The sequence below is a fragment of the Eretmochelys imbricata genome, chromosome 8, assembly GCF_965152235.1.
Source record: "Eretmochelys imbricata isolate rEreImb1 chromosome 8, rEreImb1.hap1, whole genome shotgun sequence".
NCBI lineage: Eukaryota > Metazoa > Chordata > Testudines > Cheloniidae > Eretmochelys > Eretmochelys imbricata.
The window spans coordinates 4,742,964-5,031,321 of NC_135579.1; the positions used below are offsets into that span (position 1 = coordinate 4,742,964).

The window sequence follows — 288,358 nt, forward strand, 5'->3', positions numbered from 1 at the left end:
GTAATCACTCATGCAAACAGTAAGTTCGATAGACTCAGAACCTGCCATTTGCACGAGCAATCACCCCTCCTGTGTATGCAGTAGCAGTAACTGCACATGCAAATGAGAGCTCTGATGTCATTTTCAATTAAAAAACACCTCATTTACAGAATCAAGCCTCTCTTCAAATCACCGCGGGTCACTTGTCCTTGGTTAAAGACTTATGATTGGATTGCTTCTTTTAATCATCAAGAGGAGCTAAACTTCTGCAGAGAAGGCACAGCCATGATCCCTGCACCCACCAGAACAGAGACACTGCATTTTAAAATGCAGCCTCAAATAATTTAATCTCTGTGGACCAACGTGCTTAGCTGTGCACAGACATATCTCTATATCCCACCTCAAGTGCGCACTGTAGATAAATCCCTTCAGAGCTTGCTCTCCCATTTCAAAGTCTATCTATCTGCTCCCAGTTGGCTGGAGCAGGGTTTTCTGCTAGTGTGGGTTCTGGGCTCTGGAAATCCTGAGTTCTAATCGAACCTCTGCTACTGACTCACTGTATGACCTTGAGCAAATCCCTTCACATCTCTCTCTCTCTCTGCTTCACTTTCCCCATCTGTACAATGGAGACAATTATATTTACTTCCCTGCCTGCAGGGGCTTTACAAGGATTGATTATGCAGTGCTTTAAGCATGGGAAGGGCTATATTTTTCTAAGCAGTCTTATTACTGAGCAAGTTGAGGGAGCCCTTCTCATTCATGAGCTGAGCTCATGGCCTCTGCAGCTCTATTGCAACCCCTGCCAGCCTGAGACTGGGAATGAAATTCAAACCTAGGTCCTTTTCATTGCCCTGACTCCCAATGGACCATCAGACTGCCTCGCTTTAAAGCAATTTGAATTGGATTCTTCCCCAGCCCTTGAGCTTGGGAACATCTCGGTGCATCTAATGGCAGTGTGACCATGTGTGAGCTGCTGGAAGGCTGCCCAGGCTAGCCTGTGGATTGCAGAAGACAGCCTATTAGGGACGTAGACAATAGATACAAGCATTGCCAGAGAGGCAAGAGGAGTGAAATGACAAAAGAATTCATCAGGAAGTATAAATCACTCAGGCCCTGATCCAGCAAAGCACATACTTAACTTTAAGCACAGGAGTCATCTCCCTGAAGCCAATACCAATGGGATTACGCCTGTGCTTAAGTGCTTTGGTGGATCAAGGCCTTAAAGCTTTTTCAATCCCCTGAACAGCTGGATACTGACCATCCAACTCATTCCTTAGCTCCTTCCACAGGCAATCGGGTTATCTAAAGGGGAAGGAAACCTACAGCTGAGTTGGTCTGAAAGTGCAGCTTCAATAAACCCTCATTCTTCAGATTTCCCAGGGGACAGTTCGATGCTATGCAGTGTGGTATAAAAGAATGTCCAGTGATGGACGTGGCTTGATGAGACACCTCTGAATGCAACAGCTCTGCTCTGGGAGCCAAAGCCACACTGCTTCCTTGGGGGGCCAGATCATTCTGAAATGTCCCACTGCCCAAAAAGAAAAGGAGGACTTGTGGCACCTTAGAGACTAACCAATTTATTTGAGCATGAGCTTTCGTGAGCTACAGCTCACTTCATCAGATGTATACCGTGGAGACTGCAGCAGACTTTATATATACACAGAGAAGAGCAAACGCACGAGCAATGTTCCCTCTAATTTTTGACAGGCCGTGTGTGCAAAAAATCTCTTCTGTGCAAATATTTGTGCGCACGGCATTTCGCCGTGTGCACGGGGTTTAGGATCTGTGTGTGCGCGCACGGCTTAGAGGGAACAGTGCTCACGAGTCAGCTTCCCGCACCTTGTTTCAGGTAAGAGTTTAAAATACTCAGCTCACCTGTGAGTCAGCAGCTCTCCCCGTCTTCAGAGGTATCAGCCCGTTCATCAAATTGTTCACTACGTGTCCAAGAGACTGTTTTAAATATTTGCTTTTAACATTCACGCTGCTGGAAAGTAGTAAATAGCTCGACTTCCAGAAAAAGGTACAGTCTGATTGCTAGACCATAACCAGCCAGCCAATCACCTAAGAAGGTGCAGCATAAAGTAAGCACCCTGGAGAGAGAAAGAAAAAAAGAGGGAAATAATTGGAAGAGGAACAGTGAGAAAAGCGGCGTGTGTCTCTCTGCATGTGACTGCATTAAAGAAACAGAGGTTAGTGCTGAGCAGTTGTTCCTCTGCTTTCTTTTTCCAGCTAGAAAACTGCAATAACTTCAAAAGGTCTGACCCAATGTCCACTGAAGTCAATGGGCTTTCGATCAGGCCCTTAGAGTCAGATTTGTATAGGTATTTAGGTGCCTAATTCCCATTGAAATCACGGGAAGTGAGTTGCATATGTACCTTTATAAATCTGTCCCTTAGCTCCTAGGCTAGCCAATCACAGTGTTCGCAAAAGGGACAAGTTGGCAACTACCACATATGGTGGTGGGGGTGGCTTTTGCGATGTGGCCACATGTCCCCTGGGCACTATACAGACAACATAGGAACTGCTGGTCTGGATCAAAAAGAAAAGGAGGACTTGTGGCACCTTAGAGACTAACCAATTTATCTGAGCATGAGCTTTGGTGAGCTACAGCTCACTTCATTGGAGTGAATACAGAGTAACACGGCTGTTACTCTGAAACTGGTCTGGATCGTTCCTCTGCTCCATCTAGTTCAGCATCTTGCCTCTGCCAGTGGCCTGTCCAGATGCTTCAGAGGACGTTTGTTTCTAACCCTAGGGAGCTAGTGGTTGCCTGAAGCTTCCCTGAAGCTGGGCGATTTAGAGCCTTTATAAATCGCATCTAATGCAACAGCGGGTGTTCTGATTATTCATTTGTTTTAAACAGCTGCAAACCCAGGAGACTCTGTCACCACCAGCTCGTAAGGGCCAGATTTGCTACCTGTAGGAGCAGTATGTAGAAAAAACACCCCTGACAATAATACGAATAGCCGTCTCAGATGACAATGGAACAGTCTCACTCTCTAGGCACTTACCATGGACATCTGTCTATTTTCAGGGCAGTAACGTATGGGCAAACATTGTCATCATGCGTCTCCCCCAGATTGAAGATGTATAGTGATGCCAGTGGGACTGCTCAGATGAGTAAAATGCCAGGATTTGTCCCCCTGCCAGGAATCATCTCTCTTTACATCAATCTTATAGCACTAAGAAAAATCCAACTTGAGAGTCAATGTCCAAGTTAGGGGCCCCAGCTCTGCACTGAACGCGACATTTAGGCATCCAGGGAGCCATGCTAGGCACTCGTGACAATTTGAATGGCCATACTGGGCTGTTTGGGGCACCATCAGTTTGCAGGGCAGTTTACGGATTACTCCTGTGCTTGGCTTTATCCCTTGGGTTTGTTACAATGCAGCTGACATATGTGCGGTACTGGATAATGCTGCTGTACATCTGTCTGCTGCTTATCACTCACCTCCTGCATCAGCATGTGTTACCTGTGATATACTGCTGAGGAAAGCTCTCAGTGAATGCAGTGTATTGGCGAGCACACAACCTGGAGTCTGACAATTACCCTTGGAGATGGTCCTATAGAATAAATGCTTTTCATCCTGATATTTCCAAGCAGGCATTGGTACCTCTGGAAAAACACAGGCTTGTGCAGACTCCAGGCTAAGAGAAATGTTTGACAGAGAAGCATACATATTCCAAACATTGTTTGATTCATGTTTTAAAGTCTAACTGCAAACATACTTCCGCAGCTCAAACATCAATCACTGGAAATATGTTCTTATAAACAAAGCAATACAGACTGTCTCTTCCACCGATACTATATGCAGTTCATTGGGTAGCACCCCAGGAAAGGAGCTTTCAGGCACCAGATCTGAATAAAAGCCTTACCAAAAAAATAAGAAACCCAGGTAGTTTGAAAAAGGGGGCTGGAAACAGAGCAACGGTGACACGTTAGCACCCAGGAAGACTAGCACCTCCGTTTCCTAGGGAAAGAGAATCTGCCATCTAAAACAGGGTGCATTTGTATTACATTGCTACCTTCACTGAGTTGACCTGATGCTGCTGCAAGCATAGGTCCGAGGGGCAACTGTAATCTACAGAATGAGGCAGTGACCAGCATTACCCTAACCTGCTGATCTGTTACTGAATCACCTACCAAAAAAACACAGAGTCCAAGGCTGTCTCCCAGAGCTGGGTCTCTGCAGTTAACTTACTGAGATGACAAGTTCTGGGCAACATTTTTCTTAACATGGAGGACTTTTAAATGTTACTGGCTGTGTTTCCTGATCCCCACCTGATTAGAGGATGGAAAACAAGAAGGAAGTGGCTTTTATCTTCCAGCTGTAGTGATTATTAAATCCAAGATCTGTAACAAGCAAGATCTTACCTAGTATTTAATGGTTTGATGCTTGCATTTCTACTACAGGCATATCCAGGCTTGTCTGAGTCTCTCCTGAAACTGCAGATCTTCTCAGCGTTGGAGAGCCCAGTGCCTTGGACACCTCTAAGGCTATGAAATTAATTCATGGCCCATTAAACCTTGGCCCCTCTGCTCATAGTGTTCACAAGGGTGGTAAGTTGGTAGCGACCACGTCTGGTGGTGGGGATGGCTTCTGTGATGTGGTCATGTGTCTTCTAGGCGCTGTACAGACAATGGCAAATCATTTCAGACAGACCAATGAGGCATCAACATTTCCATATACTACTGATGTGGGCCGTAGCCAAACAAATGTCCTTATGGTGACAGGCATGTCAGACTCCATTAAGAGTCCCCTAAACCAGTCATATCACCATGAAGACATCATACAAGACCTGCACCACCTCCAATGCGTAATATCAGCTTAAACCCTCATTGCTAAAACCTCAGACCGAAGCGAGTACAAGGACAGTGATGGAAAAAGGGGTGAATGAGTGGAGGGGTCCTGTATTTCAGTCACTGTCGCCATTATTATTACTAATGGACCACCTAAGTGCAATGTTTACAGTCCATGGCAGGGATGACGACCCCTCCTAAATGCAGCAAGTGACCTTGATAAGGCGGATGGCCGTCCTAAAGAATTTAAAATCATTTCTGGGGCTAAGCAACAATATCCCTTCCCCTTCCCACCACTCCTCACTCCTGGACATTGCTTCCTGCCCTGGAGTCTACACTAAGCACGTAAATCAGGCAAAGCAAAGCAAACCCTCTGCAGTACAGTCATGGCCATGCAAAAGCCAGTGTCTACCAACCAACACCCAGCAGTGGTTTCTGATGTATCAGTTTTCTCCTGTGTTCCAATCAGGTGTTACCTTGGATACCACTGTGTGAAAACTGTTTTCTCAGCAGCTTCCTCCCCCAGAATTCAGTGGGGTCTCTGAAGGAGAGGTTCTGCCTCTTCTCCAGCACATCGACATCAGATTTCTGGGGTCAAACCTCGCGCCTTTCTGAAACTTAGTAGGAGCATCTGAGAGTGCACGCAACACATTGGATGAAGACACTGGAGCTACACCAAATTGCAGGCATCCGAGAGGGATCACAACGTTGCAAAGTCAATGGGGCTACCCTGATTTACACCAGCTGAGAATCTGACCCTGGCGGGGGAGGGGGGGTAGCACAGAGTGAAATTTCCACCAGCATAACAACTTTGGTTCAGTGTTTCACCAAGAAAGGAGCTATAGAAAGCACCCCTCAAAAAACACATAGGGCCAGTTCCTCCGTTGCTGTGAGGTTCCACTGGTCCATAGAGCCAACAACAGCCCACAGGGCTGTAGCCTTTTGTTATTGCACTTTAAAAAAAAAAAAAAAAAGCTCAAGTCTGGAAATCAGCTCTGTGAGAAAAAGGGAACTTGCAGATGACCAGTTTGCCTCAAACATCTGCCTTTGACCCATCTCCTTTATGTTAGTTACATGGAGGAGACTAGAAATGGAAGGAATCTCAGTCTGTGCCCTGTAATCACTTGATTTACAAACATAATCCACTTGTATTTATGGACCTTGTAGTCTATGGACCTAGGAGACAAAATGCTTCTGCAGGGAATAGTTCCTAGCTCACTAAGAAAATGCAAGAGACACAAGGTGATAGAGGCTACAACCACTGCATATAAGAAAAGGCAAGTCAGTTCTTGTAGCGAACGGGGAATCCCAGAGGAACCCCCTGCTCTTCTGGACATTGGGCCCGACCCTGCCACTGTTATTCCTGGGAGTAATACTTACTCATTGGAGTAAGCTTGTGTTGTGGTCAGATAAATCCCCCAGAAAAATATTGCATCTGAGCTTTTTAGCAAGTTTTCGTGCTAACTGGAATATGTTTCTTCTATACTCAGGAAAGCTTTTAAAAAATCACGTTTCAATATCACACCATTTCAACAACCTGGGTCTTTCAGAGCTGGGCAGTTTCAAAGCTGGGCTAAATTTTAGTTTAGAATATCCCAAGGCCCCCTAATGGGTCAGGTTTTTATTTTGCAAACCTAAATTACAAATTGGAGTGTGTGTGTTGCCAGGGGAGTGGAGGGGGGGGGTTGGACCAAGGCTCCATTGTATCCAAACCCCAAAGGTTCGAGAAGGTTTGGATTAGTAAATTCTGGTTTTGCTATGTCTGTGCCTCTTCCCATCCTTTCATTTCCCAGCATAGCTGAACACCACGCCATTCATATGCAAAGAGCAGTTATCAGCCTGAATCTGCCCCCTGAGTCATCCTCAAATTGACTTCAATGATTTACATGCTGGATTGGGATATCACTGAGTCAATCAGATGGTGGGAGGAGGAGGATGATTAGCGAGGAGACAGTTCCTATCTGCACACAAATACTTTAGGGATTAGGAATGCTGAGGATGGGAAACCCGGAAACCCTTACTGGAGACTCACATGAGTTTGGGGCAAAAATATGGTAGGGGTGTGGGGGGGTTGAGGTGAGAGGGGTTAATTCCTATTTACCGGAATGTGAGAAAAGTAGCATAGAGTCTAACTACACCTTGGCAGTGCTGGTGATTGGGGTCATTGGGGAGGAAAAGCAAAGATATTGGCAAAAAACTGAAGGTCTTGTTGTTGCAGAGCTATTTAAGGGCCTAAATTATCAGCATTGGAAGATCTAGGGCTTTGAGGCAAATGGGAGATTCTTTTGCTACTGTAATTTTTTTCAAGACTATTTTCTCCCATTAGTTATTCAGCATGGTCCAGTAAACAGGACACTGGACTGGGACTCAAGAAACCAGTGCTGCTCTGTGATCTTGGACAAGCGATTTCACCCCTCTGCGCTTCTCCTTCCCCTCCAACCCTTTATCTGTTTCTTTGTTAGCATGTCAGGGCAGGGACAGTCTCTTGCTAGGTGTATATACAGCGCCCAGCACAACAGGGCCCTGATCTCAGCTGGACCCCCTAAATGTTCCTGTAGTGTACATAAATAACAAATCAATAATCTGCCTGTATCCGTACCACAGCTCAGGTGGGCTAGAAGAGAGTTACACAATCCACTCACTGACACAACGTCCCCCGTTCCTCTCTATCTAAATTCATCGTGATCATGTGTTTAGAATACGCAATGTTTCTTTGCAGAACGGGGTGCATGGACCCCGGAGACTGTGCCCATGAAGATCTGAACAATACCTAGACTCAGAGAGAAAACGACATGCCACCGTCGCCGGTAGCAGCAGCAGGAACAGCACATGCAGATCTTAACAAACCAGTAGACGACTATCTGCTGCGTCGGGGAGCTCAATAGATAACAGACAATTTTGCCTTAGTACTGAATGACCACACTTTACGCCTCGCAGCAGGATTTCGGTTCATAACTGGAATGCCGCACAAGACAGCTGCAGCATTAGCATGGGAGCCAAAGCTCTCTGCTTGTCGTTCTCGAAGCGTCTATCCAGGTATAAGCGAAGGCGTCGATGACACTTTTCTAAAGGAGCCAGGCTCGTCTGAAAGTTCTGGACACCATTTCTTCTCTCGGAAAAGCAAGGTTGTGATGTCATCCGAGACTATGGGAGAGTTACCACTGGGCAGCAACCCCATACCTTGAGCTTCAGGCTAACAAAGATGTAGAAAAAGAGCTACATGGAAACAGCTCCGAGGAATATATCTCGGACACAAACACATGCTCACATTGATATTGATGTGGCCCAAACTGCTAACTTTCCCATGAGCTTTTCTCTGGAATAAAAACCCTGTGTTCTAACAAATCCCTTTTGGTTGCACAGAGTAGGGCGAGCCATGAGGTGGAGCAGCCTCTCTTACTGTGTTTGGAGAGACTACATTAGTCAACCGAGATGCCTGTGTCTACGGAAGAGCCACAGTTCAAGGAGGCTCCAGAACAGAATCCAGGTCAATTGCTTTATTACAGTAACAAGCAGAAACGAAAAGCTTCTGCGGCCATCTGGGAGAGCTCGGGAAGTTGCCTGTGTCAGCAGCAATGGAAGCCTTGCAAGATTAAAGCATTCTCAGGGGATTTCCCCACTGGAATGTCACTGGGGTGGGATGTGTTGCCTGACTTTGCTGGGGGGCGGGAGGGGGGAACATGTCTGTGGGCACTAACATGTTAGAAGAAAGGCCAGAGTAGCACCATTAACACTTCTGGTAAGGGTCAAGAAAGGCTCTTACCTGGGCAGGACCGCCCTGCATTCCCGGTCTCCTCCTTGAGCCTCATCTCCCCCAGACACTGGCCATCATGTCAAGGTTGTATGATCCAGTAGCCATTGAAGCCAATAGGCGCCTTTGCATTGACATCAGCTGGAACTGGACCAGGCCCAACATTGATATCCATGGGACCCCTTCTGTGGTTGTAGTGTGTAATCTACCCCTCCTTGAAATGCACTTCACAGCCTCTCATCCCACGGTTACATAGCATCATAAACCCTCTGCTCTTGCAAAGGCATTTGTAGCTGAACTACTGCTATTTACTATCTGCATTGCGGGAGCACCCAGAAGTCTCAGTCAAGGGTCAGGACCCCACTGTTCAGGGCCCAAAGGCAGAACTCTGGTCTCGTATTTATTACCACCCTGCTACCCCAGTCTATCCTTTCCTTGCCCTTTGTTTCAGAAACCCTCTTCGACTTTTATTTATTGAGATTTCAGGGTGCAGGCCAAGGCCCCACGAAGAAAATGAGTCTTTGCCCTGAGATGCAGGGGAGTTGGATCAAGTTCTTTGGGAATGGTCTCTTTTTAAAGTTTAATATATTTTAAATTGGCTACAACTATCGCATGGAGCTTCCAGTGTGCTGGAGGGCGGGTGCTTTGCCAATATCAGATTAATTATTAATCTGTAGCAAGCCTGCATGTGTGAGAGAGAGAGATGGTTTCCCCAAGCCCCCTTGCACTCAATAATAGCATCCATATGAAGAAAAACGAGGGAACTGGACCCACAAAGGCCTTTATCTGGCATAATCAGAGAAACATCAGCTGCAAAGCGTGAGGAGAATGTGCTTTACACAGGAGACGCGGCCTGTCTAGGGTTTCGGATCTGGTTAATGACACTGTAAATTAAGCCTGTCATCTTTAGAAATGATTTTTCTTTCAGTTTGGGCTTAAGAAAACAACAACAACAACCTTCCAAAAATGAGATTCCACAGGAACCAGCCTCCCTCCTTCCCAGGCAAGGGAAGGAGCCATCGTGATGGGGTCGAAGTGGGCTCCACTGTTCCCACTGAAGATGACACCCTGGGAGACCATGAGCAGACCCAGCAATGAACGACTGCACCCCGCGGTAAAAAGCGGCCCTTCTCAATGGGATTGTCTTTCCTACACATAGCGGATGAAGTCGAGACAGCCTCCTTCAGCAATTTCCCCTCCAGAATAATCCTAGCGAGTAACGTTTCCATCCCAGAAGGATCCCAGAGCACTTCACAAAATAATTTACTGACTCGTCCACTCCTGTTATTTATACATATTTCAGTAGAGGCCAGAGGCCCAAGCTGAGATCAGGGCCCCATTGTGCTGGGTCCTGACAAGCATTTTGGGCACTGGGCATTCAGACACGTAGTACGAGACAGTTCCTCCCTCCACAGTTTACAATCTAAAGCCCCGATACTGCAAACGTGACTTCCCTGAGGCTACTCACAGAGCATAAAGATAAGCCTTAGGTTTTTGGGGGACCAGGGCCTAAGTACACAAGACAGACAAAAGTGGGGTGGGGGTAAGGGAAGTATCCTTATTCCCTTTTTACAGATGAGAATCTGAGACCCAGGAGGATTAAGTGACTCACCCAAGGTTGCACAGGAAGTTTGTGGCAGAGGCAGGGACTGAAATCTCCTGAGTCCAAAGCCTGTGCCTTACTCACAAGACCATGCTTCCACTCACTCATACCACCATTCCCTACGGTTGTCCAGTGTTGCTGTGTACTGTTAAACAGATGCCATATTTCACCCCAGTGATGGCTACATTTCAGTGGTGAGTGACATGATGCCAATACATGTGTGAATATGCACTGATCAGTGGTTAAATGGGAGACTCTATGCACATACATACCTGGCTCTTTTCACTCAGCACTGAAATGCAGCCACCTCTGGAGAAAAATATGGCATCTCTTTTAACAGCACACAGCAACAGGCCAGGAATTAAGAACTCTGTAGCAAACTGAAACTACAGGTGGGAATTAGAATGTAATTACCAAACCTGGAATTTGGCCAGGATACCAGAGTGAAGACTCCAACTCTTGTAAATAAGTGCAGAGGGATTATTAAGGGACACAACCAGTCATGATCGTCATTCTAAAAGCTCATCCAAAAGACAGCACCTCTTCCAGTGGTGTGAGTGTCCTCTGAAACCTTCCTGGGGCATTGTCTCAATATTGACTCAGAGGGAAAAGCATCACCTACTAAAATCTCCAGTACCCATTACCTTCACAACCAGCACTTGTTTTGGAGATCCTTCTTCCAAGAAGTGACCAATTTCAACCCTGGTCTAGTCTAGTTATCTGGGAAATTTGGAGGAATTTTGTTCCTGCAAAAAAGTTTGATGAAAATGAAAAAGTTTTAATTTTCATCAATTGTTTTCTTCAGAAGTTTTCAAGTTTTTGTTGAAAAAATACAAAAACCTAAGTCATAGAATCATAGAAGATTAGGGTTGGAAGAGACCACAGGAGGTCATCTTGTCCAAGCCTCTGCTCAAAGCAGGACCAACTCCAACTAAATCAAATAAATATTTTAGTCAAATTCCCCCACAGAAATGCCTCTTTTGATGAAAAAAAATTTCAACCAAAAAAAAAAAAAAAAAAAAGCATTTTGAGTAGGGCTGCTGGAAAAATACCCATCAACACTTCTTTTGAAGGGAAATTTTTCATGGAAAGCGTCTATGAAAATATTTGATATTTCCTCAGAAAAAAACAAATTTCTTTTTCAGTTCAAAATAAAATATCTTTGGGTTTCTTTCTTTCTTGATGATGAAAAATCAAAATTTTCCACAGGAACACTTTTATCCATTTGGCTTTAATTTTAAACAAAAAATTTCAACTAATTCTACTGTTTAATTGATGAGCTCTGATGAGCTCATAGCTCAAAAATTAACATACTGAAAAGTAGTCTATCTACTCTCACATACTTAGATCATCCTCATCATGTGTCCACATAAAAACTGGGAGTGGGGGTCTCATGGCTCAGCATTGTTCACTCTGATGAATCAAGAGTGGAAATGACCAACTCTGAAGTGATGTCTGGCCCAGGACCTCAGAGGACAGGAAGATGGTGGGGAAATGCATTCTCAGGAGTGCTGGGATTAGAATTGGGAGACTCAAACTCAGTACCTATAGAGGATCCCTGACGGTGGGAAAAACAAAACTAAAAAAGAATCCATTGAAGCTAACTAAAATAACCTCAGCCAAGAGTTTCCCAACAAAATTGCAGGGCAGGGCAAATGCCAGCGATCACCATCTCTAATAAATTTGTTAGTCTCTAAGGTGCCACAAGTCCTCCTGTTCATCTTGTCTCTAGTTAACATAAAGGGCCAGGTCCGTAAAGGGCCTCAAGATTTGTGTCCACAAATTTGGACACAGTGTTTCTTATGCAGGGGAAAAAAATCTGCTTTTGCACATGCAAACTAATCTGCCTGCACAATGGCTGTTTGCTCAGACAACTGGGGGGCTTTACACAAACACGCTGTTTCACACTGAAACAACGGACTGTCTGGCCACAGATGTCCACATTACAGCCCTGGAGAGAGAAAGAAACATGCAACCTCAGTCCTCTCCCGAAACCTTGCAAACAGAGGTTTGACAACCTTCCCCTCTGCACCAGTCGGCTTTTTGCTCATTTTCCAAGGTTGTGGAAGCCCTAATGACAATTCCACACCCAAAAGGAATTATGATTGACTTCACCAAATGACTGGCAGGCTATTTGCTCTACCACAATCACTGCTAAAGAAACCAGGGAGAGGAAACTAGGCTACCTGCAAAACACTCTGTCACTTACCTGGGGCTTTATGGGATGGCTTGTTACTCTGGTGATTGTTTTCCAGAAGTTGTGATGCTCCACAATGATGCATTATGGAGCATCAGCAGTAAACCTGGAACTGACTAGTGGACTTTGCAGGGACTCTAGGGATTAAATTACAAGGTTAATCTAACATGTCTGTGAGGAACGGCTTTTGTAGCCTGGCTAGTGGAAGAATGGACACATATTTCTCTTGTCTTCATTCCCTTTGCAGGTCTCCTTAAAAGGGAACCAAAGGACATTCTGGCTTTTAAGATTCAGTCAAGATGACTTTTTTTTTTTTTTTACCCAAACCAGCTAAGTTTGGGACACTTTGCTGCTGGTGCTGACAGACAAAACGAAACAGAAGGGTGACACAGATAACAGCGTCATGTAAGCCACCTTCTTGTGATGTCCATTCGTACTGTATTGTCATGTCTGTAATGCTTCTCAGATTGTGTATTTCAAAAACGCATTCCAGAGTAACGTCTGACATGCCGGCCTGGGAACAATAGCTCTGTACAGGCAATGGAGAACATTGTTTTTAAGTGACCGGCTCAGCTCCTCCAGTCTTCCAGCAGCTGCTGGCGTCCTACTCTTTTTAACAGAGTTTTATATGGGCCTGATTTAGAAAACCAGGTGTGAGGACACAGAGCTATTGCTATGGAGTAAAGCTGGTCACCCTTTTTTTTATTTGAAACTTTTTTTTGATGAAAAAGTGGCCTTTTTATCCCGCACCACCAAAAAATAAAACCAAACTCAAACCCACCTGCAAAATCTTCCAGTTTTTGAGGGGGAAAAATACCGGATTTTTTTTTTCATTTTTTGAAACTAAAAATGAATTATTTCAGTTTTGGGTTTTCCTTCCACTTCTCTCCTTTTTCAGGTTCAAAATTGGGGGGAGGGAGAGGCAGAGAAGGAGGAAAAAGGAAGAGAACAGGGAGGAGGGGGAAGAACTCCAACCAACATTGAAAATCGAACATTTCATTTTCACTGTTGGGGGGTCGGGGGTGGGGGAGTTTTGGTTAATTTTTTTTTTTTGTGATAAATATATTTTGAATTTTGTCATGAAACATACATCCTAGTTTCGGCCAGCTCTGTGGTAGCAGCATTTGCAGGACAGAAATGTAATAACACAGCAAGCCATGTGCCCAGCACTAACATCTATTCATCGGCCTGGCACTTACACCCTGTAATGTTCTATCTTTAAGCATGTGTCTAATTCTTTGTTGGGCTTTGTCCCAAATAGCTGCTTCTCCTGCTACTACACTGCACTGTCCTGCCCATTTCTTACCCCCGGCCCCCATCAGCAGGTTCCTGCAGTGCTTTGGCTTTGATCAGTTTCATTTCATGCCTCTAGTTTTTGAGCCTGTTCCCCATTTTCATTCGTTTTGTGGTCCATCTAGTCTTTTCCCTACCCTGGAGAATTTTAAAACAGCCGGTTTTTCCCCCTCATGCCCCAATTTTCTACCAAATGTAGGGAGCTGTGCAAATTATGAGAGCCCCTGCTGAACTGTAACATTGCCAGGGCTCCCGAAGCAGGAAATTGGTCCCTTTTGGTGCAAACGGGGCCAGTTTTTGACCTGACTTATATCCCATGGCGCTGCCATTGGAGGAGGGGGTGCACATCAGAATTTGGCCCTGGTACCCTAGGTAAAAACTACGCACAGAAGGCTGGGACATTGGGGAAGATGCACACAGCAATATTTCATGTCAAGTTAATTCATTAATATCTCAAAATATTTAGAGACCAAGCAGTTGGATTGCTAGATCTAGCTACAGTGCTCATCCGGCCCCATCACTGTAGCATCAGAGCACCTCGCACTCCGTAATGTATTTACCGTCACACATACACACAGGAGGTACAGCAGTGCTATTATCCCCATTGTACAGATGGGGAAACTGAAGCACGAAGCAATTAAGTGACTTGGCCAAGGTCACATAGTGTATATGTGGTAGAGAAAGGAATTGAATCCAGTTCTCCAGAGCCCCAGGCTAATGGCTTAACCGCTATATCACCTGAGAGGGGGGCTGGGTGGAAGAGCTGCTATTTGCAGCAACGTCTCACCAAACTGGTACAAATTACAGCTAATCAAGTCAGCGTTAACTCTGCGTACTCCACACCATCTCCTACGGGGATGCTCTTGGGGCAGAGGAGTCACTCCAGCTGAGCTGCCAACACATCGCTGAGTGAGGCAGAGAGGGACAAGGGGCCAGCCCCTTTACAGAGGCACTTGGGCACCAGAAAGAAAGGTCTCCCTGCGTGTGAGGGGCAGCCAATCCCCCTGGCAGTTCCAGGGGGAGGAACAACACTCTTAGCCCCCTCCAGGAACTCCCCAGTGCCTGCACAGAGGAGCACATGGCCCTGTGTTTTTATAAGCTAGAAAAGAAATTCCCTGGGATGGTCATTACAGCTGATCAGGTTGTCAATCTGTTTCAAAAAGCTGCTACATTCAGATATGTTGCCCAGCCCCACATTCCTGACAGCAGAACTCCAGTGAACACCAGTAACACATTATGGTGACTGCAGGGCCAACTGCGTCCCCCTCACGTCCCTTCTCTCTCAGAAGAAACCCACCCAGGTAAGCCTAAATTTCATTTGTAATTAAAAAGTGGAGACAGCAGTGTACCCAAAAAGGGGGGTTGACAGCCCAACTGGCAATTTGTGTCAAACACGCTCTGCACATAAAGCACTGGACAAAAGAAGATTTTCTTTTGAAGAAAAGTGGGACAAACTACACCGAGCATGAGTGAAATCCACCTGCATGCACATAACTCATAAACCAAAGGACCAACAGCCCAGTTAACACTGAGGATGCGACACAAAGCCAACAAAAAATTCAGCATCCAAATTGAGAGCTCCTTAGTGGGCCACCTTGTGGTAAGCAGGAGCTGCCAGCCCAGGGTAGAGCCTGGGTACCATGTGGATGTTGAGGACAAAGAAGAAGCGATAAAGATGCAGTCTGCATGATAAACCTGAACATTAATCCTAGTGGTCGTTGCGTAACTATCCACACCCAACAGTCCCATAGGACATAGCACATCAGAGCATCAGTCCATCTAGTCTAGTATTTTCTCTCCAACTATGACCAGAACCAGATGCTTCAAAGAAAGGTGCACGAAACTGCCCTACAAACAATTATGCAATAGCGTTCTCCTGTAGTGAGTTTCTTCCCCATCCCCATCCACCGGCAGCTGGCTTATGCCCCTTATAAATTTGCTTAAAGTAAGGAAGTCACATTTGGTTACTGTCACTGATTATTGTCACCACCACGCACTGCGTGGTAGCATTTTCCCGACTTGCTTGAATGGGGCAGAATCAGTTTCATATCATCATCCAAACGCTGTACCAAGAGCCAGAGTCTGGTCTCAGTTACACCTGCATACTCTGGGAACAAAGTCAACACCTTGTGTAATCAGAATCCAAACGTAGCCCAGTGGCTTGAAGGCTGAGATTACCGAGGATGCTATTCCTTTCTCACTGAAGTCAAGGAGAGTTTTGTCATCAGCATCAAGAGTGTGCCCAGGACTGGTAAGGTACTTGCATAGAAACAAAACAAAAAAATTCCCTCTGTACCAATAAGTGAGTCCTTCCATTTACTTCAATGGGCATCGGATCAAGCCCCACACAAGCGATGCTGTTTGAAATAAGATGCAGAGCACCCAAGCCAGGTTAGAAAAACAGGCTTGGGATTGTTTCCTATACAGGGCACCAAGAGTGCCGTCAAATTCCCTTTCCCTATTGTCTGTGTCCAATGTAATTTGAAATCAACTTTAAGCCTCTTTGGGGAACACCTGCACTGCTCCATCAGCCCAGCGACCCACTGTTGACGTGGCTGCAGCAATTGTTTGGGTTAATTTATGGCTGCCAGGCCGCATTAGCAGCAATAAATGTGGAGACTGGTTTCACCAAAATTGTGAGTTATGATTTTTCAAATAAATACATTTTCCTATAAACCAGCACTCTGTTTAGTTTGAATGTTCCCTGCAGACACATCCATCTACATAAAATACACACCAGAGGAAGCTGAGCTGTGACTTCGCTCTGATGACATAAAAACTTTTGTAAACACATTGTCATTTACAGTATTAGTAAAGGGGGGAGGGAAATAACCATGAGCTGCCAGGCCCGTCCCTCCTGGAGCACATGGAAAATTTAATATTCTTTTTCCATAAAGCTTTGTTTGCGTTTTGATTTATCAAGGCCATTAAGAAAGGGCAGTGGCTGGCTTACCATAAATAGATTGCAGTTCTTTACAGACCAAGGTTGTGCTCACCGTTTACGCAGCTTTTCGAGGCGTGTATACAGAGGAGATGCCATAGATAGCTGCCTGGCAAAACAACAAAGGGTCAGAACTTAGCATCCTCATACCACCAAGAGAATTGTCCAACAAATCAGAGCTGGCCAAATCATCTGCCACCTGCTTTCGAAGGACCCTTCTCAATTGCACTGGAATTTACTCCAGAATTTCTCTCCTGTCCTTTGATGTAGCTCTGATCACTAACAGCCTGACCCAAAGCTCATTGACACCAATGGGAAAACTCCCATTCATGTCAATGGGCTTTGGATCAGAGCCTCTTTCTCCCACCAGCACTTGCATCCAGGTAGTACCTCACTCCACAGGGAGTCTCACTGGTTTCACTCTTGGGCACATACACCAGATGAGTCTACTCATCTTGATTTCAGCGGGGCTAATGAGGCTGATGAGGAAGGTGCCAGCCAGCATTAGAGCAACAGAATGAGGTTCTTCGGTTTCTGTGGTTGTGGGACTCACTAGCTTTGGGCTAGTTTTTGGTTTGTTTTTATTTGGGGGGAGGAGTGTGAGTAAGCTGGTGCTGAAGGTCTGCATATGGAGAGGGTGAAGCACAGCTACTTCTACACTTTCCACAGTAGGCAACCGATGAAGTGAGCTGTAGCTCAAGAAAGCTTATGCTCAAATAAATTGGTTAGTCTCTAAGGTGCCACAAGTCCTCCTTTTCTTTTTGGTAAAGGTGCTGAGAGTAACAACAGATATGCTCATACAAGGCAGTTGTGCAGAATTCTTCTCCCTGGGGGAAGTGTATTTTGGCAATTGTCATTTATTTTACTAATTATAAATAAAGTTATTTTTTTTTTAATCAGGCTGACAGTGAGCGATCAGGTTTTGTGGGTAGGCTGGTAAAGGTCTATGCCAATTTTGCATGGCCACCATGTGTGTCTACACACTCCCTCTTTCTTTTATATAATGCCTCAAATTTGTACAGCCCTTTACCAAAGAGAGGGATGGTTTCTTCCTGGTCACAAAGAACTGACAATCCAAATAGCAGTTATACTCTAGTGCATCTGTTATACCCTTGCAGGGCAATGGGAGGCAGAGACTACTGGCCTGAACACAGGACTACAGGTGGGGTGAGAAACTTGAGTCAGCATTGATTTACACCCTTTGTAGGTTGGTATCTTTCCCCTGACTTCAGTGGAGTCACTCCTGATTTACACCGGGTTAGGGGTGTAAAGGTGAGGAGGATTGATCCCATTTCTTTGATTGAGCCCCTCCTAGAGGAAGGTGGGTGATGGTTCCCCACTTCACTGGCCATTTTGAAAAGTTCAAGAACAGTATTTCCGGTTCACCAAAACATTTCATTTGGATTTTGAGCATTTTAAAATGTTTGCGAGTAAAACAAAACAAAATCAAAGGCAATTTCAAAAGGAAAAGTCATTTTGGACCAAAAGACTCAGAATAGATTTCACTTTTTTTCAGATGTTTTAAATCCTCCCCTCCTCCCGCCCCCCAAATCAACAATTCAGCCAAATCTGTACCAAAGAGTGAAACAATCGCCCGTCACCACAGCTGCATCTTTTTGCTGAAAAGCAAGGCTCAGCTGAAAAGTTTCACCCAGCACCAGCCACACCTGATGCCCACCAATGGAAGGGCGAGGGAGGTCACCGCTTTCCTTCTTCTCCTGCCTTTGACATTGAGTCCACCTGTGCCTCAGTTTCCCCACCATTAAACAAGGGAAATAAACAAACCTTCCCAGGGGCATAAGTGTTTGGGAGGGCCTGAGTGATTATTATTATTATTGTTCCCTTATTTGATCTGCGGGGTATAAATACCTACGGCCCCTTAGCACAGGACAGCTGTCCAGGAGACAATTGCACAGAGCTTGCTGCTGATCAGAAAGGCGGCTGCAGGATTCCTAGGGTGGAAAGCCAGCAAATCAGCATCCCTCAGGGACAAGCTATTCCAAGGGGCTGGGGCTGGAGGCATGAGAGGAAGGGGTGGGAGCAGAGACAGCAGTGACTGTGCCCGGACAGAGCTCAGTGTCCCGGCCTGATCTCGCTTACACCCCCACACACACACACACGCCCCCAACTTCGGATGGAAGCCGATTGACATTATTTATACCTAGGAAAATATTCTAGGGCTTCGCCCATTCCTCATGCTGGAGGGGCCTGATTTATGGGATGTTACAGTGAGACATTCATACAGAAGACAGGGGGAATATTTTACGGGGCTCCAATGTAAACATCGCTGGAGCAGAGCCCCTTTTTATGGAGTCCCTGCAATGACATGGGATCTGACAAGGGCCTGATTTACAGCCCTATTTAGATAAGGGAGCCCGGGGCTGGGCTAGCGAATGGCGTCAAGGTCACAGGACGCACCAGGATAATGTTTCGCTGGGCCACAGATAAGGAGATCCTGTATACACTGCCCAAGAATGCAGCCTGGGCCTGGGGCAAGCACCAGCCGCCTCTGCTCCCAGGGAGCCCCAGCGAGCCCAGCCCCGCGGGCAGCTGCCCGGGTGCACGGGGTGGGCAGGTCCCAAGAGCCGAGGGCTGCACAGGTGATGGGAGCCCAGCCATGGGGGCAGCTGGCAAGACATTCCCCTAGGGGGCTGGGAAGGGGTCTCCATCCCCACTCAGAGAATGGCCACCCAGGCAGCTGGCAAGCAGGGGGGAGCGTGAGCCTATCCAGATCTCCCACCCCCAGCCCCCAGAGCAATGGGCTCACATCCGTGCCCCCCAACACCAGTGAAGCCAGGAGATGTGTTGGGGCATGTGCGTTGCTTGTCACCCTGCGTCTGTTGCCTGTGTGCTCTCGGGGTGTGTGCGTGCTTGGTGTGTGTGTGTGTGTGTGTGTCTGTGTGTTTTAGGTTAGCGGCCTGCGTGCGCTTGGTGTGTGTGTGTGTGTTTTAGGTTAGCTGCCTGCGTGCGCTTGGTGTGGGTGTGTGTGTTTGTGTGTGTTTTAGGTTAGCTGCCTGCATGCGCTTCGTGTTTGTGTGTTTGTGTGTGTGTGTTAAGTTAGCTGCCTGCATACGCTTGGTGTGTGTGTGTATGTGTTTGTGTTTTAGGTTAGCGGCCTGTGTGCGCTTGGTGTGTGTGTGTGTGTGTGTGTTAGGTTAGCAGCCTGCGTGCGCTTGGTGTGTGTGTGTGTGTGTGTGTTTGTGTGTGTGTGTGTTTGTGTTTGTTTTAGGTTAGCGGCCTGCATGCGCTTCGTGTTTGTGTGTGTGTGTGTGTGTTAAGTTAGCTGCCTGCATACGCTTGGTGTGTGTGTGTGTGTGTGTGTGTTAGGTTAGCAGCCTGCGTGTGCTTGGTGTGTGTGTGTGTGTGTGTGTTTGTGTGTGTGTGTGTGTGTTTGTGTGTGTGTGTTTGTGTTTGTTTTAGGTTAGCGGCCTGCATGCGCTTCGTGTTTGTGTGTGTGTGTGTGTGTTAAGTTAGCTGCCTGCATACGCTTGGCGTGTGTGTGTGTGTTTTAGGTTAGCGGCCTGTGTGCGCTTGGTGTGTGTGTGTGTGTGTGTGTGTGTGTGTGTGTACGCCCATCGATCCACAGACACCCCCCTGCCATAAAGCAGGCACCGTGGCAGGCAGGCTGGCTTCGATCCCATGAGCCAAGTTCTTTCCGGATAAATCAACCTGGAAGTTGAGACTCCCTCCCACAGATGTGGCAACCACCACAAGGCAACAAGAAGCCCACATTGCGGCCGTGGCGTTTGGGGTTCCCACGAGGGGAGCTGGCAGGCGAGGGGCCCGGCGGAATCGCACGCAGCCCTTGCATAAACTCACCCCTGAGGTTTACACCCCCCCAGCCCCAGCCTCAGCCCCAGCCCCAGCCCCAGCCCCAGCCCCAGCCCACTGACCTGCCCACAGATAGGGAGCGGGCGCTAAGGGGACTGGGTCCGCAGGAAGCAGGTGCAGAACCGTGGTTCCTCCCGGAGATCGGACCCATAATCCCCCAAGTCCGAAACCTGGGGGGTTTCCACAACCCTGTGGGCAGAAGTGACATTAAAGACACTCAGGGAAAGTTCGAAAAGTGCTAAATTTGGTCTGGTCACAAACGCAGTCTGGGGGAGTGTAAAAGGTGTTGGCCTGGCAAGACCCTCTTCTCCATTTGATCAGAACAAGGAGGGTTAGAATGATTTTCCAAAGCTAAAATCAACCCACGGGGCTCGGTAATTTATTCAGCTGATCGCCTCCAAATTCACACGATACAGTAAGTTTTTGTTTGTTTGTTTTTTAAATCTTTGCTTAAAAATAAAGCCAGAAGACTCTGGGCTAACGCGTGATCTTCGGTGGAAAGTTGCTCCGCTCTGGCTCCGGATGGTTGAGATGTATTTTCTCTAAAGATGCAGCCTCGCCGCCAAAGCACACCCCCCCGCTCTCGGCTCCCGGCAGCAGCCCAGAGCCGGGGAGTAGCGCTCCATCCGGGGTTAAAACGATGCAAGTGTTTTTTATGGAATATTTGCCGGGGTTGGGGATTTTTGAATGCCTTTCGGACGGCCCCAATCCTGGCACTGTGGCTCATATCAATCAAAGCTTTCCAGGGTAAGGAAATGGATGAGCAGCCAGCCGAGGAAAGGGAGAACAGAATCAAAACGCGGAGGCTGCAATCGTGTACTTGTCTCTGGGTCAGGAGGCGGCCAGGATGAAACGGGGCGGGCTCCCCGTCTCCACCCCACCCCAGCTGTGAATTTCGGGGCAATCCGGAGCTCTTCAAACTACCACGGTGGATGGCTGGCGACCAACTGACAGTCTAGGTGGAATGTCTCAAGCCTCAGATCTGAGATCAATGGGGACTGCTCCGAATCGAGTCGGGGACTGTGGCACGGCAGGAGTTAATGAAATGCCCCTGTACATGCTCCCCCCTTACCCCCCCGCCCCCCGGTTTCATAAACCCTTTCGCCCAACGAGCCTACTCCCTTATCAATGAGATTCCTTCCGCACAGACTCACTGTTAGGTCTGGGTGGGTCCAACCTCTGATTAGATAAATGGACCTGATATTTCTCCTCGAATTCACGGGAAGGCCAGCGCGGGTGGGAGCTACATGACGCCAAAAACAGGAGGTTTCACTCTCCACACTTTGGGCGAGGAAAAATATGACCAGACTCAGGATAAACAGCCCGTCTTCGGAAGTGCAAGGAGGCTGACTCGCCTCCCCCCCCCCGCCACACACACACACACACACAAAGCAGAGGGGGGTCTGATGGGTGGCTGGGAATTGATACAGGGCGCAGATCGTTATTCAGAGGATCTGAATAAATCCCGGGCGCGCTTCAATCCCGCTCTTGCACGGCAGCAGTAGCATGTAGAGAGAACCAGCCGCACACCCGCCCTGTCCGACCCGGGTTTACACACACCGCGGATAGCCCAGGGGGGGAAAGCCAAGCAAAGCGCTTCTGGGACCTCTCCCCCGGTGCCGTGCGGGACGAGAGGGGCCGGCGCGAAGAACTCCTCCGTGGCCCAATACAACGCGCGGCGTTAAAGCCTTTGCCACTTTACGGAGCGACGTGCCTTGGTCCGGAGCGAGCTCGGGTTAGTTTACAGTGTTTTGCAAAGGGGTGAGGGCGACAGAGCGAACCGCTTGGCTCCGCATCCCGCCCAGCGGCATCCCCAGCCCGCGGGTGTCAAAGGCAAAGCCAGGCCCTGGTTACCTTTCGTGCGCCTATCAAATACCCCTAGCCCAGGCGCGCTGCTTTGCAGGGTGGCTTTTGGGGAAGGGGCCCTGGGGGGATAGTCCAGGAACAAAGCGAAGTCCTGCCAGGCTGAGGAGAAGGGGCGGCTTTGCCGACCCGCCCGAGAGGCAGATCGGAGACGGGACCCTGGGTCCATCAGTCCAGATATGGCCTTGGTCCTGGAGCCAGGGCTGTGCCAATTACACAATCATTGGATTGAAACCATCGTCTTCACCTGGGGGGTGGGGGAGGCTGACAACTATTTTTTAGGAAAAGTCTTGATGAGAAAGATTTCCCCTTCGAGTGGGAGCCCGGCTGGAAACGGTCCCTTATTGCGGGGAGGAGGAACTAGGATACTTCAGCGTTTTCCAGTGAGCACCAGGGTCTAATGCCGCCTAATTTAGATGGCCAAATAATCAATAACAAATGTTTCCAGCGCGCTCATTTAAGGGGGTTGTAAAAGGGGGAAAGTTTGCACCATATACAAACAAAGCCACACACACACAAAAAGCGGGGGGGGAATCCAGAACTGTAAGGCTAACCTGTTTCTTATGCCCCAGATATCAAAGGCAAGGATTCAGAGCTGGCAAGCAATCGCCAGGATCTGTACTTTTAACCCCCCCCCCCCCCGCATGGCATTTGCGATATGGAAAATCAGATTGGACCAGATCCGATGTAGAGGAAGATTTAGCCCCAAGACTTACTGGCTTTTAAACTCGGATTGTAACAAATCGCGTTTAAGTGGCTCCCGAATTCGCTGGAGACGACTCGGGAGCTGTGATTGAAATAAGTCAAATAAAATTTGTCATCTTTAAAATGTAAAAAGACATTAATGGTCTGTTAGGTCGGATGATTAATATAAGCGCCTGAAAACAACCCTAAAACATTTCCACCCTCAACGAGAAGATTAATCATTGGAAAAGGTATTTAATCGTTAACATACCCCTCTGCCCGAACGCTTTAGCAAAGCAGCGGGCTCGGCGGGCTTTGCAGAGTAACGGTTTTTCCCCTCGCCTAGGTCTGATTGCAAACACACACACACACAAATGCAGCGCACAGATGTGTGTGTTTAGCTACACGTCGACACACAGCTAGACACCGTACATTTCTGTGCGCACACACACCGAAATACACACTCTGGAGGTTGACAGAGAATGGAACAACACAGCCATGGTTATTATACCTATATTATATGGAATAGCACACGCATTTGCAGCGTATTCGTTCGTTAAATTTTAGACGAGGTCTGGAAGAAGCAGCGCGCAATATACAGCAGAAGCCAATTAATGACTAATTACGGTTATATTTTGCCCTTTGATTTCACAGCAGTTTCTGGAAGCCGCGAAGGATTTCGTTGTGGTTGGTCTCATTTACAACGGTGTAAATCCGGAGCAAGCCCCTTGCCTCCAGTTGGGTCACTCCGGATTTAGACGGGGGTGTAAATGCAATCGGAATCTCGGAACGGGCACGTCTTGCTGTCCATTCCCTGTGCTCTCTGTGGATCCCCGGGCCCCTGGCTACCGCGGGACAATACCCCGGGCAGCCCCCTTACTGCACTATTTTCAGCTACTCAAACTGGAGACCGTGAACCCAGGGTGCCCATGGGGGCAGCTCCTTAGCCACCCGGCCCCGAGCGCCCAGTTCCAGCCCTGGTTTCACAGCGTTGCCAATTGATGCCACTCGCGCCTTGGTCCAAGGGGCTCCACGGAGCCCCGGCATGTCGGGGGCTGACTAGTCCCACGGCGGGGCAGATCCACCGCGCCCAGGGACCCGGGTGTGCTCGGCTGGGGCAGGCGGGGCCAGGACGAGGCCTGCGCTTCCCCAGCCCACCTCGGGAAAGTGCGGAGCAAGGGGGAGTGTGAGGGTTGGAGGGGGGGAACATTTCAGGGCCCGATCCTGTGCTCTGACCCAAGAACCCCAATCCCATGGAGCTGCAGGATTTGGGCCCTCACCCCTCTCCAAACAGGCGTGAGGGCTTTTTTTTCCAGCCTCTGCGGGGCCATCCACCAGCGCCCCTCGGACTGCTGCAGCTCGCCTCCCGCTGAGATTCTCCAGGACGCTGGACAACAGGCCAGCAGCCACCGAAAGGAAAGGGCCGCGCCAGGGCTGCTCTGCCCAGGCCAGTACACCGGCGCAGGGGCCAGTAGCCGCCCAGAATCCGGATTTAGAGCTGCTGGCCAGGAGGATCGAAGGGGACAGAAATGCACCCAATCGAACGATCGGCAATACAAAATGCAATCCGATTTATGGTCACAATATCACCGGCGACGTTGCATAATGCACAGATCAGCCCTGCCACCCCCCAGAGGTGTATGCGGGGGTCTGAGCGCAGATCTACCCCCGAGGGTAATTACAGCGCAGAACCTGCCCATTCTAATTGCTTGTGGACTCTAGTTCCTTGACCACAGTCATTCACGTGTGTCATTGTCCCGCGAGGGAGCTGGGGACATCCCCCCTCATGCGTTCACAGATCACACCAGTGCACACAAGCCCGCACGTGAGTCACACATTCTTAAGCCATGACTGTAACAGTGCCCAGATGTTCAGCATCATTAAATGATTACCCCGCGCCCCTGCCCCACAGGAGGGGCCCTGATCAGCCCTTTCCCCTTAGCCCAGCGCAGGGTGCTGGCTGCGCCCCAGGGATCTGGGGGCAGGGACTGGCCTTGGGGCCATTCGAAGCAGGGGGTTCGCCTGCCCAAAGCGAGCCCCCTAGGAGCAGGAAGCGGGTGGGGGCACTCGTTTGGTAATGCCCGGCTGTAGGGCCAGGTGCTAGATCCATGCAGGCCCGGAGCTGTGGTCCTTGCTCGGGCAACGTTCCCACTAATCCCATCCCACCCGCTCGGTGCGAGCCCAGGCGGACGAAGCCCCGCAGGCCTGGGCCCGAAGGGAGCCTCCCACCCCCAGGCGGGCTCCCGCTGCCCAGCGTACACGGCGGTTCCTTGGCCTCCCAGATTTCAGCCTCTTTGCAATCCTACCAAGGCTCGGCCCCCAAACCAGGGGCGGACCGAGCTTAAGAGAGCCCAGAAGTTCTGCCCTAAGAGGGGGGCTGGCTGGGGCCCGGTTCGATGCCCACCGTCCCACCCTGCGCTTTCAGGGGCCTGGACTTTAGGGGAACCTACCGAGTCCAGTAGGTCCCATTTCTGCAGGCGGCGAATCGCTCCTCCAGGAGCGGGACCCGGACGCACATTGGGGGCTGGGGAAGGGGGACTCCCCCTTGTCCAGCTCTGCTGCCGGGAAACACGGCCACGCCAACCTGCCGGGCCCCGCCGCCTGGATTCACCCCCATCGCTCCAACCCGCAGGGTCCCCACAGGCTGGGGCAGAGACGGGAGAGGAAACCCGCCCTTGATCCTCGGGGCTTTCACTGACTCGCTTTCAAACGGGTCCCTGCCGATCTCTCAAGTCCGATTCAGCCCGTTCCCAGCTCGCCCCGAACCGCTCGGTTTAGTCCCGCTGCGGGAGAACCGGGCCCGAGCCGGGCTGCATTACCCGTGTGTAGGCGCGGCGGTGGATTTCCCTCGGGCTGAGGCCCCCGGGGAAGGGGAAGGCGGACACTCCTGTGGGGACACGGGTGCCGTGGGTAGAACCACACGAGCCCATGTAGTGCCCCCCCCGCGCCCCTTTCCGAGCCTCGATTCAAGGCCACTTGCCTCGCAACTTTTTGCTTTTGTTACTTTTTTTTGCATATTCGGCAATTTTCAGGGGCGCAGGATTAGCTGCAAGGCTGGGGTGCCGGGAGACCGGGGGTGCTGAACCGCCTGCCCTGATGTGGGGAAAGCTACGGTCACTCGCCCAAACGAGGCTGGCACAATTGAATCCCGGGACCATTTGGGGCCAGGCTGAAGAGCAGGAACAAATCCCACTCGTTTCAGCAGCAAAAGGAAAAGAAACCGTTCGGAATCAAACAGGGACCGAGCAAAGGCCAAGGCAGCTTCAGGGGCGGATCAGACTCCACTTCTCCGCGCTCCTAATTAAAAATCCAAACCATTAGGTTACCTGCTCAGAAAGGGGGTAATATTTGAGATTTCAATTAAAATACACCATAAAGCAGGAAATCTGTCTGTCAGCTCGATAAATCTGATGTTTCAACGCATCAGAAGCTCTAAGGAGGAAGCGCCTGGTTTTCCCCGTAGACTTCGTTTCTCTGATCGTTCAGAGCTTTTGCGTTTACACGTGAACACATGCACTTGAGTTCTCTACACGCCGCTTTGCCCTGTGTATCGCGGGGCTTTCTAAGCAGCCCCCTTCGCTTTTCTTAAGCGACGCAAACACTGGACAATGTGTGTCCTTAAAATAAAAAAATCCCGCGGCAGATCTGCGTATCCCCAGCCCCCGTTGCAACACATCGCGAGGGATGATTGGGCTGGAATACCAGGGCGCTCACCCCGGGCGGTGTCGCTCCGGCAGAGCCCCCACCGCGTAAGCTTTCTTATCACCTGGCCCATTGGGGACTAGAATTATGAAACCGTTCAGACCCATCGCTCTCGGTTTGCCTTTTCCCCTCTAGTTCAGCAATTCTTTCCTCGCCAGCAAACAACCCCCGGGAAGCGGGTCTCCTGGCTGGGCCGGGAGCGCAGTGGCTTTGTATGATTTCCATGATTGCCTTTTATTGCTCCGAGTCCGTGTTTGAAACCGAACCCGGTTTAGTGGCGGGAGCAAACAGAAAGGTGTGATAAAAGTGGTGCCCAAATAAACTCAGCCTGGCAAAGCAAACAGCTCAGGGGCACGTCTCCCTCCTCCCCCTTCTGCAACGGACCCTCCCCTTTCCATTGGCTCTGGGGAAAGTTTGACATCAAAGCCCCCTTCCCTATATAAAGGCAGAGCTGGGAGGCTGCAGAAGGGTTAAAAAATCACCCCCCCTCTCCCCCACACACACCCCTTTTCCCCGCCAGCGGAGCTGGGTGCCGAGGACAGACGTCCCAGCAGAGAATTTGCTAAGGAGCCGTTCCAGGGCTGGCTTCCCCGGCCTGGAGGAGCGTCTGAGCTGCGGAGAGTCGCCCAGGCTCGAGGGAGCGCAGCCAGGAAGCTGCCCCGTCCGGCCCAGGGGGTGCTGGAGCAAGGGATGGCTCAGGCTGCCTAGGCGAGCCCAGGGCAGGGCAGATCTCTCCAGCCGGGCTCTTTCTGCGGGACAGCTCAGCGCCTCGGGCAGACCATGAACCTGGTGGGGAGCTACCAGCACCATCTGCTCCACGAGCCCTTCCTCTTCAGCCCGGCCTCCAGGTGCCACCCGGAGCGCTCCTACTTCCAGAGCTGGGTGCTCAACCCGGCCGAGGTGTCCCCCGACCTCTCCGGGCAGCCCTCCTCCTACACCAGCGCCGAGTTCGGGGCCCCGGGGCCCGGCCACGGGCCCAGCCGGCTGGAGGCGCTGAGCGGCCGGCTGGGCCGGCGGAAAGGCGTGGGCCCCAAGAAGGAGCGCCGGAGGACCGAGAGCATCAACAGCGCCTTCGCCGAGCTGCGGGAGTGCATCCCCAACGTGCCGGCCGACACCAAGCTCTCCAAGATCAAGACCCTGCGCCTGGCCACCAGCTACATCGCCTACCTGATGGAGGTGCTGGCCAAGGACAGCCAGGCCGGGGAGACCGAGGGCTTCAAGGCGGAGCTCAAGAAAACCGACAGCCGGGAGACCAAGCGGAAAAGGGAGCCGGTAAGGCCGAGGTGGGAGCCGGGCTTGGCGAGGGGCGGCAGGGGAGGAAACCTGCAAGCCTTTGTTGCTTTAAGCTCTCTAGGGCAGTGCCCCAGAGAGGTGCCCAGGGCAGTGCCTGGGACGCCCCGGTGCATGGGTGGCTTGTGCCGCCTTGGCTGGGTTAGTCCGCCTGGGACCTTAGCTACCTTGCACGGGGGGCTGGTTCCCCGGAGCCGTCCCGTTGGTTAGAGGGCAGCGAGCTTCCTGCCGGCGGGGCCTGTAGGTTGCCCCAGCCGGGAGAGCCCAGCGCTTTGCGAGCTCGCCCGGCACAGGGATGCGGCACGTAGCGTGATTTCCCCGGATCTACGCCCGGCCACACAGCGGGCAGCGGATAAATGTTCCCGCAGCCTGGCTGCTGGTGATGCGCCAGTATTTAGATGTTGCGGGGAATATTAGATGGCACCGAGGATGCTGCTAGAAGCGATCTACACGCTGGGGTTTTATTCTGCGGACCGGAGCCCGGGTTTATCTTCACCAGAGCCCATGGGGGGCTCCGTATGGCGATTTCCCCCTGCTGTCTAAACGGTCCCTATTTAATCCGGCTTCAACAGTGCGCACCTTTCCTAAGGGGGAGGCGGGCTCGCGGGAAACTTTTAGACGTTGCAAATGGAAAATCCCCCCGAGCCGCTAGGCCCGGCTTTAGTTCGGGCTATTTGAGAAAGTGGGGGAGAGCGTGGAGTCGATGGGCAAGTTTGGCAGAGCCGGCCCCAGCCTTCCTGATGGGCTTCCCGGGACAGTCAGGCTCGGGGCCCTTCCTTCGCTGCAATGTTGGGGGTTTGGGGTTTTTTTTACGAGTCTTTTTTTTTTCTGGACGCTGCAAACAAAAATCCCGCCGGTGGTGGGAATCCGAACCCGGCTGGGGACACGCGAGCTTCGCCCAAGAACATTTCCTACCTAGCGAGGGAGAGGGATAGCGGGACACATTCTGCCCCCGTTCCAGGCCCATTGATCGGGGCTCTGACACTAGCCAGGATGTAACTCCCGGTTCACGTTCTAAACACAGTCAGATAAACGCGTCCACACAGCGAATCCCAGCCTCGGGGATGGTACTCCCGTTACAAACTCGATTTGGGGGAATTCCTAGAAAGACCCGCCGCGTTTTCTTTAACCCCAACATCAAGGGCTTGTTTGCTTAAAATTCTGAAATGCGATCTATTCCCGATTTTGAAACAAAAAAGCGAGCACGGGCGACCCTGGTGCCGATCTGCCGCTCACCCGAACCCCGAGAACACCTCTGTGCCGGGTTTTCTACTTCTCATTTGTACGACCGCTGTGGGTTGTATCAATAATCGAATCCCAAGAAAATTCGCGGATCGATTAAAACAAAACTACATCTAAACTAAACTTGATCCCCGCCTCTTTGGCATGATTATTCCCTACGTACCTCGCTGGTGGGAAAGGGCCGCATTTTGGAGGAAAAGACCAAAAATAGTCCAGCTTCTTAAAACGGAGTTTGTACTTTACCGTGGCCCGAGGAAATAATTTCCTCACCAAACAAAACCTCCGGCACCGTTCCGTTTCCCGTAGGTTGATATTTTTCAAGCGCGACTCCTTGTTTTCAAGCATTAATTCCTCGCATTCAAAGGAATAGAATCGGCTTGGCAATTAAAGCTAATAATGTGTAATTTACTAGAGTCCCGTTGTATTTACCAACAGGAGCGTGGATTTACAATAACGCTGCGTTCACTATTTAGAAAAGCACGCCAAATAAAGGCGAATTTATGGCCCTGCCTCGATATCTAACATTTATAAACAGTAACACAATATACGGTCTTATTTACAGCACTAGACTGAAATATACAAACAGTGTGTACAGTAGAACACAGGCGGTTGGATTTGTTTTGCTTATTAAAATCCTTGCTCGTAAATATTTGGTCTCCTCCCCCCCTTCATCTTTTAAATTTATATTTATTTTTGTTAAGCACTTACCCATGTTTCCTTTTGTGTTTTTTTCCCCCTTTCCCTTTTGGTTTGGTGTTTTCCTGCAGCCGCCTGAAGTCTACTCTCATTCCTTAGGCCATGGGGAGAAAAAGCTTAAAGGAAGGACTGGCTGGCCGCAGCAGGTCTGGGCTCTGGAATTAAATCAGTGAGAGGAGAGAGACAAATCGAAGACTGAACTCATTTTTAACACAGATTCAGAAGATTCCCCCACCTCACCCCCCAGCACTCTTCAGACTGGGAGTGTAACCCAATCGCTCTTATCATGTGCAATGTTGAAGAAGGAAAAAGGGTTGGAGATGGGGAGAAATCCAGGAGGGGGGAATGTGAAGAACTGGGCAGGAGGAAAAGAACTCGTGAGAAACAGGGTGACTCTAGTGTAAACGAAACACGCTCTGCTTCTTCTAAATGCTCCGGAATTGGAATCGCTTCCCTACCTTATTTTTCCAGTGGCCTTAATTTTCTCCTCGCCGAAGGCGTCCCCTGGTCTCTTTCTCCATAAAAATGAAACGGATGCAATACGGATTCTCAGCAGAAACACAAATAAAACCGGCCGGCAGGATCCTGTTCTCCCTGGGCAATACGGGGCAGATTCTGATCTTGGTGGACATGCAGAGGTACTAAGATCGGGACGCAGCCCTGTGAGGTGAGTAAGGCAGGATCGGGACCTATTGCCAGAGAGAGCTGCTGGAATCCAATGAGCCCTGAACTCTTTTTTCTTTTTCTTTCTTTCTTTCTTTTTTTTTTTTTTTTTGGTAACCTTTCAAGTTCATTTATTTTGTAACCAGTGTTTGGTTGGCTCCTGCCCTTCCGCCCAACAGTCTGAGGGAAACACCTTGTTCTTATTTTTGTAACTACAGCCCCCACGTTGTTGAAATGTGTTGATGTATTTAAACTACCTAACGCATGTGGGAAGTCTCCGGTGCCGGGTTTTCTACCTCAAATTTGTATGACCACTTGCCGAGAAAACAGGTTCGCCAAGCCAACTATTTATGTGGATTAAAAAAAAAAAAAAAAAAAAAAGAAATAAAAGTTTTATGAAAATGGACTTTCCCCTTTTCCGCCAGGCCTCGGTGCCTCCGAGCGCTTGCTCCGGCTGGCCAGGGCTGGGGGAGATCGGCCCACCCGCAGAGGTTTTGCCGCTGTGAAACTGACCAGGGCAGAGGCGTTCTCGGAATGGCTAAAACAGGGCGTTTCTTTTTAAAAAAACGGGTTTCTATAAAATACGACAAGCAGCAGGGAAATGAGCATTTATCGAGTGACCCCTTTCGGATTGTAATATAGATTTGACGGCGCAGGCGGCCGCAAAACAGCTCGGTTCTGGGTCATGTCTCCATGCTGCTGAGCCCTCTAGATCATACTTTGGGCTCTAGATTTAATTAAATCTACAGACCTATATTATTATATGCATATATAGTAACATGTACAAGGACCTTACTAGCAGGGCTGCTGGAACGATTTGTACAGTGGGGGTGCTGAGAGCCATTGAACCAAACCCTAGAACCTGGATAGGATGGAAACCACTTCAAGCCAAGGGGAACTTCCACACCCCCAGCACCCCTGGTCCCAGCACCTATGCCCACTATTCTCTTTATATTGCAGGGGTGCCTGGAAGCATCACTTAGTTTGTGGCTTTGTTGTACTAAGCCCTATACTGATATCTTTGCTGTATCCATACAGATATCAACAGAGAGGAGACTGGTAGCTGTATAGATCTGGATACAGTGTATTAGATAGTGGATGTCCTTCCCACACATCTACAGTACATATTCATTTAGAAATACATCGTTACTATATATATTGACAGCAGATTCATAGATTTAAGGTCAGAAGTGTCCATTATGACCATCTAGTCTGACCTCCTGCATAACAGAGGCCTAAGCATTGCACCCAAAGATATGTATGTATGTTTTCATTACACTTATGTGTGTGTTTTTATTATATAGGTTTCTAAATATTCATACAAAATACCGACATTATATTACCAATATAACTAGATCTATATCTAGAAGTAATATTTATTGTATAGTCCCACATATTATATTGATTTGAATATACATAAAAACTCATATAGACAGCACACTTATTGTGCAGCGTATAGATATGTGGGTATGAACAGCCTCTCTCTGTGTATGTATAGTCATATGCATACACAGATAATTACTGTGGGGAACAAGGGACTTTTCAGAGTCTGAAGAGTTAATCCCCTGTGTTTTATAGGGGTGGAAACTCCATTAGTGTTAATGTGGCAAGTCAAAGGAAACCTTTTTGCTGATTTCAAACGAAACATGGACAAAACCAAATCACTGGCCCCTCCGCTTGTGCAGGGGGATAAATAACCTTCTTTCAGCAAAGCCAAGAGAAGCGAGATCAAAAAGCCGGGCACATTTTAATGAGGAAAAACACCTCTGTAATAACGACTGTGCTGGGACCACAGAGCGCCGGCAGTGTGTGACCCGAAGGGCCGCGCGGCTGTCTGCAAAGGCTGCTGGGACTCTCCACAAAGCCTCTGCTAACGACAAGCACTGAGAAACACCATGATCAGACGGCTCCTGGCGCCCACGCTGCTGCCTAGACCCAGCAGCATGGGGGTGCAGTCCTACGTGTCCCTTCCCGCAGGCAACTGGCCTTTCCCCTTGAATCAGGGCCCTGTGCAGTCCACACACAGCCCCCAGATTACTGTGTAATTAGAGGCCTCAGGCCTCTCTCATTACACCAGCTTGACGCTACGTAACCTCATTGATTCCCATGCAGTTATTCCTGATTTACACCAGTGTCAGTAAGAGACGAATCAGCCCCTGCACCTAGTTTGAGACTGTCAAAGCATCAAAAGCTCAAACAGTTTGCCTGGGCATTTTACCCTTTATTTATTTGCTTATTTAGTGGGCTGCCAACCCAAGGGCCTCTGCCCCTTGTGGGAGCTAGCCAGGCCCCTTCCATCCCCCCCAAAAGTGCACATGCAGAATGGGGAACATGACAGAGAAAGATGCTGAGCTCCTCCTTGCAAGGAAAGAGCTGCCTGGGTGCCATTGTTCATCTCTCTCTGGAGATCCTACATCGCTCCCAGAGAGAGGATGCCTCACACTCCGCTCTGGAAGCCAGTCTGAAGGCTGCTCTGATTTTGCCTCCTTGTGCATAAGGGACCCGAGTGCCACTTCTCTGAAGGATACGTGCAACCTGCCCCACCCTATCATACTCACCCAGGCAAGACTCCTGGTGAAGCCCATGGGAGTTTGACCTGGGGAAGAACTGAAGGATTAGGCCCGACAGCGATGGGGTTTCCTGAGCGTGCTTGGGTCCTGATTCAGCTAAGCACTGCTGCATGTGCTTTTAGGCCCATCCCCAACCAGCACAGCACTTAGGCACATGCTTAAGTCCCCCTGATAGACTTCAATGGAACTAAGGTGTGTGCTTAAAGTCAGGCCCATGCTTAAGTGCTGCGCTGAACTGGGGAGGACAGTCAAACCGTGGCGTTAACCCCGAGTGTCCTGCCTAACTTGCTCAGGTCAGAAGTCTTATGGGGGATGACAACACAGCAAAGAAAACCCCATGGCACCTCAGAGCCCAGGTCAGCTGGCTCAGGCTCACGCTACGGGGCTAAAAAGAGCCATGTAGACAGACTTTCGGGCTTGAGCTGAAGCCAAGCTCAGACACTCCCCGCCTCATTGGGTCTCAGGGCCCAAGCTCCAGCCCCAGTCTGAACGCCTGCACGGCTATTTTTAGCCCAGTGGCGCAAGCCCAAGTCACTCTGAGACCTGCCGCTGCAGGGTTTTTTGGCTCTGCAGATGTCCCGTTAGCTCACTGGCTTCCCCTCAGAGCCTGCACGGCACCACGGGAGTGAGATTCCTTGTGGGATCTGGAAAAGAAGGAAGTTACCTCTCTGCTTCCATGTGGCACAGACACTACATGCTGTTATGATCCAGGACTCTCCAATGCTGGAGACTAGCTCTCCCCTTCCGGCACTTCGCAGAGGGTGAAATACAAACCCTGGCCCAGGCCATTTTCACAAGCTTAAACCCTGCTTTAGTCACCGATGCTTAGCAAGAGCCTGACGTCGGATTCCCCCCCCCCCCCGCCCGCCCCTCGTTTTACGCACACGCACATGTGGTGATTGGAGGGCTGTTTCTGAGGCCTAGCTGCGCACACGGGGTTGGGGCCCAATCCTGCATTCCTTGTGTATTCCAAAGTGCCATCCAAATCAATGTCAGTGTGGAGGGGCCTGTGGGAGACAGGACCGCACCCGAGTTATTGGAAGGCTGCTCATGACCAGGAACACCAGGCCAGGTGCGCTTTTGCTCTTGAGAGCTGAGCTGAAAGCAACCTGCTTTCGATTTAAAACTACACCTGTGCTCTGGGGCGCTCACAGTGGGTTGTGAGAGTTCTTTGGGTTATGTCCCCGGAAGCTGGCCGATTTCAAACTCAGTGTACAGCAAACCCATGGGCTTGTACACTAAAATGCCGTATGGAGGATTATCCCCATGGCTGAAGAACAGAGCCATTTACAATCCAATAATCAGGTCCATTTCCACTTCCTCAGTGGTGAGAGAGGGTAAGTGGTTCATAGATTTTAAGGCCAGGAGGAATCATGATGTCCATCTAATTTGACCTTCTGTGTAGCACAGACCAGAGATCCCTGCATCAAACTCAGCAATCTGTGGTTGAACTAGAGCATAACAGGGAGCATCCAGCTACACCAGTACTGATCCTCCAGGCAGGGAGGAGGGGATCACATGGCAGAGAAAAGGGTGCCAGGTGGGGGGCACAGAGAGAGGAAGGGGCCAAGGGACATGGAGGTGGCAGGGGAAACAGGAGGGTATGAGATGTGGGGACCTGCCGAAGGGTACAGAAAAGGCTGCAGGGAAGGACAGAGTCTTTCATCCATATGAAAAAGTTGAAACACTTAAAATATTTTCAATATAACACTTGAAATGCTCAGTTTTCCACCAGGATAAAAGCCAAATCTCATCCCCTCCCATAGTATAACCCCCCCCCCCCGTTTCCCCTCCAAACCTCACACCATTCACCCACATCCACCTGAGTATAACTACCCCCATCAGACCTCAGCCCCAGGGAGAACTACCCCCTGTGCCCCCTTTCCCCCTCACCTGCTGGGCATAACTACCTCCCTGCCCCCCACCTGTAAATATAATTGCTTCCGCCTTACGCCACACCTCACCCCCTTCACTCCTCCCAGTATAACTGTCCCCACAACCCCTCCACACCTGCTACAGACCTGCTAGGGGTTTTAGGAGGGGAGCCCCACTTTGGCGGGCCTCGTAAATTGCCTGGCTGGGTTCCCTCCTGCAAACCTTGAACACCAGCTTGATTTAAAATGCTGGTGACTCAAGAAAAAAAAAACGAGGGAAATTCCCAAACAAACATCTTCATTAGAGAAGAGCTTGGGTTGAAACTGAGTTTCAATGGAGCTCAGATAACACCCTAAACCCCCCTCCCACCGCTCTAAGGAGTTAAAAGTCTGCAAATGAACAGCTATGGGATCTAAACAGTTTGCCTCTGCCATGTGATCTACCCACGATGCCCCTCCAGCTGAGTAGGAACTTGGCCTAGATCATGAGTGGTGAAGCAAATCACCAGGTGCAACCTCTCACCTAGGTATCGTGTCCACAGGCAGTGGGCTGTATATTTACTAGGGCTGTCAAGTGATTACAAAAAATTAATCGTGATTATTCGCACTGTTAAACAATAATATCAATTTTCATGAGAAAGAGATCGCACTACAGGACTTGTATGAGGAGAACTGAAAAATACTGTTTCTTTTGTTTATCATTTTTACAGTGCAAATATTTGTAATGAAAAATAATAATATAAAGTGAGCAGTGTAGACTTTGTATTCTGTGTTGTAATTGAAACCAACAGGTTAGAAAATGTAGAAAAACATTCACAAATATTGAATACATTTCAATTGGCATTCTATCGTTTAACAGTGCAAATAAAACTGCGATGAATCACAATTCATTTTTTTAATCGCGATTAACTGTTTCGAGTTAATCGTGTGAGGTAACTGCCATTAATCGACAGCCCTAATACTGACATATGGCTTCTGAAACACACCACTGGCTGGCCAGTGACATACAGGGGTGTAAGGCAACCTTTTCTCTGGGGCGGGGGTTAGAGCTAAAAAACGAATAAAGTAACAGCTGTTACTATTGCTTTCCTGAGTTTTGTGCCATAACTACATTTGTCCACTTTTAATAGAGTGAGATAAAGGAGCTTGTTCCAAACTCAGTGTTTCCTTTGTTAATGTAATCCCAATATTATTAATTATTATTATTATTCCGGCCCCCACCCCCAGCATCTACATCCATGATATAAGAAGTTAGAGCCAGGCCAGCCTAACGCTGAGAAAACATGGAAGCCAAGGGGGAGACCTCACTAGTTCTGTAGCTCATCCCGAGTGAGCTGACTCTGTGTTAGTATTATTTATTACTCAGATTACTGAAGTGCCATGGGGTCCTCATTATAGACAAGAGCCGCAGCATGCTAGGCCCTGTACAAACAGCATTGTGCAGGCTGGCCTTGCGTTACTCTCTCTCATGCGGAATGGACTGACTGGCCTTCAGCAGGGACCTGTCCAGCCCTCTTCAGCCACAGGGAGAGTCACTGTGAAGTGCTACCTTTGAATATGGGCAGTCGAGGAACATAGAGAGAACCTCAGAGGCGCCCTCGCCACCAAAAGAGCATCTTGTTAGTCTCACCATGTGTTTCACATGACTGCTGGCCCGTTACTGTCCTACGCACAGCAAATGCCTCTAGAGGTGTATGTAAGGAAGATGAGTAGCAGATGCACATTTCATGCATCACCCAGGGACTCATCTCTGCATTCATGGGGCTTGGCTCGTCTATGAATTGTGTCTTCTTTTTCCTTTGCATTCTTCCCCTCTCCTTCTGCAAGCTGCTTGTTGTTGTTCTAGGTATTTATGGACCTGTTTATCTGATCTCAAGGGAGCCTATTCTTATCTCAGAAGCAGCAAGGGAAGGGTTAAACCAGACAGCCCCTAGACAGCATGGAGCCAAATAAAATACCAATCTGACATAAAAAGAAAATACACTCAGGAGTGAAAAAGGTAAATGAAGGCAAAACCTGAAATTACCAGGGAATGTTTTGCATTTCTGAGTGAACCAATTCCATGGCTCCCTCCGAGGGCTGGGCCTGCACAGGGGACACAAGCAAACATGTTTCACTTTCCCCTGGTCTCCTTTAGAAACTACAGAACCTACCTTGTCACTGGAGCCAGGGGAAAAACCCAGACCGGTACAGTAATGTGAGCAGCAGCCCTGGGACTGAAGACAGGTCAGCCTGCGACCACGTGGAGTCAGCACACACGCTCAGTGGACGTGCACTTGAGGAGATCCCATGAACACGAGTAGCAGCTGCCTGCATCAAGGGGACAAGAGCCTGTCAAAGTGAATGAGAAGGATGGATGGACACACACACGTAAAGAGAAAAAACATTCTTTAGAGTACCACATCAGCTGTGAAAGCCCATCCACCCAGCTGTCCCCATGTTATGATGACAATAGTACAGGATTCTTTTACACAGCACCTAGAGGCTCCAGCTAAGAGCAGGGCTCCTCTGTGTTTGGCGCTGATCAAACACAGACAGTCCCTGCCCTGAAGAGTCTACAAAACCTAACAGAAAATGTGGGAGGGGAAACTGAGGTACAGAGGGGGGTGTGACTTGCTCAAGGTCCTTCAGCAGGCCAGTGGTAGAACTGGGGACTAGAACACCAGGTCCTGAGACTCCCAAGCCAGTGCTCTACCCACTGGACCGCACTGCCTCTCAAAAATGGCATTAATTTTCATTGGCAGCTCAGGGATAGCGGCCAAGGATGGAAAATGCCACAGAGAGCGAGTATCATCTCTGCCCTTGCTGGGGTTCCCAAGCTCTTTATGGGAAAGATTGCATTAATTCAACCCATGCCCTGCTACCTAGTCTGTGGCCCTACACAATCCGACTCCCGAATGGCCAGGCCAGCACAAAAGACTGTAGGTTCTTAAGGGCAGGCTATCCTGTTGTTCTCTCTTCGTCCAGCACAAGGAAGTCCTGCTCCAAGAGTGGAGCTTTGAGGTGTTACTGCAATAGAAATAAGTCAACAACATACATAACAAACGCCCCTCTGGCTCCGGAGTGGGACTGGATCTGCAAAGCTGGGGCCCAGGCTGCACTGTTCCAGCCTGGGGAGGTCTCAGGGCCAGGCTATCTGGGTGTAGAGGACTCAGACTCCCCCTCTTTGGGGAAATTGATCCGATGACTAGAGGCAAAGGCAAATTCAGCGACAGCATCCTCTCCCCAGGCCTGAGCCGAGAGGGAATGGGAAGGTGGGTCCCTGGCCAGATAGGTTTGGGGTCCCTGGCACTGCCAGCCCTCCCTATTCCTCCTCCCCTTCCTAACAGCCCTTGTTTACCTTCTCTTAAGGAAGTGCCTGACAGTTCTTGTCATTTAAGGTGGCCCCAGCCCTGTGGATCGCTCCTTCAGGGTGGGTAATTGGGCCACAATTTGTTTTCGATGTCAAGATGGCGTCAAAGATAAGACAAAAATCTCTAGGTTTTGGGGCTAAAGAGACAGGAGAAATCCTGACCTAGGGCTGACCTCAGAGTAATGGCCACAAACCCCAGCGAGTAACACTGCAGGTGAAAGATTTACTGCCAGGGGAGACTTTTGATCCCGTCCCAGAACTCAGAGCCCCTCAGTCCTCCTGCTAGCTCCCAAATCAAACTAGTCTCCCATGCACCATCTCCAGAGGTAACCCTGCCTCTCATCTCTTTCCCCTCCCAAAGACCTGCACCCCTACACCCCAAACCAGTGTGCCCTCCCTGTGCACCCCAGTCAGACCCCTGCATAGCCAGGCCTTTTACCTGTGCATTGCAGAACTTCCTCCTCCACCCCTGCAAATTGCCCTAGGCTGGTACATTGGCAGGGTTGGGAGACCTGGAAAAGAAAAGTTAGCTAGGTCAATCCTTAGGACTGTCCTTCAGGCCATGAGGACTTCATGCTCTATAAAGACACCACAGTGGCAAGTCACTAGGTGTTTGGTATTTTTCTTAAAGCCCCAGCTCCAGGAGTCACGTGAGAACATCAGGTTCCATTAAGAAAAGGGCAAGCTTCCTCCTCCTGGAGAGAAAGCTGGAAAATAAGAGCTCACAAGACTCAGACAGCAGGGGGCAAAGATCCAACATTTATTTTAAAAAATATCCTGATTTTTCAATGCTTGAGGTTGGCTGTGTGCATCTTCAGCCACACCCAGTTAGTGCTTTAAATACAGATGTGAATTCATATTACTCAGGGAAGCATCTGCAGGACAGAGGAAATAAAACAGCACTTGAATCCCAGGGGCAGGGTATGTGTGTGTGTGTGTCTCACTCTCACTCCTGGATTCCAAAGACCATTTTCTGAAGTGATCAGACAAACTCCTCTTTAGCTCCATGGCCATTTGAGAGGAAACCCCTCCACCCAGGCAGAGCTGCTGCAGCACCAGGATCTGGCAGAGCCCTAGGCTGTCTGGGCTTTGTTGAGCAGAGGTCTTGTTTGCAAGCTGCACAATAAATGTTTTGTGTTCATCTTGAATCAAAGCTCCCTGCCCTGGCAGCTGGGAACGGCCCCCGTAGAACTTTATAGCAATGACTGGTCCACAGAAGGCAGCTCCCCAGGAGCTCAGAGGTTAGAGCCCCAGTAATGCAACAAGAAACAAACATTCTGCGTGTGGTGTGCAGACATCGCTTCGCGCTTAAGGCGTTTGCATGAGCTCTGCTTTATTTTGTGTCAGGTTCCAACCTGACGTGCCCCACCCAGACTCTGTCTGGGGTGCTCAGCCCTTGAAGGCACAGTCCCCAATACCACAAGTGAGTAAGTTGCCTCAGAGGCAAGAGTCGGCCTCTCAGTAGCAAATGAGAGATGACAGGTAGGGTGGGGCTAGGCCACGAAGCCTTCTGAAAGCTTTTGTTTGATGTGATAAAGAAAGGGGAGCCATTGGAGGGATTGAAAGAAAGGGACGACAGGGTCAAAAAGATGGGCTAGAATATATCCCTATTTTACAGGTGGGGAAACCAAGACACAAAGAAGGGAAGGGACTTGCCTAAGATCACACAGGGAGCCAGTGGCAAGGCCAGGGATAGAACCCAGGAGTCCTGGTTTCTATTGATGCACCTTTAACCACTAGCCCCCATTTCCTTTTCTGAGGTTGAAATTGGCAACCCTCTTCTACAGACACAATCACGCTGACATACACCCACCTTGCGCATGCTGGCATCACCAAACTCCTGCAATGCAGCGAATACAATCGTAGGACCTTAGCATGGGCAATGCGGCTCATTTCCAGTCTTGCATTACACATGTAGCTTCAGGGTTTTTAATAACTATATAGATCATGTGGCAGTGGACGTGTGTGTACAACACAGAGTTGGGAAAGGAGATACACTAAACAGCTCTGGAGAAACATGAATACCTCCAACACACAGCGTGTCATGTGCAAGTATTTGCACACCAATGTTGTTAGAAATCGATTTTTCTTTTCTTGCAGCGAAGCCCCTCCATTGTTTTCTCTCACATCTCAGTACGTTCCTCTGGTTAAGCTGTAGCATGGACGTAAGAGCAGGCGCATTGTTTTCTATACATCACCCATGTTTAGGTTACAGGACAGGAGAAATTGGACATGCATCTCGTGAGCTGGGAACACTCTGGCTGCTAGTCTGCTCAGTAGTTTAAACAGCCCTGATGGATGCTGCAGAGCTCAGGACATCCTGACAGAGGTGCTGCAAAACTGTAGCTCTTTGCTGTCCTGGAGTCTGCATGTGTCTGGACAGACCTGGATCTCATTGTTTGTTCAGCGCTAAACAGCAACAAAGGGATGGGTTCTGCTGCAGAAACTGGAGGGACAGGCCCCAAGAGACCTGCAATTCCAACTGACAAGCAAGACAATCCAGGCCTAAAATGGACTGGAAGCTGGGAATGAAGCATGGAGTGAGGTTATTATTTATTCTAGTTGCAAGTGTGATGGTATATTTACTGAAGTGGGTTAATGCCGGGACCTGCAAAGTGAAAACGTGCTTATGCCCGTCTGAGTCTTTGTGAGGGATACAGAGACCTGGAAGGTTATTTGTCTTAAAGGTTTCTTTTTTTTTTTTTAATTGCATTTTAATTTTGGGAATTCAGTTCTTGGCCACCCTGAAAGACTCCATGGTGACCAGAGAGCTAGTGGAATTACGGCATCGCTGGTGGCTGAAAGCTGAGGTCTGAGCGGTGAAAGGGAATTTGAAGCTGCAGCTACCCTGCTAAAACCTTCCATGACACTTGGTTTGCCAGCTGTTAGCAGCTGTAGTGTTCTGAACAGGTTGATTTAACTGCTGGAGCCCCACTGCTTTCACCAAAGCTGACAACCAGTGAAGCTACAGCGGGGTGGATTACAGGTCTCGTGGTGTCAGTGCAGATGTCAGACTCTTTTGACTGTATTTGTTGACACACATTTTGCTCAAATGCCTAAAGAATCCTGTGGAGAAAGGAGGCTTGTGTTAAGTGGCAGGTTTACTAGCCCCCACTGCGACACCCAGTAAGTCATCCAGCAAAACCATGAAGAACCAGCCTGGAGATTTCTAAGGCTAAAAACCAGGCCTCTTTTTGGCTTTCTTTGTATGCAGCATAAAGATGCCAAAAAGGGCTGTTTAAAAAGTCCTTTGCCAGCCACTTCTAACAGCAAAAAGGTGTGTTATCGAAGGACTGGAATGAAGGGTGGGGAGCTGGTGCCACAACAAGGGGTGGGAAGAACTCCCAGGTAGCATGGAGAAAGGTGGGAAGATGAACAAAAGTTTCCAGAAGGGATTTACAGAAGGGTAGCTAACAAGGAAGGGATCCAGTTGTCCCATCACAATAAGGCCTCACCTCTGGGGGTTATCGATTTGCTATGACTGGCAAGGGAGTTTAGCATCTTGCCCTTTTCCTCCATAGATCTCAAAGCACTTGAGGGTGTTACAGATGGGAAAACAGGCACAGAGAGGAGAAGTGGCATGCCCAGGGTCACCCAGCTGGTCAGTGGCAGAGGCAGGACTAGACTGCAGGTCTCTGAAATGCCAGTCCAATGCCCTCTGCATCTTAGGGAGTTTAATCCTAGTAGCAGTAATAGAAATGCCAGTTTGAAATTTCATTAGGCAGGTAGGATTTTTAGCCGAATGAGCATACCCAGCTGCTGGTCCTCCGGCACAAACCAACAGTGACCAGGAAAGATTTTTAACGGAGCCTCCTGGAGTTTCCACTTGGGCTAATAGACTCTGCAGAGTGAGTGGCTCTCCTCCCTTAATAGCAAAGCAGAGCTGGGAAGTTACTTCTTGCCAGGCCAGTTTCTCCCCCAGCCCAAATGCAGAGGGTGGCTGGGGTGCATGAATGCTCACTGCTGGGCACGCAGTGTTGGGCACTGCTGGCTCCACTACATTCTCCTGCCTTCCCCTTCCCCCCCCGCCCCCCCAGGTGCCCTATGGGTCGGCGGAGGGCTGGGCCTTGGCAGTGCCTGACAGCCGTAATGTGTACTTTGGAAAGCAGCACCAAGTGGGGGTCGGGGTTGCTCAGGGCTCACTGCCAGGGTGATGGGCTGTTGGCTTCCTTCCCTCTGGACAGGCAAATCAGTTGGTAAAACTCAGACTCCAAAGTGAATTTATGAGCAAGCTGGCTGCAAGAGCTTTGGACACAGCCCACCTCTTTCCAACCCCCCACCCCATTAATTATGGGCTGGCTGGGCAAAGGGGTCAAGACAAAGAGGATACCCGGATGACTTTCATGAACACTGCCCATTTGAACCCGCTCCGGGGTTTGTTAATCCATGTTCAGGTCCTCAGTGCTGCCCCAGTCGCAATGGTACCTGAGCCCCTGATGGCTTACAGGATGCTCTCGGATCATTTGGATCAAGCCAGACATAGCACATCAAGGGGGAACAGTTGTGGTCTCAACTCAGGGCAACAGAAAGAGCTAACCCATCTCAGACAGTCCCATGGCTGCTGCCATAGGATTTAGTGCCCTTTTTGTTTCACATTCCAGCTTTCTTGGAGGGCACATCCTGCATTTGCCTTATGTCTCCTCTTTATACAGGTCCCGTCGATCTACCCCGATTGCCTATGCTGGAAGTTTCATTTCCACCTTGTTTATGCTGCTGCATTGATCACACAAAGCCTCCAGGGACATAGCAGGGGGCACGCCCTGGAAAACAGTTTTCACACAAAGCTATTCTAGGGGTTCTTGTTACTTAGGGAAGAAGCCAATCCTACCTGCTGGGATGATAGAGATACGGTATCCGCTTCAGCTCTTGGACAAGTGAGATTAAGTGCTGGCAAGGCTGGTTAGTCATCACTTATTACATGCGTTGGATAGAAAAATAAAATAAAATAAAATAAAACAGCTGAGGCTGTTACTAAATACCCAGCCTGTCTGATAATGGACTGAGTCCATAAAACATAATCCATTAAATTCCCATTTACATTTTCCCCCACTCTGCTGATCTGCCCTTTATAATGGAGAGGCAGAGAGAATCAAAGCCTGGTTTATATCAAACTTTGTGGAAAGGGTGGGGGAAAAGACTGCAGCACGGTGCAGAGTATTGTACATGTTCAATTTCATTCTCAACCCGGCAGTATAAAAAACAACCCCCTCTTTATGATATCCACATCCCCTAATACAGCATAATCCCACTTCCTGTATCTGACAAGTACAACCAGCTCAGAGCGAGGAGCCATCTTTGTGACAGGAATATGGCTCTGGTCCCTAGAACAGCTGTGGATAGTATTCTCTCTCCAAGCAGCAAATGACCTCATCAGCAGTGCAGTTGCAGCTGACTGAGCATTGCCTGCTGAAATCTTGTCATCTGTGTTATTTAGGGAACACTGCCGCCCTATGGTGACAGGGAGGATACAATGAACAGTGGCTCTAAATTTATGTCTAATCCGCTGCTCACTCATGGTTCCAAGCTGGCATGTGAAGAAAACGTGGTGACCCTCTCTAGGTTCTGAACTTTTCCATGTTTCCTTTCAGGGAGTCAGGATGAAGACACACTAATCTGCATGTCTATTATTATTTGTATTACCGTCATGCCTATGAGCCCCGGTCACAGACCAGGGCCTCAGTGTGATAGGCACTGTACAAACAGCCTGTCCCTTAATGACTGCATTATACCATGCTTTACCGCTCGTGCCATTCTTCCACTGGGAGCGTAGCTTCTACGACTGCAGTGGCTGAAGATCCATTTTTTGCAGATTTTGGAATGTAGATACCACAGCTTAATTTTTAATTAAAAAAATTAAGAAATCCTATCCCACCATGGCTATGCAGTGTATTGTGCCCACAAGCCCTGGTGAAGAGGAAGGTGATGGGTAATGCTAGACCATGCTCTGAACATTTAGACAGAAATCACAACACTCAGTTCCACGCCTGCTTCTGTCACTGTGACTCTGGGCTTGCAAAACCGATACAGACACACTGCATGTGTAATTTACCAGGGTGCGTCACACTGGTGCAGTGCATCGACCCTGGGGGTTGTACCAGTGTAATTATGACAATGCAACCAGTCCCTGCGCCACACAAAACCACAGAATAACCAGAGTTTCTGAGTCGTGTCAGTCTCTTTCCTCACAAAAAAACCAAGAGTAATCACTACTTCACAGGTAGGTCAGGAGGCTTTGTTAAATAATATTTGTAAAGCACTTCGTATCTCCCACAAGCTACATGGTGGCTAAGCATTAACAACTCTTCATTGACTCCACAACTCTGGGCAGTGCTCCCTAGCTGTGAAAAACCCTTTGTCTAGAAAGATGATGGATGCAGCACTAGGACTGGAGGAAGTAAGAGTGAAAGGGGAAGAAAGTTTGATGGGATGAATGGGAAAGATCCGAACAGAGACACAGAACACTTTAGGGAGGGGAAAACAAACAGCTCTCTGGATGCAGCTAATTCTCCCTTAGATCTTGGGGCGGTGCGCCCCACCATTTCTCTGGAGCTGCATGCGGTTAGGATCGACACTCACCTTTCATCTGGTGAACACTCCGTTTAAAAACGGACCCAAGCGGATGCTGCGTAGAAGGACCCTTTAGAGTATTTTTCAAAACGAAGACAAGCATGGTGCTACAACAGCGCATAAGAGGAGTCAAGTCACAAAATAAGAATGAATCAAATGGGAAACAGTGGATTTTACTGGCTGGCTGCCCATGGCAGGGAAAATCCCACATGATGGAAGGTACATTATCCTCTAAATAGAAGACTTACAAGGCTGTCCAAGTGAACAGATTTTATTAAACAAAAGGTTTCAGAGTAGCAGCCATGTTAGTCTGTATTCGCAAAAAGAAAAGGAGTACTTGTGGCACCTTAGAGACTAACTCATGAAAGCTTGTGCCCAAATAAATTGGTTAGTCTCTAAGGTGCCACAAGTCCTCCTTTTCTTTTTATTAAACACAAGTTGTCTTTACATAGCATTGGGAACATTTCTTGGCTCATACCCCCTACACTACAAGAGGCCTTATGTCAGAGGAACTACTCATCCAGCTAAGGAGTTGGTAAGACTCCTTTATTTGACACAGGGGGATGGCATTTTTCCTCACCCCTCTACTTCCCCTCCCACCTCTGCAATACTCGGAGTCCTGGGAACAAAAAGTCAGCACAGGGAATCAAAGTGAACCCAGGTGTCCTACGTGGCAGTGAGAAGCACTACGTCTAGATCACCCCAGGAACCAAATCTCCTAAGCCAGTCACTGGAAGCGAATCCTATTCAGAGAGGCAAACAGAGGGAACTTGGGGCGTGTTGCTAGATAGATCATTTATTAAAAGTGAAACTCAGGCATTTATAGCTTTGTCTGACAGGACAGAGTTAAAGTCTCATACACGGTGGGAGCAGAACATTTTCTACATCTCAGAGAAAATTATACAGTTTCACTATAAGTTACTAGAGTTACATTGACAGTACACAGCTATCTTACATCAGTAAAAATACAAGATATCAAAAACATTTGGCATAAGATCAGCACAACATGTGGGAGGCCGTAATGAAAGGGGGAATGATTTTTTTTCTCCCAGTAAGCCTGGTACAGAGTAAAAGGATTTTTTTTTAAGTTATCCGATGAGTCTCCTCTCGGTGTTCCAGCTGTGGAATGGGACAAGACAGGAGGGATGAAGACAACAAATGAAAGGCAAAAAACACAAACCTCGTTCTTTTAAAAACAATAATGGAAATCTATTAGGTCAGAGACCTAAGAACCTATTGCAAACTATTTTATACATCAGACCTGATTGTAACTGAAATTCAGAATTTAAGGCAAGAGCCCTCCCACTCCATGAACACTATTTAGTTACTTTCCAACAGAGCTGTGGGTAATGGATAACATGGAAGTGAGAGCAGAGGTTTGTTGCAAAAGTGAATGGACTATCTGGTGCCGTTAAGAGTCCTGTTTACAACTAGAAAGCAGAAACCGAAAACTGAACTTTACCACCTCTCTTATGGTTGATAAGCCCTAGCTGACATGAAGGAACAATAATGAAAAAGAGCAACCAACAATATTCTATTGTGTCTCCATGATGGGCCCTTTAGTGAATCCACTGGGCAGTAAAATGGCTCCCACCTAAAAGTTTAATGTTCCCTCATCTCAATAGTTTAAATTTTAAAGAGAAAACGATGCTAGGGCATTGCAGGAGTAAGAATGGTTTGCTGTTTGAAACAAAAAACAAAATCTTTTCTATCAAGTCCCCCTCCCTGACCACTTCCATTTACCTACCATGATTTCCCACCAGTATTTACATTAGAACCTACCGACAGAAGTAAAGTGCATGGCTCACCCTTTCTCCTTCCCACTACATTTGCGTTTGGCATAAAACACTCATCGCAAAATTTAACACTGTTTAGCTGACTCTTCTTAAAAATGTGTGCGTGAAAGAAGTCCATTTAGCTGGGTTTTCATTTGGACCATGTCCTACATGGAGTTCTCTTTGCTATGCTACCTAGTCTGAAATATGTTTGCTGTGGGTTACTTTGGCTCTAGATTTCATAGCTGGTTTGGATAAGAAGCCATCCTACTGACATGTCTGACTTTCAGTTGCCAGACAGGTTTGTGTGTGTGTTTTTTTTGTTCGGCTACACATCAAAAGAGCCTCCAACTTTCCTTAGAAGCACGCCTGCAGGTACCAGAGAATTTGATAAAGTCGGAACAACCTTAATCCTCCACTTTTCTGGATCTTAGGATACGTATAAACCACAGCAGTTAGAATGGCACAGCTGTGGTGCTGCAGTTGTGCGGTCCGTGGCACTCTAGAGTAGATGCTTCCGTCACTGACGGGAACGGCTTTTACCACTGACGTAGGTAATTCACCTCTTGAGAGACAGTAGCTAGACCGACGGAAAGAATTCTTCCGGTGATCTAGCTGTGTCTACAGCAGAGTTAGCTCGACCTAACTATGTTGCACAGGGCATTACATTTTTCACAGTCCCGAGAGATGTAGCTAGGCTGACCTAAGTTTTTAAATCAGGCTTTAATCAGCAAAAGAAACATTAAATATTACTGCAACAGTTTGCTCAAGATATGCAGTATTCAAGATACAGACACAAAACGAGGCCTTGAACGATGAACACAGAACATCTAAGGACAAAGTGCCCCCTAAGAACTTGCCAGCTTTATCAGCTGCACTTTCCAGTCATCACAATGCCACTGCCCCTAATTTAATCCTATCACAGGACACTTCAAATTCCCTTGCTTTTTCCTTCACTGAGCTCAAGGGATGAAAAAGGTCAGTGATTTCTTTTTCCTCCCCTACAAATACTAGGGACCAGCATAGGACCACTACACAGGATTAAATTAACCCACTGAAGAAGCCTGCAGGAGGGACTCTGAGTTCCAACCTAAGGGTTTAGGGTCTGATCCAAACCCTAATGAAGTTGACAGGAGTCTTTAATTGGATCAGGTTCTTAAGTGGACAGGAGGGTTTCCTATGGGCCTTCTGCACTGGATGAATTCCACCCAGAGACTTGGAACAAATTATATACGACTACTAAAGTTTGCGCACCATGGTTGAGTTAGACAGCATTTAAATCCCGTCTGTGAAATGCAAATTCTAAAAGTATCAAGGTAAAAAACTTACACCTTGTGTGAATGAACCACATCCATCAAAGCAATTCTGCTCTCCTGCATCTTCAACAAACCCTGTCAAAGTGCTGAAAAATTTCACACCCCTGAGGCTCAAAAAAAACATTTGCTGTTGAGCATTTAAAACCTGTTGGACAGTATCATTAATGGGCCAGCAGCACAATCCAACACACACAGTGGCATTACACACAGCAATTGCATTGTTGCGTTTCTGATTATTAAAGTCTAAATGCTCCGAACAGGCACTCTGAACAGGGCTATTGCTGCTGAAATTGACGTGTGATGTCAGTGTCTAGCGTGGGTAGCCACATGAGTGACCAGTCCCTCCACCAAGACACTTGCTCTCAGGATCAAGGCTTGTTATTCTAGCGGAGTTGAGAACAAGAGAATAAGGCATCTCCAAGTGTTCATAAGGCAATGGGATCCCAGGGATCTGAAAACCAAAGATTCCTCTGCTTCTTTGGTGTCCTTCCTCCAACCTCTCCACCTTATAAACTCCTGCTAATGGCTGGTAAACATCTTTCCATCACCACACCTTAGAATAAGATTTTTTTTAAAAGTATAATTGCTTAAGTGAAACCAACAACAATCATAAATTTTATATCAAACACTTAGCTCAGAAAATTTCCTGAATCCCACCTCTGCACAAAAACATTCCAATGAATACACCTGAACAGATGGAACCTGCCACCATATTTCCTTTGTAAAGAATGGCTAAAACACTGCAACAAATTTTTTTTTTTTTTTTTTAAGAGCAAATAAAGGAAAAAAAACCCCTAACAACCCCACACAAATTCCATTTTTGGTCTGGAAGTCAGGATGAGGCATAACCTACTCATAACTTGAAGACAGATTTTTCCTTAATCACTCTCCTCTGGGTGCATGCATAAAAACTCTGAAGTTAATCATGCAGTCAGAGAACATATCTTCTAGGCATCTGTCCTGAATTATATAAAGCAGATCAATTGACTGATATGGGGTGTTTATTTCATCCTTCCAATAAGGAAGGGACCAGAATAATGGAGACTCTTAAACACTCAAGAAATATTGATGCAAGACATTTGCTTACTATTCCATACACTCCTTCACTGCTTGTGTCAAAGCGCCTTAGGATATGTCTATATTGCAATTAGACACCTGTGGCTGGCCCATGCCAGCTGACTCCCAAGGGACTGTTTAATTGCAGATGTTTGGGCGTGGGCCTCACAAGGTCCTAGAGCCCCGGCTCCAGCCCAAGCTCGATTGGCTACGTGGCAATTAAAAAGCTCCCTAGCCCCACGAGTCTGAGTCAGCTGGCATCGGCCAGCTACAGGGTTTTAACTGAAGTGTAGACATACCCTCTGATCTAAATAGTTCGTAAAATTCATACTGAATTGGAGTCTGTGATGACACTTGAAACAATCCACATCCTTCAGAAATGCATCAGATTAAAATGGAATATCTCTATCACTAGAAGTATTTTCTGCATGACATTGGACTTATTAAAAAGGCTGAAGTTTCTTGGCTATCTATTTGGAACATAAGCAAACACTTGAAAGCTCTGCAAATAAACTCAGTTTGCTTAGAGTGGTGACCTTAATTATTTTACCAGATACTTTGGGAAAGCTTAAGATTTCAATAAGTTATTGTATGAACTGTCTGTCTTGCACAATAAGCAATACATACAATATTGAGCTGTGTCTCTTATATTTAGCTATTCAAAGCTACAGACAGTTTCTGCATGTTCAAACCCACAACTGAAAAATTGTAACCAAAGTTCTCCACTGTTCATTTTGCTGCTTAAGGCTTGTTTCATATATGCTCATCAGGTGGGGTCTTGGCATCTCAGAACAGAATAAAAAGACTAAAAAGCTAAAACAGCAGGGGAGTGGTGTGGTTTTTTAAAAATCACAAAGACTACCTTGAATTGAATTTGAGGTCACTGGAAAATGACAGGTCACAATGCTCTTTAGGCTCCCCTTGCCAATTTTGTTTAGGCTGTGAAGATTTGTAAGAACACCTTGGCTTGAAATGACAAAAATGAGTGATTTTAACTTTACTTTTAAAACATGCAGTTACAAAGGACAACTGTGTGCCATTCTACGATCAGCATTATTTCTAGGAAATGTAAATTTAATGCTTACGAAAGGTGAGTGCTTTGACACTCTGTCCATTGCCAAAACAGTGCAGGCAGATGCTGTTCAAATATCGCTTACGCTCGTGTTAGTACACTGGTGACATATCTACCGCTCCTAGAATGGTTTATCTGAAACTGAGACTGGAAGTCAGACCAATCTGTGAGCCAGTCTTGTGACGTGGACCTGCTGAAGACCAGATTGAGAATAAAGTCACTTATGTGATTTATACCTGATCTGGCCCAGGATAAAGGCTTGAGCCATAAGCCATTGCTTCACCTATCCCCCTGAGCCTAGAATTCAAGAGACACAACAAAGATTTATGTGAATTAATTGGGGCATTTTTAACGACATATCAAACCAATTCACAATATTTGCCTAAATGCCACATATTTCCTTAAATGCCATAAGTCCAGAAAATGCAGATGTTCTCAAATGCTTAAAACAATTCAATTAAATAATGAGTTTTTAAATAAGGTAAAGCAGATGAAAAGGTTGGCAATATCAGTTTGGTTTCCACATGATATGATGTGAGAAATCCATTTTCAAACCAATCAAACTGCGTTCACTGAGTGGATTTGGTGAATTGTAGCATTCATTCACAGAAGTTTGGAACTTGTAGCACTGACTCAGAGAAAGTTGGAGTGTGTTCAGGTTGTGAGCAAGCTTCAGACAGACTTCTGACCCATGCACCTTGATTCTGAATTATAATTCCACTGCTGTTCCAGTCCTGAGCCAAAGTGTGTTGCATGGTGGTTTTGTGATGCAGACTGAGACCACTGAATTCTTTTTACTCATCACCAAAATCACATTCGGAAGCAGGCTTCCAGAAGTACTTTAACACACTGCATCAATGAACTTCAAAGCCACAAAGTCCTACTGATATCTTTAATTTTTCCTATGATCTTTATTCCTTCATTCCAATGTTGGCTTTGACTGGGAAGAAAGTCTTCTTAGGCATGTTGGATGCATGTTTTCAGATAGTCCTGACCAAGAGTGTCTATATCATGTCATTCACACACACGGCATTTAAAATTTTTTACAATATAGTTTAACAGTCTTTATAAGCTTAAAATGCATGACACCACCTGTTCCTTCAATATCATGCTTATTCTCATCCAAAGTCCAACTCATCTTTATTCTAGTTGCTTGCTGCTTTCTGATTTGTGGTCCAGCCTGCTCTTGTTGGTCTTTACCATGTAGATAAAGTAAGCAAGTGTCTCCTTTTCATTCACAGGGATATTTCTGAAGTGGCGGCTAATGGTCTAAATATTATAAAAGAAAAAAAAAAGGCAAATTCTTGAATTAAATGCAGAAATAAGCAGAGCTACAGTTTGGTCTTTGTTCATCCTGACATTGATTTAAGGCTGTCAAGTAAAACACACTTTTATGCAAACATGCACTGATTTGAACACTCAGTCCTCATTTACCCCTTCACTATAGCTAGAATGTGCATATGGGCAGAGAGTTGTCTTGCTAAATCAACAATTTCAGGAGCCAATTCACAAGTGGAATTTGGAAGCCAGGAAGTCCTCCTTTCCTAGGAAAGCATTACAACAGGCTAGTATTTTAGTTAGTAGTAGAAACCACCTCCCCAATCCATTCCGTGCCAAGTTTGCTTGGAGAGAGTTTCCCCATGACTCAATATTTTAAAGAGGAGTGAAGGAAAGCTATCGCCAAGCTTCGCTAAAGTGATCCAAAAGAGGTAGAGACTTGGCAATGTAAACAATGCAGCTTCAATGGACCTTTGCCTACATTAAAACACATTGGAAGCTTTCATAAAAGGAACTGAAAGGGGATCCACAACAGAAAAAAAGCTAGGGCTGCTATCTCAAACTCTGGTAACAACCCTGGACAGTTAGGTTGCTTTTCTCATCCAAAGGATAAATCTAATGTAAAAAGGGTCTTGTTGGGCCAGGATTAGGAGATGTGCTTTCCCCTATGGTGGGAACATCTCTCAGTACCCAGCACAACTCCAGAATTGGTTTTTGATGCAGGTTGAACAATATGAATCACTCCAAGAAGACTTATGGAAGTTTGAGTTTTCCTTACGGTGGGTTAGAAGCAGATGTCTAAGAGCCTCAGGCAGAAGTGATTCAAGCATGGGAGCTGGACGAGGATCCAGCGTAGGGTCAAAGCTGCTCAAACTTCACAGGAAATCTGGGAAGTGTGTGACAATTTTAAGTTAGGCTCCCCTTAAGGTTAATCTCTGCTTGCATAATAGTTTTGCTGGGGATACTAATGTAAATGTGCTTCAGTACATAGCGCTTGCCAACAAGAGGGAATTGAAAGACTGCTTACTCATTAGCTAGAACACTACAAATACACGATATACCAATGAGGATCTACATCCCACCCTTCACCTGGTTACTCCATGCCATACACTGTACAACATTAATTCTGTACTCTACTTTGAAAATGAGCAACAAAACATTTTACAAAACCGCCAGAACTTTGCGTGCTGTATGGTGGTAAAAGTCCTGGGCCTGCAGAAAACACAGTGCAATTTCTGCAGAGGTAAGGTTAACCTGACGAGAGCGGAGCTTCCCTAGGAACACATTCAGGTGAAATCGGGGCAGGAGTGGGGATTCTGTAACACTGGCCTGAAGCACAACTGCCTTGAACATTAGAATATCTATTAAGGACACTACATCTATCTGTAGCACTCCTTGTATAGAAGAGCTACCCAAACTCTTGTCTCAAGTGGAGGACAGAAGGAGGAGACAGCTCTTTAATGGCTTATTAAGAACAGCCATACTAGGTCAGACCAATGGTCCATCTAATCTGGTATTGGGTCTTCTGACAGCAGCCAGTGCCAGGTGCTTCAGAGGGCATGAACAGAACAAGCAATCACTGAGTGATCCATTCGATCACCCTCTCCCAGCTTTTGTCAGTCAGAGGCTCGGGACACCCAGAGCATGGAGTTGCATCCCCGATCATCTTGGCTAATAGCCATTGATGGACCTGATAATTTTTTAACTCAGTTTTACTTTTGACCTTCACGAAATCCCCTGGCAACGAATTCCACAGTTCTGACTGCGTTGTGTGAAGAAGCACTTCCCTTTGTTTGTTTTAAACCTGCTGCCTATTAATTTCATTGGGTGACCCTTGGTTCTTGTGGTATGTGAAGGACTAAACAACATTCCTTATTCATTTTATCCATGCCATTCATGCTTTTATGGTCTTCTATCATATCCACTCGTAGCCATCTCTTTTCCAAGCTGAAAAGTCCCAGTCTTATTAATCTCTCCTCATATGCAACCTTAATAATTTTTGTTGCCCTGCTCTGTAATTCTTCCAATTCTAATTTATCTTTTCTGAGATAGGGCAACCAGAACTGCATGCAACGTTCAAGGTGTTGGAGTACCACAGATTTATATAGTGGTGATATGATATTTTCTGTCTTATCTATCCCTTTTCTAATGGTTCCTAACATTGTTCGTTTTGACTGCCACTGCACACTGAGCAGATGTTTTCATAGAACTAGCCACAATGACTTCAAGATTTCTTTCAGAGTGGCAACAATTACTTTAGATCCCATCATTTTGTATGTACAGTTGGGATTATGTTTTCCAATGTGCACTATCAGCACTGAATTTCATTTGCTGTTTTGTTGCCCAGTCAACCACTTTTGTGAGATCCTTTTATAACTCTTCACAGTCTGGTTTGGACTTAACGGTCTTGAGTAATTTTGAATTGTCCAGAAATTTTGCCCTCTCTTTACCCATTTACCCCCTTTTCCAGATCATGTATGAACCGCACTGCTCCCAGTACAGATCCCTGGGAGATATTGCTATTTATCCCTCCACATTCTGAAAACTGACCATTTATCCCTACCTTGTGTTTCCTGTCTTTTAACCAGTTACTGATCCATGTGAGGCCTTTCCCTCTTATCCCATGACTACTTACTTTGCTTAAGAGCCTTTGGTGAGGGCCTTTGTCAAAGACTTTCTGATAGTTCAAGTACACTATATCCACTGGATCACCCTTGTCTACAGATTTGTTGATCCCCTCAAAGAATTCTAACAGACTGATGAGGCATGATTTATTAGGTAAGCAAGGTATGTCAGGATCATGGAAGGAAAGAGAGAAGGGAAGAACTGGGTTAGTGACTCTGCTTTTAATATGAAGAAATGCAGCCCAACTGCACTAGGCAGAGAATGGAGAAAAACTAAAACAATATGACATTTAAAATGACTGTTAGATCATGCTGTATGCAGTGTAGTTATAGCTCTGTTGGTCCCAGAATATTAGAGAGACAAGGATAGTGAGGTAATATCTTTTATTAGACCAACTTCCATTGGCGAGAGAGAGAAGCTTCTGAGCCACACACAGACCTCTTCTTTGGGTGACCTGAAGAAGAGCTCTGTGTGGCTCAAAAGCTTTTCTCTCTCATCAACAGAAGTTGGTCTAATAAAAGATTACCTCACCCTCCTTGTCTCTCTGCTAGAATGTGTCTCAGGAGTTTGGTTTTACAGCTGTCCCCAACTAATAGCTTGAAAATTGGTAAATACACAGGACAATAAGAGTCCATTTTCTGATTCTATTCACTCTGCCATCATTAATCATTCACTTTTTAATGAATTAGATGGATGGAAAGAAAGGAGAACAAACAACAGCTACTGCAAAGTGTTCCTCAGGATCCTTCTCATGGGAAGGAGAATACACTTATAGCAATTCACTGGAAACCAGCAGCAGAGCATCTGGTATGTACTAGTGATAGACTCAGTGCAATCACTTGTGTCCAGAAAATGGATGTCAGGTTGGGGAAGCGAAAAATACATTTTTCTTCTGTTATAAAAAGCAACTCCCCACACCCTCGCTTACTTCTGCTAGCTGAGCCTTATTGAGGCCAGGCCTGGTCTGTAACTTGTAATGTCTTTTGTACCGTCGCAGCGTGTTCACTTGCAGCTGGAACAGGTCAACCTGGAAAACAGATGCAGGATGACTGGGGTGCAGATGTATCTGAGGAGAGTAGCTCAAACTGGCACTTACTAGCTCAACAGGACTGTTCTGTCTGTATTCAGAGCCGCATGGGCTTGCTTTAGTGACAAATATAAGTCTACTTTTTAATTCCTGTTAATGTTACAGAGCCAAAACAGTCTCAGGGGAGAGAAATTCTGTTCTGGCTCATATACCACAATTAGCCAATTTACAGTTGTAAGGCCAAATTCTGCTCTCAATTACACCTCCGCATCCTCAGTAATCCTTTCACTTGTAAACTGAGTGAATCTGATAAGCAGGTCATTTACACACAAATAGTCCCCCAATGCCATTTTTAGAGAGTTGTTTTTCAGAGAAGAACCACACTAAGAATTATAGAGTTCTTTGTTACAAACAGAAATCATTACTCACTGCTGTTCCCACAGAGTTTAGAAACTTGTGGCTGAATACCATCTTATTACCCACTGAGCATATGGCTAATGTCATAAACTGTTGGGTTTCCGGGCACTGTGAAGGAACGAACTCAACCAGGGATATTTCAAAATGTAAATGCACAATTTCTACAGTGAGTGAAAAAACTGCACAAAGGGCAGGCAGAAAGTGCGTGCTTCAGTAACAGTCCAGGTGAAGGGAACTTTAAATGTAAATTGAAAAACTCCCTCTTATGTTTTAAATTATGCGTTGAATGTTACTTAACTTTTGTTATCTGCAGCATATGGCACAGAAATTTAATTTTGTTGTTAGTAATGTTTTTAGGAACTATGACGTCCTGCCACTGGCTCCTGTATTAACTAAGCAACGTATTAGCGTGTCAGGTATGAGAAATACCTCTAAAGCAAATGAGCCAGCCCAGAAGGGCTCTGTTAAGTAATTATTTCAATTTATTATTGTAGCACACTTAAAAGTGTGCTCAATGCCCAAAGTACAAATAATAATACCACCTAATACCATCAGTAGATCTCAAAGCACTTTACAAAGGAAGTCAGTTTCATAACCCCATTTTACAAACGGGGAAACTGAGGAATAGAGAAATTAGATTAAATAAGATAATGTGGCTCTTGTCTCAAAGATTTTATAATTTATTTGTTTCATGGTTTAAGACAGGTGTTAAAACAGGTATATTTAAAGGTGTTAAATACATAAACAAGTGTTTTTAATTTATAAGGGGGGGGGGGGGGGTCACACTCAGAGGCTTGCTGTGTGAAAGGGGTTACCAGTACAATAGTTTGAGAAACACTGGTTTAAGAGTATTATTAAATAATGCTGCTCTGGGATGTAAAAAGTATTATACATATTTCAAAACTGCACAACATCATTGAATGTTGCTTAGTTAAGCCCACATGGGCTGACTCCATTACCATAGTGGAGAGTCTGAAAGCTGTGATATCCCAGAATGATGCATGCTGGGTTGTGGCACCAATCAGGAATCATGCAGTACAACTTGACGTGCATTCATTTTTTTTTTTTAAATAGTAACTTTAGAATAGTGTATATGCTGACTACCCCCTTACTTGTTGTTTAGGCACACTCTATTAGAACTGGAAGAAATTTTTCAACTAATAGATTTGCTGAAAAATGCAGTCTCAGGGCAACTGAAACTATTCACGGTTTTTGGTCAAATTCAGTGAACATTTTCAGCTGAATATATATTTTTTAAAAATGTAAAAGTTTTGTTTTGAAATTTGGGTCAATTTGTTTTTTAAAAAGCGTTAAAAAGGGTCACCCCCCAAAAAATGTAACAAAATAAAAACAAATTAACTTAGCCATGAAACATTTTGTTTGACCCAAAAACCAATTCTTTTCACTTTTGTTTTGGCAAGAAAATAAAATTCTGTTCAAAACAAATTCGTTTTTATTTATTTAGGTGGTTTGGCCACTGAATTGAAAAATAAACTATTTTCTCAGCTCTACTCCCTGCATATAAAATTGTAGGCTTGGACTTCTTTTCCACAAATCTTTTCAATTCCTCTTTTATAGAACGTTTTAAGTGGACATGTATATAGAAGAAATCTAGTAAAGCCAGGAACTGGATCATTCCAGGGTGATGAAAGAAAATGGAATATGCTCACAAAACAAAATCAGAATAATCTCCCTCAATATAAAAATTATTCCTGAAGGCACTGTTACTTCCATAAGAATTTAGACAAAGTTGCAATTTCAGTGAAAGAAAGAGTCTTCACAGATATATGAAAGTGCTCAAATGTCCCTATTTCATGGACTTGAAAGGATGTATGCCTTCCCCCCAAGACAATAAGGTTCATGAAATTTGAACACGGCAGACACTGGCAATAGCAGCCAACATCCGCTTTTGTAAGACACTTACTTCTGGGACATCCATCTCATGCTCAGGAGAGTCTCCTCCATCATCGCTAGTTTTCCTCTTCCTTTTGTTTCGGACACTCTGAATGAAATTCTTGTGGAAATCACAAATATACAGGTGCCTTACCTAAGAGTAAAAAGTGGGGGAAAAAGCAATCAGAGTAGTTATTATATAAAAACACTGTATCAGATTACGATCAATTATAAAGAAATAATACACAGGACACATTTGCTGCACTACATTTAACACTATGAAAATTGGTATATTTGAATCATGAATACTCGTGAATTATGGAAATAAGCTCATCGTGTGAATGGCTAGGGCTGAGAAGAGGCAGAGGAAAATGAAGGGTTCCTAACAGCCTGAGTTGAAATTCAATCTCTAATAATAATGCTAAATTTATGATGTCACATTCACTTTCATGAAACCAATCAAATGTCACAAAATAAAGGATGAATTCTCTACAGGATCATGTCTCTTCACTTCTGAATTGAGCTGTAGCTGAGCTGTGAAGAATAAGGTTCTGAATCTGTGAAGATTATGCATGTGTTTACCTTGATGAACACAAGTAATCCCACTGAAATCAGTGAGATTACTAAAGTGCATGTTTTCAGGATCAGGACCTAACCCCTTACCAAACAACAGAAGAAGACAGACTAACTGACTACTTTTTGTACATTAGAATCTTATGTACGCTGCTACTCTGAAATCTTTCTAAAAGTTCACCCCAATATGAAAGTCCCTGTTAAGAGGGCATTTTCTAATGAAAACTAACATTCTCTAAACTGACTGTAAATGACAGAAATGAGTATATGCTAGTCCAGTACAAATGCCTTTAAACTGTAAAGAAAGCACTTTGTACAGTCAGTTTAATCCTTTCTGCCCGTTTAGTTATTTCATTGGTTTCCCCTTTCACTTTTGTGGTCTTTCATATGTAACAAGGGAAACAAAATATTAAAAGATAGTAAAATTTGACTCACATTAGAAAGATTCAGGGACTACTCTGAGAGGTGAAATACGTGATTTAAAAAAAATTACTAGATTTCAAGTTGAGTCTCTCTCTTTAAAGTGATTTTCTCCCTTGTTGCTGTGTGAAAGATGGTCACAAACAAGAGGAACAGTGAAATCAACCATATGAAATATGCCATTAAATGGACAAAGTACACTCAAATTAAAGCAATATGGAATTAAATGGACAAAGTACACTCTAATTTCTTTCAGTTGTCCTAATCTTATGGCAGCTTATAACAACTGCAGGCAAAAAAAAAAATTCTGATGGAAGTGAGACTTATGCTGATGGAGTTACTTTAAATAGAAACTTTCTCCATAAAGACTATGGCTGCTGAGCTCAGATGTATCCTCCTCCCAGTGAGGGTCCCAATTATAGACCTGACGGACCGATGTCACTTAAAATGATCATTAATTGGCTGGCAGCAGATAAGCCAACCAATAAAGAAGCTCGCAATTTTTTTCATTTAAAAATGGTTATGTCAACTGTTCAGTCAGATGTGACAGTTTTTAAATTATTGCTTCATGGGAACAGTTCGAAGCTTTACTTATGTAAATACCTCCCAACTGGTCGGGATCTGTGGAATTAAAGTTACCTCTTTAGTAATCACAGCAGTCACAAGTACCTAACAGTGGCTGAAGTGGTACTACTGTCTTCAAAACTAAGAGAAACTGGCCTTTTCTCTATCCTTCCGCACACCATGCTCACTGGAATGCAAGATGCTTCTCCTCGAGCACCTATCATCTGGAAGTCCTTTTAAATCTCTCACTACTTTACTAGCCCTACTTCTCACTTCATCGCCAGTTGATCTCTCCCTCTCTCTTCTTCCAGACCTTTTCTCTGTCCTCTACATCTTTTACAACATTAGCAGTGATATTTAAATCTGTAAAATCGTTTGGAATAAAGCCTGCAAAATAAAGGGTCACATTAGGTATACCATACACACAGATCACTACAATTCCTATTCCCTTTAGAGGGGGAAAGAACCCTAGCATCGTCAATCCAGTGTCTAAACATTGCCAATGTGGCTCAATAAACACAATTTGCAACGTTCAAGGCACGCTGTCTTCAGTTTGGTCCCAAAATCCATGCAATGCCAGGTGTAACTGCAGTCTGGTGGTACCAAACGGTTGTATAAGGCTCCTCCCGTGCACTGTAAAGCAGATGCTGGGTTCCAGCCCAGAAGAGGCCACACTGCAGTGGCTCATGAACTTCGCAGAGCACTGTAGGCGCCTTTGGGCCACATAAATGCAAGGCTGCGACCCGGGTTGCAACTCACACTTTTGTCAATGTCCAGCTTGAGCTTCTTCTGGGAGATGCTCTTCTGGATCCTCTTGCTGAAGGAGGCATTGCCGGCCGGGCGCACACAGCGGTCCCCGTCATCAATCAGGCAGCAGCTCTGGCCGTAAAAGGGGGCAGCGGGGGGCCCATCCCGGCTGTCCTCCTCGGTGCTGAAACCATTCATCGCCCGGCCCCGCCCGGAGAGTAATGGCAGGGAGACACCCGGTGCCTCCCAACGGCGGAGACTGCGACCCCCGCAAAGAGAGCGGCTCCAACACCCAGCGCTCCCACCCCCCCGGGGGGCCTAAAAACTCTCGGCAGCGTCCGAGCCCGGGGCCCCCTAGAAACTCCCGGCAGGTCCCAGCCTCCCCCCCGGGGGGGCCTAGAAACTCCCGGCAGCGTCCCCGAGCCGCCCCAGGGGCCCCTAGAAACTCCCGGCAGCGTCCGAGCCTCCTCCCCGGGGGGGGCCTAGAAACTCCCGGCAGCGTCCCCAGGCCCCCCTAGAAACTCCCGGCAGGTCCTAGCCCCCCCCCCCCCCAGGGCTCCCCTAGAAACTCCCGGCAGCGTCCCCAGCCCCCCCTAGAAACTCCCGGCAGGTCCCAGCCCCCCCCAGGGGTTCCCTAGAAACTCCCGGCAGCGTCCCCCCCCGCCCAGGGGCCCCCTAGAAACTCCCGGCAGCGTCCCCGGGCCGCCCCAGGGGCCCCCTAGAAACCCCCGGCAGGTCCCAGGGGCCCCCTAGAAACTCCCGGCAGCGTCCCCGGGCCGCCCCAGGGGCCCCCTAGAAACCCCCGGCAGCGCCCCCCGGTGAAGGGTCCCTAGACACACGCGGCAGCGCCCCCGCCCCTCTCGGGCCCAGCCGGACGGGGAGCCGGCGAGCGCCCCCTGGCTCTCCGGCCGGCTGCCGCAGAGCGGAGGCCAGGCCAGGCCGGGCCGGGCCCCGAAGCGCCGCCGCCGCTGCCGCAGGGACCCCACACACAAAAAACCTGCCCGCCCCGCCTCCTGGGCAGAGGAAGTACCGCCCCCGCGCCCGCATTGGCCGGCGGCGCCCCCGGGGCGGGGTTCCGCCCTCGCTAGCGCACCCCATTGGCGGAGGCGGCTGCCCGTCGCCGGCGCTTGTCCGCTTCCTGCGGAGGAGAGGGAGGCCGCTGAGGTGGGTTGGAAGCGGGGAGGGGGCGGGCCGCCCCGTTCTGCGGGCAGCGGACGGGCCAGACCCGGGAGGCCTGGCGGGGGGCCTGGTCTCGGGCACTGTCCCCCCGGATCCGGGCACCCCAGGGCCCAGGATGACTGCCCCCAGCCCCCCCCTCAAACGGGCGCCCCCCCAGGGCCTCCCCAGACCCGGGCACTCCCTCCTCAGACCGGGGGCTGCCCAGCCCCCCGCCCCCGCGCTTCCCTACAGCACCCCCTCAGACGGGGCACTCCCCAGCCCAGCTCCCCCCCGCAGACCCGGGCACTCCCCCACCAGGGCGTCTCCTTAGCCCCCCCCCCGACCCGGGCGCTCCCCAGCCCAGCTCCCCCCACCCTAGGAAGAAGGCACAGCACCGTGCACAACGGGGGGGCACAATTACGCCAGGGCGCCGAGCTCAAGCCCCCCCAGCGTCTAACGGGGGGAGGGGCAGAGCAAACATGATGTACCCAGCCCCCACTTCGCTGCGGGGCCTGCATAACACTGCACCACCCTGAGACCAGGCTGAGGGTGATGCTAAACATCGGGATAGCCCCAGCACCATAGCACAGGACAGCATGGAGAGGGACCCCAAGTAGCTACATGCCCTGGTGCAGGGCAGCCTAGACCCTGACCTGTGTAACTGGGGACATTACTCTCCGGCTCAGCCGAATCTCACACACACCACATTGGACCTGTGCCACTTGGTCAGACAGCTGAGAAGAAACCGCTCACAATTACTGATGGAAGGATAGAGGCTCAGCAGGAGGAATAGGTCAAGGTATGTTTAGGGGAAAAGAGAATATTCATTGAAATCTGCACCCAACAGCTGCCTTAATACCCTCCCGCAAACATGAACTGGAAGAAGCTGACTGACAAATAACTCCATGCTGAGTTAGTGGCAGCTTTCTCCAGGCATGACTTCCACAAATGGTCCCAAATAGCAAATTACAAGGATTACACAAGACTGCCAACCCTGGCTAGGGCATGCACCATTACACATGGTCCTTATGCAGTTTATATCTGCTGCTGGAGATGAGGGAATGAAGGCCTCTGAGCCAGCCTCTTTAAATCATTCAAAATCTTAAACAATTAACAAAGTACATTAGATCATTATAAGAATGGCCATCCTGGGTCAGACAAAAGGTCCATCTAGCCCAGTATCCTGCCTTCCGACTGGCCAATGCCAGGTGCTTCAGAAGTGATCTATCCCCTGTTGCCCATTCCTAGCTTCTGGGAAACAGAGGCTAGGGACACTTCAGAGCATGGTTTTGCATGCAAATAACACATGCTATGATACCTCAGATTGTTTTTCTCCCAGACTCTTCATCCCTTCCTCACTTGGTTTGAATCTTCACCTTCTTCTATACTGCTCTTTTATTTAAGAGCCAGCCTACATTTGCAGAATAAAGTTTTCACTCATCTAACACGTACAGACCAGGATTTTCTCCAAAGCCCTGTGCAATGCTCTCATTATGTTGAACCCGAGTTAAAACAGAAGCAGTACAGGAGGAGGCTAGTTGTATCCTTACTTGTAATTTTTATTTCTCTTAATGGTGTGAACATTGCTCTTGGGTCCATTCTGCCACAATGGAGATAGCAGCTTAGATTTTTCCTGACTTCCTTCCTTTGAGTGTAGACTCATGCTGCAGCACCACACACTGATTCCCAGGACTTCCAAAGCTGAAATGGCATAAACCAGGTAGAAAACATCACTTCCACTGTAGATAATAGGATTAATAGAATTAAAGATGTAACCACTTACAAAATTAATTTTAGCAAGAACATCTGCATATATACTGGGGCTTTGTCCAGACCAGTGCATGCCCTTCCCATTATGAGAAATGGAAATTACAGGTTAAGAAATCTAGTTTTTCCTCATCTACTGGTCTGGATGGTACTCACAGGAAATAGCAAACAGTAAGAGCTGGTTCCTAGGGCAGTCTCACTCTGGGAGAAATGAAAATGAAAAAGTTACATTTATTTACTTTTCATAGTTTTAATTTGACTTGCATGTTTAGGTTAGATAACGGGTAGGAGCGACATCAGTCTTGCGTGCTGTGAAGGAAAGCAAACCTCAGGGGCACACATACGATAAGAGTTTTTAGTTTCGAGTCAGTCGACTGCCAATTAACTCAAGATAGCTGACATGTTTGTAAAAATTACTCTGGATTCACTCCTAAAATTTTTGTTCCTGGCTACAAAGGTTGTGGTTTATTCTAGGGATCAGCCTAGGTAATAATTTATAGGGAACACAGGCTCCTAGTGGCTGCATTGGAAAACTCGTACATCTCAGCTCAAGCCTAGGAGGAGTCCTTTGCAGATACCATACCAAAGAGGCTTTTCTTGTTTAATTCAGCATCACAGTTGGTGCAGTTATTGGACTATGGAAGAGATGTTTTCTGAAGTACATTTGCTCCCAAGCAATTTTGCTCAACCTTTATTTTTAAAGTAATCTTTTTAGCACCAAAATTGCCCTAGGTTGGGACAGCTATGAAGATAAAGGAGGATTTCTGTGATCTGATGCAAGTTTGTGTGTGCAAAAAAACCCAAACCCCTTATTTCTTTCTTCAGACAGAAAGGTTCTAAAGCAGACATCAGCTGTCTTAGAATCTTGAAATCATGTGCAGGAATTAATATGCTTTAATCCAAGTTGTTGGAGTTGTACACAAAAATGTTCCAAGTAAACTCAATCTGCTCAAGGCTCTTGTATTGGTTTATCACATCTGACTGTTTCACGGTATTCTCCTAGGCATAGGAAAAGGCATAACATATTATAGTCTCTGGGTACCCAAGGGGAAGATGGGGGTCTTAAAATACAGCCTCAGGCCAACTTTCCATGCACAGCCTCTTAGATATAGCAGATCCCCCTTAGAGAGTAACTGATACCAACAGGTCAGAGCCCATTTCTCATATTCCTCTCTAATAGCTGTGCAAATGCCTCCTCAACCCTCCTCTCTGCCATTGCTGGCAAACAGCCACCAAGCAATTCCTATCGGTCTCTCCTGGAAGATACAAGAACGATCAGACCATTGACTTTTCCCAGGGGTCTAAGGCACCTTGCCACCACCTGCCCTTAGCATGAATCAGCTGTGTCTGCTGTGGATCAGCTTCCTGAAACTACCTGCCTCTGGCGACACAAGCACTGCCTTTCAGGCCTCTGCAGGACTCATTCTCTCTGTACGGGTTAGCAATGGGCACATACCAACCCACAAGTTGTCTGGGGTGTCCAGCCCCTGTTCCATGGACCTCTCACAGAATTCTCAGATCTGCTGTTCCCAAGGGAACAGTACTCACCAGCTTGCAAGATTCAACTCAGGATCACCACTCTGCTCAACACACAGTATTGAGATATAGATATTTAGATATAGTGGAAAGAAGAATATGTTTATCATCAAGGAACAGAGATTCAAGTGATAGAGAGTAAAAATATTGGAAACAAATAGTTACATATAAAGCAAAATCATAGTATGTTTTCTAAAGCCTAAACTTAACTAACAAGGCATTCCCCACCCCCTACAAGATAGCTTACCTCAAGTCCTTTTTCCTGTGTTTTCAACCAGTTTGGCTGAGATCCCTTCTCATACAATCAAGTCCACTGGAGGCTTGTCTTCACAAATGGAAGGAAAAAAGTGGGGAGGGGGAGTTCATCTGCACCCTAGGTATAGTTTCCAAGTTTCATTGTCTTACTCTTAAATGAGATAACCCCTGCTGGTTTTGTTTTCCCTGCCATCTCTGCAATCTATTGATCACCATTTTGCTCAGACTGTAAATGGGCGTCTGTTGTGAAGCATACAGTACTTAATTTTCAGATGTCCAGTCAGAGTGAGAGAAGCATCTCTTCCCCCCTGTCTGCCAGGGGTCTGTGGGTCACCTTTTGATGCCGTGCTTTAACTCAAGCCTAGAGAACATAATTTTTAGTATATATACAGGTAACTCGACACATTTTTCTGTACATACATCTCTCAATGATTATGACGACCAGTGTGACACAGGCTTTCATTAGAACCTTACGTGACATTCTCTGGCAGACTAGTAGGTAGATGCCAAACCAGGGGGTCTCTGTAACTCTCATACACTCCTGTGCCCTCTGCCAGTTGGTATCAAGACAAGGCATGGGTCAATGACTTCATATCATTTGGAGTCCAAAGCTGGTGCAGAATGATGCAGCTCATATACTGAGTGGGGCAACATGCTGGGATTACATGACACTAGAGATCCACTGGCTGCATGTTGATCTCTGGGTAGGGTTTAAAGGGTTTGTCAAAGTTAGTAACACCCTTATGGCCTGGTACCTGTGTACCTGAAAGACCACTTGTCCCCTGCAACAAATGCCACTGATCCTCATTATTGAAGAGAGGGTCCTGGGCAGGCGGTTCTCCTGTGTATTGCCTTGAGGCACGGGTTTTTCTTGTATTTTTTCTTTTCTAATACTAGCTGGCTACATGGTTGCTGGCTGGCAAAGAATACTCCTGTTCTTGCTGCCAAAATAGAGATCAGACCATATGGGATAGATGATGAAGGAGCAAGCAATGGACAGATTTTTTCCTTGTCTCCCTCTGCTGGCCAGAGGATATAGTACCCACTGTACTATTTAAGTACCCACTGTATATACAAGGTAGCCTATTTCCTCTTGTTTTTTCCTACCCCCCCCCCCCCCGATGTTCTGGTTTAACTTGGATTTAAACTTGGAGAGTGGTCAGTTTGGACGAGCTATTACCAGCAGGAGAGTGAGTCTGTGTGTGTATGGGGGTGGGTTTTTGGAGGGGGGTGAGGGAGTGAGAGAACCTGGATTTGTGCAGGAAATGGCCTAACTTCATTATCATGCACATTGTATAAAGAGTTGTCACTTTGGATGGGCTATCACCAGCAGGAGAGTGAATTTGTTGGGGGGGGTGGAGGGTGAGAAAACCTGGATTTGTGCTGGAAATGGCCTAACCTGACGATTACTTTAGATAAGCTATTACCAGCAGGACAGTGGGGTGGGAGGAGGTATTGTTTCATATTCTCTGTGTATATATAAAGTCTGCTGCAGTTGCCACGGTATGCATCTGATGAAGTGAGCTGTGGCTCACGAAAGCTCATGCTCAAATAAATTGGTTAGTCTCTAAGGTGCCACAAGTACTCCTTTTCTTTTTGCGAGTACCCACTGTGTGTACTGGCATAAGAGGCTTTTGGAGAAAGAGGTTCAAATCAGTGCCAGGCATATGTTACTTTTCCTTTTGCCTTCGTGAGACAATATGAAATGTTTGTTTCATGTGCTGGCCCGCAGCACTTGCTGGGGAAAGAAGTACTCTTGCCGTCTCTCTCTTTGCTAAATTAAATCATAGAATCATAGAATATCAGGGTTGGAAGGGACCTCAGGAGGTCATCTAGTCCAACCCCCTGCTCAAAAGCAGGACCCATCCTCAATTAAATCATCCCAGCCAGGGCTTTTGTCAAGCCTGACCTTAAAAACTTCTAAGGAAGGAGATTCCACCACCTCCTTAGGCAACGCATTCCAGTGTTTCACCACCCTCCCAGTGAAAAAGTTTTTCCTAATATCCAACCTAAACCTCCCCCACTGCAACTTGAGACCATTACTCCTTGTCCTGGCCTCTTCCACCACTGAGAATAGTCTAGAACCATCCTCTCTGGAACCACCTCTCAGGTAGTTGAAAGCAGCTATCAAATCCCCCCTCATTCTTCTCTTCCGCAGACTAAACAATCCCAGTTCCCTCAGCCTCTCCTCATAAGTCCTGTGTTCCAGACCCCTAATCATTTTTGTTGCCCTTCGCTGGACTCTTTCCAATTTATCCACATCCTTCTTGTAGTGTGGGGCCCAAAACTGGACACAGTACTCCAGATGAGGCCTCACCAATGTCGAATAGAGGGGGACGATCACGTCCCTCGATCTGCTCGCTATGCCCCTACTTATACAGGGGCATGTTACGTATAAATGTTACGTACCTGCAAATGCAATGCTATATTGATTGAAAATCTATCTGAAAAAAGCATGATGGCCTTGTACAATTACAATATACTCCAGCATATTTATCTTCATGAGCTTTGTCACTCTGCTAGGCTAAAATTAGCTGGCTGTAAAATACCTGGCTTAATGGAGATATCCATCCTTTATTGGGTGCACATCACTAGCCTGATCTAACAGCTCCTTGTGCAAACAGCAATGAGGTGAGAAATGATGTTTCATAAACGTATCAGAATGGAGGCATCTTAGTGCCTTTGGAGAGGTAATAATTGTCTTCTCATCCAAGCCTCCCTGTCTACATGGATCTCTAAATGTAGATGCTGAATAATGGCCAAAAAAATACCCCTGCCGCACAGCTGCCTTCCCTGAGAACTCATTGTTTTAATGCACTCAAAATCCTTGGGACACCCACTCTGCTTTTCTGAGGTGCTTTCCTGTCTGAAGGCATGTATACACGGCAAGCAGAAACCCATGGTTGACACGGGGCTGAGGCTACGGCGCTAAAAATAGCAGCGTAGACTTTGGGGCAAGGGCTCTGAAGCCTAATGAGGGGGCTGGGCTTCAGAGCCTGAGCCCAAGTGTCTACACAGCTATTTTCAGTGCTGTAGTATGATCCTGAGACAGCAGACCCAGGCTCTGAGACTTGCTGCTGCGGGATTCTGCTTGCTGTGTAGACGTACCCAGGGTTTGCTTGGCAGGGCCTCACATCCTGCTCACTGTCATCAGGGGAAGAGCCCCTTTGACCTCAGTTCTGTCCCAGGATCTTTCCAGTTTCCATGTCCAGGAGACAGATGCAGGGCTTGCGCTGGGAGAAACAGGCTTTGAAGAGTGAGATAACAAAAAGGGGTGTTGCGTTCTCACCAGCCCCACTCACCCCATCCCCAGTTGCAGCAGTCCTTACCCTCTAAGCCTCGGCTCAGTTATAGTACATTGTTAAACTTATTGAAAACTCAGCATCGTTGAGGATTACCTTTGTGCTTCCACCTTGTGCCTGCACTTCCATTCCTTTCTGGAGGACAGTAAGATACTTCAGTTTCCCTACTGGATCTCTTCTGGACTCTCTCTAGAACCTTTCTCCATCTGTGACAATCTATTACTGTGGGAAATCACCACCACACAGTGCTTTCATTGCACAAATAGGAAATGAAAACAGGCCCATGTACACAGAGCATTTGTTATAACAAGCAAATAAATCTTGTGTGGATCTGTTCTGGAACCCAAGCGTCACTCATGGTCAGGTTGGGAATTACTTGCCGTTGTTAAAATGGTTCCAACTATACATAAGAGGTACTGAAGGACAACACAACTCTTGCCCCACTGATCTTGCATGAGACTCCAAACCCTCTCCATAACTCCCATAACCAAGGTGCGTCCCTGTAAGTTGGATCAGCTGGTCTGATGGGTTCTAGGCAGCACGTAATGCATTATGGTGCACATAGCCCCGGAGTGCACTAAAATGGGAAATTTAGGCTGATGGCCATAGTACCCCAGGGTACTGGGAGAAACTTGTGTTAAGTGAACTGTGCACTGAGTTGTTAAGTATTTTTGACAGAAGGCTTCTTGCACAAGGCAATTGAAAGGAGTGGTGTGGTGTCAAGTGTTGTAGGAAGAAGCCTGGAGCATGAGGGGCAGTTGCAAGAAAAGATGTGCTTCAGATTGAACCCTGGTTTGGGGGTTCAATTCCCAAAGGGGACTGTTTTTCCCCAAGCATCTATATATTATGGCAATCAATGCCCTAGGTAGGGATATAGAACAGTAGGCAAACTTGAAGCTGCAATGCACTGTCAAACTTGACATTCCAGCGGTTCTCAAACTGTGGGTCAGGATCCCAAAGTGGGTCATGACCCCATTTTAATGGGGTCACTAGGGCTGGTGTTAGACTTGCTAGGTCCCAGGGCCCAAGCCCAAGCCCCATCACCTGGGGTGGTGGGGCTCAGGCTTCCATCCCCCGTTCTGGGGTCGCAAAGTAATTTTTGTCGTCAGAAGGGGGTCACAGTGCAATGAAGTTTGGGAACCGCTCATTGATATGTTTGAAAACCCCTCTGTGGATCACTGTTCTTTGCTGAGTGGAATGTGTCTCATATTTTGGATTTTCACTACATTATTCCCTTTAAAAAACAAATATTTACTCTTTAAATAGGTGGATTTGTGTCCTTTATCAAAAAAACAGCCTTTAAACAAACACTTTCGTTTTGATAACTTTTGCTATTTGCCACATTGTTATAATTATTTGTATTACCGTAGTGCCTAGCTCTCCAGCAATACCTATATTAGTAGAAGTTGGATGCAGGAGTTTAGAACTCCAGGTTTATTTACATGACCACTGGGGAGAGCAGAGTCCCTGCTTCCCAATAGGACTCAGCACTTGCTTCTAGTCCTACAAGGTCCCAAGACCGGACTTTAAATCCACAACCCTTTATGTTTAGAAAAAAGTTACTGTAAGTCCCTTGTGGAGGTTTTTATGGGTCTCTCAGAGCCCTGGGCACTGTGACCTGTGGTAACAAAGACACCTGGCTTGACGGGCAGAGGGTTCTGATCAAGGCCCAAGATTTTTGCAGAACAGGTTTTTGGTAGCATGTGGGGGATACACTTAAAAGCACACAGACGCTTGCTATTGATGCAGCTATGATTAGAAGAAGAAAGAGAACGAGACCTTCCTCACTGTGAAAGAGGCACTGGGCAGCAGAGGTTTCGCCTCAAGGGACCCAAATTTTGCTCTGCCAGGTGTGAAATAGCCCAAGTCTGCTGGTCTCCAGCCCATGCTAGTGCTCTTTTGGGGGCGGGTGAGCGGGAGGCCAAGGGTCTTTGCTTGCAGTGCATTTTCTGATGCGGGTCGAGTATTCTTTAATTAGCTGATTTGCTTTTCTCTTATTTATGTTCAATGTATTGTCCAGGGAGCCCAGGCTAGGCTCTTGTTTGGGACAGGGGTACTATCCATTGATTGTGAAGCCAACAGTGTGTAATGCAGGTCCCAAATGAGTGTCAATAAAATACACACACCCTACCAGCACCACAAACAACTGACTTCAACAGTGAAGAAATACACCAGTGTAGTAGAATCCATAATTTACCTCGTATTCTGGCTGTATGACATTATTTTAACAGGGAGGTACAGGAAGGGGAGTGAAGTCTTTGGCCAAGTGCTACCTTTCGGGAAAAGGTCTCTCATTTGACCCAAAAGGGTCCCATTGGTAGGCTCCAGAGGATCTTGTTTAGTTTTGAAAGCAAATTTCTCCATTGGTATTTTCGCAAATTGTTGACACTGGTTTGGGAAAAGTATCTAACAGGAAAAACCTAAGTCATGAAAAAAATTCAGTCTAGAAATCCTCATCTGAAGAGTGCCAGGCCTAAAGTCAGTTTGAGCCATGAGTATGAAGTGGGAGATTTCGACAGAATATTAGTCTATTTCCTAAATCCATCAGCATTAGTCATACCTTGGTCAGCATTGCCAGTTTGTAGGCCCACTCCACACAGTCCAACATCTTTTTAGCACATTAGCAGATGAACCAGGCTTCTTGGTGGAGAAAGCTTGCATAGGAGAATACAATAGGTAGACTACTGAGGTGGCTGATAGAGCGTCTAATGAGCAGGAAGCTGTTTGGCCTTCTCAAACCAGGGAACTCACTTAGCCTGTTGCTGGATTTTTAGCCAGGGGTTTTCTATCCATATTAAGTGTTGGTGACCAGTACAAGTGATAGGCTCTTTGCTCTTTTTCAGATTGAGGTTAACATTGGCTCCTACATCTGCGTGGATAAGGAACTGGAGTAAAAATCCAGAACTGCTGTGTTCAGTCAATACCCCAGCTAACTTTCCATGAAACTTGTAGAGTAACGCATCTCTTTGATTTTACTGCTGGACAGATCTCTACTTCGGAAATTGTACATCTGGAATTTTATCAGCTATGGATCTGTCCCTGTGGCCTACGTTCTGCACAAGGTACAGAAGTAATTTGCAGTCATCTAAGAGAGAGTGAGCGAGCGTGTGTGTCAGGGGTGGTCTTTGAGTCTTCTGTGGCAAGGATAGCTCAGGCAGTGTTTAATTTGTACTGAAAGAGATACCTGGGCTCAAGCAATTAGGTGCCAGGGTTCAAGCATTTTTTTTTATATTCATAACTGATACAGCAAGTCTAGAGGTGTTATGGCTATGAACTGCCAAGCCTAAGCAGAGCTCAGGGTTCTGATCTCCTTACCAACAGTTAAAGAAGCCAGGGAAGATACTGCCCATACCATGTGTTTTAAAAGTGAACTTTGGGCATAAGATTCACCTGACTCATTTGTATCAAAGACAAGTTCACCACCCTCCTCCACCTGCATGAGTGAGAAAAAGCGGATATATCAGAGCAAGATAGGTGCTTTGTATCCTTAGCTTCCTGCTAACCCTGGAGAGCGCTTTCCTTTTCCAGACCAAGGCTGTGGAGTAATCTTGAAAGGGTAAAATTCCTGGCCATTTAATGCAGTTTAGCCAGTTTGTTCAAGTAGGTTCTTTGCTTGTTCTGAGAGTAGGATATATACATTCGGTTTAGGTCTGGCTCCCACAAAGCAGTTTAGATGAGTGGTGAGCATGCTTGATGGATACATTTTGACATACTTCCAATAGGGAGAAGATTGGGGCTTGGGTAGGATCATCGCTTAAAGCCTTTTATTATGTTAATTGCTTTGACAGACATGTCCTATGTGTAGATTATTTCATGCACCAGCCTGAGGGCCAGTGTGCATACAGCTGGAGACCTATTCAGCATAGAAGTGGGGCTGTTTATTTATCCAGGTACTGTCTCTTGCATGTTGTCTGCTATCCCTTTGAAAAACTTCATCCTTGTTTCTGGGAGTATTTGCATCTGAGGCGAGCAAGGGAGATACCTATATTATGTGTACCTCAGTTTACTTGCTTGATTTTATTCCATCTGCCTGCATGGAGTTAAATAAGAAAGGGCTGTTAGAAAGAGCAAGCAGGAAACAAAATGATGTCTAGAGATAATTTATCTCCAGAGAAAATACCAAGGGTCCTTAAGAGAAAAATGAGTGGGCTATTAATTGGGAACTGCCCCCGCCTGGTTCCAGGCAGGGCATATTTTGCAGGGCTGGGACCTAAAATCAAAAGGACATTAAGTAGTTAAAAACCCCTGTCTAGAGAGGCAGGGAGGGGAGTGAGTTGGCAGCAGCTGCAGGTAGGGAGATGATGCAGGAGAGAGACAAACAAGGACAGCAGGAGGACAGTCTGCCTCTCTCAGCCCACATGTAGGGGTATCTGGGTTAAGCAGAAGCTTCCTGAACTTGCAAGGAAAGGGTGAAGTTTATATCAGACCAGATATGCAGGCAATTGTTTTAACCCTCTCCTTTGACGGCTATGTGCCTTTGGGTGAACACACACCACTTTTCTTTTTAGAACTGTTTTGTATCACTTTAATCAGCTACTGGCCACATGTGTCCTGGAGGGAAGTTTCTCACCGGTGCCAAATACAGTTAGGTCTGTCATGTTACCATGGCTGGGAAACCAGAGATCCAGTATGAGAATGGTTGAACCATTGGGTTCCACCTTGAAGGAAGGAAGCTAAGGGTGCACTGGAAAAGTGGTTGCAGAAGGGTCTAAAGCACAGTTCACCTTCTAACCATGACAGCATCCCACTCAGTTTCCTTTGTGGGACTCTAAAAATGGGTTTAGACTGCTGAATGCTGTAAAGTACTCCAAAATTAGCACCCCCCAAATTACCAGGAAAGTTTGCCTACTTAAGAGACATGCAGCACTTGTCTATGGAAAAGTGAGCCTTTAACTTGGCAGTAGGTCTATGGGTCACACAGAGTTCCAATGTTGCTTGGCAGGAGGGCAGCTTAAAGTAACTATCCCAGGAGAGAAGGACAAGAGTACACAGTGAAGGAAGCATGTGGGGTGATGGGAAACAAGCTATGCTCCAGGATATTTAGTTTGTTCTCACAAGAAGGGGGGAGGGGAAAGGAAAGCAATTGTTGCAGCAAAAAAGGTGAGTAATTTCTGCATACACAAATATTCAGAAAAACATTAAAAATTTATTTTAAATATTATAAAAGGAAGTCCATTCAACTTTTAAAAACTATGCATTATCTCTGACTCCAATTTATGTAAGCTACTACATTAAAGTGCTAAACATCCTTTACCGTCCCCATATATTAGGAGTGTGTCCTAATGTGTCCAGAAATAAATATACACTGGTTTACGAGGCACTATCCCATCCAGTTTTGAAGTAAATAAGTTAAAATGCACACAGTACAAGGAGTGAATCAACTAAGATCTCATCACTGATACCTTGGGGCTCCCATCCTAAAAAAGCTAAAGCTATTTGTTACTGTTATTTTAAGGGCTAATGTTTTAGTCTGTTGAATTGATTAGTTTCTATGTCGTTTTGTAAGCCAAGTTCACATTTGACTGCTTGCTAATTGGGATCAGAGCTTCCTTCCTAATGCTGAATGAGCAGTTTTAAGACCTGCGTGGCTCCCAGTGGCTCCCAATGAAAAACCACACATCTGTTGGAATCATTGAAGCCTTCTGGGTAATACAGAAGCATCAGGAAAGCTCAGAACACAGCGAATAAAGGAAGAGCCTACTCAACTAGCAAACGCAGAGTCACAGAAAAACTAGACAAAGGTCTTTTATTATGATTTTCATAAATCTGTCATTGTCTAGTTTTATACATGGAACTCACTACAAAGGAACAACTGGAGTGTGAGTTCAGTTAGTGTAGGTGACATCTAGATAAGGCAATCTGACAGGTTAATCAGTAAAATGAAATGAATTTACAACTGAAAAATAAGTACCCCATGCTGGTGGGAATCTTCATCGCTCAACTTTCCAATACCTGACTCACTACCCTATTTTCCAAAGGAAATTTAGTATTTGATTCAAAGCTTTGTTTATGAAGAACTGTAATTTGTATTACAACATTAAGTTGTTCTTACATAATGCTTTTTATCTGTAGATATCAAAGCACTTTACCAAAGGTATACATTACCCATATTTTACAGATGAGGAAAATGTATCACAGAGGAGAAGCCAAAAGTCAAACAGCAGGTCAGCAAAAGAGCTGGGAGTAGAACTCAAGTCTTCGACTCCCAGTCCAGCGCCTGACTCACTAGCCCACACTGCCTCCCCTGTAAAAAACAGTTTTTTCTTTTTTTAAAAAATACACTGGATATCTCAGAAATTAGCCTCAAGCTATTCATTGTTTGTCAACAGTGCTTTGCCAACTCGCTTTCCACAATATTCATCTGTTTAAGATAAAACAAAACATTGAGAACACTTGATGCTAAACAATCCTTTTGTAGTGGAAATGACAACCGGTTTGCTGGATTTTGTGTGTCAGGTAATGACTGGCTTTAATGCCCCATTTGCTGTGGGCTGTTAACTCTGAAATGTAACTTGTGTATTTCATTATCTGCTTAAGAGAATGTAGCAGCCAGGTAGAATGAAAGTGTGGCATGACACACATATTTGACTCTCATACATGAGAAAGCCAATCCTACAGCCATTGACTGTTCTAGATCTGTTAGCCTTGACAGTTTCATTTGATACCATGTATTACTGGCTGGCTGCAGCAAGCTGTCCACACACTCCAAACACAAACATTTCAACATCCTGCACATATCACAAAAGAAAAACAAATGAAAACTGCTCCCCTTTCACCCAGTGATGCATTCTGACTTTTCACATGGTTCTTATGTGATCTTCCTCGCTCCTAAAAGGACGCGCAATTACCATAACTATACGGTGGTAGCTACAGGAGCACCATGCTAGTACCAATAACCAGTTACTTGTGAAACCTCACTGCTCATTTAAGTTCCAGTATTAATTTTTTAACATTACAGACTTCCAGCTAGGTAAGGGGAAAAACTTGCTGAACTGGCATTACATAGGTATAAATTACCACAGATTGTAAGGAATTGCTTTCTTGCTACTTCTGTATTACAGATTTGCTCCCCACTGATCCATGGTGTTGAGTTTATAGAAGTTACCACATTATCCTTTCACTTAGATTCTGATATGCTGTTGGAACCATTTATGAAAAGCTCTGTATTTGAATACATTGAGTATGAATTGTGAACTCCTGGATGCTGTTCCCTTGATTAAACAGATATTATACGTGCCTTTATCAGGGATTAAACATACAGCAACCAGCCCAAGAAATCCTCTGGTCTAACATCAGTTGAACTTCTACTCTATGTCCCAAGCGTAACCCTCAGTGGATACAATAGGGACCATCACTCGAAGAAGAATCTCCAGACTTCATACTGAGTGTAAAGAAAAGCACAGCCATTAATGGATACTCTTAATCCAGTAACCCCTGGAGGCCCTGCATCTCCTGGCCAGTACCTTCTGTCGTGCTAAAATTTGTACTTAAAGCCAGACATTTAAAAACAAAAACCCACACCAGAATGGTAATTGCGCACTGCATCAAACTCTCTTGTACATCCTTCTCCCCAGCCCACTTCACTCTTGTCCAGCAAGGCACTAGGAAATGGTTCAAGTTTAGGCATTTGCTGTACATTTGCATTTAAAAAGGCACATCTTTATTTTAATGATGCTGTATTCCGCTTTCATTAAAGCCCACACAACATTCCACTCTGTGGGGAAAAAAAAAGATTTGTTGCCAAAGCCTACAGGAAAACTCAAACCCATGTAGTTTGCTCACAGGGGTCAGACAGTAACACCACTATGAAGTAGGCAAGAGATGGAAGTGCATTTTGGGTACTGAAATGTAAGTGAACACACCACACAGCATCTCACTGTATTTCAGAATTCTTATATACAGTCTTGCCACAAACTAGAGAATTTATGAAGCCGGGGCAGAGATTTTTTTTTTTAAATTACAGTTTTGAAAAATAGCTGGATGTGAAAAGAATGCGTTTTCCATTAGGTAGTTGATGGCATTTGAGACCTGATCTTGATTTGCATGCAAATGTGAGGGTTTGTTTATGGATTCATGCTTTGGTGATTTTTGCTTATAAATAACTAAACATAATTGGAATAATTAGCCTGATTGCTCAGCAAAAGCTCAATTAAAGATGAAGATTGAGAAATATAATTTCTATTTCTCAGTCAGTAGCTGGCAGACTATGGTAATTCTTCCCATTAGTCAGCAAAGCCTCTGGGGCATTGAAATGTACAATTAACGTAAGTAAAATAATAGCTAAAGGAACACCACTGAGACAATCAGACATAGGCACACTGAATTCATGGGACAGTCATGATTTGAAATCCACAGCTTTTTGAAATGAACCAGACTGACAGCACTGCAACTGACCGGGAAAGATCACCCTTAAAAGAGATGAACGCATTCCTGGCCCATTCAGTTCTTGACCTCTGTGCTGAGCCTGGCAGCAGTGGGGCCACTTGTGATAGTGGTCCTGTGACCAATATCTGTCAAGTAGGAACTGCATTAAGATCACCTAGTCTTTTGGTGAATGCTGCCAAACTGCCCTTGAGCCAAAGTCGAATCACTGACCTAGATATCAAAGGCTCCCTATCCCATTAACAATAATCTCAGAAGCTTGTGTCCAACATGCTGAGCAGCTAAAAGTATCCAAAAATTGGCTCACAAGGTGAGTCCGAGTCCAGAGAAAGCCATATATTTTAAACAGAAGCTGATCCCCTAATGAAGTGGAAAACTAAAATGCAGGCATTAATGTTACAGCACTACTCGCTGCAGCCGAATGATCACTTTCTGACCTTGTATTCCAATTATAATAAACCTGTGCTCTTTGTGTACAGCTTCTTGTTCCACAGGTATTAAAACATTCATAAAGACATTTAGTCAGGCCATTTAGTGAGCCACAATAAGTACCACCAGACTAATGAGAGCATTCATAACTCAAGGAAAACATCTGACAGCTACTTCCCAAGTACTGGAAACTGGCGCTTCCCCCCATGGTATTAAAAAGTGCTTCTAATGATAGACATGTTACAGATATTTAGAACATATGCAATTATATTTTAATCAGAGGATGTTAACCCAATGTGGCATTGGTCTAGTTTGTACAGCATCTCTTGCTGCAGTTTGCTGGCACCACGTAGGGATCACAGAAAAAATATGGACTATCCCAAAGGGCAGTCAAGTCTTTGTCCTCCCACCCCTCCAAATGAAGAAGCAGTGCTTGACTTCAAAGGACTCTGTGAATCATTTGCAACAATGCTGCAATTAGCAACGTCACAGAAGTCTGGGTTTATTACTTGTTGAGATCCTGCGTGCCATGCAGCAAGCCCACACTGATTTATGTGGCAAAACTGCATCAAATTCTGCACCATCATTGAGAGATCACAAAGTCACCTGATAACCTCTGCAGCTCCTGAACTGGTGCAGAAAGGGAGCAGGCAACAGCAGAGGGGGCTGAACTACTGTCTTGTGGTGAGCAAGGGGAGGCCTGTAACACAAAGCAGCTGCCATATATATGGGCCTCTTGAACCTGCTCAGAGCAAAGCTCTCTTGTGAAACTTAAGAGCTACACAGCAGGGAAGATGCCCGAAATGTGGAGCTTCACACCCCTGCAGGAGCAGAGATCCATTACTGTGCTGCTTAGGAGCCCCAGATAGCAGCCTGCTCTTCCTGCAAACTTCTCCCCGCTCCTCCCAAGACACTGCCTTGCTCATTTCAGCCCCTCATGCTGTGGCATGCCTCACAATCCCAGAACTGGCCACATGCTGCCTACTCCTGTAGAGTGCCTATAAGGATAGGTGGACAAGCCAAGCAGCTGGGGGATGATCGGAAAATGTTTAGTTTGGTTGATTTATGCAGCATCTTAGCAGAAGGATAACTATGCAGTCATCTGTGAGAGCATAATGGCCTTGTGCATGGGCCCTGCACTCACTGCAGTTACCTCAGACAGATGGACTGCTGGCCACAGAAGACCACGGGCCAAATTAAACCCTGGGTAGCAGTCTCAAATCCATCAACCTCTGTGGAATTGCAGCTGCTCATGCTCAGGGTGAATTTGGCCCCAGGTCTCTGGAGGAAAACTGGAGATTTTCCCATGCAGTAGATTTTATGGCAAGGATCCTTGGAATGTTTCTATCCTAAAACCACCCCATACTATAAGTGACTGTTATTAGCCATCTAAAAACCTGTGGCGAGAGTCACCACAATTATTTTAGCTGCAGGCGGTCACCTTACTGGAAAACCTTTTTTCTATTCCTTCATATTGAAGAGACCCAACAATGGGTATTAGAGAGCAAGGTGCATGGACCTGAAATTGTGGTTTTTCTACCAGTGACTTATATTCACTGGAACATTAGTCTCAACTGCCCTTAGTTCACTCAAACTGTATTCTGTTAACAGATCTATTCCTTTGAAAGGCATTATGAGGCCAAGCTGCTTTAAGTATATTTTGGTTTGGTGCACAGAAGAGACACACACACTTTTCATTTTTCTATTGCATTTTAAGTTTTGATGCACTGGAAGTCAGTGTATTTGTCAGGTACTGTTATGTTGACTTTGCACTGTAATTTTGAGTGCAGGTTTTGCTTGGATGGATTCTGGGAGGTAAAGTGACTATTTGGGAACACTTTGTTTAGCATCTGGGAAAGTACCACACATGATCTAAATGCAGGTTGAACCAGGTTCATAAGCCTTTAAAAATAGAGATTCTGATCTGATCTTGAGAGGCAAGTGACTCTGGTAAAGCCTCATGGAATTCCACCATCCCCAAAAAGAGAAAGATGCAGCATCTTCAAAATAAAGACTGGCCAGCTAGTCACACCCTCTTCTGAGATTCTCCCTTTTACCTTGTTTGTTTAAAAACAAAAAACAAAACATTTTTTTTGTAACCCTCCCCGGTAAAAACTATAACTGTAAAATATATATATAAATATATATATATATATATGCGCAGTCTTTAAAGATCAAGATTTCTGTTAAATTTTTCCAAGACAGTTGAGTTTGTGTGTTCAAATATCCACTGCTGTGTTGGAGAAGAGGGATTGCAGGTATTCATAAAGATCTTTCGGTCACTCTCACTGCAGTCCATACAGCTGCTGCTTACTGGGTGATAAAGGGTCTTGTCCTGAGGAAGAGAAATTCAGAATCAATTTATCCAATCATAGAATATTGGAGGTGGAAGGGACCTCAGGAGATCATCTAGTCCAACCCCCTGCTCAAAGCAGGACCAATCCCCGATTTTTTTTGCTCCAAATCCCTAAATGGCCCCCTCAAGGATTGAACTCACAACCCTGGGTTTAGCAGACCAATGCTCAAACCACTAAGCTATGTTTGTTTGACTGGGGAACATTCTGGGGGTTTACGGGGAAGTAAAGGGAAAGTCCCACTGAGGAAACAAAGTTGAGCCCATTTTACTCATTTGCTGCCCTATAGCATCTAGATACAAACCTTTTAATGAAAGGGTGTGTGTGTCATTTGGTTTTGCCCTACTAGATATTTTACCCATTGCATACTTTTTTCACCCTTGACCCCTACTCCTGACTTCCTGTTGGTTGCACACAACTCATGGACTCATGAGCTAGAAATGGAAAGGACATATGTATCAAATCTAATCCAACATCTAACGAACTGTCAGCTCTTCAGCACAGACATTTTCTTACTTGTGCATGGTGCTCTAACCAGTTATTTATGGTATTTCACAAATTAAGAAACAGTCCATTCCCTTTCCAATGTAGAATTGTTCCTGGCATCTTATAGTGCTTTGTGCAGTCTGCTTTTAAATTTCTCAATGAGTGGCGTTCCAACACTTCCCTGGGGGAGACCATGACATCCCCCACCTCCCACTTCTACAGCAAACACTAATGTTAGTGTTGCTGTCTGTCCCACTCATTGCTGTCAGGATGAGCAGTAGAATGCATCACTTCTGCAACCATGAGTGCTGGAACTGGTTCAGAAATCAACATTTCCAGGTGAGCCCTGCCTGCATACATGGCATGTGTCTGTCTGTGTTTGTCTACATTTTCTCTCCTTGTCACTGGCACCCAGTCCAACCCTTGCAACATCTGCCAGGCAAAGCAAAAGCAAACTAAAGCTAGATTCTTCAGTCTGCAGGCTCACGTTCTGCTGCTTCCCCTCCAGTCACACTGGGCATACAGATGGGGGGTGGGAGGGTTTGTGGGAGATGAGCATTCTAAATAAAAACTTCTTCACCTGCTGCTACACAAACATTGCTTGTAGAGAAGTAATAAGTCACATCCGCTCATGGGAGGAGCATCCACATTATTAAACATCAGCCTGACAAGCTCTAGTACAACTTTGTAAACAGATTGTGCATGGCAGGTATGGCATTACTCTACAGCCAGAGGGCTGTGGGTGGAAGCTGCAGCTGGTTTAACAGAGAGTCTCCTCGCTTGCTCTCTCGTTGGCATCACACTTAATGCTGTTCCTTCCCATTTCTAAATGAAGATGCAGAGAGCCTGCTCCATCTGATAAGGGTACATTAAGGGAAAACTAGGAGCAAGTGGGGCAGGATTGATGGCAGCCTGACTGAAACCAATCTGCAATCAGGCAAGAACAGAAAAGTTGGTCTTACGCTGCCTCTCCTATATCCAAGTACTGGGCTCGGGTACAAGCCCACATTGAACCAGACGCAGAGCTGGTGCAAGCAGAAGCAATTTCATGGAAGTCACTGGAGTGATGCTGCTTATGCCATCAATGAAATGTGGTTCTTGTGCCAACACTAACAAGACTATGACAAAAAGTGCAACCTTGGGCAGGCTCTGCAGAACAAACAAGCAGGCTGCTTTTGCTGTCTCCTCTAGCTAGTGTTTTTTATACCCTCTTCTTACTCATGAGCTGTTCAAGAAGTCCTTTTCCATTCAGGTAGTGAAAACAGATATGCCTACCCCATCTTGCCCATGCTGCTTTTACTCATGCTAAATGACAATGGATTCCTATAAATTCTCTTCTCACAGCTACATGAATCATAAGAGACCACCATGAGTCATGTTATTACAAGGAACCTCAGGTGTTCATGGAATGACACATCATCATCAAGTAAACGCACTCACTTTCCTGTATCTCCACAGCTGGTTCCCCTTCATTCCGTGACAGTCATAGAGGGTCACAGGGCTGCTGTGAGAAATGGCATCGAAACAGAACTTCTTGGTGTGCTGAGGGTCCCCAGGACGGATATCTTCCCGCCAGCTGAAGGTGAATACCTGCCAGGACAAACATGACCCTCTTAGAATGGGATGAAAGAGCGAATGAAAAGAAGCCATCCAGATTCAAGAGCTGAAATTCTGTTTCTCCACAGGGTGTAGCACTACTCACCTAGACAGCATCTCTCTGGGGAAGGCAAGTCAAGAACTCTTAGAAACAAGCCACTTCCACAGTCTGGTGGCTCCTCGGTTTGGTATGTGGACCTCTCAGTGGGAGTATTAAGCTTATAACTAACTCACTGATTAGAGCACTTGACAGTGCACAGGGTAGAATCAGCAAAGACCTACAAGACACCTTGTTAATAATGGTTCTATGATCTGCCCAGATAGCCTGCACAGTGCCTCAGGGAATCTAAGATCAAGCCCTGTGCTCCCCAGGCCACATGGGGCTCCCTAGGGTCAGCATGAGCCACCCAGTGGGAGGGTACAGAGGCTTCAAGACTGAGCTTGATAAGTTTATGGAAGGGATGGTATGATAAAACTGTCTACAGTGGCACGTAGCCAATCTGCGACTGCTAGCAGCAAATATCTCTAATGGCCAGTGATGGGACACTAGCTGGGGAGGGTGTGACAGGATCCCCCGGGGTGCAGCCTGGGACTGCTGTGCCCCCTTAACTCTCTCCAGCCTGGGTTGTCTCTCACAATGCCTTGCTAGTGACCAGCAGCAAACCCCTCCAGGTGCTGTGATAACTCAGCACAACAGCATGTGGAGCCCTACATCCAGCTAGATTGCATGAATGCTCCCAGTGCCACTCATGAATCACCCAGAGAAAGGTACCAGAGCCAAATCCCCCAGCTCCCAGCACTGTACCCCAGGAATATACCATCTTGCACTGCTCAAGATGGGCAGTGCAAATTTAAATATTTGGTTCACCAGTTCAACAATGGAAAGTGGACATACACCAGCCTTTGTCAAACCTGAGCAGATTTACCACACACTTCATACAAACTCACTGGTTAAGATAAACAAATAAATTTATTGACTATAAAAGGTAGATTAAGTAATAGGCAAAAAGTCAGTTAGTTACCAAAAGAAATAAAATATAAGCCCACAGTCTAAACACTCAACCCTATTAGATGGGGCAGCAACTAGAGTAAGCAGTTTTTCTCACCACACTGTATTTTGCAGCCCTTAATATACAGGTTTGTTCCTTAAACCTGGGCCAATCTCCTGTGTTGGAGTCTTGTCTTTTTGGACTGAATTGCACAGTAAATTGATTTAATTTCCAGTTTTCCTGCATCAAAATTCATATGCAACAGATCTTTATCTTCTAATACTAAATCCATTTCCCTGAAGAGTTATGTATTGCTCCATAATAGATACATTGTGTTCTTGATCTTTCCTCAACTTGGCTGCTACATTTTAAGACTGACTAATATTCCCCCCCGCCCGCCCTGTTACAATAAAGCTGTCATTTCTAGCACCTAATGCATCAGGAGGGTGGATTGATAGCCCAGTCAGGTTAATCTCTCTCCCCAGCAATGATTGGGATGTTAATCATGCATCTACTTCCTGTCAGAGGAACGATAGTAAGTGTTTATTGACTGTGCTTGCAGGTTCATCAATATGTATGGTGTTCCTCTTTATCACTTCTTTCAGCAGATGCTTTGAAGTTAATATTCACTTTGTTACATACCATAGTTGCCTTGTTACCGGTTTCTTTTATTGTTTTGGTATATTCTTTCCCTTTGTTATTCTCTTCTGTTCACCCCAACCCTTCAAAGACTAAAAGGTAAAAGCTCCTCAAGGAGCCTTCCAGGCTCCAGTTCCTTTCCCTCCTGCTATTTGCTTTTATACTAACAATTGCAGTCTACTAGGAACAGCATCAGTACATTTGGTACTTAGATCAATGGGTAACAGACCACATTTCACTCACCTGGCACAGCATTGTGCTTCATTACCCAGAGAGGTGAAGCCACTGTGCATAACCAAGGTGTTTATTTTTAAATGTTGCTTGTCCTCACCATGATCCTTTTAAAAATGAATGTGTTACGAGGAAGACTCGATTACCTGTATGTTGTTCCAAGCTGCCTCTCCTCTGCCTTTCACACAGGTTTCCAGCCTCAATGGGGAGCCCAGAGTTCCGTGTTTCGTATCTGCACATAGACCAGTTCCTATATTACGGATCTGCAATATTAAATTGTTAATTAGTTACGTTACACTTTTGTCAAAGTGACAGCCAAGAGGTAGAATGATTTAAGAAGTTACCTCAAAACGGTAGCTACTAGTACAAAGGTGCAATGTGAAATGCCTTACATTATTATACAATTGAGCTGACATTGTTACAGCTGGAAAGAGGCAGATTACTGTGCTATAAAAGGTCATCCCTATTTTGACTTACAAACTTTACACCAGAGGATGGCAGAGCCTGTGACAGGGGGTCCCCGGTATACATCGGGAGTTGCATTCCTGAAAAGGGCGACTGATACGGGGGCATTTTCCCCCATAAAAAATAACGACCCGCTCTGCCTCTTCCTGCCCCCTCCATCACCTCTGCCTCTTCCCTCCCAGCGCCTCCTGAACGCCAGGGAAGCACCCAAAGAAAAGCCACGCAAAAGGTGAAGCGACAGATATGTGGATCGGGACCAATGTGAATCCGAACATGTTCCCCTATGGATGAGTGAGAGATATGCAAAATGACGGATAAGCAGGAGAGACATACTGGGGACCCCCTGTATTTAATAATAATTAGGGGAACAAGCCTTAAAACGTATGGGTTTCTTATCCCTAGGCTAGACACTTTACAAGGAGGAGGAGGATAGGAAAGAAGCTGACTGACTGGTCCGAGGTCTCACAGGACATCTGGGTTTTATTTTTATTTTGATTCTTACTTCCCCAACCCACATCCTATCCACTGGATTATGCTGCTTCCCCTAAAACATGGTGCACTAATTGCAATCTTATAGAACAAGCCAGCATACAATTTCTTTTTATAATCGTGTGCTAATGGAAACTGTCAGCCAAAGGGTCTGCTCTGTTCCTGAGCAGGCCAGTACAATGAAGCATACAGGAATTCTGATCTCTGAAGCATTCAGCGCAGAATCTTTATGAATAAAGATGTAATGTCTGTTCATAGGAATGGAGCTAATAGGCATCAGGGCTCATGATTAGCTCTATTATAACAATCCAAAATAGCCTGGTAGATCTTTCTGGCTTGTCAACCCTAGCAGTTTATTAAATGAACTCACCTCTCCCCAGGCAGCTGCGGGGGGCTCCACTGGTGGGTAGAATTTTGGCAAATCCCAAGCTACCTCACTCATGAACCATTTGAAGTTCTTGCAGTTGAGATTGTTGCGAAGTTCCTTCTGAGCATTCACATCCCCCGCAGAGAGATGCCGATATTCAGGTCTACGCTGGTAAATGTACTCTGCGTATTCATCCATCCACACTTCAGCCACACGCTTCAAGTTCTACATAGGTAGCAGGCACGTGTGGAAGGAATGAGGGGGAAAAATGTACATGAAAAACTGTGTCCATTCAAACTCTGCATTAGAATTCAAAGCAGGTCTCATGTTTTTGCTCAGAAAGGATTTCCATTAACACAGGCGCTCTCTCGAGCTGCTAGGAGCAAGATAATCTTTAGTGTATTCTCTATTTCCAGGGGAGTTATAGGGAAAGGTATGTTTGGTTGATGTCAAAAGAGAATCCTTGGTGATTGGCCATTGTGGTTCCTTGTGGCTGTGGAAATAGCACTTAGCCAGAACTCGTTTTAAATACAAGTCAGAGCAGAGACAGCGATTGTAAATACCACTGGACACTTTGAGGTCTGAGATGACAACTTCCCACTCCTCCTCCTCTGATCCATCCTGCCATATCCTTTGTGAATGAGATCTGCAGCACCCAGTTTTGGAAAGCATCTTTCTACAGAATTCTCTCCTTTCCACTGTTAATCTCTTTTATATACAAAACTAAGAGAAACTTAACATTGAGGCACAGTAAGTGGGAGAGTATACACACTAGAGATGCAGTCCCTTCAGAACGTCCCCCATTGTTTGCTTCCTGTTAACCATATAGGTATCACAGGTTGGCCTCTGACCAAGTCGCAAAAAAAAACAATAGCAAAGCCTCTCATAGGCTAACTCTATTTCTGTACTGACTCTAAAATGGGACTCAAGTCTTCATTTGGGAGACAAACTCAGATATATTGATAAAAATATCAAGCAGGTAATGGCGCACACTGAATTTTAGTTTCAATATATTACTAAACCAGCAATTTAATCATTTCAGTGCAAGCAGTTAGCTAACATTAAATCCACAATGTAGCTATACACAGCTTCTTGACTGCTGCCAAACACACACAGTGCATCCAGCTGCGCTGCCTAACATAGTGAGTACAATAGGTCATTAGCTCCCTGACTGCTGCCTGGCAACATGAGGCTCTCTCACTGGAAAAAACTCGCTGGACTGCCGAGCACAACAAGTACACCTGACATACCAATTCCAATGGAATGCACAACTGGCAGCAATGCATTTGCCATGGCGGATTAGAAGCAAAAACAGCTAAGGCAACTGCAAGCAAGTGACCTTCTTATCCAGCTCCAAATACAGTCCAACACACCCCCTTCCCAAGCTGTCACTTTATGATCACTGATATGATCTGATGTAACTAAATGTAAACCTTAGCCTAAATGTTCTCCAAGTCTGGTGATTCCAAGGTTTCTAGCCCCACACCAGTCTGCTCCCAATGCCCTCTGACATCCTGGAGGAGTTAACAAGGAATCAGAGGATTCTAACATTACAGGGGAGATGAAAGAAGAACACTGCATCTCTCTCTGAGGTAGTTACTTTGTCACAGTAATACATTCCAAATATATAATTAGGGCACAGTCTCCTTCAAGTAAGATGTTTTCTGACCCTCTGAGCTTGATATAAGCCAGGTAGGAGAACTGTTTCTTGGTTTAGTTTTGTATCCTTTGTTTCTATTATTTTTTCCCACCAGAGGGCGCTACTACCCTTTTTCAATTAACTTGGAAACCAGAGGTAGAAAACTGCAGCATACAATGAAAACTGCAGCATCTGATGAAGTGAGCTGTAGCTCACGAAAGCTCATGCTCAAATAAATTGGTTAGTCTCTAAGGTGCCACAAGTACTCCTTTTCTTAATGCTAAGGACGTAATCTTCTTTCTTTCTCAGTTACAATACTGAAGAAATTTAACTGGACAGGCCTTTCCTGTAACTTACTCCTCCAGTACAGTGTAAGGTCTGAGGATGAAGGGGCTCTTTTTTCTTTTACTATTAAATATGGAAGTTTTAATAGGTTTGCAAATCTTTGCCATGTAAATATCAAAACACAAAAACAATCATTACAACATTGTTTGCAATGTTGTAGCCGTGTTGGTGCCAGGATATTGGAGACACAAGGTGGGTGAGATGATCTCTTTTATTGGATCAACTTCTGGTGGTGAACGAGAGAGTTAAAACACAGCTCTTCACCTCTGGGAAAGTTACATAGTGTCACAGCTAGATACAAGGGGACAAATTATTTAGCATAAGAGGGAAAAGTGATGTAGGAGACCATTTAAAAAGAAGCGGGCAATTAACACTTCTGTAGTCACAGGACAAAGGAGGTTAGTGAGTTACCCAACTGTTGTAATCATGAAACGGGTATTTCTGATAGCCTGATTTTATGAATTCAAGTTCCCAAGCTCGTCTTTTGTAGGTGATGTCCTATGACTGAAGACATGTTAATTGCTCACTTCCTCTTCAATGGTCCCCTGAAACATGTGTTTTACTCTTTAGGCTAAATAAACTGTATTTAGCTGTGACACACTGAGTACCTTTCCCAGACTTAAAGAAAAGAAGGACTTGTGGCACCTTAGAGACTAACGAATTAATCTGAGCATAAGCTTTCATGAGCTACAGCTCACTTCATCGGCTGAGCTGTGTGTAATCTCAAAAGCTTGTCTTTCACAAACAAAGTTCCTCACACACCTCGTGACTCTCATATCCTTGGACCAAGACGGCTACACCACCACTGCAAAAAAACCTGAGTGTCAGCCAGTCCCATGCAAGGGTGCCCTAGAAATACCTCTTCTGCTTTCTTTCAGTTAGTAACGCTGGTGCCCTTGCTGTCCTATCTCCTTACCTCGTCACAGATAATGCCTCTTGTGTTCATTCTGGTGATCAAATTGCTGTGCTTCGCCCTTCTCCAGAAGCATCAAATGTGAACGCTTTCCCAATTTCCACAGCATGAACCAGGTTGCATGTTTTACAATAAGTCCAAATTCTCCGCAGTTGCCATCTGCATGATTAATGTCTGGGCTTCCCTCCTGCCACCCCGCCTCCTACGTTAGCAGCACAGTTCTGATTTACGTTTCACTGCTGGCCCCGCTGCAGGTGCTCAGCATAGGGTGCAGCTGCAAAGGGGTTGCATCTGACAATGTTGCTAGTTTTATTGCTCAAATTAGCACTCATTGTGAGCCTTCACTGCTTATTCTGAGCATGTATTCAGGCAGCTCTCCAGCAGCTCACATGTTTGCCCACAGGGAAACAGGCCCGGCATTCTACTGCTTTCTCTTAAGTCAGGGCAGAATACTTAATTCTGGAGGGGCTTGGGTTTGGATAAAGGGCAGCCTCTTTCCCATCTCCCGCTCCTTTGAATGCAGAGTTGATCTCCGTCTATCACCTAGCATTGCGGTCTCTATTCATCCCTGGCTACCAAATGAAGCCTGGATCAGGCGGCAAACTAGTTTCCTACCAAAGACCAGCAGGAAGGTGGAAAACACCCCAAAAGGGGATTACTGGACATGGCTGTTGTCGCTATGTCAAATACTCCAGACGGGGGGAAGGGTCCCCACCGATGATGACTGCTGCAGTAGGGGAGTGCTTTGTGCAGAGTCACACACCATTCCAAAGTTCTTTTTGCTATCTTAATCCCCTCTAGAGAAATAAGTTGCAGCTTTGGTGGTGGCTGATGCTCACAGTGAGTGGGGCTAAGATCTACTCATTTGCTCTTTCCTGTTGCTTCCTTTGCTCTTACCTCCTTCTTCCTATACAGAGAACTCCCTGATCTATCCACTGCCTCCTTTCTCTGCCACCTGGCTCAGAGACAGCAAACCAATCTCCTCTCCACCCACTTGTCCCTTCCTTTCCTTACTCCCCTTGAAGATAGTAGAAGGGTGGCTTGCTCCATGATGCGATGTACTTCTCTGGTAGAGTGTCCTTGTTTGGTGAAGGTGTTTTTAACTGTGTTGAAGTGTAAATCCTGGATTTTCTCCTGGGAGCATATTCAGTGGTATCTGCCTGTGAACCTGTAGATGTATCTCCACTGCTATGATGATCAATACTCTGCACAACACGCCCTTCAAGATTCATGGGTCCTACACATGCCTATCAAAGCATGTGGTGCACTTCATCCAGTGCACTGAATGCCCCGGTAGCAACTATGTGGGTGAAACGAAGCAATCACTAAGCTTGGGTGAACTGGCACAGAAAAATGATAAGTATTGACCCATGGGAGATATGATGTTTATCACAAAATGATCACACCATATCTGACCTCTCAGTCCTCATCCTCAAAGGAAACCTGCACACCACCTTCATAAGACGAGCCTAGGAGCTTACATTAATTATACTGGAATATAATAATGAGATCCCTTTATTTAAATGGAGTATTACCATATTACGGAATGAGAACACCCATGACATGCTATGAGGCTGAAAAGTCTTTCTATCATTGAAGCAGCACAATCACCATCCTGTACCACACTGCCCAGAATGTATTCTGAGCTATTATGACTGTGTAAAATTTCAATGATAAAAGCATACAGTACTTTTACTGGGATTGTATTGCCGACAGCCAGCCAAGCACACAGCCCCATAACTCCAAATGCGCCGAGAATTTTGGTCAAGATCCAGAGTAGCTTCTGGTTACGATTAGATTTCCTCTCTATTGGAGGGGGCAGGGGAGAATGAATGTACCTTGCCGCAACAGAGGGACAAATTTGCTAAGCCAGTAGGACTTTTCCCATCTCTAAGCATGATACAAGATAGGGAGAGTTGAGGCTTGTGGAGTCCTCAACATGCCTGTCCCTGGGCCTCTAAAGTTGCAAAGGAAGGTTATTTAGAAAAAAACACTTACCCTCGCCAGGCTGACTCCTGTTGGAACCTTGTAAGGAACGTATTTCCTGTAGATATGACCCACTCGGGAGCAAGGAATGTCCTCCATGCGACCCCCACACATCCACACCTGTAGGATGGCAGAGAGGGACAGATACACAATCGGAATACACTTCAGCTGAAAAGCAAAAAATGTTCAATATAGGAAGATTTATGGAAGCTTTGTACTTTAAAGACTGATTCAGCCAGTCCCTCAAATACTAACTTCAAACTTGATTGCTGGCTGCTCAGTCAGGCATCTTTTAGTTTCGCCAAAAGATTAGCATATTGGCTGTAGAGATGCTCTTTAGATCCTTGGTCATCGGGTGGGAAAAAGCAAAGGATTCTTTCTGAACAGCACAGCTCCGACACAGATTATTTCCCAAGTTAAAGTGAAATGGTGTATTATTGCACACAGGGATTAAAAATTGGATCCCCATGCCAAATCCTGTGCTCTGCGTCAGGCAAGAGCTCCAAAAGTAACTTGGGGGGGCAACACTATAGGTCAGATCATGTGCTACACAAACACTCGATGGAATTATTCACAAACCTGCCTAAGCTTCAAACCAGAAAATACTGGCTCCCATGCTTTTGTACTGTCGCTGGGTATCAGAGCAAAGTCTAGGTCTAGGAGATCAATGCTATGCTTTTAATGCAGAGACACACTCCTAGCTTCTGCAGCCCTCCAATTAGTGGAAGTCCCTGTCTGGTGAAAACAATTACATTTAAAAAAAAGTAAGCGAAAGTCAATGGAATAGAGCATTAGTTGCAGAATAATGACCTGATGCCTGATTAGTGTCAAGGTGAGGCCAAGAAGTTTGTTTTCCATGCAGAGACATTGATTCTGTGCCATCATCCTTTAACATCTTTCTTTTATACCTAGATTAATGCGGATGTAATCTTTTTGCCTGACTACGTGAATGAAAGAGTGAATGCTGCTCTCTGTACCAGTGAGTAAATGCATTCCAGTAGGTTTAAGGAATACACTTAGGAGCTTCAGCCAGTCAGAGAACATCTAATCTATAAGTTAAAAATAGGATATTGCACTTTAAGAGGACTGGCTTCCGACTCAGTTGGCTTTTTTTTTTAATTAAAATAAAGTGCTTGTCTTAGCAAAGGAGGGGCAGACAAACATTTAACTACCTGACGGAGGCTCCATTAGGTAGATTCCTGGTTCCTATTGACCTTCAAACAGCTTCTTCTATTTTCTCCTGCTTTCATTTAGTAGGAGACACTTGACATTGTCTTGCTCTTGATTTGATACCCAAATCCCCCCCTCAGTACCCAAAATCACTATATGTGAGATATATAAATATTACAAGATGGTGACCACTGGCCTGCAAGCTAAGGTAGCGTTATTGGTCCACGCCATTATCATGGTTAATTTGGACTCCTGCAATTCACTGTACAATGAATTTAGTCAACAGCTTCATGCATAGAAGGCAATTCACTAACATTCTATGGCTACAATATTAAATATTTAGTAAGGGAATGAAATATTTGGCCAAGGCTGCTGCATAATTACTAGTTATAACACCAAAGTCCTTTGGAGTTTCATCTCTATCTACTGGCCTCTAGCCATTTAATAATCATTGTCATTTCCTGTGTATAGCTTAATGAAGTTTCATCTCTTCATATTATCACAGTTTCCTGAGACCAGAATTCCACTAACCCAGAATACTTTAATCAAATATTTATTATTGTAAAGAATACAAAAAGGAATTTTGACTGAAACTCTGGTCTATGGATTTTTGTTCCTTTAGTACTTTTTAATTACTGTTATATCTTGAGAGGACAGGACAGTTACTGCAGATGACTAAAGTCTGTACTCCATTTAACTTTTGGAGTCCTTTCAGTTGTCCTTTCTACTGGTACTATTAGAGTGGTGCTCCTTACTCTAACTCCTGTGCAATACAAGTTACATTAGTGGCAGGTTGCAGCAGTGGCTGGGATAGGATTTCATTGCTTGCATATATCAGAAGTTCTATTGACCAAGAGACCAAGTATTCAGTATTATACAGTGATATTTTAAGCCCACATAATGCAGATCTGCAAAGGGCTTCAGCAGCTCTGCAAGGCTTTTGGGGCAGAAAGCAGAATTCAATGTATGGAACTTGGTTGGGAAGCAAGGATGGCTGCAGAAGCAGTGCGAGAAACCTGGAATTTATGAGTTACACAGACTATCTGCACTGGGAGGAGGACTGCAGAGTCTTCGGAGCCCGGGAAAGCCTGCAGAGCTTTAGTGATCAATAAGGCTGAAGGAGCCACTAAGGCCAGGAAATAATGGCACCTTGCTTCTACCTATGGGAGGCTACACCAGCTGTGCTCTTCCTCATCCCAAGGCATTAGCATTGCGTGCAGATAAAAGGACTGCCTGAACACAAGTTTAAAATGTATAAGCAGTCTCTCCCACCCCCAGCAGCGTAGTCGAGGATAAACTCAAGTAAATGAGTTTATCCACTTCTCATTTAGGGAATATGGAATTTAATTTAGATTAATTTACCCACTTTTTTTTTAAAACTACTACACCCGTTCCCTCTCCATTGACTCATTCTTCTGCCTCATCATTCCATGCCCTACATTCACTCATCTCCTCTCCACCTCACAGCTCCTCCTGCCTCACCTTCACCACGTGTGGGAGATATGAAAGGGAAAAAGGAAAAAGAGAGCAAGAGAGCAAAGTGCACGTGCCCTAAAGCCTCCAAGACAACACCATCCTCGGACTCCTAAAACAGGTCACACACACAGCAATAACAGGAATGTAAAGTTTCTGCAGCTGGACAGAAGACTGCATCCCATCTTGTCAGACTCAGGTCTGGCCATAGTGATCATGCACATGCCAGCCACAGTAGATTGTTATAACACATCATACTTGTGGGTGAATCCACAGAACCTAAGGAACCTCCATTGGTTCAGAATACAGCTGCCACCTTATAACATGCAGATTGAGAGGAGCACATCACTTTGGGGCTTGGATCCATGCACTATCTGCCCATGAGCTACCAAGTCCTGGTCTTAATCTTCAAGACTCTCAGTGCTCTGGGACCAAGCTATCCAAAGACTCTTTTCCCTTCTGGGACCATGGACTCAGGCACTGTGCAGTCAGTAGGAATAAGATCAGCTGCCATGGAACAGCCTTGCTAGATGAGCTAAGGCAGGCCATAGATTTACAATTTTTGGATAGCACTCAGATACTATGGGGGGGAGGGGGAACAGGGTGTGAGAACCTACACAGAACAGAGAAATAGGGTTAGTCATTCCGAGCTCTTACATAGCACTTTTCATCAGTAGATCTCAAAGCACAAGGGTGTAAAGTATCAGTATCACTGATGTAAGAAGTCACCTGGCATCAGAGAAGATTACAATCACAGAAGACGACATCATTACAAAAGATCCCAAGAGGAGACAGACTATTAAGCCAAGTAAATTGCTGAAAGAACAGGGAACAAAGATGGTAATTTCTATATCCACTTTTCGGACCACAATTTAAAACATTTGGCTGCCTACTGATTTTTGTGCAATTGCAGCACTCTGGGAATAAAGCTGCAAGCTTTGTGAGTCCTACTGACATACCACAAGGAGCTTTCAAATATATCCAGCTCAGCTTTTGGTGCCTTTTAAATATTTCCTCATTCTGTAGGTGACAATGTGGCATTCAAGTAGTACAAATCTAATTTTAAAGCATGCTTCCCATTCATTTTCATTGCTGCTTTGATTTGTTTTATTAGCAAGCTTCTTTGTGTGATGACAGAATTCATTACAGCCTCTATGAAGACAATTACCAGCTCTTATCTATAAAACTGGAGGAAAGGGGGAAAAAAGTGTGACATGCATCAGCAAAACATGGCTAACAGAAAGAATTAGAAAGTTAGTATTGAAGAAAAAACATATAATCAAGGGTTTGTCAAGTAATAACTGCAGGACAAAATTCAAAATAGCTGTGTGCCAGCTGAGAGAATGGACGAAATCAGTTACCCATGTTAGTTGGTTTTAGGTAAGGAATACAGTTAATCTGTATGAGACATAACACAACACTAAAAATACACCATTTTAAAAAGTGCCGAGACAACTTTCCTTTTCTGTAAGGCAGGACCGTGTGCCTTCACAAGAATGTCTGTCATGATTTGTTGACAAAACATAGCTGGGGTGGTTCTGTGTTTATTCTGAGTAGAGTTGATATAATGTGGAGCTTCCTATCTTCCCTGGCTACCATGACAGTAGATATCAAAGTTTCATTTTGATGAGATGAGCTTCAAGGTTCTAGAAGCCATCACTAAAGCTCCTGGAGGACTACAGATAAAGCCAGTCAGGGGAGCCAGTAACTCATTTGGTGATCTAATCAGATCTCTTTCCAGAATAATGGAAATATTCACAAATACTGCAATCCTGGGTTTTGAGGGAAGGTGGGGTCTGACATCAGGCGAACTGGGGTGAAATCCTGGCCCCAGTGAAGTCAATGGGAGTTTTGCAACTGACTGCGATGGGGCCAGGATTTCTCACCCCTGGCTGTGTGATCCTAGGCAGATTAACTCTAAGATAGATAATATTACCCCAGTATTCTCTGCCGGACTGTAATGCTTCATTCACCATCTGTAAAGCAATTTAGATCTTCTGATGGAATATGATAGGGAAACAAAGTAATACTTCACCCCTTCTCCACTATCCTCACATTATGCTAGTACATTCTCTTTCTGCTGCTCCAAGTAGCAATGTCGTACAAAACGTTAGGAAAAAACACTACTGTTAGAGCATAATTCCAAATTATTTGGATATACAAAGTCTACAATTTCCAGAGAATGTGCCAGAATGACAACATGCTGCCCCACTGAGAACTGGGAAGCAGCAAAGGGATCAGCCAGACCTTGGAAAGAAAGCCAACCTTCTACTATCTTCAAGGGGAGTAAGGAAAGGAAGGGACAAGTGGGTGGAGAGGAGAGTGGTTTGCTGTCTCTGAGCCAGGTGGCAGAGAAAGGAGGCAGTGGATAGATCAGGGAGTTCTCTGTATAGGAAGAAGGAGGTAAGAGCAAAGGAAGCAACAGGAAAGAGCAAATGAGTAGATCTCAGCCCCACTCACTGTGAGCATCAGCCACCACCAAAGCTGCAACTTATTTCTCTAGAGGGGATTAAGATAGCAAAAAGAACTTTGGAATGGTGTGTGACTCTGCACAAAGCACTCCCCTACTGCAGCAGTCATCATCGGTGGGGACCCTTCCCCCCGTCTGGAGTATTTGACACAGCGACAACAGCCATGTCCAGTAATCCCCTTTTGGGGTGTTTTCCACCTTCCTGCTGGTCTTTGGTAGGAAACTAGTTTGCCGCCTGATCCAGGGTTCATTTGGTAGCCAGGGATGAATAGAGACCGCAATGCTAGGTGATAGACGGAGATCAACTCTGCATTCAAAGGAGCGGGAGATGGGAAAGAGGCTGCCCTTTATCCAAACCCAAGCCCCTCCAGAATTAAGTATTCTGCCCTGACTTAAGAGAAAGCAGTAGAATGCCGGGCCTGTTTCCCTGTGGGCAAACATGTGAGCTGCTGGAGAGCTGCCTGAATACATGCTCAGAATAAGCAGTGAAGGCTAACAATGAGTGCTAATTTGAGCAATAAAACTAGCAACATTGTCAAATGCAACCCCTTTGCAGCTGCACCCTATGCTGAGCACCTGCAGCGGGGCCAGCAGTGAAACGTAAATCAGAACTGTGCTGCTAACGTAGGAGGTGGGGTGGCAGGAGGGAAGCCCAGACATTAATCATGCAGATGGCAACTGCGGAGTATTTGGACTTATTGTAAAACATGCAACCTGGTTCATGCTGTGGAAATTGGGAAAGCGTTCACATTTGATGCTTCTGGAGAAGGGCGAAGCACAGCAATTTGATCACCAGAATGAACACAAGAGGCATTATCTGTGACGAGGCAAGGAGATAGGACAGCCTGGGCACTACAGCATGGCCATATCTACACTAGCGAGGTTACAGCGGCTCAGCTGTACTGCTGCAACTGTTCCGCTGTAAGATCACTTGTGTAGCCGCTCTGTGCGGGTGAGCGCTCTCCCACTGACAGCGCTGTCCACATCGGCCCTTCTGTCCATGTAACTTATGTCGCTTGGGTGTGTGGTTTTTTCACCTCCCTGATGGCGACATAAGTTGTACAGACAAAAGTGGTAGTGTAGACGTAGCCTTACTAACAAAAGGGAAGCAGAAGAGGTATTTCTAGGGCCCTCATCACTGTAGTATCTAGGTTCCCTTGCATGGGAATGGCTGACACCGTGGGGGTGCTGTATTATGCAAGTTGGTGCAAGGATACACATTCCTCGGACTGATGGTGGGAGGGGGAGAACAGAAAAACAGGAAGGGAGAATTTTTTTTTTTAAAAAACACTTTCCTCTTGGCTACTACAGGAGACTGAATACTGGGACAGACAGATGGCTTACTAGCCTTTGTGTAGCAATTCCTGTCTGTTTTAAGAGATGGAGGAAATCATAGGAAAAGGAAGCCAGCTAGGAGGTCAGTGTGTGATGTTTTGACTGCAAACAGGGATCTGACTGGAATGAGGGTCAATTACTTTCTGCTATTTAAGATTTGTGATTTTTCACTATTTAAGAACAAAAATCCAGCCACCAATGATATTTTTCACCAAACATAAGCACAGAAAATGCCAATTTCCACTCCCTTTCTCCACTCCCTCATTTTCTACTCCCTCATTCCACCATCACTGTGTCCATGAGCCTGCTCTGCTATTTAGTACAACACTGGCTTGGTACGAGGTACAGTCAGCTTGAGAGTGGCCGAGCTGTGTTACAATCAGTGTGTCAGTAAACCCCCAACCCTCCACCTGCGCTACTGCTTGGGAGTCACCTACACTGGAATGGACATGAGCAAGCACTCAAAGAAGAAAAAATGGTTACTAACCTTCTGTCAAGGTTCCTTCCCCACTCTGAACTCTAGGGGACCTGCATGAAAGACCCCCTAAGCTTACTCTTACCAGCTTAGGTTAAAAGCTGCCACCACCTAAGTGTTATACAAAGAACAGGGGAAGTGCCCACTTGGCAGCGTTTCCCCCCTCCCAAGCACTACACTCCCTTTCCTGGGGAAGGCTTGATAAAAATCCTCACCAATTTGCATAGGTGAACAGACCCAAACCCTTGGATCTTAAGAACAGTGAAAAGCAATCAGGTTCTTAAAAGAAGAATTTTAATTTAAGAAAAAGTAAAAGAATCACCTCTGTAAAATCAGGATGGTAAATACCTTACAGGGTAATCCGATTCAAAACATAGAAAATCCCTCGCGGCAAAACCTTAAGTTACAAAAAGACACAAAACCAGGAACATACATTCCATTCAGCACAACTTATTTTATCAGCCATTTAAACAAAACAGAATCTAATGCATATCTAATTAAATTGCTTACTAACTCTTTACAGGAGTTCTGACCTGCATTCCTGCTCTGGTCCCAGCAAAAGCATCACACAGACAGAAAGAACCCTTTGTTTTTCCCCCCTCCAGCTTTGAAAGTATCTTGTCTTCTCATTGGTCATTTTGGTCAGGTGCCAGCGAGGTTATCTTAGCTTCTTAACCCTTTACAGGTGAAAGGGTTTTTCCTCTGGCCAGGAGGGATTTAAAGGTGTTTACCCTTCCCTTTATATTCCCTTCCATAACTGCTGTCCTTCGAAATGCGTTGCTCACGTCCATTCCAACCCCCCACCCCTGTCGGGGTTAGCCAGCAAGAAGGAACTGAGTGGGCTGTAGGGACCCTTTATACCAGCGCTATTAGCGTGTGACCCCAGGGCGCACCAGTGCCAACTCAACAGATACCACTGAGGGAAAACTTTCTGGAGGCAGTGCTTGGGGCAAGCACACACCTACACTGGAATGGACATATCAGATATTAAATGGTTAAGAACAGATATTACACTTGATCTGAGCTACATAGACCGAGACACAATATGAACAAGCACTCAAAAGAAAAATTCAACAGAAATAAACAAATCTGTTGAAATTATAAAAACAAAAGCGAAGTCTGCTGAGCCTAATAATAAATAATCCGAAGGTACGTACCTTAGCTTTAAAATCAGGGCCTTAATTATCTGACAATCTCCCTTTTGCCAAGAAATTTCATAGCTTCAGAATTCTATCTGCATGTCTCTTTATTATGAACAAACCTTCTATTCTTGTAATTCCAGCACAATTATTAAATTTATGAGCCATAGATGAATGTATCAATTTATCTTAATTTCTGAAATACAAGGAGCCTCTTTCATTTTAACTGAAAGAAAAAAGGGTCTTTGCTGAGATTAGAGTAAATTTAGCCCTTCATAAATTACCATCTCTGGACTGAAATAAAACACACTGCGTTTCAGAGAGAATAAGCAAACAGATGAATGAAGGAGTCTTGTTTCCTGTAGATCAAGCAGTGTGACTGCTGCAGCATGAGACACAAAGGGATTGCATAGCCACTGTCATCGCTCTTGGAAACCAGCATTTTCAAAAGGGGACCAAGAGAAAGAAGATGAATGCTGCCTCTGCCCTCTCCTGCAGAGAATTACAATATTACACAATTTCATTACACAACACTGAAAGGGATAAATGGATCCAACTGTAATGGAATCTCCAAGGGGAGATTCTCTCCCCCCCAACAGAGAGGACAAGAGACCTCCAATATGGCTTTATTACTTAGCCTTTTGTAAATAAACAATGGGAGGACAGTATCATTTATGGTGTGGTAACTGCCAGATGAACAGAGTCTGATTGGTCTTTAAACAGCATAAAGTCGTGCAGATTTGTGAAACTACTTGGTGAAAGAAACAAATAAGATATGAACTGGAGCAAGGACTCTGGCTGCCTAAGCTGAACTATGCATTGTTTCATGGTCATTGCTACCATCTGTTGGACCCATATGGACGCCAGCCAGTTTCTTTCAGTAGCCCCTAGGACTATAAGAATCAAAATGCTCATGCAAACTGTTAAAGGAAAATTGCAAATTAAACCACCACTGAGTTAAACAGAGATATGGGGTTGAATTCCCTCTAGGGCGTAAGGGGGCCTTCTGTACAGAAATACATTTTAACTAACCTTTAAAAATTAATTCCCTCTGTCTGTGAAATCCACTGCCACTTCCAGATTCACTGAAGATATCTCAGTATGCATGATTTCATGGCAGCAAAGGTAACAGGAGTCTCATGGGTTGCAATGACACCATTTTTGCTCAGCAAATTCATGCGCCACACAAACCCATGTCTTGGGCTCAGGCAATCAGCAGTGGTTAACAAAACCTTCCCCAAGCCAGGTGAGTCATCACCATCAGTCACTTACTATTCCAAATGTTTGGGGCTTATGCAAAATGAGAGCAGTCTTAGTCTAGCTCTTAGCAGTGAGGACTGCTTGGTTAGAGACTAAACCATCCCCATCTCTGGGTTCTCTAAACCAGGACTGAAACAACCAACTGTTAAGTGTGGAGATGTCTGCATAGCCATTACCCATACTGTGCCTGTTCTGCGAAAAGGCAACTTCATTCATCAGAGTCTACTGATCCAACATTCTTAGTGAGTTCTACAATGAGAAAAAGTGAAGCCAGAGTTCTGCAGATGTCAGTAAGGAGAAAACATTAACGTGGGAGGTGAGAATTTTCACACACTTCTATGGCTTCAGAAGAATGGAAGATTATAAAAGATGTAGGTATCTCAACAGCATTAAAGCATGGCCAATAGAGTGTCTCCTTATGTCATCCTCAAATGTCTAAGAGTTTAACAGTCACAACTGGGATAAAAAATAGCCTCATTCATATGAAACGACCATTGTCAGAGCCTCAAAAACATACGCACTGCCACCCTGGATTAGACCAGTTCTCCATCTAGACCAGCATCTGGCCTTTGGCAGCAGCTGGGCACTTCAGAGGAAATGCAAGAAACCTCATAGCAAGGAGAAACGTCTTCCTAATACACATCAGATCTCAGTTTGTGCCCTGAAGCATGACAGTTTATATTTATTTAGAGGTAAAAAAACTGCAATATAACTATGTTCTTACTGTCCATATATATATCTAACCCTCTTATGAATCCTACCAAACTCCTGGTCTTACTGATGTACGGTGGCACTGAGGTCCACCAGTTTATGCACAACACAAATATTTAACACATTATCTTTTTATCAGTTTTAAGTGGCAGGCTCCTTGATTGTCTCTTGTATGTGTATCATGGAAAATAGCAGGCTCCTGTCTCCCTTTTCTTATGCCATCCACTTTTTTATACCTCACCTATGCTCTTTGCTCTGCCCTTTACACCAAGTCTCAATCTTTTCAATCCCTTGTCGTATACAAGTTTTTCAATGGCGGGAGAAGGGGCAGGGTTTGGTTTGCAGTACCCATCCTGCACTCACCCCCTGAAGGGGCACAATTTCAGATTTCAATGGGGGGAGGGTGCAACTGTCAGTGGGGGTTCAGGGGCCACTTAGGTCTGAGGAAGCTCTTGAATTTTTTGAAATGGCAGAGAACATTATGACACCAGAAATGATTTAGATAATCTTCTCCTCCAGTTCTGGTATGAACTCTGGGCCAAATTCTTATGTCTGCCTCCCGCTTTACCCACATTTCCACTCCCACCCCCTGAAGTTTTCCAGCTATTTGTATATAGATAGGCACCCAAAAAATAATCTGGATCCCGTCTTGTGGTTACCATTTTAAGTAAGTTGCAGCTGTCTCCTGGATAAGGGTGTGGGGTCAGAAGAACAACAGAGATAAAGGAGAGAGAGAAAAAGTGGGTGAGAAGACAAGGGCCATAAGAAGAGGGGAGTTTGGCAGAGGAGAGATGATCAGCTTGTTTTCATGGTGAAATGCGGTCCTTTAACCCATCAGCAGTAGCTGCTGCTGTTGGGGCACTTTGGCTCCAAGCAGCTCCTACTTCTGAGGTGGTGAAGATCCTGACGATTCTGCCTCCCTCAAAGCCCCACATCGCTCCACTCTGGGCTTCTCCCCCCCAGCCCGCACAGTTGCCGCCACTACCTGATTCAGCTGTTTAAGAGCCTCTGAGGAAGAGCCAGAGGCGACAGTTCCCCCAGTGGCCCCCAGAGCTGCCCACACACCAGGGTGCAGAGACCCCAGAGGAAACCACCCTCTGTTAGAGCTTGGTTACCAGGCTCCCCATTCTCTTCTCCCTCCTCCCAGGGCGGGGATGGCTCATCAGACTCTGTGGACGGGGGGAAATGGGCTGTTCCAGTGCCAGGCTCACAGGGAAGGTGAATGCTGCGGCTGAGGGGACCCCATGAGTGGCAGCTTCCCCGGCACCTCCTGGGGAGCAGGGAATCTCTGGCAGCGTCCATGTCACGGAGGGAGCCTGAGAATTAGCACAGAGCCCCTTCCTCAGCGGCAGCCACCCAAGATCCCCTGCCCCAGCCCCATGCTGTCAGGAAGGAGCCCAGAGCAGGAGCGGCCTCCTCATCCTGGTCTTGCAGCTCTGGACAATAGGATAGGCACAACAGGTGCTGCCGCCACTGATCCCTTCAATGCCTGCCCTCCCCCACCCAACTCTCAGGGAAGCCTTCCTAAAGCGAACAGGCGGCCTGAAGCACAGGGCGCTGGGAACTGCTCACCCCATCTAAGTGGCCCCCCCTGCATTAACCGTTCTTACAGCTCCAGTCCCGTGTGGCTGCCTGGGCTCAGCTCCCCACTCAGGACATTGCGACCACTAGGTTTGGCCCAGCCCCCACATTCATGTGAGTGCCATTGTAATCTGGCACATGGAGAAATCACTCAAACTCTGGCCTGGCCAGCCTCCCGTCACGATCGGGGTCAAACGAGCGTCACCGTGATCCGAGCACAGGTCGCAACGTCTGGAGTAGGGAACAAAGCCCAGCCAGACCCGTGGGACCAGAGCAGCTGGCAATTCTTTTGGTGCATATTGTCAACCCTATTTTGGGACATCACCTGCAAGTTGAGAAACCCGGTTTTAGATGAATGTGTACTATTGATTTAGAGAGAGGCATCCTGTTCAGTATTTTCCAATCCAGTATGACATACACAGAGAGAGAGAGAGAGAGAGAACGAGAACCAACACACTGCAGTTGCACAGACAAGCACCCAGGAGTTAGGAAAGGCCAGAATTAAAGTTGTCTGTGCAATCTCAGTTCAGCCCCCTTGTGTTTACGCATTATGTTAGTCTAATTACATGACCGCACACCACTTTTTCCTCTGCCTCATTCAATGCACACGATGGGCCCCCTCTAGAGATGAATCAGCTTAGATAGTAAAGGAGGCTGTCTGTAGGACTAATTGCGTCCTTTCCCGATAAAGTTGGAAGGTTCCCCTTCCTTTCCTCCCCGCACTGATTCCAAGTTCGTCTCCTTGTCCAGCCAGTCCCAGTCTCCACACCTCTCCTCATCCAATCTCAGTGTTCACACATTCCTCCCGCATTTTTCTCACCAGCTCCCCTCCCTCCATCTCCTCCAGTCCCAATCTACTTCCTTCCCTCCCCTGGTTCAGCTTTTGTCTCCTCTGCATTCAACTCAAATGGCTTTATTCTCCAGAAGGGGGTACCATTGTGTGCACAGGAGACAGACTCCCTGCTCTCAATTCCAATGCACAGCCCCATTTTGGCCTGCAGCGGCTGGTAGCAACCATTACAGGAAAAGCCCAGCTTCGCTCCTGTAGCCCTGGCCTGGAGGGGGCACACTCATCTATTCTGTGGAGTGGTACATACGCAGCATGGTCAGCACTAGCAGCTGTGAGGGAATGGAGCATGCTCAATGAGGATGGAATCTCTGGATATTTTAGCTACTAAAAACCAAAGTCGGAGATGTGTGATTTTTCAAAGGCTTATAACTTGGCCAGCTTTGCTCTCCTTGTGAAAATACACCCCAAAAGTACATCGCTCAAGTCCTGTTCCAGAGCACAGGGACACTAGAACTTTTCAAAGAAAATGCTGCCAGACACCCGTTTTAAACAACATGGGCAAAATGTATTTCCCCCTAACCTTGTTCTTGAACACAACTGAACTATTTTGGCTAGAATTTTCCAGAAAACATCATCCTAAAGAAGATACCCTGGCATGGAAAATTCCAGCACAAACGATTAAAGTTTGAGAAAATTATATGCAACTGAAAACAAGACCTTGTAATGAGAAACGTCAAGCAACCTTACTAATAGGTGGAACTACAGGCCTTGCTTATATTGAATACTGGTCCTAAAATGGACCCTGTGGCACCACATAGGTAATATTTTGTCACATTTCAAATTGACTATCACTAATGCTTTGTTTTCTGTGTCTTAGCACTGTCATGAATTAAACTGGCTATCCCTACTTACAACCACCCATACCTTTTGAACGTCTTGTTATATACACACAAGAGATAACTTTTGCTCCATACCTCAGAGAGCTTCTTAGTTTTCAAGATCTTTTCAAAGCAAAAGTAATTTTCAGAGAACATAGCTCACCTTAAAGGATATTTCATACTGTTCTCCTCCCCATATCTCCAGACCTGCATCATACCCTCCCAGCTCCCAGAACCACTTTCTATCGACTGCAAACAGTCCTCCAGCCATTACAGGAGACCTTAAGGAAAAACCAGACTCCGTATTACAAACATATTCAAGATACAGCGTTTCAGCTGAACATTAAGAAAAACAAGATACCATTAATATTTCTCTCACCACCCACTCCTAGTGCCTCTGCACCTCTGTCAGAGCATCTACCAGTTGTCCTTGCTTTACAACCCTTTCCCACTCCTTGCAACCCAGGAGGATTGGACAGGGCTCCCTTCGGAACCAGTCAACGCCACTCCTCATATTGGCTACTTGGTTCACTGTTGAGTGACACAAGGAATTCCCTCTTCTGGAGGGACCCCCAACATGTTACATATGCAGTCCTCCTTGCCCTTCCAGCCTGGGAAGCAAGAGACCAGAAATCAAGTTTCCTAGCATGATTGGTAAGTTTTTGGGCTTGAAGTCAAAAGGTGGATCTTCAGTTTTTTGATGCAGAAATTTGATACTATTCTATCGCCCTTTAAGGCTGGCAGGCACAGCAACAACGAAACAGTTTGATCCCAAATGATTGTTTCTGTAATCCACAACAATCATCAAAATTGGTCTAATTATTCTACCGGGTTTTACCTGAGAATGACATATGAGCTATTTGTTAGTTGTTAGTGTCCCTAATATCATGTCACAAACGTATGTTCCAAGGATCTTGGTAACAGATGACTACATTAGACATTACAATTTTCATTAACTTAACTTCTGCAGCGTTTAGGTTTGTAAAAAGTAGCCATAGGAGGAGATTGTGTCCACAGTTCTTGGTCTAAATGAAACGTATTACCCAACAAAATAAATAGCTGCTAGAAACAGAGGGTAGTTTACCACCAACTTGTGACTCCCCATACAACAAGGCATAAGCAACCCTATAACAGGGCACCGTTTGTTAGCCATCTGTCACCACTCTGCATTTCAACAACTTACTCAAAGGGGTCACTAGAATCAGGTTTCTGTAATTCAGGAGGGATAGGGATCCGCTTGTAATACATCTCCCAGTCAAATGCCCCTCGCATCGCATCTCCAGCTTGGGTCTCATATCCAAAGTGGTCATGGTCAATTACGTCAATCATTGGGCACACAATAGTCTTGCGGTTCCGAGCAATGCGGTCTGAGGATCACAGAGAAATAAATTAGTAAGCATGTAGCTAGTGGTCCCTTTCACCAATAGTTACAAGGAAAGTATCTACAGGTATGAAGCCAATATTAAAACAAGAGTCTACTTTATCTCATTACCACGGAACCACCACCATACAACTAGTTATAATTCTAATACCATAGTCCAACTTTTATGCATCACTAAACACCTTCAGATCTAGAGAAGCTGTCTCATTACAGAATGGGTGAATTTTCTGCTTTGTTGTTTTTCTGTTTTTTCCTTAAAAATTGCATGTCGGTTCAGTATATATGAAGATGAGGAACCAATTATATTGGCCAGAATTAGGTTAGAATTATATTTTCCAGGTAATGTGTACTCAGTTCTGACCTGTGCTATCATTTCCCCTCAAACTAAAAGGTCAAGTCTGCACTGCAATCATAGGATGAAACTGCAGCTTTTGTAGACACACCTGAGCTAGCTTTAATCTAGCTAGCTTGCATACAGGTGGCAGTGAAGATACAGCAATACAGATGTCAGCATGGGCTAGTCAACCAAGTAATTACCCAGGGTTCTGGGGGAGCATGTACAGCCCGCATTGAAACCCACACTGCTGCAGCTTTACTACCACCATTATCTGAGCTAGCCAGGTTAAAGCTAGCTCAGGTATGTCTATACGAGCTGCAGTTACATCCCATGACTGTAGTGTAGACATACCCTAAATCTTCTCTTGGGCAAAGGCTCCATGTCACATCAAAATCTCTGGTGTTATATGTATTTATGACATCAATTTATCATAAGTTATACGTACATGATATAGAAAAATTAGGCACTTACTCCGGTAATAGCCACCCTATGGTGTGAGAAAAAAACTGAATGCATCACAAATGGAAACAAAAAACCTGGATAACTCCCCACCCTTCTCAATGGTCCCCTGCCACTTAAAATGCCAGACTAAACAGACTGTTTTGCATGCTCTAAGGACTTTGCAGAGCCCACAAAACTCATTTTAACAAGTGACCTGAATGTGACCCCTTCTGCACTGGTTGAAAGCTAGTGCAATAACCCATTATGCCACCTAACCCCAATAAGCTTTGAAGTGTTGTGCCAGAATCTGGCAGGAAGTGATTCAGACTAATGGCATAACTAATCTTGGCAGGCTCTAGAAACATACATCTGTGCCTCCCCTCAATCTTTAATTCCAGCTGAAAAATACCGAGACAGGATTAGTTCCAACCTAGACATCTGGAACTTCAATATTCATTTTATTAACAAGTTTTCTTAACTAGAAGTTAACTTTAAGAACCAAAGTGACAGATAATATATTGTAGATTCCAAGGAACATCTGTAACAAAAATGTTTTATATTTTTAAATTAAAGCATACTGTACATGTTCTCATTTCAAAGGCATTTGGACTTCTTTTGTTTCCATTCCCTGGGGCTCAGAAAGTCGCAAATGTTTTACACCATGCAGAATTAATACCAGACACACAAATTGACGGGCCGTGAAAGTAACAGCATTGCTATATGAGAACCCAGACGACAATTTTTCATTTCAGTTTGTGACTACATGTTTTTCACCTCTTGGTGTTACTGTCATTAGTTGCTAGACAGATGCCATGTTTCACCCCAGAGTTGGCTGCATTCCCATGGCACATATGTCACTTGAAATAGGCTTGTAGAGCAGCCTGATACTCTTCAGGATTAAAGATGCTATATAAAACTGCACTGCAACCTTAAGTAAACTGGATGCTCCCAGATGCGCGCTGTAAGTCATGTGGCTGGTTTAGTAAGCACAGTCTTTCTGGTCCTACAAGTGTCCAGAGTCCAAATCCTGGCACTGGTCACATGCAAAAAACCCAGGTTGAGTGGTCTCATCCTCCTTTCCATTTGGGCATTGCAAATGGAACTAACTTGCAGTTCGGCACAAGTAGAGTCTCACTGAAAGGTAGGTCCAGAATTAGATCAGTAGGGGAGTGGGGTGCTGCAGGTCAGAATTAAGATGCACAGGAAAAAAGCCAGTTCCCTTGAAAAAGAGAACATTGTCCATTTAATAAGATACATGCGAAAGAATTCACCTTATGAAACTGCAATCCTGTTAAAGACTATTTTAAAGACCACTTTGTAAAGGATCACACACATTCTAGGTGTACATAGCAGCAGTTCACATTATCCATAAAATATGATTTTCCACGTTTGCAGATTAAATATATTTCCACAGAAACAGTCAAGAGCTATTTAAAAACTACAAGCTTAGCTTTATGTCCTTCAACTAATTTCTCTTTACGAGCTGCTGAATGACTACATGAATGGTTTGCTCTTCCAGCAAACTATAAATTATGCAAGAGTTCTCTTAGTGGGGGGTAACAGAACATGATCTCTGCTTTTAATTAAACAAAAAAACTGTTTTGGGGGAAATTGTGGGTTTTATGACTCTCACAGAGAAATGCATTGTACTGAAGACTACAGGTCGCTGACAGCTCTCCCAGGATTTTCTTTAGAAAGTCAGTTTTCCAGATAGTCATTTATTTTCTCCTTTGGACATTTCTGAATGAGAAGACAGCAGCCTGGACATACAATAAACCATATGCCGACATCTGTCACCAGCTTTTTACCAGCCTGAAGATCAGTTTTGAGCAACACTTCAAACAACCTCCTTACCTAGCAGAGGTGGCAGCCAGTTCACATTGGCCTCGCAGTGAGAATCCAAGAATGTGATAACATCTCCTATTGCCACAGAGGCTCCCAGCATTCGAGTTCTTATTAGCCCTTCTCTCTTCTTGGTGCGCAGGATTCGGACATTTGGGAACTGGGCCATGTAGTCTTCCAAACGTTTCTTCAGATGTTCTGGGTAAAAGAGGAAAGTTAAAGAAGGTAACAATCACTCCTTAAGATGTAGCTCCTTCCTTAGCTGTTAGCTGTCTTTTGAACATGGTATTGAACAGCTTTTAACTAATGCACTAATAGGAAAGAGTGTCCAGGCAAGATGGAAGTAGTATGAGTAATCTTTAAACTGTGGGTTCAAAGTTTGCTCATGGATCTGGACCTCTGAAGTTTCCATGAACTCAAAGAGGACAACAAATGGATGGAGGAGCTTAAGACTAGAAAGAAGCTGGGGGACAGGAGAACACACAACAGAGCAAAAGCTAATTAACAGAACCTTGGGATAACAATGGAACTATTGACCAACAGCAGGGTTGCTCATGAGAGTAGGAGACCAAGTTTTTCCAGGAACTGAATCTGGATTAAGTAACTCACTATGCCACAAAAGCACAGAAAGAGCACTTTCAGAATTGTATACAACACTTACTGAATTAGTTTTTCCTGAATATCTTCAAGCAGACAAAGCACATCCACTCTCACATAAATGTAAACAAGCAAAAAAAATCCTCGTCAAGTTGATTCTACAAGCTGGGAAGGTACAGAGATCATTACTGAATACCTGTTTGCAATTCAGATGCTACAGCGATGGGGCCACACAATTGTGACACACTACCCCTATGTTCATGACTTTCACAAAGCTAGGATTCATTTTGTACAAAATGTGCCTTGTGATATATCATTTGAAAACTCAATCTACTGATCATCATCATCCTGGTAAAATGCGTGTAGCAACGTTGTACGTAAAGTTATAAGACTCTGCTGTATGACATTGCTGAGACATGCTCAAAGCTTAGAAAAGCAGCCCAAATCAGTTCTTCAGAAACAAAAGGTTAGCCAGTACCTGAGCCAGGTGTCAATATAATCAAGTGGACTATTAGTGGGTTAAGTGGCCATTCTTTGGCAGGAAAGAGGGGTGAGAGTGAGAAATTTACATCTTGGCAAACAAACTCGCGGTCGCCTGAACACCAGCTGGAGAGGATTCTCAAAGAGAAATGCTATAAGAAGGGAGAACAGAGGACACAAAATCACCTCTCCCCCCTCACCTCTACTCACGGCATTAACAATGTTTGAAAGACAAAAGGAGCATCACTGAGCTGGGGGAGGGATCCTGGCTGAAGAACCCAGCCAGATTGCTGTGATCATGTGGCGAGAAAAAACTTTGTTTTAAATTCAGCTTGTTAAGTTAGGTATTAGTTTGCATTTTACCTTTTATTCCTTTGAAACCAATTCTGACTTTTATGCCTCATTTGGTGTAATCACTTAAAATCTATCTGTAGTTAATAAACTTGTTTATTGTCTCATCTAAACCAGTGTACATTTTGCCTGAAGTGTCTGGAACCTCCATTTGCAATAACAGGGTTTGTGCATATAATTTCTATTAACGAAATGATGGACTTTCTATGAGCTTGTAGCTTGAAGGAAAGAGCTGGGCACATTTTTAGGGACAAGTCTGGGACAAGGAATTTGTGTCATTCTGCAATATAATTCAGGAGTGGCTGGCTGAAATCATTCATATAATTCAACTGGGAATGAGCTTGCATGCTAGAGAGTGTATGTAAACGGAGCAGGAGTGGTAGTTCTCACAGAGAAGCAGTATAGAAGGCACCCCAACTGGAGAGTCGAGGGGACACAGTTGTCCAACAGTCCAGTTTGTATCCTGGGGAATGTCACAACAAGTTCCTACACAGATGAATCAGCTCAGCTAGCCAAGGATCCCTCCCCCGCCCCCGATCTACCCCAATCTTAATCTAGTTATTCTGTTTACCATTTGGTGCCCAGAAGCAAATTTATTCCCTTTGTGTATCTTGGATTTTATTTTGGGGGCACGGGGGTCAAAGGTGGAGATAATCTTGGGTGTTACAGTATACTTTGCATCTCACCTTTGATGCTGCCAGCAGCTGCAGTCACTCTCAACTAGCCAAAATCTGCTCTTGAATTCCCTTTAAATATTTTTAGAGTATTCCTTGTGCAAACTTGACATTTTTCTTTCTTCAGAGTCCGATTTTAAATCTCCAACAGCTTTAATAAGACCAAACTCATTTTGGTGGGTGTCTGATATCTGTATAGCTGGAGCAATTAAAATAATTTAAAAAATTAAGAACAGGTTGGTCTGCTTAGTAAAACCTTTACTGATTATTGCTGTCTAGCTAAAACTAATACCTTTTCCTCACCCTTTTCAAGTCACTTTTGAACAGATCCTCTGCAGCAACCAGGAATCAATTTTCTCTAATTGAATGGATAAATCTTTCAAAAAAGCGACTCTCTGGGAGACCAGACAAGATATTAACACTCATTCCCCATGCAGCATTGTGTAGGCAGTGACTGGTAATTAAAAAAATAGTAAAAAACCACAACCATCACTCATTTAGTGCAGCCGTATCATTCTGTGCCATAATTGGAAAGAAAAAATTCCCCACTCTCTGTCCAAAAGAGTTACCCAAAGCCAAGTTCAAGATATAAATTGTACCTTGGTTCCAGTAATCTAAAATCAGAGTAAGGTAATTATCATCAAAACATCTGATACCGAGTTACACAGTAATAAAAGAAAGGAAGAGAAAAGCAGGAGCTACGCATCTGATCCTCCCAATATTGACTTCACAGGACTGCAGTGTTTTCATAATCAGGCCCTATGGTAATTACTGCATCTAAATCAGTTTCCTCCACAAAACATTAGCAGGTCTTGAAAAACTGCTGAAATTTCATAGAATCTTAGATGTTCAGAGGTAATTATACAGCATCTCATTGTTTATGCTGAGGCACAGGTGAATACAATAAACATCTTTGATACTCAAAGAATTTGTGCCTGCTGTTTATTTCCCACTTGCATTCCAATGCCTTGTACGTACTAGCATTTTCTTCATGTCTTACAGTTCTACAAATCAATGCAGCTTCACCAGTTGTGGCACTTGCTGACACACTAGTGGAGACCAGCTTCCAGCATTTCCACACCATGTCACCTACAATGCTGACAGATGGATCCCTTAAAGGCAGTCAGTCTAGCACTGACTTTGGCGGAGCTGAACTAGGAATTATAGCAACCACAGAACAATTTAAGAACATAGCATTGGCACATTTCTCCATATGAAATGTGACGGTTGTTTCTATAGTAACCATGATGTCAAAGAGAGATTGTTCATTTATTAGCTGCTGCTAATTATCTGTTAAGAATTAAGAACAGTTTATGTGAAGTTATTCTACTAGGATGAGAGAGAGAAAGGACATATGAGTAGCCAAATTTCCAGAAGACACCAGCTGTTCTAATCCATCTAAATTCCCATACCACACCCTCACTGTAACATCAAAGGGTCAAGTTCTTTACCCTGAAAACTAAATGGAGGGTGAAGAGCCTCTAGCTCTTTACTCCTTCTTTGGCAAATAATTTAAGCAGTGAAATTAATCTTTTTCTTCTAAATGCAACGAGGATGCAATCCAATAGGTGACCCTATGGGTAGCATTATCTGAATGAGACAGACAGACATAAGTGGGCTTTGAAGAACACCACAGTGTCCTGCTGTTTGGCTGCATTCATAAGAAAGGCTGGCTTGCAGGAGACAATGTTTGAAACACCTTCCAGTTGTGTTTTATATTCCCAGTCTCATGTTGGGAGGATAATAGCGTCTCATTCCCAACCATCGAATAATAGTGAAAAAAAACAAAACAAAAAGAACAGTAGCTTCGAGCTATCAGATCATTACAAAGGTGCTTTTCTTCACTGGTTGTAATAGTCCCTCGGAAACCTACAACTCGGGAAGGTTCTCTCTCCATCTGTTATACATCTTTAAAGCTACTCATTACTGCGAAGTTGGTCGTAACTGCTTAACTGTTGGTACCAGAACCTGACCTGCCTTTTCTCCGGCAAAGCACTGTAAACTAGATGTGACAGAAATGGTAATTTCCTGGACAAACCATATTAAATGAAGTTTAAGTGTCTTAGGAGTTTATTGTATTAAAAATGCAAAATGTTTATGTATTATTGAAGGATTATATGTAATGTCTCAGGAGGGGGGAAAAAAAATGAGCTTCAAAGGACTCTTGAACCATGTAACCAGACAAGAATGAGCGTTTGAAGTTAAGTTTCCCAGGAAATTTCTAGGGGGAGGTGTATGCAAACACCCTGTCCATTTATGCAAGAACTCAGCTCCTCTGAGGCGGGGACCTTTGTCTGCTGATCACCTGTTACTTGAGGACAATATCAGTGATCCAGACTGTATAAAGGAGCAACTCACAGATTCATGGGGATGCTTGTTCTGTGCTAACAGCTGTTATGAACTTCTGATCTCAGAAAAACCCCTTGGTGGGATTGGAAGGACTGATCACCTGCCAGAACTCATGCTGGAGTTGGGGTGATCTCTGGTAAGCATTTTAGCTTGTGTATAGGTTCTTTTATTGTTTTTAATGTTTTCTTTGTAATGCTTTCACCTTAAGAATAAGTGTAACTGTGGGCAATTATGCTGTTTATAGCCTCCGAGGAGGAAGACTAACAGGCCTGCTTAGCCAATCTGACTTGCTGGAGAATTTGCAGTATAGGCAGGGAACTGTACAGCTTGGAAATACCCCAGACAAGTGGAAGTGAGACACCTTCCCAAGAGAGATGGCAACTGGGGAGCTGGAAGTCAGAGCGGGTGCCCTTGGTGGACCACAGAGAGGGAATACAGGTGCAGTTGCCCTGAGCTGTGATGCTACGAACCTCCCTAAACCGCATTAATGGATGACAGAGGCACTGAAAGACAGTGCTGCACAATAGCACATGCAGTATTGTTGAGGTCGAAGATGCAGTACGCTCCCCTTCCCAAGGCAAAGTGATGTGTCACAGCTGCCCCATCTCCAGCCGCCACAGGAAATGTCACACATCAGCATAACGTTTTATTGCAAGTGTAGGACTGTGGTTTATTGACGTGCAAACTAGCAAGGTTCTACTATGCCTATGGATGCGGTTTCCCCTACCAAAAAAGTGTTGTCAGGTTAATGACAACACTCATGAGCTACCCTGCAATAAAAAGTGTGTTTTTCTAAAGGCAAAGAGGGCAAAAATAGAGAAGGGAAAAAGGAAAGACAGCCTGGGCGTGCTCTCCTTTGCTCTGATTGATGGACCACATGCTGCTCAGACACCAAAATTTAGAATGAGACATCCATCTTCTACCAAAATGATGACAATGCTTTATATTTGTTTTTAAAAGAAAACCTCAAACAAACAAGTTAGATAACCACACAAGTTGCTATAAATACGGGGCTTTAAAAAACCCAACTTCTTAATGCACCTTGACATGGAGTGATTTTTATTACAAGGGCAATTTAATGAATGGTAAACTGGATGAATTCCAGTGACAGCATGTTATGTGCAATGTAATTTAGCTGTATAAATGATAAGATTGTATATAGATTAAAAACTAAATTGGTAGCTTGATGACAGACTAATAAATTTGATACACAATTAATATATTAACATTACTAGTCAGAACTACTTAAAATCTTTTGCTTTCTTTATTTTGAGTTGTAAATAAAGATCTATACTAAGGAGGAGGAGAAGCTCTGATAAAATCATTGCTTTAAACTATCACAAATAAAATGCTGTCTGATTAAAAGGTCTTCTCCTGGCTCAAATTTTTGTGGACTCATCCCTTCTCTTCCCTGTGTACAAAGTATCTAAGCATAAGAACTGCTTCCAAGTAACATGAAGTTGCTGACTGCTTGCAATACTGAAAAGTCTTTCCAGAATAAAAAGATTGCTGAGTTTACATGTAGGCTACTATTTCCTTCCTCAGTCAAGTGGCCCATAGCTATAAGGAGAAGGGAGAATTTCATTGCTCAGAAATGCCACCACTCTTCAGAAAAGATTACATGAACTTAACATACATGGAGTGCAGAGAAAAGTAGTTAAGTTTTGGGATTACTGTTTTTATTGCTTTTTTAAAAAAAGCAAAGCATACTAGAATCCATGGCAATTTGAATTATTTCTGTCCTAAAAAGTGACACTTACAAATGGCATTATAGGTTTCAGATTCATTGGATCTCAATTTTATAACAGATATAAAATGTGCTCAGTCTGCCAGTAAAAACACATTTTTTTAAACCAGTAATTGCTCAAACTCTCTCTACACTTTGACCATTGATCTGGATTCTTTCCATCTCATGCATCAACACCATCCAGGCCAAGTTATGCCCTCATTGACACCTGTGGAAATCCACCAATTGATTTTACAGCTTATTGTAGTGTGACTGGGTTTTCAGAACAAGTTGTTTCCTATAAAAGCAGCTGGAAGAGAGCCAACAATCCTTAGCCTTATGTTGTGGGTTTAAATACAATTCTGCCAGATACAATTTAAGTCAGGAAAGATATTCAATCCACACAAGGACTGCTTTGGGGCTACAAAAGGACTTTATTCTCTTTAACTCATGCAGATCAGGTTAAATCAACTTTACAGACAGGAGCAAACCACTGTAATAACACAGCTCATAGTACTAGAAAATGCCTAGCCCGCTCTTTATACCTCATCCCACTACACACTGATTGCTGGAGACCAATAATAATAAATAGCATGAACACATACTTAGCAGCGACAGTAAATTTAGCCAGCTGCCTGCCTGAGGTACGTTTACACATGCCTCCCTCCCACCAAACAGAACATGCACACCCTATTTTTAGGGTGACCTGAAGTCACACCACCTGAGGCTGCAATTATTTTAAGTCCTCTTAAACTAGTGTCAGGCCTAGCAAGTGCTTAGGATATTTCAAGGAAGAGGTAGGTACTTTAGAAAGCGGAGTTGGTGACTCAGTAGGCAGTTCTCTACAGTCAGCACTGACTGGGAAGACAGCAGGCTCTTTCAGAGGAGACTTAAAACCGAATGAAATCTCAGAGGACAGTTAACAAGGCTCCCAGTGGAGAAGGGGGAGGCAAGGCCAGATAAGCTTTTGCTACAACTGCAGTGATTCCTGAATATTTGGAATTCTAAGACTGCCATAGACAAGAAATCACCACAACTTGCTGTTTTTGTCCTTTGAAGGAGGAGAGTTAGGTGCTCTGAATAATTTGCCATTGCTCAAGCTGTTGGCCATTAAAGTGAAATCACTAACGGCTTGCACCATTGAAAGGTGATGAATTTATTCATTTGTGCTCAACCTATTAATTTTAAAAAAAAACCAACAAGCAGCGCACTTAGAAGGTGCCATAGACACTTGAAGTCTGGTCAGGAAAACATCCTCTGAGAGGGGGAGACACAAAGCTGAAAGGATCAAGACAGAGCCTTCTAGAGGCATTTTGGTTGGGACAAAGTTGAAGCACATGTGCAACACTGACATTCCTTTGCACTGCACATCTGTTCCATTTGACAGGAAACGCGGGACTGACTTTACAAGAATCTTGATCTCGAGTCAGATCTGGTCTGAAATCTTGTGTGGGAATGGGAATAAGGGGGAGAAGTCATTTTTCCTTTTGACATTGAAAAATAAGAGATCTTAGTTTAAAAATCAATTTTAGTTCCCATCAAATTTGACCTTCAAGGTTCACACAATATAAAGCATGGATTGCATGATTGTAGTATGTGCTTGCACACACATGCACAGAGAATTGTCCACCCTCTTAAACCAATTGAAACCCACCATGAATATCCAAGCTAATAACTAAATCCCAAAATATTTCTTTGACAATAGAATTTTGGCAATATAAAGTCGCATCACTCTTACAGTGAACAGCAGCCAGTCTCCTGCCTCCTGGTGAGATGGAATTTTAGATGCAATTTGGACAAGGATAAGGGGGAGCAGTGGGGTCATAAGCACTGTAAGGAGAGAGAGCCATCCCTTACAATTTGAAAATTCAGAAAACTGCTTCCCCATACAGCTGAAGAGCATCAAGGACACAACTGAGGTAACAGAACAGAAAAGGTTCCCAATTTGTGGTTAAAACTTCCACTACAGTTTATCAGAGATATAATTCCCTTTTAATGACAGGTTTCAGAGTAACAGCCGTGTTAGTCTGTCTTCGCAAAAAGAAAAGGAGTACTTGTGGCACCTTAGAGACTAACCAATTTATTTGAGCATGCGCTTTCGTGAGCTACAGCTCACTTCATCAGATGCATACCGTGGAAACTGCAGAAGACATTATATACACACAGACACCATGAACAATACCTCCTCCCACCCCACTGTCCTGCTGGTAATAGCTTATGTAAAGTGATCATCAAGTTGGGTCATTTCCAGCACAAATCCAGGTTTTCTCACCCTCCGCCCCCCCCCACACAAACTCACTCTCCTGCTGGTAATAGCCCATCCAAAGTGACCACTCTCTTCACAATGTGTATGATAATCAAGGTGGGCCATTTCCAACACAAATCCAGGTTCTCTGGATTGTAGGGAAAGTGGTCACTTTGGATAAGCTATTACCAGCAGGAGAGAGAGTTTGTGTGTGTGGTTTTTGGAGGGGGGTGAGGGAGTGAGAGAACCTGGATTTGTGCTGGAAATGGCCCACCTTGATTATCATACACATTGTGAAGAGAGTGGTCACTTTGGATGGGCTATTACCAGCAGGAGAGTGAGTTTGTGTGTGGGGGGGTGGAGGGTGAGAAAACCTGGATTTGTGCTGGAAATGGCCCAACTTGATGATCACTTTAGATAAGCTATTACCAGCAGGACAGTGGGGTGGGAGGAGGTATTGTTTCATGGTCTCTGTGTGTATATAATGTCTTCTGCAGTTTCCACGGTATGCATCCGATGAAGTGAGCTGTAGCTCACGAAAGCGCATGCTCAAATAAATTGGTTAGTCTCTAAGGTGCCACAAGTACTCCTTTTCTTTTTGCGAATTCCCTTTTAAGCAACTGGTACAGAAAGCAAGTTCAGCTGTATTTTTTCCAGAGGTTATCTTGGCCACCTTCCAAGTGCCCAAACCCCTAAGGTAACTGTTTGCCTTACATTTGTTTTCAAATTACACCCATCCCCATCATTTCTTCCCTCCCCTCCCCTTCCCCCCACACTCTTGTTTAAGATTAAAAACGACTTCATTCATCTTTTACTTAGATATTTAGTCCTAACATGCTATATAACGTTTTAAGAATGAATTACATTCTTTCCTGAATCAATCACCTCTGCGAGTCATGGCTCCCTGCGATGGAAAGCACTTCATCATTGAAATTAACTCCTCTACCCTGTTTTGGGAAAGATGAGTAATCCTTTTAAACAGGAAAATGTGCTTTTATCCAAACAGGCAGCACTTACACTAGGTTTAATTTTATTTCAATGTTTTCCATCCTCTGTTCACTTGGTGGGAGGATAATAAATTGATTTAATAACCACCCAACACTTTCAATAGTAGCAGCTACACCATTAACCTAATCATGGCCTTTCCTATTTTCCCCATTTTCTTTTAACCTTCCATGCCAAATCTGTTTGAAAACCAGAAAGGCCCTGAAAAGGGAAATTACTGTTGCTCTATGAAAGGGATTGCACTACAAAAAATGCATTTATGAAAAACCCAGTCCTCCACAGGATTTGCATTCCTAGACGACACACTGCTAATTCGTGGCAGGAAATTGGGAGTGCTGGCTAGGGTTGCCACTTTTCTAATTGCTGGTAACCAGACCCTCAAGGCCTCACTCCACCTCTTCCCCTAAGGCCCCGCTCCCATCCGGCCTCTTCCCCAGGCCTCGCCCCTGCTCTGCTTGTCTCCCCACTCCGCCCAGGCCCCACCGCCCGCTGCTCCTCCTCCTCCCTTCCCGTCACTCACTGGATTGTCTCAAGGAACCTGCCTGCAGGCAGGAGGTGACCCCGGCGCAGCAGGGGCTGCCATGGGTTAATGATCCAGCACCTTCTCCTGCCCCACAGTAACCGGGAACAGCGAACTGCAGCCACTGGGAGCTGCGGGGGGCTGTGCTTGCGGATGGTCAGTGTAAACGAAATGTCTCGCAGCCCGACAGCGGATTACCCTGATGGGCCGCATGCTGAAGGTTGCTGACCCCTGACCTAGTATATAAATGCACCTACACAGGGAAAGTCTATTAGACAGGCACAAAGCTTGCAGTTCAAAATATTCCCACCTGCATGACATAACCATGTCTCCCCCTTAGCATAACACCTTACCCTGCTGCCATCTCAGTCTCACAGTGAAAAGTCCTGTTAGTAAAGGAAGAAGGATGTTTTCTCCTTTCTTTCAGAGGGAGCCTGCTTGAGTCACCTGTGTGCTGAGGAGGGGTTTACACAAGTTCAGTACATCGTTGACAGAGGTCTTTGCTCTTTACTCAATATGCAGTAACACCATGCATTCCGCCCTGTTACATACCAACTTATCTGAAAACTAAGTTCACAAAACAGATTCTTAGTAGTTTGAGAGTTTATTTCCCATTTTTATTAAGTATGCACCAAGATAAAGCACACAAAGTTTCTCCTCTTCCTCGGACTACACTTATTCTAAAGAAGTGATTTTAGATGGCTTGCAGTCTCATTTCCTTGTTGATTGCTTTTAACATATTGCAGAGAGTTTTCTGTTGCCATAAAAACATACCGTTTTCAGGCTAACAGCACAGGGTTTTATGCTTCAATTGCAGAGTACAGCATACAGGCTATTAAATATTTAGTTCAGGATTCCTACAGCAGTGACAATGGACAGGAAAGGCACCATTTGCTTCACCTGGAGCCCTCAACTTAGTGTTTATGTGCTACAATCCCTCAAGCTGTTTCAAATAGCTGTTCTTGATCAGCCAGTTGTCTAATTAGGGGAAACACAAGCTCCCATTCAATCATACAACCCTTCCAACAGCTAAACACCTTGAACACAAAGCTTAATTTTAGTGCATCAAAAATACCAAGACATGCCTTCATGCCGATCGTATCAACACTTATGAGGACCAGGAACTGACAGATGCAACACGTACACTAAACCCAGTGCTGGCTGATAGTCAAAAGCCTCAACACCTTCCTCTGTTGGGTTACAAGGGCAAAGATAATCAAGCTAGACCAGATCTGAAAAGGTCACCCACCCTTCCTCTGCATCAGCAACCAATTTCTGCACTTGTTAAAATGAAGTTGAGACAGCATCAAATGTGTGGGAAACACTTCAAAATATGCAAAAAGAAAAGGAGGACTTGTGGCACCTTAGAGACTAACAAATTTATTGAGCATAAGCTTTTGTGAGCTACAGCTCACTTCATCGGATGCATTCAGTGGAAAATACAGTGGGGAGATTTATATACATAGAGAAAATGAAACAATGAGTGTTACCATACACACTGTAACAAGAGAGTGATCACTTAAGGTGAGCTATTACCAGCAGGGGAGCGGGGGGAGGAGAACCTTTTGTAGTGATAATCAAGGTGGGCTATTTCCAGCGGTTGACAAGAACATCTGAGGAACAGTGGGGGGTGGAGTGGGGAATAAACATGGGGAAATAGTTTTACTTTGTGTAATGACCCATCCTCTATAAATAATGACCCAGTCTTTATTCAAGCCTAACTTAATTGTATCCAGTTTGCAAATGAACTCCAATTCAGCAGTCTCTCATTGGAATCTGTTTTTGAAGTTTTTTTGTTGAAGAATTGCCACTTTTAGGTCTGTAATCGAGTGACCAAAGAGACTGAAGCGTTCTCCGACTGCTTTTTGAATGTTATAATTCTTGACGTCTGATTTGTGTCCATTTATTCTTTTACGTAGAGACTGTCCAGTTTGACCAATGTACATGGCAGAGGAGCATTACTGGCACATGATGGCATATATCACATTGGTAGACGTGCAGGTGAACGAGCCTCTGATAGCGTGGATGATGTGATTAGGCCCTATGATGGTGTCCCCTGAATAGATAGGTGGACACAGTTGGCAACGGGCTTTGTTGCAAGGATAGCTTCCTGGGTTAGTGGTTTTGTTGTGTGATGTGTGGTTGCTGGTGAGTATTTGCTTCAGGTTGGGGGGCTATATGTAAGCAAGGACTGGCCCGTCTCCCAAGATCAGTGAGAGTGATGGGTCGTCTTTCAGGATAGGTTGTAGATCCTTGACGATGCGCTGGAGAGATTTTAGTTGGGGGCTGAAGGTGATGGCTAGTAGTGTTCTGTTGTTATCTTTGTTGGGCCTGTCCTGTAGTAGGTGACTTCTGGGTATTCTTCTGGCTCTGTCAGTTTGTTTCTTCACTTCAGCAGGTGGGTATCATAGTTGTAAGAATGCTTGATAGAGATCTTGTAGGTGTTTGTCTCTGTCTGAGGGTTTGGAGCAAATGCAGTTGTATCATAGAGCTTGGCTGTAGACAATGGATCGTGTGGTGTGGTCTGGATGAAAGCTGGAGGCATGTAGGTAAGCATAGCGGTCAGCAGATTTCCGTTATAGGGTGGTGTTTATGTGACCATCGATTATTAGTACTGTAGTGTCCAAGAAGTGGATCTCTTGCGTGGACTGGTCCAGGCTGAGGTTGATGGTGGGATGGAAATTGTTGAAATCATGGTGGAATTCCTCAAGGGCTTCTTTTCCATGGGTCATCAATGTAGCGCAAGTAGAGTAGGGGCATTAGGTGACAAGAGCTGAGGAAGCGTTGTTCTAAGTCAGTCATAAAAATGTTGGCATACTGTGGGGCCATGCGGGTAGCCATAGCAGGGCCGCTGATTTGAAGGTATACATTGTCCCCAAATGTGAAACAGTTATGGGTGAGGACCAAGTCAAAGTTCAGCCACCAGGTTTGTCAACTGCTGGAAATGGCCCACCTTGACACCTCGCTACAACAGGTATTTCCCCCCCTGCTCTCCTGCTGGTAACAGCTCACCTTACCTGATCACTCTTGTTACAGTGTGTATGGTAAAACCCATTGTTTCATGTTCTCTATATATATAAATCTCCTCACTGTATTTTCCACTGAATACATCCGATGAAGCGAGCTGTAGCTCACGAAAGCTTATGCTCAAATAAATTTGTTAGTCTCTAAGGTGCCACAAGTCCTCCTTTTCTTTTTGCAGATACAGACTAACATGGCTGCTACTCTGAAACCTGTCATTATGCAAGACTTCGACATATCTGTCCATGTTGCAGAAGTCACATGCTTAGTAGACAGGCCCAGGAATACACCAGGGGCACAGGGTGCAAGTAAGGAATGAGGTGCTGTGGCAGAGCTGTATGAAGCAGTACAAACTGGAACTTTGCAAGCTGTGTTGATTTTAACTCACCACTGTAACAGCAATGTACTGTACTTGGACACACTGAAGTTTAAGACATGTAAATATAAAGTCCACGACTGGAAAAAAAATCTAAGTGGCTGAAGCATTCAGTCCTTCACCCTCAGACTAATAAACAGATGGAAAGCGTGAAGAAAATGTGGCTCTTAAATGTCAGAGCTTTTTGGGATTCAAAACCTCAACGATGCAGATGTTTGCTGCAAAACAATCCTTACAGATTTAACTGTTTGCTCTTACCATCCCTATTGGTTAAAAATTAACACCTTACCCAAAAGAATTTTTGATCTTGTACAAAAAAGGTGCAATATACAAGAGGATAATACAGAAATGGAAAATCTCAGACACGGTGCAAATGTTAGTGAAAGGAAGAAATTCATTCAGACCCTCACCTAGGGGACCTGACTTCCCCCCCCCCCTCCCCCCAACTGTAAGACAAGTCTGATGAAGTTTAATTTCAAATTTTAACCTATCTTAAAGCTGTTGTGAGCTGGTGCAGAATGTACTCCGGACTCTAAATTCTTTATTTTGAATTTTTAAGTGACCAAGGAGTGTAGTTAAAGAGGAATGAAACCTACAAGATACGAGAAAGTCACTGGGCACCAGCAATGGTTTTGCTCTACAGTTGCACCAGAGCCTGAGATTCGGGAGAGCAAAATCTAATAATCCCTGTGCCTCTAACTGTGCTAACAGAATTAATACCCACAAATGATAAGTAAACAAAGCAAAGCCATGTGGGCTTGTGCTCCATGTGGGCTTGTGCTCCATATGTCAGAGTGTAGGAAAAAAGTTGGCAAATGGAAAGACAACCAATCTGGTGTGAGAAAAAAAAACTGTCAAACATTTGAGATGTGACTGCAAACACCACAAGGCCAAACGCATGATTTTGTAGCTTCTCGAAGCACTTGATAATGTTCTTCGAGGAGATTTTTTTCCTTTTAAGCAGTTCCTGATTAATGTTTGGAAAATGGAAAGACAGAACTAGTACAAGAGTACTTACGAAATCATGGACATCTGCCAAGACAGGTCTCCATTTAGTAAATCTACTAAATCCTAAAGTATAAATTTAGGTCTGTTAACAGCTGTGCTGATATCGGAACTGAACGCCCAAACTTAAAGGACATTAAAATTGACCAGTCAACTGCCATACTTGTTTTGATTGCATCATGTATGGGTGGGAGGCTAAGGGAGAAGGTGAGAGAGAGAATCCAGAAAGTAGGATGGATAGCTAAATTTTGCTTATTTCTGTGATTTAAACCCTCCCCGCTGCTCTGGCTTGCACTCTCCAGCCTGTTGATCCACTGTGGTCCATGGGAGACACATTAGCATCACATTCATTGCACTTTTGAAATAAGCAACAGTGGTCCTGAAGCCAATTACAAATTGGACTATAGAAACTCCAAGTAGAGCTGGGTTAGGTGTTTTGACAAAAATAAATTTTCACTGGAAAACATCAAAAACTGTTCGTAGACTCGGACTTTAATGTCAGAAGGGAGCATCATGTATGTTCATCTAGTCTGACCTCCTGAACATCACAGGCCACAGAACCTGATCCACTTACTTCTGAAGTAGGCCCATAACCTCTGGCTGAGGTACTGAAATCTTCAAATCATGATTTAAAGTCTTTAAAGTTACATAGAATCCACAGTTCACTCTATTTCAAACCATCAGGTGACCCATGCCCCCAGCTGCAGAGGAAGGCAAAAAACCAACGAAACAAAAAAAACTCCCCAGGATCTCTGCCAATCTGACCTTGAGGGAAAATTCCTTCCTGATCCCCTATATGGCGATTAGTTAGACTTGGAGCATGTGCATGAGACCCATCAGCCAAACACCTGGGAAAGAACTCTCTCTAGTAACTCAGAGCCCTCCCCATCTAGTGTCCAATCTTGAGCCATTGGAGATATTTCCTAATATAACAGATGCAGATGGGCCATATGCCATTGTATGTAACCTCATCATGCCATCCCTGTCACAAATTTATCAAACTCAGTCTTAAAACAAGTTAGGTTTTTTACCCCACCTGGAAGGCTGTTCCAGAACTTGACTCCATTGTCTAAACCTTTGTGTAATTTCAAGCTTAAACTTGCTGGTCAGTTTGTATCTAGGAAAGGGTTGGTTTTGATGAATTTCCCATTTTGAAACTTTCTGAAGTTACAAAACACTGTCAAAACAGGAAGCTTTGAAATTTTTTTAAGTGAAAACTTTGTTTTAAAATGACTTCATTTTGAAATTTAAGCTAATCTAGTTACAAAAAGAAAAATAAAAGGTAGAAATAAAGAACAAAATGTTTTGATTAACTTGACTCAAGAATTCAGATTTTTGATTAGTGAAAATTTGAAGTTGACTTTTTGTCCAAGTTCAGGATAGGAAAATTATTCAAAATCTCAAAAAATTCTCATGGGATGGTAAAACTGTTTCCCATCCAGCTCCAGCTATGAGTAAACTTTTTGATGGCTCCCTATTTTTGTTCCCAGTACTCAGGAACTTGTTGCAGCCTAAATCTGATCTAACCAGAATAAGAATTATGACCTCCAGGGTGAAGAAGTACAGAATTAAGTAAATTTATGAAGTGCAGCTCGGTCCTAAAACCAGCTGTCAGATAGGCAAGCAATCCGATTCATGCTCACTTGTCAGCATCTGCATTTCATTTCATTTGACTGGCAATAAGTTTATGTTTAGTGTGACGCTCTCAGCTTTCACTAATAAAAATGCAAGTTTTAGCAACTTGGTTTTAGAAAAATACAAATACAATACAACTAAATAATCGGAGGCACTGAAAGAAGGTGCGGGCAGTGCTATCTTGGTAACACCTGTTCAACTTCTGGGAATAGTTAGTTAAAATCCATTATGAGTATAAGAAGGGTCCTATTTTACAGTGACATCTTCCTAAGCATAACTTGCTAAACACTATTCTTGTTGGAAGTATGTGAACTGTCCTGACTTAATTCCTTGTTTGGAGAAATGAGTGATTTAGGAGAGTCGTAGCCTTTTTTACTCACAGTAAACCAGGGTTTTGTACCTGAACAATAATGGATAAGCAGCCAAGCTTAGACTGTGGATAGCTCCACTCCCAGTGTTCTGCATGAGTTCTAACTAAAACAATTTCCCTTAGCACTGCTTCAAATCCTCACAACAAGAGTTTGTGTGTCACCCAGTGTCACTCTCCACCTCACAGCCAATCAGAACCAGCGCTCAGCTGGAGTTTTTCCCTGGACAGAGAATCCCAGACAAGGAAAGCATGCATGCATATCTGCAGCATGTGGATAGAGCCACTGCCTTTAAGACTTGAGCCATGAACATGCAACTACCCCACCAAAGAGCCTGGTAACTTTCTTAGGGCCCTGACTCAGGAAAACACCTAAACACTGTCCTTAATAGAGAGTTTTTCAGAATCAGACCCTAGGTTGGGTGTAGCTCAGTCCTGTCAGATTCCACATCAAATTTCATTTCAATAATTACTAGCTTCATTTCTTTACTATAATCTCTCTCTGATGTACAGGAGGACTGAGTTTCTCCTGAAGGAGAAATCAAGAATTTCAGAGGCTATATATGAAAGCAGTACTGTCTCCTTTTTAACAGAAGAGTTGGCCAGTGTGTCCTATGCCTCTGTTAACGGCACAGAAATTTAACACAGACTGAACTTCTGTTATTAAAGTCCCTGTATAAGAATTCTTGCTTTACCGATGCTGCCTATAATGCCTGTTAAAAAAGAAAACTATCAATAATAGACACATCACACGTAACGAGGGATGACAGTGCTCAAATCACATTTCTAATTAACTTATGCAGAGAAACAGCTGTAAAGCATTAAAATGCTGATTTGTAGTGCAGCTGACAGTTATCTAGATATTTCACTCCTAGCAGATGAAGACACTTGCTTCAAAGTGGGTGGGGTGGGGGATTTTTGCCACAGTCCATTGCTAATGCAAGCTACATATATCATGGTGTTCACAGTAGCAAACAATGTAGTTGGGATCCACTTCATAAACTGAAACAGGGATGGAAAATCTGCTTCAGAATCTTGTTTCGTTAGCTGGACATCTTTCCAACTGCACAGTAATTAGCTCAAACACAGTTTGCTTGTAATAAGCTGGATCCTTTCCATCAACCCCCAGAGTCCCCCTTTCCCAATCATTCTTCCAGCGGTGAGTAACTTTTGATTTTACAATAATTAATTGCGAGAACTGAAAAATGAATTGTGCAGAACTTGTTTTGCAACAGGCTTGCTATGAAACAAAGCTATTTGGGGGCTCTATATACCTGCCCCCTTCCAAATGCATAAACAGAATATTTTTCATGTTTTCCAGCTAGTTATGAAATACTGAACATTGCAGTTTTCAGCTGAATGTCCTTTTATCAAGACGCATACATCTGAGAATGGAAATACCACAATATCAATACTTTCAAGATTTAGAAAGTTAATGTAAGAATGAAAAAGTTACCTCCTTGTAATTGTTGCTCGAGATGTGTTGCATATGTGCATTACACGGTTGGTGTTCTTGCATCTTGTGCACCGGTGCTGGAGAGTTTTCCCTAGTGGTACCTGTATGGGGTGGCTCCACCCACTGCCAAGCTCCTTGTGTTCCAAATTGAGGGCCTAAAGAGCAGAATCTCCCCGCCCCTCCTTCAGTTCCTTTGCACCGAAACTGATGGCTGACTGTAATGCATTGGGAAAGGAGGGTGGATTGTGTAATGGACATATGTAACATCTTGAACAACAGTTACGTGAAGGTGAGCAATTGTTTTTTCTTCGAGTGCTTGCATAGGTCCATTACACTGCAGGTGAATCCCCAAGCTGTTATCTGAGGTGGTGAGGCACAGAGGCTCATCAGAAGAGGGACTGTAGGATCACCTCTCCTACATTAGCATCCTCCTGTGATGCAGTGGACAGTGCATAAAGCCTGATAAACGTATGAACGAAAGACCACATTGCTGCTCCCCAGGTGTCCATCATTATGACGTGTGCCACAAATGCAGCTGAGGTGAAATGAACTCTAGTTGCGTGCGCTGAGAGTTTGTCTGGAGGAGTTACTCCTCTGGCAGCATAACACGCTGTATTACAGCTAGTGACCCACTTCCAAAGCCTCCGATTTCTAATTAGATGGCCCCTCATACATTCTGCACAAGAGATGAAGATACCATAAAAGACTCTGCCCTATCTAGGTAAAACACCAATGCTTGACGAATATCCAGGTTATGGTGCCTCTGCTCATCCTTATGTATATGTGGTTTCAAGAAGAGAACTGGTAGGTAGATAGACTGATTCAGGTGGAAAAACCAGACACCACATTTGAGAGGGACCTTGTCTCTGCAGAAAACTGTACGGTGGATCAGTGACTGATGCATTCAGCCCTCATCCTCCTGGCAGAGGTGACAGCCACTAAGGCAGTTACCTGTGCTGTCAGGTGTAAAATTAGTACGATTGCAAAAGCTCATAAGGAGGGTCCATAAGTGCACACAACACCAGATTCAAATCCCAGAAAGGTGTTGGTCTCTGACAGGTGGAAACAGCCTATCAAGACCTTTCAGGAACCTGGTCATGATTGGGTAAATGAAAACAGTCTTACCGTCTGTCATAAATATAAAGGGAAGGGTAAACACCTTTAAATCCCTCCTGGCCAGAGGAAAAACCCTTTCACCTGTAAAGGGTTAAGAAGCTAAAGTAACCTCACTGGCACCTGACCAAAATGACCAATGAGGAGACAAGATACTTTCAAAGCTGGAGGCGGGGGAAACAAAGGGTTCTCTCTGTCTGTGTGATGCTTTTGCCGGGATCAGAGCAGGAATGCAGGTCAGAACTCCTGTAAAGAGTTAGTGAGCAATCTAGTTAGGTACACATTAGATTCTGTTTTGTTTAAATGGCTGATAAAATAGGTTGTGCTGTAACCTGATACCTGTGTTCTCTGATAGTATTTTCAGCCTACAGAAAAATCCTTTGTCTCCAGGCAAATAGACGGAAAAACCCTCTAGCTGCTCTTAGCTTAAAAAAAAAAACAAAAAAAAACCCACCAACCTCTTCAGGTCTGTGAAAAATGTGTGAATTTCCTTGCAGGAGGTTAACTACCCTGCCTTGAGGTAGAGAAAACTCCAGCTCAAAAAAGACAAATCCCTTGTGTCTCTGCTCTGGCCCCCAGGCAGAGAAAAAAAACAACCTAACTGCTTTCAGCTTAAAACCTGTTTCCAAGCAGCCCAAAGGGGGGGGGGGGGGGGGAATGTCCTTTTAAAATCTGTGCTTCTGGTTCAAAAAAATCTCAAATTGATCTCAGAATGATCCCACTGCTCTGCCACCATGTCAAGGTTCCTTCCCCACTCTGAACTCTAGGGTACAGATGTGGGGACCTGCATGAAAGACCCCCTAAGCTTATTCTTACCAGCTTAGGTTAAAACTTCCCCAAGGTACAAACTTTTACCTTTTGACCCTGGACCTTATGTTGCCACCACCAAAATGTCTAACAAAAAACAACAGGGGAAATGCCCACTTGGAAACATCTCCCTCCCCAAAATATCCCCCCAAGCCCTACACCCCCTTTCCTGGGGAAGGCTTGATAAAAATCCTCACCAGTTTGCATAGGTGAACACAGACCCAAACCCTTGGCTCTTAAGAACAATGAAAAAGCAATTAGGTTCTTTTAAGAATTTTAATTAAAGAAAAAGTAAAAGAAAAACCTCTGTAAAATCAGGATGGTAAATGCCTTACAGCGTAATCAGATTCAAAACATAACGAATCCCTCTTGGCAAAATCTTAAGTTACAAAAAGACACAAAAACAGGAATATACATTCCATTCAGCACAGCTTATTTTATCAGCCATTTAAACAAAACAGAATCTATTGCATATCTAACTAGATTGCTTACTAACTCTTTACAGGAGTTCTGACCTGCATTCCTGCTCTGGTCCCGGCAAAAGCATCACACAGACAGGACCCTTTGTTCTCCCCCTTCAGTTTTGAAAGTATCTTGTCTCCTCATTGGTCATTTTGGTCAGGTGCCAGCGAGGTTATCTTAGCTTCTTAACCCTTTATGGGTGAAAGGGTTTTTCCTCTGGCCAGGAGAGATTTAAAGGTGTTTACCCTTCCCTTTGTATTTATGACACCGTCTATGCAAGGGTAAAATATCAAGATGGCGACCAGAGGCATCCTAATGGATCTGAAGTCCATACCTGATTCATTAAGGTGCGAAAGGCAGTCCAGAGCTGATTGAGTCATCATCTGAGTCAGGGGTACGTTAGAGGATGCTGCTCAGATGGAAAAAGGCTTCCATTTACTCAAGTAAGCAGCTCATGTGGACAGCTTTCTGCTATCAAAGAGCACATTCTGGACTGCCAGCAAGCAATGTGCTTCCTCTACATTCAACCACTGATGAACCAGGCTGTAAGATGCAGCATTTGCAGATCTGAGTGAAGCACCCATCATGGTTCTGTAGAGGTCTCTGATGACTGGTTACAGCTTGTGGAGATGTGAACACTATCTCTGTCTTGGCCTGGCTAGAGCTAGAAGGATCATTCTACCCTGATCTTGCTTGAGCTTGACAATCACCCTGGGATACTCATAGGTATGCACAGAGGAGCTATTTGTTCCACAGAAACAGGAAAGCATCCGATGTATGAGGTTTGCTTGTTCACAGGGAATACTAACGCTCCACCCACCAACAGCAAGAAGGAACTGAAGGAGCAGTGGAGTGACTGTGCCCTTTATACCCTCATTTTAGAGCCTGGAAGTGGGCCGGGCAACCCCATGGGTACTGCTCGGGAAAACTCCGTCACTGGTGTGTGTGATGAACATACACCTACAGTTTAATGGATATATGCAAGCACTCAAAGAATCAATAGTACTTAATTTAGTGGCTCTAAAATGAGGTTATGTAGTTAAATTTGATTATGGATCCAGAGCTCAGTTTATTTCCTATATAACAGTACCCTAAAATAAATCAGATCTATAAAGCAGAGCTCAGAGGTGAAAGGGAGGGAGAATAAACCGATTAGACAGCCTTTGCAAAACAAAATGAGCATCTGAATTGGGCTACAAGTTAACTTCAATTTGGGATTTACAAATTTTACCGCAATAAAAACATAAAAGCTATGTTACTTACATAAGATCATTAGAGCTGCTGTACTGATTCGGACCATGGTCCATCTTCCCCAGTATCCTATCTCCAACAGTGCCACATACCAGAGCTTCAGAAGGCGTGTACAGAAAAGGGCATTTGTGGCGCAATCCATCCATCTTCCACTCCCGGTTTCTGATAGAGGTTTAGGGCTGTCCCAAGCATGAGATTGTGTCCCTAATCATCATAGCTAATAGCCAATAGCCATTGATGGACCTATCCTCTAGGAACTTATCCAGTTCTTTTTTGAAGCCCGTTATACTTTTGGCCATTACAACTTCCCATGTAATAAGTTCCACAAGTTAACTGTGCATTGTGTGAAAAAGTACTTTCCCTTCCTTGTATTATACCTGCTGCCTATTAATTTCATTGGGTGACCTCTTATTTTTGTGTTGTGTGAAAGGGTAAACAACATTTCTCTAAGCACCTTTTCCCACTACTCATTATTTTATAGAGCTTCATCACAACACCATCAGTCATCTCTTTTCCAAGATGAACAACCCTAATCTTTCTCCTCTCTCCTCATATGGAAGCTGTTTCATACCCTGGATCATATTTGCTGCCCTTCTCTGAACCTTTTCCAGTTCCACTATATCCTTTTGAGATAGGGTGACCAGAACTGGACACTGTATTCAAGGTGTGGGCACATCATGGATTTATTTAGTGGCATTATATTTTCTGCCTTATTTTTTCCTTTTCCGAATAGTGCTGAAAATATTGTTAGCCTTTTTGATCGATGCTGTACACGATCCTTTGTTAAATCACTTGGTGGTGGCAGCGTATCCCCCAAGGGCAAAAAGTTTGTGCCTTGGGGAAGTTTTACCAAAGCTGGTAGAAATAAGTTTAGGGGGGTCTTTCATGCAGGTCCCCACATCTGTACCCTAGAGTTCAGAGTGGGGAGGAAACCCTGACAAACTGCTATTTATGAGGGGTGAAGGGTCCTCAGCTCGCACCACTCTTTTTTTTAAAAAGATGCCTCTCAGAGAGGGAGTTAAGCTAGTTTACTAACACTAGCGCCCCTGTTAAAGAACAGCTATAATCCTCACTGCACACTTTATTGGTCAAATAAAACCTGGAAGAGGTGGGGTGGAAATGGAAGGAAAAATCAGAATACTAGGACAATAAATATTCCCAGGACAGCTCAATTTGCAGAGTGAACAAAATTTTTGGAGGTAAAGAGAAACATATAAGAAGTACTCTGCTGTATCCAGCTATACTGAAAGAGCCCAAAGGAAATAGCATACTTTTTGGAAACAGAGAGGGGAATGTATTTGGTTCCAGCTTCCTGAAGGTGCAAGGATAATGGGATGCTCAAGCAGAGACCTAGCTGTCCCAAAGGAATAGAACCTAGATGTCCTGATTTCCAATTTGCTGTACTTACCAATTGATAAGATTCTTCAAACAAAACACAAAACTTGCTCTCCAGGCATGTCTCTTGGATAACTGGGTCCCAGAACAAGTAGGGCTTTATATACTGTAATCAACATGAGGCTCGTATCAAGTGTCTCATTGCAATATTAGGCTGAACAAGTCGAAATGGCATTCAGTTGAGGTCAAGTAGTGGTTAGAACAATTATGTCATCACAAGAGTTACATCTAACAAGGTATTTGTAGAAGTTAAATCTCAACAAAATACAATAATTAATGAACCCAATAAAATGGCAAAATTGGCAACATGACAGTAAACTTTTCCAGAGGAGCCTTAACTTTTGGAGATTCCAGTGTTTTGAATCCTCGATCAACTTTCACTGCATTAATGTGGTGTTTTTTAACAACATGTAAAAGCTTTAAAGATATGTCTCTGCATGACTTTTTAGTGAAGCTATGACTGTCGTGTCTTAACAAGGGACAATACCTTATTTAAAACACCCAGCCATTTACACAAAAGCAGTATTAAAAATGGGTAAGAATGGGCTGTCAGTGAATATCCAGATGACTGAGTATCAAAATAAGTGACTGATGTACAACATTATTTCAACACTAAGCAGCAGCCACTAATTTCACTTCTATGGAGCTACATGGTACAGTAAGTAGGATTATCAGAGGTCGTTCTGAACCACCTCTGTTACATAAATATATCTTTTTTTCTGCACATAGTATTTTTTTTTTTTACAGACTGCTTACTCAGTGATCCAGCTCTTTAAATTATGTTCAGCAATTACATTACAGCCTTGTGGCAGACAAAGATTCAACGAATTGAATAATGTAAAAATTTCTAATGGCATGAAAGGTGAAAGGAAAAAAAACCCACCATCTTTTTCATCAAAGAAAGGGCTGACAAATCCAATGCTGTTTCATTTCAGACAGAAAAATTTAAATGCTGGCAATTATTGTAACATTTTGCTTTCATAAGTTGACTTTCCTTTTGATGACCGACTTGATGACTGACTACTTCTGATCCAAGACGACTGTGGCAATGAGAAGTATGGACTGCCACAAGCATAGGTGCTGGAGCACCCACAGGAAAAAAAAAATATAGCGGGTGCTCAGCACCCACCAGCAGACCTGCGGATCAGTGCCTCCTCCTCCCCTGTAGTGCCTCCCACCCGCTGGGGACCCTGTCGATCAGCTCCTCCCCTCCCTCCCAGTGCCTCCCACCCACCGCAGATCAGCTGTTCAGCAGCGTGCAGGACATGCTGGGGGAGGAGGGGTGCAGAGCAGGGGCAGGGGGCGGAATGAGGCAGGAAGAGGTGGGGCAGAGGATGGAGCTTGGAGGAAAGGGTGGAGTGGGACAGAGCAGGGGTCGAGCACTCCCCGGGATCTGAGTAAGTGGGCACATATGGCCACAAGCGTATTGTTTGACTAGATGTAATCTTCCAAGATGTTTCAACATACTAACTCTCTGAAGTTTCTTCCCTGTAAATGGCATTTTGCTGCTATTCAAATCTAGTCTCTAGCTGGAAGAGGCTTTGCTTATAATCCAACGTGAACAAGGAGAGCAACTAACGGAATAGTAGAATTTGACTGCCAGCACAAGAAGATTGTCCCGCAGTTGTAGAAGGCTCCACCACACCAGCTATGTACGATGGTTAAGAGAATCAGCATGAGAGAGAGAGATGTGGTCAGACTGGGCTGCACAACCTTACTACAGAATCGTCTCTTCGCCTTCTCTGGTGTTGCAGTGAGGCTGCTGACACTGGAACTGGAGGCTAATTCAGCCCCTGGCCCATCCCAGGATTTGAGGGAATGGAGAAGGTCATAGTTTGCACTGCCCTTCTGCTGCCTTCGGTCTTGTGCCGAGTGGCGCTTGGCTGGGCCTGAGGTTCAAGTCTGGACAAGCATGGGGAAGGTACCATTCAGTTTTCTGATCCAAGATAAAAAATGTCCATAAAGAAGCCACTCACTGGAAAAAAGAGGACATATGGTTTTTGCCTACATGCACAACAGGTACCAAAATCACCACACACAGTGGGGACTAAGCTCATTAGTTTAAAGTTCTTAAACTCATGAAAGATTCTGTCACGATGGCACTCAAAACTGAAGTCCCATTTAACCACAAAACCAGTGTAAGAGGCAGCAGCAGGACAAACTACTCACCTGTTGCCCTCTCCAGATGTGCTGACTCTGGCCTGGAAAGACAAGATCCCACCTGCACGAGTGAGGTGGCGGTGCAAACACCACTCGCATTCCACTTTTGAACTTGGACCTCACAAGAACACAGATGCAATCCTGAGGGCGATTCATGCAACAGGGATGCCTGAGTACGAGCACATACACGGAGACCATCAATTCAATTCACCCAGACCAAACAGCCGATGGATCATGACTTTTGGTCTCTTTGCAGCTGGAGTCAGATTCAAACTGGTGATCTAGAGGCAAGTGGCTCCTCCACTTTTACTGACTGCACTAAACCATCCAGTGCCCCAATCAATCAACTTTAAAAAAAAAAGGTCATGAGGACTAGCAGAAAACAAGCTATGTTTCAAATTGACCTGCACCGTAACAACTTCTCCCCCCATAGTCTATTAGGACAAATATACTCATTTACTAGTCAACAGCACTATGATGAAGTAATCAGAAAGCATGCAAATTCTACATCTGACAGTCCCCAGAGAAGAGTGATATACATGAAAATAAGGAATAGTGTTTTATTTTTCTTAGGGCCATTCTGATAACAAGGGATATAATTAAGGCCCTGCCAACTAGGATATGAAAGAGCTTAATAATTTAACTCCGATCATTAGAATTAATGAATGAAATTAAACAGCCATAAATCCACAAAGAACTGCCATAGCTAAGCATTTATTTATGATCAGGAATTGTGAAGTCATAATTCACATTTTGATCTCTGCTTACCCATAAGGATTGATGTTACTACATGTGTGGCCACCTGAAATAATCAAGTTGCGATATGTTTGCAGCAGAACTCACATGACCTGAGAGTTTCATCTTATTACATTCTAAACCTAACAACAAATTTTTATTAAGAGGCACATGCTGCTGGGCAGGTTAGTTCCCATGTTTCAACTTCACCCCCCCCCCGAAGTGTTTGATGCAGCCAACTGGAGGAACGTACATTTTTCTATAAGTCAAAATCATCAGCAATTCTTGCTAAAAGTCAATGCTTATATTGCAAGCATGTCCAAGAACTAGATTCGTGGCTAAAGAGTATGAGGGACGTGAGACTTTGGTGATGTTATCAGGAATACTGCTTGGATGCTAGAAACTAGCTATTAGAAGGTGGAAGCAGCCTCACAATATAGTAATAAGTCACAGTCATGGTCTAAAATAAGAACTATAATTACTACTTTGAAATTCTTTGGCACCCCTTTAGAATATATGAGACAATGGCCTAGTGAAGAAGAAAGTGCCATGAAATGGCTCTCAGGCTAGAGAAGGGACATGCGCCAGCAAGAACAGTTGCTTAAGCATGACATGCTCTACACTCATGGCAAACAGGATCCCCTGTCTACAGGTCAAAACTCATGTAAAATGTTTAATATACTTTAAGAAAGAGTGCCACATTGATCATTTAGACAGCTAGCCTTTTCTACTGTAACTTCACTCTCTTGCTAGTTATTGGCTACCATATGCTTTATAAGAATAGATTTTGATCTGATCTATGATACTACAGGCATGGGAAAAGCAGGATGAAAAAACAGTGCACTGTGTTTGTATAAGAGGGAGGTACTGTAATGAGTAATAAATTAAACATTTCAAAAATCCTGCTTAGTAAGGCCTTTGCTGGAACACATTAAAATGCACTGTTGTCAGGGTAACCTTTTTTGGTTGAAAAATGTTTACTGCTATAGGTCACAGAATTGTCTCCCTCCTTAAGTTAAGAAATAAATAGTTCTTTGACGACACGTCCAGATAATGATTCACTAGTCTAAGGGCTTCACTAATGCAAAAAACACAGTTGCCTTTAACGGTGTCCTCTGGAACAAAATTTGGCAGCCACCAAATCCAAACACCCCGCCACCCCCATTTTTTCCCCTATATTTCTTCAATTTCTTATCTACTTTCACCTGCTCACTGGTGACTTCCCATCCCACTTCTCAGCACTAGAAATTCCCGAACAGTCCCTCTGTCCGAAGCTGAACACAGATTAAAAGTGTAAGAGGGATTTAACACCTGGCAGCTGTAGCCAAGTTACCATATCAACTATGGTAGTCACAGATGGAATCCTCTGCAGTAACATTTTCAGGTTGAAATACAAAGATTCACTTCCTATGAAGAGACTGAGTAAACAGTGTTAAAATAAGCCAAAAATGTAAGTGATAGGAAAACAGACAGTCTCACTGCTTGCAGTATTCTCTAGACAACTTCTGCTAAAATGAAGGTATGGATAAGACTGCAGCACATATATGGAAATCCTCAGGGACTTTCCCAGCTCAAGCTGAATGCAAGCTCACTGTGATTCAGTGCTAAGCACACAGAACCTCAACACTGGGTCTGACAGGCTTACTAGGGTTGCCCAGCTTTTCGAAAGTATATCACTACAAAATAGACTTATACCCAAAAGGTCTGGCAGGGCTGTTTAGACACTCCTCTAAACTTTCCTTGCTTTGAGGTGCAAGCAGAACACATTTGATATTTTACTACCTCAATCATACTTGGGTTGGGGTGATCTGTTGGCAAAATCCTCTTAAGCCAACCCTAAAAATATAGTTTATTATTGCAGGCTGTGGTGAGAAGGGGTCAAAGTGATACTTTTTAGTGGCTTTGGGCATCATGCAGGACTAGAAAGAGATGCAGAATTGGTGCTCTGTCACAGACCTGCTGTATGATCTCGGGCAAGTCACTTTCCACACCACCTTTTGCCTGCCTGGCTTATTTAGACGGTAAGCTCTTCAGGGCAGGGTTGTCATTCACTCGCTGCACAGCACCTAGCGCAATGGGGTCCTGATCTCAGCTGGAGCATCTAATTATAAACAGGTCTGCAATGCAGGAGAGGTGAACTGGGAGAGATTTATGGAGCTCATGCCAGGACCACCACGTGGAGAGAGCATCTTAGTCCCACGTATCCCTGGCTCAAGGCACTACCATGAGTTCCTTGACTTCTACAGTACTAGTTCACTCATGTTTTAGAAAGACAGAAAAAAAATTAAGGACTGTTTTTTATGTAAGTGTCCACTGGTTCGGTTTTATTTTTGGCACAGCCCAGTGAGCTGTCATAACTTGACGTAAGACAAGGTCTTCAATTGTTGTCCATCTTAACATTGGTATAAGCATGTGGCCAGAACAGTGTTCTAATTGGATCCAAGCCCAAGGAAGCTATGTAAACTTTTAAGTGCAATGTTTAAGGACAAATCTCCACTGGAGGGAGAGAGACACGCATTATGCAGCTGTTAACTTTGCAAGAATTCTCAGTCCCAGAGCCAAGCATTTTGAGTAAGTTTTTTAAATTACACGCCCCCCTACCCCTAAAAAAACAGGGCTTTCTGACTTTCAAGTGAAGATCACACATTTAAGGATTTGTTGCTGCCCCTGCCTCCTCAAAACTTTGAAAAAGTCTACTTAGGGACAGAGAGGGATTTGGAAATTACTTCAGTGTGGTGAAGAAAGAATACCAGTCACCGGAAAAAGCAGCTGGGATCAGCAGGGAATGCCACTGTGCAGAAAAGGAGAATAAACAGAGGAATGAAACTTAAAAGAGAAACAAAAAAACTTACTTAGGGGCAGAAACAATGCCCATCAACAATGATTAAGTAGGGTTTGGAAAATAAAACTTATTTATGTAATGCAGATCTGGTTACAGCATGAGGGTCGATCCAATGACCCGATTTCACTTTCCTGTTCCTAATCTTTTATGCCAAGATGAAGAAAAGAGGGCTTGCTGAAAATGTGTTTTCTTCTGACAGTCTCAAAATACTTTAAACATCGATGCCATATATCTATAGCCTAATGAGCTTTTCAAACTACCAGGTTGCCTGCTAGCTAGTGAAAGTTACACTTCAGGAGAAGGACTGTAGAGGAGGGCAACACTTAGCATTTCGAAGTCAATATGGGTCAGAGCACCACTGATCGGTGTTTGAGTTAATGCTTTTACAGGAGCTTCAGAATCAGTCATAGCAGCTATTTCTCACCCTCAAGATTTTTATCTGGAAATGCTTCTCATAATAGCACTCTCATGGAGAGAGCCCTGTGTTCCTTGTGTAATTCCAGATGGAAGGATCTTATTAAAAAAACACCTTGCAGCATAAAGTAATTACCTTCTTGTTCTTTGATCATTAAAATGGGAAAAAAAACCCTTAAGAATTGCTAGACCAGACTGATGAGCCCATAAGGCCAGAACTCCATCTCAGATTTTGGCTAATGTTGGATGCTTCAGAGAAGGTACAAACTCCACGTGAGACTTCAGACTGCAACATAAAAGAGGTTAGCGGAATTATTTCTTCCATCTAATGGTTACTTTAGGCCATGAAGCGTGAGGGTTACTAGCCCTCACTTTATCTTAAGTAGTTAAATCACAGGTTAATTTAATATAGCATTGCATATGGTGGTCCAAGCAGATCCAAAGGAAAAAGTTATTTTGGCAGTTGTGCCAATCTCATTACAAGGAAGGCAGCAGGCGTGCAAATTACCGACTCCTGACCCGGGGTGGTTGTGACAAAAAATAACAATACAGGACTCTTTCGAGGCCCTGTAATTGGAATGAGTACACTTTAAATCCTTTAACGAGGATCCATTGGAGGGCAAGCCTGGTGCCAGCAGCCGCGGTAATTCCAGCTCCAATAGCGTATATTATTTAGGGGGAGGGATAGCTCAGTGGTTTGAGCGTTGGCTTGCTAAACCCAGGGTTGTGAGTTCAATCCTTGAGGGGGCCATTTAGGGATCTGGGGCAAAAATTGCAGATTGGCCCTGCTTTGAGCAGGGGGTTGGACTAGATGATCTCCTGAGGTTCCTTCCAACCCTGATAGTCTATGACTCTATGACAAATTAAGCACCAGGGCTACAACAAAACTGAGTATTTGTGTTGCTGATGAATCATGCTGGTGATTATTTATTTGCTTGGCCCACTATGGTTCTTCATCAGAGTCATCAAATTTAAGGCCATTCCCTTTTTGTGTAAAAACCTAATGCCACTTTGTGTCGGGCTTATCTCCAGCTTCTGCCCTTATTAGCCTATAGAAATGAACACAGGTGACCACACACACTACACTATACTGTTGAATTCTTGCTGTGCAGTACAATTTCTGTTGCAGAATAAACAGAGCCGTGTGGCGAATACAGAATGGAGACTTAATATTGTTTATGGGTTATACTTAATCTATCACTATAAGGGTTTTCAGGTACATCAGCATAAATCCAAATCAGGATGTAAATGGACAATGTGATTCTTCATTGCTTGGTGTTTTTTGTGCCCGGAGAAGGGGAGAGAGAAATGGAGAGTATTTCTTCACACAATGCAGTCAACCTTTGGAACTCCTTTGGCAGGAGATGTTGTGAAGGCCAAAACTATAACATGGTTCAAAAAAGAACTAGATAAGTTCCTGCAGGATAGGTCCATCAATGGCTATGAGCCAGAATGGACAGGGATGCAACATAATGCTCTGAGTGTCCCTAGCCTCTGTTTGTCAGAAGCTGGGAATGGACGAGACAATGGATCACTTGTTTATCTATTCTGTTCATTCTGAGGCACCTCGCATTGGCTATTGTTGGAAGACTGGATACTGGGGTAGCTGGACCACTGGTCTGACCCGACGTGGCCATTCTTATGAGACTAAAACTAAGACTACATGCCACTGTGCCTTAGTTTACTTGTCTGTAAAATGGGGATAACGATACTGACCTCCTTCGTAAAACTCAGAGATCTATTGATGAAAAGTGCAATATGAGAGCTGGGTATTACGAAGGTTATGGATTTTCCAAATTTATTTTTACTTCTGGAAAGCTAAAAATGTTAAACCATGAAGTCTCTAGGATGAAAACAATTCATCAAGATTAATTTTAATATTTTCCGTAATACAGAATTATTTTCTGTATGAAGGAAGAAAATCCCATTAAAAAAAGGTCACTTTTGATTGGTTAAGAAACCAAAATAGGAAGTGTTTAAGAACCCAATATTCACAGGGTTTTGCTGATGAATACATTAATAGCACTTACTTTCCTTATTTACCACCCAGACTAAGCTCAGTGTTGTGAAAATCGCTGTTGCCACCAATACCTAAAGTAACGCAAGTGCTGCAGGAAGTGCAGCTTCTTGCTCTGTTGAAGGTCTTACTGTGACGTCAACTGACTGTTACTGGAGACACCAAAATCCTAAAGCTGGCTCTTAACAGTAGAGTATTATCATCTGCCCTTTGCTATACTTTTGTGCATTTTGTCAGGTAGTTTATGTAGCTATAGGCAGAGATGCTACATAGGAAGTCACTGTACCTCTGTCACTAAAGTCATCCACCAGCACAATTTCTGCTATCAGCTCAGGAGGGGAGCGATTTAGGATGCTGTGCACTGTCCGGAGGAGAGATGACCATCCTTCATTGTGGAATGGGATTATCACGCTGGTGTTTGGGAGCTTCTCCAGGTACAGCTTGTTATTGCAGCTAGACAGGGATGAAACAAGTTATAAACATACCAAGTAAACAGACACTGTCACATTTCTCACAAATGCACGCAGCAAAGAATGTGCAAAAGCTGCTGGAACGTCAGCATCTCCTCACAGGGACTTGCATACGGTTTTGTTGTAGACAGCAATAGCAGAGATGCCAGCCTTGCACTCAGACTTTATGGGATGCTTATGAAAGAAGTTAGGGAGGAATTAGGGAGATTACTTGGATCTCTTCCTTTTCCCAACTTCTCTCCCCCTCCATCCCCTCCCTATGTACGGCCAAGGAGAGGGTCTGGGCTTCCCCCCCATTTTGCTCCAATCCCCACCCCTGAACAGGAGAAAAGGAGGACTGATTCTAGGACAGCTGATCTCCTCTGCCCCTAAGGCCTTTAATTACCTTGGCCATTTGCGGGCCTGGCTGCCTTCCTGGGATGATCCTCCTTTTCTTCTCCATCCTCAGTTGCATTACCTCTTTCCTCCTCTGCTGCCTCCTCCTCCTGCAGCTTCTCCTCCTTCACTGACTGTGCAGTGAGGGTTGAATAGGAGGCAAGCCACTGTGAGAGTTCGTGGATTTTGGGGTGCTGGATTCACCACCCGAGTCACAGGCAGCATGCTGCATTCTTCCCCATGCGGACCCTGCTGGTACCGAGAGTGCACTAGCAGGGTCCACACAGGGCAGTCAGCATGCAACATGCAGCCTGTGGCTTGGGCGGTGAATCTAGCAGAGCCCCGACCCGTTCAAAATCACCGTGGCTTGCCTCCTGTCAGATCCTTACTGTGCTGTTGGAGCATCAGTGGAGAAGAATGCCGCACACTTCCACCTCCACCACTCCTGGTGGCCACAGCGCTATTTGACGTATTCATTGAACCAAAGTGGTGGTAAGTCTCACACACACACACACTATAAAATGGGTGCTTGCAAAATTAGCACATTGAAGCCTAAATTAGTAATATTGTAATTACAAGCACAAATTGGGTGGATTATGGAAAATTAGGGACGGCTGGCATCTCTGCAATAGCAATGTAACAAAAATTCACGGATTCACGGTTCACTCTTATCTGGTGTATAATCCATTGTTTTCATATGATTTAACAACATTGACAGTGTCAAGCAATCACTATAAAGCACAGTATGGAAGATTTGCATTTACTTCCATCACTGGGAAAGCTTGTGAAACTCATGCTTGAGTCTTGTAAAAATCTTCTGCTGTGACAGTTCATTCAAGATAAATCACTGACTACTATTGCACAAGTTTTAGACAACGATTGCAATTTTATGATCAAGAATAAATTCCACAGCATTAGGAAAACATCTGTTGCCCATTTGTTCACCGTTAAATGTGCTAGTTACTGGGGGGAAGAAAAAAGCAGGACTGCATATCAGCTACCTCCTCTAATTAAAAAAAAAGAATATGACTACAAATAGTTTATTTGAAAGCTCTAGTGGCTCAACTTCATTAAAAACTCTTACTGATCCTCTCCAGCTACACCTGAACAGAGTCAACACAGAAGTACTATTCTGTTTACTACTAGCAGCTCCCAACAGTTGGCAAAGAGCAGATGAAAGCAAAGATAATATGGGAAGTTACAGGTGAGACAGAATAAGGCTATTTAGTCTAAAAGGTTATAAATGGGGAGGGGCTGGGATAATGAGTGTCATATTTAACTGCTATCGCTGTTAGGTTCGCAAACAAAGTTTATTCTCTCCAGGTATTATTTCTACAATTCCTTTAAAAGCCCTCTAACATTAGCGTGCAATATAGCACAATGTCTTATTCGAATACTGTTTACAGCACACGAGGAAAGTGAGCAATAGAACCAGAAAGCTATACAGACGCTCCCCGACTTATGCAATCGTTCCGTTCTGGAAAGCCTTGCGTAACTCAAATTTCATGTAAGTCGGAAACGTACACCCGTACATTATGCAAAAGTTTCTGTGACTCGAAAATCCTATTTCTGGCTTATGGAGCTTTTCCGTAAGTGTGAATTTGAATAGATCGGGTCTTGCATAACCTGGGAGCATCTGTACCTTACTGGTGCTCAAGGTGATCCAGCACTCTGTACCAGAGCTTCTATGTTTAACAGGCCAACACAAGCTGTATCTGGTGAGAACTTAAATCTATAACCTTCTGCCTGGGGCATATTCCTGAATATAAAACCAATTTCAGCTCCTATTCCAGAAATTAATGGGGTGGTATTAATTCAGAGTATTCTACAACATGCTCAGTTCTTTGGAAAATGCTCTTATAGACTTCATCTTACCCATTTACTTCATTATAAATTGCCCTCATCACATCACTACAAAACACTAGACACTCCATTTCCAAATACATCTTTTTAAGGAGGGGAAAATGCACACCAGAAACTTTCGGTCATTAGTGCCTTCATTTCAAGTCTCCTTTAAATATACCCCGGTTCACTTCTCTAGCTAATCCTAACATCAATTATATCCAGTACAGTTTATCCTCTTCTTGAGACTCACATAATTATAACTTGCTATGGTAAGGGGAGTTTAACTCAAGAAAACCAGCTGCATTGGTATCATTAGTCATAGCTTAAATTGTTGGTGACCCAGACACCTCATTTATTAATTTTAACTAGGGACCAGAGCCTGAAGTTAAACATTTTTAAAAAGTCAAAGTAACTGATTTCCGATTGCTAATTCTGCAACTTAGTGACACATTAGGGAACATGAGCCAATGCATTAATTCCTCAGGTACCATCTGAAACTTAAATTCTCAAAGCCCAAAACAATCCAAATAAATGCAGTTTAGCAGAGTTGAAGTTGCCTGAAGCTCAGTTATGTTCATAATGAGATAGCAAAGTTGAGACAGAAAAAGAAAAAATATTTTAAAAAAAATCCTAGCTTCTAATTTGTTTGCAAGACTTCTAGATGAAATTACTGCCATTAAGTTTGAAAAAGCTTTCTATGGAAGAAATTTACACTCGAGTATTTAAAAAGATAAGTTTATAAAGTGACTAAGAACCATATACCCCCCATAATCAAAAGCACTCTGTGGCATTGCTTAGGAAAGGCTTAAGCCTTTCACGACTGCATGAACATGAAGGATTTTCTCCTTAGCAATTAGAGAAAAACGAAGTAAAATTTGATGCCACTCCACAGGAAAGACATCTTAGCTAGCTGAATTCAACAGTCAAAAGTAGTTTCTGACTAGAGCTACTTTGTGGCCATGCTTATAATCCCTAGAAAGAGAAGTTTATTATAAAGCCCTGAGTATCTGAGAAAATTCAATTCATAGACCCTTCACAATATGAGTCAATCTTTTTGGAATGCTCCAAAATTGGTTTTCCTTCCTAGATGTTTCAAGATTGTGAAACTTAGTTTGTGTCAGACTTCCAAGAGGAATTAATGGCTCATGGAACTGTACAGTCTCACTTCCAACTGGTCACTTATGCAAAAGTGACCCAGGTAATTAGTGACCAAGTCATTACCATCTGATGGCTCTTTGGTGCAGTTGTCAAGTGAGTTGGACATTTAAATCCAACTTCCAGTAGAGAGAGGACCATAAAAATGTTGTTTTAATTGTTCTATGGTTCTGGCCATTTCAGTATACAATTTAATCAGCATGAAAAGTGATCTATGAGGCAGGAGGTAGCTACCTCCCGAAAGGGTTGAGGCTCCAACAGTACATAAAAATGAAATATAGAAATAGAATAAATTCTAGTGGGAATGGCAAATTAGGGCATCTAGACTTTCATTACCACAAATACCAAGTGTATACTCACTTTGGGTGCCTGATATCTGGAAGGGAGCGATTAAGAGAAATTTTATCGCTCACAAAGATATTAAAGCCATTTTCCCTGTATGCTTGGTCCACTTGCTCTGCATCAGTCATCGGATAAGGTTTTCCCTGCTCTCCATTTCCTATGGATAGATACAAAATAAACCTGTATCATCACGGCGAATCACAGTCTAAGTGGCCAGAGACTGACACAAAAGCAGTCATCTTTTCTGTGAAAATTCTTCCTTCAACAACACTGTTTGTACATAGTTGATATTCCGAGTTATAAGAAATTCTCAGCACTGGGTTAACTTCATCGATTTATTTTAATGGGTACTGTATATTTTGCTAGAAACACTCAGCTGTGCAAATATGAAACATTAAGCTCTTCACTCTGAAGCCAGAATTGAGGGGATTGGAGACTGATAGGACCAAAGCTGGATCCATTAGGTTTCTTTTGGTTTACAGATGTGAGTGCCTGTACATAGTATAAACATTTCTCATCTCAGCCTCACTCCCCATCCCAAAGCGGTTACTAACATTTCAAAGGGAAATCTTGGAAACATTTTATTAAGGTGAACAAGGCAGCCTTAACTTTACATTTCCACATGTTTGAGTGTCCTTCACCATTGTAACTCTTTTGTATTAGAATTTAAGCACTCCGAATTGCGTGTCAAACTATGGAAACAGAACAGATTCCTCTAGAATGGCAGCGCTTGTAGATTTTACAAAACAATGTTTCTCCTTTCATGGGTCCGCAATATTTGTCAGAACTGTAAAGGCATTTATAATTTTTTAAACAGCACCCACCCTTGAAGTGCCAATGTGCTGCCACCATCTTCTACTCAAGAGACTGGCGAAAATGCTTCTCATTCCCTGTCACTCATGAGCGGTACAGAGGCAGCTGATGTTGATCAGTGTTAAGAACATACGAGCATGCTGTTCCCCCCCTTCAGTCTGCTGAATAAGGGACCACACCATTTTATGATCCACATTAGATACACTTATAAGTGTTGTTATAAGTTTATAAGCACATACCTGTGCGCTCCAAGTCCCTCCTTATAGCTTCTTTATCATGCCAGTCCTTTTTCCTTTGTCCATCATCAAAGTAAACTTCTTTCCTTTGCCTCACATGCGAGCCCTTTTAATACACACAAGATTAGAGCCATTACACCTTTGAAACACATTTACCCATCCACATCAAAGAGAAAAGCCAATACCCACTTCTCCTTGCCCGAACCAGAACTTGCAGAAAGGGCAGCTTTTATTTGCAGCTATGTCCAGCAGAAGATTTTCCTTGCCCCAAAACACTGTTCTATAATTATCTTCAAATATGGTACAGCGGTGTAGGACCATACTTAAAATGAGCGTAATGTCTGTTAGTAAGGGCACCTTTAAATTGCAGTGTCCATTAAAAACTCATTTTCACATTAAAAGTTAACTGGTCTTATTTCCTATTTAACTAATAAAACTTTATAATGGGCAACCTATTTCAGAATCGTTACTAATTAGCATACAGTAGCACCTCAGAGTCATGAACACACGAGTTACAAACTGACCAGTCAACCACACACCTTATTTGGACCTGGAAGTACACAATCAGGTAGAAGCAGAAACCAACAAATAAAAAGGCAAATAAAATACCGTGTTAAAAAAAAATGAAGGGAAAGCAGCATTTTCCCTCTGCATAGTAAAGTTTCAAAGCTGTGTTAAGTCAATGTTCGGTTGTAAACTTTTGAAAGAACCACCCTAATGTTTTGTTCAGAGTTACAAACAACCTCTGTTCTTGAGGTGTTCTTAACTCTGAGGTTCTACTGTACTACCATATTGGAATAAAATTGGGGAAACAAAACTTGAAGAAGACTTCAGTCTCTCAATACTTAATAGCAAGTTTTCACATGAAACATGGCCCCTATTATCTATCCTTTTCACTGTAGCTTTCAAGTTTCAGGAGCAATCATCAAGGGCATTTTTCTGGGGTGGGGTGAATAAAGGGCAGGGTGATACCTGTACAAGACATAGAAATTGTGGTATTCAGGGCCAGAGACTTAATGAATCTCACCCCAGGTTTCTCGCCTGAATTTTAGGGGACTAAATAAAATCTGAAAAGTTAGAGAAAAAGTTTGTCTGCCAATCATTCTCCATGTGATATTACACCGATATGTATAAATGAGTGCATTACTTGTAGAAACCACATCATAGAAACAGTTGTTTAGCAGACCTCAAATAGTATCTATAAAATCCTGGCTTTTTAAAATTCCTCTTGTACTGAATGGTGAATTCCATAGTATAGCATTATGCATTCCATTAAAAATAAAATGTACACTTTTCTATGCAGGAGAAATTTTAGAGTATAGATGGTATGTATGTGGATATATACATATTTGTGTATATGGAGAGTAACAGGGTGAAAAGAGGTTATTTTGTTTGCATCTTTTCAATAGAAAGATATATTTCCTTTGTTAAAAAGCAGACATGTAACAGAGCTTACAGTCTGTAAAGTAAGACACACAAAAAAGATGCCTTTAGATTAAAATACTTGCAGCAGAAATATAGTAAGAATATTAAGCATAAGCACTTCCAAATCATAAGCCTAGAGTTGCTCTCTCTCAAGTAATGCCCCTTCCCCTAAAGTGCAAAACCCCCTCCTATTATTCCATTATGAATGAGTCTGCTGGATTTTTTCCTAAACCTACTCCACAAGTTACACGTTACAATAAGAAATTTGCAAACACTTTGGTCCTCTTTCCACACTTCACAGATACAGCCTTGGAGACTTAAGGAATCACAAAATAAAAGCATGGCTGGGGCTAGTGCTTTGGATGTCATAATATTACTAACATTAACAGCTTCATTACTTCCTCTATACAGCAGGCGTCTACAGCATTCTACTGGGGGAGTGATCACAGGACATTCTGGACACACACAAAAATCTTGGGCCCAGCATTTTGCACAATCTGATAACAAGCCTGTTTTGGAGTCCCGTAACAGAGGCTCTTCATCTGTTTAAACAATTAAAATGTATGAACTCATTTTTATGCCTTCATTTGTCTTGGGAAAATTTTGTTCTTGGGAACATTTCATTCTTCTCTTTTTACCCCAATAAATATTCATAATTGAATGGGCACCAAAGTACTGTACTGCAATCTGCAACTATGGAACACGCATCCTAATACTGTGATCTAAGCCTTACTTAGTCTGTCCATCTAACAAAGTATAATTCGACCAAGCTAACGTTTTTAGGACACCCAGACATGTCACTTGCAGTTCAAAGTGATGTCATGAGACTAAATCCCAATTTAATCTCACTAACAGCTGCCATTTTAACCCTAACCATATCTAACTGCTCTGCTGCACTAGTCACATCTATAGTTACCCATTCGTTTCCATGCATTACAATACAACAACAGAGCCTTTCAGTCTAAGATCACAAAATGACTTAAACAATCTTCAAAGCAGCCTGGTAAAATCAGGATTATACCTATTTTGCAGATGGGCACACAGAAGCATAGCTGAAACGTGGCCATCGCAGACAGAAAGGTCCTAGTTATGTGTTCTAACTACTAAACCCCATTTAATCCCCTTGAATAAAAATGTTTGCAAGGTAGTATATTGAATTTTTCACCTCTTGCTGTTAGCAATTCTAGCTTTACTTGCATGGTGCATGATGTCATGGAAAGCAAGCTGATGGGCGTTCAAAGAAAAGCAACAGCGCTGAATGTCTGTGGTCAATTTATGAGTAAAGATTAGGAGACTTAAGTATGGACAAGGATGCGGATAAGTGATACATTCTCTGAAAATATTTATACTGTGCAGACAGTAAGAAAAGAAAGGAATTATTTAGGATGGCATACAGCAGTATAACTACATCTGGGGATGTAATTAAGAAAAGTAAAAACCTTGACAAATGAGTGCTGGTTAGACTGTTAAAGGGAAGCAGAAGACTTATTGTTTGGGACATTTAAAATTAACGTAAACAAACTAGTAGGAAAACTTCCTGTGGAGTAAATCCTGCATCGGCAGGGAGATAGACCAGGTGAACTAACAGATCTTTTTCATCTACCTTATGATTCTATAATTATTGCAGCCTATCTTCTCCATTTTTTTTGCATATCTTCCCACCACCAAAGGTGATGGCTCACCTTTTACTTTAAATATTGCTTATTGGAGAAAATGGCCTTTTCTCCCTCCCACCAATAAATATCCCTTTATCAGCCACTGATCTCCGTCCAAATGCAGAGATTGCTAACATATTTTCAGATATACATTTCACACCTATTAGTACACAAACTGAATAAAATCACCAACAATCTAACATTCCTCTCTAGCTAAATTTGTTGATGGACTAGGGTTTTTAAGAAGTATTAGGAATGTACCTTCTGCCCAGACTGTTTCACGGCAGCACGCAGAAACAAAACAACTAGTCTAGCTCTGAAATGCCAGGGCTTCTTCCCTTGAAGACCTGAGTGACAGCAACTGAATTAGCCCTTTCCCACAGGGCTATTTCTCACCTGCTCACCCCACCTGCACTCAGACAACGTGAAGATCAAATTAAGCTGCCTCAGCTGTATAGTGAACATTGGTGACATAGCAAAACATATGGAAGCCTTCTTGATCCATCACTAGCTTTGAGCACTCAGCAGCTGACCTTCCAGTGATCTGCCACATGTCATTCAGATATTTTCTGGCTTGGCTGTCCCCTACTATGGTGATTTGCCACCATTCCTTCCATGACAACTTTCTCAAAGGTAGCTACCTCAGGCACACAGATGAAAAACAAAACACATAAGTTGATGCCCATTGACTTCCAACAGCAGGGTCCGCTTCTTTCCAATATTTTTAACCATTATTCATCTTTTTCGTCCAGCAGATACACAAAAGTTTTCACCAGGACCATATCTCAAAGACTTCAATTTTCTTCTTGTCAGCAGCATTAATTCCCCACAATTCACAACCATATGTAGGGGCAAGTGTAAGCAAAGAGAATACTCCTACTTCGCCTTATTTGGTTAATCTCAGGAGGTTATTAATAGATCTTATGATGGAGCAATTTGTAAAATTCACAAGTAACAGAAGAACATGTTACTGTCCATTCAGACCCCATTAGGGAAGGCGGCTGCACTTGGAGGGGACATGTGAAAACGAGGAGTTAAAACCCTGGAAAACTTATCTTCCAGATACAGTTTGGGACACTCCCCTTCAGATTATTTGACCCGTGATGACGACAACATTTAATATTGGGTAATGAGCTGTAGCTCAGGCCTGCGTGTGATAGTTTGGTGTTTCTGAATAAAGGTCAATTGCTACATTCTACATGGACAAACCTTGTGTTCTTCATCAAGAAGTGGCAGATAACATGAGGTGAAGACAAGGAAGACAGGCCAGTGATGATGCAGGAGCAATAAAAATTGGAGTAGCTGAGTTATTTCTGGCACAGAAATCTGAATGAGTTTTCAGCATGACTAAGCCCACTTTGCTGTTCTGCCACAATGGGCAAAACAGTTTATCTTGTCTACCATATTTACTTCCAATTTTCCAGACAATATGCCACCAATATCAAACATCAGGCAGTCTCTCCAAAGTTCTCTTAAAATGCACTATTATATTGCAGGATTTTTATTCTCTTGGCATACTGTTCAAAAAAGCCAGTTCTGCTCACTAGCCTCTCCCTATTTATCAGGGTGTTGCCTGCTCAATCCAACTTATGGAAATGGTTGGCAAAATAGGAAAGTTTCCTTGCGGGTGAGGTGGTTTTCTTTGTTTTTTCATTTTCTTTTTAAACATGGCTGTGTGTGTGAACATGAGTAAGGCTCCATGTCTGTCACAGCGGTCACTGATTCTGTGACCTTCCATGACATCTGTGACTTCTGCAGCGGCCCGTGCAGCTGGCCTGGGCTACGAATTTTTGTTTACTGCCCATGACCTGTCCATGACTTTTACTAAAAATACCTGTGACTAAAATGTAGCCTTAAACATGAGTACTGCACTGGATACTATAGCAGCTTGCCAAGCACAAACCACCTTGTGTCAGTAACCTCTTTGGCCTCCTGTTTATAAAACTCTGGACTTACACAGCACAGCAGAGAACCATGCTACTTTACCCATTTTATTGTTTGCTGTGATTTGACACCTGTTACAGAAGCATCACAAAGTCAATCTAGAAATTTTATCTACTCGCATGTCTATAATTTAACAAACTAGGATCACACTTCTAGACATAACTAGGGTTCAGTCAGTTTCACACCAGCACTGCCAAAGGAGGGAGAGGGGGCAGCGTGGGGCTACTTGTCATCCACCTCTCTCTCTAGTCCCCCTACTTGTTTCTTCCACCTAGCATCAATGCATAGTGAAACTAGGATGTTCGAGAGGATTCACACACAAAAAAAAAAATGACAAATGTTAACCTGCTTTGGACACACATACTTCTTTATAAAAGCTATTGTAAATCTCAAATGCAAAGCTGATATAAAATCATAACAGCATATGCTATATTTTAGATCTTCTTGGTTTCAGAGATGCAGAAATTACATTACTCAATCCCAACCAGGACTACTCCATAACATTTCACTGAATTCAGATAAATGTTTCCAAATATTTGCTTTAATTGTGCCACTTACAAGCAACCAACATTTTCATAGGTTTTGCAGGTCACCATTCAAATATTTTTCTAAGGTTACTGAGAGTCCTTGGCAAGAATCACATCAACATCAGCAATATCTACTGAATGTTAAGGCCTTGTCTGCACTACGGGGGGTAAGTCGATCTAAATTATGCAACTCCAGCTACGTGAATAACGTAGCTGGAGTCGACTTAGCTTAGGTTGACTTACTACAGTGTCTACACCGTGCTGTGTCAACAGGAGATGCTCTCTCAGTGACTTCCCTTACTCTTCTTGTTCTGGTGGAGTACTGGAGTTAACGGGAGAACGATCTGTGGTCGATTTAGTGGGTCTTTACTAGACCCGCTAAATTGACCCCCAGTGCTTTGATCACCACAGCGTAGATACCCGGTAAGTGTAGACATGCCCTATGTTTGAAGGCTATTATTTTTTTACTAGTTGCAGTAGTCAGCCTCATTAAAGTAGTCTGCCATAGTTTCAATGAAACTTCTCAGCATTCACAACGCTGACATATTCAAAATACACGAGGCCTGTGACATCAGTCCAACTACAGAAGTCTGCTGAAGCTGAGTCATTAAGATCAGGGAGGGATTTTTTTCTTCTTCAGTGTACTGCACTGTTGTGTATTTATCAATAAATGCTACCAAAACAGTCAAAACTCCTTTTATTATACGATCTCCCTCCTCCCCACACTACAAATTCCACAGTTATGAAATGTAATTAACAGTAGCACATGGTGTGGGACTACAGACTACACGTCATGGATTTAAGCGAGGGGGAGGGTTAAACTACTAACATGTTGATTATTTCTCTTAATCTTGCTGCGGGGGCCATTTAATAAGTGTTGCCGATGTTGACGTTATTTTGCCAAATGTATTTTTATTCATCTTTAATACTTTTTATAAAGAGTATTTGAGCATCAGAAATCTAAACACAATGGAGGAGCAGACTGTGTAGCTTTTTAAATGGCATCCTTCAGGGATGCTGCATGGAATTTATCTTTAAGTAGTAAATTATGGATATTAAGCAGGTTGATAACATCCCCATAAGCAGGAACTCTAGACTAAATCTGAGCATGCTGCAATACCTAGACAAATCTTTGGGACTGAGTTCAGCTTTAAATTTTAAACAAATGTATCTGTGCGTATAACTAAGTTTTCTTGTGTTTTGTCACGAGTACTTACCATGAACTTCAATTACACATCAAAAGGCATTACCATATTTTGCCAAAGAGAATAAATATGACTGTGCCTTGTTCAAAAAATTAAATTTTAGTTTAGAAAGGTGGAGGACATTCTTTGACAGCTGTATTTACAGAATCTGCATATGCAGTATAGGTAGATAAGCATTTTACAGATGAGGGGTTTTGTCTATATAAACTATACCTGCAAATTTAAGTTCTTGGCTAAGGCCTTCTTAAACTTTGAAATTTTATGTTTTGCAAAGCAAGAAACTGAGGCAGAGCAAAATTATGTATATTTTTTAAAAAGTCAGCTGTAAAGAGAAATTAAACGTTTTACAGCTCAAGGCTAGATCATCATCATCAAGTCTAACCTCCCATATAACAGGTATAGAATTTCACCCAATAATTCCTACAGCAAGCCCATAACGTCTGGTTATCCTAAAGCATTTTCCTTTCCTTAAAAACTTTGTTTATCACTTCTTAGTGGTATTTTTGTAGCTATGTCGTAAACTAATCTCCTTCCTCTGTTTCCATCCTTCATTTTCACTGAAAATGAATTAAAGTAGAAAGGCACATTAAGCAATTCATTGAAAATGGATTTAGACAGATTGCTGTAAATAGCCCCTTCTGTTGTCTACCATGCTTTTACTTAACATTCTGCCAAAGGAATCGATTAGCATTCAAATGGCCAAACATACAAAAATGGAATTTTAATCTTTTGTTTAATCACTATTTAGTGTGCCTGGCTCCAGCCAGAATAAATGGAGAGGATGGAGATGTAAGCCAACTGTTTTCTGTATGAGGAAAGAAGATTTGAAGTACACCCTCTAATCACAGTGTTGCAGTTTTCAAAACCTGTTCGGCAAACATTTTTTGGGACTGAATCTGGCAGAAACAAGAAAAGAGCAGCAGTATACAAAGTTCTATAAGCAGTGAGGTTACCATTTTGTCCCCAAACTCATGTATTACATTGCAAATACACGAGTTCTGCTGTAAGTTACAGTATGGGTATGTACTCTGCAGAAGGTGCTGACCAAAGCAAAATAGGAGGAAGCAATGTTCCCTTTAATTTTTTACATCCATGTGCGGAATGAATTTTGTTATGTGCACCAATATGGAAGTGATGTGTGGTGGGGGTGGGGCCGAGGGGTTCAGAGTGTGGGAGGGGGCTCAGGGATGGGGCAGAGCGTTGGGGCTCTGGGGTGGGGCCCAGGGATTAGGGGTTTGGAGTGTGGGAGGGGGCTCAGGGCTGGGACAGAGGATTGAGTGCAGGGGGTGAGGTCTCTGGCTAGGGGTGATGGCTCTGGGGTTGGACCAGGGATGAAGTACAGGCTGCACCGGGGCTGCAACAGGGAGAGAGGACTCCCCCCAGCCCTCTCATGCTACCGCAGCCCCAGGGTCTTTCTTGCCGGCTGCGGCAGCCGCGGAGCCGAGGCACCTCTCACCAGTTGCGGCGGCTCCGGGGTCATGGGAGAGGCGCCTCTCCCACCGCGTGTCTGCACAGCCACACAGCTTAGCGAGAACATAGGGAGGAAGGAATACTTCCGTCAACCATTGCAAAAAAGTTAAGACTGGATGTAGAGCCATAAAGATATGTTAAGTAAGTTAACAGGTTAATGACCGAAACAAACAGTCGTGAATTACAGACTAGAGGAAAGCTTTAGTTAAGAGGCCCAGTCAAGGTTGAGGTCTTAAACTGAACCAGTCTTGACAACTGTCCACTACTTTAAATCTTTTTACGCCATGTAGAGGAGAGGGGAGAACAGGACAGTGAGGCAGAACTGGAATGGCCAGCAGTGGCAGCAGAATTTCAGCAAGGTCACTCTCCTAGAAGTCTGGGCAGAGCATCCTGGAGCTACAGTGGCAGAATACCAACACAAGAGTTCCCCCTAGCATGTTGAAATCATCATCTGGAAGCTCACCAACCCTAATTGCTTCTTGGCAGTAGCAAACCAGTTTGATGTTGGTAGATCAAAGATCAGAGACTTTCTGAATGTTATGGAGAGCCAGAAAGCCTGTCTCTGCAGAATGTCCGAAGCGGTCAGAGAATCAGTCATGGACACATTGTGCTCCCACTTTGGAGATGGAGGTAATGAATATATAGGTAATGAATGTACCGTAATCAAGAAATGACTGAAGTATGTATTGATTTTATTAACAATAGATACTACTGGGGGGCTGGGGGGTGGGGTGGGGAGAGAATAGGTTATGTAATGGCTGGGTTGAACTGTACCTCAATGAAATTATGCAGCTCAGTTACTCCAAAATAGCTTTCTTTGACAGGGTAACAAGCATTGTGGATAGATGTGGTATATCTTGAGTTTAGTAAGGTTTTCAATACTGTCTCTCATGACCTTCTCAGGAGCTACTACAGGTGGCTGCATAACTGGCTGGAAAACTAAATATACCCGTGACTAAAATGTAGGCTTAAACATGAGTACTGCACTGCGTACTACAGCAACTTGCCAAGCACAAACCACCTTGTGTCAGCAGCCAGAGAGTAGTTATCAGTGGTGCACAGTCAAGCTGTAAAGGCATATTGAGTGGGGTCCCACGGGGATCAGTTCTGGGTCTAGTTCTGTTCAATATCTTCATCAGTGATTTAGATAATGACAGAGAGTACACTTAAGGTTTGTGGATGATACCAAGCTGGGAGGGGTTGCAAGTGCTTTGGAGGATAGGATTAAAATTCAAAACGATCTGAACAAACTGAAGAAATTGTCTCAAGCGAATAGGATGGAATTCAATAAGGACAAATGCAAAGTACTCCACTTACGAAGGAACAATTAGTTGCACACATACAAAATGGGAAATGACTGCCTAGGAAGGAGTACTGTGGAAAGGGATCTTGGGGTCATAGTGGATCAGAAGCTAAATATGAATCAACTGTGTAACACTGTTGAAAAACAAAAACCCCCCATCACTCAGGGATGCATTAGCAGGAGTGTTATAAGCAAGACATAAGTAGTAATTATTTTGCTCTATTCCGCACTGATTAGGCATCAACTGGAGTATTGTGTCCAGTTCCAGGCACCACATTTCAGGAAAGATGTGGACAAACTGGAGAAAGTCCAGAAAAGAGCAACAAACATGATTAAAGATCTAGAAAACATGACCTATGAGGGCAGATCGAAAAAAAATGGGTTTAGTCTGGAAAAGAGAAGACTGAGAGGGGCCATGATAATAGTTTTCAAGTACATAAAAGGTTGTTACAAGGAAGAGGGAGAAAAATTGTTTTCCTTAACCTCTGAGGATAGGACAAGAAGTAATGGGCTTAAATTGCAGCAAGGATGGTTTAGGTTGGACATTAGGAAAAACTTCCTGTCAGGATGGTTAAAGCACTGGAATAAATTGCCTAGGGACGTTGTGGAATCTCCGTCATTGGAGATTTTTAAGAGCAGATTAGACAAATACCTGTCAGGGATCGTCTAGATAATACTTAGTCCTGCCTTGAGTGCAGGGGACTGAACTAGAAGACCTCTCGAGGTCCCTTCCAGTCCTATGATTCTATGAAAATGAATATGACTTAAACGTAGATAGAACACTACTTGAATAAAAAACAAAAAGAACAGTTGACCAGAAGTGTGGTGCAAAAATTAAGACTAATGGAACTGAGGCATGGCCAAACGAAGGATTGCTCAGCTGCTGTAGTTGATGTAATCAAAAGGGTTGTCCCCCCTCCAGGGGGTGGGCAGGTTGCTGTGGGAAAGTCCTGTAATTATGTTGACTGAAATGGTGGTCCCAATCAATAGGGTGTTTGCTCCATAGTTTGCAGGACATTGCAAGATTGGGGTGCAGTGCTTGATATTTTTAACAAAAAGACTAACCACCATAGCTGTTTGCTGCTGCACTGTCTGAATCATGGCCCTCTCCAAGGCAATACATTCCCCCGTCCTTCCCCTTTGATCATTTGTGAATGCTCCAAGAAACCACCCCTCCACACTTCTGCCTCCGGGGCCCTCTCTTGAGACAAATTCATTAGTTCCTGGAACATTTTCTCTTTTCCCCTTACTGGAGGCACAGAAGTTCAAAGCATCAGCTACAGGACAGGTCCTAAAGTCTGCAGGCTTAGAAAATTGTCACTCTTATTTACAAAGCACCTTTCACACTAAATAGATGGGCAGTTTACAACTCCTACCACTATAGATTTGTACTAAAGTTCTCTTTCTTTTAAAGGAAATTTGAATAGACTCCCTGAATAAGGAAACTGATTTCATAGACATGTTTTAATTACTAAAACACCCTTGCACCAAAAACCTCTAAGTTGCATCTAAAACACACCAGCATATCAATTGTTTAAGATCTTAAAGAGCAGCTGGGGAAGTGATCCCGGGAAAAGTGATCAAATTTGCAGCTACCCTGTATCTCCCATCTCATACATTTACACTGAGAACTCCTGGTACTGAATATTGTCTTGCAATGCTTTCGGCTCTACACACTTGCTGGTCGACTCATCTGCTTCAGGGCCCCCAAGAGTTTGATGTTTATCCCAACTAAAAGTCAGTGCACGACTGAACCTCTGGATTTTCAAAAAAAAAAAAAAAAAAAAAAGTGTACTTGTGGCATCTTAGAGACTAACCAATTTATTTGAGCATAATCTTATGATCAAATAAATTGGTTAGTCTCTAAGGTGCCACAAGTACTCCTTTTCTTTTTGCGAATACAGACTAACACGGCTGTTACTCTGAAACCTCTGGATTTTGGCATGCCAGGTGGCAGCATAGCTTCCCAAATACACACTACTATTTAACCCTCAGACCATGTTTTAATTTGCTAAAAACCCAGCCGGCCTATTTTACTGAATTCATACAGAACAGAACGAAAGTATCTCATTGCTTTAATGTGTTCCTGAATCATTCTGATGCAGCTTTCGTCATCTCTTCCATCAACTATAGCGTCTAAAATCCCTCTAAATAATTTTCTATGTAAATATGCTTCTATGCTGGAGAAAAAGCTTTCTTGGGGGCCTGTCCAACACTATGGAATTAACTCCCCAAGGAACTAAGGACCACCACAAACCTCATCACCTCTGTTCTATATGCAAGGCACATTTCTTTGACCTTGCCTTCTCCAACAGGAGCATAGCAACATGTATTTTTTTAAAATTCCAAAAACACTCCACTGCACACATCTCCCCCAGGGGAGAGAAGGCGAGAACGAATCTGACAGATGCTAGTCATATTACTTAATGCACGACTGGAAGGTACTCAGATAGTATAGTGATTACAGTGGTGTGAGAACCTTTAGAGAACAGTTTTCAGAGTAGCAACCGTATTAGTCTGTCTCCGCAGAAAGAAAAGGAGGACTTGTGGCACCTTAGAGACTAACTAATTTATTTGAGCATAAGCTTTCGGTCAAATAAATTGGTCAGTCTCTAAGGTGCCACAAGTCCTCCTTTTCTTCTTACAGAATAGGAAACTCATTCTGAATGGCAATTTAGAATTTTTTTTTTTTTTTTTTTTGCAGTTTATTCTGAAATTTTTTGAAAGGCTTTGTACAATCCCTGGAAACTGTCAAAGGAGTCGCATGCTTTCACATATAACTTCCAAACAAACAACTTTTTGTAGCATTTTGCCTGCTGACCCAAAGCTTAGTTTCTTTCCAGAGCTGCAAATTAAAACACAGTTATGAAATCCTCAAAAGTTGCTGATGAGTTTTCCACCAAATTCACTAATATGCTGAAAAAACTATTTAAAAATAGGACATGCCTTCTATGCACAGAAACAAGTGTTCACTTTCTTGCAAATTGCTTCACAAACCATATTTGAATCACCTCAAATAGCAGTCACCGATTAGAAGCCCATGTATCTGTGCTCCACTTATCTGCAATTAAGAGCTCATGATCTGGAATATCTTCTTTGTAGCAATCCTTTATAGAAGCAGAATATAACATCATCATGTTTGGAAAACTTACACGTTGACCTATGGGATTAATCAAAATGTTTCTGCATATGCAGAACAATCTGCACTAAGAATTAATATTAAAAGTGCAGGATTCATGAGATTTATAATTCTGTATGAATTCCCTGTATTCCAATTATGTAACTCCTGAACAGATTATAGGAATGTTGAGCCAACTGAGCAATGTGACCAGCTAAAAACAGTGCCTCCAAATATTCCAAAGACTAGTAGAGTATCATATCTATAGACATTTCAGTAAGGCTGAATGATGATGTACTTTTGTTTTCTAAAATGACAAGTCTGTAGGAGTGAAATATATATTCACCGTATCCAGACAACTATATCACATCTGAACTCAGCTCTGCGAATAGGTGAATTGAGCAAATCTGTCTATATTACTATAAATTTAACGGTCAAATTAAAGGAACAGCCTAATGTTTCCAACAGTCTCTAAACAAGCAGGACTACGGGAATGTAGCAAATTCTATGGAAAGTTTGCCCCAAATTCCATAGAGAAGCAAGCGACTTTTTTGATCTCAAGATGCAGGAAGGAGAGAGGGGACTCGGCACAAGAGGAGTGCCACTGTAAAGCTGATCAAGGGTTGTGTCCCCTGGGAATCTGCTGTGACCATGGGACGCAGGATTGTAGTAACATTCCAAGAGCCAGTGAACCCAGTAAGGAAGAAGATCCATCTGCTACTGACCCGGATGGGGAAGAGGATGGTGCATCCTCATTTTAGGCTTTTCTACAGGAAAAAATAATACTGCGGTAAGTCTTACAGAATGTGATAAGCACTGGGTGTGCATACTGGACTGCTGGGCTACCTGTATTTTGTGATCATAAGAACATTCATGATTAGGATGCAAGTTAGATCATTTGCATCACAAGCTAAATAAATCCACCTCTCCCCGCCCCTCCAGTTTGAGTTAGACCAAGATGTTTGAACATGAAGGGTTCGTCAAATAGTATTTATCTTTGACAATAGTAATCAAAATGGTGGTAGGATTGTGTCAGAAGTCAGTATGCTACGAACTGTCAGCATGATGTGCATAACCGCCACAAAAAATGCTCAACCAGACACTGGTAGCAGAAAGAATGGGGAACAGCAACCATGTTCAGCAAAAATATGGCCAACTCTTGCCTGATCCACAAAAATCAACAGGCAGACTACAAAAATTCCACTGCCCTTGCGATGAATGAAGATATGCCAAGATGTGAAGCACGCTTGTCTTCAGAAAAGGTATCACACTTGGTTCTAAATGCTTCAAGAGAAAAGTTAAATTCAGTGACTGATATTGAGTTACATGCAACTCACATAAACGGTATTACAGAACAGCCTTGTGGAAGATCAAAATAGCAAGCCCATTATGCTCATTTTACTGTGTCATGTAATCAGATTACCCATTTTATTTCTGAATGTAAGCTGCACTTTTAAAAGATTGTTTTAACAAAAATTAGCTAAAATTTTCCACGCCATTTTCAAAAACACTAGAAAAAACATGACTACAGTACAGCCTTTTATTAAACTCAACATATTGAGCAATTTAATGGAAGAAACAAATGCATGCATCTCTGCAACGTTAGGGATTGTACATGTCTTGCACCAGCCAATAGAGCGCAAAGCGCCCCAAAATCCACTTAGAAATCCTCTGCATGGAGATTGCCTACCACTTAATCCTTTCAGCTATAGCGATAAACAGCCTTCCTGAGTGGTCTCGTCCTCGGCAGGTAGAAGGCCACGGTCCTGCGGACGTCAAGGGAGTGAAGGAGCTGCTCCCCTGGGGAGCTATGCAGATTCAGAAAGAAAGTAGGTAAGTGTATGGGTTGGTTGAGATGAAAGCAGGATGCAACCTTTGGCAGACACTTGGGGTACAGGCACAGGAAAACTTTGTCCCCATGGAACACAGTGAAAGGGTCTGGCATTATGGTCCCCAGTTCACCTACTCTTCTTGCAGAAGTAATAGCTACCAGGGCCGCAACCTCCATGGAAAGGAGGGATGGGACCATGAAGCCAGTGGCTCAAAGGGTGGTTTCATTAATGTTAAGAGAACAAGGTTGATGTTCCATTGGGGAGTGATAAGTTAAACAGGTTGAAAGGTTCTGACGAGACCCTTCCAAAATCTGGTAGTCAATGGATGTGTAAATATGGAGTGTCCTTCTGTTGGGGCAGGTGAGGGGGGCATTGACAGCAGCTACATGGACCTTTACAGAATTGAGAGCGAGTCCCTACATCTTCAAGACCGGAAGGTATTCCAAAAGAAGGGGAATGTCCACTTCCTCAGGGGCAAATCTTGTGGAGGATTTGTGGCAAGAGTGGTAGAGGGGGAAAGGCATAACTGACTTGGTCCGACCAGCAGAGGACAAGGGCTTCGCTTGGGAATGAGTGCCGAGCCACCCCCTACCCCCTAACAGCAATACATGGTGCACCTGCTGTTGGAGTGGAAGGCAGAGAGGTCCCTGGATGGAATCCCTCACAGGCTGAAAACCTTGTTGACTTCAGTGTCTTGAAACTCCCACTCATGATCAGCCACAAATTTTCTTCTGAGAGAGTCTGCAAACACTGAGTCCCTGGAAGATAGGCCATTGATAACAGGATATTATGAGCAATGCACCAGTCCCACAGAGGAACCTCTTCCACACAGAGTGTAGTCTACCTCGTTTCCCTCTGCCCCATTTGTTGATGTAATAAATGGTGGCCCTGTTGTCGGACATGATGAGAGTGAATGGATAGAAGAAATGCGCAACACATTCTCCATACCGCCTGAAGCTCCAGGATGTTGATGTGCATTCTGGATTCCCAAGAGGTCCCAGTCCTTTGCATCATGTGCTCACCCATGTGGGCACCCCATCTGGCAAGTGATGTGTCCCTGATGATCATCATGTTCAGGGAGGATGGGACGAAAGGCATCCCCGCGCAGACCTGTCTTGGGTCCGTCCACCACTAGAGGGAAGAGAGCACCTTGGGGGAGACTGATGGCAGAAAGTCCATGATATGTCACATGGATGAATGGATTCTCTGGAGCCACGGCTGAAGACCGCGAAGTCTGAGGTGAGCAAAGGTGGGGACGTATGTGTAGGCTGCCATGTGGCCAAGGAGGGATAGGCAAGTCTGAACCAGAACAGGAGGACTGTTTACTACTCGGATAACGAGTTCCTACAGGGCCTGAAACCTATCCCTTGGTAAGCAGGCTCGTGCTGAGACCACGTCATCGGAGGCCCCTATGAAATCCAAAGACTGTGAGGGAACCAAAGTCAATTTTAGACATTTACGCTTAACCCTCAGGGGAAAGGAGCTGGAATAACATGGAGGTCAAGGCTTGAGCCTTGTCCCTGGATCATGCTGCTTGCTGCCAGTCTTCGAGATGGGGAATAAGGACCCCATGATGCCAGAGGTGGGCCACTATGACAGAGAAAACAGGCGAAGACCCATGGAGCAGTGGTGAGTGTGAACGGGAGGACCCTGTATTGGAAGTGCATTTTCATAATTCTGAATAGTCTGAAGCCATTTTCAGCATAAATTAAGCTTCCAGGCTTCTAACCACCAGGACTGATGGTGTACTAACATGCTGCTTTGCATTGCTGAACTAGCTAGCCTGAACAGTCCCTCTGACTGAACTGGAAAGTTATTTTAGTAGCTCAAATAATGAGGAGAATTGTATAATTTCTCTGTTTTACTCTCCATTCTCCCCTCCCAATAGCATCTTAGTCCTAGTAAAGCTACTCTTCCTTCTAATTTTGGACAATTTTTAGTTTGGCAGACAATGCCTGTAATTCTTATCACTGTGGCCCTGATTCAGCAAAGCACTCAAGCATCTGAGTAAACCCACTGAAATCAAAACACATGCACAAGAGGAATCTGGGACTATATTTCTAAATCTGCTTAAGCAGCTTGGCTTCTTTTGCTTATTTTCTTGTTTGTGCTCCTGGCTCCAACGTCATCACGTGACTACCGAGGGTGAATTCCGGCTTCAGAATATCTGGAGCACAAACATCATCCAACAATGTTTTTTGTTTTCAGCAATGGAACATTAAGGTTTTGCTTTTAAATATTTAAGAATGTAACAAAATTCTCCATCAGTCATGGAAAATCTAATTATGGGCTTCACTACTCAACAATGCTAATTTTCACAGTGAATGTGACAATCTAAAGAGGTATATTAAATATTCCTTCTCCCCCACCAAGAGATCTAACTTGCTGCTCAAACTAATACACAGTACCCAGTGATTACAAGTGTGTAGATCTGTGCAAGATTTATCATATTCTACTCAGAGGCAGACTTCCTGCTGTTGCCTAGGTTACTTGAATATGTAGCTTATCACATTGTCTACATTTCCCCTATTTACCGTTTAATTCTTCAGAAATTCTTTTTCTGTTTGTCTTTCCAAATGCTACTCTGATGGAATTTAGCAAATGAAATTCGTGCACTCTGCAGTGACAATAAGTTTTTCTGCATATTACAGTATTGTGAGGAAATTGTAAAAGTGCTTGATATCTAGAGAGGCTGAAATATATTTACCAGGTTCTGAAAGGCTTCTTACAAACAAACAGTTTCATTTATCATGAAATTTCAGCCATCACTCAAAACCAAAATGTACCGTTTATCCCGGGCATAGTAAGTTGTATTATGCAAGGCAAAAAAAAAGTAGGCAGACCTAAGAAGGATGTTGAGTGTGTGAAAAAAAATGAATTCAGCTTTCAGGCATTTGAACTGTTCTGGGAGGTGGGGGTATGTGAAATTGCACTACAGGACCACCCACATTCTATTAAAATAGAATTGTAGAACACTAAGATTGCAAGGTTAACCACTCAAAAAGAATTAGGACATGGCAGAGTTAAGGGCTACCTTTATTTATTCATTTACATTTGAAAACTAAAAAGACGCTCCATATGAGAAACTGTGGATGCCCTAGGCAGCCAATATACCAAAACAGCAAAATAGCCTCTCTCACCTTTCCCCACTCCTCAAGGGGCATATACTCAACCTCCCCCCCCGCCCCCCCCGAACAATGTCATAAATGGTGTTTGCAGTATACCTGGACTATTGTGAAGTCTGGGGTATTTTGGACTGGGAGAGGGAGCACGTTTGATGGTCACACAGCCTTTAGGTGTAGGCATTAAGATACAGTCTCAATACATAATCACATGATTTCCAAAACATAATGTTCAGTTTTCTCCCTTAGATACATATTACAGCACTTTGCAATATTTTAAATTTTTTAAATTTACACTAATTCTTATTATGGTACTGTCATGGTTCCACAGGGGGTGCCATATCTCCGGGAGTGTCCCCTTCTTAGTGCTGGACCTGGAGCCTGCACTTTTTACAAGGGTGAGTCCCACAACCCTGCTATTCTGAGACCAGGTCCCTGGTTTCAACACCTCTTCCTTACCAAAGCTCCTTCAAAAGGTTCAAACAGCATGAACTCCTTGTTTGAGTCTTAACCTCTTGTGAACAGTACAACCAGCAGATGTTTGCAGCAACACAAACAAGACAGCAACTGGAATGTAGTATACAGGATTGCAGAACATCCATGTACAGTTAAGTTCATACCATACTCCTTAAATTTGAATTCAAATTAGAGCTTGCAAAATGCAGAGGTTGCACCATGGGCTCCACCATAGGAAGCAGAAAGGGGACAGAGCAAGAATGCATCTGCCAGAAGACTGGGGAGGGGTGGAGAAATAACAGGTTTATCTGGCTGAAATCAAGGGATATGCAGGGAGTGGAATCCATTCAACAGCAACTGTACACACATGGCATTGACTATGGTATACATATGCAAACATCTCCACACCCACCCTTTTGGCTCTGAAGGTCAAAATGCTGTTCATTTAATTGCAACGCAATGTGTAAAAATAGAGTGAAACATAGTAAGAGTTTATTAAGGCATGTGTCTTCACAGCATTGCGTGGAGATTTTATTAGGTGAGTCCATTATCTATAGAAGCAGCAGTGCTAGAGCACGCCAAACCACTCTGAAAAGTGCACTGAGGGTTAACGTAAACCTTTGACCATAACAAGGAGTGAGCTCTCTGGGTCCCGGTTAGTACAGACTGGCACACTTATCTGTACTCTGATTACAGGGACCAACAATCAAATAAGAATGAGTTCTAAACTCTCGTACCCGGCACTCCTAAACGCGTGCCTTCAAGATCCAAAATTGGGACCAGCTGTTAGCACGGCTGGGACTTTTGCACTGCCTATGTCAATGCTATACTATCAACTTCAGTTACGTTAATCCCAAATCTTTAATGAACAATATATACAGGACCAAGTGTTCTGTAAAGCCTCAACCACATTACCCCATATTTATTTTTGGCATGCACAAACTTGGAGTTTCTGATAATGCACCACTCATAACATGGCAACAGGTACTGTAAAAAAAAAAGAGGGCTGTCAATTAATCGCAGTTAACTCAAATGAGCAAGACCCCCCCCCCCCCCCCGGAAAAAAAATCACTCTTATCACCTATGCTGATAGAAATGTCAAACTATTCAAGATGTGGTCCATGCTGACAGATTAGAAATATGAACATCTTGCAACCTTTCAGTGCAAGTGAACTGCTAAAAAGTTCTGACTGACTTTGCTCCGGGAGTGGACTTGGCTAACTGCATTACTGTGTGTTCCATCTGATCTTACTAATAATCACCCAAGCTTCAGATCTACTACTAAATTCACTATGATAAGCAATTATTTGCCTCTGTACAAAAACGTTAACTTCATGCTCTGTAAACACATCTCCTTGTAAAAGACCAACCTACCTATAAAGATAGCTTCTGACAGCCCGATGACAATCTTTTGTGGCAAATGTCTAAAATGCCTTTTAGTTGGTAACATTTGTTATTTTTCATCCCAGGGAAAAGCGAAAGGAAGAACATAACATCCGTCTAGTGGTGTTTATGGTTCACTTGTAGAATTTTTAAGTTAAGTGGCAACAGAATAGATTTTAGGCACCTGCACAGCTCAACACCCAGCACCCTAATCCAAAAGCAGCTTCTCACACAGTAAAATTAAAAAGCTAACAGCAATAACATTCCAGTAAATCTTTTGTTGCAACATTTCAGCACTAAAAATGCTGTGGGAAAACACCAGGCTCACAGTATTTCACACAGCAAGAAATATAGTAGACAAACGAGAGGAGGTATGGCTAGGAAAGAGTTTTTAAAATAGTCATGGGAATTTCAAGAGGAAAATGAGATCTCAAGCTTAGAAGCAAGCATAAACTATTCTTAACTATACCAGTTTGTGGGGAAACAGGCATAATATTCTGTCACCTGCAGTTCTGTATAAGCTACACAGTACTCATATCTTGTACCTGCTGGGAGTGACTAGACCACTCTAATGTAGACAGGCAGAACATTATGCAACAGTTAAACATGTAAAGCTCCCATATAAACTTTCCAGGAGAGTACCAGCTTCCCCCTCCCCGCCCCCCCCTCCAGGATCTAGACAAATACATACTCACTTTAGTTTTAGAGCAGTGGTTTTCAGCCTTTTTTCATTTGCCAACCCCTTAAAATTTTGAATGGCGGTGCAGACCCCTTTGGAAAATCTTAGTCCGTGAATCCCTAGGGGTTTATGGACCACAGGTTAAAAGCCACTGTTTTAGAGCAAACTCAGGACACTGTACGCACACTTACTCATAGCTCAAAATAGCTTGTCACTTCCCAACAGTTTAGCAAAGAAAAATTAGATAACTCAAGGCATGAAAATATGCAACAGACAAAGCTGCCATTTCTTCTGCTAGCAGGGCACTAGAATCCCAAATATGCAAAGACTTCTTCTGTTAGATAATAGCAAGAAATTATTTGAACCTGGAGTTCTTAGAGACACACAATGTGAATCTAGATTCAAGTCACTCCATAATTCATAGCTAGTCTGAATGCTGAAAGTTAACTTTATGTGCAGTACTGAAGATGTCAGCCTATGAAGTCTTGAATATACATTTGAATTTACATTTGAAGTTTGTATAGAGCAAAATAATTCCCTTTCTTCCAAACAAAGCTTTTACTTCTTTCCTGGTATGCTTCACAAGTACCTTGTTTTCCTGTAAGTCATTCTATAATAAACTCCTTGAAGGTTAATGTGTTAAGTGAGCTAACCTTACTATGCTTCCAGATTATAAAATATCTATATAGCACCATAAATTTACACTGTGCACACAGATAAGTCAAATTCTGTGACCTAAGAGATCTTAGACCATAGCATTCAGCGCACTATTAATTATGGAAGTGAAAAGCCCTCAGACAGTTGTTGACATCTCAATAATCCCATTCAGAATAAACGGCACATTTTCTGTTCAGAAAAAGCTACACAGGACAACTGGATTATCAAGATTGAAGTGCAATGGGGCAATGCAGGTAAAGCTTGTGCAGCATCTATAACGCACTTCGTTATTGCTTAAACTTGAGATGTCAGTCTTTCCCTAAAATTCTTCTGATACTGTAGTTAACGACAGATTCCCTCAATACATATAACAGCAGATTAAAGTCCCAAAGAACCTAATAGAATCAATAAGACTGCTGTCCATTTTTTCCAAGGGTTTAAGTGAGAAATTAGATTTGCACTTACATTATACTCAACTTCAGGCCTGTGAGTAGCAGCCGTGTTAGTCTGTATTCGCAAAAAGAAAAGGAGGACTTGTGGCACCTTAGAGACTAACAAATTTATTTGAGCATAAGCTTTCGTGAGCTACAAGTCACTTCATCATCACTCTGGATATATTCTTCCATGGCCAATGAGTAACTCCTTGTAGGAACATGATCCAGTTCCAAGAGCAGTAGCAGCACCACCAGCCTCCTTCAGATAGTTAATTATAAGATCACCTTCTCCTGTATGAAAGTACTATCCCAACTGCGCAAAGCAATGCCAGCACCTACTAAATTTGATAAGACCATTTACAAGGGTGTTTGAAGCATACACTAGATGCCAATATCAAGCATCTATTCCTGCTAGGATCTGCATCAGGGATGCATCATTATATAGCAGTGATTCGTGCCTTTGGTGTTAATCTATGCAACCCTATCACAGTAAGGGGTAATAACCTCTGGGTAGTCTGACCTTTCTGTAGAAGGCTCATGGGAAGTCAATTTGAAGTTGAGAGAGTCTCTAGCAAAACTTTTCTTTATAGGATTGGGAGGTGTCATATGACCCATAACCCACTCAGGGGTTAATGGGATGAAAATAATTGCTTAAGAAAGAAAGGAGGAAAGCTGTGACTGAGCAAAAGTCTTCTGTTTTTTCTACGGAGCTCCAGGGAGGTAGGTATAACACATCAGCAACTCTGGATGGTGAATATGCACCTTGACTGGTAGTCCCTGCATTGAAGAAATACAGTTTTGCAAGGCTATTTTTGTGATGCGATAATTCTGATAACAGGAAACATAGTCCAGTACATCTTACTGGGGATGCTGGAGGGTTTGGTAACGAAGCTGGGCACAGAGAAAGAGGGGGATATTAAGCTCAGCGAGGTAAAAGGTGTCACTACAGAGTTCTCATGGTTCATTTGTAACAAGTAGTCAGTTTTGCCAAGGATTCTACGTGCTGGGAACAACAAGCCTTCTACTCCAACTTTCTCTTGGTCTGTGCTTGGCATCAGTGTTTGTTTAGACTGTTGTAGCCTCCAGTGGCTGTAATCATTACCCTGTTCTACTAGACACATTGGAAGATGTATTGTGTTAGTTCACTTAAAAAGTCACCCATCACAATTTGATTATGGGAGACAGTTGTTCACCTTAGATATTAAACATATCACAGTCAATGAGATGAGTGCAATTATATAGTCACTCCTACTATTAGGCTTCAAGAACCTTTATGGCCAAGATCCTGTCATAATAGTTACCTTACTTGCTATACTTTCCCGCCGCTATTTTATAGCTAATTTATAAATTCATACCCACACTTGCATAATCTTTACTATAGCAATACTTAACTTCCAGTTTTCATTAACTTGGATTTATTGATTCAAGAGGTTAAAAACCACTTACTCAAAATAGAAAAATACTTTAAAAGAAAGGAACCCTCAATTCCAGCTTCAGGAACAATGCCTGGCGTTAAGGTGGAAAATTTAACACATTTTTAGCTGCTTTATTGCATTCAGATTTTAAAAGTTTTAGCCAATTGACTCATTGATTATCATGAGATAAACATTCCTATGTACAACTTTTTAAAAAGGTGTTCGCTCCCTGAGATTTTCAGAAATGCATCAAGTCTATGCCAACGTTTTCAGCTGAGGGACAACTGAAGAAAAGCCCAATTAAACAAAGGCTCCACGGCAACCTCATGTTCTATTTCAATAATCCTCTTTGTGAGCTTCAGAAAGATCACTGAATGCAAAGTGGCAACACACATGCAGTTAAAGCCTTCATTGCTTAATCCACCGTCCTCAGCAAGGAGTACTCTAATAGTGTCAGGAATAATAATTTATGCAGTAATTTATACAGTGGCTCTAATTATAGGAAGCTAAAACATCTCATCCATGAAGGGCAAGTATGAAGATTCTTTCAAACATAGGAAAGACCGTAACTCATAAGAGCTGTAGACATTAAAATATTAAAAAATGTCTCAGCAGTAAAATTACTTTATACAAGCCAACACATCCCACTTAGACTAAAGAGCTAGGAAATTACCCAAAACCTATACCCAAACAAAGCCAACTTTTTGCTGATTGTTTCAGCTAGAGAGGTAGGATCAGAGATCACTTTTCTGTTCAACAGAAGAAATGGAATGAGCCAAAATTTTAGCTTATGTTAAGATGCTTCCTATAAGTAAATCCTATAAACTCTGCTCATCTTCGCAAAGGAAATAAAAGAGAATTAGATTTTTTCCAGTGTTGTGCCCTTTCAATATTAGTTTTTAAGCAACACAAATAATCTCAACTTTAAGTCTTGGTTCTATTGTAAAAATTACAGAATATTAATATATCATGTCTCCACTCTGTTTTTCCCTACATTATTAAGGCTATCTGATGCTTTGTGGAAAAAGTCACAAAATACTTTTTAGAAATGACTCAAACTGAGGAGGCATTCAAACTTGTGTTATCTTAAGGCTTACATTCTCTGAAGGCTCCAATCACCACAGGAAGTACACATACTACAGCAAGTTGATGTTTTATCCAGTAGGAGGCACTAGTGACACTGCGGGCGGATAAATGGCCCATTAGAAATTCCACTAATAATGTTCAATTTCTATTGCCCCATTCTTTTATTAAGGAAATCTATATGAAAAAGTAGTATATTTGACAGGTTTCAGAGTAGCAGCCGTGTTAGTCTGTATCCGCAAAAAGAAAAGGAGGACTTGTGGCACCTTAGAGACTAACCAATTTATTTGAGCATAAGCTTTCATGAGCTACAGCTCACTTCATCGGATGCATTCAGTGGAAAATACAGTGGGAAGATTTATATACACAAAGAACATGAAACAGTGTGTACGGTAACACCCATTGTAACGAGAGTGATCAGGTAAGGTGAGCTATTACCAGCAGGAGAGCGGGGGGGAACCTTTTGTAGTGATAATCAAGGTGGGCCATTTCCAGCAGTTGACAAGAATGTCTGAGGAACGGGGCTGGGGGGATAAACATGGGGAAACAGTTTTACTTTGTGTAATGACCCATCCACTCCCAGTCTCTATTCAAGCCTAAGTTAATTGTATCCAGTTTGCAAATTAATTCCAATTCAGCAGTCTCTTTGGAGTCTGATTTTGAAGTTTTTTTTGTTGAAGAATTGCCACTTTTAGGTCTGTAATCGAGTGACCAAAGAGATTGAAGTGTTCTCCGACTGCTTTTTGAATGTTATAATTCTTGACGTCTTATTTGTGTCCATTTATTCTTTTACGTAGAGACTGTCCGGTTTGGCCAATGTACATGGCAGAGGGGCATTGCTGGCACATGATGGCATATATCACACTGGTAGATGTGCAGGTGAACGAGCCTCTGATAGTGTGGCTGATCTGATTAGGCCCTATGATAGTGTCCCCTGAATAGATATGTGGACATAGTTGGCAACAGGCTTTGTTGCAATGGGAAATGGATTTCTGCAGCGGTATTGTCCAGCTCTGCATGGATGGGCAAAAGGAAAGAAAGGGGTACTTTGTGTTCCTGAGGAGCGTCTCATCCTGGCCAACTAAACAGCAGCACAATGGGGTTGCAAAAGAGTTTCCTGTCTAATTTTCACTGGTATGTTGGAAGACCATAAAGAGAGACCCCCAAAAAAGATGGAAGTGAAGAACTTGTACTGCAGAGTGTCCTCAGGGCTCTCACAAGGGCAGAAATTATTTCACTGGGTTCAAAGATAACTATTCTAAAGTCACAAGATTAGGTAGTTTTATATGACTAAACTTAAAGTTTGTAAGCTCCTTTCCACTATTACCCCTCGCAATTAAAAAAGAAGTCAGCATGGTTCTCTAGCGAGACTGGTTCTGTTTACTAAGCTTCTTGGCCTTAGACAGTCTTTGGTTGAAAAACCAACCGTCTCCCTAGAAATCCAGATCAATGACACCTATTGTTTCTTCGCTATCCATTCAAAGAGTTTAGGCAAGCGCTGAGCTTGGCTGCAAACATAACAGCTGTGCTTGCCATTTGCTTTTTACGCCACTCTGTTTACTTCAGAGTCTGATGCAGATTGTTTTGTACAATCCCTTTTTGCAAGTACCTGTTGGAATTACAGTAGAAACTGGTGAGGATACAGCAAAGGGGCTGGTAAAATATTCATGCATATTTATCAGGTTAGATCATGTAATGAAGCTAATCTGAACGTATTACCCATTTCTAAATATCTTCAAGCTATATCATCTGTTACGTTCTTAGTGTTTTCAGCAGATTCTCTACAATACAAAAATCAGATATACAAGTCTTGTACCTCTCAAAAACTATCATCCAGCCCCAACGCCCTTTTTGCAGTCACAGGAGATACTCTATTCGACCAACATGCCTGACTTTACTCTTATTACATGACAGATGGTATCCACTGTTCCATCACTCAACAGCTCTATACTACATAAACAAACTACAGTGATAGGTTCAAATCAAAAGCAACTGGGACAAAATAGGACATTGATACCAATGACTGACCAGTCTCATGTAAGAAGCAGTCATTAAAAAATAGATGCTGATTATATACACAGCAAACTTCAGCCCATTTCTAAAATGCTCACTGAGCCAAGGAAGTACGTCCTGCCCAGAGGATGCAGCTCATGGCTCTGGGTCAGTCCAAGCTTTCCTTAAAGAACTCCCCTGCTCCTAGAGGATACATACAACTACGGATACCACTATGTGACTGGAAAGGGTCAAAACCAAAGCCTTTGGCTGGACGTTTTATTTAATTTCCATTGATGCAAGGAAGCATTTTCAGCTCCTGTACAAGTAAGAGGAATTTGCTTTTTTGGATCCTCTCTCTGGCACCAGTGAATGCCTTTGTTCAGCTGTAACAAGTCAGTCAAACCAGTCTATGTTCAAAACCAGCATAGAGCTATGAATGTTTGCAGTCTCAAAGCACAAAGAGATTTGCTAGGAGGATTATGGCTAAGCAGTTTTAATACACTAATGTGAAGTTACAAAGTCCAAATCATTAGGCTTGCACTTCGTTTGATACGTTCCCTGCTGGATCACAGGGGGTCATGTTCCTTCAAGCAAAACGTTCAGTCCCTGCTCAAGTAGTCACCCATTGATGCTTCCATCTCTAATCTTTTCTTGGAATTGTGGCTCCCCAGTTCCTTGCAGATACTGGGATCGGGAGGAGAGCAAGCTTAGACAGAAAGTCTGAAGAAGGATCTTGAGTTTATAGTGGAAGGGAGTGAAGATTTCCTTTAGCCATCTTGTGTTGTACAAATTAGCTGCAGCCCTAGCTTGTATGTATAAAGACACCTAGCTCTGAAACACTAACGTATCTGCTCACCAAAAGAGTACCCTTGCACAAAAGTTATAGAGCTGAAAAGTTTTATTTAAAAACACAATCCCTCCTCTTTTCTCCCGGTCAGACTTTCTGGGAACCTTGCTGGCAAAGATAGAAATACATTTCAAAAAGTTTGATCACTATTAACTGGGGAGTTTTATGTACACTTAATTAGATAGCTGTGGGCAGTGATGTATAGTACTTCTTAGTCAGCTGTTATACCTACCCAGGTCTGATGAAAGGGCAGAGGAGGTTTCTGAAGGTCAACTCCCAAGTGCTTTTGGTGTGGCTGTTTCACCAAATCAGCTGCCTCTGGGAAAAAGGTAGGATGGGTGTCTCTGAGAATAACGCAGTTGCTTTCTGAGCAGATACTTATGCTGGCAACCATGAGAAGCAGACAGTGTTCTCTGTCTGAGATGTCTGGTACCAGAAGGTTTTTCTGGGTATGATACTGGAATATAAATACAAGAATCTGACGGTGGCTCTGAAAACATTGAGGGGGTTACAGGAAGGAAGAGGGTCACACTTTTCCACTCCAAAGAATTATACTACATGAACAGGGCTTGATAATTTGTGATGTGAAATTGGAGGGGTACCAAATAAGTCTTTTGGCCAAGAAGGTCCTTTTCTCTTGGAGTCCCCTTGGTAGATCAAGTCCGGTCTTACACTGCAGAGACGTATAATCCCAGCGTCAGATGTGTGCAGAAATGTTGAAAACCCTTATATAGGGCTTGGTAGCACTTTTCCACCTGCTACGAGGTGGGGAGGAGCGAGGCCTGCATATGCCAACCACAGACTTCTGCTGGATCTTGAAGACCCTCACTGACTGGAAGGGCAATTCTTGTGGGCAAAGAGGCACTGAGGATATCAAACAATTTATGGCCATTTCCTTGAATCACCATCTCAACAATCAATGTGCCTGCCAACCTTGAGAGCAGCTCCTGGAAGGCTCAAAAGCCCTAGATGGCTGGTGCCAGGGTGACTGCTTCTTCTGGGAAAAAGAATTTTTTTAGGTGGAGAGGCAGTTGGAGGGTCCCCAGAGTTACCTCACCAAAAGGTGCCTCCAGTTTCAGCTATTCAGTCACTTTAGCTACTGATGCCAACAACAACAGAGATCTCCTCACTGGGAGGTGTGAGGGAGGCTCCCCTCCATGATCTCTAAGAAAGCTGTCCCTAATAAGGCCAGTATGGCATTGGCAGCAGATTGTACTGGTATTGATCACCCGCAGTCTAGCCCTTCCATTGCCAGTCCTGCCATGCTCTACAAAATACCCTTGGTGTACAGTCTTGCTCTGCTCAAGATGGGGAGGAGGAATGGCCTAGTGATGATGAGAAGTAGATCTTTGCAATGGAGGCACAAGTGGATGCAGTTTCAGTGTTTATGGTGGGACTGATGCCAGCACCAGTTTGAGTGACAGAGTGAAAGAGGTTCATCAAAGGCGCACTTCAGGTCTGGGAAAGGCAAGTCCTTGGTTCCAGCATTGGTACCAGGGCAGGTGTTCTTGTCAACACTGGTACAATTTTCTCTCAAGCCTTCTTTGCTGCTGGTGCCTTGACCCCACCCCTCATCGTCGAAGAGGATTTCAAGAGCTTATCTGCGGCATCAGGCCCCCCTTGCGGGATGATCTTGCTGAACACTGAGCTACACTGGGACTCCGCTCAGGAGCACTGTTCAGCCTCAGAAGAGGACTGCACAACACCATGCTCTGCACAGAGATCAGCACCAATGTAGACAGTGACGTGGTTGGTGTTGATCTCTGTGCTGGTGCCAACAGCCTCGGCACCCTTTCAGGTTTTTTCTCAGCGCTGGAACCAGAGGTGTGTTGTCTGTTTTCAGTGCCCCATCTACCAGTCTTCTTGGTTCCAGTATGGAGAATGCATTGTTTCTTGGCATTTCCAGATGTGGGATGAGGAGCAGCAGCAGATGCACTATTATGAATGTGTTCTGAGCCAGAAAAGGCATCTGCCACATCCACTGATTAAGGACATTAGGCCATAACAGGAAGGAAAAGGATTAAACCTAGTAGATTTACAGACCATCATTGCTAAGAGTCACGCTGCTGCTGTACAGTGGGGTCTCCCCCTTTCTTAAGTGGGGGAGAACCACCAACAAAAAGTTTAGTAAAAGAAACTTAGAACAAAAAGGAGAGGTGGTTTGACAGTCCAGGTTCTGTCTTGCTGCCATGGGCAGTAAGACGGAACAGAGGAAAGTCTGGGGTTGCTCCACCCTTTATGCTCTCCCATGGGATCAGTAAGCACATACATTGTCCTGCTGGATACGGCTATTCAAAGATTCTGAGCTTGCGCACAATGTGTATACGCACCCTACAGTGTGATCCACGATGACACACTCAAATAACGCAGTGTTTAAGTGTTCAGACGGAAAAATTTTAAACATTTTTATTTTAGTGACAAGATATTAGCATGCCTCTGTGTATTACGAGTTTTCTAATCTGGAGCTGGGTGATCTTGTGTCTTGAACCAGTCACAGACCATCTTGCCATACAAATCACAGTCACATTTAAAAGCTGTGAAAGGAGGCACTGTCACTTTAACCTGTTAGAAGATACATGGCGGCATCTGTCCCCAAAACTCGGCTGTCCCCATAAAGTGAAATCAATATCTTACAGGATCACAAAAGATCGTTCAGCAGGAAAAAATCCTAAAGGAGGATATAGGGTAAAGCTCCTGGGTTCAGACACAGGAAGCTTGACTCAAAAGTTTTATTTTTACCATTTCCTCATAATACAGCACGTACAATATTTACAGAGCAGTTGGCTTCCAGAAGACATTTGTCAAATCCCATTTAGAAGTGATAATGTCTAAAACATCTGCAGCTGGCTGTAGTACATCTGGAAAATAAAGTTGTCTGGCCCTAATATTGCCAGTGTTTGAACAGAAAAATCAAAACCATATGCCTGATCTTAGCTTAGTCTCAAGTGATCTACACTTTATAAGGTAACTTATTGTTAAATTTTTAAAGTCCCATGAATTGGATTCTACTAATTGGACTTCATGAGCTTTTCAGTATGTGTTTGTTTTTTAAATTCCCTACTCCCACAAGCCTTGCTAGTTTTATTCTGTATTACGACAGCATTGAAGCATCTTCCAATCCAATAAGTTTTAAAAACCATATCCTATACACAATATATTTTCCACTCCAAAACTCAGTTTCCCATAAATGGGAATATTGTTTTCCATGGGGTCTCAACACCAATATAGGTGAGTACCTCCTACAAGGGGAAGACATTTTCCTACTTGTAACCTCTCTTTTTTTGCAGGCTAGTAGAGTCTTCCCAGTGAAAACATCCAAAACTGGAGGAAAACAATTGACACTTACACTACACTGGTCTACTCGAGACACTTGGAGAGGCTGGATTGGTTTGTTACAATGTAGCAACAAGCATTTTTTTTTTAATAGTTTAAAAGTGTTTTTAAAATAGTAATGAAGAGACTGCAAAGAAGTTGGCAGGTGGATTCGTGGGCTGACACTATCTGAAACTAGTCTTTTTGAAACAGATTGGATTTCAAGATGATAGCATCCCTTTACACTTTTTGTGGCTCATAGCTTATATATTCGCCCAGTGCTAAATAGGAATTTTTCACAGAACAATATGCGAATGTTTCCTTTTGAATGTGTGTATAGTTTGCAAATACGTTCACAAGACCTGTGACTAAGATTCTTTGGGGTGTGTACAAGTTGACCCTTTACCCCTGAGAGTCTGATCCATTTCTCCTACCCAAGAAAACTTCCATCAGCATTTGGTCACCTATTGATCAGAAGGAAGTGACAGTTAAAAATAAGAAAAGCTGTACAAGGTAGACTTAGGCCAGCTCTCCTCATAAGAATGGCCATACTGGGTCAGACCAAAGGTTCATCTAGCCCAGTATCCTGTCTTCCGACAGCGGCCAATGGCAGGTGCCCCAGAGGGAATGAACAGAACAGGTAATCATCAAGTGATCCATCCCCTGTCACCCATTCCCAGTTTCTGGCACACAGAGGCTAGGGACACCATCTCTGCCCATCCTGGCTAATAGCCATTGATGGACCTCTCCTCCGTGAATTTATCTAGTTCTTTTTTTCCCCACTCAGTAATCAAAACACACTGCTGCTTTGGAGATAGAATTTTCCCGAAATTAAAGCAATTCATTAAAAACCTTCTTGGGCTTATACTGAACACAGAGGGAAAGTGAATCAGGAGGGGAGACTCACTAAAACTAGAAAACTGACTTCATCTCCAGGTGAGAAGTTTTATAATGAGATGCTATCAAAGAAAGTGGCAGAAGAGGTCAAACACATACCATGGTATTCCCTGTGAAATTTAGGAAGGTTTAAATAAATCTCCTTCTCCCCCTCCCCCCCCCCCCCCCGTTTTCTAAAAAGATGAACTTTTAAGCAGTTGCATGTAGATAACAGCAGTCACTTAATTACCTTTAAACAATGACATGATGGAAGTCTTTAATCTCAATTAAAAATCCTGGCTAGCACACCTAGATGTATAACAGAGCTACCTCCCATACCAGTTCTAAGACTGGTTGTAAATATGAAGGGTCATTATTAATTTTAAAAGTGGGATAACCAGCTAGTCCTAACCTTGCCAGCAACACTTTGTCATTGTCTGACGACTTAGCAGGCTCTCCTATGCATAACAGTAATTGCATGGCACGATGATAAGATAAAGAAAGGACAGGATGGGTAGATTATTAAAAGGGTAAAATATTATGCTATTGATATGTTAATTTTTTCTTTGCATTTTGCATCTGATAACTATCAATGATTTACATTTAATGAATTATACATATTTGGCTTATCTAAGTGGTCCAACAGCACCACAATGTCCTGCCAAGTAGATATAACAATTCCCAGTCCCTGTACTGGAGAGCTGGGCTCTAACCTGTCCCTGTGACTACTCAGTTTTTCCACGAAAAAACGGACCCGATTCTTGGCAGTTTCACAGCTTCACAAAAGGTTCTGAATGGCAGCAGTGCAAACTTGAGTCAATTTTTACTTTCATCTCTGAGGAAGTCTATCTACAAACTAAGGAATCAGCATTTCATTGACTTACATTTGGTCTCATATTTGGAAAGTTATCTTCATAACCACAAGGGCTAAAAACAACAACAAGAAATGGAAGTTTAGGTTCTGTAGAAATTAACAGTACTCACCAGGGAAGGATGCTTACAGGTCCCAGGCAAAGTGGCTTTTTCAAGCTCCAATTTTGAAGACAAATTCGGTGTCAATTCAAGCCAAAAAAATCCAGTTTGGGAAGATTGATGCCTATCATCTCTCAAATGCAGTCATATTTTTATAGGCTAAGAATCCTGCCCAGACTCAATCCAAATTCAGCCCCCTCAACACTGGGTCTTTTCTGCATTTGTTTAGAAGGAGCCCAAGAAGAATGAGCTTCAGCTTTTAAGCAACTGCCACTTCCCACTCTATTCACAATAGGTGGGGCAATTCTTACTCCCATAACCATATTGGGAATCTGTGTTAAAGTGTACAGGGCTCAGAAATACCAGGCTGCCAACAGAAATGCACTCGCAATCCATATAAGGCTAGCATATTTAAAAAGCAAAGTATTGGCCTAAACAGGAAAATATACCAACGTTTAGATGTTGGCTTATTCCATTATTCATGACACGTGAATGAGAAAGCAAGCTCTTTTCACAGATATTGGTATAGAAACGAAACCTAGGCCAGTACAATTTGTATTTATGGTACAGCCTTTTAGGGGCTTGCTGTCCCAAATCATTAAAAAGTACATTAAATACTTGACCACAGCAACTGTGTGGGCTGCCAAGGACTTGTGACAATAGATTCTACACAAGACAATTTTCTTTTTAATAGTGTAGAAACTGTCATGCAAAATATCAACAAAACGTTTTAGAGTCAGTCAAAGGCTGCACAGGAAAAAGGGTTTTAAGTGGCTCTAACTTGGACAGAGTTCCATTTTTGTCTTGAGTAGCACCATCTAAGATCAAACCTCACATCCCATGGGATTTAATTTCAATGTTCCACATAGAATGTATTTCTAAAATATGCCTTGTATCCATTGCCATCAGCAAAGAGATACAACTGCATCGTAAATACCCCCAAAGTGGCTGTTAATGGCTGTGTCAGTCTGCAAAATGCCAAACGGCTGCAAGAAGAGATTATATATTTTATTCTGACTTGACTGCTGCAGCCCACTGTTCTGTGGACTGCAAAGAATGGATCTAGTTTGAAAGGGATTTACTATTGGCTGTCAATGGACTTCAAGAAATGATTGAAATGTATTTGAATAACTTAACAACTTAAATCTATTTTTAATTAAGACAGCATTTAAAACCATTTTCAGAACAGTTGGGAGTCCCATAGAATGTGTTACACAGCATCCAAGGAAGCTTGCCATGTGTAAATACTTGAAGATCACACATGGCCAAGGAGGAGGAAAGCCAACAATTCACAAGGGTGCCTACCACCGTCAGTAAAATGTATGTATAGGTCATTTGTTAACTTTTCAATTACATGGTGGAGTCGTAAAAATACATATTATGTACTTTTGTCAACGTCATCATGCTTACTTACCCCAAGATGTGCATACAAGTTTTTCACTGTATTTTTTCATAAAGTTTGCAATACCCAAGCCATAGCCACAGAGGGCTTGAATTACAAGTATTAATTGCTAGTTATTTGTAGCAAAGTCAAGCTCACATGATCTTTTGCCTTTGGAAAAAACCTGTCTGGATACAGATGAACTTTTCTTTTACTATTTTGAGATGGTTTAGGCTTCCCTTTTTTGTTGTTGTTTTGTTTTTTGGGCAAGTATTTGATAAATAGATTGACAGACTGTTTATACTGAGTAGTAAATTATCCCCTGCTGAAGTGCTGTTTTGTAACTTCCATCAATTATAACCTTATGTGAATTAAAGCAGATATCCAACAGTATTCAGTAGAGAAAGCAGTTAGAGGCTGGGGAAAGTCCATTGTTCACCAACACTGAGATGTTACTGCAACTGGGATATTACTGCAACAATGGTTCTCTAACTATAGTCCATGGCAAAAGTGTAGTACAGTTGGCTGGTCACCTCTCCATCTTCCATCTCTCAAGGTTTCTAGCTGCTAAATTGCATTAAAGGACAATAAAACATTTACATCCTCTCCTAGTTAATCTCTTCCACATAAGTAATTGCCAGAGGTGTTGCACGTATGTTCTGCAGTTGCACATGGAAAGAGGAGAGACGGTCCACACAATGAACGGACGGGAAGGTGTCCACAAAAATCTGTTAAGTTGTGATCCACTCTATAAAAGAATATGAAAACGACTGTATTATAATGCCACTGTGCTGAAGTGCCAACATAGTTAGCACTTGGAGGCGAATCTTTAGCTCCACAAAGCCCAAATAGCTAGGCTGGACTCTGGGTAGATGTGCCATGGGTAGTGCTAGGATGGACAAAAGGATATCTTTTTCCCATGACAGAGCTTCCCCATGGAAGCCACTTCAATCCCATGGCTGTCTTCCATGCCTCTATACAGTCCACTTGTGGGGAGGAGTCAGCGGTAGTTCTTCTGCCCATAGAAAACTAGCCAGCCCCACCTCACCCCAAACCCTTGGACAGTAGAACTAGACTGATTCTATTGCGTATTTATTTTATATATTAATGTTGGCCACAGAACCACAGTATCTGAGTGCATGGACTACCTCTGTAGCAGAAAGTTGAAGGCTGAATTTGTCCTTTCATGAGTGGATCTAAAAATGAATATTAGTTTGCTGATTAGACATCTAGTGGCTTAGCATGACATTTAACCAATATACTTTATTTCATGTAAACGTGAACAAGAAAAGTTTTATTTTGCTAGACCAGGGAATGGTACAAACCTTACCTAGACTGATTCACTTTTGACCCACCCAGCATGGTTACTTGCACACTAACAAGGCTTCCCAGCCTCTTTTGTGCTCTCCCACAGCCAACTCATCACCTCCCAGGGAAAGGCAGCACTGGGGAAAACAGAAGCCGATGGCAAAGAACCAAGAATTTGTGGTGCTGCCGAAGTCTGATCCCAGCGATGGCGCAGCTCTATGTAGAGAGGATTTAGCTAAGCCTCTGTCTTTTGACTCTAACTCCTGCTGCAAGCTAAGCCACTTCCCTCCAAAAGTTCAGTGTTCTAGGAATACAAGCCAGCATTTGTGACTACTGTTCCAGCTGCAATAACTCTTTCTGGAAAGCTGTTTTAGAGATTTTATTTTGCTGAAGGGTATTGTTTAAGTGTTTCCACCATTTTGGCTGCAGATCAGAGTAATCTCTTGCATGCTGACTACAGGCTGTCTCGGTGGTTCTGCAGACTAATGGGAAGAAAACTTATAGCTTTTTAAATTAAAAGCTTACAAGAACTTGTGCATCTATCTTGACAACTCCAAGCAACAAGATCCGATTGTAACTCTTGTCCTCCACCTTTCCCCACTTTATTTTTCTTGTACTGTCTTGTTCGGATGTGTTTAAATTTTAAGATCTTTGGAGCAGAGACCTTCTTGTGTAAGGAATTTAGAACAATTTAGATATGAAGCAGATATATCAAGAGTCAGTGTAGACTCCAGATATGAACTTGTAAACTTAAAATGCTGGACTATATTTTATTATGTTTAAGAGCACCCTATTGCCCAGCAGCTTTCAGAGGTCTCCTATATTAGCCATAGGATACTTGAGAAGAGGCTGATCAAAAAGTAAAAGTTTAAGCTCTAGAAACTCTTTACCTAACCTTTTGAAAAAAGATATGACCCCGCTTTATGTAATTCTTGTCCTTTTTAATTAACTGCCTAAAGCACAGGATTCGTTACATAGTTTACATATCCAATGAATAGAGCGATGCATTATACATTATTCTCGTTTAGAAAGCTGAATCAATCCTAAGTGAATAAATTCAGCAGCACTGAGCACGTGTGAAAAACTCACATTGAATCATTCACTATAAGCTTGTGATGAAATTACATTTACATATAAGACAGGATAGAACAGAGAAGCAAAATTTTCATTTTCAGTTTCATCCAGAGGTGTGCTGGGCCCATAATGACATTGCTGGAGTCTATGTACACATTTATCCTAACAATGCATCAAGTTAGCTAATGAGCAAAAACACACAAATACCTTAGCTTCATTTAATTATCACTGAAAGAGAGAGGAAGGGATGAATGAACGCTTTATGGCTACTTTTCCAATCATAGCCTTTAGCTTTCTTTTAATGTCCAGGAGTGGCAACCTTTGGAGAGGCGACTTTACTGGTAATGCTGTTCAAAAATAGATTACCTCAGGGACAACTAGAACTCCACATCAACAGTTAGTGATGAACCTAACTTCAGTGAGTTCAATAATATTCGATAGCAGCCATGCTATTACTGTTAAGATATGACATACAAATGAGGAAAGCGGATATTCCTTTTACTACTATTGTTGGTCTAAACAGGCAAACAATTACAAGGAAATGTTTAGAGGTCAGTTCCCTTCACAACTCTGACAGGCTAAGGATGGATCTAGATGCAGGGATCTCATTTATCAACTGAGAAGATTTAAGCAAAAAGGAATCATGAAACCTTAAGAGATGTTCTCTGCACATTAGATGTTTGAGAATTCCTAAGATCTTTAAGCACTGGGTTTAGTTACCAGTGAAAACCTCAATGTTCCTTTCCATGAAGCTGGCAGAGTATGTGTGACAATATAAAGTCAGATTACTGTACTACTGGGAAAGTTGCTTTTTTGGTACAGATGTCGGCAAGCAATTTGGCTCTTCAGGCACTTGCTACGGAAAGACTATTAGAAAGGGGTCTAAACTAATGTAATATTTCTAACTGGAGTTACTTTGTGAGAGAAATGTTTTCCATTTGAATACTGTACATTTTCCTCTTACAGATATCCCCACAATTCCCATGCAGTAATTATTCCTCCCAGCAAACCCCAGAAAGTTTATTTCTACATTCCTAAATATTGAGTTACTTATAAGTGATCATGTTATTGGCCAGAATGGAAAGGACTCCAGCCATGTGATGTACAATAAACAAATCTGAAAAAGCTTCAAAAGCTGCTAAGTGGGAAAGATCTGTACAGAAAAGTTTGTAGGTAGACAAGTCACAATGATAATGAGTGCAAAACAGGAGTCATTACTAATGAATTCATAACTTGAATTTAGCTAGGAATAAATGAGTTGCTTGCTATTGCAGTAGAGGAGGAAATTATGCCCATTTTAGCATCCACAGTAGCAAGACTAAAGCAGAAATCCCTTCTTCCAATGCTGCAAGCAGATGAGAGGATTTTTTTAAAAAAAGCTTTTGAAATACATTAGTTTATCTGGACCTTAGGCTACTCCAACCTCAAGTTCCTTTCTTTAACTTAAGCTGTACATTAAAACTACTTTTGCCAGGAAACAAGTTTCAAAGCAGCAGCAATTCAAGAACATATTTTAACACAACATGTGGCCTGTTATGATTTATCAGAGAAATACCCTGTTTTGAGCCATTCAGTGTTTGAGAGATGTACAGGCAACAGGAAGTAGTGCAGTATGTTAGTGAACTAGTCTTTCACCTTTGATGGCAAGAGCTCAAGAGTAGCCTTCAGTCCCCATTTGCACATATCAGAAGGAACACTAGCTGAACATATTTCAGCATGATTGGCAGCTTCTGGTCAAGAGAAATCCAAGGCAGGGATAAACAAGGGTGTTACTCGAGTAGAATTAAGAGGAGAGGATGGGGGGAGGGTGTGGTGGTGAAGAGAATTTTTCATGGCACCAGACTGTACTATACTTCCATCAAATCTATAGTACTGAGTCTCTCCTTCTCCAAGGCTTTAAAGGCACTGCCATGTAAACAGAGGAGGAAAGGTGCAAACAGCAGGAGCGTAAGTCATGACTCATGCAAAGGGTAAAAAACAAAGGTCAGCAGAAAAGGCAGGGTTTTTATAAAAAGGGAAACGTATACAATATGCAGAGAAATCTACAGGAAAACTAAGGGGATGTTGTGTCTCAAGAAAGTTAAACCTGAAATGACTTGCAAGAGACATACCATTTCAAAAGACAGAACCTTTAAAATATGAAAGGAATAATGTAAAAATATATTTAAGCCAATTCAAAAGCCACTACATTCCTTGTTCTATATTTTGCCCATTCAGCTTTTCCACACAGAGCCACGTTTCTCCTTCTATTTTAGCCTGCGGTGCTGGTCCCACTAATCACTAACATATGTTCCAGCACAGAGCATTTCCTTTGGTATGCTTTAAAAAGAAGTGGTATGACAAAGTAATAAGCATTGGCAAATATGGTCCGTCAGTTTTCATTTCAACTACCATAAAAACAGCAGAGGTGTGCTGGGCCCATAACGCAAAAGTTGATGGATCATAATCATCCCCTGTTAGCACCTAGCTCCCTTCTTTGGGCTAGATAACTGATTGAGGTCCCCTTTCAGTCCTACACTTGTATGACTTCACTGCATTAGGCAAGATAATACATAATACAACTGGCTCTGCGGATATGGGGAAAGTGGTGGACATGATATCTCTTGATTTTAGCAAAGCTTTTGATACAGTGTCCCACAGTATTCCTGCCAGCAAGTTAAAAAAGTATGGATTGGATGAATGGACTGTAAGGTGGATAGAAAGCTGGCTAGATCGTCGGGCTCAACAGGTAGTGATCAACGGTTCGATTTCTAGTTGGCAGCTGGTAACAAGCAGAGTGCCCCAGGGGTCGGGCCTGGGGCTGGTTTTGTTCAACATCTTTATTAATGATCTGGATGACGGGATGGATTGCACACTCAGCAAGTTTGCAGATGACACTAAGCTGGGGGGAGAGGTAGATATGCTGGAAGGTAGGAATAGGGTCCAGAGTGACCTAGACAAACTGGAGAATTGGGCCAAACGAAATCTGATGAGGTTTAACAAGGACAAGTGCAGAGTCCTGCACTTAGGATATAAGAATCCCACGCACCGCTACAGGCTGGGGACCAACTGGCTAAGTGGCAGTTCTTCATAGATCTTACAAAGGCTTTGGACCTAGTAAGCAGAAAGGGCCTTGTTCAATTGCTACAGAGAATTTGCTGCCCCTCACTTCTCCTCTATCTGATTTGACCATTTCATAATGGCATGAAGGCTACAGCTCAATATGAAGATCAATATGGTAACTTTGAAATCCAGAAGGCGTCAAACAGCAATATGTTTTAGCACCAACACTCTTCAGTATATGTTTCTCTTTGCTGATTTGTCATGTTCTCTCACCTAGCACCCAAGGTATACACCTCCATACAAGAACAGATGGAAAATTCTTCAACTATGCCGATCTAAGAGAAAAAAGCAAGATTAAACACCTGTTGATAAAAGAGCTTCTTTTCACCAAGAACAGTTTTCTTCACACATGGTGAAGAGGCGCTCCAGAAACTTTAACAGGTTTGCATTAGCTTGTGATGAATTTGGACTAGCCATCAATCTAAAGACAACAAGGATTATGATACAAAGATGTGTTTACTGCACCCAGAAGTTTTAATAGCTACTACAACGCTAGAAGTTGTGCACTATTTAGCATCAACTGTATCAGATGAGCTTGTCATCTAGAGATAGGTTAATTCTTGCACTGGAAAGGCAGCCACCACATTTGATCAACTGATCAAGCATACAAGGGATAACAGAAAACGGACACTGAACACCAATATGAGGGGTTTAGCAGACACGCATCCTGAGCACATTGTGCCTGGTGGCGAGACCTGGCTCACCTACAGCAGGCATGAGAGAATGCTAAAGAGTTGCCACACTTGCTGTCTGGGTTGTATTTTAAATATCGAATGGGAAACCAAACTTCCTGATTCCAAAGTACTTGAGAAAGCAAAATTGCCAAACCTAATCATTATTAAACACAGGTTTCAGAGTAACAGCCGTGTTAGTCTGTATTCACAAAAAGAAAAGGAGGACTTGTGGCACCTTAGAGACTAACCAATTTATTTGAGCATAAGCTTTCGTGAGCTACAGCTCACTTCATCGGATGCATACCGTGGAAAATACAGAAGATGTTTTTATACACACAGACCATGAAAAAAATGGGTGTTTATCACTACAAAAGGTTTTCTCTCCGCCCACCCTACTCTCCTGCTGGTAATAGCTTAATAGCTGGTAATAGCTATTACCAGCAGGAGAGTAGGGTGGGCGGAGAGAAAACCTTTTGTAGTGATAAACACCCATTTTTTCATGGTCTGTGTGTATAAAAACATCTTCTGTATTTTCCACGGTATGCATCCGATGAAGTGAGCTGTAGCTCACGAAAGCTTATGCTCAAATAAATTGGTTAGTCTCTAAGGTGCCATAAAGACTCCTTTACTATTAAACAGACATTTTCATTGGCTGTCATATGTACTGGATAGATGCATTCCCAAGTACCTCCTGCATGCAGAACTTGTGAATGCTGCTCCAGAGCACTGGACTGATGTAGGCTCAGGTTTGCAAGGACGTTTGCAAAAAGGATTTGAAAACTTTCAACACGGACACTGCAAGTTGGGAAGAGGCATCTAGCAACAGGTTACAGACTGGAAGTCACCTGGTGCTACACCAGGAAGTTGAGAAGAAGTGGTTGAGACACAGAAAAGCGGAGAGAGCTAAGAGGAAAACACAGAAGGCCTCAAGCACCACTAATGCACTAGTTTCATCTTCTGGACCTGGGCCTTATGTCTGCACCAGGGGTGGCAAGGACTGCTGCTCAAGAATTGGACGTTTTAGCCACGCACGACCCTACAGCATGACACAGTAACTGAACTGCTTTGGTGCTTACACAATCATCTTTTGAGATGGACAGTTGCAATCCATTCAGAAGAGAGGATCAATTTAAGTGCCATTACTATGCCCAATTATGTTATTGTTATTTACTTTGTGTAAATACGGTAATTGCATTCATTTCTCATGTAACACTACAAGAGGTGATTAGGTTTAGGAGGAGAAAAAAAATCAATGATTAAAGAGAACATGAGATTTTTTTTAAAAAAAGGTTGCAGAAATGCCTCACATAAGCACATTAAAATTCTGTCAGTTTATAAAAGAAAGACTTATTATTTACAAGAAATCTGTAAGTCTGACAAACCTGAGTAGTTCCTCACACACATCCAGAGACCTTATTACACCATCAAAAAATGTTTATTCCTCTATGAAGAAATTAATTGCTAAGATGTATGAAAACTGGTAGGTTAAAGTTGATTTGCAATACAATTTCTTTTGCATCCTCTTAGTTATAAACTAGGGGAGTGACTTTGAACGCTGTAGTTCTATTTGATTTCTACTTTCACATATCAATTCTCAATAAGTTCCTACCACTTTCTTCAAAATCTACAGTAGCTTACTGAATACCTGCAGGTTCTGCTGGCTGGTAGTTAAATACCATACAAGCTAGTGGATGAGGTATGTGCTTCTCATTCCAGAGCAAGTTCTGAACCTAGAAAGTTACACCAAGTAAAGTTTATTAACTGGTTCCCACCTATTTTGCTATGGAAGAATTCCATCCATTTTCTGAGAAAAACGATCCAGAAGAAATTTCACAATCAAATTAGATAACACCCAAATAAATATGTACTATTAAGAGATTTTACATGCACAGACATTATGGAAACCACCAACTCTGTTCCCTTTGCACATACAGTAATATTGTATACTAATTATGTTAACTTCTAGTAAGAGCTATGTGATTGAAGACTGTCAGAATGCACTACATAGAGCTACTAGCTGCTTTTCTGTTATTCCACATGCACACTGCCAGTTTCAAATGATATGCAGGGGTAATACCCTACAGCTGAGTTTTAATACTCACAGTGTCAAATAAAGAGGGGCAATAGCTGGGAATGACTTGGAGTGCTTAAGGACATTATGAAGCAGTGCAGCCCACATGCTGAGCCATGTGCATGTCTGAATTATGCCACTTATATTCAACCATAGTGTTGTAATAAAAACAAGATTTTAGGAAAGCATTAGCAATTCTTTCGGCAGAGTCAAAATAAGAATCAGTAAGGATAATTTCCAACTTCTCCTAGTTGTCTTCCAACAACTCCACTGCTACAAGTTTTCCACCAATGGTGCATCAAAGGGAGCAGTAGCTTAAATACAATATAGAGAGGGCCTACCTCTTTCACATGTTGTTAAAGAATACTTGAGTCCTGTCTACATTAGCACCTTAGTGCAGCTGCACTGTTATTGAAAAACAAGTACAGAATATTTTTGGTGTAGATGCAAGCCTACAAGTGAAAACTCTGCATTAAGGAAGGAGGTGATGGGAAAGTACCAAATTAGCTTCACAGCTGTTTTTCATAGATACGTTGGTATATAGCCAAATTGTTTTTACTATCTTTGCTTTAATTTAAGAAATACATTGAATCTGACAGAACCCTATGCAGCACATAATTCTACTTCTAGTGACATATCAGGCACAGTGTTATTGTGCAACATCTCTTGCTAAGATTTGACTTTTCAGAAAGGACTTAAAGGCTACCTCTATAACTCCTACAGGTGAAATAGACGGGAAGATTATGCACAAACAAGCCAGGAATAGAGAACACTTGCGCTTAGACGACCATTCAAGTAGTAACATCAACGTCCTCAGTTTTTAGGTCAAACAGGATCTGCTCATACATGAAATGTCCAAAGTTTCTTTTGCCTGCAAAGGTTGAGTCATGACATTTATATGTACAAGTGTTCGGATAACATCCACTGCTGCTGGTTGTACTTTCATTGACATAATTATATTTAACTGTCGGGAAGGGGAAGGTAATAAAGAATTTGTAGTTACAGGTATTGAAGGAAACTTTTGGGGTCAACTTCATTATATTCTATGCAGGTTCAGTAGATACAACATTTAAGAATGGCCATTGATGGTAAGCTGCCACCAACTGCTCAATCAACCAAAAGTGCTGATAAACTACCTAGGAAGTGAATTTGTAACTAAGTCTGGTTGTACATAAATCTTGACTGTCAACATATGATCCATATTCAGAGCAAAACAGAAAGACAACTACATGATATGGTGTTCAGTGACATGATGTAAACAGCAGATGATTCAAGCCAGAACAGTTTTACAAACTATCTTCATCATAAGAAAAGGTCTTCCATCAGTGAAGCTGTTTTTTTAAGCGGTACACTAAGTCAATTTAAAGTGACTAAAGACTGAGCCAGAATCTCTAATAAAGGGAAGGGACCTCAAAGAACAGAAGGAATAGTAATCATTTTAAGCACATGCAACATAAGGTGCTTGAAATACAACCCACCTGTTCTCTTATCTCTACATGACTGTCTCAGCTAAGAAGAGTCATCTGGCATGTCAAAACTAGAAAGAAGAAATCCCAAAAAGTGCAATTTTTCACTCCCCAGTCTCAGTCCAAAATTCTATTTTGGTCCATGGTTCAGCTCAGTTGGATGTTCCAAACCCCCCTGTAGCTTCATCAGTAGCAACAACTGTGGAAAGTTAGCCTTGTAGCTACAACCTAAAGCTCATTTTATTGTCATAAAGCATCCGTGATGCTTAAAAAGCCCAGATACAGAACAATCTCCCTGTTGCACAATCACACTGAAACAAGGGATCTTTGCTGATCAGCATACTGAAAATAAGAGTCATTCTCAGAACAGGTTTGCTTAGTTGTAGCACTTGGACTTCAGTCCCCATGAGCATGATGTAAAAATTCTTGGCTACAAAAGTGAAACTTTTCAACTCCTGTTTTATCAGGTACTGGGCTAGCCAAAGGTACAGTAAACAGTGATGGAATCTCAACAAGGTTTAGGACACCTCCCAGTAGTTGGGACAGCTGCTGGATTCTGCTAAGGCACTGCTTCAGACCCTGCTCGAAGGTCTTTCATATCAGGCTTTGGTTAGCAGGAATCTGATCAATTTGAAGTTCCATTTCCCATCAGCTGCCAGAAAAGAGAAAGTTATCTTCTCTCCTCTAGACCCCACTGGCTCTTGTTATGGAGCAGGATGTCAGCTATTCCCTCCCATCACCCAGCTACTGTTGCTTAGGTCCTCCTCCCCTGTGAATAACTCCACTGCTACTGCTCAGAGACTTTCCCAGCAGCAGCATGAAATTGACAATTCTTGACAGTTTCACAGCTGCTCAGGATTTGGAATAGTAGGGTCACTTTAATTTTACTTTGTGGTTTCTTGACAGAGACATCAGCAACAACAGTAACACCATAGTTTGGCTACGGATACAAGAAGACATTGCCTCACTTCATTTTCCGTTCACAATTGGAAGGTCATCCTTGCAACCATAGGAAACCTTTTAAAGTCAAACATTTGCTAAAATGTATAGTTTAGTCTCCCAAACTCACCAGGGAAAGCTTTTTACTTACAACTAGATTTTTCAATTATAAATAAGTTTTCAATAAATTTATTTATGAAAATAGCCAAACTGTCAAAAGGTGGATGTTCTTTGCTTTACTCTTTTGTACTAACTGTGGAGGGCAATGAACTGAATAATCAATGTGATTTATATAGTTCCATCACACATACAAGTGAATTTAGAGAGTAAATATTATTGCTGCAACCAGCTAAAGGGTTGCTCTGTAAAGCACCCACACTATTTGAGAACAAAAGCTGCACAGACATCATATTAACTACTTCATAATAATACCGGTACTGTTATTGTTTGGCAAATTCTGAGTAATACATAAAAAGCAAGTTTTTGCCCCTGAAAATTTCCCCTGAAGATTACTTACACTCTATATAAATTAGAGGGAAAAAGAGACAGCGTTTTAAAAACCCTATACTCCCTTATGATACACTCTGCAGACAGGAGAGTCTGGTGACTGTTACCAAAGAGGTATAATGATGAACTACAATTTAGACCATTAGAAGACTGGTTCTACACAAGTATTTACCTAGCATGAATCAGCAGCCCACAAATCCATGTGGATAACAGTCAGTGCTCACAGTACACTTCTATTGCATGCAACACCAGTATTTCAGCTATCCTAACCTTCGTCAACCACCACCAGCGGAATCTCCATTCCCCAACAGTGAAGGAGAAACTCATTGTAGACTTCCAGATTTTAAGTTTTGGCAAGTATGTCAAGTTTTTTTAGAAGCAACGAGACAACACCTAACAAAAATACAGAAGAACCTCAATAACCTGCACTAGCAGGAGGACCACCAATGTGGAGTGGTAATGTCTGCAAACTATAAAGAAACGGGGAAAGACTTCAAGGCATTATTGAGAAGATAGGAAGCTGGTACATCAAGAAATTCACATTCGCCCTGTTCCCAGCACAGCAGTGAAATCTCATTTTTCTGTGCTAAAATAAAAACCAAATCCAAGAGACCATTTTAAATGTGGATTTGTGGGGTTCAGCTATACTTTGTTTTTAGCAGGTGTACGTTACCTTATTTTCCTATTTGCATCCCTATTTTTCTAATCTAAGCAACAGTTATGACAGAGCTCATGGCTGGGAAATCTTTTAGTTTGCAGCACACGCTGTTTGACCTACCATACTTTTGCTTAAGTGAGAAAAAAAGATGAATACATAGTAAGATTTACAAACTTTATTACCTGAGCATCCTGAGATTTGCATACCAGTTCACTTATAAAATTTGAGGCTAGAATGTAAAACCTACTGGACTAGTAGCCTTGTTGGTTGCCAACAGAAGGGACAGAACACCTGTAGGTTATATAGTCCCCACTTGATGTTCCTATGTTAAGAGCCCTCCATTCGCACAGTTACAAAAACAAAGGAATAGAGAAGTGATAGACTTCTTAGTTTATAGTTTCTGATTAGCAGTTATACCAATATAACATGGTATAATGATGCTTCTGAACAGGCAGTTGTAAGTATAACTCATTACATTAGTGCCTCCAACATCTGCAAAGCCAGTGACTTCTTGTGGCCCTGTCCTCTTACACCAGAATAAAAACTTACATTAAGAGCTCCAAAACAAAACCAACGGAAAAAATAATGAATGCCAGCAGAACTAATCTGCTTTATTAAATCAATATTCTTTTCAGCCAGCATCATGTTTCACCTGAGCATGAAAATATGTAAGTGATTAGCTGTCTACTCATTTATGTGGCAACAATTTAGCATAATCTTTCCTAGAATATATTTACATGGTTCCGAAATACTTAATTTCCTGATACATTTATCAGCCACTAGAAAGATTAAACAGGGTAAAATCCCTTGTATTGATTTGTTGCCATGCTAAAGGTAATAGCACATGGAAGACAACCAGACAGATCCCTTGTACAATTTAGAATTTAAGTCACTGATATTGCATGTGTGTGTTCCTGGAACTGTTTTTTATATTCTAATCCAACTGTTACTTTGAATGTTTGTCCTGTGCAGTTATTCTGAGGGGAAAAAAAACCAACAAAAAAAAACAAGTGATAGCAGTAAACGTTATATCCTACCTAAAAAGGAATAAGACAGGCAGGTTTTATTGAACAGCTCAATTTAATGTAACATTAAAGGCATTTCATATTCCACTAAGCCTTTTTATAAAATGGGACTATATGAAAAGCCAAAATTCAAGATAAAAACAGGCAAATATTTTTCCCTGTTCTGCCTACAGCCTTTTGGGGAGCAAAGTCTTCTACAAAGTTACAAGCTTTACTATTAACAAATCAGTTCTCTGATCTGGCTCCATCACAGACAGCAGTGCTGGAGAATACCAGACAGACTATCTGATTTACAAACTGGAAGCTGATAAATAAAGATGACAAAACCATTAATATTTATCAGCACTGAGGAGGAGAGGCCAAAAGAGAAATGTGACGAGGCACCCTTGTGTCCAATAAAACTTCTTAATCAGTTAGAGGCTAAATCTATGACAATAACAAAACAGGTTTCAGAGTAGCACCCGTGTTAATCTGTATTCGCAAAAAGAAAAGGAGTACTAGTGGCACCTTAGAGACTAACCAATTATTTGAGCATAAACTTATGCTCAAATAAATTGGTTAGTCTCTAAGGTGCCACTAGTACTCCTTTTCTAATAACAAAACAGTTTTTGCCTTAATTTAATTGCATCTGAAGTTATTTGTGCCAATATAACCAACTTTCTCCTCCAGGATAATTTCTTTCAGTGATAACAGGAGCTATTATCTTAGGGCTTGATCCTGCAAAGTTTGCACATGCGCATAATTTTACTCTTTCTTGCTCTAAAAACCCTATAATTCTGTGATTTGATTTAAACAGCTGCAGAGATTATTTATGTAAAGGGTTATTTTGCACTGTAAGGAGATTAAGCAGCCTCTTACTCAACATGTTGAGTATCTTTCCTTTTATTTTCCTACATTAAAAATAGGATTTTAGATTAGTTATATTTTTAGTGTCTGGAACAAAGCCAGTATGTATTATTAAGATTGAGAGCTCCTTAAGACAGAGGATACCTTTTTTCCCCTATTAAAGCAGCAAACACATTGGGGGTGCTACTAGTTAGTAGTAGTAATATTTCAATAGCAACCAAGATATCTCACGGACTTTCCACACACGCAGTAGGATATAGTTTCTGCCCTGTATAGTTTACAGTCAAAACTAAAGACAGGTCAAAATTTGGTGACATTTTTGCTATGCATCAAATAGGTGTTAAATATTAATAAGATACAGAATATGAACTCCACTGTAGAAGCTCTCTACACCAACATTCCACACAAAGATGGACTACAAGCCGTCAGGAACAGTATCCCCGATAATATCACAGCAAATCTGGTGGCTGAACTTTGTGACTTTGTCCTCACCCATAACTATTTCACATTTGGGGACAATGTATACCTTCAAATCAGCAGCACTGTTATAGGTACCCGCATGGCCCCACAATATGCCAACATTTTTAAGGCTGACTTAGAACAACGCTTCCTCAGCTCTCATCCCCTAACGCCCCTACTCTACTTGTGCTATATTGATAACATCTTCATCATCTGGACCCATGGAAAAGAAGCCCTTGAGGAATTCCACCATGGTTTCAACAATTTCCATCCCACCATCAGCCTCAGCCTGAACCAGTCCACGCAAGAGATCCATTTCCTGGACACTACGGTGCTAACAAGTGATGGTCACATAAACACCACCCTATACCGGAAACCTACTGACCGCTATTCCTACCTACATGCCTCCAGCTTTCATCCAGACCACACCACACGATCCATTGTCTACAGCCAAGCTCTACGATACAACCGCATTTGCCCCAACGCCTCAGACAGAGACAAACACCTACAAGATCTCTGTCAAGCATTCTTACAACTACAGTACCCACCTGCTGAAGTGAAGAAACAGATTGACAGAGCCAAAAGAGTTCCCAGATGTCACCTACTCCAGGACAGGCCCAAGAAAGAAAATAACAGAACATCACTAGCCATCACCTTCAGCCCCCAACTAAAACCTCTTCAATGCATCATCAAGGATCTACAACCTATCCTGAAGGACAACCCATCACTCTCACAGATCTTGGGAGACAGGCCAGTCCTTGCTTACATATAGCCCCCCAACCTGAAGCAAATACTCACCAGCAACCACACGCCACACAACAGAACCACTAACCCAGGAACCTATCCTTGCAGCAAAGCCTGTTGCCAACTGTGTCCACATATCTATTCAAGGGACATCGTCATAGAGCCTAATCACATCAGCCACACTATAAGAGGCTCGTTCACCTGCACATCTACCAATGTGATATATGCCATCATGTGCCAGCAATGCCCCTCTGCCATGTACATTGGCCAAGCTGGACAGTCTCTACATAAAAGAATAAATGGACACAAATCAGACATCAAGAATTATAACATTCAAAAACCAGTTGGAGAACACTTCAATCTCTCTGGTCACTCAATTACAGACCTAAAAGTGGCAATACTTCAACAAAAAAACTTCAAAAACAGACTCCAACGAGAGACTATTGAATTGGAATTAATTTGCAAACTGGATACAATTAACTTAGGCTTGAATAGAGACTGGGAGTGGATGGGTCATTACACAAAGTAAAACTATTTCCCCATGTTTATCCCCCCACCACCACCCGCCCGCACTGTTCCTCAGACGTTCTTGTCAACTGCTGGAAATGGCCCACCTTGATTATCACTACAAAAGGTTCCCCCCCACCCCGGTAATAGCTCACCTAAGTGATCACTCTGGTTACAGTGTGTATGGTAACACCCATTGTTTCATGTTCTCTATGTATATAAATCTTCCACTGAATGCATCCGATGAAGTGAGCTGTAGCTCACGAAAACTTATGCTCAAATAAATTTGCTAGTCTCTAAGGTGCCACAAGTACTCCTTTTCTTTTTGTTCAATAAGGGCAACATGAGATTCTTACATATGGAAAACTCAAAGATATGGGGCGGGGGGAGGGGTAAATAGTGGCAGACCACCTCAAAGGAGCTTCACAGGCTCATTGCTAATCCAAGATTAAGGCAATTGTACAGTGATGATTCTGAAAGATCAAAATAAAAAAGCAATTTAGGATAATTCTCACCATATTTTCAGTCTCTAAAAGCATAGCTAGAAATGTCCCAACCAGAAATTAGACTCTCTTTTGGTTAAAAGCCAGCTTCCTTTTCCTCCAACAGGTCACATGATTTTACATCTCTCCCCTCTTGACAGAATAGCAAATTATGTGAAGTCATAGAGCAATGGCCAGTTTAACCGGTTTTTTATTGTCACAGAGCTCTACAACTGAAGTGCAAATATAAGGAAGCCGCAGCAGGAACTCCAAGCATTTCATAGAATCATAGAATATCAGGGTTGGAAGGGACCTCAAGAGGTCATCTAGTCCAACCCCCTGCTCAAAGCAGGGCCAATCTCCAGTTTTTGCCCCAGATTCCTAAATGGCCCCTTCAAGGATTGAACTCACAACCCTGGGTTTAGCAGGCCAATGCTCAAACCACTGAGCTATCCCCCCCCCCAGCAATTTAATATTCACGAGGTATATTTCTTAAAAAACTCTGCAGATTTCAGAAGTCACATGCATCATGGTATGTTTTATATAAGCGGACATGGAGAGGTTCCCTTTGTTATCAGCTAAGAATACCACAAGGATATGACTCTAACCATGCCTGTATCAATATATTGTATTGTAAAGGCTTCTACCAAGTACTTGAATCTGAAAAATTATTTATTTTTGGGGTGGAACTGCAAATCTCCACTTTGAGCCTCCCTCAGAGAGCGCTCTCTCTCTCTCTTCCTCACTAAGGAGCAGCTAGGATTACAAGTCTCTATACCTTCATGGCCAACTCTCCAAGGAAGGTAAAGATTTAGACACCCAAGAGCATAAGTTATTCCGAACAAAGACAGCCTTGCAATGGAGAAGCTGACCTGATTTGATAGTTCATGCTCCTTAAGCCCCAGTCCGTCTTAATGACACAAAAACAAACCAAGAATGGGACAAAGAAGGGAACTCAGAGGACTACAATCAAGTACTGAGGTAGCTCCACTCAGCCAGATAAAGTTACTTTGACACTGAAGGGCCAGGTTCACAAGACACCCCCCCGTTAAACAAAACGGAAAGAACAAAGGAGTGCCTGACTCCCCATCACTGCCACCTCCTTGGAAAGGTGAATGTGGCCCCTATCTCCCCCTCCTTCCCAAAGGACAAGGAGAAAATTCAGATGGGCCTCCCCCATCTCTAACCCTCCCAGAGATACAGGGATGGGGCACCAGGAGTCCACTGCTTGCCCCCTTCATCCTCCCCCCCCTTAGGGGACCTAGGAAAAGCAGATAATATTTATTCCCCCCGCCAATCCCCAACTTTCTAAGAGGGTTAGAGAGAGGGAAGGTGGGGCATCTGAGGCCCAAACATTACCCTCACCCCATAAGGGAGAGAGAAATGAGGAGCAGGGAGTAGGGAAGGCTGGGGTCAGCCTCATCAACCCCACCCCCATAGGGAGAAACAGGGAAGAGGAGCGTCCCTCTTCTGCCCCTTCCCAGATCCAGCCCAGGGACAGCCGGACCGCCGCCTCCTCCTCCATCCATCCTATACAGGAATCTGCCCCTACAGGGGCAGCAACTTCCCCACCCCCTAGGAGGCCTTCTGCTCCGTATAGGAACAAGCTGCTCCGGTTCAGCCATTCCTCTCCCTCAAAGACTGCTGCCCCCCATGCCCTATAGGCAACTTTCTCCCCAGTCCCTATGGTAGGAGCCGCTGCCCCCACACTCCTATACATGACTCCCCCCATCTCCACATGAAGCCGTTGTTCCCACGCTCCTATAGGTGACTAAGCCCCCACCCCCTGTGGAGGCAGTCACTGCCCCCCTCCCGCCCTGTAGGCAACTCCCCCCCCATCGCCACACAAAGCCGCTGCCCCCCCCGGCCCTATAGGGGGCTCTCCCCCATGGAGCCACTGCCCTCCACTCCCCTGTACATGACTCCCCTCATCGAGCCCCCACCCCCCTATAGGCGACTCTCCCCCCAGCACCCATGGAGAGAGCCGCTGTCCCCCCACCCCCCTATAGGCGACTCTCCCCCCAGCACCCATGGAGAGAGCCGCTGTCCCCCCACCCCCCTATAGGCGACTCTCCCCCCAGCACCCATGGAGAGAGCCGCTGTCCCCCCACGCCCCTATGGGCGACTCTCCCCCCAGCACCCATGGGGAGAGCCGCTGTCCCCCCACGCCCCTATAGGCGACTCTCCCCCCAGCACCCATGGGGAGAGCCGCTGTCCCCCCACGCCCCTATGGGCGACTCTCCCCCCAGCACCCATGGGGAGAGCCGCTGTCCCCCCACGCCCCTATGGGCGACTCTCCCCCCAGCACCCATGGAGCCCCCCACGCCGCCCGGCTGCCGCTCACCTGCGCCTCCCCTCCGGCCGCCGCCGCCCCCCCCGGGCCGCCCTCCGGCTGCCGCTCCCGGTAGAGCGCCCAGAGCCCCACGTTGGGCAGGAAGACGAGGGCGGCCAGCGCCAGCCCCACCGCCTGCAGCAGCCGCTTCTGCTTCCGCCGCATCGGAGCCGCCGCCGCCGCCGAGCCCGACCCGCCGCCCAACTTTCCCCGCGCGCCCGCGCCGGAGAGCTCGGGCGAGCCGCCGCTCGGCCACTTCCGCTCCGGGGGGGCGGGCGCTACCACTCCCACCGCGGGGGCGGGTCCCGGAGCGCCCCGCCCCGGCCCGCTCCAACGCCCGTCCCCGCCCCCCCGGCCGGCGTGCGTGAATGGTACCGACCGGCCCCCTCGCGCGGCCGAGCCAAGAGTGAACTCGGGGCGGGGGGGGGGGCAGAAGCGTCGCGCGGGGTTCGGCGGCGGCGGCGGCGGCGGCGGCGGCGGGGGGGGGGGGCGGCGCTCAGGGATTCGCGGGGGGGTCGGTCCCTGCCCTCCCGCCGCAGGGGCTGAGCCAGAAGAGGTCGAGGTTGGAGATGGGGCCTCGGGCAAAAGGTTGGGGCGCAAGGGACCCGGGGGTGCCAATGGTTCAGAAGCGTTGCGGCGGGAGGGGGGACACACACACACAATGTCGGTAAACCTGCAGCGGCGGAGAGAGCCGATAAAAAAAAGTCAATGGCCTGATCCTCAGCCATGCTGATCCCCCAAACCAGCCCGCACTGAAGTGGGGGGAGCATAGGGGTTCGGCGCCCCCAAAGATCAGGTCCTAAAGGGACAGCAAGGGCGCAAGAAAGCAGAGTTGGACGTACAGTGTCGCCATGACCTACGTTGGCATGGGTGGAAAAGCGCAAGACACGCCGGGAGTTAAATGTACAACAGTGCAGTTAAACAGACAAAAAGGGTAGCTGCCCAAGGGAGCAAGGAGTTGGATAGGCTGCCTTTTCACCTTTAGCTCCTTGCACAATTACTGAATTAATTGTGGTACAGATACTAATTTTGTTTGCCAACAGCAGGGTTTTTTTTTAATTCACTGTTTGCCTGCTAGAGTTTAACAGCTGAACATTCTTATTTTGTCTTTATAGACTAGTTAGTAATTATAGGCATATTGAGGGGTTTAATACTTCTTTCTCACGCCCACTGGGAAATGTAAATAACCTTCATTACCATAGAAGTTATAATGTGAAACTAGTTTGGGAGGCAGCTTTAATTTTTTTCTGTGAATCTGAAGACAAAATACTTCGTTAACATAATAATTAGGATTCTGGGTTCAATCCCTAAAGCAAAGAAATGCAAAGTTTACACTTTACTAATGTGTGCTGTAATAGCTAGACAGAGCAAAGGTGAATTTAAGGTAGAGCTAAAAACCTTAACTGCTTGCTTTTATGAATTTATCCATTTCTGAACATGTAACTTCTTTTGTTATTGGTGTACGTTTTGTTTTTTGCTTCAGCAGTTGTGGCAATTCATACCTTGCAAAGTTGCACACAATAATATTCCCTGTGCACCTGCAGATCACTTAGCATATAAATGCCACATTCTATGCTACTTGCCCTCTTCTCTTACTCTGTCGCTTCTTGAAGTCAGTGGGAATTGCATGTGTGTAGATAAATGAAGATAAAACAGATACTCAAAAAACACCTTAAAAATTATTATACCTGCACTATACCCCTGCTCCTTCAACTAGTTCTGCCTGGGCAGAGAGGATATGCATATGAGCCCATTGTAGGATCAGACACTCTTTTCTTTTTCCATTAAAAAAATATTACCCATGCAATTGCAACGAACTAACTAGCATCAGTGCATACTGCTGCTTATCACTAGATGGAATCAGAACTGCTTAGCTGCCTGTCCTAAGACTTTTCTTGCAAACAGCTAATGGACATTTAGCGCAAAGTGTGCAGGTCTGTGCTTTTGCATACAGGCAGATCTAAGTTCTCTGCCTGCTGTTGCCATTAAATCCTGAGTGGCCATGGTGTGTAGCATGGTGTCAAGTGTGAGGTTCTTAGATGGCCCCGAGTTTACATCAGATTTAATAGTCAGTGGCATTACAGCTGTCCAGTTTACAGAATTTGTTGAAACTCTGAAGCAGATTCAAGTGACTAAGGATAACTAACAAACAAAATCAATGGGTGGCAGGGTGACAGCCTACACCAAATTTCATCACAGAGCAAATGTGTATAATTAAAACTAAACTGTGTGAAGACAGGGAACATCATAGAAATGGCTACGCGATTTCTAACTATAGCGGTGTGGCCAAAGGTAGCTATAACCAATATGAATTGGTGGGGGAAGCTGGTATATTAATTGCTTATGAAAGATAGGATAGAATCCTTTAAATTAGTACCCCAGTGGAAGTAAACATACCAGTGAAGTGATGGTACCAAAAGTGGAAACTCATAGGAACACACTGTAAGTAAACATTCACTTACTTGTAATGCATGTCCTTAAAAATAAGCAATTTACAAAACATGAAGCACATTACAGTATTTAAGATGTGTTTGTCTGACAGCAATAATCCAGCAGCGGGGGGAAACAAAGAGTGAGAATCATCTCTAGGGCTTAAATGGTGTCTAGGGTCCTGTGCTGGGCCTTCTGCATTGGAGTAAATTTCCACCAAAGTGAATAAAGCTCACCCACCAAACAGAATCACAATTAATATCAACTTACTGTAAACAGGTTTAGAGGAAACACTACATGTGCCATTTTAACAGACACCCACAACATACTGTGCCATTAATCCATAGGCTGATGATGTTATTGACATGCATGATTGCCTCAAATCAGTTCTCTGGCAATAGTCCCAATTAAGAAAGAATGCTCTTTATCAGGGAACCAATTAAGTGGATTCTACTGTACCATAATCTAAATGATTTATAATCCTAAAACAGCATTCTAAAAAATGCAACAGAATTTCCCCAAAACAGTGAGTTGATTCATTTCTTAAATTAAGAGCAAACAACCCACATAATTATGAAGCTTTACTGCAAGCATAACAGCAATAAAGCTAGGCTAATGCAACTATCAGATCTGTGGCAATACAATGTCCTGCTGTGGTTACAGCTAAAGTAAATATCAGGTCTCTTGCAACTAAAGCTCTGATGCTACATTTTTATTTCCTACTGTAACACAAAAATCTATACAAAACAAAAACAAAAAAACAGTTTTTTCTTCACCCATCCTTCCCCTCACGAAAGGATTTAAATTTAAATTTATTGTATAATCCGCTAGGTGGCACCTTCCAGCAGACTTCAGCTTTATTATGTGGCAGCCAAATTACCAAGGAAAACATTTAATTTAGAGAGCCAGGTTACAGCTCCTAAGTCTAAATATGTAGTAAGGCAGCTTGTACTTTCATTTTAATCTGCTCTCAGAATTTGTCACTGGGTTGTTTTTTTTAAGAAATGTTTCCATTAAAGAGACAAGGTGGGGCGAGGTAATATATTTTCTTGGACCTCACCTACCTTGTCTCTCTTGAAGGGCTAAAATCCATATGCTGTTTATGTTACAACCTGATATAGAGACTGTGTCATCTCTTTTTACAGGCCCAAAATCCAGAGTTTGGTCAAGAAGACAGAGGCCTAGCAAATAATGAACAATATTAGCTAAGAAGCAGAACAAACAAAGGACAACCTTGCTTTTTGCTAAGAATAGCTTGGTCAGCAAGAAGCCAGGTGGAAATTATAGTTGGGGGCTTTATCTCAAAGTTGCAAACAGACCAAAGGAATGAAAGGGGCCCTGTTTCTTCTGTAGAAGAGGTGCTTTCCTACACACCAGCCTTGAGTTTATGGAAGAGGTTCAAACATGTCAGTGTGAGATATGATATCCTCCCTCTCACAGATGTGCACCTCTCCTCCAAGCCATTGCCAGTGCCTGCCTTAGAAACACAAATGAACAACTAAAAGACAATCCTTATTGCTATACACTTTTCATTTGTCCTTTTCCTTTAACTCCTAGGTATGTACCTGTCGGACAGTCAGGGGAGCTACTTCATTCCTATGGATCCCAAATCAGAATTCAACGTATATATTTTATACTAACACACATCACAGTCCACATCTGATGGCTGAAATAAAATCAAACCAGAAGTCTTCCATTGGAACTAAGATCTATTTAACTACCAAAGAGATCCGAAAGTTGGGTTTTTCCAGAGAGCTTACAAGACATGGCCCCAATCAAGCCAGTGTCTCTGCATGGATAGATCTTCTTCTGCCCAGAGCTAGTGGCAGGATTAGGATCTGATACTTAATCAGCAAACGCTGGTCTAGAAAAGGGACCTGTCCAAGTTGCTCCCTGATTGCTGCGTTTCATTATTTCCCTGGGCACCTGCGTCCCCATATCCTTGCCGACGGTGGAGACACAATGTCTCTAAGACCAGTTTGTTCTAGTATAGAGTGGTCAGTTCTTATTTTGCAGACCCAGTTCTGCCGTTGATTCTGTAAAGATCACAAAAATAAAGTACCGTCCCATTCTTTAGCGTAGCATCCCCATGCCCTTGTCCTGGGTGTTGGGGGCTGGATCTCAGCTCCCAAACCCCTCTGTATTCTGCTTACATAAAGCCAGAATACTCAGGCTCTGTGCAAGTGGATTGCTCCCAGAATAAGGGGCCTTGTTTTATGGAATAAAGCTTGGTTGGCGTGGCAGATCGAACTCCCCCAGAGGAGGACAAGCCTATCGTTTTATTCCCCCCAACTGAATTTAACTGCAGTTTTGGAAGCAACAGAGCTCAAGTTTTTGCCCCTCTGCGTGTAGCATGTTAGAGATTCATTTGTGATACATGAAATGTACATGGCTTTCTATGTCGATAAGAACAAAGAATACAGGTGTGCAATCCGGAGCTGGAAATTGAAATTGTGTCTCTAGCTGAGGCCCAGTCGCAAAAATCAAACACCATTTGCAGCTCTTTTTGCTCCTTCCGTGTCACCCTCCTTCGGGTGGGTTTTACAAGATGGCACCCGGAGCTCCTCCAATGGAAGGTGCTGTAGAAAGACGACATTTTGTTATGCTACATCAAACCAGCGATGCTGGGCCTGAGGCCAGAGGGAGTTAGAGAATATTGTTCATCAGCCACGAGACAAGGCCAGAAGAGCATTGCAAACATGCAAGTCGGATTATGTGCAGCACCCAGGGATGGCACAGTGGCATGGAAACTAGAGGTGGAAGACACCTAGGATGTCGTCTTTCTCCCATCCTCCGTCTGTCTAGTCTATTTCCCTACAGGGCAGGGGCTGTCTCATAGTGTGGACCTGATCATGATCTTGGCTATGCTCCTGCATACGTGAATAGGGAATGTAAGGAGCCCTGTTACTCCCCTGCACAGGTCAGCCATATTGCCTGTAGCAAGCGCCGTGTGGGAGAACAGTCACTGCCAGGCTGCTACTTCCCATCCGGTGCAGAAGGAACGGGAATGGGCAAAACCTGGGCACCCTGCCTGTCCCAGCCCCTCCACCCACCATGCTGGCCAGCACAGCTGTGACGACCTGGCTAGGAGGAAGGAAGAGGTAGCAGCAGGGACCGAGATGTCACTCAGTCACAATTGGGTCCCATCTCTGCTTCAGGGACAATGCAGCTACACATTGCTGCTGACTCGGGGTGGACTGCAAAGTGCTGTACAATGCCCAGCACAATGGGGCTCGGACCTTGGCTGGAACTGCTAGGCTTTCCTATAACACACATACATTAATAATATATCTAGCTTGCCCCGATCTCACTGACAGCTAGCATATTGTATAGAATAGGGTGGCGCCCACGTGCACACACACCCACGCTACCAAAAGCTGACCTTTTCATCCGGATGTAGTGAATAATCAGCTTCGCACTGGTTATTTTTCAGATACGTTGTGGTGCTCTGGCACTGGTTTTGCTTTTCTGCAAATCTCACTTGTTTTAAAACTAGGAAAACAACACAGTTGGATCTGCCACAACCTATGAGAGGGCTGCCACTGACTGAGCAGTTCCCTTTGCAGCAGCCTCATAAGAACACAGGAACGGCCAGACCGGGCCAGACCAAAGGTCCATCCAGCCCCGTATCAGGTGCCCCAGAGGGAAGGAACAGAACAGGGAATCAACAAGCGATCCATCCCCTGTCGCCCATTCCCAGCTTCTGGCAAACAGAGGCTAAGGACACCATCCCTGCCCATCCTGGCTGATAGCCATTGATGGACCTATCCTCCATGAATTTCTCTTGTTCTTTTTCTAACCCTGTTATAGTCCTGGGCTTCACAACGTCCTCTGTCTCCCTCCATTCTCCCTCTTCAGGGCTCCCCAGAAACTTCTACAGGTCCAACCACCCTACACTTTAAGTTCGTTTAATGCCCACGAACGGGTCCAAATAATCCCGCCAGTGAAGTCCATCACTGCAATCCAACGGTTTGTACTTCTCTCTGGCTCTTCTGCCATCCACAGAGAGCTTGTCCTCTGCTACAGCCTGCTCTGGTCATCTCTCTTAGCTCTCTCCCCCTGCAGTTTACCCTTCTGGCTCTGGCTTCCTTCTCTTGCCAGTGTCTTGTCTGTTCTGAGGGAGAAGGCAATCTATATAATGCCCTCCTCCCAACTGGATGGAAGGGAGAGGAGCTCCAGATCTGGGGCCCTTTCAGGAACAGTGTCCTGTGGTTTTCCCCCATTCAGCTTCTAATTCCCAGGACAGTTTCCTCTCTTCCGCTACCAGGCCGTTCCCTGGGTCTTTGTTCAGTCCAGCTCTCTGGGATGGGGCCTTCTGACCCCCTCTACTCTTAAAGGGCCAGCATACCCCATTACTCAAATCTTACAGTGACACAAAGGGATTTTCTTTGTGACACTTCTTTCCCCTCCAGTATGGGTTGAGTTCAACTCATATCCCATGTGAGCCCAATTGATCGTTTTTATGATGAAAAACAAGGCAGCCTAGTACAGGAATTGGGTCACTTGTTGTCAGGAGAAAAATGCTCCCACTGTTCAGTATCATGGGATTTGCTGGCATGTGCAGGACTGTCATTCTAGCTAGGCTCCTTGGAAACTTAGAACTGATTATGATTGACACACCGTGCTGTGAAAATGCAAATGCACGAATTGCCCAAGGAGCAGGTAGTAATAAATACAGTTTTTTAAAAGTCTCATGCTCTGAAATCATTGGTGTCTGCCCATCCCTTTCCCACCCTTCCACTGAAAACAGCTGAGACACTCCAAATTGACTTGATTGTGTGAAAATGGTCGGGTCTGAGGCAGTTGTCTGGGGAGCAATGCTAAAATAGGGTATGGTGAAACTGGGTTTAGCTCAATTCACATGATTACTATGAGGTTTTTCTTCTGATCTGCCTGGATTAGCATTGTTTATTGTAGTAAAATAAATCCCAAAAGTCAATGTCAAAGGCTGGTATGGTTTTCTTTGAACAAAAGCAGATTTCGCTTCCTGAAAATGAATGTTCGGTTGGAATAAGCTTCATTTCCCCTCGAGTGGCCAAAATATCTAGGGAACAAGTCGATGGTATCTGTCTTTAAGGAAGTCCGTCTCTTTAAAGAGGACTCAAGTCGATGGTATCTGTCTTTAAGGAAGTCCATCTCTTTAAAGAGGACTCAAGTGGCTCTAATTTCCACGGTCTGGTGGGAAGATAGAGGAGAGGCAGGAAATACCCCCCAAGCATATAAGCCTGTTGGAAGAGTTCCTAAAGTGTAACACTTTAATCTATTCCTGCCCTTATATTAACTAGATAATTTAAATGATTTCCTATGGCAGGGAGTGGTTGCTTCTGTCTAAACTCAGGCAGACCCTCCAAGGGAGAGGTGATGACTGCTTTTTTAAGAGGTAAATACAAAGATGGAATGCAAAAGGAAGGAATGGAAGAGTACTTCACTTTGTTCCATGTTTTGCAAGCAGTTGTACTGTCAGAGACCAGGAATTTGCTTTTCTTGTGAAGAAGTTCTTCTAATGTTTTCCCAATAACCAGTATCCCAAACTATTCCTCCCACTACTCTTGTGGGCTGTGCAGCAGGCATATAAATAATCAGATGGACAGAAGTTCTCGCTGAAAGTTTTAATTTGACTTAAAACAAGCGAGGGACTGTTACTAATTAATTATTATTAGTAGTAGTTTTTTTTATGGTAACACTCAACCAAGAACAGGGCTCCATTGTGCTAGGTGCTGTGCATACACATAGGCAGAGACAGTCCCTGCCCCAAAGAGCTTACAATCTGAATAGACAAGACAGAAAAAGAGTGGGCGGATAAACAGAGGCACAGAGACAGGAAATTACTTGCGCAAGGTCAAATTGTCATTGGCAAAGTGGGGACTAGAACCCAGGTCTCCTGAATCCCCGTCCAATGCACTATACATATTGACCTTTTCATAAGCAGAACAGACTCTGCCTTTGAAACCACAGTAAAAATACACCCTTGGCCCCAAAAATGAATCACCCACCTTGCAGGATGACATTTCAGTCCGATTTAGCTCTATTGCTATATTTTTTTAAAAGCAGCCATAAGTGTTTGTGCAAAACTAACATAGCATAGTCTTGGTACAAGGAAATAGGAAGTTTCCTATATGTAAGTCATCCAACTAACCTTGCTATTTTAATTAAAAACAACAACAACAACAACAACAACCCGAAGCCACTTGTTGCAGTCCTTCAGATCGGAATAGCTAATAATCCTTGTCTAGTCTTCCTGCTCTGCATTCAGAGATGCTGCCTTACCTGGAATGAATCCAACTGATTCCAAAACAGGCGGAGCCAGCTAGCCAGAATGCTGTAAAGTCATCCCAGAAACACTGTAGCTCTTGCAATGATGCACTTACCATTCAATCTTTTAGGCTAATATTTTCCAAGTTGCCTACGGGGTTTGGAAGCCCAGGTTCAAATGTCCAGGGCATCCTTGAAAGTGTCAGTCTTAATTCTTACAATCCTGGTCCTCCAACCACTTTCCAATCCCTTCACTCATGCATGAAACCTTTAAAGTCTTTCAAACTGTGCTTATTAGTAGGCTTACTAATTTTTCATAGAGATGAGCCTAGGTCTTAGGACCCCAGAAATTTGCCCCTGGTTAGAAGTGGAAATCTGCGTGGATTTGTGGCTTTTCTTTGAACAAATGTTTGCAAATATCTTGTGCAGCATTTACCGATTTTGAAAGGGAAACTGCAGGGATGTCTACTGCTCTTCCAACTCTTTGAACACAGACTTGTAGGTTAGTGGCGCTGGTTCAACCATGAAGTCTTCTTCAAGATTGATTTGTAAAGGAAAAAGCATAGTTAGGTGATCAAGTTCTCCACCCAGACACTATTTGCATAGTGTGATGAACACTGATAGCCCCATTTAAAAAAAAAAATCTCTGAAAGGGGAAAGAGAAGGACAATGAAGTTTAACCTGGCACGAAAATATTATATAATGATGAAGATAGCTAGGGGAGGGAGAGGGGAAAAAAGAGCTGGTGACGAGAAAATTTAAGTGAAGTGAATAAAATCTTAAATGATATAGACAATGTCATCTTGAATTACTACGCTCAGCCCCACCGAGGGAAGAGAACTAGGAGCTATAAAATGGAAATTGAGGAGAATCAAATTCAGAACAGATGTCAGGAAGTACTTTCCCAAGTGGGGGCATCATAATGCGTGGAATGACCTACTAGACAAGGTTGTTGAAGCTAAAACACCTGGGCCTCTCAAGAAAGAATCAGATGGCATCAAGGGAGATTAGATGTGGTTATAAGTAGGGTATAAGCTTTGATGCTCCAAATGGCCCCTATAGAATCTGTTTGCTTTGCTTTTGTTGCTTACACTTCCTTTAAAAAAATTCAGTTACAAGACTTGATACATTTGGGAAAAATCACCATTAGCTTGTGTTGTCTCAGAAGTCTCCAAGCAGATCCGGTAGAACTCCCTTTAAGCAGGATATTCTGACTTTTAGGGTCTGTTAGTTCAAGGCCTCAGTGTCCCCACAACAGTGACCTGAATACAGTTTTTTTCTTATTAGGGGCTAGGCAGCAGCTGCCTGCCATTATGACACAAGTCCCACCTTCCCTCAGCTAATCAGCTACATCTTGTAGGTGCTCTGTCCTGAAATATTTGATTTCTGGGTTTCTTGCCTTTTCTTGATAAGCACTTTGTTGCTGAAGTGGCTGCTAGCAGGTGACTGAAGTATCTGACTAGGTGGCACAGAGACTGCCTCTGTTGATCGGTTGCTTCAGCAGGGAGAAGGCTCCCCTTTCATAAAATAGGTCTGTTCCACGGCCTCAGGTGTTCAAGAGTCAGGGAAAGAGAGTCAGTCCCTTTACCTTTTATATTTGTCTTTAAAAAGAAAGACAAAACCTTTATTGTAGGAGAAGAAAGACAGCACAAGTGCACAGTGAAAACAAAAGAAAAATATGCTTAGATGGAGAAACAGCCTCATGTGAGTGTTATTGTGACTTGGCTGGATTCTGGAAGATTATTCTAAATTTTGACACAAGACACACCCACACGCTATTTGCCTAGGGCCAGATCCTCAGCTGGAGCTCCCTCCCATGGAGCTATGATAATTGACACCATCTGAGGGTCTGCCCCCTAAGCTACAGCACCTCACAATCTCCTTGTCTTACTTGTTTCCTCTTTATCCCCATCTAGTGTTTGCCATTTTGTCTTCCTAGTCTTAACCTAGATTGTTAGCTTTGCAGGGGAAGGACCTTCATAGCACTGGGCACACTTACGATACTATGTAAAGAAGTCACAAGAAAAATAAACCTTTTAAGACCGGAGAGAGGAGGAGGAAGAAAAGAGTGGAGGAAATGATTGGGTGAATGGAAAGATACAGCTGGGTAAATGGCAAGGTAGCTGTCTGAACAAAGATATAATGTTGATCCTCCCTGGTAGCTGTGACTTCTGGGCTAAGATGTGATAATTCACAGAAACTTTCAGAAGAAAAGGGAGTATATGGAGGTCTGTTGCGCCCAACAATGACGTCATGGCATCATGTGTGTTCTCATGTGACAGTATAGTCCGATCTGTGAGGAGCAAGAACATGAACAGACATCTCACAGGAAAGTATAGGCTCCCACTGAAGACTTGGCGTGATGCTTGGCCCATTTTTCAATCAGTTTTTTTGTGTCTGTCTTCTTTAAAAGTGATTACAACCTTTATTCTCTGTTCCTGGCTATGGCTTCAAAGTTATGAATATTTATGCTGCTAGAGGGAACATTCTGCTTAAGGGAGTCTGAAGCATTTTCATTGACCATCCCTCCTTTACTTTTTGAATTCCAGCTTGTCATGGAAAAATTTGTTCAGGAGTCTGTCATCACCCATTCTGAGAACATCACCTGCCCATATAAGCTGAGCTTTGATGATCATTGCCTTGATGCTGGTTGGTTTTGCTCTTTTAAGGATATGAATGTTTGGCATGTTATCTCCCCAGTGGACCTTCAGAATACAGTGAAGTCAAGGCATTTGATATTTTTCAAGTTGCTTGATGTTTGCAATAAACTGTCCATTTTTCACACCCCGGTCACAGGGATGCTATTACTGCCGCATTGTACATCAGTGCTGTTGACAGTTCAGTGGTGTGGTGGTTGTGTATCCTATGGCGAAGTCTTCCAAAAGCCTGGACTGCCTTTTGTATTCTGCTTGATATTTCTTGATCCAGGGAGACATCACTGGAGATAAAAAGAAAAGGAGTACTTGTGGCACCTTAGAGACTAACCAATTTATTTGAGCATAAGCGTTCGTGAGCTGCAGCTGAATGCATCCGATGAAGTGAGCGGTAGCTCACAAAAGCTTATGCTCAAATAAATTGGTTAGTCTCTAAGGTGCCACAAGTACTCCTTTTCTTTTTGCAAATACAGACTAACACGGCTGTTACTCTGAAACCTATCACTGGAGATGGTGCTGCTGACATATGTAAAATGATTGGTGCTCTTTAGTTCTAATACCATTGATGAGGATGATGTTTGGCTCAGTGGGAGTGGTTGATGGGGCCAGTTGGAAGAGGACTTCAGTTTTTTCCAGGCTGATGGTGAGTCCAAACTGTTTAGTTGCTTCTGAAATTTTGTCAAAGATAAGCTGTAGGCCACTTTCACTATAATTAAGCAGAGCACAAGCATCTGCAAAAAGAGCTTCACGTATGAGTTACTCGAGGACTTTTGTCTTTGCAGTAAAACTTTGGAGACTGAATTATTTCCCATCAGTTCTGTACCTTATCTAGGTGCCCTTTTGAATGTTGTCCATTGTGCAGTTCAGAACGGCTGCAAAGAAGAGACAGGTTTCAGAGTAGCAGCTGTGTTAGTTTGTATCCGCAAAAAGAACAGGAGGACTTGTGGCACCTTAGAGACTAACAAATTTATTAGAGCATAAACTTTCGTGGGCTACAGCTCACTTCATTGGATGCATAGAATGGAACATATAGTAAGATATATATATAGAGAGATATAGATATATATATACACACACACACAAGTTGGAAGCTACCATACAAACTGTGAGAGGCTAAGTAGTTAAGATGAGCTATTATCAGCAGGAGAAAAACACTTTTGTAGTGATAATCAAGATGGCCCATTTAGACAGTTGACAAGAAGGTGTGTTCTCACATGTGTGTGTATATCTATCTATCTTACTATATGTTCCATTCTGTGCATCCGATGCAGTGAGCTGTAGCTCACGAAACCTTATGCTCTAATAAATCTGTTAGTCTCTAAGGTGCCCCGAGTCCTCCTGTTCTTTTTTCAAGAAGGGACAGGGCTAGCACACAGTCTTGTTTCACCCCATTAAATTTGTCAGGGAAATCAGAGTTCTGGGGCTTGAGCCCTACCTGGGTGACCCAGCTGAACTGTCTGGGAGGGTCCCACAACTTGTAGTATAATGTATGCAGAAATGTTGCCTTTTCCAGCATGGATCTAACCATTTTCTGCAGAGCCTGGCACCAAGGTATACTGTGACCTTGCCTGGGGATTTTGGTTTCTGTTTTACTACAACAATCAACAGAAACTTTAACTTTTACCTCAATTTCTACTCTCATGCCTCACATGGAACTATCATGCAAACAAGCTGTTAGATGTTATTAGTCCCCGTCAAAATCCGTTTTGTAGTCAGTACTGGTGACTGGAGGAGACTGCTCTTTAAATATGATGCAGAGGTGCCAGCTTCAAGGCACTCAAGCATTTTCAGTTTTTCTGTCTTTCTGGATCTTGGCACCTTTTTGCCTTGTTCCAGATGAGGCTTTAGAATGCAAGGGGTCTTTGTTTCAACACCATGCACTCCCACACATGGTAACTTAACGCTGCCTGCTGGACTATATACTCGTATCTGATCTATCTTGAAAAGGTTTCCTTTGCTCTGCTGATAGGTGTGTCCCTGCAACTGCTGGATTCTCCAAAAGACGGCAACTTTTCCTATCTGGGATCCAGTACGTACCAAGTCGGTGACTAGCCTTTCACCCCAGGAGATCAGCATTCATATCCCAACTCAGGGTCTGATCCAAATGCATTGAAGTCAGAGTGAGTCTTTCCACTGACATCAGTGGGTTTTGGAGCAAAGACAGAGATAGGACAGGATTTTATGACAATACAACAGGATTATTCTTGTAATCTAGCACTGGGAAATAATTGACAGACATCAGAATTTTCAGGCATAACCCTCTGTGTGTTTGTAGACAGTAGCTATTTGTATTATCAGTTTACCTATGTACGCAGTTTATCCTATTACTAGCAATTTGTGTAGCTTGAGGCACGTATGATTCTGGCTAAAAGCAAAACTGATACTGTGGCACTTGTAAAATATTAACCAGCTTTAGCACAGCCAGCAGGTACTAAAGAAACCCAGCTGCTATTGCAAGGTGACTGTGCTTCCGTGTCTTGGACCCTGAGGACATGCTCAGTGATCTTCCCTTTGTGAAATGCCAAGTCCAACCCTTCACACGAGAATTAGATTTACCCAGTGATCCTGCTAATTCAGCCGTACGCTTCACAGCCGACTAATGAGAGGACACATGTATACAATAAGAGGCGCCGTTACTCTTACCTGCATGTGTAAAACTAGTGGAGTAATCACTTGGAAGAGGAGAAGGTGGAGAAGACTTCCTTCAGTTTACTGTAATCAAACAGATTTGGAGAGAGGCCACTTAGCAACCTGGGCCAAATTAACATGCACACAAGCTACTGGACTCAATTGGCCACTGGGCTGATAGGCTGTGGCAGTCCCTGTCTCTGACAATGGCCAGTACCAGCTACTTAGGAGGAAGGTGCAAGAAACACTGTAGTGGACAATTATGGAAACACCTGCCCATAGGATAAGTTTATTTCAATTCCCACATCAGCTAGAGGATGGCTTATATCCCAAAGCCGGTGGTTCCAATCTCTTATTTTTTTTATTCTATGTAATTTCACAGTCACAGTTTCTTGCCCATATGCTCAGGGTTTAGCTGATCGCCATATTTGGGGTCGGGAAGGAATTCTCCTCCAGGGCCTCTTCCAATCGGCCCTGGAGGTTTTTCGCCTTCCTCTGTAGCATGGGGCACGGGTCACTTGCTGGAGGATTCTCTGCTCCTTGAAGTCTTTAAACCACAATTTGAGGACTTCAATAGCTTAGACATAGGTGAGAGGTTTTTCGCAGGAGTGGGTGGGTGAAATTCTGTGGCCTGTGTTGTACAGGAGGTGAGACTAGATGATCATAATGGTCCCTCCTGACCTTAGTATCTATGAATCTCTGAATCATTGTTTATATGAATATCCCCAGCCATTTTTGAACCCTGGTGAGCTCTCGGCACTCAATGACACCTGTGGCAGTGAGTGCCATAGGTTAACTGTGTGCCCTATACATCTATATTTCCTTTTACTGGTTTTCAGTTTGTTGCCTTTCAGTTTCATTGAACATCCCATTATTCCTTTACTATGATAGACGGTAAATCTGAGCACCGCATAACTTACCTTGTCTAGACCAGGCATTATGTTGTACAGCTGTATCATGGCCCCCTTTATTCATCTCCCCTCTACAATAAACAGTCCTGATCTTTTCACTCGCTCTTCACACAGGCATCTTCCCATGCGTAAAGGATTGGGGCCTGTCTCATAGCACCCTCCTCCTACTGGACCAAGTTTTGCTCTTGCCGAGCCAGCTCACTCCCTGGGGTCATTCTGTCTGAGCTCTCTCACAGAGTCCAGGGAAGCAGTTTTCAGCCGGGCTGGTTGTTTTATTTTAAGCCTTCTTAACCAAATAAATCAATACCTTGCAGACTCTTCCCTCAAAGTCTGTGCAGGCCAAGCAGTCCCTTCTCCAAATCTGTCTCGTGCACCAGTAACTTCAGCAACCCAGACTTTCCTGGCTCCTACCTCAGAGCCTCTGTAATAAAGGGCTTTACCCAGTCTCCCTTCTGTCCATTTGGTTTCTGGAGCAATTACTCTCTGCAGTAGCTCCTGTAGCAGTCCATTGGGAGCATGGCACCAGACCCCTCAGCTTTCTGGAGGGTATTGCAGTCTCCCTGCTCTATTTCCTGCTGCCCTCTTTTATAAAGTTCAGCTAATTAAGTTCCAGCTCTTTTCTCAGGTGCAGTGGGCAGAGCTAATGAGCCAGCCAGCCAGCTGCAGGCCTCTGACCCTGGAGGAATGGTATCTTCACACCTTGGAGCTAATCATTTTCATCACCCAGCTCCGGACCCCTTCTATTTTTGATTTTATATATATATATATATATATATATATATATTTTGCAGTAGGCTGAGCAGAACTGAATACAATATTCCGCCTGGGGGCATGCCAGCAATTTATAGAATGGCATCAGTATTATTTTCTATCCCATTCTTTATATGTCCTAGAAAGATTCGGTTTGTTGCACAGAGACCAGATGTGGCCTGTGCTTTGAGCTAGATGTGCTCTCGCTCTTTGTTTCATCCTGACTATAAAATAAAATAAAATAAATAGACGAACAGAGGCAAAAAGTGGGAATAACTTCTTAAACTGCAGCCTGCAAAGCGTTGGGAAAAGGAAGTGGATGCACCCATAATCATAAACCATTCCAGTACCAGCTAGCTGAGCCAGTGCCCGTCATAACAATGCTGAAGCAGAGTAGGATGCTCAGCGTGCTAGCGAGAAGCTTTCTCCAGCTGACTGCTAGTGACCGAGCTCGGAGAACAAGCTGAGAGGGCTGGGTGCTGAGCATACTCCCTCATTAAAACTCGTGTCGGAATGAATGGAAAACTGCCGTTCAGCTTCCCTTGGATTTTGGACTGTGAGCAACGGTAGCTCGTGCAGTTAGTGAAGGCGGCAGGCAGCTACACCCATATTTGAAGGAAGCTCCTAATTCGTGTTGGCTGCGACAGCAGGGGGAAGCGACCAGCCAAGACAAGCAAAGCAATCCAAGCCTGTTAACAACTGCTCCTACAAATCAAATCCAGCCCTCCTCATTGAGGCGGCTCAGCTGACTTTTATGCCTTCCTATCTGACTTTGTTGCTTTCCATTTCAACGGCAGGTTTTGTTTATTGGCTTTTTTGTGTTTACAGCTCCCCAAGCCAAGTCATAAGTGGAGATTTTGGGAAACATCAGTAATGTGTGAAGTTGCCCCAAATCCTTCAGCGCATCTGCTCTAATTTCCTCCGGCTCCCTATGCTCCCCTCAGCTCAGTCTGAATCCTGACTGCCCCCTTTTATCATGCTCTCCAGAACGTCATGCACGTGTAAGCAGAGTCAGGATGAGCTCCACCCTGACATCCGGTGGTGACTTGTGGCAAGTTGTGGAAAAGAACTTCAGGGGCTGATCTCATTTGCATAGGCACACCCACCCTGCCTAGCATGAGCCTATAGCTGCCCAAATGGTCACTTTGGCTGCTGTGGGATCCCCAGTTTCTCTGTTATTGGGGCAGGAAGAATAAATTGTTATTATCCTGATTATGTGAATCAAGGACAGTGGAACTGTACTTGGCCTTTTGTTATGATGGAGGGACTCGCCATCACCTAAGTAGCACTCACTAAGCAAGGGACATGGGTTCCAAAACCTCAGTGAATTGAGAAAGGTTGAGGACAGGTATTAATTGCTTCTTGGCCAAGATCAAGTGTCAGTAGTCTCTTGGCCTATCAAAGGCCATAATCAAGTGTCTTGATGTTTTTGGGCTTTTGGCCTTGAGATGAAAACCTTGGACTGTGAAGTAAAAATATTATCTAAGTTATACCTATTGGTGAGGGCCTTACATGCTAATTGAACTTCCTCCTTTCTCCACTGTGGAATATCAGAGCTAATTTTGATTCTATTAGGAGTCTAGTTACAGGCTGCTGAGCTGAATTCACTCTGGGCCAATGGTGTACCAGCACTGAGGCTCCCCTACTACAAGCTGAAATCACAAAAGAGCTAAACTTACTGAGAGCTGAAATCACTGAGTGTTAAGTAGTGGGGGAGCCTGAAGATATATTGTGGAGCAGAGCGGCTCTTGGAGCAGAGCGGTTCGCGGGATGGCTGGAGCAGGTTATGGGGGCAGTTGGCAGAGCGGAGCAACTAGTGGGATGGCTAGTGGAGCGGAGTGGAGCCCCATGGAGAGGTTGGGGCAATTGGCTTTGGACCACGTAAGGTGCCCCTAAATACCACCCCCCCATCTCCACCCAAGTTGGGAGGTAAAACTCTGCAGATAAACTTTCAAACTTTAGTGCTACACTGACCAGGGTCAGAGACTTTTGGGTTGTTGGACTTTTGGGACTTTGGGTGACTTTGGGTTGCTGGACTCAAGAACCAAAGGGAAAGGTCATGCCCCAATTTGCTTGGGGTGGGGTTTTTTTTGCTCATGGGTTGTGTTATGAAGCCTGTTGGTGGTGTTTCCCTAACATAATGCCACATTGTTTCTCTCTGTTACTAAAAGGCTTTTGCTACACTCAGACTCTGTGCTTGCGAGAGGGGAAGGCGCCCAGCGGGGGTGGTATATATTTGTCCCAGGTCACTGGGTGGGGGCTTGAGCCGGTTTTGCATTGTGTTATTGGAATGGAACCTCTAGATACTGAACCCGGCCCTTACTGCTGCCAACTCTGATGGGCAGAAGGGTTACACATGTGCAGCAGGGGTTCCCCTGGTGGCCGGTAGCTAGTTCCAAACTCTCTCCCCTTGCCTTGGGGGTAGAGTCTCTGCCTATGGCCTTGGGAGGCAGAAATTCACCCAGAAATCACTCCATCACCTTTAGTAACGAACCTTTATCAGTTAACAAACAGAGCCCCCTCACTCACTGAGCAGGGGGCTCCTTCCCTTAGGGCTCTGGCTGATTCTTCCAAGTAGTGCAGTTACCACACAGATAGGTTGCTCTCCAGGCCAGTCCCCAGCCTTGAGCTCAGACTCTGGGCCTGCTGTGGTCCAGTCACAGAGACACACGCCCAGCTCACACAGTCCCTTCTCAAACAGCAATCGCATTGTACACTCAGAGGAGAGCTAGCATCAGGATGTAGGGAAGGGTTTTCCTACCAGCTCTCTAGCCAACCAGGGCTCCAGGTGGTAGGGAGGGAAAGGCCTGTGTTTTCGGTCTGCTTGTACCCCAGCCGGCCAGGGCTCAGGGCCAGCCTTCACTGCTCTACAGATGATCTGTGAAGCATGGACTCCAACACCTGGAACAGGCTCTTTCTTCTTGCCTGCCTCCCACTGTTAGAGAAGTTCATAAATAACAGCACTGTCCTGAAAGCTGGGTGTGACTCTCGGCTTTTCCTAGCGGGTAGCCTCATTTGTTTCTTTCCTGCTGTGTCTGACCTATTCTTTCCAGCTGCAGCCCTTGGTTTCCCCCCATCCCTCTGCCTGGCTGAAAAGCAGCCTTTCCTCTCATGTGCTCTCCTTCAGAGCCATGCCCCCTTGGGCCTGTCTATGCCACCCCAGGATCTCACTGTGCGTGGGGAATCATAGAGGATGTGCTGTGATGAAAGAGACCCGTCTTCATAGCCTACCCACTATTGCAATAATCTTTGTACAAAGTGTGTCTTGTAAGGGAGTATCTGAAAACTGATAGTTTGCTGGTCAGTATCCTCCGGATAAAATGTATGGCAACATTGGATGTAAGTTATAAGATTTCCCTGTATGATGTTATTAACACATGTCCCAAACCCCACAGCCCTGCCCAAACGATGGTTGGCAAACAGGTCTGACCTAAACAAAGGAACATGTGCTCTGCTTAATTTGCATATAAGCTGTAAACAGTCATCAAGCAGGAAGAAAAACAAAGAAAGGGTAAACAGGTGAGAAAAAGCCATCACAGAACATCCTGCCACATAAATTCTTTGTTGCTGGTGCCTAGCTGGAAATGTTTTACAGGAGGGGGACTGAAACTATGAAAAGGAGGGACAATTACCCCCCTCTCCCTTCCCCCTGCATTCACTGCACCTGAAGAAGCAAAGGAAGCATTTGTTAGACTTTAGGGGAAGGGATCCTGCAGCATTTGGGCAGGAAGACTGCTAAAAGCATGTAGTGAGAAACCTTGCTTGACTGATCTAGTTTATTAAGCTTGGCATTAGTAAACATTACACCTTTATTTTCCTTCTAATCATTTCTGACTTTTATGCTTCATTACTTGCACTCACTTAAAATCTTGTAGTTAATAAACTTGTTTTTCTGTTTAAATTGAAGGGTCTAAATAATTATTTGAGATAGTAAGATGGCACGTTATTCCCTTTAAGGAATAATGGGCTTAAAATATTTTGTACTGTCCAGGAAAGGGCTAGGACTGGTGGGTCACCCTGCAGTATAACCGAGGCTGGTAAGAGCCAGTGTGTAACCCGAGCGTGATGGGCAGGCTGCAGTTACACACAGGGTGCTGCTTGCATGCTGGAAGGCTTTTTGTGAGCCATGCAGGTTGGAACTACTTCAGCAAGGCATTAGAAGGCACCCAGGGTTTCAGGGCAGGGATGACAGCTTCACATTAGTCCGGGTTGTATCTACTATACAGGCATTACAGTGGAACAGCTGCTGTGTTGCAACTGTGATGTAGATGCAGCCTCCATTGTGGTCATACAGGAAGGTATAGGCTCCCAGGGGGGATATGGGATGGTACCTGGCCCTTTTTTCAATCAATTTTTTGCCTCCATCTTCATCAAAGCATTTATAACATTTATCTAATTTTTTTCCTCTGTTTAGCTCAATCCTTGGCTGTGGCTTCAAAGTTATCAATATTTATACTGCATGAAGTGAGATTCTGCTTAAGGGGGTCTTTGAAGCATTTACATTCACTGCCCTTCCTGCACTTTGAGTTTTAGCTCACCCCAGGGGACTTCTTTTGGGAATCTATCACCCATTCTGAGAACATCACCTGTCCATCAAAGCTCAGCTTTGATGATCATTGCCTTGATGGTGGTTGGTTTTGCTCTTTCAAAGAGGTGAATGTTTGACATGTTGTTATCTCCCCCGTGGACCTTCAGAATACAGTGAAGTCAAGGCATACAAAATATTTCAAGTTGCTTTATATTTGCAGTAAACCATTCGCGTTTTACACCCCTATAAAAGTCACTGCTGCATTGCATATCAGTGTTGACAGTTCAGTGGTGTGGTAGTTGAGTATCCTATGGCAAAGTCTTCCAAAAGCCTGGCTTGCCTTTTGTAGTCTGCTTGATACTTGATCAAGAGAGGCATCACTGGAGATATCCCACAGTGCTGCCAAGACATGCAAACTGACTGACACTCTTTAGTTCTATACCATCGCTGAGGATGATGTTTGTCTCAGTGGGAGTGGTTGATGGGGCCAGTTGGAAGAGGACTTCAGTTTTTTCCAGGCTGATGGAGAGCGTCTAAACTGTTTAGTTGCTTCTGAAAATTTGTCAGAGATAAGCTGTAGGCCGCTTTCACTATGACTAAGTAGAGCACAAAGCATCTCCAAAAAGGGCTTCATGTATGAGTTTCTCAAGGACTTTGAATTATTTCCCATCAGTTTTGTACCTTATCTCGGTGCCCTTTTGAATGTTGTCCATTGCGTCATTCAAAAAGGCCATGAAGAAGAGGCCAAAATAAAAAGTGACCAGTGGTAGCACACAGATATGGGGAATGGTTTAGAGAGGCCACCAGCAGAGTACCTGACTGATCGTGCCTTCATGGAATGGATAGATGATGTTAAGCAATTTGGCTGGACAGCCAAATTTTTCTAGAATTTTTCAGAGGCCACTTCTGCTTGCCATATCAAATTTTTTTATACCAATGAATATGGCCTATAGTTCCATGTTTCGTTCAACGTATTTTTCCTGAATCTGCCTCGCAATAAATATCATGTCTATGGTGCTCTGACCTGATCTGAAACCACATTGGGGATCTCTGGTAGATGCTTTTCTGATATTGTTTCAGGAAGCTGATTGAGCAAAATACAGACAAGGGTTTACCACCTACAGATAGCAGGGAGATACCCCAGTAGTTGCCACAGTCATATCTGTTGGCTTTATTTTTGTATAGCGTAACTATGATTGTATCTTTGACATCCTGAGGAATTCTTAGTTTCCCAGATATCCTTAATAATTGCATGTAGATAGTTGACAGTTTTAGGGCCTGCAAGTTCATAGATTTCAGCTGGTATACTGTCTTACCCTGTTGATTTACTTGACTTAGTTTCTTTAATAGCATTTTGCTCTTCCTTCGTGGTATGTAACTGGGCAATTTCTTTAGGCATGGGGTGCTGGATCAGTTCCTCTATCACCAGGGGGTTGCCAGTAGGAAGATGGGGGGAGTAGCTCAGTAAATCGCTGCACTGTCAGAGAGTCCTCTTTTGTCTCTAATTAAGTAGAGCCATCTGAATTTTTTGAGCTGGCCCCAATTCTGATGCACCATAGATCACCTTCAGGGAGTCGTAAAACAATGTGTTCTTAGTAATGGTGTAATGCTATATATCACAGAGAACATAAAGCCAGCTTTGAGTTGTGGCTTGCAGGTACTTGAACTTGTCTTTATTTTAGGTTGCTTTTTTATCATTTTGCCAAGATATAAACGCATCATTCTTTTCCTTGAGGATCTTTGATTTCTTCAGTGTTTTCATCAAACCAGTCCTGGTGGCATCTTTGAGTTTTACCTAGAGTTCTGAGGCTTGAAGGGTGGCTAATTTGAGTATATTCAACTTTATGATAGCATTATATCATGCAATAATGCAATCAGTTGTTTCCTCCAGGTTTTCCTGATGAAATGGATGTCTTTATTCAACTGCAGTTTAATCTGTTCAGACTGTCAGGCTTGGAGTGGTGTAATATAGAATAATGGAGCCAGAAACACGAAAAGCAATGGTCTCCTTTGCACGTGTGCTGAGCACCCGCTCACTATTTCTTAGGAAAGCTGACAAATTAAAAAAAACTTGTTGGCTGCACCTGAGAGCTAAGCATTGGCACCTGACTGGCTAGGTCATTAAATGGCAAAGGGGCTCCAGAGACAGCACGATCACCAGAGTGAGGTGCAAACTGTTGGACTGACCACAGCATGATCGGAGCCATTTTCAAGGTGCACGTTGCTGCCCATCCGCAAAGCAACCCTGAACAGATTAAAACGTAGGGATGCTTTGTGTGTTTCTACATAGTTGGTAAATAACACTCTCAACAATGGGACTGAAAAAAAAAAATCAAGAAGGTCACAGTGTCATTAAGTTTGTTCAAAATTAGATTAATTTTTTTCATAAACTGGTTTGATGCTGTCTGATCTCCTGGCTGGAGCTGATGCAATATGTTTAACTGCTTCAAAACGACAGTGATTCAAATCATACAAGCGGTGACGTTTGGATAGACACCTCCTTCTGGATCCATCACCCCTTTATCCGTTATGTTAAAAAGCAAAATAAGATGGGAAGCTTTTCGTGAAGGTTTCCATCTGCTTTGCCCAGCTATGCTCAGTGGAAAGTCTGGGAACTATAGGCTTAATTCAATGGAAATTAGAAAAAGATGTCAGCTCTGGGATTTAAGGTTTTAAATCTGGAACAGGCGTGCGTGTTTCTGACAGAGGGAGAGAGCACGAGCGTGTGATCTTCCTCTCCTGTTGGGCTGTCTAAAGAGGGGAAAATGCAACTATTTAATCAAACTCCAAGCATTGCATTGACCCCCAGGCATCTCCCCTCAGAGGCCCACTAGTACTCACTCCAGCCAAAAGCAGAGTCAACAAGTGGATTTTTCATCCAGCATGAAAGAGGCAAAGACCTCCAAAAAGGTCTTTCCTGCAGCTGATGAAAGCAGGTCTTAACTTGCTAACCTTTGGGCTTTCCTGCTCAGCTGTCAGGTCATATTACACCCGGGTAGTCAACTCATGAACCGTGGGCCAAATCTGGACTGCCAGATGCTTTTGAATGGACCACAAAAAATTTTACTTATTCTTACCTTTATTGCTATTGCGGTGTGAAAAATGTTTCTCTAGAGCTTGGACCTTGACCAAGAAATTTGGACCTTGACAAAAAGAAAAAAAAAATTGACAACCCCTGCATTACACTGATTGCAGTGGATTTAGCAGGGATTAACATGGACTGTTTTCCCAATTCACAGCCCCCACATGGCCCAAAGGCAGGGGGGAGGGAGAGAGAAAATGAGTGACTGAGGCAGTGTAATCTATCTGAAATATTGTTAGAAAGAGGAGTCAAAAACAACTTGGTACGGTGACTGTGTAGACAATAAGAGTAATGAATCTGTCATGAACTTATGTATGCAGCCTGGCTGCCTTTGAGTACATCATTCCCTGGCAACCTGAAGGCATGAGACAAATAATCAAATTAGGATAACAATAAATCATTCTGTATCCAACTGCCAAATCCTGGAATTAAGATCGGGTAGCTGTTCATTTTGAACTCACCAGCCCAGGAAGCCTTCCCTGGAAAGTTTTCCTTTTTAAGGCAGAAAGAATAAATTCTGCACCTACAGGGAACAATTTGTGCATCATGTGACAAAATCCAGCCACTTGCAGCAGCCAGTTTGCTGTGCAAGCCCTAGCTGGAAACACCAGCCATTGGAATAAATAAAAGGCAAAGCAACACTTAATAGCAACATGGAATAATACCTGGAATTAGCAGGGAGGAAGAAAGGAACAGAGAAGACCTCCCTAGGGGAGAAAGTATATATGTTATTTCTTGAAAGAATAAATATTGCATCCATAATTATTAATAAATTGGTTTCCCCAGGGATCTCTCAACACCACTCACCAAGGATTCCCACCTCCTTTTATGGGCTGCTTTACATTTAAGCTCAGCATGGCTTTCACCATCTTTCTCATGGCAGAAAATTCCCTTCCTGGCCCTTGCTCAACATTTGGGACCCCCGTTGAGGCACATCAGGCATGTTTACTCGGCAGGGGCCTGCCAGTTGAGACAGCTGAAGACAGAGCTTGAATGGCAAGCCTGGGTCTCCTGAGTGGTGAGGTGTAATGCTACTCAAATGGGCTCAGCTCCAAGGCATGTTACTGTAAAAGTGAAGTGGGTGGAGATCCCTGGAGTTGCAACCCAGATTACTGAAGCTGCCCAGTCCTGCCACTGTTGTTATGAGCTGCACACAGGGAGCCTTTTGCATTGCAAAAAAAAAAAAACAAAAAAAACAAATACCACAACAACAACTTCTATTGGCCCTGCAGTCTACACCAAACTTTGTCTGCGCCTCCCCCGCCCCCCCCACCCTACGTGGTCTGCGTCCCCCTGGGATCCATGGTTGGGAAATGCTGCAGAAAATTGGAAAAGGTGCAAACAAGAACTTTATTTTTGAGGGTCTCAGGATCTATTCCTAAAGATGTCATCTCTTTGAATATTGCAGGAACAGAAGCAATTTCAACGTATAAATAATTTGAGCTAAATGTTAGTGAACTATGAGTTTGTCATAAAAATATTGAGGAATACAGTTTACCAAAAAGAAATGAAACTTTGAAATATTTGAGCTTCACTGAAGAAATCAAATAGAGGAAGGGATTATTGAATCATTTAACAGATCTAAAGGTAAGAAGTCAGACCTGCAATTTCCAGAATCTGAGTCAATGATACGAGATCAAATTGTGATGGGTATAAAAAGGTATCGGTGTAAGAAAAAGATTGTTAGAGACAAATTTAGATCTGGAAGAAAGCAGTGAAAATTTGCTGAACTTAATCAACAATGATTGCACAGTTTAGAGAGAATAAATAGATTCTTCAGGATGTGGGTTGGAGGAGGCAGCTGGTTTTAGATTACACTAATAGATTGACCTAAGATGCTCTGTATATATGTTAACTATGCATCTAGTAAAGATTGTTGTTAAGTTACTAGCAAATTATTATTAAGTCTAGTGGATTACTTGACTATAAAACACAGGAACATAGGGACCTATGGGGGTGAAGTAAGGTCCATCAAAACAAGGGATACTGGAAGGGTATGATGTGGAGGGCTGCACAAAGTGAATCAGGCTTGGAGAAGGTCCTGCAGAGGGTGGGAGAAGACGCAAAGAATTGAAAATGTCTGCAGGTTCAAGAGAGCAGAAGAATGAGATCTACATTTGGTGATGAAGATGAAAGGAAGAGGGGCTCTGTGTGATACCCAAATTAAAGCTCTGTAGGGATCGCGGGTGTTATAAGTCTGATTGCGTCTTTGCCGGACACAGGCACTAGATGCACCAGTGGAAGAGAGGGAGGGCCAAGCATGAAGTAGTCCCTGAACTCACAAAGGAAACAGTAGTGAAGTGGGCTTCAAGTTAGAGAGGGAAGGCTGGTGAGCTAAGGGATTTTGACTCTAAGACAAACATTTCCTGCCTGTCCCCTTACACTTAAAGCAAGCACTGATGCCTGGCACTGCATAGCTGACTGTTGGTGTGATATGGCTCTCATATGTAGTGGTGTAAATGAGAAGACTCTGACATTAATGGAATTACACTGGTGAAAAGCCACTTAGGGTAGAGCTGAGCTGAGAAACAGAGAAACAGTATTCTGGGACTCGGGCTTCTTGTGCTTGCAGGATAGTGATGTTAATAACCCCTCAGCCCAGGAATGTGCAGAGACGGTGTTAAGGACCTGGGCCACGGGCAGCCTTGCCTAATGGTCAGGGCGGGAAGCTGGCTTAGTGGTTGGTGCAGACATGACCAGGCCTAGTGGCCACCGCCCAAATCAGGAGCTGATACCAAGTCCAGGGAGCGAGCTGGGGTCAAGAGCCAGGAATCAGGAGCCGGGGGCGGAGTGGGGGAGAAAACCAGCAGCAGGAGCCAGGAACAAGGAAGAAGCATGGAACCTTACTGAGCAGCCAGAGATCCAGCCCTGCTGCAGGGTCTAAGAATGGCTGAAGACTGCAGCAAGCACAGGTTCACTGGCTGAACCAGCCGAGGGCAATGAGCCAGTGGCGGGTCCCCGGCAGACAGTCTGAGCTGCTGTTGGCATCCATTCTTTGAATGGTGAAGAAATGCTGAAGCTTCTACTTTCCAGACCCCATTGCTACCTCGCTGAAAAGCTTCCTACCTCCAATCTCATAGGAGGCCCTGCAATGTTGGCACAATCTCACTGATTTAAAGGCAGTAGAGACGCTTATGACCATCTACTCTGACCTCCTGCGTAGCATAGGCCGTCAAATTCCTTCCAGTGATTCCTGCATCAAGCCCGTCACCTCTGGATGAGCTAGCGCACATCGTATACAAAGACATCCAAGCCTGATCGAAAGATGTGGGGTGATGGAGAATGCACTGTGTCCCTCAGGATACCAGAAGCTCTTACCCTGGGGCTCCTTTCCGCAGTGCTGTAGGACCTCCTTGCACTTTTCCTGGGGCTTGTCACTGAAAATCATACAGTAGCCTGAAAAAAAAAAAAGGTGTAAATCCACTTCTAAGCGGCTGCCTGATTAGGATGAAATCTCCCATGGGGGTTACCTGGCAGCTGTTACCCAATGGCCTCATCCTAGGACACGTGATCATGATGTGGTGATAAATATCCTGACAACATAGTGACTCCAGAGGGGGAAAAGCAGCCTATCCCAATTCACACATTGTTATTACTAATGATTTGTATGACTATAATGCTTAGCTGCCCCAGCCCTGGACCAGGACCTTGTGTGCTAGGAGCTGACAGGCACAGATCAAAAAGACAGTCCCTGTCCTGAAGGATCCCTCCGCTGCTGGAATGCCCACTTCCTATGTGGGAGCTACATCCATGGCGCTGTCCCACAAAGACTAAATCAAAGCCCGGCCTAGATTCAGGGACCCAACCCTGAGGAGGGGTTAGGCCAGGCCACCCAAAAGCCTTATGGGACAGCTGCCAAAATATTAACCCCCCCGCTTGCTGCAGGATCCTTGAGGAAAGTTGGAGGCAGGCAAGTCCACAACAGCATGATTCTGTAGGAGCTGCACTGCCTGGGAGTGGCAACTGGTGTGGAGAGCTTAATTCTCCTGAAGTCTGGTGGGGAACATGTTCTGTTATAGGAATGATATCCTCTTAAAAAAAGTTACCACTATTTCCCTGAGCAACGTGCACGCTACTTTTAATTCTATTTAATAAATGTTTAACTCTTTTGTCACCTTCCTTTGTGAGACATCAAAGCAGTTCACAAAAGCAGACCATTATTCTTCCTATTTTAAAGGTGAGGAAACGGAGGCAAAGGGGGTAACAGACTTGCTCAACATTGAATAGCAAGTCGACGGCAGAACTGGGATTAGAACATGGGAGTCTTGACTGATGGTTTCCTGTTCTAACCACTAGCCAAAGCAGCCTTTCAAATAAAAACAGTGAAACAATACCTCTGTTTTAGTGACAGAGGCACAGGGCGGAGGTAGAAAAACATTTGGATGCCCTGCTAAAGATCCCGCTTCCCTGTAGGGTGGCTGGGTATATGGACCAAGACCCTTAGCTGGGAGCCCAGCTGCAGGCCCTAACGAGGGCAGGCTCAGTGTAATCTGCTGAGCCAAGTGGAACCAGCTGCGTTGCTGACTGTGAAGAAATATAAACCCAGGGAAGAGCTCAAGGGGAGAGGCTAGCCAGGCAGGAGGATAGGACGATTGTGGCTTGTTCTCTGCGGGCTGTCACAAGCGTCAAAGACTAGGGGACCCAGTGAGGAGTTGGAGCGGGGCCTGGTGTTGGGGGGAATTGGGACTGTCCAACCACTGTAAATAAAAGAACACGGGTGAAGCACCTGTAAGAGGTGTCAGAGACCCTTTCTTTTGCCAGCCCAAGCACAGGGACAAGGGGAAGGAAGCTTGTGCTGCCCTGTGACAGACACCTACATAAAAACAGATTGCAAAAACACTATCTTGTATCTGCTGGCTCTACAAGCCCTACTCCTAGGGCACTCCTGTATAAAGGAAGAGAACAAAAGGACCTGTGTCAGATTTTTTTTGGCCCATAAAGTATAAGGGAAGAAAATTAACAATTGCTGCAGAGGGTGTTACAAACAATGGAGAGGAAAAAATAAAATAAAAATAAAGCACTTAACATTCTTTTGATCTTTTGCAAACAAACATGCTTGCTCCTCACACAATGCTGCTTCTCGCTGGGATGGATGGAGGCTGTGTCGTGTGCTCCTTCATATATTTATATTTTTTAAAAGGAATTTGAGTGAAGCACTAAAAAAGCTACAAAAGAAGAAAGATAGAGGAAACCTGCAAAAAGCTGTGATCTGCCAGTGTGTTTTGAGTTGCTTTATCTTGAATCAATATTGACCTGGAGAGGAATGATAAATCTAACAGATTACAGCTGAAGTAATGCCAGGGCATCTGCTTCCAGAGAGGAATTATTTTACTAGTTACAGCAGCTGTTTTTACAAGAATCCACAGTAAAATAGTTATTAAAACAAAGGGAGGAGGGAAAGACAATAAAAGGAAGATATATAGCTGATGAGGAACAAGGACACAAGGCTGGAAATTAAACTGCAGGGGGAGGTGGAAGACACAAAACAATGCAACCACCATTTTATAACTTGCTTCAGACACTAAAAAACCTGGATGAGTTTTTAAGAAGACAGGGATTCAAAGCTCCAGGATTTTGTCTAGTGATTTATGATCTCTGGCAGCTGTTGCAGAGGTTTGACCTGCCTACAATAGGCAGGAATCTCCTCTCTTGGTAGTGGTCTCCTCCTATGAGGAAGGTTACTGGTAGAAAGAAAAAAGGGGTGGGACAAAGGGACTTGGGAGCAAATTCTCAGCTGATATAAACAGGCTCAGCGCCTTTGGTGCTTTGTCTCAAATTTGGGATTTATCTTTGTCTAGACACAGATAAGAACATGGTTTGGAATATCCAGTCTGCATAGCAGTCTTCAGCTAACACCTACCATCCCATTTCCAAACTACTGGTTTACTCTGGAGTAGCGCAGGTTGGGGAAATTCTTTGTTTTCATTGGCATTTTGGTTTTCAGGTGGGGTTTTGTTTTGAATGAAAACCTGAAAGTTTTTGATGAAAAACAGAATCTTCTCTTCCCCACCTTGAAATTTGCCATTTGTTGAAAGCTCATTTTTCAATCAGAAAGTAGTTTTGCCAGAAAGTTTTTGACCAGCTCCACTCTTGAGTGTTGAGGGAGCTACCTGGATTTGACATCACTTTGAGGGGCATTGCCTTTCGGAAGGTGATACACCTGGGACTAAGGTCCAGCATCAGCCAGTCTAGTTGTGACTTCCATGCTTGGATCTTTCTCCTAGAGATACTACTTTTGGGACAGAACTTCTTAGCTCATTAGAGTTGGCCGTGTTACCTGTTCAGAGAAAAAGAGGTTAGAAAGGTTGATTTGCCTGCAGGCTTCTGCTTTCAAAGCTAACTTGTATCATTTCAGCCTGCTGCCCTTACTTTGGTTTCAACTTAGTTTGCACTCAAACTTTGACACTAAAGTCATAGGTTCAAAGTCCCACAACGGGCTATAGACTCATAGTCCAAATCCCTAGCACCTGTCTCTGGTAGGTACCTAGATGTGTACCAAAGATGTTACTGCATTTTTAAAAAAGATCTGGAAATAACTGATATGGAAAGGTCTTATATAATTTTAATGTGATGAAACCAGTGTGATTCTAGAAATGTTACAGTGTTCTATCAAAATTACTCTAAGCACACAAAATTTAACTAATAATTGTGTGCTTCCCCTAGGTTTTTCCCAAACCACCCTAAAAACTCCTATAGCAAGGATGTAATTCACTAAAGAATGGTCTAAAATACCTTAAAAGATTATATTTTTACAGGGGTATTTTACAGGACTTTTCCATAGAGTCCTTCACTCAATTAAACAGTCTGATGTTTCTGAGCTATGGCTTAGCACATTATTATTATGTTCTGATTGCTCTGTTCTGATTCATTGAGATGGCAGCTAGTTCTATATTCTTTAAAGCATTTGAAATACCTTAAGTATAAAAGGTGTTAACTAAATTCATATCCTATTCTGTTTCAGTGTACATTGTATTTATGTAAATACTCTCTCCTTGAAATCAAGCAAAGACCCATTTTCTAAGAGTAATTTAGCTCCATAAACTATTAACCAAATTCTCTTTTCAGTTACTTCAACAGAGCTGATCTTAGTGGAGTTGCATCAGTATAACTGAGAAGAGAGTTTGGTCTAATGCCATTGAAGGATTATTGTAGTTACTTGAAATCTGGAGAACACAGCTGAAAGGAAATTCCATCATGCTTAACCTTTGATACCTAAACGTGAACTTTGGTTTTCCAGGGATCCCTGTAATTACTATGAAGCGTGAAAGGTTCAATCCAACCAAGTTAGTGAAAAGACTCCCATTAAAGTCACAAAAGATTTTGGCCCCAGTTTCCTGGTTCATTTCAGATCACTACCATAACTAGAACCAATCTTGCAACAGGAACTCAGCTGATTAAAACCCCAGGAAGAGAGGAGGGGTAGGCAAGAAGAAAGTTGAATAGAAATTAAGTCCAAAATAAAAAGCTTCTTGACTCAATCATTTTCTTAGGTGAGAAAACTGTCATTATGTCATATATACATATACAGTGTATGGTGCACAAACACACACACACTGTATTTACTATATGTGCTACAGTACATGATTTCTCACCCATGGAATCTATTCCTTTCACAGCCTTTGCTGCCCAGTGGTGCACCAGAATCTTAGCTTCCATTTAAGAAAAAAAAGGGGGAATGAGTGAAATCCATATTTGTGAGACTCCCCTTGATTTCAGTGACACCAGGATTTCATCCTATGTTTCTAGCCTCATGGTTTTGAGGAAAAACTTGACAATGCAACTGGAGTTTAGACTGGCGCAGTACTGTCAAAGTGAGTCTGCAGACAGCACACAACTGCTGTGTGCAGTGTGATCCATCCCAGTTCAGCCCAGTGGGGTGTTGACTCAAATCTAGAGCAGACAGTTTAAATAACATTGTTAACTATTCCACTACTGATAGTTTTAAGTAGAAACGTCCAACTACTGTGCTTATCCCACAGTCCCAAACAGCTCTCACCATTTGGGACTGCATCCTCCTGCAACCCCCCCTGCATCCTCCCCTAACCACTTCCATGGTGCAGTAATGAACTGTTGTAGCTAAAGTCTGCAGGGTCTTGAAAATACAAAATATGAGAACAGGGGAAAATAAATGGAGTTTGATATCAAAGTAACCAACGCTGGGGCTGCTGTGTTGATCGTAGCATTCCTTTTCATGATTCATTCCTTAAAATCACCATCTTCTAATGCTAATGGAGCTGCAGCAGAATTTCCATGCTTGATGCAAAATCCGGGAACCTTGCCACAGAATGAGGTTAATCTTGTCATGTAGTGCACAGGTCCTTGGCAGAAAGGCACTGTAGTCAACAGGGGTCTATGGATGCACATGTTGACATTTATACTTTGAAGCCAATGGATCTCTGTGCTGGTAAATGTTGGCACACAAGCATTGAATGCCATTGGGTACCCTGAAGTGCATATCTGCCCACTCAGATCAGTGTGCAGGGCCAGAGTGTTTGTAATTGTGTGTGCACCCCCCTCCAAGATACACACAAAATACACTCATTCCCACATGCAGCACTGAAGAGGAGAAAAATCCCCAGGAACACAGAAATTTCTCAGATCTGGATTTTCTCAAATCTATTTTATTTGTAATCGATTGTTTTGTTAGGAACACTGGCGTTAAATCTATTGAGAGCACATGGAATGGCAATTAGAAAAATGTAGAGTGTGAACCAGCTTTCCTGCCCTCATCACATCTGAGCCTCTTTTCCTGTAGGGTATAGGAGCACTCATTATTAAAGAAACAAAAAAGCAACTTAATCCCCAGAAGGGAGAAAGAACTATAAAGAATGAGCTGTATTTTAAAGAAGTCTTATTGAGGGCACAGGAACAAACCATCCCAATGTGCAGACAGAATAGCAAATATGGCAGGCGACCAGCTTGGCTTCACAGAGAAATCTTCAGGGAGCTTAAACACAAAAAGGAAGCTTACAAGAAGTAGAAACTTGGACAGATGATTAGGGAGGAGTATAAAAATATTGCTCTAGCATGCAGGGATGTAATCAGGAAGGCCAAAGCACAATTGGAGTTGCAGCTAGCAAGGGATGTGAAGAGTAACAAGAAGGCTTTCTACAGGTATGTTAGCAACAAGAAGGTGGTCAGGGAAAGTGTGGGACCCTTATACTGAATGAGGGAGGCAACCTAGTGACAGATAGTGTGGAAAAAGCTGAAGTACTCAATTCTTTTTTTTGCCTTGGTCTTCACAGACAAGGTCAGCTCCCAGACTGCTGCACTGGGCAGCACAGTATGGGGAGGAGGTGAGCAGCCCTCAGTGGTGAAAGAACAGGTTAAGGATTATTTAGAAAAGCTGGACATGCACAATGCAATGTATCCAAGAGTGCTGAGGGAGTTGGCGGATGTGATTGCAGAGCCATTGGCCATTATCCTTGAAAACTCGTGGCGATCAGGGGAGGTCCCGGATGATTGGAAAAAGGCAAATATAGTGCCCATCTTAAAAAGGGAAGAAGGAGAATCTGGGAAACTACAGACCAGTCAGCTTCACCTCTGTCCCTGGAAAAATCGTGGAGCAGGTCCTCAAGGAATCCATTTTGAAGCACTTGGAGGAGAGAAAGGTGATCAGGAACAGTCAACATGGATTCACCAAGGGCAAGCCATGCCTGACCAACCTGATTGCCTTCTATGATGAGATAACTGGCTCTGTGGATATGGGCTGGTGAGGCCATATCTGGAGTACTGCATCTAGTTTTGGGCCCTCCACTATAGAAAGGATGTGGACAAATTGGAGAGTCCAGCAGAGGGCAACAAAAATGATTAGGGGGCTGGAGCACATGACTTATGAGGCGAGGCTGAGGGAACTTGGCTCATTTAGTTTGCTGAAGAGAAGAGCGAGGGGGGATTTGACAGAAGCCTTCAACTACCTGAAGTGGGGTTCCAAAGAGGATGGAGCTCAGCTGTTCTCAGTGGTGGCAGATGACAGAACAAGAAACAATGGTCTCAAGTTGCCATGGGGGAGGTCAAGGTTGGATATTAGGAAAAACTATTTCACTAGAAGGGTGGTGAAGCACTGGAATGGGTTACCTAGGGAGGTGGTGGAATCTCCCTCCTTAGAGGTTTTTAAGGCCTGGCTTGACAAAACCCTGGCTGGGATGATTTAGTTGGGGTGGGTCCTGCTTTGAGCAGTGTGTTGGACTAGATTACCTCCTGAGGTCTCTTCCAACCCTAATCTTCTAGGATTCTTTGTGGGCCGATTCTCCTTTTGTTTGTATCAGTGTAACACTGTTGAATTCAGTGGATTCAGCCACTCCAAATTCACACCAATCTCTGTGAGAGGAACATTAACCCCAGAGACCCTTTGCTTCAATAGTAGGGCTGGGGCTCAAATGAGAATCAGATCCATTGCCCCCCAAACTTCAGGGATGTTCAGTTCCAGACCTGGATCCAAACCCCATGGCTGGGGCCCCACCCTTATACTAGGTGGAACTGGAATGTTGAATTTGCCCCCCACCAAACTATCCCCAGGCTTGCTCCTCAATCAGTCCAGCAGGGTCCAGCACAGCACCCTGGTCTGAACTGTCTCTCAGCCCCTTCTGGGCTCCTTCAAATTGTCCCTGTTCTTCAAGCAGTGCTGGCCGTGGTGTGGAGCCATATCTCCCAAGTCTCCCTCCCTGGAGACTCTTTGCCTCTCTGGCCCTAACCCTTCAGCTGGGCCACTAAAAGAGTTCAGTTCCCCTTCACGGGTGTATCAGTGTCCAGGCTACTTTCCCAGTGGCTGGTAGCAGGGACCCAAGCCTGCCCTGTACTCTGGGTCCCAGTCCCTAGACAGCAGCCATCTGCCATGTTCCTTTAACCAAGCTGCATTGCTGCTATGATTCCCTGGGCCACTTCCCCAGCTCACTCTTCACCCTTACCTGGGGGCCTTGTCCTGGTTGAGCCCCAGCAGCCAGCCTGGAGCTCCTTCACATTCCCCTCGATCTCTGCCAGTACTGCTCTGTCCAGGGTCCTGTAGCTAGCTAGCTAGCCAGCCAGCCAGCCAGCCAGCCAGCCAGCCAGCCAGCCAGCCAGCCCCTCTACACTCCTCCAGCTCCAGTAAAGAACTGATCTCACTCTGGACTAGCTGCTCTTCTTATCCTAGCCTGCTGGGCCCTGATTGGCTGCTCCCTGCAGCCCCTTTCTGATTGGCTGTATGGGACTCTAGGCAGTTTAGGGGGACCCTCTACACTGCCCTTTTCTGGGGCAGGGTGTGACAGGGCCTTGAGGCCTTCATCAGGGGCCTCAGGGCCTGCTCTACCCCATCACAGACGGGTACCCATTCAGGAAAGTGTCCTTATTTGGAAGGGAGCTTCAGCATGCACCTAACTTCAAGCATGTGCCTAAGTCCTATTGAGTGTGTGCTTAAATCTCATTTGCTTAAGAGTTAAACGTGTACTTAGGTGCTTTCTTGACGTGGGGCCCCGGAGAGGCTCCTCATGCCTTTAGTCATTATCACTGCCTCTCTGTTTGGTTTCCATTTCACCCCGTTTCTGCTACATCCGTTTTGAGGTGTGGCCGACCGGAACTGAACACAGCACTCCAGGAGAGGATGTCCCACTGGTGTAAATAATGCCATTATGTCTTAGTTCTTTTCTAGCCTGTACTCGATACAGGTAGAGAATAATATTGCTGCTGTACCGTGAGCAGATGTTCCCATCTAGCTGCCTGTGCAGTTACAGTAAATATATGGACCCAGTGGTGTGTCTGAGCAGTTCAGATCATTCCTTCCAATGTGCATGAGCTTGCATTGGTCAACACTGAGGGCCACTGACACTGCAACTGTGTTGATACTGAAGTCAGTGTATCTGCACCCAGATTTCAATTTCGCTCTCCATCTTCTGCCCCAGCAGATGATACTTCAGTTACAATGGGGACGATAAAGCATGTTCTGAAAGCAGCTTTCGGGGTGGAATGGTTACCAGTGACTGTTGCCTGGATTATGCTGCAAAGTGAACAGCCATCATCATCACTAACCCAAGGGAAATGCAAATCCTCTTCATCATAGCAAGTGATGGAAATAAAGTGCCAGGGAACCTAATGGCCAAAGTGGAGAGAGAAACTCTGTACTGCTGTGCTTCCTGCTTCCCTCTCTACCTTTTTGATCTTAAGTGTTAATCAACACAACCGCACAATGCGTGGAGAAGAAGACTGAAATATTTCCCTTTGCTGTTATTATTGTTAGAGGAGCGCCTACGGGTTCTGAGACTGGTCAGGTCCCGTTGTACATGTCACTGAAGAGAACACTGTAAGAACCAGGCCCTGCCCAGTGCACTCACGGTCTGCAGCCCCCGATCCTGCAATTTGTACAGGAAACTGTAGGATTTTCAAACGTGCCTAATTTGGTTAGGTACCTAACTCCCATGAGAATTAGGTGACTACCCTTTGGTGCTTTTAGGTTCCCAGCTGTATATTTAGGTGCCTAAATACCTTTGACATTCTGGCCTTTTATCTTTCTCTGACTCAATCCCTTGTTTGTAAAATGGGGATAATAGAAATTATTTTCTCTCACCTTTTGTCTGTTTAGATTGTAAGCTCTTCAGGGCAGAGATTGTCTCCCGCTAAGGGTCTGTCCGATGCCTACCACAGCAGAGCCCCGATCTGTGTTAAAACTCCTCCAAGGTGCTCTCATAATACAAATTAATAATAAAAATTTGCAGTCTGCTCTCACATAGTCCATGAAGGGAAAAGAGGCAATATTCATCTATTCCATTAATTGACACACATGGTTTGCCCAGCTCTGCTCAATGGTTAATTTCATTGGTTGGGACAAAATGGAAATAAATGATGCTGTTTACTTAATTCAAAGGAAAATAGGAACCTGCTTACGTAGGATCATTGACCTAGTTGTAGTATCTGATGCAGCGAAGACAAGTTGTCTACAAGCCTTGGTTTAATGTAGCGTGGAAATGTATTGGGTTGTATTTATGCCCACATACAATACTGAACTGGCTATTGTGTTGATTAAATATTTAATTAGCTGCCTGTGAGGGGAAATGCTCCATTAGCTAGTGGGGAATTAAATTGTTCCTTGTTTCCACTTTTAAATAAAACGGATAATTCATTGTCACTTAAGCATAATGTTAAGGTGACATTTCCAAGGGGAATAAACATAGACTTTCTCAGCTGCTGGAATTAAGTCTGAGTCCAGGCAGAAGAGTTAAGGGGAGGGGACTCGAGGATGTTGATGGGAATTTACCTTGTGATGATGAATCGATCCCAAAATGAAACCCACATTGATTCTCCTCAGCACCATGTTCTGGGAGCACCCAGAGAAGCAGCATTTGGCTACCTGGAGATTGTGACACGCTTGCTCCCTATACACTCTACAGCTCAAACTGGCCCTTCCAAGCCTGTTGGCTGGTTCTAGCTCCTCCGCTGAAGAGTGGCAGGGCAGGATTTGGGACAGTGATGGGAAACACAGGGATGGAGCCCAGTTACAGGTCACAAACCAGGTTCGACCTGGCTTTCCTGTGACAATTTACCATCAGAAAGACAGCTATACTGGTCATATGAGAGAGTCCGGGCTAGATCTGCAGAGGTGGTTGCAGGAGTGACATTTGGAAAGGTGAGAGTGTGCTGGTTGTGCCCACAACACCTCCCACCCATTTGACCACACGACCTTGATATCTAAGCACCTGCAAACACAGGATCTAGTTGGCACGCTGAACACGTACGTTATGGTGCCTATCTATCGTAGGTACTTAAATGCTCCCCATCACCCCAGTATCTGAGCACCTCAGTGTTTAATGTATCTATCCCCAGCACACCCTTGTAAGCAGGTCAGTGCCATTGCCCCATCTTACAGACAGGGAATTGAAGTCCAGAGAGATGCAGTGGCTTGCCCAAGGTCCCACAGGAAGACTGGCAGTGTAGGAAATTGCACCCAAGTCTCCCAAATTTGCACCCTAACCACGAGAGCATAGCTGGGTGAACTTATGGCACAACCCAATTCCCATTAAAACCAACGGCAAGGCTCCCGCTGACGCTAATGGGCGTTGGATCAGTCCTCTAAACACCACTAGAAATGTGGCCCCTTTTAGTGTTTACACAGTAAAATTATTCATCTGATGTAGAACCACTGAAATCTAGCTACAATTTGTAGATCCATAAATTCCAAGACCCGAAGGGACCATTGTGGTTATCTAGTCTGATCTCCTGCAGAACACAGGCCATAGGACTTCCCTGAAATAATTCCTGGTTGGATGTTTTTCTGAGAGATCTGCTCAGAGTTCAATCTTGATTTAAGAATGGCCAGTGATGGAGAATACACCACAACCCTTGGGAAATTGTTCCATTGGTTCCAACTGTCACTTCTGGAAATTCGTACCTTTTTTCTAGTTTGAATTTGTCTCTCTTCAACTTCAGCCCTTGGATCTTGTTAGAACTTTGTCTGCTAGACTGAAGAGCCCATTATCAAATGTTTGTTCCCTATGTAGCTACTTATAGACTGTGAGTAAGTATCATTTAACCTTCTCTTTATTCAGCTAAATGGATTGAACTACTGGAGTTCACTATGAAGCATGTTTTCCAATTTTTTTAATCACAAGCAGCCATCTGACCGTGAGGACACACAACAGCCTCCATGCTGACGCTATCCCATGTTTTCCTTTAAGAGATGTTACTTGTTACTCTTCGCATTTCTCTACCACCCTCTTGGAAGCTTGAAAATAACATTTCTATCCCTGCTGTTTTTATCTTTTTCCATTTTGTGAACATTGATTCCCCCCACACCCCGCACACACACCCTTTCTCCTTTTTAAATAAAAACACACTTTTAGAGCCAGATCCTGAGCAGGGGAAAATCAGCTCAACTCCGTGGAAATAAAGAGAGCTACTCTGGTTTATACCATGGGGGGATCTGCCCCTTTATTTTTATTTTAATGTTGGAAATACAAAGATTCTAGATCTCACTTTTTTGTCTTGAAAGTATAAGGTCAGGGGTGAGCAACGCTCAGTGGAATACTTGCATGATCACCAATACTAACCGTTCTGTTTTGGGATGAATGAGGAAGTCTGGAAACCTTGTTCCACAGCTAGTAATATACCAGTAGATCCTCCATCACTTCATTTGATTAATCAGTGTGGTCAAGAGGTCAGAACATATGTTTGAGGAAATGAACTTTCCTGACATCAGCCAGACTAAAGGTCCCTCATGGACAGATTCTTGTGCAGGAGGAAGGGGAGCAAGGCATTAATGGGTGGGAAACTAAAGCACATGTTTGTTTGTCATTATCTGTGATGATTGCAATACAGCTGGGAAAAGAGCTTGATAGGTAACTTGCATTTCCTTGTGCTCTGCAATGCTGACCATAATATACAGGAATTGCCATAACAGAGCAGAAGCTGGAACCCTGACTTTGGGATTTTCCCCCAGATAAATTGGAGGAAGGTGAACATATTCCTTAATGTGTCCACCTGGGGTGAAATCCTGGCCCCATTGAAGTCAAGGGGAGTTTTGCCATTTACTTCAACGGAACCAGAATTTCACCCTGGGCCCATTGTGCAGTGCAGTGTTATGGGATTGGGGGAAGAAGGGAAACATCACTATCTTCTGCAGAAAACCAGTTTATGCTCTGATGCGTGGGGTCCGGCCTTCTCAGCAACGATCTTTTTCTTTAAAGTTCCTTGGCAAGTGGCACATTTTAAAGCAATAACATATGTAGAATCCAGATGGCAATCCCCACCAGACTCGGCCAGTAGACGGTCCTGAACCCAGCCCCCCATGTAAACAGACCTGAGTTTTAGGTCACGTCTGGATCTGGCTGCTGGGATGAGGCTCACCTGTAATTTTAAGGTAAATCAAATGTGGGGCTAGTGAAACACAGTGAGCCAGCTCCTGAACTGGTGTAAACCAGCAGAACTCCATTGACGTCAAAGGTGCTACACTGATTTACACCAGCTGAGGATCTAGCTTATAAGGAGTTAAAGGAGAGATGCTGAAACCTACACCTCCGGGCTTTGTGATACCTGTAATGATAGCTGCACATTAGAAAAACTACAACAGGATGCTGTTAAACTAAACCGCCTTACAGTGGGCTGCTAAACCGAGAGTGTTTTGTCGTTAGTGGCCATAGGGTTTTCTCCTTTCTGATCCTGTTTGGGTAATGAATATAAATGGAACAGTGGGGGCATAGAAAACAAAATTCTCTGCTTCATAAGGATTGCCTCTGAGGCGCCGCAAAGGCAGAGAACTAACTAGCATCCGAGCTCTTTGGCTCTTCTGTAGCTGGTCGATTGCATTATCAGGACATGCCGAATGCCATGGAGATAGAAAGCCCGGAACGCGCTCTCCAATTTTTATTCCTGATTTTGAAAACCCTGGACCTTGTATGTGCTGCAGAAGCTGATGTATTTTACCTAGAAGCCACTCTGCACTTACACCGTGACATAAACATCTCCACCTACGGTTAAATCCACATCAAGGTATGTGTCTACACAGAATCCTTTTCTTAAAAGCTGACCTATTGCCATTTGATTCATTATGGAGCTAAAACCCAGATGCCAGTTGAATTCCAGCTCTTTTAGAAGGATACAGCTCTTTGTTATTTCTTTGTTGCTCCATCAGTTCTCATAAATTCTCCCTCCCTTCCCTGGCTATTCCTTTCAGTGCACACAGGCCTGGCTTAAGAGCTTTTCCTGACCATCCCTACTGTTGTATATGTGGTACCTGAAGTGCCCTGCCCACTGGATAGGTTCCAGTTGTACATTCCCCAGGCCACTGCACCGAAGAAAGGGATGCAGCTGTAGGATCCAGCTGTAGAATTGGCTCGGAGTCTAAAGCCCTCTCCTGCAGTGAGATGGCTCCGGCATCAAAGGTCATCTCTGACTTAGTGATGGATGGAAGCACAGGCACGCTTTGACTTCTATATTTTGGGAGGGGGGCAGCTCCATCCAGGCCAATGGGACTGTGCGTGAGGGGAGCAAATTCTATGCCTGTCCAAGGCTTGCAGTTTGGGGGAGGCAACACTCCCCTTGGACAGAAGCTAAGAAGCCTCCAGTCTAGAACAGCCAGGTGAATGGAGGACCCAGCTTCCTATGCTGCTACTGGGATTTCGTAGGGAAGTTCAGCCGCGCAAATAGTCACATGCACAGACTGGAGGAAAAAAAAAAAAGGGTCAGCAAACCATGCCAGCACAGCATCCTCCTGTGTCCGCAGCTCGGCGTGCTCTTTCCTCTGGTTCATGGATATCAAAGGAGCTGACCAGCTATTGGGATGCAAGAGCAAAAAGTGATCTCATGAATAATGCAGCTTCATTTGCATACTTATTACAACCGAATTTGGGCTCTAAATACCTTGCAAGTGCAGCTGTTGTGGTTTTAACATGCTCCCTGCAGGCGAGGTACTTTCACCCTGTGATTATAGGTGCGTGCTGTTCCATGTGCTGTTGCCAATTGGTCTGACGTGAAACCATAATTGTCCTGTGACAGATGGTGAGGAAAGCTACAGTGAAGCTTGGGACTGATACTCTGGGGGCCTAGAGTCTAATTCGCTGATGTACCTGGACTTTTCAGAGCCTGGTCGAAGCAAACTACCATCCCCCACAGTCAGCGGGTCACATTAAGACTGCAAAGAAAAGGCTTCTAGATGCCTGATTTCCAGATCAGGATTCCCAAGCGGCGATGGTGTTGTGCAGCCAATGTGCTGAGTCTGACCAAGAAAAGGACTTTCCCAGCTAATATTTCCTCCTTCCCCTGTGGGGTCAGCAAACCTGACTCCTTGACCTTCCCCTTCTTAGTGCACTGGAACAGGGAACAAGGCCACCAAACCTGGCTCAGTGTGGGAGTGCGGAACAATCCATGGAGCCCAAAAGTTCAACCCCGCAGGAATTGTTAGTCCCCAGCAGATATTGACGGTCAAAGCAGAGCATAAGGGAACAACAGGCTCTAGACTGGACCGTCCCAGACAGATGAGGGCTTTAGACGGAGATTTTCAAGGAAGCTGAAGAGAGTTAAGCAGCTAAATCTTTGTGTGTCTAACTCTCTTAAGGCACCTTTGAAGATCCCAGTCTGATGGTTGTAACCAACACCTTGATCTGCAGATAGAGGAGAATTGGTAGCAAGTGAATAACAGGGATTCTCTGCCCCGAGAAAGAGAGGGCAGAAGAAAATGTGAGATTCTGATTGTTACTGTAACGGCAGAACGAGGGCGGGCTCTGGGCTGCCCTGGGCATGTGCACCCGGCTCAGCCTGTAATCCTTGCATGCCAAAATTTTGCTGCCCCTCATGTCATAGGCAGCCACCAGTTTGTATGGAACCAAGGGACCCCCGTTATAGAGATGTGTTTGTTTCTCAACACTCGCTCTGCCTAGTAAGTCATCCTGGGATGTTGCATTTGACCAAACACCGAGTGAAACCACAATGCGCACCAGAGAAGCCATGGCTGGGCAACAAAATGGCAGATGAAACTCAGTGTTGATAAATGCAAAATAATGCACATTGGAAAACATACTCCCAACTAGACATATAAAATGATGGGCTCTAGATTAGCTGTTACCACTCAAGAAAGAGATCTTTGAGTCATTGTGGCTAGTTCTCTGAAAACATCCACGCAATGTACAGTGGCAGTCAAGAAAGCGAACAGCATGTTGGGAATCATTAGGAAAGGGATAGATAAGAAGACAAAAAATATCATATTGCCTCTATATAAATCCATGGTACACCCACATCTTGAATAGTGTGTGCAGATGTGGTTGCCCCATCTCAAAGAAAGATATATTGGACTTGGAAAATGTTCAGAAAAGGGCAACAAAAACGATTAGGGGTATAGAACAGCTTCCGTATGAGGAGAGATTAATAAGACTGGGACTTTTCAGCTTGGAAAAGAGACAATTAAGGGGGGATATGATAGAGGTCTATAAAATCATGACTGGTATGGAGAAAGTAAATATGGAAGTGTTATTTATTCCTTCTCATAACACAAGAACTTGGGGTCACCAAATGAAATGAATAGGCAGCAGGTTTAAAACAAACAAAAGGAAGTATTTTTTTCACACAATACACAGTCAACCTGTGGAACTCCTTGCCAGAGGAAGTTGTGAAGGCCAAGACTATAACAGGGTTCAAAAAAGAACTAGATAAGTTCATGGAGGATAGGTCCATCAATGGCTGTTACCCAGGATGGGCAGGGAGGGTGTCCCTAGCCTCTGTTTGCCAGAATCTGGGAATGGGCGACAGGGTATGGATCACTTGATGATTACCTGTTCTGTTCATTCCCTCTGGGGGCACCTGGCATTGTCCACTGTCGGAAGACAGGACACTGGGCTAGATGGACCATTGGTCTGACCCAGTGTGGCCATTCTTATGTTCTTACGGCTGTCAGGCTCCCAACTGCAATGCTGAAAACTGACCAACCTAGATAATACCTAGGGTATGGGGGGGGGGCGGTATCTGCATTTGAGATGAAGACCCCGATCCTGCAGACACTTACACATGAGTGACTTCACCCAGGCAAATGGTCCCAGAGAAGAGCATCTCGTTCAGCCCCTAGGCCTTGCATACAGAAAGCTCTTTATAATGCTGTGCAGGGCCTCACGTTGCCAGTTACCCTCCATGCTGATGGGTTCTGGAGGTGGCTGCCCCCGGTTGGGAGAACTATTGACACGGCCTGGGATCATGAGAGTGTAGGGAATAATGGCAAAACATTAGAAGGAGCCTTGGGGCTCTGAAAGGGGCACATTCCTCCCCTCCCCTGCAGAACAAACCCTGGACAGCTGCTCTAGGAACTAACCAGCACCTCTTGCCTCCCAGCTACTAATCACCTGCAATCCCCTAAAGCTGAAACTAAGCACAGTCTGTACAATCTGCAGCCAAGGCCCGAAGAAGGCAACAGCGAGCAAATCTGCTCCTTTGCTTGGGAAACGCAGTATCTACAAGACAACAGAGGGTTGCCATTGTCCTTTCCCTCCCCTCCTCCTCCTCGGGCTGAAGGATTGCAATGCCAGAAGATACCCTGTATTGTCCTGGTTGCCTAGAAACCTGCAGGTGCACTGGTATTCTAGTATTGTCAGCTGTGTGTTGTTGTTGCTCTGCAGGGGATACAAATCTGCCCAAGGCGACTGGAAAGAGGACAAGGTAGTGCTTACCGTTCGGTTCAGAGGGGTAGCACCTTCCACCACCCAGACCCTGGGGACAAGCCCTGTGTCCAGGGTATGGCAAGGGATTTCTCAGTGTCTCTTATGGCATGCACTGGCCTGATCCAAAGGCCACTGAAAACAATAGAAGTCTTTCTACTGGCAGCAAGGGGTCCTGGATCAGGTGTGACAAAAGGAGCAAGCCAGGGCTGGAGTTTTTACTGTAATACAGGCCTGACTCAGGCCAACAGCTAACGCTCAGGAACCATTAGAAGAAAATCTGTCTGGTGGGAGATTTCGCCCCCGATGTGGCCCATTCGCTAATTCCTCTCACAGTTACAGTGGTGCCATGTCATCGACTTCAACTAACTTCAGTTGGGTCGTGCCGGATCAGCACTCTGGGCTTCGGCAGGGTTGCCCTGGGGCAACCGAGAGCAGAATTTATCCACTGCAGAGACTGAGCTGCCACGAGGGCATGGAAAGTCAGAAAGGATGGGCCCAAACGGGAAGGACTTGAAGCAACAGAAGAAATGGGATGACATGTCCTCTTGGAGAGGGTGAGTGCGGTGGTGCAAGCCACCTATAACCCCCTGCTTCGTGGGGGATGGACAGAAATGGTCAAGGCAGGCCAGAAAGTGGGTGCAGACCACCAGAGGAGGGGGGCAGGGTACCTGAGAAGTGGGCTGACTCTTCTGGGTAGCGAATCTTCTGGGTAGCCTCCTCTATGGAACCCAGCTGCAGATCAAAGCTGCCAGCCCTGTCAGAACCCTGACAGGTTCTGGGCTGGTACCCCTGCCCCAAACTCCTCTGGGTGGAGACAGCACTGCTGGGCACCCCCCTGCACTCTGTGGGGTGGCTCAGGCTTTGTCTGCTCCCCCCATGACGCTCTGTATTCATATGTCTTCCTCTCCCACATGTGCGCTGGGCTTCGTTTGGTTAATGCATTTCGCTAAATCCTTTGCTCTTACGAGTGTGTGCAGTGAGCTTAGCACACGAGATGGGCATGACACACAGCTAAAGAAACACACCGGAGAGCTGCTGGGGCCACGCTACAGGAAAACGATGTCTAACGGAAAATGGCCTAGCCAGACTAGACATGGGTGCTGACCCTGGGCTGGTGGCTCCCTCCCAAATCACTGGGAGATTCATCGTCCGAGGCCAGGCGGGGTGACCGAAGGGATGCAATCCATTCATTTAATGCATGGCTCTGCACTTGAACACTTGGATATCACCCCTGTATGGGTGTGCAATGGTCCTCACTTGGGGTCTGGTTGGGAAGCATGGCCTAGTGGTCACAGCCACAATCCCGGACTGCCAAGGGGATTGTGAGGAGCGGACACCGGGCCCTCCCACTCCACCAGGCTCCGACCCAGGGCCCTTTGGGCTACCAGTAGTCTGGCAACCATGGCTGCTTAAGGCTGTCCTTCCTAGGTATCTTCCTCTCATCACCCCCTCCCACTGGGGTCAGCTTAGTCCACGGCCTTCTCCCGGTGGGGAAATTCAAACCAAAAGAAGTAAGAGGGAGTTATCAACGTCCAAGGTCACAGAATACTTCCCTCTCTGGTTGTCTCTGGGGTGGGTCCCCCCTTCCCTCAGGGAGAGCCGCTTTGGGCAGCTGTGTCAGCTGGCTGCAGTCTGCTCACCTCCAGCTCTGCCACCCAAATGAGCAAATTCCCTGTCTTTTAATTCCTGGATGGAGCATTTTCTGCAGGTGTGGTGGGGCGGGGCAGGGCTGGGTGAGCCCAGAATAATTTCTTCACCCCTTGTTGCTCAGTGTGGGGTTTGTACACCTCATCACAGGGCCTATAATATACACAGGTATACATATGTGCATATGTACAGTATACAGACTGGGGGGCGTTCCAGCAGCACCCAGCATTGCCTCTAATGCTGCTCTGGCTGAAACTGGTTGTAAAACTCCTGTTGATTTCATGGTGGCCAGCTCAGCTGAGGCCTCCGGTCAATGTGCAGCTGTAGTCATGGATGCAAATGTGTTAGGGTGCCCAAAGAGTGGGCTGGTGGTCCCCCAAGGATGTTGCTGAGCGAAAGGGAGCTCCAAGAAGGGCAATGAGGTTGATCACGGGCCTAGAGAAACTCTCCGAGGAAGAGGGATTGCAGTGACCTGGCAGAGGAGACGGGTCCGAGAGGACATGCTAAACGCCTGTAAACTCAGGAAGGGTCTAGGGAAGGGAGAGCGGCAGGTTCCATTCTTCCTGTCTCTTACTGCTAGGGCAGGGGGACATTCAATGAAACTGTTCTCACCTCCCACCACCTGCTCTCCCTTCCCCCTTCTCTCTCATCAACTGCTTTCCTCCTCGACCCCTCTCCAGCAGTCAATCCCTTGCCCCTCTCTGGTCCTTATATGTTCCTCTCATCTTCACTCTCCAGCTCCCTCTCCGCTGTATGGCAGTTCCTTCCCCCTCCCTCCCTCCAACCCCCCTCGGTTTCTCCTCTCTTCTCAGTCACTTGCGCCCGGCATTCATTTTAAAATGGAGGTGCTTAGCCCATCCAACTGGACACGCAAGCTGCCCAGTCCTGGGCCTTTGCCATCCATGGCAGCTCTGGCTTTTCTCATCAAGGCGAACAGGGTTGGGGCCAGCGTGCTCTCCCTTTCCCATCCCACACACCCCCGGGCAAATTGCTGCAACTCAGCTGTCTAGTCCTGAAAATGAAACTGCCCTTGGATTATTACCAGGCCTTATCTGTGTCAGGCTGACATAATGTCAGATTGAATCTCCACAGTTCTCAGACGTCAGTTCTGTTCCTTTGCTGCTATTGCGAAACAGAGTTTCTCCCTTTCCATGCAGCATCGTCTGTGCTGAGAACACCCCCCAACCCCAGTGTGCACGGTGGGGTGAGGGGGGAACCTCTATGCACTGGCGTCAGAGAACTGATCCGCTATCAAACCCGCCCCCAAACACTGCCAGTACTTGGAATTACTGTGATGAAATAGCCAGAGTCAGCTGAGCTGAGGATGTGATATCGCCCAGCCTCTTACAATACCCGGCGCGATCCAGCCACACGGCATCTTTCTACCCTGCTGGAGCATGTTGTGTCTCTGGGGCAGGCTTGGGGAATTCATATTTAGTCAGTCTGGTTTTTACCACTTTCACACCTCCCCATCTCTCTCTGTTTTTGATAAATGGACTCAGTACTGAATTGGGTGCTCATAAAATTGAGAGACGAATGGAACTTATTAGAGCCAGAAACATAACTGTTAGGCACTGTTCAAACTTCCACATGTCTTTACCTTACCAATCCACCTTGCTCTTCACCTACAACACACCCCTCTCTGTTGTTCCAGAGCTGAGCTCCCACACACCTCAGCCAAAGAACCTGAACTGTGAACGACTACACCCCTTCCAAAGCCGACTGCCAAGTATCCACACGGAGAGCCGTATTTCCAGTGCAACTTGGCAGAGCTGCAATATTAAAAGCTGATGCCTACTAAAGGGGCAAATAAAGGGCGAAGCTGATTAAAAATACAGATTAGGAACTGCAGTACAATTCAAAAACACCGTCACCCAACACGCTTTACCAGGCCCATTCGCAGAGCAGAGAGAGAGAGAAAGTAAGTGCTGTGGGCAAAGGAGAAAAGAGACATTTTCAGTTGAGATTTGAAATGAGGCAGAGAGGTGATGAGCAGGGAGCGACAGGGAGGCTGGTCCCGGTGGCAGAAAGTGGCTCTTGCTCCAACAGGGGTGTGATGTGGAGGATGGCGCTAGGTAAATGTAAGGAACAGGGAGAGAAGGTCTAAGATGTAGGTGCAATGCCCTACCCTAGGTGGGTCACCAGGGGCACATGGATCTTAATGCATGAGCTGCTACCACCTAAGTTAAACAAACCCAGTCTCTCAGCCCAGGCTCATCAACCTCTCTTTGTGGCCCAGCCACCACCAGAGGGGGAACAGAGTACCGCACTGACAGGTGTGGGTTACATAGGCTGGAGAAAGGAAGGCAAGTTTGACCTGGACTGTGGCATGTTGCCACCTTGTAGACGCTCCATGTATCTGCCAGGCAGTCCAGAGGGAGAATGGAGAGACGTGCTTCTATACAGGCGTGCATTCTCTGCATATGAGGCCGATTTCCCCTGTTACACGGTTGAGACAACAGTTAAATAAAAGCATCTGGCTGAAATCTCTGACAACCTGCTTCTTTGAGCATGTAGCAGGGATCCTGTAGTAAATGGATTCATTCTTGGCCTTCAGAAACAGGGTCTGTGTTTTGGTTCTGTGTTTGCATAGCACCTAGTACAATGGGGCCTGCCCAGGACTAGGGCTGCTAGGTGCCACAGTAATATAAATAGCACCAGTGAATGGGGGCTGGGGAGAAGGGAGGGAGCGGTTTGAGGGAGAGGTTTGCCAGCAGATCGAGGGACGTGATCGTTCCCCTCTATTCGACATTGGTGAGGCCTCATCTGGAGAACTGTGTCCAGTTTTGGGCTCCACACTACAAGAAGGATGTGGAAAAATTGGAGAGAGTCCAGCGAAGGGCAACAAAAATGATTAGGGGTCTGGAACACATGACTTATGAGGAGAGGCTGAGGGAACTGGGATTGTTTAGTCTACGGAAGAGAAGAATGAGGGGGGATTTGATAGCTGCTTTTAACTATCTGACAGGTGGATCCAAAGAGGATGGATCTAGACTATTCTCAGTGATAGCAGATGACAGGACAAGGAGTGATGGTCTCAAGTTGCAGTGGGGGAGGTTTAGGTTGGATATTAGGAAAAACTTTTTCACTAGGAGAGTGGTGAAACACTGGATTGCGATACCTAGGGAGGTGGTGGAATCCGCTTCCTTAGAAGTTTTTAAGGTCAGGCTTAACAAAGCCCTGGCTGGGATGATTTAGTTGGGGATTGGTCCTGCTTTGAGCAGGGGGTTGGACTAGATGACCTCCTGAGGTCCCTTCCAACCCTGATATTCTATGATTCTATGAGGCAGTGGGGACGTGTTTCTCTGCATGAGGGAGATGGACGGCAGCAGCGTACTGTGCACACTGGAGTTTGGAGGGCAGGTATGTCAGCAGGTCACAGAGGAGGGATTTGCAATGAGCCAGACAAGTGGCAGTCAGCACCTGGGTGAGGAATTCAGTGGAGACGCACAGGGTGGCCAAATCTCATGATTCTGTCATAAGTCTTGCAATATTTGCTGTTTTTCTTAAAGTCCCAGCTCCTGAAGCCCTGCGATTATGTGAGGATCTCAACTTCCATTTTAAAAATAAAGCCATTTCTAGCCCTCCTGGTTGCAGAGATCAGCTTGAAAATGTGACCTGGAGGCTCCAGAACTAGAAATCGTATAAAAAGAGCCCAAAATATATGATTTTACTTCAAATCTCATGATTTTTAAGCCAATCTAGTGATTTTGGGGAAATCTGACTCCTGAGCTGTGATCGACTGGGGATGGCGATAGGGGTGCAGCTGAGGCAGGGGTGGTGTACATAGCTCCCCAGACATAGGAGGCATGGGGGTGGGGGAAGGAAAGCGCATGGGCACCTCTGGTGCTTTCAGACAGCAGAAGCAAATGGGAGATCTGGGTCATTAGAGAACTGGGCACAAGGAAGCCCATGCTGAGGACGCTCTTCTGATCCAAGAGAAGAACTTCTGGCGATCAGACAGCCGGCTGGAGGCAGGTGATTAAGGCAGCAGAAAGGGTGGGAGGCAGAGGGTAGTGAAAGATGCGACCCCCATGTGCTCTTTGCCTAGAAATCCAAGACATCTTCTTACAATCCAGCACAAGGAAGTGTTAGAACAGCCACTAGACTGCTCCTTAGCGGTGTAAGTCAGTCCCTTCAGGGGGCCGGGGGTCTGATACGCCATGATAAGGGGCTCTCACTCACCAGTGCAGGAACAGGCCCGTCTCCCATTACTCTGCCCTGGATCAAATTCCGAAGTACCATGTTTCTAGCTCAGACCTTTGCCAAAGCATTTAGGATGGAAGGAGGCGAGACGGGGGTGTTAACTCAAAACCCCAGCCGCAGATTGTGGCCTTGTTCAGCGAGCACCAGCTATTTCTGACAGCTGAGCTGGCTTCTTAGCCCCCCCGCACAGGCACCCTGCATTTTAGCTTTCCTTTAGAAAATTAATTGCACTGTAATTAAAGTGAAACCTGGAGACTGTGTGAAGGATTCAGTGGGTTATCTACAAAGTCGTTTATTAGCAAATATTTATCCGCGTGGGAAGGGAGAGCGTGTGGGTAAGAGGTTCCTTGTTGTTCGTGCTGGAGACCAAGGACATTTGCTTTGCATTATCCACTCCCGCCCCCACTTAAGCAGCCTGCTCAAAACACACCACCGCCTTCTGCCTGTGGACTCTGCTGAGTTCTGGGGCAATGTCGGCCCTGGGCCAGTGCAGAGCCCAGCAAAGGATTGCGGGAGGGGAGGGTTTGCACCCGATGGGGCAGTTGGAGAATAGATGGGGGCACTGCCTAGGCCATGCCACCTCCCACCTCCCTGCCCGCCACATGGCCTGGAACGTACCAAGGTGGGGATTTTGGGGGGAATCTGGATCTGGGGATAGCAGCTGTGCAGCTGGGTTGTGGCTTCTTTGCACTGGGGTAGCTGGTGTTTAAGGGGTTGCAGGGCAACTGTGGACTGGACCCTCTGTCTGTCTGCCTCTCGCTCAACCTATCATGATAAAAAGTCTTCCCTGAGCACGGTGGACGTGAGGGACGCCCCTCCACCGCCAGTCTCCCACAGGGATTCCCCCCATCAGCCTGCCTGCTGCATCGGACTTCTCCAACTCTTGGCGCTTTGCGTTTCTGTACCTCGAGGCTCCCCTCTCTCCCGAGGAAGGAGGTCGGGCAAGCCAGTCTGCCACCTGGACGTCCCCACAAAGGGATGCAAATGCACATCGGTCCAGATCTCTTCAGTGCTGCCATTGCATCCTCCCACTACCCGTTCTTTTCCATAGCCCAAGGTCACTTTCCCTCCCGACCCCTCCCCCCCCGGTCCAAATGGCTTGGAAGCAAACAAAGGGCTGGATTTCAGCCTGGGCCTAATTATTACAGCTGCGTGGAAAATGATGGTTTCCCCCCGCGCCCGCGTGAAATATTTGGACAAACGATTGGGGTTTTTTTCAGTTTCTTTTAAGTGTCTTGGGAGTTTCCTGGGTTTCCCTTGAAGAAACCTGCAATCTGATATTCTTTCGGTTTTCGGCACTCCAGCGTTTCCAGTTTTTGGGAACTGAAGCATTTTTGGTTTTCTGACACCCTCCCCCCCAAAAAAAACAGTGGGGTGAAAACATATTTTTCCCCCCCACAACAATTTCCATTCGATTCAAATGCCTTTTTGTCGGAAAAAAGGTTTAGCTGACAATTTTTCACCCAGCCCCGGTGACTCTGCAGCCGCTGCTTGGGGCCATGTCCCATTGAGCTCCCTGCATGGTGGCTCTCCTGGGCGGCTCTCCTTCGGCTGGAGCACGTCAGCGGTACGCCAGGCAGCCACGGAGGGCTGGGACACGAGGTGCTCCCCTCACTGCTTGCATGCTGAGCATGTGGTCTCAGGTGCCCTGGAAGGGGCCAGGTGGGCACTCTGCCCTGTGGGCCAGGCTGTGCTGCTCTCGGGCTGAGTGCCAGCCCCCTCGGGAACGTTGTCCTTTCGCTCTCCTTTGCCGCCCCATTGTGCTGTCACCCAACTCCGGCCAATGGTACAGCTGGGGTATCCGTCCCCTCCCATAGGCTACACTTCCCACCCTCCTCTCCATTGCCCCAGTCCCTGCACCCTGCAAGCTCATCAGTGGCTGAATGCACACAGCCCAGTGGGGTTTCTGAGCTGCCAGCGCCGGTCGGTCGTCCTGTCCCGAGCCTGAGGCAGCAGAGAGCTCAGCAGGAGTCCGACAGGGCGGAAGGATTTGTTGGGCTTCTCTGTTTAAAGACCCTGGCAGGCCTTGTTCCTAGGAGTCTGAGCCTCTCTCGTTAGCGTTGTGTGGACAGTGCAGCTGCTACGGGCAATTCATTTCTTCCTGCCAGCCTCCGGGTTCTCTGTGCAGATGGCATTGCTCCCTTTCCGTCTTCTTCCCTCCCCTGGGTGGCTGTGTAGGGCACCGCTGTCTCCAGGGAGCTGGGGTCGGGGCGGAGATGTGGGTGGTGAGGAGGAGAGTAGGGGGGGCAGCGAGATTAGCTGAAGGCTCTGAGTCATTTGAGGACTGGCTGTGTGAGAGAGACAGGAGCAGCCCACGAAGGGAAGCATCTGTCAGGCTTGGCTGCTGCTGTTGACCAGAACACAGTCTACCCGTGACCCGGAACGGAGCAGAAGAATCCCGTGTCCCCTCAGGAGCAGATCCATGGCCGCTACTTTCCATTTGTAAACAAGCTGAAAACAAGGCCCCCCCCCCGGCAGCAAGATCAGAGCCCTTCGGCTTCAGTGCCTGAGCCAATGTCACTGAGCAGTCGCCTGTTCTCAGAGGCGTCTTTCCCCCCTATTTCCTGCCCGAATACGCCTCTAATCTGTGCCTTGGAAAACGGGCGTCCCCCAGGACCACGTGGCGAGGAACAAGCTGGTTAGTCCACACACTCACACAGAGCATGTGGGCCACAGCACAGCCAAGCAGGGTGCAGCACAGCCCGGGGGTGGGGGGGTAGGGGGGTGGGAGGGTCCTGCACTTAGAAGATGGAGACGTTATGTGTAATGAAAGTGCCGGGCCTTACACAGAGCTCACTACTTAAGACATATGTGATATTTCAGCTGCGCTACAAAGCAGTCCCCTTTCAGTGATTCTAATAATAATGAATACTTAGCGCCTTGCAGGTGGGGTTTGCAAGGGGAGTTAGATGTCCAGCTCCCAACTCCCTCAGGCTCCTTTACAAACCCAGCCTACATCTTCAAGGGGCTATGCAGATAAACCTGAAACACCCCCCCCCCCCCACCTTTGTGGGACTGGTATGATCACCCTCATGTTACAGAGAGGGAAACAGATCAGGAGCCAGGGGCACAGCTGTGAGGAGTCCCGTCCAATTTGCTTAGCGCCACCCCATGGCTGATCTGAGATCCCAGCTCAGGAGTTTCTGGCTGCAACTCCAGTGATGGTCACATTGACACCGGGGTCTGTTTGGAAACCTGGCAACTTGTTGTCCTGAACATTCTATCCCGCTCACAAAATCACCGAAAGAAACTCATCAAGTTGTCTCGTCTGTCTCCTGGCCAGTGCAGGGCTGTTCCCCTGCACAGTCTGGGCCATCTCCCGCTGGATGGCTCCTGCTGTTTCCCAACACTCCAGGGCTCTGTCTTGCTGGTGGGGCTTCTGCTGCAAAGATCTCTCTAGTCTTTGCAGGACCTTTGACAGGCGGCAGGGCAACCAGCATGCCAGGATGGAGGTGGATAGGTAGAATTGTTTGGGGCCCCCGTCACAATGGAAATTGCAGCTCCTCCTGCTAGTCAAGGTTGGGGTGCACTGGCAGCGCTATGGGGCACTCAGGATGGGAATGAGAGGGGTGCTCCAAGTAGGCTTGGGGTACATTGGCAGAGCTAAAGGTGGGTAGTCTGGGACAACACGCCCCCTTGACACCTGGCTGCAGTCAGTGCTTTCTCCCCCTTGCTGCCATGAGCACCCTGAACATGAGTTTTAGTGAGTTACTTCAGATACAGGCCCCAGGTGGCAGGGAGAGAGGATGCCCAGGACCGCGGGAGCATATTGGAGGAGAGGTCCACCACTACGAGAGAGATACATGCTCAATCGTCTTCAATCTGAGCTCTTCATCCAGCCGGCAGACTGCGGGTTTAGTGCTCGGATGCTTCATTAACTAATAATAGTGAGTCACCGCACTGGCCTCGTGGGCATTGTAAATGATACAGTGTCAGGAGACACTGGGAGGAAGTAGAATTTCAATGAGGCTGAAATGGGTCAATCCTAAAAACACGGAGAGAGAGTGTCACAGAGGAGCCTCATGCTCCGAATCTAACAATGTGGCTCAGCAACACCTTTTGCCCACCATGGCTCTCTCTGGCCAACTTCTTCTCCTTTCCTTGTGGTGCAGATGTCTCTGGTGTCTGGGAGCGAGGTTTTCCTCACCTTCCGGGGCTCTGCAATGCTATACGCCGAATGGGCCCAGGCTCCGAGACACTTCAGCTCATCGTATGACACCATTTGTTTCACAGATGTTCCTTTATTTCCTTTCCCCCAAAACCCCTCACCGATAAGGTGAGTTTTATCATTCTGGCTTACTCCCCAAGCACCTTCCCAGTCCTCACTGGGGCAATGGGGTTTACATCTGCTCCAGTTCACTTTCCCGGCAGCCTGCCAGCCCTCCTTTGGCATTGAATCTGCCAGTGGTTCATTTCCATTGGCTGTATTACATCTCTGCCTCTTCCTGCAAAAATGATCTATATTCGATGGCAATAGCATGCTAATATACAACACACCAGCAATCTCTCTTTCACTTTAGAAGGGCAGCCTAATAATGCAGCGCTAGATTTATCTAGGCATTAAAAACACATTTATAAGATGCCGATGGTCCTTGCAGTGACTGATCTAGAGAGCCTTCAAGCCCCATTATCATTTGTCTCCGGGAGAATCTGGGAATGCAAGGAGACATCATTAGTCGGCTTTACAATGGGGAAGCGTCTGCACCTGAGCGATGTAAATGTAGGGGCATGAGCTTCTAATGGGGAGAGATCAATAGTCGCACAGGAAATATGGATCAATTTCTGAATTAACAAATCTGTTGCGGTTGAGGAGACACATACCCGATGCCCGTTCCTCTGTGGTCTGACCCATTTCCAAAATGAGGTTGGACCTGGGACCTGAAGCTGCCCCGAAGTGCCATTTGACCAGATCTGGCACCCTATCCTGAGTACCTTGTGGTCTGTGATGATGCACTTAGCATCTCAAATAGCCATCGCACTGGCAATAAGCCACCTGGTTGGGAGTCAGTTGGCCTCAGGATGGAATGGTCATGAAGATAATGGCACCCAGGGCTGATGGAATGGGCACTAGATCAGCACGTTCTTCCATGGTTTGCTGTAGGCCCCTGGGCTATTTCTACCATCTATGGCAATAACATACTGGCCCGTGATGTGTAATTAACACAGTCACCTGCAGGGACAAGTCAACATCGTGCGATCAAGCCCATGTGCCAATGTGATGTTGGTTGTGTTGCCTCCCAGCCGCGAGGGTTGCTCAGAGACACTAGATGGGACACAGGCGGTTGAGCCCGGGGGATGTTCTCAGAGCTCATGCAGCCCCATTTATGTGCAAGGCAAGGAAACAATGAGGAGGGTGTGAGACTGGGGCCCTTGTTAAAAGTTGAGATTGTACGTGTGGACAGAGAGCAAATGTTCTCTCTCTCGCTGCTGCATGTTATGCCTAGAGCAGGCTGTCCCTGCAATGAGCTGCCTCCCTGACAATAAGCTGCATGGCAGCTCGGTGGCCTGAAAACACCGGGTATTAGAAACAGGGTGTAACTTGATCTCATTAGAAAAGCCTCGTGAGACACGAATGGGAGCCCTGGGTTGAAAAATGGAAGCCTACCATTCAGCCAGATGGGCTGGCAGGTGGAGGAATGGTGTAGCAGGTTAATACCCTTTTTAGAGACAAGGTGAAAACACTGGAGGAGGTCACAAGGGGCAGTGAGTTTGGTGGTTTCAGATTAACCGCTCGTAGATGACTGCCCATAGCAAAAAGTCAATTTGTGACGAACGGCCAATGCATCACAACTTACCACAACTGGCTGACTGTGCAAGAGAACCGCAGGGCTAGAAGAGTAGGGTGCTCTGAAAGTAGGGATCAAAGTGCATGGGCAGAGCTGTGTGGAGGGCTAGGACTGGGGTAGCAAGGAGTCTTAGAGGTCATGATTGGGGTGCACTGGCAGCCTTAGATTGGAATAGCAAGGGGCACAGCAGATCAGGAGCGAGGGGCACAGCTGTGTGGAGGCCCACGACTAAACCAGCTGAGGGGTTTGCATGTCAGACCTGAGTTATAGCATGACACGTGTGAAGTTGGCATAGCAATATCAGGCTCTATCCAGTGCCACGAGTCAGGAGCTGGAAACAGATGGCCTTTCATTAATTAATTTACAGCATGTAAGTAATTTATGGAGTGCCCATTGGCAAGCAGGCACCTGGGGGCTGTTTGTGAAAAGATTCAGTTCATTAATGAGCAGGGTTACAAATCAAAAAAACACTTAATGCCATAAAAACTTAGAGGAACAATGCATCAAACTACAAGTGCCGTGATCCCCCTCTATGCTCGCTGCTCTCCATCCCTCCCAGAACTACTCCTGAGCTCAGCTGGAAAGATTCCAAGTAGCAAATCAATCTCTGGAATAACAGTGTGGCTGTTGAGACCTGTCAAGTGGACATGGTGCTGGCTGCTTTGCACACACTGATCATCTCCGTGCTGAAATGTCACAGCACTTGACAGCTGGAAATATCAAAACTATCAAGAGATTGATTTTTCGAGCTGGTGCTTTTGGTGGGATGGTGCCTTGCCTCCCATCTCCTTGTCAAGAGCCCCTTTCTCTTTCCCTCAAGAAAGAGGCTTTAGGGAGATTCAATTCTGTCAAGAGGAGGCTCAGAGCCTGAGGCTCTGCTGCAGACTTCAGCCATGGAAACACTGAATATGTTTCAGAGTAACAGCCGTGTTAGTCTGTATTCGCAAAAAGAAAAGGAGTACTTGTGGCACCTTAGAGACTAACCAATTTATTTATTTATGCTCAAATAAATTGGTTAGTCTCTAAGGTGCCACAAGTACTCCTTTTCTTTTTACTGAATATGTTATAATGCTAGAGCTACCAAGCCTCAGTGGGGCAGCTAACAATGCTAGTGTGCCTGGCCGCTTTTTAAAACCAACCTCTCTCAACGTGCATTGAGCCAAGAAAGTTATGGATGGCAAACAAAGGCCTTTCTCAGGTACAGTATGCTGTAGCTATTAAGATCTTTGGATATTTCCATACCATGACCTCAGCTGTAGTGGAAAAACCAGAGTAGAGTTAAATTGGGTCATTCCATTTACTGGAACACTGCTCAGTTCTGCCTATGTGCCAGACATGCTAGGGGATATCTCAGGGGAGTATCCAAAACATGTTTCATGTGGGGAAACAGATCTAGTCCAGGATTCACCTATGTGGAGTGTGAGCCTACGAGCCTATGTTTGGAATGGACACACAGGATGCTCTTTCACATATTTCAGTTCACTGGAATGGAGAGGAAGAAAACTTGACCTAGATTTCTTTGCCTACCAGGAATGGAGCTTGGACACATAGCTTTGGTGGTTAGAAGCATTGGGAGCATCTCTGTCACCACATGAAATGGATTGTGGTCACACAACCCCGGAAGATTTTCATTACTCTGCTAAGAATGCCAAACTCCTTCCACTCGGGCAGCATGTCAGTTCAAACATTGGCTTCCAAGGGTGTGAAAGGTCAGGGTTGAAGTGCTTCTGAACTCCTTGGGGTGCTGCCCATTGGATAGAAATCATTCCTGTTCAGGTTTCAGAGTAACAGTCCTGTTAGTCTGTATTTGCAAAAAGAAAAGGAGTACTTGTGGCACCTTAGAGACTAACCAATTTATTTGAGCATAAGCTTTCATGAGCTACAGCTCACTTCATCGGATGCATACTGTGGAAAGTACAGAAGACGTTTTTATACACTCAAATCATGAAAAAATGGCTGAGTATCACTACAAAAGGTTTTCTCTCCTCCCACCCCACTCTCCTGCTGGTAATAGCTTATGTAAAGTGATCACTCTCCTTACAATGTGTATGATAATCAAGGTGGGCCATTTCCAGCACACTGTTCAGCGACACTGGTGGATAACTGTATGAGCTTTTGTAGCCGTGTTGGTCCCAGGGTATTAGAGAGACAAGGTGGGTGAGGTCATATCTTTTATTGGACCATCTTCTGTCTGTGAGAGAGACGGGCTCGAAAGCTTGTCTCTCTCAGGAACAGAAGCTAGGTCAATAAAAAATATTGCCCCAGCCACCTTGTTGAGCTTTAAAGTGTTATTCTCATCATGAGCAAGGAAAAGCAAACACTGGGAGAACAAACAAATCATTCTCCTACCTCAGGCAGGCAGCCCATAAAACTTCCCCCAGTCGCCATCAGCTGCAGAATTAGATTTGCTTTCTATGCCAATTAAAAGACCTCCTCAGCTTTACTGACATTAAATGGATGCCCATCAGCTCCCATTTCCTGACAAGCGAAGATGCAGAGTGTGTTGTCTATGTGACTGGGGTGCGTGTTCTGCAGCTATGCGTGTGTATACATTGCCAGCTCCTTCTTCGTGTAGCCTATCCAGTCAATCTCAGTCCAGTTCCTAGCTGACAGGTGCCTCCCATCAGCAAAACAACAACAACAAATCCACTGTCATTGGCATTCAGTGGCACCTGTGTTATCCATCTCAAAAGAGAAGCCAAAGATTCAGTGGACATGGAGAATGACCTCTCCTCCAACACCAAGGAGCGGGGTCTCTCCAGACCTGGGCTGAAGCACCTCAGGGCATGGGAGACTTAGGGGGATATCATTGTTAGGAGGTATTTCAGTTATACTAGTGACTAAAGCAGGGTCCCCCAAACTTTTCCTCTTGCGCTCCCCCCTACCAGTAATAGAATGTATCTGTGCTCCCCGCAGTCCAGGAGCGGAACCACGGCCAGAAACAGGAGCTGGGAGCCAGGGCTGAGGACAAGTGGCCAAGAGTGGGAGCTGGCGACCAAAAGCAGGGGCCGGGGATGGGGCCCAGGGGCTTGCGGCCAAGCCACAACCATGGCCAGGAGCGGAGCCAGGGCTGCAGCTGCGACCGGGGAGCACTAAGGTGGAACGTGTATAATGTACATCAGTAGGAAGCAAGGCCAAGCCCGCTTTCAGCCCCTCAAGGCCAAGCCACCTGAGTGCTGTTGTGCGATGGGAAGTGGCAAGAAAATGCCAACTGTGTTGAGAGAGCAGGCCACAGAGGGAGAAGATAGGTGCTGGTACAATATTTCCTAATAGTCAACATTCAGACACCCGTATGACTCCTGCTATATTTCCTAGCCCTGCAGTGTGTTTATTAACTCTCAATCAGGAGGAAATGGAACCCACCAGAACAGCATCCAACCCAAGCCGTACTTTGGCAGGGCATCAGTGCAGCACGGGCAGATGGGGTGTGGGCTTTGTCAGGGGCTAGGTCACATTAACAGAGGATGCTCATCGGCAGGAAAGTGTTGCAGCCATCCAAGGCAGGCCTGGATCCTGAGAAAACTGTCACGGGGGGCGGGGGGGGAGAGGAAGGGGCGTTCCCTGCACTACGGAGTCTGAGCTAAATGCACAGCAAAGAAAAGATCTGTGATGTCGCTGGTGTAGCTATGGAAGAAAACGTGTGAGCAGGTCGGCGTCTGAATAGATGTGATCCTGGCTGCTCTGGCTCCAAAGGAGAAAGAGAAGTGTTCCTAGATCAGCCCTCTGCTACACCCTAAGCGCCTGCTCTCATTTATAAGCTCACCCTCTCCTCAGGCAGGGCTGGCTGCATTGTCACATTTGATTAACAGGCAACTCAGGTGGGGAGATGAAAGCGTGCCATTGGAAACGTTGCTCTGTGTTCCTCTCGCTCCCGGAGCACAGCAGAGGGACAGGCTCCAGACTGCCACCTCTAGGCCAGGAGCTGCCGCTGTGTTTTTAAAAGGTACCTCTCAAAACCAAGAGAGAAAAGTCCCAGCTCCAGAGGGCGCCGGTAAAGAGGCAGCATTTGCTGACCATTCTCGTGTGGCTGTATCTGGGATTCCACGCTTATTTCCTGGCCTGAGGACAGCAGGTCATGGTGGTGGTCTCAGGTTCTTTCCATTTCCCCAGGAGGGACTGGAAAGAAAAACATCGGCCAGCTTGTTGGCAGCACAGGCTCGGAGACGCTCTTGCCCTGGCAAGGCCAGGCTGATAGATGTGCTCATCTCATAAAAGGAGGCTTCTCTGATCACTCCCCATTGATGCAAGGCACAAGCAGAGGTGGCAGCCTCCCCGGGGGGTGGGATGGATTTGGAGCTATACTGGAGAGGAAAGCAGTGGGTGGCTTTCGAATGAGGAGGTGGAGGATTCCCAGGGAAGCACGGTGAAGGGGCGTGATGGGATAGCAAGTGGGATGAATGAGTTAGAGGCTAGAGCACTAACAGTGCAGAAGAGCCTCGTGACAGACCCCCCGGAGGATGGGGCACTCTCCTCTATCACAGAGACCAGAAACAATTTATTCTAACTCAGAGGTGAAGATGTTGGCCCTGATTCTTGGTCCCTCTGCTCCTGCGCTTGGGGCAGTGGTGACTGGGGGATAGCAAAGGTGGCTTTAAACCATCTTTATGCTTACCATCTTCCAGAGCTGTCCATAGTCTGTCTGATTCTGGGGGGTGGGGGGTAGGATAGAGCAGCCAAAAGGCTGCTCTAACATACGCTTGATCTGTCCAAAGTTCCCCAGGGGCCATGTGCAGCTGAGAACAGCTGGAATGCAGCACACTCTGGCCACACCTCCTCCCTACCCCAGCACATTCCATAAGCAGGGTGCAGCAACTCTTTGCTGGCTGGGCAATCCCTCTAAAGAGGGTGTGTTCTCTGAGGGCTGTCTGTGCCTGCGTCAAAGTCCCTTTGTGTCACCAGAGCAGCCTAAAGAGGGCTTAGGTCCAATAGAAAACTGGGCCCCTTATTCTCCTGCTGTCTGGCTCGTCGCTGGAAGGTCGGGATCGGCTCTTGACCTGTGCTATTAGCGCAAATGACGTGTGCTTGAGCAAATGGCTGCAGCCACGCGACTCATGGAAACCCCTCTCAATTCTCATGAGCCTTGGGGCAGCATCGCCATCACTGACTGAATCACACTGACTTCGCCAGTCTGCAAGAGAACACCCCGTGTGCAAGCGGATGAAACCTTCCAGCGTGGGGGCCCTTCAAGCCACATTTGCTCAGGTGACCCATTCCACCTAGGACAGCCATTGACATGTCCTCCAAGCCAGTGAAGTGATCTGGGAGCAAGCCCTTGGCTTCCTATCTCGTAACGCTGCGTCCCGGGGACAGAAATTGCCGGGCAAGGATAAATCACCCCATGCTTCCAACAAGCCCTGATTCCACCTCCACTCCGGGGGGGTGTGTGTGTGTGCAAATCATAGCTTCTCTATCTCTGCTCCGACGCAGCACCCAGCTTCATCTGCCACTGGCTTTATTGGCATGGCTCGCACCAGAGAGACTGACACCAGACGGCCATGTGACCTTTGTCCCTCCAAGCAGTGTGTAAGTGGTTGAAAAAACATCTGCTTGGCAATTTGCCGTGTCTCTGCCTGTGCCGAGTTTGGCAGCCTGGAGGCTTTTCTTGGGCTAGGCCAGAGGGAAGGAATGTGCAATGCCTCCACGGCCCTAGGATAGCTCTTCGCTTGTCTGCTTCCTCCCCTGCTCTAGCTGCAGACCCGCCCTGCGCAGATCCTGTCGATCATGGCACAGGGGCTGGTCAGCAGCAGGAGCTCCAGGTCCAGCTCTACATTCAGATGGACCCCAAGCTTCGTAAAGTCACCTCAGTGTATTTGTTTGCCAGGGACAATGTGGCCAGGGCTGCGCAGCTTTGCCAATGCAGCTTAGCCTTGACGTGCAACCCCGCTCCCTCCTGAGCATGGAGGGAAGTATGGACAACGCCATGTTAAGCCTCAAGCAAATACCTGAGCTTGTGCCCTGAACAGCCGAGAGGCGAGCGTGCTAATTAAACCCCGGTGTCTCCCAGGCCCAGAGTTCTTAGTCTCTGCAGCGTCACCTACTACGTACGCTCAGAGGCTATGGATTTACCTTGGTGGTGTAAGATTTCAAGGGAACCTAAGGGTATGTCTACACTATGGAATTAGGTCGAATTTATAGAAGTCGGTTTTTTAGAAATCGGTTTTATATATTCGAGTGTGTGTGTCCCCACAGAAAATGCTCTAAGTGCATTAAGTGCATTAACTCGGCGGAGGGCTTCCACAGTACCGAGGCTAGAGTCGACTTCCGGAGCATTGCACTGTGGGTAGCTATCCCACAGTTCCCGCAGTCTCGGCTGCCCATTGGAATTCTGGGTTGAGATCCCAATGCCTGATGGGGCTAAAACATTGTCGCGGGTGGTTCTGGGTACATATCTTCAGGCCCCCGTTCCCTCCCTCCCTCCGTGAAAGCAAGGGCAGACAATCGTTTCTCGCCTTTTTTCTTGAGTTACCTGTGCAGACGCCATACCACGGCAAGCATGGAGCCCGCTCAGGTAACCGTCACCGTATGTCTCCTGGGTGCTGGCAGACGCGGTACTGCATTGCTACACAGTAGCAGCAACCCCTTGCCTTGTGGCAGCAGACAGTACAATAGGACTGTTAACCATCATCATCATGTTCGAGGTGCTCCTGGCCACATCGGCCAGGAGCGCCTGGGCAGACATGGGCGCAGGGACTACATTAGAAGTGACTTGACCAGGTCATTCTCTTTAGTCCTGCAGTCAGTCCTATTGAACCATCTTATGGTGAGCAGGCAGGCGATACGGATTGCTAGCAGTCCTCTTGTACCATCTTCTGCCGAGCAGCCATGGGATGTGGATGGCTTGCAGTCCTTCTGCACTGTCTGCTGCTAGCCAAAGATGTAAAAGATAGATGGAGTGGATCAAAACAAGAAATAGACCAGATTTGTTTTGTACTCATTTGCTTCCCCCCCCCGTCTAGGGGACTCATTCCTCTAGGTCACACTGCAGTCACTCACAGAGAAGGTGCAGCGAGGTAAATCTAGCCATGTATCAATCAGAGGCCAGACCAACCTACTTGTTCCAATAAGAATAATTACTTAGGTGCACCATTTCTTATTGGAACCCTCTGTGAAGTCCTGCCTGAAATACTCCTTGATGTAAAGCTACCCCCTTTGTTGATTTTAATTCCCTGTAAGCCAACCCTGTAAGCCATGTCGTTAGTCGCCCCTCCCTCTGTCAGAGCAACGGCAGACAATCGTTCCGCGCGTTTTTTCTGTGCAGATGCCATACCAAGGCAAGCATGGAGGCCGCTCAGCTCACTTTGGCAATTAGGAGCACATTAAACACCACACACATTATCCAGCAGGATATGTAGCACCAGAACCTGGCAGAGCAATACCGTGCGAGGAGGCGATGTCAGCGCGGTCATGTGAGTGATCAGGACCTGGACGCAGATTTCTCTGAAAGCATGGGCCCTGCCAATGCATGCATCATGGTGCTAATGGGGCAGGTTCATGCGGTGGAACGCCGATTCTGGGCTCGGGAAACAAGCACAGACTGGTGGGACCGCATAGTGTTGCAGGTCTGGGACGATTCCCAGTAGCTGCGAAACTTTCGCATGCGTAAGGGCACTTTCATGGAACTTTGTGACTTGCTTTCCCCTGCCCTGAAGAGCATGAATACCAAGATGAGAGCAGCCCTCACAGTTGAGAAGCGAGTGATGATAACCCTGTGGATGCTTGCAACGCCAGACAGCTACCGTTCAGTTGGGAATCAATTTGGAGTGGGCAAATTTACTGTGGGGGCTGCTGTGATGCAAGTAGCCCACGCAATCAAAGATCTGCTGATATCAAGGGTAGTGACCCTGGGAAATGTGCAGGTCGTAGTGGATGGCTTTGCTGCAATGGGATTCCCTAACTGGTGGGGCCATAGACAGAACCCATATCCCTATCTTGGCACCGGAGCACCAAGCCGGCGAGTACATAAACCGCAAGGGGTACTTTTCAATAGTGCTGCAAGCTCTGGTGGATCATAAGGGACATTTCACCAACATCAGCGTGGGATCGCCAGGAAAGGTACATGACGCTCGCATCTTCAGGAATTCTGGGCTGTTTCAAAAGCTGCAGGAAGGGACTTTATTCCCAGACCAGAAAATAACCGTTGGGGATGTTGAAATGCCTATATGTATCCTTGGGGACCCAGCCTACCCCTTAATGCCATGGCTCATGAAGCCATACACAGGCAGCCTGGACAGCAGTCAGGAGCTATTCAACTACAGGCTGAGCAAGTGCAGAATGGTGGTAGAATGTGCATTTGGACGTTTAAAGGCGCACTGGTGCAGTTTACTGACTCTCTTAGACCTCAGCGAAACCAATATTCCCACTGTTATTACTGCTTGCTGTGTGCTCCACAATATCTGTGAGAGTAAGGGGGAGAGGTTTATGGCGGGGTGGGAGGTTGAGGCAAATCGCCTGGCTGCTGGTTACGTGCAGCCAGACACCAGGGCGGTTAGAAGAGCACAGGAGGGCGCGGTACGCATCAGAGAAGCTTTGAAAACCAGTTTCATGACTGGCCAGGCTACGGTGTGAAAGTTCTGTTTGTTTCTCCTTGATGAAACCCCCCGCCCCTTGGTTCACTCTACTTCCCTGTAAGCTAACCACCCTCCCCTCCTCCCTTCGATCACCGCTTGCAGGGCAATAAAATCATTGTTGCTTCACATTCATGCATTCTTTATTCATTCATCACACAAACAGGGGGATGACTACCAAGGTAGCCCAGGAGGGGTGGTGGAGGAGGGAAGGAAAATGCCACACAGCATTTTAAAAGTTTACAACTTTAAAATTTATTGAATGCCAGCCTTCTGTTTTTTGGGCAATTCTCTGTGGTGGAGTGGCTGGTTGGCCGGAGGCCCCCCCACCGCGTTCTTGGGCGTCTGGGTGTGGAGGCTATGGAACTTGGGGAGGAGGGCAGTTGGTTACACAGGGGCTGTAGTGGCAGTCTGTGCTCCAGCTGCCTTTCCTGCAGCTCAACCATACACTGGAGCATACTGGTTTGGTCCTGCAGCAGCCTCAGCATTGAATCCTGCCTCCTCTCATCACGCTGCCGCCACATTTGAGCTTCAGCCCTCTCTTCAGCCCGCCACTTACTCTCTTCAGCCCGCCACCTCTCCTGCCGGTCATTTTGTGCTTTCCTGCACTCTGACATTATTTGCCTCCACGCATTTGTCTGTGCTCTGTCAGTGTGGGAGGACAGCATGAGCTCAGAGAACATTTAATCACGAGTGCGGTTTTTTTTCTTTCTAATCTTCACTAGCCTCTGGGAAGGAGAAGATCCTGTGATCATTGAAACACATGCAGCTGGTGGAGAAAAAAAAAGGGACAGCGGTATTTAAAAAGACACATTTTATAAAACAGTGGCTACAGTCTTTCAGGGTAAACCTTGCTGTTAACATTACATACACAGCACATGTGCTTTCGTTACAAGGTCGCATTTTGCCTCCCCGCACCGCGTGGCTACCCCCTCAACCCTCCCCCCTCCCCGTGGCTAACAGCGGGGAACATTTCTGTTCAGCCACAGGCAAACAGCCCAGCAGGAATGGGCTCCTCTGAGTGTCCCCTGAAGAAAAGCACCCTATTTCAACCAGGTGACCATGAATGATATCTCACTCTCCTGAGGATAACACAGAGAGATAAAGAACGGATGTTGTTTGAACGCCAGCAAACATACACTGCAATGCTTTGTTGTACAATGATTCCCGAGTACATGTTACTGGCCTGGAGTGGTAAAGTGTCCTACCATGGAGGACGCAATAAGGCTGCCCTCACCAGAAACCTTTTGCAAAGGCTTTGGGAGTACATCCAGGAGAGCCGTGAATGCCAGGGCAAATTAATCCTTTCACATGCTTGCTTTTAAACCATGTATAGTATTTTAAAAGGTACACTCACCGGAGGTCCCTTCTCCGCCTGCCGGGTCCAGGAGGCAGCCTTGGGTGGGTTCGGGGGGTACTGGCTCCAGGGTGAGAAACAGTTCCTGGCTGTCGGGAAAACTGGTTTCTCCGCTTGCTTGCTGTGAGCTATCTACAACCTCATCATCATCATCATCTTCTTCATCCCCAAAACCTGCTTCCGTGTTGCCTCCATCTCCATTGAAGGAGTCAGACAACACGGCTGGGGTAGTGGTGGCTGAACCCCCTAAAATGGCATGCAGCTCATCATAGAAGCGGCATGTTTGGGGCTCTGACCCGGAGCGGCCGTTCGCCTCTCTGGTTTTCTGGTAGGCTTGCCTCAGCTCCTTCAGTTTCACGCGGCACTGCTTCGGGTCCCTGTTATGGCCTCTGTCCTTCATGCCCTGGGAGATTTTGACAAAGGTTTTGGCATTTCAAAAACTGGAATGGAGTTCTGATAGCACGGATTCCTCTCCCCATACAGCGATCAGATCCTGTACCTCCCGTTCGGTCCATGCTGGAGCTCTTTTGCGATTCTGGGACTCCATCATGGTCATCTGCTGATGAGTTCTGCATGGTCACCTCTGCTGATGAGTTCTGCATGGTCACCTGCAGCTTGCCACGCTGGCCAAACAGGAAATGAGATTCAAAAGTTCGCGGTTCTTTTCCTGTCTACCTGGCCAGTGCATCTGAGTTGAGAGTGCTGTCCAGAGCGGTCACAATGGAGCACTCTGGGATAGCTCCCGGAGGCCAATACTGTCGAATTGTGTCCACAGTGCCCCAAATTCGACCCGGCAAGGCCAATTTAAGCACTAATCCACTTGTCAGGGGTGGAGTAAGGAAATCGATTTTAAGAGCCCTTTAAGTCGAAAAAAAGGGCTTCATCGTGTGGACGGGTGCAGGTTTACATTGATTTAACGCTGCTAAATTTGACCTAAAGTCCTAGTGTGGACCAGGGCTAAGGGTGTTCCCAGGAAGACCACATAACTGCTGCTAAGGTGACCACAGGCAGCGTCTATGGGTCCCTGGTGGGATCAAGTTGCTGATCAAAGAGAAAGAAAGCTTCCCCCAAACTTTGCCGCAGAGTGACGGGGATTCAGCCTTCTGGTGCTGCCAGTGAGCTCGAGGTGGTTGTTCATTAAGCACAAACTCACCCCTGCTACCTGCAATAGATTAATGGATTCCAAGGCCAGAAGAGACCATTGTGATCATCTAGTCTGACCGCCAGTATAACACAGAGAACCAGAGGATGTCCCCAAAAGAAGAACATAAGAGCTACCAGGCTGACCATGGGTCGGACCATGGTCCACCTTGCTCAGCATCCTGTCTGTGACAGTACCCCATACCAGATCATCGGAGGAGCGTACAGAACAGGAAAATTATGGAGCCAAAAAACAAAACCAAAAGCTGACCAGTGAAATTTTGCAAGTCAAAACTAGTCCTTGAGTGAGCTGTTCTCTGTTCAAACCCTGCTGGCGGTGTGGATAAAACATTTCTCTTTCCTTCTGGTGGTTAATTCTTTACATCTAACCCTGTCATTCATATTCCGTGTCTATTTAGCCCATTAAGACCCACCATTAAACTCGCATTCCCTATGTGTCATTGTTTTCACTGGCAGGTGTTGGTTAAAATGACTATGTAGATCTCGCTGTAATCAGAAGAGTCTTCTCAAGCCCTTTCCTTCAGTCCCAGAAGATCCGATTAGCATTGATTGCTTGCAGTTGAGCGAGTAGATAAAAAAACCTGTATATCAAGCCAGCATGATGGAGTGCCCTGGTACTTTAACTCCCAACGCTGGGCTGCGTTCCAGTTTCCAGGACTTCCTGAATCCATCAGCAGCTTCGCCGAGAGAGTCTGGCACAGTGGCTTTTATTTTTCAGCCCCTTGGAAGGGAATATTGCTTGTGTAAGAGAGGGAAAAGCAGAAAAACAGAGGGAGGAAGAGGGAAAGGAGGAGGTGAGGGGAGAGTAGTGGAAGAGAGAAAGAATAGGAGAGGAAGTCTAGAAATGCCAGAAGGGTGTCTGAGATTTAAAGCACTTCTGAAACTTCCTTCTCTGGCCCACGGCCCGTGGCTGGGAAGGCCTTTGGTGAGCTGGCCCCCTGCAGCAGTAGGATGTGTCCCAGGGGAGGCTGGCTGAGAGTGGCTAGGTAAGGGACAAACAAAGGTGTCCTTAGAGCAGCTGGGGAGTCCAGAATGCATCTGACTGGGAAAAGGGAGTGATGCTGCGCTCACCCTCCCTGCCCTGTCCTACCTCCACTGACCCGGGCGACTAGTTTCCTCCCAGAGGGTATTACCACCAGTCCGGCTCATGTTTCTTTGTACTGCAGTGGCATGTGATAGATGCTGTCATGGACCAGGACCCCGCTGTGCCTCGGGCTGTACCTGTCCCACGCGGCTTTGTGACACCTCTTGTCCTGCCCCTTGTGCATGGTGCATACAGATGGTGTATGCAGTGATTGGTTCGCTTGGTAACATAACATGGCAACTAGGCAAAAGAGATAGGCTTCCCCTCCTCCGGACTCTGACTTGAACCTGGGGATGCTGCTGAAAACTCTCTATAAACTCTATCTTTTGCTTAAAGCCTGCTCGTACCTTACAATCCCATCAAAGGGAGTGTCATTATCCCTGTTTACAGATGGGAAACTGAGGCAGAGGGTGCGCTAAGCTACGTGACCAAGGTCACACTGAGAGTTCGCAGCAGCACCAGGAACAGAACCCCAAATATCCCAGGCGGTGCGCTAACCACAAAACCATCCTGCCTCTCTGAGGCTGTGTCTACACTACAAGGTAGGGGTGTGATTCTCCTGCTTGCGTACACACACTCCTGTTAGCTGCATAGCCACGGTAGCACAGGAGCCGAAGCATGGCTGAGCTGTGCTGAGTACAAAGCCGCCTGAAGCTGGTGGGTAAGTACTTGGCCTGGCTCAGCCTGGCCTATGCTGCGGCAAGCCTCACTCCTATGGCAGCTCTGCTGTTTAGCTCTTTGAGCTAGCGGGAGTGTATGTACACAGACAGGGGGATCAGACCCTTCGCTCCTAGCCTAGCTGTAGCCTGAGATGATGTGGCAAACCTTATGCAATCATTGACAATTGCCTGATTACGAAACAAAGAAATCTCCAGAGAAAGGGAAGTGAGGGGATAAGGGGGAGGGGGGAGGTCGAAAGAAGGAAGCGAAACATCAGATTAAAAAAGAATATGCCTTACCTAGTTTTAATGGCAGAAGGTGACACTGGGCTGTCACCTCCTTTCATTGAATCTCAGAGGCTTTTCATGCAAATTCAGGCACACAATTTCCTGGTTCCCTTTTAGCACTCCAGGAGGGCCGACTTCATTTCTGGAGCAGCGGGGGACAACAATCATCTTGAAGTGCCTTCCATCCTGAGAGACACAGATAAGAGCCAGGCAGTGGACTAACAGCGCTAATTTGATGCTTTCAGCTGACAGCTTTGCACTGACAAAAATCAAGCAACAGAAAAAGACTGTAAATTCTATAGTCTCTGCATAACCCCCTTCTGTGTCTCTCACTCTCCCCCCCTTCCCCGAGTGCAATATAAAATCCAAGATTTGAATGCACAGCCTGGGCGGGGGGAAGGGGGGGGAGGAAGCGGGGGCTTCAGAATGGTGGGTTTAGTGCTGGCAAAAGCAGGCTTGATTTGTAGGTCAGGGGATGGAAGCAGGGACCAGTGCCCAGTGACAATGCTGTACAAGCACAGAGGAAATAAATGCCTGCCACCCTTTAAAAAAGGACCAACTTGAATCACAAAATCCTGAACATTGAGACTGAACCAGGAGCAGTCTCTTTTTGAAAGACCTATCTAGTCACTTACCTCCATGGTGAGGGAAACAACAGTTACTGTCATGCCCTGGGACATCTCCCTCCAGATACCCTGTTGGGATTTTGGAACAACCAAAGAGCAGACCAACCCCAGAGAATCCATCCCAAGTTTTTTATTGAGCCCGGTGTCTGCTGCTACAGGAATTTGGAGTTTAGCCAGGGCTGTCTGGATACCCATGTAGTTCAGACATGAGCAATAAGGCCTGTAGTGATGGTCTTACTACTCATCTCTTTGATTTAAGGAGCTTCTAGAGACTCAGAAAAGTTATAAACTAAAAAAAGCCCTTTTTTGAGAGTGTGATTATCAGCTTCTCTCCCTGGGCATTCAAGTAAATGGAAGAGCAGTTTTCTTTTAACTTAAAAAAAAAAGGCAAGGAAATTTACTGTAAAAGTCCATGTTCGTGTGATGTTAGGGTTGAAATTTGGGGCCAGATTCTCAAATTGCTGGCTTATACAAACACATGTTTAATGCCCCAAGATTTTTATGCAACACTCATATTCACATGTACAGCCAGGCAATTGCCTGTGCAAACAGGGTTCTTCATCTTCATCATCTCAAATCCCAAAGAGATGTAGCTTCCCTTGCAGATAGAGCACCACCCAGATCCATCTCTAGCTAGGTCTGGCTGGCAGGACCAGCTGGGCAGGGGCCAGGGAGCAAAAGGGGCAGTTTGCCGAGGGCCCTTGAACCTGTGAGTGAATTTGAGTGAGTGGTGCTGTGACCTGTGTGCCAGGTTGCAACACCCAGAAGGGGGAACTGAGCCCAGCTCCATGGGACAGGAGCCACTTCTGCAGGGCGAGTGCAGGATGGGCTTGGTCTTCAAACCCTCTCCTCAGCGGGGGGTGGGGGACAGGGGTAGTTTCAGATTTTGCCCTGGTCCCCCAGAAAACCTCTGTGGCGCTGCTGGCAGCATATTCAGTTGATGCCCATCAAACAGGGCTGCTAGGTGTGCAATTCCCCAGTTTTGTTTTTGAAGCCTGGGTGCTGTGTGCATAAACAAGTGCATCTGCAAACTGTGAAGGCACAAGTGTTTAGAGACCAGTCTGAAAGTGGGTGGCCCTTTAAGGGCCAGATTTCCAAAAAGCTCAGGGCCCGTTTTTCACTTGCCCAGCACCCACAACTGGGCCCAGATTTTTGAGCACTCAGCACCCAGCAGCTCCCACTCTGACATGGCCAGATAGTCAGATATTCAGCACCTATAATGTGCTGAGCTGTGTCCATTTGCTTCAGTGCTTAAAGGGGAGCAGAGCTCTGTGGGAAAATCTGGCCCTACATTCCCAAAGCCAGGTCACTCTTATGCAAGGTAAGAACCTGAACAGAAAAGAACTCTCTCACGGCTCCACCTAACTTGCAGGTCTGAAGGGGTTAAGTTAAATGACTCATACCAGGTCTTCCCCTTGACCTGACCAACTTGGGCATTTGGCTTAGCCAAGAGCTAAGGAAAGATGGGACGGGTTAAAACCAGCCTGTTAATTGGCATGGGAAGGGGGTGGAAGGAAGGTGTGTGGGCGAGGCAGAGAGATTTTCATGGCAGCATAATTTTTTCCCCTTTGGATTTATAAATTAAATGTAAGTCTCGGGAGGATGGAGGGAATGTTCCATTTAGCCTCCAGGAGAACCTGTGACTGAAATTAATCCTGCTCTCTGAGAGAAGCTATTGATAAGCCGGGCTGGTGATGCCATCCTTAAAAGCAGCACTTCTAAGCTCTGTGGAGGATTTCATTTCCCTCAGAGGTTTTTTCCTTTCTTTTTTCCCCTAGATAAAAGACAGACTGAGAGGCACAAGAGACCCGTGGCAGGTATCAATCCACTCGGGGCTCTCTTCCAAGTTTTAATTTCCTCAGGCTCGAGGCCTTGAGAGGAATCGTTACCTGCCAGGCTGGGGTCACCGTTCTGTTTGCGCCATTACCCTCCCTTGAGACGACTGTGTCAGGTTTAATCAGCCCTGCAAGAACACAGATACTTTAATAGGGAAGTAAATGGACCATGAGGGTCACCATTAAAGTAACTCAGCTATGCCAGCCAGACTCTCCCCCCCTCGCCCCCCAGCCCTCCGCTGTTAACTGGTTAAAATTCAACTAAATAAGCATGCAAGGAGCTTTCAGCGCTGCGAGGCAGCGCTGCGAGTTGGTGTCTAAAGCAGGTTTCTTCTCCCGACGCTCCCCTTCCCTCCTTCATTGGCAGCAGCTTCTTAGTTAATTGTAGCTCTTCCTTTCCTGCATTGCCGAGAGGTTCAAGCCTTTGCTGCTTCCTTCTCCCCAACCCTGGCCTAGGCACTTGGGATCTAAGGGGAGTAGCAATGAGTCAGCTTCAGGGATGGCATGGTCTGTCTGGTCCAAACGCATCCAGCGCTCAGCATTTTGGGTTTGCGAAAAGTCTCTCACAAACCAGGCTTTTGTGGAAGGTTACCAGTCTGTCCAGCATTGGCCTGGGCCAGCAGTCCCCTGAGAACAGCCCTTTTCCATGGCATGTTGACACTATGGTCTCTCTCCTCGGTAAGAAAACACAGAGAGGATCACACACACAGGAAAAATAACTGTTCTGTCTGAATCGAACTTCCCCAAGGTCAGGTCTTGGTTCCTTTCAAGTTTAAGGCAAAGATTCACATTTGTTCTGATCCTGTCCAAGCCAGCTTGCTCAGTCCTGGTAGGAAGCCCCTGTGTTTGCCTGCATAGATTCACAGATTCCAAGGCCAGAAGGGGCCATTGTGATCATCTTGTCTCACCTCCTGCTTCCCACGGACCAGAGATCTTCTCTACAATAATTCCTAGAGCAGATCATTTAGATAAACATCGAATCTTGATGTCAAAATTGTCAGCGATAGAGAATCCACCATAATCTCCAGTAAATTGTTCTAATGGTTAATTATCCTCACTGATAAAAATTGAAACCTTATTCCCAGTCTGAATTTGTCTAGCTTCAACTTCCATCCATTGGAATCGTGTTAGACCTTTTTCTGATGTAAGGGCCCATTATCAAATATTTATTCCGCATGTCTGTACTTACAGACTGTGATCAAGACACCCCTTAGCGTTCTCTTTGCTAAGCTAAATGGATTGGGCTCCTTGTGGCTATCACTCTAAGGCAGGTTTTCTACTCCTTTAATCATTCTTGTGGCTCTTCTCTGAACCCTCCCAAATTTATTGCCATTCTTGAATTGCGGCTGTGAGACCTGGACACAGCATTCCAGCAGCGGTTGCACCCGTGCCAAAGACAGAGGTAAAGTGCAGTTTTGCACAAGTACCTGGAGGAAGGGAAACATCCCTATGCTCTGCAATGTACAGAACACTTCTCCCTCAACAGTACCCTTAATGAAGTCATGCCTGACACATCAGGCAGGAGCATCCAAAGGGAAAACCTGTCCAGTTAAGGAGGAAGAGAAGGCAGCAGGGATCTGGATGGAGCCTTTCAACAGAACAAATTACAGCCTCCCCTTTGCTGGGCTGTACCAAAGCAGTTTGCTATCTCCCCGATTAGCACGGCCGGCCCCTTTCCGAGAGCAGCTCAGCGTATGCTAGCAGAGAGTGGCTGCAACACATCACCCTCCAAGACAAATGTGCAAAGGTTGAAAACCCGCACGGCATAATGGCACAACCTGTTTTCCTCTCACGCAGCGCCGCTGACAATTGCTACAGCACCGGTGCAGCTCCCTGTGTGCAGCTTCGGAACGGGCAGAGTGAAGGAACAGCTCTGCCTGAGCGGCAAGGCCGGGGCCCCATTTGAGCAGACCTCCCGAGTGTACTCCATTACCCAGGATATCACGCTTCTCAAAGGGACGGATCGGGGTGGCAAACAAGCATGCGCCTTGCTTTCCCAATAACACCGCTGGAGATCCCAAGAACCAAGAGCATTTTAACATTTCTAGTTACTGTCCCCTCTCTGTGCTGTTTGTTTCCTTGCTATTATTTGTATGAGGGTAGCTGTCCAGGCATGGGTGGCCTACCTCGTGGGTGGAGCAGGACCTTGCCGGCTGGCTGTGGCAGCAGTTTAGAGCAAGGGTGAGGGTACATCCAGGAGTCCGGTACCAATCCGAAGTCAGGGTGGAGAAGTCAAGCCAAATGTCACCGTCTGAGACGGAGGCAGGGCAAGGAGGCAAGGACTAGACGAGTGGGCAGGAGCTGGGCTAGGCCAAGGAGCGGAAGCAAGAGCAGGGCAATCCGGCGTGGTATGCATTGAACAACCACTGTCCTGCGGTGACTGGAAGGCTCAAGTAGCCGGCTGCCGGCTCCCCTGCCCAGTCAGGAAGCAGGACCATTTGGAGATGGCTCAGTGGACCCAGCTGAGCTTGCCGGGTTGCCTAGCGACCAGGCTGGGAGCCAGCTGTGTGCCTGAGGACTAGTGGCGAAGTGCTGTACAGACACATAGTAAAAGACAGTCCCTGCCCTAAGCAGTTTACAATCTAAATAAAAAAGAGAGGCAAAGGGTGAAAGAAAGGAAGGATTTTGCCTGTTTAACAGATGGGGAACTGAAGCAATGGGAGACTACGGCCCAGATCCTCAAAAGCATTTAGGCACCTAACTCCCATGGGCAATGCAGGGAGTCTGTGTCAGTGGCAGAAGTAGAAATGAAATCTCCTGAGTCCCAGTCCAGAGTTTCAAAAGCATCCGTCTTTCTTCATAGCCCTCAGCTTGCAGAATGAACTTCAACCAAGCCCTGTCTGCAGATGAAAGTGAGCAAGTGATTTGTAGCAAATAATCAATCCAATGAATGTAAAATTCCCTCCCCCCCGTCTTTAATTTGCAAACAATTTGCAGTTTTTTCAGATATCCTTGTGACTGGCAAATTTGTTCAGGAGCAGTCAGTTGCCAGTATCCGTTATTCACAATTTGAAAGCCAAGCAGCATTGGTTAATTTTGATTGGACACATGGGTCACATGGCGTCGTTTCTGTTCCCTTACTCGATGAATATTCTAAAATCTACTGTTCTATTCTATTCCTTATACCATAAGGTAGCTCTTCTCTAGCGAATATTTAGCTCTTCCCTTATGTTTTGTGAGCTCAAAATCTCTGCTCCTGGATCTGCCTTTTGGAATTGTATACCCCACCTTCAGAAAGGCCAGAGAGGGTATTAATGGAACAAATTGCCAACACCACAGTCTGCACTGCCGTGAAATGTCATGTAACGATTCTGAGGGTGATGAAATGACCTTTCTTCTCTCCCTGAGATTCTGACCCTCCCCCCTGCTTTTCAGAGCACAGTTTAGTAGTATTTGGAGCTTGACATGCTGCTTGCCTGGGATGGAGGTGGCATCTGTGGTTAGCTTTTTAAAGACTCCTTGTGCCGCAGCAGAATGCTGTCATCTGTGCGGCTCCATTGCAATGTAGACGGGGACAAGAAGGTATTTGAGGAGCATCTTGAGGAAACAGGCTTCACTCTGGCACAATTCCCATTGGATCAAATGGATGTTTCTCCCTGTCCTCCTCTCTCCATCACCCACCCATCGTCGTACATTAAAGATGCCCTCTACAGGGTCCCTTCTGAGACTGCCTGGTCCAGGCCAGGACTATGAGACACCTGTGTGGTGACATTAGGCAACACTAGGCTGTTTTCACAATCAGTCAGAGAGCCAGAGAGAATCTCTGTGTCCCGCAGCCCCCATACAGAATGTCATGCACTCTCTGCAACTGACCACTGTCCCTCCTCTGCTGCAGTGGACACTACACTCTCCGTCAAACTCACTGCGGATTCTGCTGAGCAAGGGCTGCAGGATTTGGCCCCTGAGATGAGCTGGGGAGCTGCCCACTGAGACAGAACAGAAGCCAGGGCCTACGTTTTTCCATTTCTTTCAAAAATAAAGATCTTGCTCCTGGGTGATTGACACATCAAGGAGGCTCTCCCCACTCCCCCTCCAGCGGGCGTGCTTAGCAATGAGTCTCAGCTACAATGGGGGAGCCCCATGGCAGAGAAGGGGTGTTCTGTTAATGCTAAGGTAGGGTACACAAACAGCCTCATCAAAGGCATAACTAAACCTGCAAGAGGAGCACTTGGCTAGGCAGACAGCATGGCCTAATGGACCGCACAGTAGACTGGGGCTCAGGAATGCTGGGTTCTGTTCCTACTGTGTGATGTGGGGATGCTTTCCTGTGCTTCTGCTTCCCTTTCCATCGTATTGAGACTGTCAGCGTTAGGACTGTCTCTTCCTAGGTGCTTGTACAGCATCTAGGGCAATGGAGGCGGGTAGGTGTGGAGTATTAACCCCAGAGATGTCTACAGCCACACCAGCCCCCAGACTTTGGGAAAGATCAGCTCCGTATCTGAAAGTTGCACCTCATGCTCTTCTCTACCAAAGATGTGTATTTTGCCTGCCTTTCTCTTCACCCCCCTCCTGGCAGCAACACTTCCCTGTGGCTGATAATGAACTCCGGTCCATTCAGGAAGGCTCTCTGTCTCCTTCTCCTTTCTATTAGCTCCTCCTGTCGAGCATACTGTCTTCCCTAATGCCTGAAATGTCATTGTGCTAATATAATTTCTCCTGTCTTAACAGATTGGATTTTGGTTTAGTTCGCACTTACTCGTCCTGGCTCAGTTCCTGTAGCAGATGTGCTGACACATGGCTGGGTGAGGTAATGGGCTTGATTGCATGTAACCAGATATTCTAGCAGAAGAATAGCTGCTGTACCTACTGCTAATAAAATCCCAACTCTGGCTCTTGGACATTTATCATGGCTTCTCCCAAGCAAGAAGGTAACCCAATCAGTGTGTTCCCTCCCTCCTGGTGGGCCCACACAAGACTAATGTTCTAATACATATATCTAATACAGTAATATTCTATTGGCCAGACGGTTTCTGCAGTTGACTGATGCTGGCCTCTTCTGTATTGGGGCAGGTTCACTCAGCAGGTTTCATCCACATAAACAACAACACACAGCTCTTAGGTAGCATTTTTCACCTGTAAATCTCATAGCACTTTACAAAGCAAGATTCCCAGTTTACAGATGGGGAAACCGAGGCCAGAGAATTGATGTGACTTGCCCAAGGTCACCCAGTGGCAGAGTCAGGAATCACATCCTGAATTACAGTGCCATAATCTGTCCACTAGGCCACACTGCCTGTGGCTGAGGCTGCATGCTTACTGGCACCCACTTTGCTTGTGGAAGCTGAATCCCTGTGCTGGTATAGATGGACCATTTGGGAAACTGGGATTTTGCTTCCCATCTGTTTCCCCATTTGGAGCCAGGTGATCTACTGCACCTCTGGCAGCTCCCTGCAGATCCCACTCAGTTTCCCTGCACTTCACATGCACCTCGTTCCTGGAAGCCTTTTGATAACACCTGCCCACTGTCCTTGTAGCCAAGGAGGGATGTAGCTATCACTGCTGTTTAAATGGCCTGGGAAGCCATGACGGTGCGACTTCTCAGCCTCATCTGCCCCACAAAGCTGAGTGCACAGTCTCCACATTGCTCCAAGTCCAGAGAGACCTGGGCTGGACCTTGGGCTTGAATGCCAGGCTGTGGCCTCAGGTATCTCCCAGAGAGCTAACTGCCGCTCAGCGGGCCACATAATCTCACTTTGTTATCTCTTCTGTTGGTTTCAGGCTTGTCTAGCAGAGCACTTCATAGCCAGTTTAAAAGGAGGCTGTCTAGGCTGGTCTGAGGTCCCTTTCGGGAGCTCATGCACCTTGGGCTGACTGTGGCTCAGAACATATGTATGGAGGGAGACAATCGTAGCATACGTATTTGGTCAGGGGGGCAGTGCAGACTCCATTGACTTTGAACATCTCTCCTGGTGGCCAACCACACAGGGTCATTAGTTACCACAAGCCCAGTGGTGGCTACTGGCCCTCTTTTCCATAGAGTTAACATCACAATGGTGTCACTAGCGCACAGGAAGTCATAGGGCTGGGATAATACAAGGCTGGATACAAATGGGAAGAGCATGTTTAAGGGGATGAGGCAAAAAGCAAACTAAAGCTCCAGTGACTATCATTCATCAACCAGTTCAGACATACAAGGCCAAATCCAACTCTCACACCTTTGCAACCTCATTGACCAGGTGCAGAGCCTACACCATGGATGGGCAAACCTCATAAGGTTTGGGAGAGTCTATTCAGAAAAGCATCCACCCCCTCTTTGTTCCAGATATCAGATTGGAAATTTCCCCAAAGGAATCATAGAAATGCAGGACTGGAAGGGACCTCAAGAGGACATCTAGTCCAGTGTTTCTCAACCTTCTTTCTTAAACTGGGTCAGGGAGATCTCAGGGTCCGGCACTGGTCCATGGACCTTTTGTTGAGAAACACTGATCTAGTCCATCCCCCTGTGCTCTGGCAGGACTAGACCTAGACAATCCCTGACAGATGGGGAGAAGGAAAGACTCCGTAGAAAGATTTCTGGTCATTCTTGCTTGTGTTTCAGGAGGAAGTGCTGCAGGAAGAGCCTTTCTTATAGTACTTCAGCACTTCTATTTCTGTTCCCCTCAGGCAGTGCCAAGATATATGGAAACAGAACCAACCCAACCAAAAAACCAAAAACAAACCAGCAGTGAGAAAAATTAACCAAACTGCTTTGAATTCCAGACATGGGGCTGGCTGCGTTTGCGTCAAGTTTGGGGCTCCACTTTGGGTCAATTTTTGATTCATTCAAACAGGCTCTCTCATCCAGTCCTTACAATTGAACTTCAACTTTGGAGACCGCGCTCCTGCCATGTCCCTAGCCAGCTAATGCCCTGACACACAGGAACACTTCAGGCAGACTCCTGGAAGCGAACCGGGCAGTTTAAATGTGCTGAAATATGATCTAAAATATTTACACTTCTCTGTGAGGCACTTTGCTGGTTTGCCTGAGGGTATGGCTTAATGATTCATCTCCCCCACATCCCAGCTCCCCAGGGGAGTATGGGAAGAACACTCCTTTTCGTATGGAAGATTTTCCACACAGAAAGGATATGCTGCTGTAGTGTGGAAATTCCTCCTTGTCTTTGGAGCAACTGGACGGGCCATCTTGAAACTAGAGCTGCACCCAAACCTGCATCCGAACACCCCTAAACTTTGGGGGCTGCTGGAAAACTGGGCTCAGTTGCAGGTGCTCAGCCTGATTGAAAATCATGCCCTAGATGTATCAAGTGGAGCACCCCAACATTGTGGGCAACCCTTGCCCTTCAGTATGTTGACCCTTTTGAAAATGCAGTGACTTGGGAAGGTTTTGGCAAAGCAAGAAGGAGAAGCCAGGTGTCCTGATTCCCAGTTCCATTCTTTCCCCCTCCCATCCTTTGGAGTCAGTGGGGAATTGAGATACCTCTATATTTAGAATAAAACATATGTGTGACAATTATACAGATGCTGTATGCAAGTAGGTAACCAGAGACTGTTATTCCATGGATGGGCTCCTAGTCACATCCCAAACCCAGAAGCAGAGCATTTTGCCTGCCAGGGCCCAAGATGGGATTCCGTCATGTTACACCGTTCCTAACTTATTAGTTCCTAAGAACTATGCTTCCATTTGGAATATCCATTTATATCTCATGTCCCAAGGACCCCGCCTCCCTACAGGAGCCCATTAGACCTGTGCTAACATAGCCCGGGGCATGGCCAGGGTAGGTCCAGAAGAATTAGACACACATAGCTTCAGGCAAAGCAAGACAAGCCCTTTCTTGGGGGATGGACTTTGTCTGTAAGCCTTCGGTGAGAGCCTCAGTTTAACAGCACCTCAGCTCAATATTATCAGCTGCCTTGTGTTTCATCCAGGTCAGTTGCCACAGATGAGGGCAAAGGACCCCAACGCAAGGAGGGGAACCCCAGGTGAGCTGCTGTCTCCAAACAAGTCCCCTCCCCATTAGTAATAAGTGAGGAGCCCTCCATAAATCCCCTTGAAATGTCTTCTCAGTGTAACTTGAGGCTACCTGTTCTGCCTGGGGGAGTCACATGCTCAAATAAATTGGTTAGTCTCTAAGGTGCCACAAGTACTCCTTTTCTTTTTGCAAATACAGACTAACACGGCTGTTACTCTGAAACCTGTCATAAGGATCAGTCTCCTTTCCTCACACTCAGACAGGCGGATCTGCCCATGGGGGATCTGTGAAATCCTGGCTATGATCCGGGATTTGGAACTCTTCTTCCCAACCAGTCCCAGCTTCCTGTGCCGGCGCTGGTAACCTGTGTACTTCCAGGCACCACACTGGGAAGCCCTTCTTGGACCCCAACCCGGGGACAAGAAATGCGTCTGTCTCAGCTGTGTTCCCACCCAAATCCCTCTGTCCTGCCTGTCACGCTGTGGTGCAGAACTCAGTGTGGACCGCCTTCTCCCATCCTGTCTGTTGCTCTGTGAGGATGTTTAGTACCAGTCTATGTATGAATAGGTTTCTTATGGGCTGGCTGCATCGCTGATGTCAGTGTTACAATGTGCTGTCACACAGGGCTCCCACTGGGGAACCTGAGCGCTGCTTCTCATTTCAAGGGTGGGGTGACATTCTTCCCAGGAAAGAAAGGGGCCTGCCTCATGTTTCTTCTAGCAAACTCATCAGCCGTGCCAGGTGCAACACGGGAGGTGGCCAGCCTTCCCCCAGAGCTTGAAGCCTTTGCAGGAGTCAGGACATAAAGAGAGAGAGAGAATGAGGAAGAGTGTTTGTATGTGCAGAGGAACCTTGGGTCTGTACAGAGGGGAAAGTATCATATAACTGGAGAGGGGCCTGACTTGCAAAGTCTGCCTCTGGATCTGCACTAAGTTTTGGGGTGTTTGAATACAGGTTTTGGTTTGGTCCATTATAAAAACAGGGCTCAGCTGTCAAGTTTGTCTCCAGAGTGGTCCTTTTTTCAAGGGGGTGCAGGAGAGGGGGAGCTGCGGCTTTGGGTTCCAGCCGAGGTCAGGGGCTGCGTCTGACCAAGCTTAGTTCCCACTGAGCCCCTTCTTCATGGGTGCACCCGATCCCTGTTGAGCTGGGTTGAGCAATTTCCGGGACAGCTGCCGTGTGGCATGGTATGAGCCTTGAGATGGAGTGGGATGATCCCGGGAGATGGCCTAAAATAGCCAAGAAAACTCAAACTCCATGATCAGAGCTCTTCAGAAAGGATGGCAGTGTCTGGTGCAGCATCGCACATGGCAGGAGCAAGAGGCAGTGAATCCTGCCAAGACAATGAACACATTTCATAGTTTTGCCAGCACAACAGAATAAAGGAGTGGTGGAATCAGTCACATGTTTGCTCTTACTACAAGTAAGGTTGACTTAGAAGATGTATCTGTAAATAGCAATAATACTTCGGACTTCTTCAGTGCCTTCCCTCTGTGGACCTCACAGTGCTTCGCAAAGATGAGGTTTGCACAGAATAATAGCGGCCAAGACAGCAGTCTGACCATCGTAGAAACCAGCATGATTCTCACAGCAGCTTTTGAGCTGATCTGATGATTGTAAGTAGGCTAGCATATCTGGGGAAACAATGCATCATGTTTTACTGTTTCCAAGAGCAATGCAGTAATTTTCACGGCCCCCTACTTTATTCTCTGTGCATACATTGCGAGATAACTGACTCTTTAGTTACTAGTCCAAAATATCACTCTGCGGAAAAAAAATTTTAAAAGCTGCTTCCCATCAGCCTTCTAGGTTGTCTTAGCAACGTTGTGTGATGCATTTCAGTGCTTGAAAACCTGGCCAATTTTCTAATATGGCAAGTACAATTTTAAACTGTCATATATTTTGCAAATATGTCACGTGCATTTCACCAAATATTTGATAAACATGTGCAAAATACATTATGTCTCTCTTCCCTGTCAGACACAGTGCTTTAAAACTGGGGGTAACCTCTTGCTGTCTTCAAATTAAGGGACGTTGTGTGAGCTAGTCCTCGAGTCAGCCTTAACCCCCTCTAACCCTATGGTCCTGGCAGAAGCAAATAGAAGGGGGTCACAATAATCCCCAAAAATAAAGTTGTCAAAGATTTCCCCCTCAACTTTGTACTCAAGTTCATCTCAGGCAATTGAACCCCTGGGAATCTGGACATAATGCGTGTGTGGGAGGGATGGTTAAGATTTTGAACAAATGAATCGGATTAACCCATTTTACATGAAATAGAGTGGAACATGGGTTTTGTGCACCATTTATTGAAATTGTTAGACTTTATAGATCAAAAATAATTCTCCAAAAGCTGCTTGCTGATCAGTGAGGTATTTTTTATTTTATTTTAGCCAGAGGAATTTGTTTGATTTTCCTTTATGATTTCAAAACCAGCAGGACAGAATGTCACTTCTTTTCTTTGAGAGGCCCTGGGTTACCGAACATTCCAGCTGATGGGAGGGCCAGTTGGACCCATAAACTGATTCTCCTCCCTTGGCAGTATGAAGCCTGGTTGAGCTCACTCTTTGCTTGCGAGATGGAGATTTTGCTTCTGTGCACGTCAGAGATGGGGGATTCGTAATTCCATACTTGATCAGTCAATTCACATAATCGGAAATGGGGGCTGCCCAAATCAGTTCTGAAAGCAGAATTCAACTGTACTACCAGAAGGGGCATCTCCATTTTTAAAGGGATACTGTCGGCATTGTCCAGGACCAGTATGGAACCTCCCCCTAAACAAGACTAGGTGTTTTTTTGGGCAGGGCAGGATAAGAACCTAGGTTTCCTCGCTCCCAGTACATCCTACTCCACGGGTGGCCGACCTGAGCCTGAGAAGGAGCCAGAATTTACCAATGTAGATTGCCAAAGAGCCACAGTAATATGTCAGCAGCCCCCCGTCAGCTCCCGGCCTCCCACCGCGCTCCCAGCGCCTCCCGCCCACCAGAAGCCCCACCGATTCGTGCCTCCCCCTCCCTCCCTGCACCTCCTGATCAGCTATTTCGTGGCATGCAGGAGGCTCGGGGTGGGGGGGAGAGGAGCAAGGGCACGGCGGGCTCAGGGGAGGGGGCGGGAAGGGGTGGAGTGGGGGCAGGGCCTCTGGCAGAGCCAGGGGTTGAGCAGTGATCACCCCCAGCCACATTGGAAAGTTGGCACCCATAGCTCCAGCCCCATCATCGGTGCCTGTACAAGGAGCCGCATATTAACTTCTGAAGAGCTGCATGGGGCTCTGGAGCCACAGGTTGGCCACCCCTGTCCTACTACACAGTCTCCCACACTGCCCACTACAGGTAGGAGACGGGAATGAATAAAAATTGGCCTTCCATGCCCCTACATCTGGCCACTGAATGTCTCCATTATTATGAACTGATATCAACTTTCTTCTTATCCATTAGCTGGTTTATAGCTTTTGGCTTTGCCTCAGGTCCTTAACTCTTCCTGCTGGCTCCTGTGTGATTGCTGGAGACTCCAACATTAGTCCTTATTGCTCCAATAAAGCATGCTTTCATGCCATTTGTACCCCCATAAGGAGAGCTCTGCAGCAACCAGTTTTATCAGAAACAAACACCGCAGAAGACTTTTTAAACCACTCAATTTTTGAAGCTTTTATTTAGCCCCAACAGCTCCTGTCTGAAAACTGCCTGGACTGCTTTAATGCCAGGCGAAGAGCAATGTTCTGTGTCTCTCAGGACTACAAAAGCGCAAGAGAGGGGCCAGCACAGAATGCAGAAAGAACTTGATTGTGCTAGGAAAACTATAAAGGGAAACCCAGAAGGGTCCATAAATCTCACTGTCTCATTGTGCCACCGAGCAAAACCCCAAACCAAAATCCCCCAGCACAAAGAGCACCGCGATGTAAAACTTGTACATTACCCATCTTGGGACATAAACAATAATAAAAAGGAAGGAACATCCACGGGTCCTGGCTCTTACCCAATAATAACACAACATCAGAGTTGTATTCCATGCTGTGAACGTTCTGCTGTCTTCTCCCCACGGTCACTTCTGCAGTCCTACCAGCCTAGAGAACCCGTAACCAGATCTATTCCATAGTGGCCAGTGTTTGTGTCTGATACTGATTCACTTCTTCCTAGTTCTACCTCATTAAAATTCCTGGGACAAAGCAATAATTATGTGCATTATGATATGTTTTCCCTCTGCTAATATTTTAATTGCCAGCCATTCCCTGTTCAGGGTTAGGAAAGGGAATAGAAAGTTGAAAAGTCAGAATGAATCACTAGAAACAGCAGATGGAGAGAGGATTGGATCAGCAAAGGGAATTAACACTCTACACAGACACAAGCAGGCACAACAGGACTTCTGGCTCTGCATGTAAAGAAGAAGACAGTTCAAAGGGCTGGCCCTATATTAATATCCTGTTCTCTGTAAATAAATCAATAAAGGGATATCTCCTCACTGGCTTTCCTCCTCTGATTCAGTTGTGATCCTTATTCTTCCAAAAGTTCTCTTGACTGGTGACTCATTTGTGTCTCCAGCACTTTCCTTTTACAGCTCAAATTCAGCTACAAGGTCTTGTCTGGGTTTTCCAAAGGTCTTGGCTTACCCCGTGTACTGACCCAACAAGTGCTGCTGTTAATCTAAAACACGCTCACACGTACCTCCCAGCCTGCCAAGGCCCCGATGTGGGATGCAGTGAGGGACAGTAACTCAAAAGGAGGGACGGAAAACAAAAATGATTAATACAGGGGAGTCTTCCCATAACCTCGATTTCCTAGTTCTTTGCCTCTGGTGCAAATGGTTTTCAAGAGTAAAAGTGATGGGAAGACACATTCGGGTGGGGTACAGGGATCTTTGGGAAATGAGGGCCAGCTGAAAGGTATGACCTCACAATCCAACTGGATCAGGTGATCCTGAGATGTAGAAAGAGCAAAGGGACAACTCTGCTGACTTCAGTATATGCCAGTAGTGTATCTATTCCAAACACTTTATTTTGTACTCATTGCATGGATTGTTTCATAGAAACATTGTCAAGGTAGATAATCAAAAGCTTTGACCTATATGTGACATTGGAAGCCCACTGGAAGGGCTTGCTTTACAGAGTCTCACCGTTGATTTATATTATAATAAGAGGAAAATAACAATGCTCTTTTTGAAATCAATGGGGCGGCCACATCTGAAATACTGTGTGCAGTACTGGTCATCCCAACACAAAAAGGTTATTGCATCACTCTTGGGGGTTCAGAGAAAGGCAGCGATAATGACAGGGGCAGGGAAAAAATCTCAAAAGCCGAGATATTGAAAAGATTGGTCACCTTAGAAAGGAGGTGAAAGGAAGGACAAGATAAATGTATATAAAATAATTAATGGTCAAGAGGAGGGAGATCAGGCACTTCTGTTCTCCCTGTGTCATAACACAAGAACAAGGGGGCATTCAGTAAAATCAAAAGATGAGAAACTAAAAACTCAGAAAGAGAATATACCTTCCCACACAAGGTGTAATTAGACTGTGGAACTCACTGCCACAGAAAGTCATTGATGCCAAGAATTAGGAAGATTCACAATGGGTTTGGACATTTATCAGATAACTAGCCTATCCAGAGCTACAATAATTAATACTAACAAATTTGGGAAAGGATATTAAACCTTGAGCTTCAAGGTTTAAGCCAATGACTAACTATTAGAGGCCAGGATGAGAGCTAATGTGGGAGCAAATTATCTCACATCTGCTACTGCAGGGTTCTTACACCTTCCTCTGTAGCATCTGGCACTCACCATTGTTGGAAGCTAGACTAGATGGATCTTGGGTCTGGACCAGACGGGCAATTGCTCTGTTCATTTTTATCTTTTCTTTTGTTTGACAGTGTGACCTGGGATCTTTCCAAAGGTTAAAAAGAACGAACAGATGCATGGCTGTCTTTGGGATTCACAGTCCATTCAGCTCAGCATATTCACTAATTCCATCAATTACAGGAAGTAACCGCACATGGCTCTGAGGCAGTTATTGGACTGAATCCTCCCAGGCTGGAGGTGCTTGTAAATTGTGACCATCTGACCGCCATCAGGTGACCCATGAGAAATAAATTGGTGGTTTCAGTCCAGCTGCTACTGGACAAGTGGCCACCTGACAACAAACACCATAATAATGATTGGTGCTTTTATTGGCAGTCACTTCAGAGGATCCAAGGAATGAATGTACCATAGAGACTAAAATCCCCTCTTGGTCCCACAGATGGTCTCTTCTCAGGTCAGGCTAAGGGTCCCATTGGCAGAATGGTGCAGAGAAGCTCAGGTTGTCACTGCCTGTGCATTCTACCTGCCGTATGGATCAACAGAGGGCTTCATCTAGACCAGGCTTGGTTGGAGCTAGGGAGGGGTGACTTAGTTTGGATACAATAGGAACTGGCCTGAACCTTTGCCCCAAACTCAACTGGAATCTTTTCTGAGGCTTGAAGGAATCTGAGCATTTTGCTCCACCCCTGTTATTTTTCATGTTTGTACCTTCAGCTGCTGGTGACAGCTAAGTCTGGACGTGATGGGACCAAAACACCATGAGGAACACTGGTTGCTGTGGAATCTAGGGCCCAGCCAGACATGTTAGAAATATCTGCAGACAGGTCTGAGCAGCAGAGTTCAGATCTGGATCCAAACTTCCCTAAAGCTTCAGGGTGTTTGGATCTGGGGTTTTGGTTCAGTATCACAGAGAGCCAGCTACAAAATTCAGAGCCAGATTCAAACTTCCTTCTAGTCTGGGGAGTTCAGACCTGAAGTTACGGTTTGGGGCTGGCTCTAGAATTGCTGTCCAATGGCCTTTTGTGCTAAAATTTCCAGCCCAGTTTTGTAAGGACCAAAAAGATCCAAGGTTTCGATAATGTTCAAATGGAGCCTCTGGACTTTTGGCTTTTTCTCCAAAAGACACTAAACCTATGAACCTCCTGCATCATCGCTATTCATGCGAAGAGATGTATCTTCATTCTGCCACTTCAAACAGCATGGCTCCCACCAGCCTCCAACCTCCTGTGTGCAGGCAGAGAGCCAGATGGCTTGGAGAGGGTTTTCAGTTCTTCGTCAGAGCTCACAAAGGAAAAGAAAGCAGGGCTGATTTCTGTGGATTTACAACTCCTCACGGCTCCCGTCCACACTTCTCTCCCCCAGGATCTCATTAGATTCTCCTCCTATGGGGAGAGTGTGGGCAGAGCTGATGCTTCCATCAGCTGACACAGCAGCATTTGTGCTGGTTCTCCAGAGCCTAATGCTGTCTGAAGACTTGAGGGTACACGTCTCTGAGCTCGTCAAGGAGGGCTCTGGAGAGGGAGTAGCTGAGTTTGAACGGACCATATAATCACATGCAGCTTGCTATCACAGATGGGTTAGTTGCAGTAATGTAGGCTGTGTGTTCAGCTGTGCACCTAGGAGCACATCCTTGCATGGTTGTTGTGTGTGCCCATATTTGTTCCAAGACTTCCCAAGATATGGAGGATTCCACAATGTGTTCATGGCTACACGTGCCTAACAATATAACACTCTGCCCACACCACAATGTAACAGTGCAGAAAAATGCAGATGGAGGGGTTACTGGTTGGAGCAAAGGGGACTGACCCCATTGATGTCAGTGGGAATTTTGTGGGTTCCATTCTTGGCTTTGACACGGACATGCTGTGTGACTTCAGACAAGTCACTTCATTTCTTTGTGGGAGTTCATTCATTAATTTTTTCTAAGTGCTTCAATATCCTCAGTGCTATAGAGGTGGGGAGTATCAATACAGAAACCCTCAAATAATAAAAGAAATAAATAGTCCTAAAGATTTGTGTATTAATCCAAAGAAGGAAGATGTTTGACAAACAACACGTGACAAGGAGCAATTGCCGTCATCAGACTGAGAAACAGCTGCACTTTGAATCTTCTTTTTCTGTCTCCAGTTGCTTGTAAATTTCAAGGGAACATGGACAGGAAACCCAAAATTTGACCTTCCTTTTCTCCAAATGTATTTGCAAAGTCCATGTTATTCTCTCTGTGTGTCTTGTAATTTTTTCAACAGCTTATATGTTACTGAGGGAATTTGATATAAAAGACACAGGCCCTGGAGGGAAAATGTCCCATGCAGTGAGATGCCCTGTAATGCCCCCGTGGGTGTACACTGTCAGATACCACAGTCACACAAGAAGTTCAGGTGACTCACGATATAAAGCACATGTTGCTTTTTAAACCAACACATCACCACACTTTCCCCTGAATAAGAAAAGCAATGCTAGCATCTCCAACCCTCCCGAGGAGCCCTACAGCAACAAACTGGTGTGTGCTGCCCTTCGCAGTGACCCTCTGATAACAAACCGGTGTGGGCTGCCCTGAGCTCATGAGCAAAACAGTATGTGTAGCCCATCACTCTTGAGCGAACCTGCAAGAGCAAACTAATTTGTGCATCCATACCCGCATGAATGGAATAACCCGACGCTCAGAGACCGGTGTGCCTGCGGAGGAAAACAAAGTTGTGCAGAACTACGAGCATCACCACGAAGAGCAGGAAGAAAATAATAATTGAAAACACCCCGAACAATCCCTTGGTCTAGACCATTTAATAAACATCCGCAAACAAACAAGCTGATCACAGTTTGCTTGGAAGTCGTCTCATCAGTCCTTATGGCTGAGTAGTGACCGTCCCAATGGGGAGATGATTATAACACACAAATTCACAGCTCTTCATTTGCAATGCCTTCTCCCACCTCCTTTGTTGCTACTCAGTCCTTTGTGCCCTAGGGCTCTAACAATCTGGGGGGGGGGGAAATGGAGACAGGTCCCCCCACTCTCATATCTCAGAGAGAATACGGCGGGTTTTCATCCTCACAGTCTAGTGGATGCCTGCAAGGTCACTTCCCATAGGGCTGCATGCCAACAAAGCATTTGTTGGGCTGGTTCAAGTAGGCTGCGTCTGACACAGCCTCCTGCCTTTTCCCGTCAGAAGATGCTGGGTGTCACAGCAGCTGCCATCCAAGCAAATGAGAAGGCACTGACCTGGCACCTGTGACTACTTGTGTGTGTGAGTTCAACGGGGGATGTGCTAGGTGCTGTAGACAGTAAGAAACAATCCCTGCCACCAAGAGCTTACCATCTAAATAGACAAGACAGGGAAATGGGAGAGGGGAAACTGAGGCACAGAGCAGGGACATGCAGGGTTACACAGCACGTCATTGGCAGAGCCAGGGGTAGAACCCAGGTTCTCTGAGAATCCACTCTCTCCGGTGCTTGGCTGATTCTTACACACATGCCTAGGGTCTAACTGATCACTATATTTGGGGTTGGCAAGGAATTTCCCCCCAGGGACAAATTCCTGTATATCATTCTGGGAAACGTAACATGAAGAATGAAATCAGGTACTTGAGCAGAGCAGGCAGAAAGGGCAGCCAGTACTGATCATGAAAATCAGTTTGTGGACTCCTGGGGGTTCATGGACCCTTGGGAGGGGGTCCGCAGATTATGTCTAAGGGGTCGGTGAAAGGTTGTCGTTACCATAAAACAGTGGTTTTCAACCTGTGGTCCACAGATCCCTGGGGATCCACAGACTATGCCTAAGAGTTCCAAAGGGGTCTGCACCTGCATTTGAAAGTTTTTAGGGGTCTGCAAATGAAAAAAAGGTTGAAAAACACTGATGTAAGGAGTTTGATTCCCTCCCCCCCATCTTTTCTTCATTCACTAACCCAGAGGGCCTGCTTTGAGGCATTCTTCTTGATGTGAAGGAACAATGCCTTCACATGGTACAATGCAGAAGAATTGTATTGCCAAAGGTTAACTCTGTTAGCCCGTGCAGTCTTGTACTGACACACTTATAATGCAAAAATAACTGGCTTTCCAGATCTTTTTTTCTTCATGTCTCAGTTTGTAGCACTTCTCTGGATGTCAGCCTTTGGAATTTTAAACCAAAGATACCGTTCAGCTGTTCTTTGAGATAAGTATGGAAGGAAATTATGCTGGAGTGGCTTGTAATTCCCATTACTTTCCTGTGACTTCATTACAGACAACATGTCTCAGTAGTTATCCCTGCCCTTGCTGCCCACATATTTTCCAGAAAAGAATGTGCTCCATCGTCTTTCAAATCTAGGTTTTAACTTCCAATTAGAGGGTGATGGAAGGGGAATTGTGTCTTGATGTGACAGAAGAATCAATAACACAACGTTTCAAAGTGATCCCTTTTGGAAGGGCTGATCGTGCTCCAGTGAAAGCCCCTTTCTGGCTGGGAAAAGAGAAATTCACATGCTAGAATGAACAGAATCTAGTCAAAAAATGCAAACATTTGTTGCCCATTTATGCTGGTTTTCCTCAGATGGACCCTGACTGCTGTCCCCTGAGAGAAAGCTCTCCCGCCCACTAGTTCTTATGAGGCTGAGCCTCAGACCCAGGACTCAGAGGCGGGAATACAGAAGCTGGCCACATACTCTACACATGAAATGATCACACGGACTCTTTGTTGTAATGAGACATGACCACACCATGGAGGCTGGCCACAAAGATGGCTGTTTTGTAAATAATAATAATACTAGCTCTTTTCATCCATAGAGTACAAAGTGCTTTTCATCTCATCACCCCCATTTTACAGATGGGGAAACTGAGGCACAGATTAAGTGACTTGCTCAAGGTCACCCACCAGACCAGTGGCAAAGCCAGGAATAGAAACCAGGTCTCATGAGTCCCAGGTCAGTGCTGTGTCCATAGGGCCCTTCGTTTTTTATTTTATTTAATTTTTTCCAGGAATGTGTTGGTATTTATTACTACAACAAAAACTGGTGAAAAATCTGTGGAAAAAATTATTAATAATTTTTCTGGGTGAATATCAGGGGTTTATTTTGGTGGATGGAAGGACTGGGCAGGGGGGGAAGTATTTGGTAGATTCATGCTTTGAATTCCGTTCATCAATGCAGTTTGCTGCAGAACTGAAACAAAACTCAGAACACAGTACCACCTCTAAGTTTAAACAATATATCTCTAATCCCTAGAGAAAGCTTTTAATTTGAACAAACAGTTTACTGTTGTAGACTTAGAACTATTAGCCTATAAATATTTACATTTAATAATTGGGCCACACCTTTTGCAGCGTGTACACTCAACTTCTTCCTTTTCTCCTGTTTTTGCTTTTTTAAAACTTTGGAATACTTCCTTGTGTTCTGAAACATATTCTGATCCAGATTTTCATTTTCTTCCTATTTTAGTATGTCAGGTCTTTAAACCATTATCTGCTAACAGCTTGAAATGTGTACATGGTGGGCGTGAGAGCCATCAGTACGTTCAGATGCGCACGCACTTCAGAGCTTGCCTGCATGCCTATTTGTTTATAGTGTGTATCTTTTAGATTAATACATAGCCTTACTTCAACAGGCAGCTTTGCATCTACACACAGACTAATGTGTTATTGTAGTACATCTATCTCATGCAATGTATAGTATTTTCCTAATAAAACAAGCTATTTTTATATGTTTGAATGTTACAAAAGTAGAGTGAAAATCGAAAAAATCCCAAATAATACTTCTTGTAAAACCCAGGACCTTGTTGGTAAAAATCGGTTTAAACTGAAAAAGAAGGGGCTTATGTGTCCACTACACCTCACTACCTCCAAAGGAAAGTGACCTGATCAACACTGCAGTGGAAAGTCACAGTTTTCTGTACTGCCTGCTGGCCGGTAACTCACCTGAGAAAAGGGGCCAGATCGGGAAGAACGAAGTGGTGACACTCTGCCAGGGTCTGGAGCTGCAGCTTGCCACCTTAGCATCATCCTTTGTCTTTCCTGTGTGTTTTGATTGGCAGTGAAATAGTTAAGAAGACTGATCATGAAATGCCCAGAACTGTGCTTCCGGAAGCGCTCACAGAGAACTATTATTTCTGCTTCTCTGGAGACCCATGCAGACAGGACTGCATTGCTTTACCTTTGTGTCACTTTAAGAGATTCTTCACCACCGTCATGGCTCGAAACATCATCTTCTTCTCCTCTTTTTTTTTTTAAATGAAGGTTTAGAGTCTGAAGCACAAGATGGAGCCACCAAGGAACTGGAGCTGGCTTGTCCAGCCGCCGTGAGCCACCCATGCTGGTCCCGGCACTGCAGACATTCAGACAGGCTGCTATGCTAAAAGTCCGGTGCCCGACTCACAAACAATGGCCAGTAGAGATGTTTGGGATACCTGTCCTGAAAAGTGATGCGACGGGGAGTGGGATTCTTTCAACCTCTAGTTACAAACATGGAAACAGGCCCATTTTGCCAAAAGTTCACCGGGTGTCAGGGATTCTCTCTGCAGGATGATGGGATCCCCTGGCATGACACTGAGTCTGTTTTGGGAGGGAACAGGCCGTTTCTCAGCAAGTGGCGTCTTTGGAATCTGAAATGGGAATGTTTCTCTTATTTTCAAGGAGAACCAAACAAACAGCCAAGCAGAAGCCAAATGGGAAGGGTCTGAAAGATCCTAAGAGGTGGGTGGGGTGGGGACCCTGGCCTCGTTTCACTCAAATATCCCCAGAGCCAGAATCACCACCCAAGAGATAAAGAAACATTTGGGAAGTCACATGATTCACATGGACTTCAGTGGGAGCTAATGTACCCATCCCGGGGGTGGGGGGGGGGGAAGGGAGAAGCAGGCTCTCTATGTCTGTAAATGCTGTGTGGTTCAGTGAACAAGGCATGGAGCAGCAATATTCTTGACATTTTGTGCCATGCTGCAGCAAGCAGTAGCTGCCGGCTACACCAGCAAATGCAAGCTGCTCCGCTGCGTGGAAATCAGGGGCAGCTGCCTTTCACCTCTAATTCGCTGGATCTAAACGACTTCATGGTGACTGAGACCCCTTGCTATCCGACTATACAAAATGAGCCGGTGTCTGAAGTCCAATTTCTAGTGGACAGGAGTGTGGTGTAATGAGGACTGTGGGGGAATTGTGAGCTATCACTTTAACAGCAGGGAGGGTTTCTGGGTCCTGCTTGCAGGCTAGAGGCTGGGCTCTGTTGCAAATGTGGAATCTGGGCCTAGTAGCAGAGTCAGGATGCAAAAAGTCAGCTTAAAACAAGGTCAGGGAGTTGTACCTTTCTGGTTTAGGGAGCAGCCTGCTTCGTCTCTCTCTGTTTTGGGATTCTTATGCGATCTGGATTCTAAGAAATAAAGTAGCGTTATGTTGCAACCTTCCAGCAAGAATAGTTTATCCTTTATCTGTTTTTTCTGTTTGTATGCTGTGAACATAACAAGGAGCTCCCATCTCACAAAGAGTGAGGCCATGAATTGAAGATGTTCTCTCTCTAGGTCAGGGCTGAGACAGAATGGGGAAGCTGAGACAACTGCCACCTGGGCTGTGTACCTTCTCTGTGGATAAAGAGAGGACTTCAGTTTCCAGAGCTCTTACTTCAATGCCTGTCACTAGCACTCAGTTCACTTGAAGCCCTCAGTGCAGAGAAGCATTTAGTATTGATGTCATGATACAGATTCAATCTTTCCCTTGCAGTCTCATATCACTCAGAGGCTGCTATTACTACAGAAGCTTTTGGATTTCAGTGGGCTGTTGCCTCCTTAGGCTTCACTTCCTCCTGTGGGGATATTCTAATTGCTGCAGTAAATTGCTGGAACAGAACATAGCAATTGTCACACAGAAAGAGATCAATGGTCTCTCTATTCCAGTACTCTGTCTCCAACAGCAGCCAATACTGAAGCAATAAAATCCTTTAATGCACCTAATTGTGCAGTGCTATGCCAAAGGGGACGTTTCTTCCTGATGCCAGCTGATGATCACCTTATGCCCTGGAACATGAGGAGTGAAAGCCCTTCTAATAATTGTCCTACATAGTGTATCTGCAAAATCTTTTCTTATGCAGGGTTTCAAAAACGGAGCCCCACATTTTGCACACAAATCACACATATAGCTCTTGCGACTGAGCCTGCTAATTAAGGAATGGTAGGAGCCAATGAGCCTTAGGTAGCTTTTTGTATGTGCAATTCCCCAACTATCTTGTGCTATTGTCGTAATTGTGCCTGCAGCTGTGGAGGGTATACTTTTGCATGGGTGGATTTCTTTTTTCATAGATCAAGGTGTCTAAATGTCTAATGTCAAAGAAAAAAGAAAAAACTTACTAGACTATTTGCCTTTGTAACGTCTTCCAGCACTGAGTTCCACTGGTTAACTCTTTGTTGCATTAAAAAATTATTATCCATTATGAATCCGATGCAAAGCCCACTGAAGAGAATGGAAAGCCTCCCACTGAGCTTTGGGTCAGGCACTATCTGAATAAACGAGTTGTTTTCTATTCTATTCTTCTTATACTGTCCTCATCACTGAAGTATCTGAGCGCCTCCCAGTTGTGCATTAAGTTATGTGACTAACATCTGTCAAGTGTAGTTCATTCACTCTTATCCTCTCCCCAGTGGGAGAATAATGTGTGCAAGGGACGCTTTCGGTTTGGTAGAGGATTTTTTGCTGGTGATGGATTTTTCCTTTTGAGTATGTCTGGGCTGTTCTAGATTTTTAGTGCAGAAGGCAAGTCCTTGCACTGGGAAGGGAAGGTGGTGAGGGTTTCTGATGGTCCTGAATTCCTGTAGCAGTGTGTTCCGCAGTCTCAGACCAGCCCCCGGAAAGTCTCATCACTTTCCTGGAGCGCCTTCCTAACGATAACTAGAAGCACTGGACTGTCTTCTCTGCACCTTTCGCTTTTCTCTATACCTCTGCTGTATCTTCTCCTACTCCTCTTCTTGCCGAAGTACTAATGCTGAAGTTCTCTTTGGATGGAAGCTCCTCCTTTTTCCCTGCCCCTCCCAAGGCTGCTAAGCATCTTTTTAGTTATTTATTTTTGTGTGTGCTCCTCGTTAAGCCTTTTCCTCTCGGTGACCGTAGGACACTTTTGAAATGAAGTGACCACAAGTGAAAGTAGTTTTCATGGCGAGGATGTACCACCTGTTTTCAAAAGGGCACTATAATATTTTCCATGTTATTTTCTGTTCTCTTCTCAAGACAGCCTCACATCTCCTTGAGGTCATTAATAAATCTGTTACACAACAGTGGTCTTAATACTTGTCTATAAGGCAAACTATACTGGCTTCTCTCCATGCTGAGAACTGGCTCTTTATTCCTGCTCCTGGGTTTCTCCAGTTAGCTCTGAACGAAGCTTTTAATGCATGACAGGACTTTACCTCTCATCTCATACTTACCAAATTTCCTTAATAGTCTCTAGGGAGGGACATTATCAAAAGCCTTTTTGAAAATATAAAAAATTATACCCTCCAGTTCTCTTTTATTCTCTAGTTTGCAAATACCTGCAAAGAAATCTCACAGGTTGGAGAGCCAGGAGTGACCTTTAGCAGAAACTAGCCTACTTTGTCCCTATCATATTGTTCTCATCAATAGCCACACTCAGAATCACAATCTGATCACAGCTGACCAAACTACAGTACACAAAGTAGGTGCATGCAAATAACTCTCCCTCTCTCTTTATGTAGCTAGGGAGAGATGGTTCCTATGGGTACATCATTTACTTCAGCAAGATACTGATGACCTCATAACTCATGGTGGAGCACAGTAGAGTCCTCAGCATGTTATGAGGTAATCAATAATGAGTGGAAATTAATGCAGTGGAAATGATGTGTTCAGAGTGTGCTCTGTATGTACAACCCAGGTTTAGGTCGTCTGTCACTGATGGGGCTGCTTTATGTGCTGGAGTAACATCCGTCTCAGGCTGTAGGTGTCCCACCGTGCTGCTCCCAAGCCTCCCCAGTAAGGGAGAGGAAGAGGTCCGCTGGCTAGTACAATAAGTGCAATCCCCTCCTGCGATTGCCCTGCGTGTGGGTGAGAGGAGAAGTTTCCCAGCCTACTTCCCCTACAATTGGCTCTAATTATGCTTTTAATAATCAAACAGCATCTCGTTCGCGCCGTGAAACATGCCTCCCGTGGACACAAACCAAAGCACATCCACTCCCCCCTCTGTTGTTTTCTGCTTTAGTTGCTCTTTTTATAGCCTAATAAACAGCCTCTGATGCAATTTTCCAATCAACCTGCAAGACCATGGCATTGCCTGCTGCAGTCTCCATCCTGGGCGACCCTGTTTTCCTTGATTTCAGCTGCACTCCAGGGCAGGAGGACATCTCCCTGACCTCTAAGCCGC

At 45.0% G+C, this 288,358-nt stretch overlaps 3 protein-coding genes and 1 long non-coding RNA gene across 6 annotated transcripts; 2 read left to right on the forward strand and 2 right to left on the reverse strand.

Annotated features, from left to right (window-relative positions):
• The first annotated feature begins 27,425 nt into the window (after positions 1–27,425).
• On the forward strand, positions 27,426–30,046 carry HAND1 (heart and neural crest derivatives expressed 1). The gene is made up of 2 exons (XM_077825127.1): positions 27,426–27,917; positions 29,945–30,046. The coding sequence occupies exons 1-2, from the start codon at positions 27,426–27,428 to the stop codon at positions 30,044–30,046; spliced, it is 594 nt and encodes a 197-aa protein (XP_077681253.1).
• Positions 30,047–45,674: 15,628 nt separating this feature from the next.
• Positions 45,675–60,199, reverse strand: SAP30L (SAP30 like). Its single transcript, XM_077824654.1, has 4 exons — positions 59,675–60,199; positions 57,390–57,512; positions 54,950–55,048; positions 45,675–51,387 (listed from the first exon to the last, which is right to left on the reverse strand). Exons 1-4 carry the CDS (start codon positions 59,858–59,860, stop codon positions 51,259–51,261), a joined length of 537 nt encoding a protein of 178 aa, XP_077680780.1. The 5' UTR covers positions 59,861–60,199; the 3' UTR covers positions 45,675–51,258.
• A 1,003-nt stretch (positions 60,200–61,202) lies between these two features.
• Positions 61,203–73,925, forward strand: LOC144269153 (uncharacterized). The gene is made up of 3 exons (XR_013346889.1): positions 61,203–61,619; positions 70,524–70,742; positions 73,799–73,925. It is a non-coding gene; the product is annotated as an uncharacterized LOC144269153 (long non-coding RNA).
• Positions 72,807–193,994, reverse strand: GALNT10 (polypeptide N-acetylgalactosaminyltransferase 10). 3 transcript variants are annotated; one of them, XM_077824651.1, is made up of 12 exons: positions 193,810–193,994; positions 142,516–142,618; positions 141,482–141,620; positions 137,563–137,729; positions 106,286–106,471; positions 103,456–103,639; positions 102,436–102,553; positions 89,003–89,110; positions 84,111–84,332; positions 82,933–83,049; positions 80,772–80,921; positions 72,807–78,826 (listed from the first exon to the last, which is right to left on the reverse strand). In XM_077824651.1, the coding sequence occupies exons 1-12, from the start codon at positions 193,960–193,962 to the stop codon at positions 78,659–78,661; spliced, it is 1,815 nt and encodes a 604-aa protein (XP_077680777.1). In that variant the 5' UTR covers positions 193,963–193,994; the 3' UTR covers positions 72,807–78,658. The 3 variants fall into 3 exon arrangements, with proteins under 3 accessions (XP_077680777.1, XP_077680778.1, XP_077680779.1); XM_077824652.1 differs by lacking the exon at positions 193,810–193,994 and adding an exon at positions 162,648–162,694; XM_077824653.1 differs by lacking the exon at positions 193,810–193,994 and adding an exon at positions 157,609–157,682.
• Positions 193,995–288,358: the final 94,364 nt, after the last annotated feature.

Bases quoted from the DNA above. Each gene is read 5' to 3' on its own strand.
- SAP30L (XM_077824654.1), bottom strand. From the start codon at position 59,860: ATGAATGGTTTCAGCACCGAGGAGGACAGCCGGGATGGGCCCCCCGCT. The intron at 57,513-59,674 runs GTGAGTTGCAAC...TTTTACTCTTAG, and splicing joins AGCTGGACATTGACAAAAGT to GTAAGGCACCTGTATATTTG. The intron at 55,049-57,389 runs GTAAGTGTCTTA...TCTGTTTTCCAG, and splicing joins ATGAGATGGATGTCCCAGAA to GTTGACCTGTTCCAGCTGCA.
- HAND1 (XM_077825127.1), top strand. From the start codon at position 27,426: ATGAACCTGGTGGGGAGCTACCAGCACCATCTGCTCCACGAGCCCTTC. The intron at 27,918-29,944 runs GTAAGGCCGAGG...GTTTTCCTGCAG, and splicing joins CCAAGCGGAAAAGGGAGCCG to CCGCCTGAAGTCTACTCTCA.
- GALNT10 (XM_077824651.1), bottom strand. From the start codon at position 193,962: ATGCGGCGGAAGCAGAAGCGGCTGCTGCAGGCGGTGGGGCTGGCGCTG. The intron at 89,111-102,435 runs GTGAGCTATGTT...GCCATCCTACAG, and splicing joins AGTATGAAATATCCTTTAAG to GTGTGGATGTGTGGGGGTCG. The intron at 84,333-89,002 runs GTAAGTGTTTTT...CTACCTATGTAG, and splicing joins CAGGAGTCAGCCTGGCGAGG to AACTTGAAGCGTGTGGCTGA.